This window comes from Lepidochelys kempii, chromosome 21 (assembly GCF_965140265.1).
Source record: "Lepidochelys kempii isolate rLepKem1 chromosome 21, rLepKem1.hap2, whole genome shotgun sequence".
Classification (NCBI taxonomy): Eukaryota; Metazoa; Chordata; order Testudines; family Cheloniidae; genus Lepidochelys; species Lepidochelys kempii.
Window position 1 is genome coordinate 8,937,326 of NC_133276.1, and position 282,337 is coordinate 9,219,662.

The following is a 282,337-nucleotide window of genomic DNA, read 5'->3' on the forward strand; positions in this document are numbered from 1 at the left end:
GGGATATGATAGAGGTCTATAAAATCATGACTGGTGTGGAGAAAGTAAATAAGGACGTGTTATTTACTCCTCATAGCACACAAACTAGGTGTCACCCAAATGCAATTAATAGGCAGCAGGCTTAAAACAAACAAAAGGAAATATTTCTTCACAGAACACACAGTCAACCTGTAGAACTCTGCCAGAGGATGTTGTGAAGGTCAAAACTATAACAGAGTTCAAAAAAGAACTAGATACATCCATGCAGGATAGGTCCATCAATGGCTATTCGCCAGGAGGGGCAAGGTTGGTATCCCTAGCCTCTCTTTGTCAGAATCTGGGAATGGGCAACAGGGAATGGATGGATCACTTGGTGATTACCTGTTCTGTTCATTTCCTCTGGGGCACCTGACATTGGCGACAGTCAGAAGACAGGATACTAAGATACTCTGAAACCTGAGCTAGATGGACCTTTGGTCTGACCCAGTATGGCAGTTCTTATGTTCTTTATTTATGTACCTTTATTCTCCTTACTTATACAGTGCCTGCATGTTGATGCAGCACTTTACCAAGTGAATAAGTATATAAAGGACCAAAATAACCCTTGGTTTAACTTCTTTTGACATTAAAGGAATAACACCAAGGCTGAATTTGGCTGCAGTTCACAGTCTAAGGCTGCACTCCATGGGTAAAATCCAACTGAAGTCCAGGGTGGATCTCTGTTTAGGACCAGGGCCTAAAATAGACCAGTGGTGGGCCAAAGATGATGGTATGAAGAAAGTTTGAAAGATTCCTGGAAGAAGTGAGTTTCAAGGAGAGATTTTAATGAGGAAAGGGAGGTTGTTAGTCGACAAAGAGGCTCAATCATTTCCAAAGGCAATTTAGATGACCTCTCCTTCAGTTTTTGTGTGTGTTTGTGAAGTGCTCTGAGATTGTCTGGGATCCACTGTGCCAGGACAGTCTGGATTTCTGTTGGAATGGTTCTGCCTTCTTCAAGACTGAGGCTGCCTACGTAGGTGCTAATGATAGAAAATGTCCCTGTCTCACTCACCACTGCACTGTACCACACACCTCCCATGCCCCACGGCAGTGACCTGGGCAGCGGTGGTGCCTCACGTGGCCTGTGCGGTGTGGCAGCAGATTATGTGGCCCCATGGCAAAGTTCCCGTGCAATGATGGGGCCAGATATGGTCCCATAGCAGTGTCCCTGCCTGACGTGGCCCTGTGGCAGTGTCACCATGCAATGGTGGCGACTGATGTGGCCCCGTGGCAGTGGCCCTGTGCAATGGTGGTGCCGGATGTGGCCCTATGCAATGGTGGTGCTGGATGTGGGCTGGTGCCAGTGGCCCTGAGGGATGTGGCCCCATGCAATGGTGGTGCCGGACGTGGCCCATGCATGGTGGCATGCCTGTGGTGGCCCAGTGCAATGGTGGTGCTGGACGTGGCCCCAAGGCAGTGTCCCCGTGCAATGGTGGTGCTGGACATGGCTCCATGGTAGTGTGCCCGTGCAACGGTGGTGCTGGACTTGGCCCATGCATGGTGACATGCCGGTGGTGGCCCAGTGCAATGGTGGTGCTGGACGTGGCCCCGTGGCAGTGTCCCCATGCAATGGTGGCATGCCTGATGTGGCCCCGTGCAATGATGGTGCTGGACTTGGCCCGTGCATGGTGGCATGCCTGTAGTGGCCCAGTGCAATAGTAGTGCTGGACATGGCCCCATGGCAGTGTCCCCGTGCAATGGTGGTGCTGGACATGGCTCCATGGTAGTGTGCCCGTGCAATGGTGGCATGCTGGACGTGGCTCCATGGAAGTGTCCCAGGGCAATGGTGGTGCTGGACAGGGCCCCATGCAATGGTGGTGCTGGACATGGCCCCATGGCAGTGTCCCCATGCAATGGTGGTGCTGGACGTGGCCCCATGGCAGTGGCCCTGTGCAATGGTGGTGCCGTACATGGCTCCATGGCAGTGGCCCCGTGCAATGGTGGTGCTGGACGTGGCCCCATGGCAGTGGCCCTGTGCAATGGTGGTGCCGTACATGGCTCCATGGCAGTGGCCCCGTGCAATGGTGGTGCTGGACGTGGCCCCCGGGCAGTGGCCCCGTGCAATGGTGGTGCCGGACGTGGCCCCATGGCAGTGGCCCTGTGCAATGGTGGTGCCGGACACGGCTCCATGGCAGTGGCCCCGTGCAATGGTGGTGCCGGACGCGGCCCCATGGCAGTGGCCCCGTGCAATGGTGGTGCTGGACGTGGCCCCTGGGCAGTGGCCCGGCCGGACGTGGCCCCTGCATGGTGACATGCCTAATGTGGCCGTGGCCCCGGCTGGGACCCTGTGCTGCTGCCCCCCTTTCCCCAGCCCCGTGCTGCTCTGCCCAGGTGCACTGAGTGGCCTGGAGGCAGGGGGAGGGGAGGCCAGCGCCCTGAGGCCTGGGCCCCTCTGAGCGCGGGGGGGGGGGCCGCACAAGGCGCTCCTGCCCCTTTAAGAGTCTCTTTGTCTCTGAAACATCCTTATTTACCCTCGTGTGACTCAACCAAACTTCAGCCTGCGATTCACAAAGCCCGCCTACGTCACCGGCCCGGGGGTGGGCTATGGAGTCCCCGCCCCTCCGCCCTTCTCCCCCTCCCACTCCGCAGCGCAATTGCCCTAAGCCACTGAAGCGCCTGCCCCCCGGCCGGCTACGCAAGCCCCGTAAGCTAGTCCCGTGTTCGAAGCTCGGGCAACGCAAGCAGCGTAAAGCCGCGAAGAATTCAGCGGCAAAGCCTACGCCATTCACGTACACTAGTAAAACGTTCGCCGCCGGGGCAGCGTAAATGGCGTAACATAAAGGAAAGTTTCCGCTCTGCTCGGCTACGGGCGTAAAGCGCCGAAGAACCCCGCAGGGCCGCTCACAAGAGCCTTGCGGAGATGGCGTAAGTGGTGTCGGTGAATGGGGCGTACAGCGCTAGCGAAGGGCGGGGACGATGGAGTGTGTGGCGTGCTTTCCGACCAATGGCGTCGGGGGGCGGGGCGGGGCGGGCGGCCAATGGGCGGGGAGGGGGCGGGGCTGGCCCCGGTTGGGGTGTCTCGCGCTCGGTGACAGCTCGCGCGTGCTGATGATGGCGGTAAATAAAGGGGTTAGTGGGGGAGGGGGGCTCTGACCCCCCCGGGGGAGGGGGCTTCACCCCCCCTGAGGGGGGCTGGGGAGAAGGGGTTCAACCCCCCCAACTGGGGGTGTGAGCCCCCCATATAGCAGGAGGTCCGGGGGGCTTCACCTCCCCGCAGGGGCTGGGTACGGGGCGTCTAACTCCCCGGGGTGGGGTGTGAGGGGGCTTCATCCCCCTGTGGGGAGGCTGGGGGGGGTCTAACCCCCTTGGGGGGCTGGGGACAGGAGGGGTTCACCCCCAGTTTGGGAGGCGAGGGGGCTTCACCCCCCCCGTGGGGGGGTTTGGGGGGGTCTAACCACCCAGGGCGGTTCGGGACAGAAGGGGTTCACCCCCAGTTTGGGAGGCGAGGGGACTTCACCCCTCGTGGGGAGGCTTGGGGGGGGGTCTAGCCCCCCAGGGGGGCTGGGGACAGGAGGGGTTACCCCCCAGTTTGGGCTGTGAGGTGTGCAGGGGCTTCACTCCCTTGTGCGGAGGCTGGGGGGGCATAACCCCCCATGGGGGCTGAGGGGTTTAATCCCCAGTTTGGAGGGTGAAGTGCCTCATTTCTCAATGCGGGGGATCAGGTGAGTTTATTCCCAGAGTGACGGGGGGCGGGAGGGAGCTGAAAGGATTCGTCTCTACGGGGGGTTCACACACCCCCAGGCAGGGGCTAAAGAGGCCTTCATGCCCACAGTAGCAAGTGGGGACAAGGAGGCTGGGGGGGTCACCCCCTATAATGTGAGGTTGGGGGGAAGCTGGTGATGGAGGCCAAGGGACAGTTTACTGCCCTTTTGGGGCTAGGGTGAGGTTCAGCCCTGGAGTGGTACATGTGACTGGAGGAGGAGCTCAGGGAGCTGGAGGGAGAGCTCAGGGGATGAGGACTGGTGTGTTTGAGGGAGCTGAGATGGGCTGAAAACTAGAGAGTGCAGGTGCTGGAGGTGAAGGGGACCTGGGCACAGAGGTTATAAGGGAGGCTGGGGCAAGTGTTGAAGGGGAAAGGTAGGTCTGGGAGAAAGAGATGATGAGTGGAGGCTGGATCAAGGAAGAGGTGAGGATGGTGGCTGAGCAGTGGTTGGGGCCCTCGGTGATTAGAACAGGCAATATAGAGAGAAACCATGGGTTGCTGGGTAGGGAGTTGGAACTAGAGCTAACTATGAAGAGGCCAGGTCCCTCAGGACCCTCCCAGAATTGGGCCCTAATTGTGTAACAACTTTTCCTTAAATCCTTCTTGCCTTATTCATACCAGTAGAACCATTGAAGTCTGTGTGACTCTGAGTTTAAGGTGAACAGGATTTAAGTTGTGTAAATACTGCTGTTGGAATATAATGGCTGTGAGGGTGATACTTTGTAAATAACTAATATAGTTTCATAACAATATTTAAAGTTCATTTTAAATGTATGGCACACAAGCTCCCCCTCTCTCTAACCAGAGCAATGGCAGAGAGTGTGTTGGGTGCTTCTTTATAAATAAAATGATTAACTCTCATTTTATCCAAAGCCCCAGTATATGTATACTAAGGGAAATAATTCGAAATTGTAAGGGGGATGGACTAGATGACCTACTAGAGACCTGCATCCCTATCTCCCATGAGTAGTCCTTACTCACGTGTCCCACTGAAGTCGCTGTGCTTTGAGTAAATGTTGTAGGATGGAACACAAAATATTTTCTTCTTCCAACTACCACGATTTTATCCTCTATCTTCTAGAAAAGAGGGAACAAAAAAATCTCTTTTGTTCACTTTGTTTGAAGTTTCCATCTGTTTTGTTTTATTTGGGAGGAGCGAGCATTAGTGATGGTAGTGGGGAAGAAGTTGAGGTTGGAGGAATGTGTTTACTGACAGGTTTTTAACAAAGAGAAATACATACTAGTTGATTTAGCCTCTTTGATACAAACAGTATTCTCCAAAAGCATTGCAGAGAGAGAGAAATAGAAAATAATAGCAGAGGGGCAGAAATATAGGCATCTCCTTTTAGTTCTTTTGATTGTTGCTGTCAGTCTTGAGAAGCCAGACCCACATTTAAATCATATTTAAAACATAATTGCAACCTGGAGAACTGGCAGCAGTTTGAGTGCTCCTCCCACAAACATGTATTCTTTCCCCCCTGTCAATAAAGAAAAGTAAACTCAGATTATGCTTAGTTTCTGGAGTACTTGTAAAAAGACTCTAAGAATACATAATTATTGGGAATGCAAGAAGCTTAGTGTTCTTATAAGTGAATTTGAAGTTACAAGCCCAATGTCTAAAAGTTTGTGATATGCAAAGGAAGGGTTTTTTTAGATTATTTCTGGTCCCCCTCCCTTTTATCTGATTTAGAAAATCCCAGATTTATTGTTTTGTTCACAAGGGATAGGTCTGAAAACATTTATATGTTGTCTGCTTTGTAAGAATAAACATATTGTCTGCTAATATCTCTGTGCTCTAAATACACTTATCAGTGTATTTATGTATATATTTGCATACACAAACATGAGTAGATCTTTGAAAAGCTGCTCATTTTCAGAAATAGATATTTGCTATATCGTGTTCTATAATGCATTGGAAATGCAAACATGCTAATTTTTGTTCCTGAAAGAAATAATTCCTAATCTTAAGAAATGTTTGTTTATGAAAGAATTCTGAGTTCTCATTAAGGAGTGTCAGCTCTCTTTGGATTATATAGATGAACATAAGAAAAAAAAGCTGTGTTTTGTTTTAATAATCCGTTAGAGCTGGATTCTACAAACCCCTGAAGTGGGTTTGCAAGATCTGTCCTTTTTGCATAGTGCTGCTTCACAGAATATAGATTAAGTTGCTTGCTGGGCCCTGAAGAGCTTGAAGTGAAGAGGTTTGATGTGCAGTACTTTCTCCTTACTTAGACAAAATTCTAACTGACTTCAAAGGAAGTTTTTCTTAAGGAAATACAGATCAAACCCATAGAAAGACTAGGCAAAAACTGGGGACCACACATTAGATTAAGGATGGTAAGGAGGGATGATTGGAATGGGCAATAAGCTTACAAGGATTCTTGGAAGAAACAAGTTTAAAGTGATATTTGGATGGGAAGGGAAGGCTCTTGGTGGATGAAATCTGAGACGCTGTTCCAAGAGAAGGGAACAGCATGAATAAGGCTAGAGGATAAGGGTAGGAAAAAGATGAAAGGGGCAGTGGATATTGGGAGGGGGAGTAGAAGGAATTAGAGCAGATAAGTTGGTGGATGGATGAGATCGAGAATATGAAAATCCCTCAGTTTGTGTAAATACGGTCGGACAAATTCACCTTTGGCATAAGTGGGTATTACTTAACTGAAGTCAATAGAATAGCAGACTGCTTAAGCTAGTGGATAATTTGGCCCTGGTGTCTTGTACTTGATCTCTGTTGGTGTATGTCTAAGATAACTAGCTATACTTGGAGCTTGCTGTGATTTATTTGACAGTGGCATCTTCAACACATTGCTTTAATTGTTAAAAATATATATATATTTATTATATAGTGTTTACAATGCAGTAGATTTTTTGAGCTAAACTGAAGGAGGATTTGATATCTAGTAGGTATCCAGGCTCTATTTATCTGGGTCATTTTGCTTCATACTTTTAGTTTCAAAGTTTAGGTGCATAAATTGAAAGCTGAAGAACTGGAATCTGTCGGCTGGTATTCTGCGTGCTTTATTACCATTTGTTGTTAGACTTTCTGTTTCCGCTTTCTGAGACTGCAGATTTCACAAGTATGGTTCTGTACCATATCATGTGGTTGAGTCCAGTTGAACTCTTGACAGGTGGATCCTATGGCACAGTTAAATATGAAATATTCCATTTTTAGTTCTCTCAGTTGTGTAGTCATCTTCTGAGCGTCTTTGCTTGAAAGGACTCATATAACTGTAGCAACACAATAAAAGTTGAATGGCACATGCATATCAAACCCTTATTTTCATTCACTTACATTTCTCAAAATATTTGTTGTACTTAAATTTCTCATGCTTGGTTTCACCGTAAAAGGGAGTTCATAAATTTTTTTCATAAAAGCCTGTCAGCAGTTCTGAGTAAACTGTGTGTGTGAATCAGGAGCGAAATTTTTCATCAGTTGAAATTTTTTTCAGAATCTGTTTTCATGCTCAGGTAACAAAGAAATGACTTTGTTTTAAACCTTGTCCCCTCTGAATGAGAAATGCAAATTTGTTCTTGTTTTAAAAAAATTGTTTGGAAAATAAAAAGGTGTGAATATTTGAAATTCCTGTGCTGACCACTCACAATGTATAACTTTTCTCTTACTTAAGCATGCACCAAAGTGTGACATTCCAAATGTTCCCAAGGCAGATGCTTGTTTTTCTCACTAACAATTATTCTCACTAACAATTCTAGCTGATTTCACAAGTGGAAAAGGAGTGGTTTGGAACTGACAGTTTTTCACATCTGTAGATATTTCTTGGCCTCATACAAGTTTCATTCATTCATTGATAAAGAGCTTTGCCCTTTGGCTTAGAGTGAACTCTGCTCGACAATAGCTCTTTTAAATTGTCAACATCTCAAATAATAGTTTATAAAATGTTAAAACTGATAATTTAACAAACTAATTTTTTTAGCAGGTGTGCATCTGAGGATTAATTTTTGCATAATTAAGCCATCTTTTACTGTGATTTCTGGGATGACTCGAATTATAAGTGCTACAGGATGTTGTGGTTGACAAGACATTTGCTGGCTGTTTTTAAGAACTGATAAGGTTTGAATATGCCTCATCTGGCCTGCAAAGCTAAGCAAGGCTTGGCCTGGTTAATACTTGGACTGCGGACCTCAAAGAGAAGTCTTTGAAAGAAGTATCTTTTGTATACCATATTGTTAATCATAGCCATAGGACTACGACTGACAGAAAAAGAAGATTCTCATTTAGTTCAATATGTATCCCTTCTGCTTCTGGATGTGAAGGTCTCTGGTTCAATTTCTTGCTGCAATGGATTCCTCACAAGTAAGGATAATCCTTCATTTGATGTTTGCTCACTTGGAATCCTTTCAGTATTCTGTCCTGTCCACATCAGGCTTTGCAACTCTTTTTTTTTTTTTTTCTTTGCCAGAATTCACTTAATCATTAGCTGTTTTTATTAGTCATGGTTGAGGCAAAACATTTAAGAATACTCTGTGAGAAATAATTCTGCCTTGGCATAAGATGGTATAAAGGATGGATCTCCCATTTCTAATTTATGTCATTCTTAATGGCTTACGACTTTCCTGAATTACTGCCTTTTGAGTTGAAATTCCTCCTGATTATTCTTAGGGCCCCTAAGTGAAATAGTGTTTTAGGAAGTTTGGAGAAACGCTCTTTTTGAGGACCAGTCATTAAAATAAATGCAAATGCATCTTCTGACAAAATATTTATTGAAATGCATTATAAAAAGGACATTTATACAGATTTTTTTAAAGCCCCAAAGTATGTTAAAATGACAGTAAGGATGAGGCTTTAATTGCACAAAAGTCAGGAAATTCAGAGATCAAGTTTCCACAGCAACCTTAGCTCTGACCATTTCTATCATCTTGCCATGAAAGACCTTATTGTAAGGCATACAGGCAACAATGAGCAATGTGAATGTTCAGCAAGTACAATATAATGAAAAGGAACTACTGTTGCTCCAGTAAAACTCAGTGACTATGTTGAAATGTATTTACCTACGTTGCCAATTGCTGTAGGATTTCTGTGCCTCACATTATTTATAAATATAATAATAATAATAATAATAATAAACCATCCTATCTGATACTGTTTTAGCCTAGTTGCCAATCTTTATTGGGTGGTAAATTTATCCAGTGCATCATTCAAGAATTCATGAAAATTTAAAATTTTCTTGCATTTGAATGCACTTTTCTATATAACCTTTGATATGCATGTATAGCATTTAGTATTGCATATATATTTTCAAAAAGAAAAGGAGTACTTGTGGCACCTTAGAGACTAACTAATTTATTTGAACATGAGCTTTCGTGAGCTACAGCTCACTTCATCGGATGCATACTGTGGAAACTGCAGAAGACATTATATATACACAGAGACCATGAAACAATACCTCCTTCCACCCCACTCTCCTACTGGTAATAGCTTATCTAAAGTGATCATCAAGTTGGGCCATTTCCAGCACAAATCCAGGTTTTCTCACCCTCCGTCCCTCTTCCCCCCCCCAAAACTCACTCTCCTGCTGGTAATAGCCCATCCAAAGTGACCACTCTCTTTAAAATGTGTATGATAATCGAGGTGGTCCATTTCTAGCACAAATACAGGTTTTCTCACCGCCCCACCCCATACACACACAAACTCACTCTCCTGCTGGCAATAGCTCATCCAAACTGACCACTCTCCTTACAATATGCATGATAATCAAGGTGGGCCATTTCCAGCATAAATCCAAGTTTAACCAGAACGTTAGAAAAAACGGGGTGGGTTAGAAAAAAACAAGGGGAAATAGGCTACCTTGCATAATGACTTAGCCACTCCCAGTGTCTATTTAAGCCTAAATTAATAGTATCCAATTTGCAAATGAATTCCAATTCAGCAGTTTCTCGCTGGAGTCTGGATTTGAAGTTTTTTTGTTGTAAGATAGCGACCTTCATGTCTGTGATTGCGTGACCAGAGAGATTGAAGTGTTCTCCGACTGGTTTATGAATGTTATAATTCTTGACATCTGATTTGTGTCCATTTATTCTTTTACGTAGAGATTATCCAGTTTGACCAATGTACATGGCAGAGGGGCATTGCTGGCACATGATGGCATATATCACATTGGTGGATGTGCAGGTGAACGAGCCTCTGATAGTGTGGCTGATGTTATTAGGCCCTTTGATGGTGTCCCCTGAATAGATATGTGGGCACAGTTGGCAACGGGCTTTGTTGCAAGGATAGGTTCCTGGGTTAGTGGTTCTGTTGTGTGGTATGTGGTTGTGGGTGAGTGTTTGCTTCAGGTTGGGGGGCTGTCTGTAGGCAAGGACTGGCCTGTCTCCCAAGATTTGAGAGAGTGTTGGGTCATTCTTCAGGATAGGTTGTAGATCCTTAATAATGTGTTGGAGGGGTTTTAGTTGGGGGCTGAAGGTGATGGCTAGTGGCGTTCTGTTATTTTCTTTGTTAGGCCTGTCCTGTAGTAGGTGACTTCTGGGAACTCTTCTGGCTCTATCAATCTGTTTCTTCACTTCCGCAGGTGGGTACTGTAGTTGTAAGAATGCTTGATAGAGATCTTGTAGGTGTTTGTCTCTGTCTGAGGGGTTGGAGCAAATGCGGTTGTATCGCAGAGCTTGGCTGTAGACGATGGATCGTGTGGTGTGGTCAGGGTGAAAGCTGGAGGCATGTAGGTAGGAATAGCGGTCAGCAGGTTTCCGGTATAGTGTGGTGTTTATGTGGCCACTGTTTATTAGCACTATAGTGTCCAGGAAGTGGATCTCTTGTGTGGACTGGACCAGGCTGAGGTTGATGGTGGGATGGAAATTGTTGAAATCATGGTGGAATTCCTCAAGGGCTTCTTTTCCATGGGTCCAGATGATGAAGATGTCATCAATATAGCGCAAGTAGAGTAGGGGCGTTAGGGGACGAGAGCTGAGGAAGCGTTGTTCTAAGTCAGCCATAAAAATGTTGGCATACTGTGGGGCCATGCGGGTACCCATAGCAGTGCCGCTGATCTGAAGGTATATATTTTGTGGATTGTGTAATAAAAGATCCTATTATGGGTCCAAATTATGGCCTCCTGTTCTTCCAGGTATGGAAAACCCTTTATGTAGCAGAATCAGTCAATACAGTGCTGCTGCTTGAGGAGGAAAAGGTAGGATTGTGGGAGCCTGTGCAGAGGATTCATGCCATGCAAGCTGAAGAGCATAGCTCCTTGTGTTTCACTGCAGAAAGGAAGGTTTAGGGTGCAGTTTCAGGGTTGGAGGATGTGCACCTGTGTGGAACCACTGCTTTTTAACTTGATGTAGCACACGCTGTGGCTATCAGTCTGAATATCAAGTTTTTCTTTGGGGGGGAAAAACAAGCCCAGACACACACACCCTCAGAGATTTTTGTCTAAACTGCCCTATTGTTGACACACAAGGTAATTAACAGTTCACCCTCCTAAACACTTAGCCACTATGAACAGTTAATTTGATTGTGGCATGCTTTACAGAACAAAGTATTTTCCCCCCTTATTTCAGTGAATGGAAGATCTCCCTCATTAGTGTAAAAACTTAAAAGATGTATTATTTTGGAAAGGGATGGGCAGTGATGTAAAATTTCAACTGATTAAACACAAACGCATACATTTTTTAAAAAACAAATCCTAGTAAATTTAAAGATTTAAATGTACTGATTGTGTTGTATGTAGTGTTTGTAAATGTACGTTGTGTATGTAATAAAAATCCTTAGGTCTTATATAGCACTTTACATCCCTTGATCTGGGAAATACTATTATCCTAATTATACAGATGGAAATTGAGGCATAGGGCGGTGGCTTGCTTACATTCTAAAGGCACAAACTGGTTCAGTGCTAAACTAGAGATACAACCCAGAAATGGAGTAGAAAAGCTTGGTTTATTGGTGTGCTTCCTGCGCGGAAGAAGGCAAGGATACGTGGCATGGGTTTTAGCCAGGCTGCAACTTTATTAGTCAAATTACAGCCAAGGTTCCCATCGAGGACTGCTCAGTGCAGTCACTTGCATCCAATTGATCCTTTGCCAATTCTTGGGGTACTCCCACAACAGGGAGCCAATCATTGCAATAGGAGGTTCTCTGGGCACCTCCCCCTGCCCACTGACATTCCTCCCCTTTTCAAGGGTTGAGGTGAGAGTGTGCCTTTACTCCAGCCAGCAGTGCCATAAAGCACATTGGTGGGCTAGTGTCCCAGCCCCTGGTTTGCATTTGGCCCCAGGGGTTTAAAAGTGTTGCCCCATCCCTTAAGGAGATGCCCTCGGGATGCCCCCTATGTTAACTTTTTGGATCTGGAGCCTAAATCAGTGAGTTCCTACACTAGGCACTTGCTAGAAGCAGGTGCCAGCATCACCTTGGCTGCCTCCACCCCACCCCTCACAGGCTACCTGGAAGTTTGGCAAACCTAATACCAAGATCATCCAGGAAGAAATCGGCACCTATATCAGAGAGGTGTACTCAGTCCTCCCCAGTTTGAGGGTGGAGCTGGTTCCCAGGAGAATGGTTTATTCTAGTTGCACTGCATTTAAAACATGGGTTGTAAAGAGTGTTTTGAAGTAGGAGAGTGAGGGAACCTCACATGTTTATAACCAGACTGTTCTAGGCATAAGTTGTGGTAGAGAAAGCACCTTATTGTTGGGAGTGAGTGGAGAAAAATGGACCAAATAGGAGTAACACTTGGATGGAGGGGGCATAGGGAGAGATGAGGGTAGAGATTTTGGCAGTGGAATGCCTTAGAGAGAAGAATCTTGCATTTTATGTGGAAGAGAAGAAGCTTGAGATAGATGTTGGGAAGCCAGCAAAGGGATTTGAGATGGTAATAGTCATATTGGAGCAGCAGAAAAGGGAAAGGATGTTGGCAGCAAGTTGGATGACTTGGAGAGGGGAAGTGATAGAAGAGAAGTTTCTGTTTCCTTGCATTCCAACTGCAGAACATAATATATATCCCAAATCTGAAAAGTGAGGCTAGTTATAATATGCAGGGTAGAATATGTATCTGTTTGCAGCATGACCGACTAAATAAAAACCCTACTCTGTGACTGTGACCTTATCTTTTTGGCATCCATTTGGCTAACTAGCAGTTTACACTTTTAAATAGTTCTTCTAACATATCTGTGGCCAGGTCTGCACTACAGACTTACGTCGGTATATCTACATCACTCAGAGGTGTGAAAAATCCACACCGCTGAGCGACAGAGGCATACCGACCTAGCCCCCAATGCAGACGGTGCTATGTCAGCGGAGAGCTTCTCCCATCAAAACAGCTACCACCTCTTGCGGTGGTGGATTAACTAGGCCGATGGGAGAAGCTCTCCCATTGACATAGGAGTGTTTTCATCTAAGCGCTGCAGCAGTGCAGCTGTGCCAATGCAGTGTTTTAAGTATAAAGCTGCCCTGTGTGGAAACATCTGATACTCCAGGTATAGTTGCCGGAAAAGTTGCTGAGAGGGGAGGGCAGACACATGTACTCAGGCACTTGAAAAGTTTAACCAACGTTGTTTTAGTAATGCAGGAGCCAGCGGGGGTGAAAAGTGCCATGTTGCCATGCTTCTTCCCCTCTCTTCCACACACAGTACCATGACTTTGAAACCATGCCTCTGGGCAGTTTAAAGAAATAAACAGTTGTGTATTGTATTTAATTCTAACATTGTCAATCGTCTTTCTATTTAATACATTTTAAAACGTATCTTACAACATCCCTTATCTTTGTTACATCTCTTTACCCATCTTTGCTTTCCTCCATTTTCTTTTCTGTAACAGATTATTGTGTATCTTTTCTTTTTTCACAAATCCGTCACTTCTTTTCCTCCTTTCTAACCACACCCCATTATTTATGTCTCTGTCCCCACATTCCATTCACTCTCCTCTAACTGATATTTTTCTCTTTTCTTTCTTCTTCCCAACCACAGAAATTTCTCAGTTCCTCATTTCTTTTTTGTAACTTTTCCCATCATTTTTTCCCACCCAGCCACCCACACTAGTGCTTGGAAATGTTACCAGATGTCTCCTAGTCAGAGAGGACTAAACAATGCCAGCCTAAGATTTAAGATGAAAGATGAGTGGCTCTGCGCTTTATGCCCAGGTGAGAAAATAACCCTCACTTGCCAGATGGAAGGAAAGGGGAGGGTTCTGGGATTTCTGTTAGGTTGCTGTCTCTGGACCCTGCTCAGAGGCAGAAGCTCTCTCTTGGTCTACTAGATGTCTGATAAAATTTGAAATACCTCCCACATCCCTCTCCTTGCTGGTCAGTCTTAGGGTGAAACAGTGCAGCATAGGATAGCAGTTAGAGGACTGCCAAGTAACTGCAAAATAAAAATGTGTCCATACAAATCTTACTCATTCTGCAATGAATTTACTCCACTTTCAAAGTGGATTATCTAATTCATAATAATTGGCCAGTTAACTTGCAAGAAGGGATTGCATTGTTTTGATGCACATCATTTTAATTAGAAAAACAAACCCCATGTAAAAAACCTCCCCATGTAGACAAGTCTTTAATCTGCTTCCCTCTGGAACTTCCTGGCTGTGGAGACAGACCTCTCACTACTTCTGTTATTGATCCTCTGCCCCAGTGAATATCTCCAATGCCTGCCTCTGCTGTAGTTTACAAGCAGCCACAGAGTGAAATAGACCTGATTTTTGTCAGTTCCATTGTTGCCAGCAGGGTTCAAAATACCAGGGTGAAAACAGACAAAATTCTGCTGCAGCATGGTAAAATCAGTATTGCTAGCCCTCCAAAAATGAGATTGGATTAAAAATCATTATTTAAAATAAGAAGAAAAAGAAAGTCAGAAACCCCCAACATGTTCTGGTTTTTGTGCCTTAGGTGAATTTGGGTAACATTTTCAAGCTCTTCTCTACAGTCACGAGGGCTAGAAACTTAAAAAAAAAAAAAAAAATGGAAGTTGAGAGTTCTCATCTAATCACATGCTTCCAGGAGCTGAGACTTTAAAAACAAACAAAAACAAACTCGCACCAAATATCGTGACAGTTGGCAACGTTGTGACTTACTTGCCATAAGCAAGTAGAATTTTCAAGCTCTGCCAATAGATTCCATGACTTGTACAGGGGAGAGCTCTGGGCTCCCTGTGATGAAATTAATTCTTTTTGTATTTGAAAACTCACTATGGAAAGTGCATTGTGCCAAACACAAGACACATTGCAATATGAACTACAGTGCACATCCAGTGTGTTGGCATAATGGGACACAAGTGGTGTCACAGAAACATCGCCAGTGTAGTCAGTGCCATAGAGGAGATTAGGAGGAGGCATGGAAACATTTTGCCAAATGCAAAATTTTAAATTTGTTTTGAAATTATTTAGTGCATGGAGATTGGAACAAAGAGAGTGGGCCTGGAGAAGTAGGGTTGGGAGAAGAAGGGCAGGAGAGGGTTTTATTGTTTATGTGGGGAGATCCAGGACTTTCTGATGTCCCTTGAGTCATGTTATTTTTGTGGGAGTTAACACATCCAAGAATTACCTAATTTACCACGGTGGTATGTAGAAAGTTCTCAGGTCTGGGTAGTGGATCATTTGCATGATCGGTGGTCCAGATATGAAGGATGTGTGACATCAGAGGGAGAGTAGAGAAAGGTTTGAAAGGTCTTGGGTTTGAAAATAAGGAGAGGATGTCAAGATTGATGAGAACAAAAGTGCAGTGTGGTTGTTTTTTAAACTGACCTCATGCTTATCCAGAAAAATCTGTTGGTAGTCCCAAAATTAGAGCTGCAATGTAGATAAAATCTTCACTTTTCAAATTCAGCTGGGGAACTACTCTGAGCAAATATGAGGCTTTTGGTTCCTTTGCAGTTACTGGTGTGCCCCCATACTCCAGTGCATGGATAGGCATATGTCATGTACCGTGTTGTGTACGGTTTGTAGGAAAGATGATCTACAAAATGCAGTTGTATTTGCTTGCTTCATTCGTGTGAGTGGCAGTATTGAAATATAGAAAAATGGAGATCAGGCAGGATATTGAAAACCTTAAAAAAAGATGAGGCAACTGCTATGTGCTATAGAAACTGAAACAAACAAAGGTGGCAGGTTTAATGTCAAGCTCCCTACTTTTGACACTCTGTCACCCTGTGATAATTTTTAGATTGCCTATGGTGAGCTCTTTGTGCAGTCATAATGTTTAACATCACCATGCAGTGTATATCAAAATACAAAATAAAATGTATTTTACTGCATTGCACTCGGTTACTGTTTCTTTTGAGAAAATCGTAAATTTTTGGCAAAATGTGAACATGAGATTGGTATCTCTCTTTGTTTTACCTCCTCTGTGTGGAGAAAACTCACTGCTTTGTGATAAGTGTTGTTCATCAGTTTTTGTTCACAGCATGGTAATGAGTATACATTAACTGTAACACCTACAGTATATTGGCAGCCAAAGATCAGAGTGTGAAATCTTTGAGAAAATGGAATACTTGTTAGGGGCACCTCTCCAGCAGTCAAGACATTTTTAAGAAAACCTAATAGATGGGTTTCATTAATTAGGTAATTATTATGCAATTCAGGGAGAAGTCTGTCATTTTTAGCCCTGAAATGGCAGAAGCCTTTTCCAATATCTTTTATTTCTCCTCTGCAGAAGCTCCTGTGTCCCACACTACCCTGCTTGTATAATTCAACAGTGTTTCCATACACAGAGAAAGAAAATTGATATATGTAGTTGCTGTTATCTCAGGAATAGTATGAGTTTTTTTCACTTGAAATTTTTCTTGTATAACATACAAATCGTAACAAACACTTTTTTTCTGGTGAAGCATCCTTTTTTCGTTTCAAAGAGAAAAACCACTGTCAGCACCACAAAAAAGTGTTTCTTTGGGTGGAATTTTTAAAAATCATGTAAGTTATATCTAGACCAGTGGTTCCCAAACTTGTTCCGCTGCTTGTGCAGGGAAAGCCCCTGGTGGGCCGGCCGGTTTGTTTCCCTGCCGCGTCTGCAGGTTCGGCCGATCGCGGCTCCCACTGGCCGCAGTTCACTGCTCCAGGCCAATGGGGGTCGTGGGAAGCGGCGGCCAGTACGTCCCTCGGCCTGCGCCGCTTCCCGCAGCCCCCATTGGCCTGGAGCAGTGAACCGCGGCCGCTGGGAGCAGCGATCGGCCAAACCTGCAGACGCAGCAGGTAAACAAACCGGCCCGGCCCGGCAGGGGCTTTCCCCGCATAAGTGGCGGAGCAAATTTGGGAAACACTGATCTAGACAATTATATACTGTAGGAATTAAGGGGGAAAGTTTCTTTTTAAAATAAATGCCTTAACCTTAACTTCCTCCATGAGATGTTTGTGAATATTTTTTAAAAAAATGAAAATAGTACAGTTTAAGATATTATGGTAAATTGAAATTAAGATTGTGATGTTAGGAACCAAGAACACCTGAGCAAAAGGAGCTGTCTTGCTTCTTTATGGTGCGAGCAGTGAAGCTTTTACACTGAACACTTTATCATGTGTGGCTGAATAAGAAATAAAGCATTCTCATGGTGAATCCAGTGAATATTTTGAAAGAAGAACTGATTTAATAGGGTAAATGCTTTAGTGCATTTGTGTTCTTTCAGTCTTTTCTGTGGAAGATCAAGTCAAGAATTATAGGCCACAGCTGTGTTCTTCCATTTAAAACTTGTATAGGGTATCAGCTGAGCCAATTAAAAAATGGTGACCACAGCCTTATTCACTTTGAAAGGCAGATCCGTACACTTGATCAAGAAGTGCTGCCTTGCAATCATATTCTCCCATTCAGTTTCAGTGGGTGGCATTAGATCTGATTAAGAAATACTGTCCTACAGTTGCATTCTCTCTCTCTCGTGCATACTATGAAAGGGAAAGCCTCAGAAGACGTATTCAAGGCTTTTATTTAAATTAAAAAAGAAAGGGGGTGGGGGAAGCATTCTTGCAGCCTTTGTAAGTGGATATGCAGATGACCTGAAAGAGAAGTGCCATTTGGTCAGAAATATTACATGAATGTCTTGAGAAAGGAAGAGCAGTCAGTGCTGGTTTGTGTTTCTGTCCCACTAACTGCTTTGTTCCCCAGACTCCTAAGAAGGATCAATGGCTCTGATCCCATTTTCTCCTCTCTCTGTTCCAATAGACTCATAATAGATGTATTCTCCCCCTTTTTTAAAAAAAAGGGGATTTTATATTGAAGCTTTCATTCTTGCCATAAATGTGATATGAACTGGTCGGCTTCTTGACACTTTTCAGAGTAACAGCCGTGTTAGTCTGTATTCGCAAAAAGAAAAGGAGTACTTGTGGCACCTTAGAGACTAACCAATTTATTTGAGCATAAGCTTTCGTGAGCTACAGCTCACTTCATCAGATGCATACTGTGGAAACTGCAGAAGACATTATATACAAAGAGACCATGAAACAATACCTCCTCCCACCCCACTCTCCTGCTGGTAATAGCTTATCTAAAGTGATCACTCTCCTTACAATGTGTATGATAATCAAGGTGGGCCATTTCCAGCACAAATCCAGGTTTTCTCACCCCCCCACCTTTCCAAAAACTACACACACAAACTCACTCATACACACTGTAAGGAGAGTGGTCACTTTGGATAAGCTATTACCAGCAGGAGAGTGAGTTTGTGTGTGTAGTTTTTGGAAAAGGGAGGGGGGTGAGAAAACCTGGATTTGTGCTGGAAATGGCCCACCTTGATTTTCATACACATTGTAAGGAGAGTGGTCACTTTGGATGGGCTATTACCAGCAGGAGAGTGAATTTGTGTGTGTGTGTGGGGGGGGGGGGGACGGAGGGTGAGAAAACCTGGATTTGTGCTGGAAATGGCTCAACTTGATTATCAGACACATTGTAAGGAGAGTGATCACTTTAGATAAGCTATTACCAGCAGGAGAGTGGGGTGGAAGGAGGTATTGTTTCATGGTCTCTGTGTATATAATGTCTTCTGCAGTTTCCACAGTATGCATCCGATGAAGTGAGCTGTAGCTCTCGAAAGCTTATGCTCAAATAAATTAGTTAGTCTCTAAGGTGCCACAAGTACTCCTTTTCTTCTTGACACTGATTCTGCAACCAAGTTTACTTAATAAGAGTAGAATCTTAAAATAACTTGGTTAGAATTTCACATTATACTATTGCATACTTAACATGCTCCAATTGAATTATAACAAGGGCAGTGTGTTCTAAGGAAATTACATGGTGTTTGTGGTTGACTTCTAACTAGAGCAATATCTGTCTTACTGAATATTGAACTGTGGTCTATAAGAACAAATCATTTTTCATACACAGCTCTTGGGTAAAGAAACCTTTTACATTATTATATGCTAGCCTGGGTGGGCTTAAGAACAAAATAATTCACACTTTCTCTAATGTGTATTTACTTTGCTACACCTTTTCCCTTTAATATAAATCTGTTTCAGTAGATAAGATTTTTGGCTTCATTTGTTGTGTGTTTTATTTTTTTTTAAATATACATCTAGCTCTTCTTTGCATGGCACTTAAGTTTATTCTGTTTCAGTATCAGAGTTTCAAATTTAACCTGTGTTGTAGTTTGTCCTTTAACATGTTTCTGGTGGTTGGCAGCTGGACTAAATTACAGGTGGTTTTTTTCCCTTCATCAATATATGATTTGCTGCTTTAAGAGAAATTGATTTGGTGCTGCACAAAAGGGAAACGTAGTTTCTTTTTTCAGTTCTTACAAAGGTCTTTGAAATGCTACTTCCCTTGATTATTGTACCCTCAGTTTGTGTATCAGGTCATGAATCTCTCAGATTGGTCTGTGCCTCCAAACATGGGGAGATCAAACTTGTGTGGAGTATCCTTTCGCTTGTTAGTATTTTTTGGCTTGTTTGATACATTACTTTTCAATCTAAAGAGACAGTTGTAGTTTTGACCTTTTACTTTGTTGGAAGGTTTCAAAGTTCTATTACATGAAGCTGCTTGCAATTTAAACACTTTCAGTAGTATTTGATAGTGGTTTTTCAGTATGTTCCCACTCAACTAAACTATATTGGCTCAAAGCCGCCTCCCCCTCCCCAAATATTGATGTGGCTGTTAAGCTTTGTTCTCCTTACTTGATAGTCTAGAAAGTAAAAAAGATAGATCCCGCAACCCTTATTCACTTGAGTAATATCTACTGATTCAGATAATCCTATTTACTTTAATAGGCTCAGAATGAATGTTTTAAATAATAATAATAGCCATTTTGGCAATAGAGATGTCTTGAATGAAAGTGTTATTTTATTTGGTATGTATTGTTACTAGCACCAAGTATGGTCCTGGCTCCTGAGTCTGAAAATCTTTTCTTGTGCAAGGCACGTACTTTGTTTTCTTACGTATTCCTGTGTGCTGTCTATATAAATTGGTGGTTTTCATTTTTTTTAATCGTCTCTACCTTTTAATTTAATTTTGGTTAAAAATGCCAGCCAATTGAGGGATGATGAATAAGGAGTTGAATCCACTGCCTATTTGATTTCTATAATTTTTGTTTCCTTTCTAGACACAAATTTAGCTGAGAGGCTAGTGTCCTGCCTCTTAATGCCCACAACATTTTGGGTGTTTTTATTTACTGTGGTTGTGATGTTCTACATTCCAGTAATGTTTAGAAATGAACTTTAAACTAAATCATTCTGAGGGATGTTTGAGAAGTTTCAGACAAAATAAGAGTTGGAAAATAAGAGCTAACAATGGAAATGCCAACACAGCTTTCAGTATAGAACAGTGTATATTGCCAGTAGGGGTCTGATCTCTTGAAACTGAGATCTCTCAACATATATAGACGTCAAAAGACGCTGAGCACTTTATAGGACTAGGCCCTGTAAATTCTTTTTTTTTTTTTTTTAACCCAAATAGCAACCATCTCTTCCTGAAGGTGGCAGACATATAATAGCACTTAAATATTTAGTTATACATTAGATAGAACAGGTGGAATCCATTCAGTTCTCTTTGAAATGTGTCAATACCAAAAATGTCTCCATGACTGGGCAACACTAGCTGCTGTGGGACATTTAGGTGTTTTTTACTGATTCATGAACAATGAAAAATGAGATGTTCTATTTTAGAAACTGTGGTGAACTTAATGTGAGCCAGAGAAGTATTTAATGATAGATTAACTGAATTTTGATCGGTCATCTGCTTCAAAACACACTCTTCACTGTTGTGTAAATCAGGAGTTTGCAGACTGTGGGATAGAGTTTCCAGGTGGCCCAGCTTCCTCTGGTCACTGATTGAGTTCAGCGCAACCTGGGAACGTGGATGGCAGCAGGCTCACTTAAAGCCTCTCTCTCCTTCACCTGGTCTCCAGCCTTGCCTTTTGTGGCTCTTGATTAACAGATATTGGGCTCTGATTTATTTTTATCTTTGAGGGGCTCTCTTCTTTCTGAACTCCACACTTTTCCTAAGGCAGGGGTAGAGAAGGAATAAGGAATAAAGAATTTAGAGAGAAGCATTATTTGAATGATTTTGACTGTCATTCTATTGAACTGAGATAATCAGATTGATAGCTAAAAAATGCATCTATAATACTCAACCCAAACATAAGCAATTCACTGTTGCTCAGGTATTCTCTGCCCCCCACCTTCCTGGATTTTATGATGAAGTCATCACCTCTTGTCTGTCTCTGCTCTCTTATTCCTTATACAGTCTCTTTCCCTTTTCAGCCTTATTTTGCCCAGTCCACCTCATGCTGGTCTGTTGCCCCCTCCCCTTTGGGACTTTGACTTGAGGCAAGGTGCCTAACTGCTTTTCTTCCCTTGTGAGTTTTCTTTGCGCCCCACGCCCCCCCGCCCCGGGTCTCTTTTGTCACCCTTGTTTGCCATATTGTTCCCTGGAGATGCCTGTTTTACCCCTTCACATTGAGCCATTATAGCAGTTCTGAAGGGGAAGAGACACATTCCTTCAAACCTCTTGCTTTAACTCCCAGTAGCTGTCCTCACTGGCTCAGAAGGCAGAGTTTTCTTCCCCTCCCATTGCTGCAGGCTCATTGGGGAAGAGAGATAGAAAGCTATAACCCCCTCCCACCACTCAACCCCCATCCCTTTAGCAAATGGCAGAAGAGTTGAGAAGAGGCTCCAAACTGTCACTGCTGAGCACAGACTGCAGCCCCACTGTTCTAGTGAAGTTGTGACTCTCCTGCTGTGGGGAAGTGAAATTATGAAGGCATTTTAACAAAACTATGATCCTTATGGTTACCCAGCACATTTAAAGCCTGAGTTAATGTGGTAGTGGAAGGACCTGTCTGTTTTTGTCACACACATTCTGACGTGACAGAGCATTACTCTTCTACTTGGTCACTGCATTGGTTGCCCATTAAATTCATCATCACAACATTAACTTTAAAGATGATACAACAGTGTAGCTCTCTTTATGCTGCCTGCCTGACCTGCTGCCTTCCTGTATGCATGGTTGCCCTCTGAGATCTCTTGCACTACTAGCTTCCTGACAGCTCCCAGCTTTATATCGAAGTCTTTGAGATGCCATGCTTCCCAGCTGCTACTGCACCTCTTGAATTTGGAATTCATTGCCTGTGCAAGTTTGACATGGTCTATTTATCTCTGTTTTTCAATCCAAACTCAAATTTTGCTGGTTTCTTTTGCGTACTCTGACTGACTGAGCTTTGCTTGTTATACCTTGGTCTGCCCTTGTGAAAGGTGCTATAAAAGCACAATTTCTGTTACTGCTTAGCTGAAGCCCATGAAGTCAAACTGTTAGTTGACAAACTGTAAACATTCTTTACTCAACATAACTCCATCAGACTAAGAATCCTCTTAATGCCAAACTTATATCGTCAGTGGTACTCAAATCTTACGAAATGTTTGATCTCTGAGAATGTTGGTTTGGCTTGTGATGCACAAAGCATGATCCCTTTCCATGAAACTGAGTTAGACACAATTTTTCCAGCTAAACATTCTTTCGGTGTCTTTGTGACCTGCAGTCTCACTTTCCATTGACCTTAATTCTGAGTTACAAAAACTTCTGTTTGTTTTGTTTTAATCAGTTAAGTTCTGTAAATGCTTCAAGAATCGTTTGCAATGTGCACAAACTTTGGAAACGGCTAATTAGAGGGGGAAGGATGGCCTTGGAAAGTAGCAACTTTGGCACTTCATCTAACAGGTGACAAGTCTTTACCTTTTATGAATGCTTCTTATTCACAGTGTCCTAGACATATATAAACTTAAAATTTATTTTACTGTTATTAGGAAACTTAGTGCTGGTGAAAGGTGTCAATCTGACCAATAGTTCTGAAGTCTTTTATCCCCCTTTTGGAACTGATCCTGTGATGCTTTGAAAAAAGAAAAGGAGGACTTGTGGCACCTTAGAGACTAACAAATTTATTTGAGCATAAGCTTTCCTGAGCTACAGCTTATGCTCAAATAAATTTGTTAGTCTCTAAGGTGTCACAAGTCCTCCTTTTCTTTTTGCGGATACCGACTAACACGGCTGCTACTCTGGAACCTGTGATGCTTTGAGCACTCTCAACTCCTGTTGAAATCAGAAGAAGCTGAGGACACTTAGCACCTTTGAATAGTTGCTCAGCATCTGATAGTATAGGATCTCAAATTCCCAAAACTGGCATAGCATGGGAAACAGCATGACAAACTTCTCCCACTAATGCATCTGGAGAGAACACCTCTGTGGGTGAAAGGGTAATTCTGTTTTGATGTCTGCTTAATCCTTGACTTCTTTGCTGAGTCCCCTACTGGCAGTTGTGGTTTTGTAAAGTGGAAATTTGTCCACTAGGAAGCACACTGAGAATTATTTAATTTTATATGTTTGCTATTTAATATAAACAGTATTTCTATTAATATAAAATAAAAATCTATTTCAGGTTGGCAGCTGATGGGTTTTCTCAGTAGAAAGGAACCATTAACTTATTATTAAATGTGAGTGCCAGGTCTTCAAGCTTCATGGAATTAGATGGTCATTATGTTTTTAGGCAGATTGTAAGGGATAATAAAAGCAGACGAGTGAAAAGTAGCAGGTTGTGCTGGCTAGCCTTTTAACTCTGGGGAGAATAGTGAAGGTTGTTTATGTGTAGAAAAATTTATTCTTGCTTTCCTAATGTTGTTCAGGATTTGAGGAATATGGTTTCATTTTTTTGAGGGTGGGGGAGAGAGTTCTAAGGTTGAAAATGGTATTAAGTGTTTCAAGAGAGAGGAGCTTGGGTAAAATTGTGGTATGCCTTTGCTTTTTAAAAAAAACACCACTTTTTGGACACAAATCAGATGTCAAGAATGATAACATTCAAAAGCCAGTCGGAGAACACTTCAATCTCTTTGGTCACTGAACTACAGACCTGAAAGTTGCAATTCTTCAACAAAAATACTTCAAAAACAGACTCCAATGAGAGACTGCTGAATTGGAATTAATTTGCAAACTAGATACAATTAACTTAGGCTTGAATAGAGACTGGGAGTGGATGGGTCATTACACAAAGTAAAACTATTTCCCCTTGTTTATTCCGTCCCCCTACCCCCCACTGTTCCTCAGACGTTCTTGTCAACTGCTGGAAATGGCCCACCTTGATGATCACTACAAAAGGTTTCCCCCACCCCCTGCTCCCCTGCTGGTAATAGCTCACCTTAAGTGATCACTCTTGTTACAGTGTATGGTAACACCCATTGTTTCATGTTCTGTATGTGTATTATTCTCCCCACTGTATTTTCCACTGAATGCATTAGATGAAGTGAGCTGTAGCTCACGAAAGCTTATGCTCAAATAAATGTGTTAGTCTCTAAGGTGCCACAAGTCCTCCTTTTCTTTTTGAGGATACAGACTAACACGGCTGCTACTCTGAAACCTAACAACTTTTTGAGCATGTCATTTATTTGAGCTTTGGAGAGGTTGAGATTTAAAGTCACTAAACATTTAATTTAGTCATTTATTTTGTGAAAATACAATGAATAGGAAATACTAAAAATTGTTCAGCTAAGCTTTAAAGAACTATAAGTTGTAATACAGATGCAGAAGTGATTTAGTCGAGGAGGTAAATCTATGTCCTCCTGCCAGTCATGGGTTAATCTGTAATCAGACCGAGATTGTAAGGAGGTCTGTTTATTTTAATTAGTTAAGAATTACAAGTACACCATGAACTGAATATCTGTCTCACAATTTTATTTTGAGAAAATATGGCATTCATGATGAAATAAAGAATGAAAATAACTGGCAACTATTTTTTTAAAAGGGAAGGCTGAAAATATGAAACTGTAATACTCTGCTTTTCACCTTGTTTTTTTTGTATACGCCAAGATTTGCTCATATATTTCGTTTTTCTCCCTGGGTAGTAGGTTGAAGGAAACCTAATACATGAGTTTGGAGTAATAGGGAAGAAAGAGCACATTTAGTGGGTGAGAAAATTTTTCTTTGGGTACGGTATACACTCAGAAATGTGTTTAGTGAAACCCTTTCCCCGTGGTGCTGCCTTATGAACAGCTGCTTGTTGATGGTGGGACTGTGACATCACAATCAAATAACCTCTTTGCCTTTCCTCCTCTTATTTCTTCTCCAGTTTACCAGTCACCTGATGACAAATTAACTGAGTCGGTGAGCTCTAAACCTCTGACTGAGATCATCTGTTAAAATGACAGACACTACAGAATCAGATCTCAACTGATTTTAAATTGTTCAAGGAGACCAATTGCCTGTGGTGTCATATCCGAGACAAATCATAGAATCATAGAATATCAGCTCTCAAACCCCGCCTTCTGCCTATAGAATCACAAATATCTAGGTGTATTATTGAGGGGGATTGTGTATTTCTCAGAGACATCAAAGCTCTCAAACCCCGCCTTCTGCCTATAGAATCACAAATATTTAGGTGTATTATTGAGGGGGATTGTGTATTTCTCAGAGACATCTGGTATAAGCCTTCAGAGAGGATTCCAGCCAGGCTAAGATGGACCCATAGTATGCAAGCTAGGAAAACCCTATTGTCAGGCAGTCTGGAACAACAACAGGTCTGAACAAGCGAAATTGTATTACTTTCTGCCTACCAGAAAATCTGCTGATAGGGATGCAAAAATTCTTTGTGCGTTGGCTGTCCAGCCTGCCAGACCTGAGGTTTAGAATGAAAGCTGGCCTGCTGCCTCAGTTTCCTTGTAAATATCACTGAGAAGCAATTGCATTTTATTTTACATTTTGGGACAGTGCGAGTAAGCCATATACATTCTCGCTTAAGTGGGGCACAATGGGTGAACAGAGCAAAAGGAGGAATTTAGCGAAGTGCCAGGCAAATCTCTGTTTTTCTACTTTTTTATGTTAATTAGAAAACTGTGGAGGGGCCTTGGGTCAGGCATAGTGGTAGGTTCACCCAGGATTTTTAAGTGCAGGTCAGATCAGATCAGAAGCCTCCCCTAGAATGAGGAGATGTACAAAATCCATATAATATAGTTTTTTACAAGCTTTATACAAATAATAATACATGGGGATGGTGATGTTGGAGAAAACATTTTGAAATCCAGGTTGTCCTTGGACAAGTTGTCTCAGTCATTTTCCTGTCATTTTCTTTTCCTTCATTTGGCACTTAACAGTATTTCTTTTTATAAACTCTTAGAGGATGTAAAAGAAGCCCGTGTTTTGATTTTTTTTTTTTTTCCTCTGAGGGGTTTAAAAGAGAAATACCATTATTTATTGGTAAGTGAAGCAAAAAAAGATGGAAAAATGACTTAGATTACTGAGGATTTCTATTCTTTTGTTTTAATCTCTAATATGTCTCAAACAACATGTACTGAAGAAGCCTTTGAAACCCATTTCTGTTTAAGTACACCAAAATGTGACTCAGAAATCCTTTACATATATCTAATACTGTAACTAAGTCTAATATGGATTGCTGGTTATTCATTGTGGCTGTGAAAACAATGAAACCACAATCTGATAGTTTGTGATGGGGCATGTTGTTGTTATGTATTATTATTTTAAAATAACGTGAGTTGTTGGTCCTGGCATGCTTATTTGGGTTATTAACTGACTGTTTATTTTATATGTTGTGTCAGCTGTGATGTTATTTAGGAGATTAGTTAATAGTTTTTAAGATTTTGCCAAGATGAATGTGAATTAAAATGAAGGAGGAAAAGCAGAAGAAAACTGGCCATAATTTACCAAATCCTCACTGTCTAGTATAATTCATCTTTTGTGTCTGTTGTGAGGAGATTCTTGAAGAGAATGTTGGCCTGCTTGTATGTATGAGGGCTGTTAAATTGAACCAGTTGAATGTGTGATCAGCACTGAGAGAATTCTCTGTGATCTAGCTATAAAACATACTTCTGAGACGTTTGTTTCTTATAACTCTTACATATACATATTTTAATACTACAGTAGGAAGTAATTATCTGTTATAACCGTTATTAAGGGATGAGTTAAGACACTTTCTGCAGTAGATCAAAACGTGTTGCATTCAAGGTTGTTGTTATTGTTGTTATTACTATTACCAGCAGGACAGTGGGGTGGGAGTAGGTATTGTTTCATATTCTCTGTGTATATATAAAGCCTGCTGCAGTTTCCACGATATGCATCTGAGGAAGTGAGCTGTAGCTCACGAAAGCTTATGCTCTAATAAATTGGTTAGTCTCTAAGGTGCCACAAGTACTCCTTTTCTTTTTGCGAATACAGACTAACACGGCTGTTACTCTGAAACCTGTCTTTAAAGTGTTTCCAGTACTGGAAAATAGTTCAGTCATCCTGTTAATGAATATTATTGACAAAACAGCCAGAGAGATTCTGTTCAAATTATTCTTAGAAAAAGTGCCTGTGAAATCCAGAAGTATTTTTAACATAATGTCTGAGCTATGAGAATTAACTTCAGCTTTGAATGTATGCTTTACACAGCAGATGATAGAAAATGCAATCATTGATCTCTACATATGTATATATTTAAAAATCTATCTTCCATCTTTAAGATGTTGGTTTCTGCATTCTTAAAACATCTGTATATTTTCTGTTGAAATATAGTAGGCCGTGTTTAAAAAGTGCAGAGTATCAAGGAAAATGGCACATTGCAGAAATACAACATGGCTCATTTTGTTTAATTTCTGCAGCACTTTACTATTTGTAAGGCTTTTTGTTCACCAGGATTTGTATCAAGAATTTAGATCCTGACCTTGTAAACACTTAGGGACATTCTTAATTTTATCAAACTCATATATTTGTAGGATTGGGGCATTAGTAAATGCAGAGGGAGGCAGAAAGTTATCTCTTTCAGTCTGTACCCAGAAAGTTTGGAGAATGTGGGAAAGTAAAAACTGGGGGGCAGATCTTTAGCTGATGTAAATTGGCATAGTTCCACTGACTTTTCTTTAGTTCAGTGACACGAATTTACACAACATGATGTTCTGGCCCTGTCTGTTTTGGTAGTTACAATTTTGGTGTGTAAGGGAAGAAAATGTGCAGACAACTTAAAGCTCTTAGGGGTAGGGACAGTCTTTTTGTTCTGTGTTTGGACAGCACCTACTACAATGGGGTCCTGGGCCATGACTGGGGTCTTCTACATGTTACAATAATACAAACTACAATTATTAAAGAATGGTGCGGTTTCTACACTGGGGGGCTTCTCGAGAAACCTTGTTTGTGAATCAGGATCTGTGATGATGTTGGCATAGGTTATGGAAATAGAAAACACTGAATTTATAAAAAGAAAAGGAGTACTTGTGGCACCTTAGAGACTAACCAATTTATTTGAGCATGAGCTTTCGTGAGCTACAGCTCACTTCATCAGATCAAAAACATCTGATGAAGTGAGCTGTAGCTCACGAAAGCTCATGCTCAAATAAATTGGTTAGTCTCTAAGGTGCCACAAGTACTCCTTTTCTTTTTGCGAATACAGACTAACACGGCTGTTCCTCTGAAACTGAATTTATACATTCTAAAACCTGGTTGCTGTTATTTTGAGAGCCGCAATTATTTCTTTGTATTGTACAGCTAGATTTAAAACAAAAATATTCTAACTCAAAGCACTTTTCCATATCAGATTTTGGTCATTTATCTCTTTTGAAGTCACTCAAGGTTTATACAGGGTAACTAATAGCAGAATTTTGTGCCTTGACTTTTCATTTTTAATCCCAATGATGGAGATTATAGGAAACAAGTGAAATGTTTGTATTTAATACTTACTAAGTATATCTGTGTATACATTTCACACATGCAGACTACTCTGACATGATTCTCAACTTGATGTTGATTTAAAAAACAAAACACCTTAGAAGCCTATTAAAATTAATGGAAAAGGTTTTATTTATGTGAGTAAAAAACAGTTATAAATTCTAAACTGCCATAAAATGAGAATTACACAGCATTCCAATAATTCAGTATAACATCCACGGTTGATGCTCAGTTAACTTAAGCATTTTCAAGGACCTTCAGAACCTGTAATGGTGGTTTTTCACATTTTATACTTTCTTGGTAACCCTGTTAAAACAAAACAAAGATACTGGTTCACTCCATGATCATATAGCATTGGGGAAACCCAGTTTCTCAACAGCCATTCTCAAAGTTGGTGAGTTCAAAGTTTGATCATCCCATTAAAATGTAGCTATTTTGTGAGCAAATCTTTATTAATTTTTTACTCATCCACTACTTAGGTAAAAGTCAATGGGAGCTTGACTGAATAAGGACCTCCAAATTTGACTGTCAGTGTGTTAAGTATTTGAAACAGAAAATATTATTTTTAGGGTGAATCAAAATTTTGAGCCAGTGAACCTTGAGGAGGAGTCCCTTTCTAAACAAACTTCTAGACTTGTTTGATCTTTTCACTGCATTGAAAGTTGCTTCCCAAAGCTCTGTAATTTGAGGCTCTTATATAGAGAAAAATTACCTAGCTCATTAGTTCGAGTCAGAATAATTACTTGAAGGTTTAACAGGTGTAACGATCAAAACCTTGCTTAGCAGCCAGAGTTCTACCTCATGGCTCACTGGGTTCAACAGTCTTTGAGTTAAATGAAAAATAGAAAGTTAATATGGAGGCTGTGATACGAACACAATAAAACCCGCATGAAATTCAAAAGTAAGGCTGATTTGTAAGGTTGAATTTTCTGTTAGTTTTCTTACAAAAGTAATATTTGTATGTAATGTGGTATAGAGAAGGATAGTTACTTTTTCCTTCACAGAATGGTAGAAAATGGTAGAAAACTAATTAGAAGATTTGTAATATTGAGTCTGAGCACAAAAAATCAGACTGTATCCATGACCCTTTCCTCTCATAATAGAGTTGTGTATGCTTGATAGAATGTTGTGTTGTGGTTTTTGTTTCCTCCCCCAAATCCCTTGTAGGGTAGTTACTGCAGATGTGGTAGAAGGGAGGAGTTAAAGTGGAGATATGAACCTGGCATTTTGTTATGAAGGGGTGACATGCATGATGAGCCTGATAACTGGTATGAGTGCGTTTGGTAGCAGTGAGCCACTTGCTTTAAGAGTCCAGCCTTATGGATCTTTGAGTCTTACCTAGAAAGTAAGCTCCAACAGAGCTGATGAATGCATTTATCTTGAAGGGTCACAGTCTCAGAGAGAGGCATCCCTCGAGATAGCCAGGTTCCAGCCTATTAAAGGCCTAGAAGATCTGAAAGGTGGTGATTTCTCCAGCAAAAGAAAGGAGCAGGGACAAGTCTGCAGTTTGATCTTCAGATTTGGGAAGAAATTCAGCTCTGTTGTAAACAATAAATGGGAGTTGTGCCTGTATCTATTTGGCTCTGTCTCTACTACAACAAGAAGCAGCATGGAGAAGTAAGTCATCTAAAAATAATTTAACAGCCTCATAAGGTAATATCATGAGTAGTTTCTGCCATGAAAAAAAAGGGCCTCAATGACCTAGCCATATCACGTTCTTTCTCTTCCCCACAGGAAGTTGGCATGGATTGCTGTTGGTTTTATTGGCCCATCCTCTGACTGATCAGACTTGGAACTCTTCGGTCCCTCTGGTATTCTCCAGATCCTAATGGACAGTTGAGTTAGACTCCAGCTATGGCAAAGTGAGTTAATCAGATATTCAATCAGCTAAAAGAACAGGCTCATTTTTGCACGAATTTCTTCTCTAAAATGGAAGAGCAGTCTAGTTAATATTTAGTTCCTGGGACAATTCCAGGGCCACCTCCACCTTTTGGTACCTACATTTATTTCTCTACCTTCCAAAACCATTTTTAATCCCAGTTTTGCATTATGAAAGGAGATGTGTATGATTGAGTACAGATCGTAGGCTCTTTAAGCTAAAGAACTTAATTAAAAATTTCAGAAGTTGATCCTGAACTAGTGGTAACATTTTGCATGGCCCTAAAGAAGATCTGAGTTCGATTTCAGGTCTGAATGTCCCTCTTGGAAGGTGTTCTGCAAGAGCAGTACATTCAGGCCTCATTGACGCTAGAAAGGGTTGTTGATATAGCAATACTGGCAAGCCCTCCTAGTGGAAACGCATCTTATACCAGCAAAATTGTTCTTTTGCTGGCATAGCTGATACCAGTTTGTGGAACAAAGTAAGCTTTATTGGAAAACAGACTTTTTTGCCAGTATAACTGCATCTACACTGGAGCTTTTGCCATTTTGTCAGTTGGGGGTGGGGCGGGGGTGTTATTTTGTTCACACTCCTAATCACTATAGTTACGCTTGCAAAACTTTTAAGTGTAGAGACTTCAGTGTGCATTTTCATTACGTTAACAGCAACTTTTGGCTAAGTGGGCAGCACTGATGGGCTCCAGTGGGGATTTAAAGAAGGTGTGGAGAAAATCTTTGGGACTCTAAGGCCTGGTCTATACTGGGGCGGGCGGTCATCTAAGTTACGCTACTTTCTTAGAAGTCAACGTACTTAGATCCGGTGTCTTCACTGCAGTAAGTCAATGGCTGACGCTCTCCTGTTGACTCCGCCTGCACACCTCACCCTGGTGGAGTACCGGAGTGCGCTCGGTGGTAGATTTTTCACATCTAGACTAGATGCGATAAATCGACCCTCACTGGATCGCTGCCCGTCGATCCAGCGGGTAATGTAGACCATCCCTAAGGGATGAAGAGGCCCCCCGTGTATGGTGTCTAGGAGCCTGAAATTCAATGAGGATTCAGGTCCTGACTGCAGTCATAATATACTTTTTCCTTATTCAGGAGGCTGTTGATAAGCTAGCTGACAAGCGGGGGAAAGTCAGGCTGGTATTTCGCATGGCCACAAATATTTTAAATCTGTAATTTCAGCATCAAAAACTCATAAAGTCAACCGAGCAGTGTCATAGCCATGGGGAAAAGGACTATAATCCTGGTGAAGAGGATTCAGCCACACAGGGAATCTCTTAAAGAGTAACAGATGCCTTGTGGAAAACCCTGATAACAATTACCCTTCAGAATAATTCTTCCTGTGTAACATGTCTTCTGGGATTTTTTTCTTCCCTCTGTAGTGATCTTGAACAAAAAAACAGGATCTTTGTTTTAAGCATTCATCTGCTCCTGCTGCTGTTTCCCTACAGGAGCAGATCAATTCTTAAATATCCTGTTTTAATGCAAATATTCCTGTCTGTAAAGGAAATAAGAGAAATACATAATTTTTGTTGAGACCATTTTATGTATCATAAGATGTCAGAGTCTTTCTTTGAAAAATGGACATAGCTCTAAAAGGGTGTCTGGAACAATAGAGATTGGTTAGCAGAGGGACAGCAATGCAAAATGTGGTGTGCTCAGCCTTTAAGAGGGCTATATTGAAATGGGTTTGAGAGCTAAAGGAATCCCCCTTTTCTGTTTGCCTTTGTGTGATTATTTTCAACCCATAAACTGTCAGCTAAGTTCCTGGTGGATAGCAACTTTGGCCCATAAGATAGCAGCTGTTTCAGCAGGAAAAGATGTGTTATGATATTGTACACTCAGAAGACAAGGTTTCAAACGTAAGCATTTATGAGCTTGTGTTTTAGAGGTGTGACCTTTTGTTCCATGAAGACACAAGGATTTTTTTAAAGCTCCAAATTTATTCTAGCATAACAAAAACAGTTAGAATTGTGTAGTGCCTTCCTCATGTATAAAATAATTTCAAAGACAGCAATCCTTTTCTTAAAGTACTCTCAGCTTCCAGAGTCTAAGGAAAAAAGAGATGCTTTTCATTTTTGTCCCTCATCCGACGCGACACAATCTGCTAAAAGCTTTCTATGGCTCATAAGCCTGTCATTTGCCTAAAGGGGCACACAGGTCATATTTTTACTAAAGTGGAAATTATCAGACTGGGCGGGGGGGGGGCTTTTTAACTGAATTCAGCCCTTTTTGAGTCTGTATAGTTCCTAGAATCTTATGACTTAATAATTTGTCTGGTGCTGTAATATACATATACACTACCTGCATGAAATGAGTTAACAGTCAATTAGCTGCACACCTGAAGAATGGAAGTTGAGAGTGAGGAAGAGGAGGTAAATGTGTTTGGTCACTTACCTTTTAGTCCCTCAAAATCTGGTGGACTTTTCCGCCCTGGTTGTAGGTTCACAGGGTCTCAGTATCTCTGAGAATCTCAGTTCATATTTCTGAATGGAATCAGAATGATTATTTAGGAGGCTCAGCAGTGGAAGTTATTTATCTTGTCAGTGTGAGGCAGGTTTTATCTCTATATCTCCATCCATCCTTCTCAAAAATATCTGCACTTTTCAGGGCAGGAGCACTATTCCCAGTGTCCAGCTGTGCCTTTTCAGATAGAATTTGAGTCCATCCTTAGAGCTTTACTATGTCCCTTTCATTATTGGAATAACTGTGGGTTTGGGGGTTTTTTTAGACTCAGTTTAATATTGATTTGTAATTGAATGAAAAGCACCCAGAATTCCAGTACCACCCACAGCCCCTTCACTTTTAGCTTCTTTCATCCTGGTTTGTATGAATGGCGAAATTCTACAGAGGCCATATTACTAACCTGAAATTCTCAGGTGGAAGTCAAATTAAATAGGATTTTTTTTTTAACACTTCCACACTTCCCTCCTCCCCCATTTTGCAATGGCCACCTTTATTTGAAAATTCTAAGATACCAGCTTTCAGCCCAGAGCAAATTTTTACAGCACAATATGAACTCCCAGAAATTGTTTAACACTAACATGGTTATAATGCACTCCTTTGAGTTAATAAAATAGAGCTCGTTGTGGAAGTTGGCATTAAGGTTGAGTTTTAGTTCATCGCTCTTGTGTTTATGGTTCCAAACTTAAGCTGACTCTTGAAAGCAGAAAGATGTGCATTAGGCCCTGAGATTTGCTAAAGTGTTTTGTACATTGAAATACAGAGGTAAGATAACACTTGCATGAGTTTGTTGCAACTCAGAAAGAATAAACAGAGAGCACTAGTCATCTTGAGGGCCTCTTTGTGTGTGTTATTAGCAAAGTATGTTTCAGAATTGAGCAAGTACTAGGGGTTTGAGTTTTATTTACCAGACTTCTTTGGTGTTTTTCTACTCTGAGTTACAGCAGCTATTTAATTATCTGGTCTGATTGCCCTTCGCCTTTCAAAGATGCAATATAGTCACAATCTTCTGATGCTTTTGCTAATGTTTTTTCTTTTCTTTTCCTTTCTTTTTATTTTTTATTTCTTTGGTAGTTGTATTAATTTGCCTCCAGGCCATTTACTTGGAAATTTGTCATCTTGAATAGAGAGAATCCAGCAATCATTGAACATAGAGCAGACAGCTTTTGAGAAAATATGCTTTAGGTACAGACTAAAAAATTGCTAAGACTGTTACTACTTGTTAGAGATGGGATTTGAAAGCTTACGAATAGCAAGTAAGAGTCTAACTGGGAGAATGGATTTCTGTGCCAAGTGACTAGTCCATGGAGAAAGAAAAGCTGAAAAAAGTGCTTGGTTTTTAACTGAGCAGCCACGTACTGTGAGTCAGCAGATGATTCTGGTGGCCAGTACACCAGTAATTTCAGCAAGATGGATCATAGTGTCTGAACAGAGAGTAGGTGATACTAGCACTAGTTTGTCTGGTATGGATAGCACTCCCTTCTACTGAATGGAATGTTAGATTTACTTAACTGTTTATTAGTTTGTAATAGTCTCACTCCTCTAATGGCTTGAGAACAAAATAGAGGCTATAAATTCTCCTGTGGCTGACTGCTGTGAGGAACTTTCCTTTAGAGGTTTGTGACTTTTTGGAGCAGGTTACTAGTTCTTTCCCCTTCCTCCATGTATGCAGCTAGCTGATGACCCTGTCTCTATTCCTGTGGCCACAGATTGTTACAGAGGAAGGGAGTGTGTTGCTCCTTACTTTGTCTAAATTAACCAATCATACATCTCATTTCTGTCCCCCAAACCCCTGTACCTGACTGACTATGAACCAGGTAGATGGCTTTTTTTTTTTTTTTAAGCTCATGTCCATCCCTACTTGTCCAGAAGAACAGGTCAGACCAATGTCAGAGTAATGAGGATTGCAGAAATGAGAACACACCTAACAGTAATCCCGTGGTGTATTCTTGTTCATGCAGTTAAGTTACACTTGGACATTAGGGGGTGCAAGTAAGTTTAAGGCTGGAGGAGAAACAAATGAAGCAGAATTGTATTGCCCAAAGTATAGTACTAAAAATAAATATAAATTAGTGCAATAGAAAAGTCTAATTTGCTATAAATACCAACAAGTGAACTGCACGCATGAACACACGCAAATGCCTTAAGCACAATAATTCACTAAAGAAAACAGTCTAGATCAATTTCACTTGTAAAATGACTAACAGAAACACCATCTCAGAGAGCCTGGTGCTTTTAGGAAACACCCTCCTGCAGTATTTTCCTATGAATAATGAAATAAAACCAAGCAGTCCGGTCAGCAGAGCTAAAACAATAAGAATATATTGGCTCACTTTCCTTCAAGAAAAGAAACATGTTACTCTATTGCATTTTACAGGAGGCTATCACAAAACTCATCCTTCCTGCTCTGTTTCATTTCCTTTGCAGCAGCGAACAAACAGAATGGGTATGCTTCTCAGTTTGCCAATTACCATTTTAACTGTGAGACGTTTGATAGCTACATGCCCAGTTTTGACAGAATGATAGATTCAGACGTTCAGTATCCATGTACAGTCATAGACGCTCGGCCATTGTATGTGATCCTTGCAAAAGGATTGGTTAAACAATCGGCACACAATTTTAGACACGTTTCTCTCTTTTCTCCCTATTGTCAGCTCCAGTTTGAGAACTTCTGAACGTACGCAGCAGAGGGAAAATTCTGCCGTATAAGACTAAGACTGCATGTTTGAAAAGTAGGCTCCAGTATCAAAGTAAAGGGACAAATTAAAAAAATTTCCATCAGAATTTTAAAATTAGCTGGCCTAATTAGACTCAAATTGAGCCTTGTTTTTCTGTTGTTGGTAGGATTCAAACATGTATCCCCTCCCCGCATTTATTTAAAACAAAAACAAAAAAAACCCCCTTAAGTTAGTATTAATGTAACTCCAGCTCACAGTAGACAGGTGTCTACAACAGCAAAGCTGCCACTGCTCTTTTTTCCTCTTGCCAGTTTCAGTAGGTGGACTAAATCAATGAAAGGGCCATTGAGGGTGAACTTTCCTCCCACCATTAAAGGTGGTCTCCAGGTTGTGGATGAGGGACTTTGGTAGGTTGGTGTAGAGGAACCTTGCTGCTCCCTGCTCAGTACCTTTCCCATGAATAAATGGAGAACTTTCAGTTTCCAGGGCTGTCAGTCCAACACTCCTCATCATTGCTGAATGTTTCTCTCACACACATAAGTTAAAAACAAAACTGTGGCCATTGCCAAATCTGTATAGATTTCTTCAATCTGTTTCCAAATATGTGACACAAACAGGAAAGGTACAATACAAAGGATAATAATATATCCACATGTTCATTTATAAACACGTCTTACATCTAGTCGCTGAAAAATACTTCTCAGATAGTCAGTAAATACTGTTAGAGCAAAACATGGCTAAATGGCTTCATGTTTTTGTATGCTTTAGTGTTACGAGTTAAAGAAACTTTGTTCATTTCCTGCCCTAAATGACCACAAAACATTGCTGTCATGTTCTACCCAGAGGTTGGTGTATTTCAGTGGTGGGTGAAGTTTTTGTCCTTTTAAAAATGCATGAGCAATATCCTGCTCACTCTACATTAACTGTCCATGCTAGTAAGCATTATGGACTGGACAATAAAGGTGAGATCCTTCCCCCTGCTCTCGCCCTTTACAGTGGAGTAGTGTGGTAGGAGTCCCTTGGTGCAGGCACTGTGGAAGACAGCTATAAGGCAGCCTCACACAGAACTTCTCACAAGCCCCAGCCTGGAGGGTGGATTGTTGGGGGTGAGACACAACACTCAGTGCTACAGCACTGGGGAGGTAGGGAAGCCCAGGAAGGCTTCTGTAACTTAGATGGGCCACAAGCTTAGGGTGTGTGCTCTCCAAGCCCTGGGACAGCTCAGGGTTAGTATAGAGCAGGGGTGAGCAGACTACAGCCTGGGGGCTGCATCCGGCCCTTCAGACATTTTAATCAGGCCCTTGAGCTCCTGCCGAGGAGCAGGGTCTAGGGCTTGCCCCGCCCCAGCTCTCCAACTGGGGAGCAGGGTCGGGGGCTTGCCCTACTCAGTGCGTACCATGGCTCCGCGTGGCTCCCAGAAGCAGCAGCATGTTCCCCCCCCCTCCTCCGGCTCCTATGCGTAAGGGCAGCCAAGGGGCTCCGCATGCTGTCCCCACCCTAAGCACCACCCCCTCAATTCCCATTGGTGCAGGGGTGGCACCTGTGACAGGGCAGCATGCAAAGCCGCCTGGCCATGCCTCCACATAGGAGCCTGAGGGGGGACATGCCGCTGCTTCTGGGAGCTGCATGAGGTAAGCGCCGCACGGAGACTGCACCCCTGACCTCCTCCCATGCCCACACCCTCACCCTCAGCCCTGATCCCCCTCCTGCCCTCCAAACCCCTTGGTCCCAGCCCGGTGCACCCTCCTTCATCCCAAACCCTCATCCCCAGCCCCACCCCCGAGTTCGCACCCCCAGCCGGAGCCCTCACTCCCCCCTCTCCCGCACCCCTGCCCTAGCCCAGAGCCCACTTCCACACACTGAACTCCTCATTTCTGGCCCTGCCACAGAGCCCACACCCCCAGCCAGAGCCCTCAACCCCTCCCGCACCCCAACCCCAATTTCGTGAGCATACATGGCCCATCATACAATTTCCATACCCATATGTGGCCCTTGGGCTAAAAAGTTTGCCCACCCCTGGTATAGAGCGACTGAAAAAGTGGCTTAAAGCCACCTTAGCCCCTTTTTCCCTGGGACTGTGGGTTTTGTGCTATGCTTCTTAGAGATGCAGCAGAGAATTTCACTCCAGGTAAATTACGGGGTTAGGAGGACCCATGTAAGTAAGGAAAGTGGGATTTGGCATCAGTTTTAAGCACTATGGGATCCTTGTAGATTATAGTTGCTCAAACAACAGTTCATGGAACCCTTGCTGGTGGTCCACCAGAGAGCTGGCTAGTTGAGTGGTGCTGGCTTTTTCTTTATTTCCATCTTTTAATGTATTTTTTAGCTGTATTTTAATGAAGTTTAGCACTTCCCCTAGTATCATATCTCCATCCAGAGCAATCACTGCTTTTCAGCTATTCATGAGGCAGGAAAATAGCCCAAGCAGTCAGCAACTGGCAGAGGAGGTGTCTCTCTGAGATAGTGTTTGTTAAAATGAGATCCACAGCATGGAAAAGTTTGAGATGTCCCATGCTAGATAAAAGGTGCCCATAAAACTAAGTTACTGTAATCTTAACAAAAAAGAGCTAACTCGCTTTTTGTTCTAAGTGGTTAAGAAAACATGCTAGGATGTTAACTTTCTGGTATTAAAACAGTCGTTATTCAGTTTATACTAGGCCTACTTATTCAACCATATGACTTAATGTTTGAGAGTTGTGACATTTTAAATTACTTCAGCTCTCTACAGGCTTTGCAATAAGATTAATTATTTTTCCCTGGAACTGTTTGCATCTTCCAGTTTTCTTCTCTTTTTTGTGTTCCTTTAGCTCTGCTCTTTATTTTTCCCCATTACTTTGGTCCATGTTGACTTCATCCTCTCCTCTGAAGTAGGAAGTAGCTGGCAGTTGTTTGTAATAGTTGCATAAAAACAGAGACGGGCTGACCTCTGTCTTCAGTTGGGTGCATACAGCTCTTGCTAACTTCATTAATGAGAGTTACCTGCATGTGTCTGTGGGCGAGAACAGGAGCCCCAGACATTGGTGGGTCCCTTCATTACACTTGTTGCTGAGAAACTCATACTTTGAGAACTCAGACCTCAGGAGGAGCATGGCTAACATGAGTCAATAATTCATGATCTGCTCTGAAGAAGGGATTCGACTGCTTCTAGGAAGCAGTTGAAGCTCAGATTATAGTATCTGGCAAGTCTAAATTGCTTTTGGAGATGGGGAGGGCATGTTTAGTGAGCAATGCAGACTTTTCAGACACCCCAGCTGGCTATGCAGACTGCTTTTTAGTTTTGACATGAAAACCAATGTGGTGGAAGAGGGAAAGATTTCATTTGGTAACCGACGCTGAAGGAGGAGTAAACCTGAAAGATGATGTATGTTTAAGTAGTTTTGAGTAAATAAAAACTGTTCCTTTGTTGTCACTTCCAGAGCAGTTACATATAATTGGTATATGCTCCTGGGCCTGCACTCGCAAGAAAATGTGCTATATAAGGAGAAAGGAGGTTGTAATATTACATGCAAAGTTGAGAATATCTGTGTGCCATGAATAACTGCATCTAGCTCTCCAAATGCCTATTTTGCTAAGTGACCACGATTTTAAAAGAATAAAATTATTTTAATAGCAGGAAATCTTACTAGTCCACACAGTAAAAATAAAAGAAACTGTCAAATGCATCTGATGAAGCTCACGAAAGCTTATGCTCAAATAAATTTGTTAGTCTCTAAGGTGCCACAAGTCCTCCTTTTCTTTTTGCGGATACAGACTAACACTGCTGCTACTCTGAAATCTGTCAAAGGCCTTGTAATGCAAACATGGACAGCATGTTTTTATTGTTAAACACTATAGTATGATGCTGTATCTTATTCGTGGCTACATTTTTTGTTTTGTTTTGTTTTTGTTTAAAACCAACCATCTACTGGGATTTCTTGGTTTCTTGGAAAATTGGGGTAATTTTTAAGCCTTTTAAGAATACTGTCTTTTTGAAACCAGTGAAGGAAGCACTTCACTGCTGTTTATAATAAGAAATTCTAGACACTGTTTGAAACAAATTTATTTTGGTAGTAAGGAGCAGTTCTGGGCACCTTTGTGAGGCTTAAGGGTTAAATTCCCAACACTGTCGCATATGGCAGTGAGCAGAATTGCAGATGTTGATGATGCAACATAATTAGTATTCTTTTATGTAAATGAAGGTTGTCAATGTTACCATAGTGTCTACTTTCTTTCGAGCTGGAATCAATGCCACTTAGTCTCACCAAGACTAGACCGGATTATTCCACAATTTTCAGACAAGATTTGAGAGGGAACAGAAGGAAGGAAAGACAGACAGAAAGAGAAATAAGTGGTGGTGGTGGTAGTGGTGGGGAACAGTTTGAACTTATTTATAAATAGACCATTCCCATTCTTTGTTTTTCATTTTATTTCTGAAAGTGCCTTACCAGTTATTTGGCATGTGGGAATGAACTAGCGAAGCCCAAGTAAAAGGCACAGTTAAATCCAGAGCTGTTTTAAACAGCCAGTGAACAAAAAAAGTTACTCTGATGTTTAAGTATCTCTGTTGCAGAGACATACAAATTCTAAAGATGCCACTTGTATTGCTGTTTTCAAATAGAGGAGAACAAAAGATGGAGTGGAAAAGGTTTAACTTCCTCTGAAATCTTCCATCCTTAATATGGTGGTGCTAATAGTAAAGTTTAATTTAAACTTGCATAATAAATTTAAGAGACTCTAAGGCGTATTTTCATGGAGTTGTCAAATGTGCAGTCTGCATACTATTTGTAGTTGGCTGTTACAGTGCTCATCTTAAATGTCCTGGAAAGTATGCTATTTCCTTAGTTGCATTTCAACTGTATTCCCCATAAAATAGCATTCCGAATTTTGAAATAAGGCTTTCTGCATGCCAGTTCTGTAACTGTGTTTTGAATGGTCTGTAACCATGTTGTGTATATTGCTAGTCTCGCTGGATATTATTACTTTGTGTTGTATTGAGGTACTGTGATCACACAATGTGTGTCTGAGGTGAGATCGACTTTTCTTCATTATTACAATAAATAACAACCCTCTTTCTGTCTTAATCTTTCCTCCTCCATTATGGATAGAATGCATTTCACAATCTCCCGCACCCCCCCTCTTTTTCCCATTACGCTTGTTTTATTTTAATATCATCTACATTTGACAACTCTCCATTTATACATTTTTATTGTGAAAAACATATAGGAAACAGAGAGTTTTTCCTGCTGCATAGCCAAAATTAAAGTGGTCACAAGAGGTGTATAAGTTTGCTTAGTTTTCCTGTTGAGATTTTACTATGCCGTATGGTAGGTTATCCACTATGAAAAACTTTTGAAGAAGAGGCTATGTGTGTGATCAGCAGATTTATTGATGATCAGAAAAATGAAATTCTGGAGTACCCTTTTCCATTTGACATTTTGTCACAATCGAGTATTTGGGTTATTAGATGCATTAATGTCATGACTTCCAGCTAATTCTGTTCCTTGTTATGAATACATTCTCTGCGGTAGCTCTTCCCATTAAGGGGATTAATCATGTTCTAAAGCAGCCCTACTATGTTGTTTTTAGTTTGTTTACATGTATCACAGGAATATTCTCTTTCTAGGGCTTTGAAGCTGTGCTGCTTTGTGATGAAGACCTAAGTAGTAATTAAATTCCTGAAGAACTGCCAAGTCTCCTATTGGCTGAAATGGGGATGTTCCAGGCTCTGGTCATTGAGTTGCGAAAAAAAGAATGTTTAAAGATGACACAGTGAGTAGTGAATTGTTTGTTTGTATGTATGTATGTATCTGTCTGACACGTCTTCATCCCAATTTTTCTCCATTTGTGTCCGATCACTGACTGGATTATATAAAAGAAACCATTTTACTAGCATGAAGAACTCTCTGTCGTTATGTTATTTGTAGAACATAACTGAATCATTTATAAAACATATGGATGTAGAAGACACAACTGGAAGCGTGTGGTTCTTTAGTATTCCAGTATCCCTGCTTTGTACTTTATTTAAAAATAGAGTAACTTGGTTGTCTTTTCTTTTGTGTGCAGACATACTCAATTGTGCATTATGTCAGAATGCACAAGTGAAAAATCCTGGAATGTATTTTCTACCTGCAGTTTCTGTGCAAGGCTGTAATATGCAAACAACTTTTTAAAAACAAATATATTGGCCTTAGTTTAGAAGTATAGAGGCAAATCTTTAGCTGATGTAAATTGTTGTAGCCCCATTGAAGTCAATACTGCTATGACAGTTGCACCAGCTGAAGATTTATCCAATGGTTTTTGTAGGGTGAGTCTGTGACTCATATTGCTTGCAAGTCTTCCTTTAAATTAAAGGTTTGCTGAGGAGAATTCAGCGAAAGAGCCAAAAACCAAACCCATATCTGCTCAAATACAATCACAGACACATGTTGCCATAATATGACTGCATAAACTACGTGAGACCTATAAATGCGATGGTTGCATTTCATTTTTTTGTCATGGCTGAATTTTTATATTCAACTTTAGTGAAATATTTGAAACTCTTGCTCCTGCACCGTGCCCAACTCAGAAAAAAAATATTACATGGTGGAAAATGAGAGACTTCAAGAGACCAATAGTGTGATATAGCGCCTTTACCTTTCAGGTTTCATTTCAAATATAGTCCAGTTTGGTCATGACAATTATCTGGCATCTATGTGGCTTTTATGAAAAAAAGTTTTGTAATCTCCATCAAGTTCCTAGTGGACAGGTATGTCTGTCACAAAAACATCTTCACTATTGGCCTTAAAATGGTCCATCTTAAGAGCGCAGGCTCACTAAGGCGTGTTGTCAGCTTGCAGAGGCACTACCTGGGCTGTTGGCAGTAGGTGGATAGTCAGCTTCATTCTTTGGAGTTTGTCAACCCAGTGTCTTTCACTGATACTAAAAATAGCTTTTAAAAATTGCTACCAGAGGTATTTCAGTCTGTGAAAGGAAATACTGTAATTGGAGCTGGCAAGACGTGACACGTCTGTCTTTTTAGGTCTTTTTTTTTTTTTTTTTAATATATATCTTTACAAAAGAGACATGACTTTAAATTTGTCCTGTGGCTCTAAAATCCTTCTCCTTTTGTCTTGCAAGGGTACAGCAGTGGAGCCTTCTGTAAGACATGGATAGATGCAAACATGTCGGGCGGCTACGACTCGCCCAGGACCATTCTATCCTGAATCCCCAGAAGTGGCACTGCAAAGACTGCCGCACCACGGAGTCTGTATGGGCTTGTCTGAAATGCTCCCACGTGGCCTGTGGAAGGTACCTGGAGGAACACGCACGTAAACACTTTGAAGAGACCAAGCATCCCTTGGCTATGGAAGTTAACGATCTGTATGTGTTTTGTTACCTTTGTGAAGACTATGTCTTGAATGATAATCCTGAGGGTGATTTGAAATTGTTAAGAAGCTCTCTCTCTGCTATTAGAAGTCAGAAGCATGACCCATCAGCAAGAAGTGGGAGGACATTGCGATCAATGGCTTTGGGGGAGGAGGTGTATAGCCATCAAAGGACCCCTCAAGGACAGCCTCAGATGCTCACTGCTCTCTGGCACAGGCGCCAATCTTTGCTAGCAAAAGCACTGCGGACCTGGTTTGATAAGAGTTCTAGAGGCCGGCTAAAACTAGAACAAAAGAAACAAATGGAGGAACTGGAGAGAAAGAAGGAAGCAGCCAGGCAGAGGCGGCAAGAGATGAAACGGAGACTTTTGGAGGAACTGGCAAACACTCCTCCTAGAAAGAGTGCGAGACTTCTGTCTCACGTTCACAGAGAGAATTTGATTCCAAGGAAGTTTAGAGAGATGGCAGCAAGTTCCCCTACCTCAAGGCGAGTGCAGAGCAGCAGATTCAGACAGTTTTATTCCATCCGGCGTAAACCCCTAATGACTCCTGGTGTGACTGGCTTAAGGAATCTGGGAAACACATGCTACATGAACTCAATCCTTCAAGTGCTTAGTCACCTCCAGAAGTTCAGAGAATGTTTTTTGACACTTGACCTCTGTGAAACTGAAGAACTCTTAGCCAAAACCGTGAATGGAAAGTCTAGAATGTCTGGCAAGTTGGCAAATGGATCTGCTGCTAATGAGTCGGGGAGGAATGATAAAATGGGGTCATATGGCAGGCAAAGCTTGCCAGCTGGCTTAAATGGTGGGTCCTCAATAAGCAGGAGTTTAGAACTAATACAGCCCAAGGAACCGAGTTCAAAGCACATTTCTCTCTGTCATGAACTGCACACCCTCTTCAGAGTCATGTGGTCTGGGAAGTGGGCATTAGTGTCTCCATTTGCCATGCTGCACTCCGTGTGGAGTTTGATTCCAGCATTTCGAGGTTATGATCAGCAGGACGCTCAGGAATTTCTCTGTGAGCTGTTGGACAAAGTGCAGCAGGAGCTGGAGTCGGAAGGAACGAAGCGCAGGATTCTCATCCCTTTCTCACAGAGGAAGCTCACCAAGCAAGTCCTGAAGGTGGTGAACACCATTTTTCACGGGCAGCTGCTCAGTCAGGTATGCACATAGCTTATCACTGAAACCAGCTGCTGCTTTCAGTGCCAGGGAGCAGAGGTTCTGTTTTCTGTGGAACCACTGGATATTCAACAGGGCTTAGGTAGGTGACCCTAATGAAGATGGAATTCATTGCAGCACTGTATTAGAGCTGTTAGGGATCTGTTGGCATTTCCAGCATATCATAGAATATCAGGGTTGGAAGAGACCTCAGGAGGTCATCTAGTCCAACCCCCTGCTCAAAGCAGGACCAATCCCCAATTTTTGCCCCAGATCCCAAATGGCCCCCTCAAGGATTGAACTCACAACCCTGGGTTTAGCAGGCCAATGCTCAAACCACTGAGCTATCCCTCCCCCCATATAACCCACATCTAAAGGTATCAGAATTTAGCTATATTTTATCACTTTAAAATGACAAATGCACACAGGGTAGACAAGGCCTCAGCCCTAGTGCAAGTTGGTTTTTGTTTTACACAATGTCTTTATACTTAATTTGGCTTTTTTGTTTTGTTTCTGTGCTCAAAAGAGGGGGAGGGGAGTTGTGGGGAGAGGGCCAGAGAATCCAGTCTTAGTGTCTCAAAAAGAATAAAGTTCGTTTTAAAATGAATATTTGCAGGCATTTTGAGACTGATCTTGAGAGGTGCTGAGCACCCATAACTCTTGTTGATTTCTGTGAGAGTTGCAAGTGCTCTGCATCTCTCAATATCTGGTCCTTTGTGGATGTATTTTCCCCTTGAGTATCTCACGTTACTCCCCAAGGGTCTGATAATAAGAGCTGCTGTGTGTCTTTGCAAGCCCTCAATTACCATTGATGTCAAAGGGCCCTGAAGGTGTTTAGCACTTTGCAAGAGACACTTTGCAGGATTGGGCCATAAAAATGAACACATGACACTATTATTGTTACTACCATTTTTTTTCCCAGTGCTGGTTATCTTGAATTAGCATTAATAGAAACTATTTGCATATTAAAGAAGAATATATATACCCTTTAGACCTCTATTTAGATGTGGGCGTTGGGTTTTCTGGTGAGCAAGGGTTAATTTAAAATCACTGTTCATTTTGAAAGGTGTCTATGGTGCACATACTCTTCATACCCTTTTTTTTAACTAAATGTTCTGTGTTCAGAAACATCATCCTAGTTGTTTAATACTGTTCAATACATGTCTAGAGTCATAGATGTAGCCACAGTGTTTAAGACTTCTGTATTAACAACTCTTTATGGAGTTATATGCAATGTGTGTGATGGAATATATTTTGAGCCATTTTATTTGTTATGCTTCTCCTGCCAAGAGTTTATTATATATATGTGACAATGCAACTCCCATTTACACATCACATCTTTCATCCAAGGTTCCCCCAGGGTGCTTTACAAATATTCTTTCATTAAGCCTCATCTGAGGCTTTACGCTTTATGGATGGATAAACTGAGATACACAGCCATGCAGCGTCTTGCCTAAAGTCTCTCACAGCAAGTGACGGAGCTCAAAATAAAACGCAGAAGTCTTCCCTCTCGGTCCCTTGCTTTAACTGCTAGTCATCACTCCCTCTGACCAATTACATTTGCCCTTGAGTAAGTGAACATACCTCAAGGTCAAGAAATCTTTTTTTTTTCATAAAGATCATTTTCCAGCTCGGAAAACTGAGTAGAACCCAGAGTAACACCAAACCTGCATGCATATACTCTCCTCCCCTTTCTCTCTCTGCATGCCCCTGCCTGCTGCTGCCTTAGTTTTAGTTTTAACTTTGCTGCAATTTGTTATTGGTCAGCACCATTTTGCAGGACATGAGGAACAGTGTGCATTTGAGCTCCCTCCTCCACACTACCAGAGCAGAGCATGAGTGATTTCATAGGGCTAGTGCATGAAACAGGAACTGAAACTGACCATAACAACGAAAGTGAGTATAGATGGTATTCTTGAATCCACAAGTGAACAAAGAGAAGAAATGGTGAGAATTGGGCCCTAAATGTTAACATGAATTCTTTGTATTGTTATGAGCTGGGTGAAACCTTATTATGGGTTGAGTTAAAACCCCTTTAAATTAATGTGTGACTGTGCCCTTCCGTTAAGATAGTTGTAAGAAACACTTGAGGGGCCACACCTAAAACAAGGCCTAATAGAATCTGCTCAGAAACTAACACCATGTGGTGTGGGGGAGAGGGTGGTTCCACTGGGTATTGTGACCAGGAGTAAAGGGGTTGGATGTGTGAGTGAGAGAGAGAATGAGTGAGTGTGAGGGAAAACAGAAGACACAGATACTAAGAACAGAGAGAGAGGGAGAGGGCATGGCTACACTTGCAGATGTGCTTTGAGTTAAACCAGCCTTTGCAGAGCGCAGTGGGGAAAGCGCTGCAATCTGTCCACACTGACAGCTACAGGTGCACTGGCGTGGCCACATTAGCAGCTCTTACAACAGCCACAAAGAGCAGTGCATTGTAGTAGCTATCCCAGCATGCAAGTGGCTGCAACATGCTTTTCAAATGTGGGGGAGTGGACTGGAGTATGACAGGGAGTGTGTTGTGTGTATGTGGGGGAGAGAGTGGGTTTTGGGGGGGGCTGAGAGCATGTCCGCATGCTGTCTTGTAAGTTCAGAGAGCAGCAGACCTCCCCCCCCACCACACACACACAGCATCCCACAGTAATGGTTGCTTTGTCTCGGAGCACGTAAGCAGCTGGCTGTCAGAAACGGAGCTTTCAAAGGGCATATCCGCATTCCTACAGCAAGTTCAAAACAATGAGAAGAGTGGCCACTTGATTTAAGGGGATTATGGAACGTTTCTGGAGGCTGATCAGAGCGCAGTAATGCAACACTTCATTCACACTGATGCCCGGGCGTTTCAGCGAAGGTGCAACAAGCGTTAATCTCGCTGAGGTGGAGTACCAGGAGCGCTCTAGCCATGGAGTCAGAGCGCTCTACGTGCCTTGCCAGTGTGGACGGGTAGTGAGGTAGGGCGCCCGGGGCTGCTTTAATGCGCTCTAACTCGCAAGTGTAGCCAAGCCAAGAGGTAGCTGGTGAGCCCAGTGTGACCCTGGAAAAGCTAGAGAGAGCGCTTTTGGCTCTGTTGGCTAGAGGTTTGGGGCTGTAAGCTAAGGGCATGTCTTCGCTAGCAACATTAAAGCGCTGCCATGTAGTCACAGCACCAGCTCTCCCAGCCTATAAAAAAACCCACCTCCACGAGGGGAGTAGCTACCAGTGCTGGTGCACTGTCTACACTGCCACTTTACAGTGCGGAAACTTGCAGCACTCGGGGATGTTTTTTTTCACACCCCTGAACAAGAAGGTTGCAGCGCTGTAAAGTGGCAGTGTAGACAAGGCCTAAGAAACTTGTCTTGTTTTTGGTTCCTTCTGCATTTGGAGAAGCAGAACTTTGTACGTTCCTTGTAAATAAACAAGATCGGATCAAAGAAATACTTGACTACCACTGATTTCTCCTCCTAATGGGAACATTTCCAGGGCCCTGAACTTTGACTAGCCACTTGGGTCAAAAAGGGGCGACAGTATTAGAAAATAGTTCAGAACTATTGAGACATGTATAATAATACTTTGCAGTTATATAGCACTTTTCAGCTGAGGATCTCAAAGCACGCTACAAAGATAAGTATCATCCCCATATACATTGTGAAAGAGCTGTAGAGAGGTTTAATGACTTGACCAAAATCACACAATGAGTCATGGTCAGTATTGGGAATAGAACCCGTTTCTCTGGACTGCCAGCCCAATTTCCTGTCCACTGGACTGGATTGCCACACGGGCATAACCAAACAATTCTTTGGCCCACGTGAATATAAATGCCTATACTGTAGGTATGTGTACACATAACATCATTTGTGTATAAACCTTTCCTTTCCAGGTCACCTGCATAACATGCAACTACAAATCCAACACCATTGAGCCCTTCTGGGATCTTTCCCTGGAATTCCCTGAACGCTATCACTCTATTGAGAAAGGGATTGTCCCCGTTAACCAGACAGAGTGCATGCTGACAGAAATGTTGGCCAAGTTCACAGAAACAGAAGCTCTGGAAGGGAGGATATATGCGTGTGACCAATGCAACAGTAAGTGAAGTGCTGATGCTTTACCTGCAGCTTAGATACACTGTCCATTGTTCCGGGTAAGAGATGTTCATAGTGCACTTTTGTGTGTGTGTGTAAATCTAAAAATTGGTACCTCGATGCATGTGTGAGAGAGGGGTGTGTTTGTTATATTTTTTAAAAAAATACCCACACCCTTCATCACTACTCTGTTCTGGTGCAGGTTCTTCCTGTTGATAGCTTCTGCACCTTCTGTGTACCAGTTCAGAACTGACCAGGTGCTCCCTTTATCATTCCTTACATTCAGCAGCACAGATTGCTAAGAATATATTTTGACCCCATCTATAACTGCTCCCTCCTACTATGACTTTCTTTAGTTGGTTGCTTCCTCTGCCCCACTTAAATCGGTCACAGTAATTTTGGGGGGGAGAGGTGAGATTGTGGAGGCAGGTACAAAAGGAAGTTTATCATCTTCTTTTCTTCCCTGTCATGGCAGAAATGAACAAACTATCCTGGCCAGGTGTGTTGTTGTTTGTCCTGCAGTATGTGAGTTTTAGTGTAGTCTTGGTAAGTTGCAGTGTAGGCTTAGCATCATGTCTCCTTCAGGCACTGTAGACTTGAGCATTTTTGTCTCTGCAGCTGTAGCTTTCAGGCAAAGAGTTCTAAAGGGCCACCATGTCAGAGAAAAGGTGCTCCCTTTCTTTGTGACTAGTAGGTGTCTTTACCAATGAGCTGAAATTGCTATTTGACTCTCAAATTAGTGTATTTTCTGTTAAGTGAACATGTGCATCTCACTACTCTCATTTAGAATATATCTCTTGTTAGCTTTCGTGGTGGTCTGAGGATTAATATTAGGGCTGGATGAATACTGCAGAAAACTTTCCAAGAACATTTGCTTACGTTTTTGAACGAAGTAATTTTGAGCTTGTGAATAATCATGTGGTTTAGTTGTACTGGCACCCACATTCACCAAAACTGAATTTCAAATTCTGACACGTGATTATTTATGATGGCGTCGTCATATGTTCATCCAGTTGGGAGGAAACAGAGTGACTTATTTGACCTGTCACAACTAATCAGCACAGCTGAAATAGCAAACATTTGTGTGGAGTGATTTGCAATCAGTATTTTTAATCACAAATTTATTAAATACTTTCAGATGATAAAATCTGAGGAAATAGCCATCTGCTTGTGGATAGTCTATAAGCAAAAGAGGGAACTAATTTCATCAGCTAAATTATTTGCTGTGAATCATTCACACAAATCTGATCAGTATTGTTCAGTTTGGCTTGTGTCTTAGCCTTGTATTCTGCAGTTCTTGTTTGTGCAGACCTAAAGTTTGCTGATGTAAAGTTTGCCGATTATAATTGAATCGGATAAGGAAGCATTAACTGAAAAAAGCAAGTCCTAGTGGGAGGCAGCAGTCCTACCAGTAGATGCCAAAAATCATTGGTGGTACTGCTTGTCAGAAGTGATAAAGAGAAGGAGCAACCCATCTGTTCTGAATTGGTTCAGTGAGATGCAGAAATCCACTTAACAGGTACATTTCTTATTGGAAGCTCTGGCTGTCACCTGTCCATTTTTTTTTTCTTCCCTTTTTCTAAGCTGTGTCCTCTGTGCCCTGGTGAAGTTGACAGGTTCCGATTAGGAAAAAAAGACACCCCACACACACTTTTATCCCATCTTTTGTCGATAAATTTTAAAATAGTCTTTACCCTGGAGTAAACTTGCTTCCGTATGCAGACACACTTCCCTTCTGCCCTACCAGGCTTGGTATCTTGTTGAAAGCTCTCATCTCTAACTTGATTCATATGAATCTCATCCTCCTCCCTCGCCCCCACCCCCCGCCCCCAAAGATAGTGAAGTGCAGGATTTACTTGCTCTATCTATGCAATATAAGTGAGTCAAATCAGTCTGTCAGTAGAACACAGTGCCAGATTTTGCAAGCTGATATTCAGTCCTTTTGGATGGAGGTAAAAACAAAAATGTTGAAGACAGAAATGGATTGTGTGGGGTGTTGCATACAATGCTTTAGCTCTAGTGATTTCCAAAAACAAACAAATAAATACACCTTTCCTTCCTCCCCCCAGCCCTTGGTAATCAAAAATTGTTTCAATATTTGCTGTTTTACATTTTTTTTTTTTGAAAAGCAACATAAAATATCTCACCTCAGTCTCTTGAGAAACCACGCGTCAGACATTTAAGATAGACTGTGCTGCATAAAGCCAACTAGCCAACATGACTGTATGCGATACTCCTTCCTTGTTTGAATGCTGAGTTACAGAGGAGGCTGAGTTAGCAAAGGTCTGTTATGAAGCAGTTATCTCTGTATTCTCTTTATGAAAAAATGAAGCGCACATTTCAGAACCTTTGCTTTCAGTGGGTGGGGGTGGAGGTGTTTGCTAGATATATAATAGAGTGGCTTTTTATTTTATTTTATTTTTGCCTTGAAACTACTTTCCCTCCGCCTCAGTTTGTTAGCAACTCGCTTAAACATGAAAATGATAGCCCATTGGGAAACACGTGACATTTGTTCTTTATTGTTTATGGTTAAACGTGGGATACATCGCTTTCTATAAGGATTAATTAGTAGAACACAAGCAGAGTTAATAAAAATTGGTTAATTTTTTAGATACAAATTCTGAATTCCTTACTTGGCTTTTACAAAATCCTGATGCAATAAAGGCAACAGTTTTGCCTGCGCAATTATGTGAGTAAATATGGAGAGGCAATCATCAGGATTTGCCCCTTCATTGTAGTTTAATTCAAACCTGTTTAAGGTGAAGTACAAAGAACGTTTTTAGAATGTAGCTTTTTATAATTTTGTTCTCTCCCATCAAAGAGAGCTACTTCTACAGGGTTTATGGGGACAGTTATATTTTTAATTTAATAACAAATCTGCTAGTTGATAGAATGTAAATAGTGGCTAAGAATCCTTTTGATTCTTTTACTGTTCGTTCTCAGATTGCTTTCGTTGTTGGCAACGTGTTGATTATGGCACCTTCATTGTACTGTAATCTGTGCTCTGCAGTGGTAGCTCCACTCAGCACTGTAACAAATCACTCCAATTAGAATAAATTATTTTATTCTTGTTGATTGTACTTTATGGCGTGGATTACAACACTCCAAAGTGAGAATCCATGTCTGCAAACTCTGGGCTCAAGGCAGCGTAAGGAGCCACCTCTTAATTTTACATTCCTGTTAGTGATCAAAATTTTACTTAAAAAATAGCAAATAGAAGTTGACAGTGAGTGGTTGTGGAGATGAGAACTTAAGGGCCTCTGTTTTCCATTTGCTCACCCAAGCCGCACACCTTACTACCCCTTTGCTTTTATTCTCCCACTCTCTCCATTCTTTCCCTTGTGGACCCCTACACACGAAACTGCGTCTTTGATCTGGTCACCAGGCCTTCCCCCTCTTCTCTTTCAAGTGGCTTCTTAAAACACGCCTTTTCCATTTAGCCATATACACTTTACTCTCCCCCTCACAGTCACAAGTGAAAAATCTTCCAGATACGCACATTGCTAACCCACAGTAACCACATGATCTTTCCATAGTAACCCTTGTCCTCACAATATTTGTTGCAATTTCTTGTCAAACTATCTTAACTTAGACTATCAGCTCTTCAGCACAGGAACGCTGTCTTTTATCTGCCTGTAAAGCTCCGTACACAGTTCTGGTGCTGTATTTAAAAAAAAAAAATATCCACAATGCTTTTTCAATAACTTGGGGACAACCTAGCATTATTTAACATTGAAACTGGCTGTATGCTCTGTGGTCCCAGCCATCTCTTTATCAGCCCTGTTGTACATCGCAGTGTGAAATGTTAACAGAAGCAGCCTGAAACTGATAACTGAAGGCATGAAGATTATAAGCAGCACAAAAATGTGAAGTTGTGAATATTTTAAACAGCATGGTTTACCATTCCAACAAATCCATGGGGTTGGAATCCTCCTGCTTAGAAGTTGCAGATGCAGGTGTTTGTAAGCAAAACTTCCCCTGGTGTACCTCTATCCTTATTCACTTTGTATTTCGCTGGTAAGTCTTTGCTGTGAGCTGACATGACTAAAAAGGAAGAAGGAAGGGTTTGTCATGTGCCGCTTCCTCTTTTGAAGACAATTTACAACTCAACCTATGTTTTATGCCTTTCTTAAACTTTTTGTAGGCAAACGACGGAAGTCTTCTCCTAAACCTCTTGTTTTGAGTGAAGCTAAAAAGCAGTTAATGATCTACAGACTACCTCAGGTCCTCCGGCTGCACCTTAAACGATTCAGGTGAGTTTTGCGGGCCACAGGTAGTGTTTAGCAAGGGAAATAGTTGCATGGAAAAGATGTGCTACCTTCTTTTTGGACATGAGTGGTTCATACACACTATGAAATTATCTTATTTCCTGCATCGTGCAAGCAAATAAAACATCTTACACGCAACAAATGTTTAATTCACAGTACAGGTGGCTTGTGTACTCAGCGTAGTGTTCTTATTAAAATGGGTATCTTGCTCTTAGGCTACATTTCCGCTTCAAGCTAGGGGGGTGATTCCCCTGCTCATGTACACATGCTTGTGGTAGCTCTCATTGAGCCAGCACAAGTATAAATAACAGTGCAGCCGCAGTGGCATGGGTAATGGGGGCACAACTGAGCCATGCCAAGTACAAACCCACCTGAAACTGGCAAATATGTACTTGGCTCGGCTCACCCGTGCTTTTATTGCCACTACTCATGCTATTGTGGCTGAACTGCTATTTATATTTGGACTATCCTGATGAGAGCTAGCGTGAAAGTGTGTACACGGGCTGGAGAATCACACCCCTACCTCTGTTGTATAGACATAGCCTTAATGTTTTTGCAAATACAAATACTGGTCAACGTGTGTAAATATTAATATAGTACAACTATGTATCCTTTGTGCAGTGCATTCAATGCCTGCCTGAGTTTGCAGCAGCCTGAAACAGCTCCAAATTGACTCTATTCATTCAATGGAGTTTCTGATTATGACCGTTTTAAATATCAACATTAATATCTATTAAGCCCTGGTAAAAGTGGGGATAATCATGAAAAGTTGCAGTCTATTGAGAGGTTTCAGAGTAACAGCCGTGTTAGTCTGTATTCGCAAAAAGAAAAGGAGGACTTGTGGCACCTTAGAGACTAACCAATTTATTAGAGCATAAGCTTTCGTGAGCTACAGCTCACTTCCTCAGATGCATATCGTGGAAACTGCAGCAGGCTTTATATATACACAGAGAATATGAAACAATACCTATTCCCACCCCACTGTCCTGCTGGTAATAGCTTATCTAAAGTGATTTCCAGCACAAATCCAGGTTTTCTCACCCTCCACCCCCCCACACACAAATTCACTCTCCTGCTGGTGATAGCCCATCCAAAGTGACAACTCTTTACACAATGTGCATGACAATCAAGCTGGGCTATTTCCTGCATAAATCCAGGTTCTCACATCCCCCCCACCCCCATACACACACAAACTCACTCTCCTGCTGGTAATAGCTCATCCAAACTGACCACTCTTCAAGTTAAAATCCAAGTTAAACCAGAACACTTGGGGGGGGGTAGGAAAAAACAAGAGGAAACAGGCTACCTTGCATAATGACTTAGCCACTCCAAGTCTCTATTTAAGCCTAAATTAATAGTATCCAATTTGCAAATGAATTCCAATTCAGCAGTTTCTCGCTGGAGTCTGGATTTGAAGTTTTTTTGTTTTAAGATAGCGACCTTCATATCTGTGATCGCGTGACCAGAGAGATTGAAGTGTTCTCCGACTGGTTTATGAATGTTATAATTCTTGACATCTGATTTGTGTCCATTTATTCTTTTACGTAGAGACTGTCCAGTTTGACCAATGTACATGGCAGAGGGGCATTGCTGGCACATGATGGCATATATCACATTGGTGGATGTGCAGGTGAACGAGCCTCTGATAGTGTGGCTGATGTTATTAGGCCCTGTGATGGTGTCCCCTGAATAGATATGTGGGCACAGTTGGCAACGGGCTTTGTTGCAAGGATAAGTTCCTGGGTTAGTGGTTCTGTTGTGTGGTATGTGGTTGTTGGTGAGTATTTGCTTCAGGTTGCGGGGCTGTCTGTAGGCAAGGACTGGCCTGTCTCCCAAGATTTGTGAGAGTGTTGGGTCATCCTTTAGGATAGGTTGTAGATCCTTAATAATGCGTTGGAGGGGTTTTAGTTGGGGGCTGAAGGTGACGGCTAGTGGCGTTCTGTTATTTTCTTTGTTAGGCCTGTCCTGTAGTAGGTAACTTCTGGGAACTCTTCTGGCTCTGTCAATCTGTTTCTTTACTTCTGCAGGTGGGTATTGTAGTTGTAAGAAAGCTTGACAGAGATCTTGTAGGTGTTTGTCTCTGTCTGAGGGGTTGGAGCAAATGCGGTTGTATCGCAGAGCTTGGCTGTAGACGATGGATCGTGTGGTGTGGTCAGGGTGAAAGCTGGAGGCATGCAGGTAGGAATAGCGGTCAGTAGGTTTCCGGTATAGGGTGGTGTTTATGTGACCATTGTTTATTAGCACTGTAGTGTCCAGGAAGTGGATCTCTTGTGTGGACTGGACCAGGCTGAGGTTGGTGGTGGGATGGAAATTGTTGAAATCATGGTGGAATTCCTCAAGGGCTTCTTTTCCATGGGTCCAGATGATGAAGATGTCATCAATATAGCGCAAGTAGAGTAGGGGCTTTAGGGGACGAGAGCTGAGGAAGCGTTGTTCTAAGTCAGCCATAAAAATGTTGGCATACTGTGGGGCCATGCGGGTACCCATAGCAGTGCCGCTGATCTGAAGGTATACATTGTCCCCAAATGTGAAGTAGTTATGGGTAAGGACAAAGTCACAAAGTTCAGCCACCAGGTTAGCCGTGACATTATCGGGGATAGTGTTCTTGACGGCTTGTAGTCCATCTTTGTGTGGAATGTTGGTGTAGAGGGCTTCTACATCCATAGTGGCCAGGATGGTGTTATCAGGAAGATCACCGATGGATTGTAGTTTCCTCAGGAAGTCAGTGGTGTCTCGAAGGTAGCTGGGAGTGCTGGTAGCGTAGGGCCTGAGGAGGGAGTCTACATAGCCAGACAATCCTGCTGTCAGGGTGCCAATCTCATTTTGGAAACACGGTGGTAGGTTTTCATCTATGGAACTTGCTCCCCCTGGTAATTTATCTGACCCCCACTTTTGCCACTTCTAGGTCATGTTTTTGTTCTGTTTTTTCCATAATATAACAGATGCTGAAACTACGGTTGGAAAGTGTCTTTTTGACTGATAAACCCAGCCCTAGTGTACTTGTTATGGGGGAGTATGCTTCGTATTTGGGGAAGTTTATATCCATAACTGAATCTCGTAAGTGGTGCCGAGACAACACATTTATATGGGGCTATATTACACTTAGAGCATTTCCTGGGATTATTTCACACCAGTCTACAAACTATAATAGACTTCAGAGTGGGAGCAAGAAGAAAAACATATTTAACATCTACCTCTCCCCTTTTGAATTCTTCAAAATCTCTTAGTAGGAGCAGGTTACTGGTCCCATCCCCACTTTTCCCCAGCTCCCTACCACTTTATTTCTTTGTAAAGTCCTTGAGTGTCTGGGGGGGTTTATTTTGATTGCATACATTTGTGTTGCAGGTGGTCTGGACGTAATCACCGTGAGAAGATTGGGGTCCATGTCCTCTTTGACCAGGTATTAAACATGGAACCTTACTGCTGCAGGGACTCTCTCTCCTCTCTTGACACAGAGACCTTTGTCTATGACCTCTCCGCTGTGGTGATGCATCATGGTAAAGGGTTTGGCTCAGGACACTACACAGCATATTGCTACAACACAGAGGGAGGTGCGTGTGCCTTATTACTGGGGAAACAGATTTTAAAAGTCTGTTTAATATTTTGTTCCATAGACTTAGTGTATTTTAAAGGTTTATAGTCAGAGCTTTAAATAAAATTTATTGCCATTCCATAGCTTTATTTCCAGAGTGTATTGCTAGTAGCATGTATTTGCATAAGGACCAAAGACTGCTTTTCCTTTCCCTTCCTTGTAGCCCACTGGGATGGCTTTACTGCTTGCTTCGTACCATCGGCGTTTCATTGTCTTGTGCTACGTAACTCGATTGTGCTGCTCTGGTTGGCATCTTTCTGACCCTACTTGGGATGGGGAGATAACACAGAAAATGTGCTGAAACTGGAGCTGGACTAGTCATGAATAACATCCACAGTGTTTTTCTAAATTCTCGAACACTTACCTCTTTCCACAGCATGAGTATTGATACTACTCTTCCCCACCTTATTACAGAGAAGGGAGAATTATAACTAGGCCTGTCTTGAAAGCTTTTAGTTTTTGTTAGTTGAGGAGGTTTTTTTAGGATATAATAGAAAATCAAGTTACAGCTCCACCACATAGTGGTAAACTGGGTTAATAGCATAGAAATGCTATGCAGGCCTGCTAACCTGCAGGTTAAAACACCTCTCTTTTCCCCCTCCCCTGGAAATTCCCATTTCTTGTGATTGTTTTTAGGGTACATTTATAAGAGACAATCAAAAGGATTATGGTCTCGTTACTAATGTCCTCTTTCTTCCTTTGGTTCCTAGGTTTTTGGGTCCACTGCAATGATTCCAAACTGAATGTATGTAGCGTGGAGGAGGTGTGCAAAACCCAGGCCTACATTCTTTTTTACACTCAAAGAACAGTGCAGGGCAAAGCAGGAATCTCAGAAACACAACTCCAAGCTCAGGTGCCGTCCAAAAACAGCGATAAGGACAGAAGACTGACATTCCCATGATGGGAAGCATTAATAACTCAACTGACTCTCTCAGTTTTTTAAACCATTGGTGTTCACACATCATTCCTCTTCGTAGGAATAAAGGCTTACTGCAGGAACAGATCAAATCACCATGTTTGCCACCCCAGGGTCCGGAAAAATGCCTATCAGGCTGTGCAATTCCGTCATAGAAAATTGTAGTCAGAATCTTTTCTTCTTTTTTTTTCATTGGTAAAACTCACTTTCCTCAAAACAGCCACAGATGCCTGGTATCGTTCATCTTATTTCAAACAGAAATTAAATGAAGCATGTAAAGTAAGTACAACCCATTTGTTCATCCAGAATACAAACCTATCAAACTGACTCCCAAATTCGCTAGTAATTAATACGGATTACAAAAAAGATCTCCAGAAAAAATAGAGGTACAGTAGAATCTCACTTAACCTTCATTCCCTTGATGTCAATGATATTCTCTGGTGTGAATCACTTACCCAGTCCCTTCCCACCTGTGTTTGTCTGAGTGGTTTCAATTTCCCCAAAATATCTTGAATAGGTGGAGTTGTATTTTTCAAAAGGCATTCTTGCTGGAGAGTCTTCTAAGGCCCTTTGCCCTAGGAAAACGTTTCACCAAGCCTTAATCACATTGTCTGTAACAGTGCTGAAAACATTTTGAAAATAGATTAGTGCACATAGGACACCACCAGTAGAGGAAGGGACTAGAGGATGCCCATTACTGACTTCCATTGTCAGCAACGGATCATTTTCTGAGTATTGACAGGGCCTAAATTTAACATTGGTACACACATGGCAGCATTTTTCTTTAACTGGACTAAATTGACTTGGAAATTTAGTGTTCACTTCTGATATGGAATGTGATAAATGTGGTTCTGCTCTGGAGAGAGATCATGTAAAAGTGGAACCTTCTGATTGATCAGATCTGCCCCAGTACATGTTCAGAATCCTGTCTGCAGACGTTAGCAGCAAAAATAAGTGTGAGTTGTTTTTTATTCCTGTTAGCACTACAGTGCCAACGCAGCTATAGGGGAGTGTGCTGGATTTTGGGTTTTTTTTGTGCATAAACACAATTGCTTACTAAATTCCAACCTGTTACGCTTATGCAAGTTTGTTGAAGACAATGAGATTACATAGACATTATGGAGGGAAGAATTTGGCCAGCCACATCTTTATTTCAAGTGGTGGCTTGGCTCTCAAATCCCAGTTTGAGTTTGCAGAGCTGCAGACTTGTAAAAACATCTTTATACTTGCAATCTGAGCTTGGTATAGAAATCACTGAAACACAGCAACCATAGGGCCTCACGGTACCATTTTAGTCTCTTTTCTCAGTAGAACCACACTTAAAACATTTATTTAGTTTGAGGATTGTGCTGTCCATGTTCAATTTTAGAGATCAGACCTGAGAGTTCGAAAGAGGGTCTCTTGTTCCCTGTGCAGTCAGTCTTGTTTGGTGGAGATGGCTAAGGTGGAAACTATTTAAAAATCCAGTGGGACATTTTAAACCTCAGAAATTTAAACTTAAAATCCAGATAAAAAGTCCTGAAATCATTGGTTTTCCTTCTTTCCTTTTATTCTTGTCAGCATTTGCCCACCATATATAAACTAATTGGCAGAGCCATCCTGTTGTTCTACAGGGTGGGATAAATTTCCTGAAGTAATACCCTCTTGCCATTGCCACTATCATGACAATTAACCTCCTGTCTTAAGGGCAAAACAGACTCTCCTCTCAGGTTGTTGTTAATCACTCCAACTATCCGGGAGGGAGGGAGCAGTATGGCAGGGCAGACAACCAACTTCTTTCCTGTCACCAGAGCAAAGACTGAGTGTGTCACCTCAAGGAGACACTGGTCTTCACTGTCCTGGAGAGTGGGAGTTGCTCAAGAATCCATGTTTCCTGTATGTCTGAGCAACGTGTTGCTTTGGAGCCTACAAAAATTGCCTGGTTTTGTTTTGCTAGTAACTGTAATTTCAGAATTCTACATTTTCACTCACTGGAGGCAGAGCAATTTGAGGCAGTCCCATAGGTGCTAATGAAATTTGTTTTGTTTAAAAAAAAAAAAAAAAAGCCTTATCTGTAACTAGGCTTGGAAGGATTTGATTTTTATTTCTTATGAATTCTGACAGGTATTTGTTTATTTCCTAGATGTATGTACTGGTTTTTTGGGGGGCAATTCAAGGAAATAAAAACAAACCCCATAGATAGTAACTATTCAAACTGTAATGGGCCAAATTAAGACAGAATGTAAGGAGATTCAACTCCACTGAATTCACTGCAGTCCAAATTTGGCCCAGGGAATGTAAAAGTTGAGGTCCGTAAGATTTAGAAACAAAATCATGCAGCTGTGATTATCAAATATTTATAAGCATGATTGGTTCTTTGCTAATACAAAAAGTACATACTTATTAGTCCAAACAATATTTGAAAGCAAAAAGTAGAGAAGAGAAAGCTGAAGTACTAAAATACCTTTTTAATCTTTTTTGGGGGTGGAGGGAGAAATAGATATTTTCCAAAGCACTGATTATCCTTCCAAGCCTATCAGTTCTTTTAAGATGAAATTGGACCCATTATTTAACAGAAAGTAGATTATTTGCTTTTAAACAGCAGATTCACAGTTTACCATGACTGATGACCATAATGGCAAATTTACTTTCTGGAAACTCCTGCCATGGTAACGCTGTTATAGAAAAGTCTATGATATAAAGGCAAACCACAATGCAGCATTACAATTGTTACTGCAGTGAGCCTAGACTTATCACTATGAATGCTCATCTTTTGACTGAGTGTGTTGCATTAATATTTGAATTCAGGTAGTAATACAGTTGTCACTTGAATTGAGTAGGTTGCAGAGAGGGAAGGGAGGCTGGAAGGAGGGTGTACATTTAGCCATCAATGTATCAGATTTCCCAAGCAGATTTGTAGCATTTGCTGTTGACATCTTTTGAGATTAGTGGCCTCTCCATATGATATTAACCCAGTAGTGCTGAGATGTGGAGAAATTGCAGTCAGAAAAAATGACTTACCCTGGTAGGGAAGGAAATAATTATACTTTAAATTAAACTTGCTTTTTCCAACACTGTGAGGTTTCTGTAATATTTAGCTTTTATTTGGAAGCGATAGCGTATAGCATTTTTTATGCTGTTTGGTTTATATTTGTCTACTGCAGGCTTCTTTATATAAGCATCGCCCAGTGCTCCCACTGTGCTGTACACTGTTTTATAGTGTCCTGGTTGCCAGAAATTCTGATTGGAAGTTACATGTCTAGGTCAATAAGATGAAGATGTTATTTGCAATTACAGTGAAGTCCACTTAAGTGAATGCTTGACAAAAGTGTAACCTATAAAATAAACTTTGTCCCTCCTTAATCCTATGAGTCAAATTATGCTCAGACACTGGCATATACTTAGAGTAGCTCAGCTGAAGTCAATTGAATTACTCCAGATTTAGGTCCCTATCCTGCAAACACATAACATATGGGTGCTACCTGAATCATGCAAGTAGTCCCATTTACTTTAATAAGACTACTCATGTGAGTAGTTATGTACAGTAGTTATGTTGGCAGAATCAGATCCTTAAATTGGTGTAATTAAGAGCAGAATTTGGTCCTGTATGGGTAGTTAAAATTCTTCAATTTAAAAAAAGAAAAAATGGGTGGAACAGGCTAATATCTCAATTCTTTTTTAAATGACTGGATGAATAAGAAATTATGCCTGCTCTGTATAAGTTTATTGGCTTGATGGAAACCATTTGCAAGAGGTTGCTGCTGCATATGCAAATACAAGGATGTCGATGACCAAATTTGTAAGGCTCTGAAGCAGCAACTAATGCTAGCCTTAAACCTTGGAGTGCTACAGTAGACGAAAAATAATTGTCACCATTTTTTCTGTCCTACCTTTGCTCCTGTGGCTTTCTAGGAGCCCAGTCCTGTCAGGTGAACAGAGCCTCCTGAGAGCGGTGGTGCTGAGCAACACCCAAAGCTAATGGGAGTTGAATGTGATTGGCACCTTTCAGGATAGGCCTCTAGAAGCATAGGAAGCTGCTGTAAATTAATGAATTACTTATACTCGTACGTATGTGCAGCTTGAAATATGGAGGCACCACCAGCACCTCCTTAATCTATTTAAATCTTAAGTAAACCAGTTTTATTTCACTTAGTTTTTTAAATATGAAAATCTTAACCTGACCATGAAGTTGTAAATTTTAAGTCCCAAGGTCTGCTGGAAAACATTATCTTAGGCTAACGTCACCACTAGCAAATTAATTACAACTACTTCCCAGTACCTTACTCTCTTACTGCCTGCACTGCCAAGTTACACTATGCACTGGGCGAAGAGGAATTTTAATGCAAAATACTGAAAGCTGACAAAGTTTTTTGTAGTCTACTGACTAGATGAACTCCAGTTTGATAACTTCAAACATTGTCACAGGTGAGGCAGTAGATAGAATAATGCATATTAAACAGTCTGGGACTGAGCTGTCATATTGGAATTGTTCCCTTCCGGGTGACAGGACCACCTCCACACAGTTAAGAACTTCCAGACATCTTGAGTGTAGAAATAAAATTGGAAATGGTAAAAATGTTAAATGTGTCCTATGGACTCGTAAGCAGAGATTATTTTTGTTTTTAAAAGCCAAGGCTTCTAGTGTAAATAGTCTCCCTGCCATACAGAAGCTCTGATAGAATATGCTTAGTTACTTCCCAGTGGGAGAGACAAGCAAGTGGGTGTTGGCTGCCATCAAAATACCCCAGCATAAAATGGGAGAGGTCAACAGTATTACAGACTGAAAAAAAAAGGGGGGGGGGCAGGAATGGAAGACTGGGAAAAGGGTTAGTTTTACCTACTGATAAAGCTTTGTGAACTAATTTTTATATGATTCATTAAATTTGGTGCCTTGTATCCAATTACATTTTGCATGGGACCGAAAAGTTGGGAGTTTTAAAAGAATTTCCCCTCTCATCATTCAAGTGGCAGACAAATCTGTATGTTTTTTACAAGTACTTTTCAGTGTCATTGACATTTTTACATTTCATATCTGTTTGTGAATGAAGAAAAACAGTTCTTACCAGCAAGTTCAGAACTTGATATATTTTGGTGTACATGTCTGAAATCTCTGTGTTTGTAATAACTCAAATGACTACTTGTTCAAAGGCAGAACATGTTTGTTTGTTTGTTTGTTTGTTTGTTTTTTTATTTTCTTTCTATGTTACTCAGACCACTTCCAATCAGGTCAGTAAGGTTACGCCTCTCAAAACAAGAACCTTATTTATAATAAGACCTGTGTTATATGAGGGATAAAATCTCCACTTGCAGCATTTTGGTAGAGTAGTAGGAGTTTTGGAAAGGCCTTTCTGATTTAAACATATTGACTGATGATTGGAGACTTAAGAAGGGGAGGGAGGGGGGAGAGAGAGAGTTACCTTTGACATGGTACTATTTGCACAGATTTACCAGTTAGCAGTGTAGTAAACAATCCCACAATACTGCAGTTTCATATGCAAGATGCACGGTTGTTTAAGGTGGCTAAATATCTCTCCTTAAACTGTAGATGGTAAAATCCCAACTCCTGCTCTGAATGCTGCCTTCTTTTGTGTCTAATCTCTGCACCTGGTTTGAGATTAGCCAGGGAGGAAGGAGTTGAGTAGGAATTTCTTGCCTGTGGGAATATAAAACCTAAACTGGGAGGGTTTTTGGTTTCTATTACATCAATATTGATATCCATGTATTTACAAGTGGGAATGTGAAGCATTCTTGCAAGTTTTTAAATTTATAAAACCACAACACAGGTTTCATGATCAAAAACTGCATTTGTTAGTTACCTGTACCAATTTGTAATTAGTTGTCTTAGTTAATTTTAGGGTATGCCTTGGGCCATTCCTTCCATTGTGCTTATTTTATTTTGTGTGTATGTATGAGTTCCAGTTGTTCTAAGAATAATTTGTATGGTTGGCCAAAATGCTTTCAAATGGAACTTTTAAACTGGAACAAGTCTTCTTAAAAATGTTTTCAACTTACATTTCCAAAAGGAAAAAAAAAATGACCAGCCCAATGGGCCCAAGACTGACTTTAACCACTGTTAACTATTTATTGTTTGAAGCTTGTGCACGAACAGCTCTTTTACTGAATTCTGTTCAGGTTGGAGTTTGGGAAAGGGAAGGAGTTAAAAAAACAACCCACTGACAAAGCTGAAGTGACCACTGTAAAACGTTTTGGAGTATATGTAGATGAGGCAGGAAGAGTTTAATCACCAGAGGATCCAGCAGTGAATGCTTTTGTGTGTGGGTGGTGGCGGCAGCAAAGGGCATAAAATCAAAGAATGGAATCTGATCAGCAGCAAAATCCTAACCCTTGAGGGCCTGCCACTTAACCATTCATTCTACAAAAAGTATAAGTTTAATGGAAAACTATTCCTTCTCAGAAACTATCCACTCACTTCTCTGGAGATTTAAAGAAAAATATAAAGGAAGTCACCTGCTTAAACCCCACAATGGTCACTTGGAGGTAAAAAAGGAATGAATAGACAACTAATAGCTTGTACTTTGATTTAATATTAAAAAATTATGGTTAAGCATTTCAGGGTAGAAAACTATTGCCTTAGATATGAGAGAGAAACTGAACTCTTTTCATGTTAAAATTAAACTCTGTAGAGAACTTTCTGATGCTGGCTTTTTGCTTGATGAGCAGAAAGAACATCTAGGGCCTGAGATGGAACAGCAGTTAGTGCACTTGTAATTAGAGTCTCAATCTAAGAGCTTGTCTACATGGTAGGGTAATGCATGCTCTGGGAGTGTAATTTTTTGAAGTGTACTGTGTGTTGCACATTAATAGGTCTGGTCTGCACACATTTTCTATCAGCATAACTTTTAGTTAGGGTTGTGTAGTTTGGTTCTTTTAAACCAATAACTAAAGTGATACGATGTCCTACGTGTGGCTGGGTGAAAAGTGCTTAAACCAGTATGGCTTATTCCCCTTCTCATTTGTGGAATAAGCTGCAGTGGGATACGTGTATAACAGCAGCCACACTGGAGAGTGGGGGGGATTGTATCACTTTAGCTATACCAGTATAGTTAAACCACTACAACTCTTGTGTGTAGACAAGGCCTAACAATGTATCTATCAAAAGAGACAAGCTAGAGCCTTAAGTGAATGACTTTTTCTGCCAGCTTTTCCTGCTCTAGTCTAGAATCTGTCCCTTTTTAAACAGTTGCCTAGCTACACCTTGGCACCTTTCTGATTGGATAAGTAATACTACCTTTAGTCTGTCTAACTCAGTACTCCTGATCTGGCAAGGCTACAACTGTATACGCTCCTGCCTAATCGTATTAGAAAGCCCTTACCACTTGACAGTACCATTTGGCCTAACAATTAAAATTCACATAGGTACAGATTTCCCCCTGCCTCAAATAAACCACACAAATATGTGAAAACTCAACTTTGAGTAAGTGTTTGAGGGGCCCCTTGCTGGCTGCTGCCAATCAGAAGTGACCTTGATACTGGCACCATGAGGAGCCCATGGTGTGAAGTAGAACTGATCCATTTTAACTTAGCTTTAAATAAGCATTTACAAATTAAGGGGGAAACTTACTCAATGCCATAACTATTAGTGTCCATTAAAGAGAGAGTTCATATGAGAGGAAAAAAGTTAGCTAAATTGTTTGCCTGAAATAAAATCCCCCTCAATGTTTTTCCAAGAGTTTTCCCCTTTTTAATGTTTTAAAATCCAATTTAAACAAATGTTCACATAACAGATAAACTTCATAGAATATCAGGGTTGGAAGGGACCTCAGGAGGTCATCTAGTCTAACCCCCTGCTCAAAGCAGGGCCAATTCCCAACTAAATCATCCCAGCCAGGGTTTTGTCAAGCCGGGCCTTAAAAATCTCAAAAGAAGGAGCTTCTACCACCTTCCTAGGTAATGCATTCCAGTGCTTCACTACCCTCCTAGTGAAAAAGTTTTTCCTAAAATCTGACCTAAACCTCCCCCACTGCAACTTGAGACTATTACTCCTTGTTCTGTCATCTGCTACCACTGAGAACAGTCTAGATCCAGATTGTAAACTTAATTTACAAGTTCTGATCATGGATTTCCAAGCTTCTTTATGGAATAGTGATTAAGTTTGGGATTTTGAAGAGCCCTTGGATTGGCCTAATTCTTCTCCCATTAAATCAATAGGAATTACACCATTGACTTCAATAGGAGCAGTTAAACCAGGGCCAAGTACTTTTTAAAATCCCATTATAAAGTAACACTTTGCTTGGTGATCATTGGAAGACTGCTGTTCTTTAAATATTTGCCAAGGCTGGAAAGAACAGTTTTCTTTTAACATTAAACATTCTCTTGAAAGCACAAATGAAGGATGGATGTTTCTTTTGCTTTTTTGAGCGAGAAACCCAAAGTGTGAAGGGGAAAAAAATAACTTGGCCAGACATTGGCTTTTCAGTGACTTTTGTGGGGGGCTTTAAGTCAAAGCTATGTGTAGCTGTACTAGAGGCTTCTGCTACCTGATCAATAATTACCTAAGCTGATACACACCATGCTCTGGTAATTAACAAGGCTGTCTTAGCTGCAAGGACTTTCACAGATGATAGCTAGGAATCTAACTAATTGCTGGCCATTTCAGTGCATAGATGTATTGGTGAAGGACTGCTCCTAATCTTATGGAAGTTAAACGAGCTCTATTTCAGGCAACATCCAGTAACTCACCATGACAGAATTGTGTGCCTACAGCTGCATAACCTGGCTCCTGTCTGAACCCAAGTTCTAGGAAGAAGTTAGGATGTTAAGTCAAAAACCTTTAGGAATCAAGTTTAAATCTATCCAATATTCTTCCCTTTTTAATTTTTGTTGGAAGAGGACATGTCTCCTGTTTAGTGAGACTTAAGTTCATAATGAGCATCCTTTGCTGAATACTGAAATACTTGTTCTGAAAATTTAGGCGGAGATTATTTCCAATTAACTTACTAGATAAAGCTGAAATTGACTTATTTCCTCCATCTGCTCTGAAGGGCCCTCACTACACCCCACCAAAAAACAGACACCTGAATCTGTTGGCTGTGCTGTGTAGGACTCCTCTTAACACAGTAATAGATGAACTCATGCATAAAATTCCAAAGGATCTGAAGCCATGCTGCAGTGGTGCTGCATAATGCTCAGGGCTGGAACATGTGCTACTGTTTGTGTAGCTATAGCATGACAACGCACATGATTAAAGCTAGAAAGGAGCAGTGCTTCTGAGCCTATCCTCCATATCATCACTTTCACCTCCCATAGAATAGCCTCACCAAGATCAGCTGGATTCCAACAACAACTTAATGGTGGCAACTAGCAGAACCAGTCCAAGGCACTAAAATGCTATGCAACACCAAACAGCTTCTTCCCCAAGTATAACATACAATCATAATTCCTTTAAGATAAAGAAATGCACCAGCTTTATCCTGTCTGAACATTTATCCGTGTACATTTCTGGTGGTTAGAGTTTACTTAGGGCTTTTAAAAATGTTGTTTTCCCTTTGAATAAATAGCTGACAAGTCCTGCTTACAACACAGGATTAGGACTTGTTCCTTTCTCTTTTGGGTGTGAAATATGAATCATGTTTTTATGATTTTTGTAAATCTTTACTCTTTTTTACACCTTGTTTTGTAAGATGAAGTTTCCTATTAAAAGAATAAAATTCCAGTGCAATAGAATGTCATTATTTCACACATTTTATGATAATTTAATAAGAAGCTTCTAGACATGGTACAGAATTAAACTCAATATGCAACAGCTTCACAAGTCTTGAAAATATAACTGATTACTTTAATAGACATTGAGCTCAGTGGGGTGAACTGAATATACAACAAACATCAAGCGTTAAATGGCTTCTCCTCACTTATCACTGTTCATTGTGGAACGATAGCTATGCTTGAATTAAAATACAATTTTAGAGCTGCTGCTGAACTTTCAGTTAACTAGAACAAAAGCAACAAACACCACACAGCTCTTCTGATCATCATTTTGGTCATCCTGTCACACTGAGATTAGAAGCTCTTCAGACTTGATGCAGGTACATTTTATTCACATCTGCAATTAAAGATCAGACAAAGGATGGGTTAGAGAGCCAAGTGTCTGGTCTAGTGTAACAAAATGACATTGGGTGAGAAGTCACTAAGGTAATCATGTTTCCCCTAGAATACCACTTTGAGTTGTGAAACACCTTACCGTTGATGGTTAAATGCATGGGTGGTGTTCAGTCTTGTATCTGAACACTGTATTTTAGGGCACAATATAAATACCTATAGTTTTACAGGGCCTACCTTTTTGCATGTTCACCTGATTATATAATTATGTGGATCAAGGAAAAATCTATGTAATTTGAATTTTGCTGCCCATTTGAAGGGCATTTCGGAGCCTAAGGTAACCTTAAAAATCAGCTGGGTTGGAATATCCATTACTGACCATGAGGCTAGGTTGAGACTGTGCCGTACATTACATTAATCAGAATGTCTTAGATACGCAACATATTTGGAGAAGGCATAACACAGATTGCACAGTAAGTGGCCGTTTACAAAACAACATCCTTACCCTGAGGCCTTGGCAAAAAAGGATGTAGTAATGAGCAAATCACACTAGTACAGCTTCACTAAAATAGGTGTGAAAAAAGGAGGGGGAGGAGCTCAATCCACAGGAAGTGGAAGGCTGTTGACAACTCTAAGGGGTAGTATAAAGCAGTGGAGGGGAGACTCCTACAAAGGAAGTGGACATAGATTTATGTAAGTCTTTGAAACTGAGACATAGGCCCTGGAACTTTAAAGAAGTCTCTTGCGCAGCCCCGTAGTCCAGTTCTAGCTTGCACACTCCTCCTCCACAAAACAGACTTTAATATTGAAGTTTGATAGCTCCACACAGTGGAGCCCCTATTAGCCAGAAGTGCAGTTCCCACAACTTGACTGCAGCAGTCTTCCTCTGTAGAAAATCATGCACTGCGGTCTTTTAATCCTGTGTCATGCAAAAGCTCCAGAACTTCCCATATCTATTGCTGCTCCTTTATCCAAACCGTTGATTATCCTGATTAGTTTGTTTCCTCTCATTATTCAAACAACAACTGTATTTCCACACTATCACAATGTCAGGTACTCACTAGTACTGCTATGCAACTGGTTGAGGAGCCATCAAATCAATGTCTGTCAAGTTTCGGGCTACCCAGACTCCAGCAGCAAAAAGCCCCAGGTTAACTATGAGGTTTCTGAAACAAATACATAGTAAGTTAGATTTGTTGAAGCAACTGGTGTTGTCTGGCCTACATTAAAGTGTTTCCTACCTAGAATACCAACTGTAAATGTACAGAGCAAGACCTCCAGCACTGATGGCTTTAAAAACAAACAAATATTAAGTGTCATTGCCAAGCTATGCTATAGCTGGAAGAAGCAACAATGTTAGATGTGGGTGGGGGTTTCCCCTTTTTTGCTGCCTCCTCAGGAAGGGCCTGCTGTTTAGAAGCCATTCTACTCCCATCTATATTCTGTATTTCCCCTGCTTCATCCTATATTAGGGAGATTTCCATGAAAACAGGATGTTTGTCTTAAGAAATAATTTTCTCCTGCTGCTTATTCCCCCTCCTATGGTAACTAGCTGTTGCCACAATTATGGCAAGCAGAATTATGACTTCAGGTAGGGAATAAGCAGCAGGATCAGATGAACTCAAGCAGATGTCAGGTTTTTCACATACCAGAGATCTTGGTAACAGAAAAAAGGCAAATGCAGAGAACAGGATTTAATTGTTTCTAATTTGATTTTTTTTTTAAATTATTTCAGGAGTGTATTCTCTTCAACAGAGGCTTAAAATTATTAGAGATGCCCTGTGAATTATTCTTGACTTATGTTGTGTAAAAGGATAAATGTTACCTGCCTCACACGTCTGGGATCTTTACCCTAAAGTACCAAACTCTTAATAACAATTGTATTAAGTGCTTTAAATTTGAAAGGAAATAAACATACATCCTCAACCTCCTTACTAGATAGGAAAGGTTCTCCTCCTCCCTTTTACAGATGTGGAAGTAGAGCCCCAGGAAGGCTGTCACTTGGTCCAAGGTCACAGGGCAAGTCAGTAACAAAGCCACAAGTAGATTGCAGGACTCCTGATGCCCCATTCCCTGGTCTAGCTGCAACACCACAGTCTTCCTCCTCCCAGCTGGAGGGGAACAGAACCCAGGGAACTCTGACTGCCAGGCCCCAGTTCTGGCTACCAGACAACTCCTTCTCCTTACAATCTCACACCTCTCAGGGTGTCACTTAGGGACCTTGCCCTGCTGAAAACAATGGGGCAGACACAGCACTGCTCCAGATTCTGTTTCCTCAACGGCATTTTTCACTGAATGCAATGTTTCCCTTTAACTTGTCTTCACCATGTCCTGACCCAACTCTGCCACCACCCCTTGCAGTGACCCACCCCGGTCATGGCTTAAAGGCCTGTGCGCGCTTCCTGGGCTCTGGGGGCCACAGCCTCAGTGAGCAAGGTAGGTTCCAGGCACATGTAGAGCCTCCCCCCTCTCTCAGCTCCAATAAGTGCCATGGAACCAGGCCTGACTCCTGGGGGGGAGCCACAGGCCCACAGCTCAGATCCTGCAAGGGCACGTGAAGAGCAGCTTTCCCCCACGCTGAGGTCACAGCCCGTCGGGGGGCGCAGTCACGGCTCCCGGGGGGGGACCCCCCCCGTCTCCCCGTCGGGGGGCACAGTCACGGCTCCCGGGGGGGACTCCCCGTCGGGGGGCGCAGTCACGGCTCCCGGGGGGGACTCCCCGTCGGGGGGCGCAGTCACGGCTCCCGGGGGGGACTCCCCGTCGGGGGGCGCAGTCACGGCTCCCGGGGGGGGACCCCCCCCGTCTCCCCGTCGGGGGGCACAGTCACGGCTCCCGGGGGGGACTCCCCGTCGGGGGGCGCTGTCACGGCTCCCGGGGGGGGACCCCCCCGTCTCCCCGTCGGGGGGCGCTGTCACGGCTCCCGGGGGGGGACCCCCCCGTCTCCCCGTCGGGGGGCGCTGTCACGGCTCCCGGGGGGGGACCCCCCCGTCTCCCCGTCGGGGGGCGCTGTCACGGCTCCCGGGGGGGGACCCCCCCGTCTCCCCGTCGGGGGGCGCTGTCACGGCTCCCGGGGGGGGACCCCCCCGTCGGGGGGCGCTGTCACGGCTCCCGGGGGGGGACCCCCCGGACTCCCCCGTCGGGGGGCGCTGTCACGGCTCCCGGGGGGGCCCCGGCCCCCCTCACCCCACAGCAGCGCGCTCAGCCCGGGGGCCCGGCCAGGGGGCACCTGCGGAAGTCGCTCCTGTCGGCGGCGAAGCGGCAGGCGCTCCGGACCCAGTCCCGCAGCCCCTCGCGGGGGGACCCGGGGCCGCCACCGCCGCCCGCCTGCCCGCCCGGCGCCATGGCTGCTCCGCGTGCTCGGGGCGAGGCTGCCGCGGCTCGTGCGGCCAGCGGATAAAACGTCACATCCTGTTCATGGCTCGGCCCCATTCCGTCACTTCCGTGGCGGGGCCGACGCGGGAAAGCGGCGTGGGAGCGCGTGGCGGCCTGGAGCCTTGCGCGTGCGCAGGGGCCACGTGCACGTACCCAGAAGGGGGCCCCCTGCAGCACTGCGCGTGCAAAGTGCGATCCCAGCGTGCAGCCCCCGAGCCTTATTCCGTGTGCAAAGCACACGCCTGGGGCCAGGCCATGTGCCCAGGCAGTGACGTGCAACGTCCGTGTGCAAAGCGCAAGGGTAAATGCCAGCCCCGGGTGCAAAGTACAAGGGCCCGTGCAACGCCCCGCGTGCAAAGTGCAAGCCCTTGAAAGATAAAATAGGGAAAAATGAATATAAATAATGCTAGTCCAGGGCCTTGACCCTGAAGTCCCTGCTCTGGTTTGTAAAGTTGCATCCTTAAATGCCTGTAGGGTCAAACCCATGAACACCCAAAGAAATAACCCCTAGCTTTGATAGGACGTGAATATGGTTTTCTGAGAACATGGATATGGGCGGACTAGGGACTAAAGAAGAAAAGGACATGGACTGAGACGTGAGTGATGGAGAGAGTTAGAATGACAATCACTGTTGGAAAGTTTGCTAAGATTATTCATGGATCCAAATGCCTCCTACGAACAGCACATTAACAAGGCACCTTCTCTCAGAGCATGTCTACACTACACAATTAAGGCGACCTAATTTACATTGGCGTACAGCCGCCAAAGTAATTACAAAAAGAAAAGGAGGACTTGTGGCACCTTAGAGACTAACCAATTTATTTGAGCATGAGCTTTCGTGAGCTACAGCTCACTTCATCGGATGCATCACTAACACGAATACAGACTAACACGGCTGCTACTCTGAAACCCGAAGTAATTACATCACTTCTTCACGTCTGCATTTTGCTCCTTGTGTCGGTGGGGCATGTCCTTACCAGGAGCGCTTGCACCGATTGACCTGTCAGTGTCGGGCATTGTGGGTCAGCTTTGGAAAGCCAGCAACACTTGATGTGAGCAGTGCAGTGTCTACACTGACTCTGCTTTGACCTAGCCACATTGGCTGTGTCTCAGCGCATCTCGCGGAGGTGGCGTTATTAAGTCGGTGTAGTGGGCGAGTTACATCAGCGGAAGCAAAATTTTAGTGTAGCTGCTTATGTAGTTAAGTCGACATAAGCTGTTTTGCGTCGAGCTAACTCTGTAATGTAGACTAGGGCTCAGACTGACCAAGCCTCCTGGCATGTCAGGGACACTCCCATTTGCAACAACCCCCAAACTCCCTATTTAGTAATGTTATTATCACCCTCCTTAAAAACTACATTACCCAGAACCACATGCATCAAGTCACCAAGCCCTCTCTCCCTGAGCCAGGGAAAGAGAGTGATGTGTATGTGTGGCTAAAGCACAGGCTTTTAGGTAATGTGGTTGCTCTCCTTTCTGCCAATGGGATTGCAGGAGGGGTGGGCTTGTCTGAGCTCGGCATCCAATGGCAGGGCAGGGTGGTAGATTTGAAGACACCTGGGCTAGGTGGAGGTAGGTCAGTAATGGAAAGGTAAGGAGCAGGGGGTTATCCTGGCCTCCTAAGGGTGGGGTTAAAGCCCCCTCAGGACTTGGGGCAGCAGGGATGGGAGGCAAGCCTGCATGGTTTGGTTCTGTTCTGCTGCAACACCCAGCAAAGAGCAGTCTGTGTCTCTGAGTGTAATTGCAGCCCTGCTTCCATGAATGCTGCCAAGCTTATTAAAGCCTCTCCAGGTCCCAGCTGTGGGGACTGCAAGTCTTCTTGCCTTGCTGTGTGTTCTACCGGTACGTGTTCTGATTCATAATAATGTGTGATGTCAGCTAGAATTATTTAATCAGAGATTACTAGTCAGCTATGGATCCAGCAGAGTACAGAAAGAACAGCACCCTTTACCAGCCCCTCTGCATGAGGGGAGTGATAGCTGCTTGTCCACCTCCAGCTTAACTTCCCCAAACTCTTCCCTTCTATAGTGTGTGGGACAAAGAAATTCCTTTGTGAGGAAGAGAAGCTACTTTCTCACAATTGATCCCACTCTGTGGTCTGTTTTCGATATCTCAATTTACCTAATTGCTTATGGAACTTCTTTTATGGTATCTCAGATTACACGAGTGATCAACTCAAGGGATTTCTAACCCAGTTGTTATTGCTAAGAACATCTGTGCCAACAAGTCGTTCCCAATGAGCTAAGAACACCTTTCACTGGGTCATTTCCTAAATCACAGATAACATGCAATAAACATACCCCTTACAATAACTGAACATATTTAGATCATAAGTACCCCCTCATCAATCATACCTTCTTGTTCATCACAACACACATCTGTGGTAACAGGCATTGTTTGTTAGTTGCCAGGGGTCTGTGCCTGAACATCTGGACGTATTCTCCATGGGTCAGTGGGGTCAGGGTAAGAGATTTCATTGTTGATCCTATATACTTCAGTGTTTGGACATACACCCTAGTTCAGAGAAAGGACAAAATGCTTTGGGTTAGAAGGCAGAATACTCTTTGGTTTGCATACAAAGGTTGTGGTTAGTATAGGTCTAAGAGAATGATAGAGGTTTAATATCTACTAACACCAGGGAGTACAAGGCATTGAGGGGAGAGACTGAATGAGGGTACTAGTGGGGGGTTAATGGGAGGGTAGTGTGATTGGAGCTGGATTTCAGGATGCTCCCGGAAATTAACTTGAAAATGTTTGTCCATATGCCTCTTCTCTGCATAAAACAGGAACTAACTGGAGCTAAAGCCTCATCCAGCATATTTATGTAACCCTTCTGCCCGTCAGAGTTGGCAGCAACAAGGGCCGGGTTCAATATCTAGGGGTTCCATTCCAATAACACAATGCAAACCGGCTCGAGCCCCCACCCAGTGACCTGGGACAAATCTATACCACCCCCGCTGGGCGCCTCCAAGAGGCAATACTTCCCCTCTCGCAAGCACCTAGTCTGAGTGTAGCAAAAGTCTTTTAATAACAGAGAGAAACAATGTGGCATTATGTTGGGGAAACACCACCAACAGGATTCATAACACAACCCATGAGCAAAACAACCCCACCCCAGGCAAATTGGGGCATGCCCTTTTCCCTTTGGTTCTTGAGTCCAGCAACCCCAAAAGTCCAATGCCCCAAAAGTCTCTGTCCCTGGTCAGGGCAGCCCCAGAGTTCGAAAGTTTATCGGCGGAGCTTTACCTCCCAACCTGGGTGGAAATGGGACGGGGGTAAGAGGCACCTTACGTGATCTGAAGCTGACCGCCCCATAGCTCCATAGCGGCGCTCCGCTCCGCTCCGCCAGCCGCCCCACAAAACTCCTTCGCGCAGCTGCACTCCGCTCCGCCAGCCGCCCCACGAACTCCTTCGTTCAGCTGCGCTCCGCTCCGCCAGCCGCCCCACGAACTCCTTCGTTCAGCTGCGCTCCGCTCCGCCAGCCGCCCCACGAACTCCTTCGCTCAGCTGCGCTCCGCTCCGCCAGCCGCCCCACGAACTCCTTCACTCAGCTCCACGGCCCACAAGCAGCTCCTGCCATCCACACACTGCTCCGTGTCGAACTGCTTCACCAGCCCTCCCGCAAACTGCTCCACAATATATCTTCAGGCTCCCCCACTACTTAACACAACACTCAGTGATTTCAGCTCTTAGGTGAATTCAGCTTATAGTAGGGGAGCCCCAGTGCTGGGGCACTGTCAGCCCAAAGTGAGCTCAGCAGCCTATAACTAGACTTCTAATGAAATCAAAATTAGCTCTGATATTCCACAGTGGAGAGAGGAGGAAGTGCAATCAGCATGTAAGGCCCTCACCAAGGGGCCCATGCCACCAAGTATTAATACTTGTCCCCAGCCTCTCTCCATTCACACAGTTTTGGAACCCATGACCCTTGCCTAGCGAGTGCTACTTAGATGATGGTGAATCCCTCCATCGTAACAAAAGGCCACGTACAGTTCCAAGCACAGTTCCCATAATCAGGGTAATAACAATTTATTCTTCCTGCCCCAATAACAGAGACACTGGGGATCCCACAGCAGCCAAAGTGACCATTTGGGCAGCTATGGTCTCATTCTAGGCGTGGTGGGTGTGCCTATGCAAATGAGATCTGCCCCTGAAGTTCTTTTCCACAACTTGCCACACCTCACCACCAGATGTCAGGGTGGAGCTCATCCTGACACTGAAAATTAGCTCTGATATTCCACAGTGGAGAGAGGAGGAAGTGCAATCAGCATGTAAGGCCCTCACCAAGGGGCCCATGCCACCAAGTATTAATACTTGTCCCCAGCCTCTCTCCATTCACACAGTTTTGGAACCCATGACCCTTGCCTAGCGAGTGCTACTTAGATGATGGTGAATCCCTCCATCGTAACAAAAGGCCACGTACAGTTCCAAGCACAGTTCCCATAATCAGGGTAATAACAATTTATTCTTCCTGCCCCAATAACAGAGACACTGGGGATCCCACAGCAGCCAAAGTGACCATTTGGGCAGCTATGGTCTCATTCTAGGCGTGGTGGGTGTGCCTATGCAAATGAGATCTGCCCCTGAAGTTCTTTTCCACAACTTGCCACACCTCACCACCAGATGTCAGGGTGGAGCTCATCCTGACACTGCTTACATCCTCCCCCCAGCCGAGACTTTGTCGTCCCGACAAATCACACTCCCTTTATACCAACTCATTGGTTTCCTCCAAAGGGCCTCAGGAAGCCCACTTTAGCTTCCACAAGCCTGTGTGCTAAATGTATTGGCTCCTCACTAGTCACCCCAGGTGCATCATAAGTTAACCGTTTCACTGGTCTTATCACCCTGTCTCGTCTATTGAGAATCTCTGTTGCCGAAGTAAGGGGAACATCCTCTTGAGTGACGGATGGAGAGGCTTCCCTGGAGGGTCCCTCGGCTACTGGCGTAGGCCCCTGCACTCCTAGTTCTAACGCTGGAGGGTCCAAGGTGCCCAGGACATCCTCTACCTGTCTGTCCCCATTGTCCAATAACCTGTGTGTGTCATCACAGGGGGGTCTCATCAGCAGCACCGGGGTATCAGAAAGGGGCCTAAATAGTTCCGCCATTGGGTTTAGGGCGGAAGAGGGAAAACTCTCGTTTGGTTCAGCTGATCGAGACTGAAATCTTGTCTCCATCCCAGGATACACCAGGGTTGTGTCTTCCTCCTCAGACTCACTCTCAGATGTGCAGAATAGGGGTAAGTTAGCTGCAGGGGGCCCACTGTCTGTGTTGGATGGCGGCTTTGGTCTAGCACCTCTGTTCTGCCCGGCGGCCCTGCCGTGGCCCATCTCACAAGGGGTGCTTACCAATTCCCCCACAGGGAGCAAAAGGTTTCTATGCACCGTCTTTATTTGCCCTGGACCGTCTTCAGGTTTGATCTTGTAGACCGGCAGATCTCCCAGCTTTTCCATCACCAGGTAAGGTATTGCCTTCCATCTGTCAGCTATCTTGTGTTTGCCAGCAATACCCAAATTTCGCAGCAGGACTCTGTCCCCCGGCTGGAGCTCCTGCGAACGCACTCTAGCATCATATCGATGTTTGTTGCGGTCTGCGTTCTTCCGAGCCGCAGCGGTAGCTAAGCGATAAGCATCCCGCAGCTTTTCTCTTAGTCGGGATACATATTGCTGATGAGTTTCATAGCTATCTCCATCCTCTGATACACCAAAGCACAAGTCTATGGGTAATCTTGGTTCTCGCCCAAACATCAAGAGATATGGGGTGACTCCCGTAGCATCGTTCTTTGTGGCATTGTAGGCATGCACCAGAAATGCGACATGCTGGCTCCAGGTTGCCTTCTGCTCTGGTCGCAAAGTTCCCAACATATCTAATAGGGTTCGATTGAACCTCTCTGGCTGAGGATCACCTTGGGGGTGATAAGGCGTTGTCCTAGACTTTTTAATTCCTGCTATCTTCAGCACCTCCTTCAGAAGGTGACTCTCAAAATCCCGCCCCTGATCAGAGTGTATCCGAGCCGGGAATCCATAGACTGAGAAATATTTGTCCCACAATACTCGAGCAACGGTGGTGGCCCTCTGATCACGTGTGGGATATGCTTGTGCATACCGTGTAAAATGGTCAGTCACTACTAGAATGTTTCCAACATTCCTCTTGTCTACCTCTACAGACAAGAAATCAATGCATACCAACTCCAAAGGTTTGTTGCTGGTGATGTTCTTGAGATATGCAGCCCTCGTGGGCAGAGTTTTCCTTTGAACACATCGAGCGCAAGTCTCACATTTCCTGCGAACATCTTCAGCCATTCGGGGCCAATAGAACCTACTACGAATAAGTTCCAGGGTCCTCTCCATCCCTAAATGCCCAAAGTCATCATGCAGGGCCCTCATGGCCAGGGCTCTGTACTTTTTTGGCAGTACTAGTTGTGCTCGTTGTTTTTGTAAAGGGTCAGTGGTCATTCGGTGTAGCACTCCCTGAATCAGTTTTAGTTTGGTCCATTCTCTCAATAGTAGTTTACCCTCCGGGTTAGGTGGGACAACCGCAGTCGGGCTTCGCCCCTCCCTTTTGGCAAGTAGTGTATCACGAATGTCAATATCTTGCCGCTGGGCTTCTTGCCAGTCAGCCGCATTGAGCATGGGCAAAGGAGATTGGTCTAATGCAATATAGTTCACCGAAGCAGAAGGCATGCATTCAGGGGGCAGGCCCAAAGCTTCTGCAACACATCCCTGAAAGTCTTCACGGGCCTCTGGCTCTCGGCGACTCACACTGCAAATAGCTCTCACTCCATCTGTGGGTATCACAGCAACTTCTGGAGCCTGCGGACGCCTGGACAATGCATCTGCATCTACATTGCTTCTCCCTGATCGGTACTGAATGCTGAACTCATAGCTAGCCAAGGCGGCCACCCATCTCTGCCCTGTAGCATCCAGCTTAGCACTTGTTAACACATAAGTCAGTGGATTGTTGTCTGTCCACACCTGGAACTGAGCACCATACAAGTAGTCTCGAAATTTCTCAGTGATGGCCCATTTCAAGGCCAAAAACTCCAGCTTGTGGGTGGGATAGCGAGTTTCACTATCAGACAATCCTCGACTGGCAAAGGCTACAGGTTTACATTTGCCTTCCACTTCCTGGTACAGGACTGCTCCCAGACCCTCCAAACTGGCATCAGTATGCAGGATAAATGGTTTGCTTGGGTCAGCAAAAACTAGGACTGGAGCATGAGTTAGGCAAGTAATGATTTCTTGAAAAGCCCTTTCACATCTCTCATCCCACCGTGGCCCAAATGGTGCACAGGGGCCATTGTGTCTCTGCACAGGAGGCTTTGGGGACCTCCCCTTATTCTTGGACTTAGATTTGTTCTTGCTGGACTGATGTCCCCTGGTAAGATCATTCAGAGGCTTTACAATCGTAGCATAGTTTTTCACAAATCTGCGGTAGTAGCCACTAAATCCAAGGAAGGTCTTGAGTTCTCTGTAGTTACTTGGACGTGGCCATGTAGTGAGTGCTTCTATTTTATCAGGATCAGTACTCACACCTTCTTGGGACACAATGTGACCCACATACTTCACTGAGGTTCTGCAGAACTGGCATTTGTCAATTGAAAGCTTCAGACCATAATCCTCCAACCTATCAAGCACTTTAAGAAGTCTTTCTTCATGCTCCTCTAAGGTTCTTCCAAACACAATCAGGTCATCCAAATAAACTAACACTTGCAGTAAATTCATGTCTCCCACAACTTTCTCCATGAGACGTTGAAAGGTGGCAGGTGCTCCAGAAATCCCTTGGGGCATGCGTTCGAACTGATAAAACCCTAATGGGCAGATGAAGGCTGTCTTCTCCTTATCTTCTTCTCCCAGAGGGATCTGGTAGTATCCACTTCGAAGATCCAACACAGAGAACCACTGGCTTCCCAGCAAACAGTCTAAGGCGTCTTGCACTCGAGGCATAGTGTACTGGTCGACCACCGTACGGCTGTTTAGGGTGCGGTAGTCAATACACATCCGGATTTTCCCATTCTTTTTGCGGACTACCACAATGGGTGAGGCGTATGGGCTGCGGGACTCTGTAATGATGCCATTCGCAGCCAGCTCCTGAAGATGATGTCGCACATCTTCCATCTCAGAGAGAGCAATCTTCCTAGATCTCTCCCTGAAAGGTCGAGAGTCATGTAGTCTGATATTGTGCTCTACTCCTTTTGCACATCCCACATCCCACTCATGCAGTGAGAACACCTTGGATCTTTCACAAAGTTTCTTCCTCAGGCGATCTTTCCAGTCCTCGGACACTGGTGAATCTCCAAAGTCAAACTTTGCTGGGTCTATTGCCGGAACTGGAGTTTCATACTGGGGTTTTACAATCGACTCAGGCTCAAAGAGGTCTGCTATCTTTTGTCCTTGCTTCACAAAAATATCACGACTCGTTTCATTAGCAATCAGTATAGTCACCCTTTCCTGGGCTTCAGCAGGTAGGGTTATGACTCCACTGGGGACCAGCACTCCTTCAGGGAGCTCTCCTCCCATCGGCTGCTCTATCATTGCTAACTTCCCTTTACTGCCTTTCAGACAGGTACTCATGACAAGCACTTCTTGCTCCGTCCTTGCAGGCACTACTAAGGGGGTTGTGCCCGCGTACTTCAGTGCCCCAAGCGGTAGCTCAGATGTGTCCCTTTTAGCGCTCTCAATTTTCCTATAGGCTTCAGCACAAAGCGTATGGATCATCAGGGTATTCAGGTACTGGTCCCCAGCCCGCCTTCTGCAGTAATCCGCGAGTACCTTGAAGAGACTGGAGTTGGTCCCTATCAGCACAGACACATCAGAAGTCCCTTTAGGGTCAGGGCATATTAAGGCAGCTGTGTCTACCTCTTCTCTTACCCCAGCAACCTCCTCTGGGAATTCCAGGTGCACTATGACATACCCTTGATAGGGGTATTCATCCATGCTGAGGCCACATAGGCCAAGGCCAGTCAGTGGCTGTATAGGCAAGTGCCTAAGCATCTGTTGGTAGAATGACTGAAATATAATAGTCACTTGAGATCCAGTGTCAAGCACTGCTTTACACTCCACCCCTTCGATCCTCACCATGACCTCTGCTCGAGGCCCTATCAGTCCTGCAGGGATCCCAGCTGGAAAGTCTTTTCTGGGGGAATCTTCAAATCCTGCAGACCTGGGGGGTCCCCGTCCCCAGACCCTCTGGCAGCTACCGGATCTCTCCCAACTGATCCTCAGCTTTCCATACACTAAGGAGGGGTTTTCTTCATTACGGCACTTGGCAGCACTGTGTCCATCCTGACCACATCGGTAGCAGAAGAATTGACCTTTCCCCCTTCGCCTGGGGGGGATGGTGGCTCTAAGTGCGGGCTTCTCAATCGCCACAGTTTGAGGCTTCTTATTCCTAGAAGTCTTAACTCGGTCAACGGTACTTTGCAGCTCAGCTATCCGTTCCGTCAGGACCTGCATTTGTTGGGCAAGTTCCTCTCTGGTGCTCACCATCAGTACACTGGCCATTTGCAGTGGTGTTGTGCTGGCTGGCTCCGATGTTTGGGCTTCCCAAAACTCACTGGCAGCCTGCCTTTCTTCCTCCTCTCGGACCTCTTTTATCAGCTGGGAGTAACTTGGGGGATGTTCCCGTCGTTCTCTTAGCCGGAGATGAAGTAGAATCGGGTTCTGATACTGAGTTCCTCTTACAATTTGAGCCAGTCTGGTCTGATCCATCTGCTCAGCAGTCACTGCTCCCCTCATGACAGCTCTCTGAAGCAGTCTCTCCAGTCTCTGTATGTAGGCTGAAGCCTTCTCGCCCTTTTGTTGTCGGGAATTAAGGAACTTACAGTAGCTGTCTTCAGGGCCCTCTACGCTCCCAAAGTTGTGTTCAAGGGCCTCTAGGCAGTCCTTCACACTGACCCCAGGGTCAATGAGCTTCAGGGTGCGAATCACATCTAATGCTGGGCCGCCAAGGCTCTCTATAAGGCATCTTCGCTTTTCTGCATCTGGTACGGCCCACTCTTGCAGCATTTCAGTGGTATGCTCTAACCAGGGTTCAAACTCCTCCTCCCCAGCAAATAATCTTAACTTACGACAAGAGTCTGACTCAGCATGGGGCAGCACAACCTTTTCCAATATTTGCCCCAGAGCTTTTGTCCAATCATCAGCCGAGGCTGCAGCCTCCGAGCTAGAAGCTGCTGAGCCAGGGCCCAACAAACCTGACATATTAGCCATTATACAAACAGTAATTTCCTCAAAATATAAGCACAAACAAAAAAAATATATAAATTGTTTCCCAATGTAGTGGATCACTCAACAGGTGCTTGCGAGGGGTACTGACCCAGGCGATCCCGGACGAGCCCCCAAAAATGTAACCCTTCTGCCCGTCAGAGTTGGCAGCAACAAGGGCCGGGTTCAATATCTAGGGGTTCCATTCCAATAACACAATGCAAACCGGCTCGAGCCCCCACCCAGTGACCTGGGACAAATCTATACCACCCCCGCTGGGCGCCTCCAAGAGGCAATACTTCCCCTCTCGCAAGCACCTAGTCTGAGTGTAGCAAAAGTCTTTTAATAACAGAGAGAAACAATGTGGCATTATGTTGGGGAAACACCACCAACAGGATTCATAACACAACCCATGAGCAAAACAACCCCACCCCAGGCAAATTGGGGCATGCCCTTTTCCCTTTGGTTCTTGAGTCCAGCAACCCCAAAAGTCCAATGCCCCAAAAGTCTCTGTCCCTGGTCAGGGCAGCCCCAGAGTTCGAAAGTTTATCGGCGGAGCTTTACCTCCCAACCTGGGTGGAAATGGGACGGGGGTAAGAGGCACCTTACGTGATCTGAAGCTGACCGCCCCATAGCTCCATAGCGGCGCTCCGCTCCGCTCCGCCAGCCGCCCCACAAAACTCCTTCGCGCAGCTGCACTCCGCTCCGCCAGCCGCCCCACGAACTCCTTCGTTCAGCTGCGCTCCGCTCCGCCAGCCGCCCCACGAACTCCTTCGTTCAGCTGCGCTCCGCTCCGCCAGCCGCCCCACGAACTCCTTCGCTCAGCTGCGCTCCGCTCCGCCAGCCGCCCCACGAACTCCTTCACTCAGCTCCACGGCCCACAAGCAGCTCCTGCCATCCACACACTGCTCCGTGTCGAACTGCTTCACCAGCCCTCCCGCAAACTGCTCCACAATATATCTTCAGGCTCCCCCACTACTTAACACAACACTCAGTGATTTCAGCTCTTAGGTGAATTCAGCTTATAGTAGGGGAGCCCCAGTGCTGGGGCACTGTCAGCCCAAAGTGAGCTCAGCAGCCTATAACTAGACTTCTAATGAAATCAAAATTAGCTCTGATATTCCACAGTGGAGAGAGGAGGAAGTGCAATCAGCATGTAAGGCCCTCACCAAGGGGCCCATGCCACCAAGTATTAATACTTGTCCCCAGCCTCTCTCCATTCACACAGTTTTGGAACCCATGACCCTTGCCTAGCGAGTGCTACTTAGATGATGGTGAATCCCTCCATCGTAACAAAAGGCCACGTACAGTTCCAAGCACAGTTCCCATAATCAGGGTAATAACAATTTATTCTTCCTGCCCCAATAACAGAGACACTGGGGATCCCACAGCAGCCAAAGTGACCATTTGGGCAGCTATGGTCTCATTCTAGGCGTGGTGGGTGTGCCTATGCAAATGAGATCTGCCCCTGAAGTTCTTTTCCACAACTTGCCACACCTCACCACCAGATGTCAGGGTGGAGCTCATCCTGACACTGCTTACATCTAGATAATGGGATATAAGCCCTGAGCCTGCAAGGACTTCAGTAAGGGAAACTTCTCCGTAGAACTCACTATTGGGGCCTAAACCTCTAGTACCCAGACAGTTTCAAGGTAGTCCAGCCCTCGGGAATGCTGAGAGGTAGCATGGTCCAGTGAACAAGGCCCTGCATTAGCGTTTGAGAACTGGGTTCTGTGCCTGGTCCCAGGTGACTGCAGTCAAATCACTTCCCTGCTCCGTGCCTCCAGTTTCCCTTTCCACTCTTTGTCTGCCTTGTTTATGTAGATTGCAAATTCTTTAGGGCCAGAGCTGTCTCTCACTCTGTGTGTGTACTGTGCCCAGCATAAGGGAGCCCTGAGATTGGCTGGGGTTTTTAGGCATCACTGTCATATACATAATAATAATTAATGAATACTAATGGCAAGTTCTCAATCCATTCAGCCCCTCTAAGGAAATACAGCCATGTTTTTAAGAACTTATAGGGAAGACCTATGGAGGGCAGCAGCTCCAAGGAGGAGCGTGCCTTAAAAAAAATCACTACCAAAAAACAGCCAGAAGCAGCAAAGACGTCAGTAAGGCCCCAATCCTGCACAACACGGACGTGCTTAACTTCACTGCCTTCTCTGGTGGGACAGCTCAGGGTAGTTGAGTAAGTGCGCAAGGATTTGCAGGATTTTGCAGCTCAGGTTTGCAGGGGAGAAGGTCCTGATCTTGCAAAGCTGCTCTGTTGTGCATCGACACCACCTCCTTTTCTGACCATTTTGTTTTGAGGGCCTAATTCAGTCTTGCAAGAAACACCATGGAGGGCAGGCTCCTGTTCGTTGATCGCAAAGCAGAGTCTGGGGCCTCCCTGCAGCCTAGTCTCCGAAAGAGAGGGGCAAAGCTTGGCTTGTACATGGGTGTGCATGCATGTGTGCACACACACACACTCAGCATCTCCCATCGGTTAGCTCAGGAGATTCCCTGTCTAGTACGCTGCTTTGCGGATCACATTCTAAAGCGCTTCTCTCTCCCCATTCATTGTCCAGGGAGCCTAAATGCCTAACTCGGCTGTGTGGGTTGCACATGTGCTGGACATGGCCCACCTTGATTATCATACACATTGTAGGGAGAGTGGTCACTTTGGATGAGCTATTACCAGCAGGAGAGTGAGTTTGTGGGGGGGGGGCGGAGGGTGAGAAAACCTGGATTTGTGCTGGAAATGGCCCAACTTGATGATCACTTTAGATAAGCTATTACCAGCAGGACAGTGGGGTGGGAGGAGGTATTGTTTCATATTCTCTGTGTGTATATAAAGTCTGCTGCAGTTTCCACAGTATGCATCCGATGAAGTGAGCTGTAGCCCACGAAAGCTCATGCTCAAATAAATTGGTTAGTCTCTAAGGTGCCACAAGTCCTCCTTTTCTTTTTGCGAATACAGACTAACACGGCTGTTACTCTGAAACCTATTCAAACCCAAGTTGATGAAGTGAGCTGTAGCTCACGAAAGCTGATGCTCAAATAAATTGGTTAGTCTCTAAGGTGCCACAAGTCCTCCTTTTCTTTTTGGGTTTGAATAGAGGCTGGGAGTGGCTGGGTCATTACACATATTGCATCTATTTCCCCATGTTAAGTATCCTCACACCTTCTTGTCAACTGTCTAAATGGGCCATCTTGATTATCACTACAAAAGGTTTTTTCTCATGCTGATAATAGCTCATCTTAACTAATTAGCCTCTTACAGTTTGTATGAAGAAAAGGAGGACTTGTGGCACCTTAGAGACTAACAAATTTATCTGAGCATGAGCTTTCGTGAGCTACAGCTCACTTCATCGGATGCATGGTGTGTATGGTAACACCCATTGTTTCATGTTCTCTATGTATATAAATCTCCCCACTGTATTTTCCACTGAACGCATCCGATGCAGTGAGCTGTAGCTCACGAAAGCTCATGCTCAAATAAATTGGTTGGTCTCTAAGGTGCCACAAGTCCTCCTGTTCTTTTTGAGGATACAGACTAACACGGCTGCTACTCTGAAACCTGACAGTTTGTATGGTAACTTCCAACTTATCTGTATGTATGTGTGTGTGTGTAATATATATCTTTTATTATATGTTCCATTCTATGCATCCGATGAAGTGGCCTGTAGCCCACAAAAGCTTATGCTCTAATCAATTGGTTAGTCTCTAAGGTGCCACAAGTCCTCCTGTTCTTTTTGCGGATACCGACTAACACGGCTGCTACTCTGGAACCTGTCAATAATAGTTGTACCTATAGTTGGAGAGCTCAGGCATTTCTGGTTTAACTCCTGATCCTGCAAACACTTATGCAGGTGCTTAACTTTACTTCCATTAAAGTCATGGCAGGAGACCGCTCACAGGAGTAAAGTTAAGCACCTGCATAAAGATTTGCAGGATCGAGGCTTTGTGGGATACAGAGCATATATTGCTTATCATTATAGCCACAGATGGATTCCTTTAAAAGTCTCTGAAAAGTGGGGAGGGAGCTTTAAAAAGCAACAACATTTTACTCTAGGGAAAACTTAAGTAGTTTTTCCCTTGGTGATTCATAAACCTGCACTGAACTGGTAAAATTGGCCAGGTCCCATTGAAAGCATAAGGGACTTGCATTTGTGAGCAGTGTTTGTGCATTACCTAACAAAATGGGCTCCTGGCTTTGTTTGATCCCCAGGCACTTCCATAATAAACATGAATAATAATAATAATAATAATAATATTTAAATGAATGGAAGTTTGGCCAGTTTAAGCACAGCCTGTGATGTGGGGATGTTAATCTCTCCAAAGCCAGCAGATGGCAGTGTACTAACAGCTTGAACACTGAGGCAACCAGAGCTGTGTTTTGCCTCAGTGCCTTTCATCTGTAAAAAAATGTATAATTAACTGTGTTAGATAAATGCAGATTAAATAATGTTAGCAAAGTAGCTAGTATCTATTTAACAGTGTTATCAGAAAATGTGAAAGGGAATTTTCTGTTTTCTTTGTGTGACTTTTTGACACAGCTCTCAAAACTCTGCTAAGACAACTTCAGAGGTTGTAAAAAACAGAAAGCTGGTTTGTCTGGTCTTATCTACAGTGGGTTCTTGGTCTGTGTAGATAATAGGGCAAAGCAACCCAGACAAATGGATGATTTACTAGCCAGGTGCAGATCTCCCTAGTAAGACCAGCTAGGTCATAGACCGACAGTGACTGATCAGAACAAGCCATCCAGAAACTCCCAGGCCACAAGAAGCAGATAAGTAAGAATAAGACCATGGTAAGAAATAATGGAACACAGAAAAGCAATGAAAAGACAGCGGGATTGAGTCACGAGGAGGGTGGTAATGGTTTAAAATAGACAAGCAGGTACCAGTTAAAATTTTACAACGACCAGGATAAGTAAAAATGTATTAGAAGGATTTGGGGTTAGTTATTATGTTGTGTGCATGAAAATATATTGTTGGAAAGATCATAAGCCTGGGTCATGTATACAGGCCAGGGTAATATGCTTGCTCAGCTAACTGACTTTGGCCTAGTCTTTGTTTTTATTGCACCAACTTTGTTGGTGAAAGAGACAAGCTTTCGAGCTTCCACAGAGCCCTGCTTCAGGTCTTGGAAAGGAAAATTCGTCTCTCTCGCCAACAGAAGTTGGTCCAATAAAAGATATTACCTAACCCACCTTGGCTCTCTAATATCCTGGGACCAACACTGCTTCAATAACTCTGCCTGGTCTTTGCTTGACATGAGTGTCGCCTCATGTGCGCTTGCTTAAATGTCGCTGCTAGGACAAAGGTGATATTTGGTAAGGTGCTGAAAGGCCGAGATAAAATGAAGTTAATCAGTACCTTCTTCATACACCAAATATAGTGGCCAAAAAGTCACTGTACTGGGAAAAACAGGAAAGTGCCTGTCTGGAGGAAGGTGATGTGCTGACATGAAAATAGCAAGGTCAGCAAACATTAAGTAAACTGTAGCATGCAGATGCGTATTGTAAGGTTTATTGGATTGTCACGCTGTGGAAAAGGCATAAACCTGCTAGAGAGGAAGGACGTGGTTGGAGACCAGTGGGAGAAATCCATCATGACCCGCCTATGCCCCAGAAGGAGGTAATTGGACAATATCTTTTTCTGTATCTCTGTCATTCGTTGCTTTCTAATTGTAAACACAAGGCCATGCTTTTGGGTCAAATAAAGGTTTGAATTAATAAACCCGAGGGACGTGTGGCATGCCTCATCCAGCAATATTTAGAATAGAATATTTATAGTTAAACTCGTTTTAATAATCTGCACCGGCATAAAGGATGTGTGTGTAAGAAAGGGATGTGGAGCAACACAGGGCACCCACTCAACTGGACCAACACCGACCTGATGATGACAGAAACAGCCTACCTGTGCCCAGGCCTGGGTAGCTGATCATTACCCTATCTTGCTCTGTTTGTTTTACTTCTCTCTTAGGCATGATTCAGGCAGTGATATACACGCCAGATGTTTTCTTATTAAAGCTTTAAACTAGTGAAGGTTAGTAATTGATGGGGACTGGGCTTTTCACCCAACAGGCCTCCGCATCAATCTTAATTATTTGTAAAGCAGAAAAGAACCAGGAGGCCAGATCAGTTTTCATCCCTCTTTTACAGCTGGAGAACTGAGGTACAGAGAACCAAAACGATTTGCCCAAGGTCCCACAGCGTTGTGAATTCTATTCAATGGCAAGCTAGACAAGGGTTGCCAGCGTGTAAGGATAGGACAGCCCCCCTCGGGTATCTGTCAGAGGCCGGTTTGGTCCACCCAGGAAAGAGTCACGCGCTGTGGTCAGGGTTCCATCCCATGTGTCCTCTGTCAGCAATGTCTATTCCTGAGCTGGTGGCAGGTGGCTTTTTAGGGCAATGCCATCTGTGCCATCTCTCTCCATTGCCCAGAGTTGGGTACAGTTTGTCCTCATTGCTTTTCAGTGAGACGTCTTTTACGGGTCCTGATCATCTAAGCAAGTATCTTTCTCACCCTCCCTTGTATTTGGGACACTGGAATAGAAAGTGCCTGTCTGTTCCCATCTGCTTGGGTCGTAGCCAAAAACAGAACCGACAACTTCAGCCTCACAAGCCAACGTTCCAACACGAGGCAATACTCCCCGTAGGCACGCAGGAACCAGAAGAGGGGGGCAGCAGGTCTTTAGTTCCTCATTACATCAATTGCTGGCATATTTGCATCAAGACACAGCTTTTTGAGGTCTTCTGCCCAAGTGAAAGGCCGTGCAGACACCCAGGGTGCCATAGATACAGATCTGTAGAGAGAGAGGTCATAGACTCATAGAAGATCAGGGTTGGAAGGGACCTCAGGAGGTCATCTAGTCTCACCCCCTGCTCAAAATGTATGTTGTTTTCTGCAGAATTTAAAACCCCGGAAGGGCCACACGCCCGGAGGAAAGTTTCAAAGGGTTTAGTTCAGGGTTTAGTTCAGTTTAGCTGCCTGCTGCCCTGGTCCTTGGGCCTCAGGGGAAGTTGTTTCCAGTGTCACACATCAGCAAGTGCAAAGGTGCAACCCCGAACACCTCAGCACCACTTCCCTTCCCGGAGACGTTAATATACCAGCCAGCGCCTGGGTGGGACCAAAATATCCACCCATCAAGGGCAATCAGCAGCAGCTGCCACCGGCCTGTGTGTCCCCCCCCAGCCCCGCCCACAGGCTCAGTGCAGGGGAGTCAGAAATACTCCAAGTCTCCTGAAGCTTGCGCTGGAAGGAAACTCGCGTTTCTCGCTTCCCCCTCCGCTCTGTGCCGTCTGCAGCCAGGGCCCGCGGGCACACGGCTGCTAAGGGGGCTGCTGCCCCCCAGCTGCCCAGGAGCAAGGGCCTGTGATGGGCTCTTTATCCCTAGGCTAGCCTTGCAGTGGGGAGTCAGGTCTCTCCCGTCGAGCTTTAGACCCACGCCTGCTTTGCTGTGGGGCCTGGAGTAGCCCCCCCGGCCCCTCACCGCCCACTCTCGCTCAGCTGATTTGTACCCGGGTGCCCAGTCACGGGCATTGGAGTTGGGGTGAGTGACCTATGTGGGCCCCATCCCGCATTTCTTGACCAATCCAAAATTCGGGTGAATTGGAGGTTTTGGGTGGGGGGAATAAAGCCAGGATGCAAGATTCAGAGAGTGGCCTGAGTATATTCTGGATGTGTTCAGTGCATTGCAAAGCCTTGGGGATCATTGCAGAAAAAAATTGTGTGTGTGGGGAGGACGGGGGGGTTTGCAAAGTTGTGTCAGCGTCCTGGTTGTGTTGCATCCTGCAAAGGGCGTGGGCGCCTGTGTCGAAGTGGAGCCTATAGACCTATGAAAAAAATCTGGGGAGGGGCTGCTCCACTCCCCCCCCCCTCATCCCCCTTGCCCTATAGCAACTGCTGTCCCGCTTGCAAAGGGTAGCGAGAATGTTGGTTAGTAAAGTGTTTTGCCTGCCTGGCTGTTGTTAGCAAAATGCCCCCTTGCCGCCCTTCCTGCAGGGTGATGGGTCCCTTCGTGTCTCTCTGGCAGGGGGGTTCCCAAGCCTCCCCCGCCGCCCGCGGCCTACCTGTGCAGCCTGTGGCCCGCCCTTGCTGCTTCTTGAGGGAACCGGTGAACATTCGGTGTGCCATCCATACACGCCATCCCCTTGCACATAAACACTGAGCCCGTTACCTGTGTGCTACCACACCTGACCTGCCCGGCACGCTGCCCGCAGAGAAATGCTGCAAGACCTCGGAAGCCGCCCGGGTTTCGTAAAACCCCCACGGGGAACAAGTGCTGAGAGCCAAATGTGGTGGTCAGCGCACCCTTCCGCATAAAACCTGAACGCTCGGTCACGCACCCCTGTGCCCCGCATTGTTGAAAACCGCACTGTGCCCTTTGATTTTTTTTTTTTTTTTTTTTGTATTTTTTTTAAGCGGAATAGCTACATTTCTGTGCGGTGTGAGTAAAGACCCAACCCTGTTCTCTACTAATTAGAGAAGAAAAAATAGGGTAAATCCAGATGTAAAATAATTTGCAGACCAGGAGTCCTCTTAATGGGATGGCCGTGCCCGCTTCTCCTTGCACAGGTGTTCCAGCTGGGGACATAAGTTCGTGAGACTCAAGCTGATCTCCCCTTCCATTTTCAGCCTTTCAGCCAGCTCAAGATGCAGGCAGGGAGTTGCTAGGGCCTGCATGCAGGTCGGGGGATAGCTCAGGGTGCAGTCAGGGGGTAGCTAGGGGTTGTGTGCAGAGGGGGTGTAGCCAGACAGCCAGCCCCCCCCTCTCAGACCAGCATTGCTGGGAACACAAGGGAGCCAAAACAACAGGGCACTTAACATCAATTCCAGCACAGCCTTTGAAGCTGTGAGAAGCACAGGTGTGCTCCTACAATGTGCCTCTGGGAAGATATACAACGATTAGGCTCCCAGCAGACAAAGAAGCTGTGACAGACATGGCTCTTAACCCCTACTAAATAGCGTGATGCACACCCCCCAACATCCTAGGTGGGAAAATATTTACCCTAATGAAAGGAATGTCCAGTAGTCGACACTTATTGTTTCTCTCCCTTGCAAGTGTAAACTACTCTTGTGAGAGCTGGCGTCGCCCAGACAGACCAGCCCCAATTTGGCATAAGAAAGGAGAAAGAGAATAAAGGAGTACAGAGGTATAAGTAGGGGACCTGCAGCACCATGATTTTTGAGTGCTTTTCACTATCTATCTGCTGGTCAGATAAGTGACAGCCTCCCAAGGCTTCTGCAGATAAGAGGGTCCCTACGCCTTGTCCCTTATTCGTCTTTCCGCGGAATTGAGTGACCGATCCTGGCTTGGCACTGCTGGAATCGAGAGATGCAAGGAGGGTAAGAAGCACCCACACCTGATCTCCTATCTTTAGTGTACACATATTTTGAAATAGAGCTCTATACTTTGGTTTCTCTCTTTGGGATTGTGACTTCAGTTTTGTGACTTGTTTGTGTGTGTAACATCTCTACATTTAAATAAGTAGGCACTAGCAATTTTGTAACCACATGATTAGAATCTAGTTTAATAAATTTTGGTAACCATTTGTGCATAAGCCTGACTTGTTTCTCTGGTTTACTGTAAAGCAGCCAACACAATTAAAGAACCTCAGCCGTTTTGGCTATAAAGCCTGGCCATTAGGTGAGAGTACTAAGAGCCTAGCGTTGAGTTGTGCCGCCTCCACGGGGCAAACTCTTGGGGCGCCTGTCAGTCAATCCTGACTGCCCACTGCGAAGGAGCTCTGAGCTCTAGCAGTTAAAGTCACGGGTGTTTAGGACCTTGGGGCATCCGTCAGCCTAGCCCGGGCTGCCCGCCGCGAAGGGACAGTGCGTCCTAGCGGTTAAAGTCACGGATGGTATAAAACGGGCATAGCTGGCACCTCACCAAACATCCTTGGCCATCGGCTAACAGAGGGGTGTAGCTCAGGGTGCAGAAAGGGGGTAGCCAGGGGTTGTGTGCAGAGAGGGGTGTAGCTCAGGGGGCAGAGATGGGATAGCTCGGGGCTATGTGCAGAGAGGGGGGTAGCTCGGGATGTAGGGAGGGATTGTGTCCGAGGGGGTGCTGCTGCAGGGCCCAGCTGTGCACTCAGTCCCTGGTTGGCACAGTGTGGGAATCTCCACTCCTTGTGGCTGTGTGTGCACTCGGCCGGGTCATGTCGGCCCTACACTGTTACTGTGGCCACCAGCACCCCGTGGTTCGTGGGCACCAAGGCCTACATCTGTCTGAGCCTGGAGGGCGTGGTGGCCATTACCCAGCCCGTATGGGGAAACTGCCCTGGACACACAGCGTGGTTGGCGTCACTGCTGGGCCCCCCCCAAAAATACTCTGCCCATGATGGCAGAGCACCCAGGACTGTGCCCACAGTTTGGGAACCCCTGCTTCGCGGTTTATAGAGCATATTTTGCTTCTGGGCTGGAATATGGGCCAGGTGTTTTTGTTATTAATTACACCATTGTGGAAAGGCAGGCCAGACGAGATCGATAGGACTAGCACTGAGGGTTTGGCTTGTAGTAATGCCCAGAAACCCTGATTATGCTGGGTGCTGTGTGGAAACAAGAGAGAGCCAGTTATTGAGGAATTGCTATTCTAGTGTTATTCCTGGGCGCTTGGGCTTGTCTACACATGAAAGTTAATCCAGTATAAGGTAACGTGTGAATTTAAAGCAAGAAACTATTCCTGATAAAATCCATGTGTGGATGCTCTCATTCCAAATCTTACCTTAATCTGAGCTAACTATCAAGTGTGGACAAGCCCTAAGTGTACAATTTGGAAGTCCACAACTTTTATTGGGAAAGTTTCAAACAAAAGGCTTCCCCCACCAATCTTAAATAAAAATGGCATTTATAAAAACTGACCTTGTCCCTGTGCTCAACCTGCCTGGGCATTTTACTTGTTTCAAGTTCCTTATTCAAAAACTGAAGTTAATTGGTCCCCGAATCAAGTGGTCTATTTTGAGAGGCAAGACAGTGTTGCCTGCTCTGGTGGTTTTATTGCAATATTTCCTGTTTGCTTTAAAGCTCCAGCACTCAGAGATGCATGGTTAGTTGGGAATCTTAGTTTTCATTAAAAGTAAAAATAAGTGAAATTGTGACCCGAATGCATCCTGAGGGCCCAGAAAACAGAAGGAAAATAGAAAGAACCCCCCAAAATATTATTTTTTTAAAAATGTTATGATTTTGGGCGGCCTGACTCCATGATTTTGGAACATTTGGGGTTAGCAGTACTGCATGTGTCTTGGGAAAATCAATGGCCAGTCCCCCCCACCCCTGCTCTCAAAGTGCTTTGTGAAGGCACAGAAGTTTCATCATGCCCACTCTACAGGTGGGAAACTGAGGCCCGGAGAGGGGATGTGAGGTGACAGAGTGAGCCAGTGCCAGAGCTGGAAAAGAACCATAACCCCCCACTCCCAAGCCCTGCTGTTTGTTATTGCATCCAGTTTGTTTTCTTTCCTGTCCCATTTCTCACAATGCAAATAGATGACATCAGTTTCATTTTTGTTTATGGTCAGTTTCGCTTTCAGGCTCTTAATGGGCCAGCCTTTGGACTGCAGAGGGCAGGACAGTGTTTATCTATTTCAAACAGCTTTCACTGGATTTTTGTGTGTGCAATATCCTTCCTACTGGTCATAGCTTTTATAAAAGCTTTTATTTACTGTGTGTCTAGCAGAGGCCAAATTTAAATCTGAGGCATTCATTTAAAATTGCAGGGGATAGTCCTGGGCAGTGTAGTGAAGGAGAGCTGCTAAAAATAACAGGCCCCAGACCCCTCCTGGGGCTAAGTACGCTCAGCGCTTATCACTTTCAGTAGGGCTGAGAACAATCTGCAGTGTGCCGCAGGTCCAAGACTGGGCCCATGGAGGTTTTTTGGAGTGTTCAGCACATGTGACCTCCTAAGGCCAGTGCTGGGGGGCAAGGGAGTGTTTTCCATATTTCTCACTGCAGACGCTCGGCATGATAGATTGTACTGCCGGAGTTGCCCAAGCCAGTTCACAAGGCTGCTCACGTGAATGAAGGTGGTAGGATCAAGCCCCTAAGGCCCCGTCAATGGACAGTTGGTGTCGGTAGGCTTTGTATCAGGTGTGTGTTCGCCTGTCACCAGTGCTTTTCATCCGTAGTGGGAATGGTAGTTAGGACACGTGCTCCGGAGCTGTTCCTGACCACGTGCAGTGGATTTCCGTTAAGGGCAAGTGTCATGTAGGCTTCACACATCCACCATCTGAGAGCTGAGCTGGTGTAAACTTGCAATGAGCAGTAAGGGGGCTTCTCAGTCATGTTCCTCCAACTCCATTGAGCCAGCTGGGCTGAAAGCCACCCCCTACAAACCTGTGGAGACAGGGCCTGGAAGGGGACATAGAATCATAGAATATCAGGGTTGGAAGGGACCTCAGGAGGTCATCTAGTCCAACCCTCTGCTCAAAGCAGGACCAATCCCCAACTAAATCATCCCAGCCAGGGCTTTGTCAAGCCTGATCTTAAAAACTTCAAAGGAAGGAGATTCCACCACCTCCCTAGGCAACGCATTCCAGTGTGTCACCACCCTCCTAGTGAAAAAGTGTTTCCTAATATACAACCTCAACCTCCCCCACACGCTCTACCCCCCTGTAGTGCTCTCTCTCCCTATCAGCTGGTGACGCTGGCCTACCTAATAACGGATGACTCCCCTGTTGACCAATATATGCTGGTCTAATAAATACATATCACATGATCAATATGTACTGTTTGGGCTACGGATATCAATATGTACTGTTTGGGCTACGGATATCAATATGCATTAAACACACAATAATTTACTCCAGGGGGAATTCTGCGCCAAAAAAATAAAAATTCTGCTCACAATATTTTAAAATTCTGCAAATTTTATTTGTCAAAATAACACTACATAATCACGCCAGTTTCATTTATTTTGGTAATTTATTTCAAAATAGCTGTCAGCAAGTATGTCTGTAACAATACAGACCCACACGCAAAAATTCCCCCAGGAGTAGAGAGTGAAAGAAACCCCTATGACAAGGCAGTTTCTCACCCCCCAAGCCCTTCCCTCCAGAGCCCAGCCGCAGGGCCCCCCCTTGCCCAGACACCTCCCTTTCCCCTAGAGCCCAGGATCCAGAAGGAGAAACAGACTGATGCTCGGTCCCAGGCTGAGTTTCCTGTGTGCCACCCTCTCCTTCCCTCAAGGCATGCTGGGAACTGCAGCTGCCAGGATCCCTCTAGCTCCCTCCCCACAGCAGTGTCACCTGCTAGTGGCAGCTAGCAGTACTGCAGCCCATTTCTGGGGCGGGGAAGGAAATCCTGAACGCACAACCTTAAATTCTGCATTGCACAGTGGTGCGGAATTCCCCCAGGAGTAGCAATATCAACGTACAGCAGAACCTCAGCGTTATGAACACCTTGGGAATGGGGATTGTTCGTAACTCCGAACAAAACATTATGGTTCTTTCAAAAGTTTACAGCTGAACATTGGCTTAATACAGCTTTCAAACTTTGCTATGCAGAAGAAAGATGCTGCTTTTAACCATCTTAATTTAAATGAAGCAAGCACAGAAACAGTCTCCTTACCGTGTCAAATCTTTTTTAAAACTTTCCCTTTATTTTGTTTAGTAGTTTACATTTAACACAGTACCGTACTGTATTGGTGGGGGGTGTTTTTTGTGTGAGGGTGGGGCTTGTCTCTGAACGTTCAGTCATGAACGAGGAGTAATGGTCTCAAGTTGCAGTGGGGGAGGTTTAGATTGGATATTAGGAAAAACTTTTTCACTAGGAGGGTGGTGAAACACTGGAATGCGTTACCTAGGGAGGTGGTAGAATCTCCTTCCTTAGAGGTTTTTAAGGTCAGGCTTGACAAAGCCCTGGCTGGGATGATTTAACTGGGAATTGGTCCTGCTTCGAGCAGGGGGTTGGACTAGATGACCTTCAGGGGTCCCTTCCAACCCTGATATTCTATGATTCTATGATTCTGCTGCTGCCTGATTGTGTACTTCCGGTTCCAAATGAGGTGTGCGGTTGACTGGCCAGTTCGTAACTCTGCTGTTCATAACTCTGAGGTTCTTCTGTGCCATTAGATTATATATATATATTTCAAGCAGTTACACAGCCTGAATTGGCCTCTGTCTTTCTATAACCCTGTCCACTTGTGCTAAGTATCATACAGCACCTTGCATTAGCTGAAGTAAACTTCGGCTTAAGAAGATAGTAAAACTGTCAGGAACAGAACATGTGGATGTTTTACCATAGTAACGGGTAGGGAGTTAGTCTCTCTGACCAATCCTGGAATTGTTGGGATATACATATATATATCAATATACATTGTGATTTATATCTTTATGTAGAAATATGTTATAGGTTATTGAGGCCTGGTATGAATGACGCATGCTTGACATGAATACGTGCATTGTAAGTTGACAACCGAAGCAAGAACTTAAGGTCAAGGACTATTAGAACTATTTGTGGAAAAACAATCTTGTTATGTTCCGAGAAAAATACAGAAAATCAGCAGAAAAGGAAACAATACCAGCCGGACTGATATAAAACGGTATAAGAATTGGAGGAAATGGCCCGTCTTGGATCATGGCGGCCCGTCTTGGATCATGGTGGCCCGCCCTGGATAGTGTCTTTGGAATTGTGTGGGTAGAAGGCCTAGTAAACAAAGGCAAAGAACCGATGACGCGATGGAATGGACTATAAATGGTTGCCTATGATTTCTACAAATGGGAGTCGTTTATTGATCTAGAGTCCATGTGGATATAGATGTGGTTTTCACTGGCTCCCCTCATCTTATAATCTTATGATCAGAGGGAATCTCGGCTGGCCATCAGGATCATTCTAACCTTTGGGCTCTGGTATAGTATGTTTGGGGTGTGAATGTGGAGTGAGTAAGGTTTGTTTTGTAATCAAAAAAGAGCATTTTAGAGTATTATATACCAACACTGTGTCCGATATCTGCCTATTCCCCATCCCGTAGGGAGACCTCTGTTGCAAGTCTAACAGAATGTCTCAAAGATAAGGACAAGATATATGAGTGTTCTACTCTGGAACAAGCCCAGGGGATGCCTTCACGCCCTTGGTATCTGGAATGGCTGAGTTCAGAACAGAGAGCTAACAGGTACAGCATGGTACCAGAAAAACAAAGTAGAAAGATGATTGGTTAAATCTAGCCTCAGATGATGCATACAGTATCTCATTACTTGTGGAGGGGTTGGACAGAAAAAGGATAGCTTGAGGGGTGTAACTTTGGACCCCTGCCTTCTTTGTAACCACGCTGCTTCCTGGAAACGGGTATTGTATTGAAACTTTTTACCTCTACTCCATTATTACTGACTTTGAGCTGTAAATCTGACTGACTTTGGTTATGTACTCTCTTGAGTATATTTCGTAACAAGCCAAAGTGTGGTCAAGCAATTGACTGTACGGTTTACCAACAAACTGGGGTGAGAGAAATCGTGGAAAATTGGTAGCAGCTGACTTTGGTGTGGCAGACAGGTCTGCGATCCTACTGACTTGTATAAAACGTGCCCTAAGGGCAGGGAAATGTACTAATAGCAAAGCGAGGGGTGTTACCGAAATGGAAAAGGAAGTCAGTGTAGCTAACCGCCACGCTTCAGCGGTGATAAACAAGTGGGCTATGAAGGGCTGAGGTCTGTCTGTGCTGATTGATTGATTGAGTTATGTGGGGTTTCAGTTGTTAATCAATTGAACTCACAACATTTCCCTCCCCGCCCCTTTTCTCCCAGGGCTTGAATGAGGAGGGGTTTCGCCTTGAGCAACAGGATGTTCCCCGGAAGAAGGCACCCAAATGGTTTCTTCTACGTAAGTGGCTTCGGAGGGGAGGAGATGGTGTAACCTGGTGCTGCGGGAAGAGATGGGACCGTGGCAGAGTTTGCTCGTTCCCCGGGGAACAAAGAGTTAATTTCCAAATGGTTCAGCGTGCCCTGGACATGGCTGGGGAGAGGAGGGAGTTGTAAGCATGGACGGAAGGATAAGGTCACCAGTGACAGGAGGCGCCTGGTTTTCTCCCTTCTCAGTCTACTTTCCTTGCTTTCCAAGTGGGAGTCAGAGTGTGTATGGGGGAGGGAAATGGTGGTGTTCCACCCAGTCCTTGGCCAGGCTCCCTGAATAGCTGGCTTGTTTCCACCAATACAACCAGCAGCGAAATGGCTGATGGTGTCAAATATTGTACATCCCCGTCATTAGGCTCCAGAGTTAATGGTCAGTTGAGATGAACTTGGGGGGCCAGTCACACCTCTTTCCTGACCATGGAGCTACACAGCAAGCTCCATCTCTGATGTAAATCCATTGTCTCCGAGTCTCAGACAGGCGTTGTGTCATGGCCCTGGGAACAGCTCTGGCCTGCCTCCATCAGAAGCTGCAGCTGATTCAGGGGGCTCGTTGCTGACTTGTATCTCATGTTTGCTGTGATGCTTTGGGAATGGGAAGAACATGTGGAATAAGAGGCGTTTCAGTCTCCCCTTTGCTTCAAGAATCGTTTCCCAGGAGTAGGTTAAAAATGTGCCCGTTCCCACCCATGTAACTGTGCCCCCCGCGGTCCACCTGCTGAGAGGCAGCAAGGAGAGTGCTGTCACTGAGGTAAAGGAGAAGATCCTGCCTCACCATGTGTCGTGCTCATCGCTGCCCTCCCCCCGCGCCACATGTATCCTCTTTGCAGCCCTGCCCTCAGGACATCAACCCCTCCGCCTACCCTGCCGACTTTCGCAGGGGTGACGAGGACATGGGGTGGGCGCCCCAGGACCATCAGCAGGCAGCCAACTGGGATTACCGACACAGGAGACGCGGGGAAGGCTTCAGGGACAAGTGGCACTCGGTAAGTGGGTCTGGGCTGAGCCTGGAGGGGCATTGTGCCCAGGCAGAGCATGGGAGGTGGGCCGCAGGTGAGCTGGGGCTAGGGCAGGAGCAGGGGACGTGGGTCGTGAGGACGATGTCCCGCGGAGAATTCTTGGGGCAGGCATAAGCAATCGCTGCTTGGGCACAGCTCTGTGACCAGCATGCAAATGAGTGGAGCCTTCCTGAGTGGCGGGGAGGATGTTAGGCTGGTCAGGAAGACGGGGAGGGAGCCCTGTGAGGGCTAGGGGGTCCAGACTGGCTCTGTCAGGTGTCCTGATCTGGCCCTGCTTCCCAGGGGTCACAAACCCACCAAACCATAGGAACAGGCCAAGCTGTTCCATGCCCGGGGCTTGATTCACCCCCTGAGGACCAGCCAGTATCCTTCCAGCTAATGCTTCCCAGGAGAACATCTTAGCCTCCCTCTGGCTGCTGCTGTTCCAGGCCACCCAGGCCATTCCTGCTGCTCACTCCCAGAGAGCCCAAGTGCCCTAGCAGGGGCCTGGGTGGCTGGACACCTAGGCTCTAATCCTGGCCATGCCACTGACTTTCTGTGTGACCCTTGGCAAGTCATTCGACCTTTTCTTGCCTCGGTTTCCCCAGCAGTTAACCACAAGCAAACAGGGTTTGCCCACCTACCTCACAGTTAAGTGCCCTAAAGCAGCAATGGAGAGGCATAAAACGGTGACTGGCTGAGAGAAGGTAAATGGGTCGCTCCTATTCACCTTCCTTCATCGCCCAGGAAAAAGGGGACATTGATTAAACTGATTGGAGCAGGTCCTTTTATTTACACTACCCGTAATTAACCTGGGGCCTAGAGTTCAGTCAGGTTCAAAGGGGAATAGACATTTACTGATGTGGATAATGTGACTATTTGCAGTTACATTCACAGGCTAAAAAGACCACATAAAGGCTACAAACCTTCATGCTTCAGGGTAGGAGACGGCCACTAACTGATGGGGTCAGGCAGAAAATTCCCCTTTGGGCCACTTATTCCATAGTGTTCGTTGCAGGGGTTCTTGCACCGTCCTCTGAAGCAGCTGGTGCTGCTCCTTGACGGAGATGGGATACTGGAGTAGATGCCCCCTCCCGCCCTTGTCCCAGATCTGATCCAGTCTGGCAATCCCTATGAATGAGACCTCAGTCCCTGTGACACAAAGGCAGGTCGTGCATCCCCACGTGTCTCACTCAGGACTGCCCTTACCCCACGTGTTGGGTCTTTGCAACCCTTTTCCCAAGACATCGAACCCTGCCCCGCTGACTTTTACGGGGGTGACACGGGCAGGTGCTGGGCACCCCAGGACCATCTGCAGCCAGCCAGGTGGGAGAACCAACCTGGGAGGCATGAGGAAGGCTTCAGGGATGGTTGGCACTCGGTAAGTGGGGTCCAGGCTGAGCCCTGCTGCACTGTTGTGTGCATGCAGACAGTGCGAGGGCTGTGGATAGCAGAGAGAATTCCTGGTTTGTCTGTAAGTGACCAACGCAAGATCTGCTTGGCTGATTGAGCTGGTCACGGCCCGGGGGAGGGATGCCCATGAACAGAGCCTCCCTGAGAGGTAGGGAACGAGGAATTCAGAGACCACAGTATTAAGGGGGTCAGGAACTAACTGTCGGAGGAAGGGGGGCAGGTCAGGAGCAAAGGGCAGAGAATGGGGAGCACCGGCAGGGTCTGAGGGTCAGCACTGCCTCTTGTTGGAGTCCTGACCAGCCTCTGCCTCCCAAGGGCTATGAAGTCTGGGAGCAGGCCAAGGTGTTACATCATTGCGGGCTTGACTCTTTCCCAGCAAAAGCAAGGGGGCAGGAGGGGAAGATGGGGCAGGAGGGGAAGATAGGGCCTGAAGTGCTAATGCCCCCCAGTTGAAGGGCGGTGGGCAGAGGAAGACGATTGCCACCTGTCTGGGAGGGAAAGGGCCGGAGGCTTATATCTGGACCCGAGACCCCTGCCCCCACTGACGGTGTTCCTCTTAGTACTGCCGTCCCAAGCCATCCGGTTTCGTACAGTTCACTCCACATTCTGGTCTGGAGTTTAGAGCAGGGGCCTGGGCGTCAGGACACCTGGGTTCTGTTCCTGATTCTACCACTGACTCGCTGTGGGACCTTTGGCAACTCGCTACACCATCTGTGAAATAGCACTCCTCCAGCTGACAGCCCTGGGAGCTCCTTGGGAAACCACCCCTGCCCACCTTCCCTCTGTGATTTAACAAGGAGGGAACCCCTGAGAGTGGGTTGTAAAATAATGAATGGGGGAGATGGTAGTTTCGGGGGGGGGGTGCCTGCTGACCTTCCCACCCGGTCCAAGAACAAGAAGACAGCCAATGACCTTGGAAGGAAACTGAAAGCTCCTAAAAGGAAACACTGTTTAGTCCGGGTGTATAAATTAACCTGTGTAACTCATTGCCACAAGGTATCATACTGAGGGCAAAAGCTCTGTAGGATTTCCAATAGGATGAGACCTTTATAGGGACAGTGAGAGCTTCCACAGTTGTAGTTCATAGGATAAAAATATCATGTAAACGCTACAAATCCTCAGGCTTCAGGGTAGGAGACAGCCACTAACTGATGGGGTCAGGCGGAAAATTCCCTTTTGGGCCAGCTATTCCATAGTGTTCACTGCAGGGGTTCTTGCACCTTCCTCTGAACCAGCTGGTGCTGGTCATTGATGGAGACAGGATGCTGGAGTAGATGGCCCCACTCCCAGGTCTGATCCAGTCTGGCAATCTTTGCGAATGAGATCTCTCTGTCCCTGTGACACAAGGGCAGGTCATGCATCCCCGCGTATCTCACTCAGGACTGCCCTCACCCCACGTGTTGTGTCTTTGCAGCCCTTTTCCCGAGATATTGAACCCTATCCCGCTGACTTTTACGGGGGTGACAACGGTGGGTGCTGGGCACCCCAGGACCATCCACAGCCAGCCAGGTGGGAGAACCAACCCGGGTGGCACGAGGAAGGCTTCAGGGATGGGTGGCACCTGGTAAGTGGGGTTGGGGTTGAGCTTTGGTGCGCAGGGCACCATTGTGCCCATGCAGACAGTGAGAGGTGGGCAGCGGTCAGACTGGTGTTGGGGGGCAGGCAAAGGATAACACTAGTATAATCTCTGCAGGGCTGGTTACAGTGCTGGGGATCCCAAGTGAACGGAGCCTTCCTGTGCTGGACAAACCAGAGGGATGTTCTGCTCCCACCCTGCAAACTCGGGGAGAAACGCCATGTAGTCTGTCCTCTGTCATGTTCTGCAGGAGACCTATTGGAGCTGATTTCTTTATCACTGTATACAGTCTCTCATGGGGCACGCTGTACGTTGGTGAATCTGGCAAGTCCGAGCCTGCAGATCTGTCCGTCTGCCACTTGGATCTGCCTTGCCCCCCGGCTCCTAGTTCCCTGCACTTACCCCTGGAGCATGACCCATGTACATCCATGTCCTGAGGGCTCTTTGCTGAGGGACTGGAGCTGAGCAAACGTGTCCCCAGTGTGTGCGCACCCCCCGCCCCTCTTATACTGCACTGCTGCTGTTCTGCGTCGTCAAATTTCAGAAGAGTCCCTTCCAGAGAAGTAGCATGGTCAACTCTATATAAAGCAGGGGACTGGGAACAAGGACACCTGGGTTCTATCCCCAGACCTTGGGAGCGGAGCGTTGCCTGGTGTTTAGATCAGGTGACTGGGAACCAGGACGCCTGGGCTCTGTTCCTTGCTCAGGGAGGCGGAGTGAGCGAGCAGGTCTCCCCTTGCTCTGCCTTTTGAGCTTCTGCAAAGCACCCTGTGCAAAGCGCCCAGAGTTACCCCGCCATCTCCACAACCTGTGTAACAAGTCTCCCTTTTCTCAGGCCACGCCACCTAACCAGCACTGCCTGAAGTCAATATCAAGGGAGGAACATGGCAACTCCTGGGACAGGCAGGTGTCGGCAGGGGACGCACGTGGGTGTTGGCGGGAGCAGGGGGCTTTGGCTGGCGGGGATGGGCCTATTGCCTGGGGCCAAGGCTCTGAAATTCCAAGGGGGGCCTACAGAGAGGTTCGCTGAGTGGGCCAGATCCCAGGCGAGGGTTGCCCAAAGAGCACATCCAATCACCCTGCAGTGCTGGCATGACCCACAATCTGCACTCAAGTCAAGTGATCCCAGGATAGCCCACTGCTCCCAGGCTCATCTCTGGCTGTGCTGTTCCCACTGCTGCCACTTTTCAGCTGTGACTGTCCAGGCAGCACCACTCTAAGGGGGATAATCTCATCTGGAGGGAGAAGGGGAAGGACACGGGTGGGGTTGCCAGGGGGGTAGATACCAGGGGAAGGAGGAAATGGGCGTGCCGGCCTGGGGAAAGGTAAAAGCAGCCGGCCAGCCCTGGAGGTTGGAGCGCCAGGGTGGGATCTAAATACCAGTGAGGACCTGGCTCTGCCCTTTGTCTGGAGCCCCGGATGGAGCCTCCAGGGCTAACACTTTCTTTTGACTAGAATGAGAGAAGCTACTCACAGGGCCACCTGTTCCTTCCGCAGGGAGCGAGGCTTCTTCCCCAGGAAGTATCGTGGCCGCGGCTGGAAGCATCACCGCGGCCCTTTCCGAGGCGGCTACCGGGGGAAATTCGACCCTCACTACCACCGCTTTCAGTCTTGCTCCTCCAGAGGTCAGTCCCTTGGGGGGCCTAGGCCATACACCATATGGGCTCCTTAGCCCCGGAAACAGCCCCTGGGTGGCAATGCCCCATCCCGAGCTGCATTCCAGGGTCTCAGCACTGAGTGAGAAAGTCCTGCCAGTTCTGCCTGCCACGGAGGTGTCTCTGGCCTGGGGAGCAGGGTCTGGATCCCCGGGGATCGATCGCAGGGGTCCCAGGAAGAGCGGCAAGCAGGGCGGTATGGGGCACAGCTGACTGTCAGCACGTGGCTCTGTTAGGAGAAGGATTCAGAGGTGGAAGGAGGAAGACTGAAGCCCATAGGAGAGGCTGGGTGGCAGAATCTGCCTGGGCTGAGGAGCGGCCCAGGAGGACCCATCTGATTTTTCTCCACCCAGCATGGGGCTGGGACTGGAGGGCAGTGTTAAAACCAGAGCTCCTGCCCCTCACTCAGGAGGAGGAACGTGGCCCAGCCCCCATAGGCCCAGCATCCCTGCTGCCCCCTCGTTCTGTCTGCCTCATTCTGTCCCTGTTGGTCTCTTTGCAGAAGAGTTCAAGTTGTCCAGGTCGTCGGCCTCCCGCTCCCCAGAGAGACGCTCGGCGGTAAGAGGAGAGCGGCGTCTCTCTGCTTCCCGCCAGGAGGGCGGCGGAGGGGATGAGCCGGGTTCTGGAGTCCAGCCCCTCATGCTTCTCCGCGCCCCAGCCAGGCAGGGGGCAGAGGGGCCGGTGAGGAGGAATTGGTCTTATACCCAACCCGCTTGTGGCTGGGGTTCCTGCTTGCGCTGCTTGGCTAGCCCTGAAGGGTGACTGCCCGTGGGGACCCACCGAGTAGACACAGGGTGGGCGCCCCCCATGCGTGACCAAATCCTCCCCCCCCCCCTTACACGAGCATGTCACAGTCAATGGGGCTGCCTCAACGTAACCGAGCGGAGAACTTGGCCCTTAGCTGCTGTGGAGTTGGTCGTGGTGGGCATTCCCCAGAGCAGTAAGCCCCACAAAGCTAGAGCCTGGCTGCCCCCGGTGAACTGCAGCCTGGAAAGACGGACTGGTGTTTCCAAAGCTGACTGAGGGATTGGGATGTCTGGTTCCTGCGGCAATCGAATATGGACTGGGTAGCCAACCCCTGGAGGCGGCTTTGGGAAGTCTCACCCATTGTCTTTCAGCCGAGGACGGTCCATGGGCCAGGGAGGGGAAGGGAGATGCCCAAAGTCTCACTGGAATCCCCAACCACAGCTAGAAAAGCCTGCAGGCTGCTAGCCAAGGAGGGGAAGGCTGGCCCAGGGGTTAGGGCCTGAGCCTTGGATTTCAGAGACGTGGGTTCAATTCCTGCTCTGCCACAGTGTCGCTGTGTGACCTGTAAGGTAAGGTAAGTCACATAGTCACTCTGTGTTTAGCCCGGCCTCACAGAGGTGTGGCAAGGATAAACACAATAAAGAATCTGAGGGGCTAAGATAGAGCAGTAATGGAGGGCCATAGGAAGACATAAGAGAAAGAGAGATTCCAGCCTCTGCTCTTTTTCCTTCCTCCAGTCGAGTAGAAAGAAAAGTGTTTCGTCTAAAACAGAGAAAGCGAAAACAGCAGCGCCCAAGAAGCCTGGAAAATCCAAGAAAGACTCCGCAGCTCCAGTGGAAGAACCCAAACCACCCCAGGTCAAGGGCGGCGGGGTGGGAACGGGCTGGGTTTCCTGGCCAATGGATGGGTCCCAAGGACGAGGTTGTGTCCTAAGTCCCTTGGGTGTAGGGGGATTTGTGTGAAACTCGGGTGCTACAGGGTATGGGGAGAGAGGCGGGTATTGTCTCTGCCCAAAGAGCGTCCAATCTAAGGTGGGGCCATAGGAGAAGATAACCGGCACAGCCCCTTTCCCTAGCGACTTTTTGATGCCTACTCACTCTCTTAGAGCAAGGTCACCGTCTTATGGGAAATTCTTTTTCCCAGCATGCCTTGCTGGGATGGGCCCTCTATATTTGGCAAAGGCAAGCAGCAGCAGCCTTACCAGGGCCATTTTGCAGCAGGCAGCTGCTGACTGCACCTCCCTCTGTTCCAGCTGAGAAGTCCCTGGTGCGGTTTCCCCTTTCATCTCCTTGTTGAGGGCTCAGTCGAGTTCTTGGAGATGCTGAGTGAACCTCAGGTACAGAAGCCTGCTAGGGGGAGATTCGTTTCCCCTTTCTTAGGCCCAGGTACAGGCTGGTGATTGTTCTGCCGTAGCGAGGGTGTGAATTAAGTGCTGGTGAAAGGTGCTGCACTGGCAGCCTCATGGCCAACATCGTGGCGTGAAGCTGTAGCCTGGGCAGAGGGAACGCAAGCTCACCCGTTTGCTGTCCTCCTCTGGTTGTCTAATCTCCTTCCCTCATCCCATCTGAAACCTCTGTAGGTCCAGTCGGAAGCTAGCCAGACAGCCACAGACCCTTCCAGCCAGGCCGGCTCTGCACTGGATACAGAACCCCCAGCTTCACCTGAAACCACAGAGGATCTTCATCCCATGAGAACGGAAGGAACTGAGCTGGTAGGAACTAACCCAGCTCTTCTCACTCTGCTTGGAGCAGATGTGTTGGTGCCCTAGAGCAGTGCAATAGCCCCCTTGCGCTAGGCGCTGTATGTACCTGTAACAAAGGGACACTTGCTGCCCAAAGGCGTTTGCAGTCTAAGGAGGACAGAATGGAATTTGGTTCTCCTTGTCCCTATGCGCCGCTTCCTTTCACTCTGCCACCTTGACTTGTGCAGGGCTCCCCTTTGGATCTCATAAGCACCCCAGCATCTTTAGTGATGTCTGTAGCAGTGCAGCAAGGAGGGTGTCAAAGTAGCCAGTGTGAAGGATTCTGGGGAGCGTCTTCCCCTTTAATCTTTGGACACTTTGCTAAGACTGGCTGTAAAGGAGGCTAATTATGATGGCAGCTTTTTGTGGCGTGGGCAACTGTCTGGGGGCAGTTCGGGCTGAGACCCACCGAACTCGCTTCACGCAGACCACCAGATGACTCTGCATCAATAGGCTGATTTTCAGGGGGAGCCTGAATTCCCAGTGCAGCAGCAAGCTGGAAATTGTACACAGAGAATGTTCTGTGTGTGTCTCTGCAACACTCCCCATTGCAGAGAGTAATGGGATGGGGGCAGATTTTATTCCGGGCTTCTCTGGTTGCTGAATCTCCTCTAGCACCACAGAGCTCCTTGGTCTGATTGACTGTCACCATTTCCAGGGCTACTGTTCAGTCCTGCCCCCACAGGTCCCATCCTGCCCTGGGACAGTCCTCATCCATCTGAAATCTCTCCAGGTCCAGCTGGGGGCCAGTCTGGAGGCTGCAGACAATCACAGCCAGGCTGGCTGCACTCTGGCGACTGACTCAATCCTGGCTGACACTCCGGGGGATCTTTGTCTCCCAGAGGAAGAAATAGAGACGGTATGAGCTAATCCGTCCCCCACTTTCAGCTCTTCCCCGAGGCTAGACGTGTTGAGAGATGCGATTGAAGTCCCTTCCTTGTGCCCACCTGGCATTGATTGACAATGGATTGCCGTTAATTCCCAAACACCCCCCATAATCCTTGGCACCGGCTGCAGTAGCGCATCAAAGGAGTTTCCAAGACGACCGGCGCAAAAGTTTGTGGATAGCATCTGCATGGTCCATTCAGTCCTTTGGACTCCGCCAAGGCAGTCCAGGAGGCAGCTAAGTGCAGCCAAGAGTTGATGATGGGGAATGCGATGTGGGCATTTGTCCAGCAGCAGCAGTCGCACTGTTCCATCGCTGGTGACGTCGAGGTGCAAGGCTGCTGAGATAGGAGTCTGCCTCCTCTGCTAACGTAGCGAATGGATAAAAGGGCGCGTGGGTCACAAGTGTGTTTCATGTGTTCCATGGTGTGGAACAGGAGGCAGTCTTGTCTAATGGTTAGAACACTGGACTGGGACTCAGGAGATCTGGAATCTGTTCCCAGCTCTGCCACTGGCCTGCGGGGTGACCTTGGGCGAGTCACTTCCCCTCCCCGTGCCTCAGTTTCCCTGTCTGTAAAATGGGACTCATGACACTGACCTCCTTTGTCAAGTACTATGAGCTCTAGGGATGAAAAGCACTAGCTAAGCGCTAGGGATTGCTATTACAGTAGTCTCCCAGTTGCTGTGAGACAACAGAGGGATTTTATTCCTGCAGAATCGCCTCTGAAGCTGCAAAGTTTGATTGCACTGTTGGAGCTTCTGGTGCTCCTGTTTCGTTCATGCACGCACAGCCCCGCCCTCCCTTGGGACAATCTAACTGTTCCTCCCTCCATCTGAAAACTCCACAGGTCCAGTTGGAAGCCAGCCACGAAGCCACAGACCGTCCCAGCCAGGCCGGCTCTGATCTAGCTGCTGAGCCACCAGCCCCACCTGAAACTACAGAGGAGCTTTATCCTATCAGAACAGAAGATGCTGAGCTGGTATGAACTGACCCTTCTCCTTCACCTTGGATCAGATGCTCTGGGGCCTTAGGATAAGGTGGGGTTTGCTGCCCTCTTCCCACACATTATCTGCTTCCATTTGCCTGCCCCATCCTGTGGAACTGATGCTTGTAGTCCCCAGAATCCTCTGCACTATCCCAACCGTGCATCAGTGGAGGCAAGAAGACGAACCCACCTGAAGGGTTCTGGGGTACGTTTCCATGGCCCATCCAGTCTTTTGGCTTTGATTTGTCAGTGTCTTCGCTGCCGCCGTTTCACTCCATGCATTGGCAAACCCACAGCCCCCATGCTCTGGAATGGCATAACCTCCCTCGCCCCCTCTATAATCTCCACAGCTCCAGCTGGAAGACAACCTGAAGGCCCCGGATCTTCTCAGCCAAGCTGTCTCTGCTCTAGCTACTTTACCTCCTGTCTGGTCTGAGATCACAGAGGAGCTGCCTCCAGTGGGAAAGAAAGAAACTGAGCTGGTATGAACTGACCTGTTTGCCCCCATTCTCCCAGGTTGGCACCTTAGGCCTGGGAGGGATTAAGTTCTTGTCCAGCCCACTTTTGTTTCCTAAAACACCCCCAGAATCCTTTGCATGGGTGCTTCAAAGCAAGTGCCAAGGCAGTAGATTCTGGGAAGCATCCCCCGTGAGCCATTAATTTCTTGGCAGCTCTGCTAGGGCTGCCAGTGGTGGTGGCTTTTTTGCCAGGGGTGCCTGCCCACTGTGAACTGGGCTGAGAGCCGTCGACCTCTGTCAAGGCTGATTCCCCACTCTGGCACTTCGAGTGCAGAAGGTGGGGGCCTGCCAGGATTTTAAAAATTAATACTGGCCACTCCAGGCTTGTATTAAACTCCCAAGGTTACAGCTTCTCTCTGACCTTGGATGGGTAGATGCTGCTACCACCCAAATGCAAAACCCCTTGGAGCCCGGGAAGGCGCACTCTGGAATTCCTTCCTGTGGGGTACCCTCAAGCCATCCCTCCCCCCCCCCGCCTCCGGGGAAGAGCTGAGAAAGAAAACAAAGGAAATTAGCTGCTTCCCCCAGCTAATTAAACAACATGTGCACAAACCTCTTAGGACACCAAAAATCCAATCCTGTTCTTAAAAAAGGTAAATTTTATTAAAAACAAAAAGAATGAAAATACATCTGGAACTTAGGCTTTTGCTAGATTTAAAAACCCACTTATAAAAATTAAACATCAAGAATAACCTTCTTGAGGTCCAGCTTCAAGGTTACAAGCCAAACAAAAGCATTTGGGGTTAGCACAGAGGAGTCCACAAGCCAATAAGAAATAAACAGAAATAAACCTAATTGTGTCTTTCTAGACATTTTCTGATTCATGAGTAGGTTTTAGGTATGATCCTATGATTTCCATACCTGACAAAAAGCTTTTTACAGCCCTGTCTCTGCTCTGTCCCCTCTCTCCAAAGAACAACAGACCAGACAAAGGGAATTGGTTAGGAGCCCACTCCCTTCCTTTTACCTGTGGACTTTTTAACCCTTTACAGGTAAAGCAAGTAGAGAACAGCTACTAAGAGGGATTTTATAGCTAACTGGCTGGCTGGGTGTCCATAAAAGGGAGCTGCCTCCTGCTTCATTTATCACAACCTCCCTTCACGCAAGGGACAAGAACAGCGATCCGACTGTAGCGATTTTGCATCGCAGCTGATCTGGACTGGTGCCCATCTCTGGCATCCCCTGTTCTTTTTTTAAAGGGAAACTGCCCCTTGCTACCCAGACAGGAAGCTGGGGCAGGTGGCGTAAAGCTCAGAAAAATGCTTTAAAATATTCTGCAGCCATCCCTCTAATGCTCCCACTTTCAGCAAGCGGTAAGGGGGAAGAGTTTATCCCTGGCTTCTCCACTCATGACTATTGGATTTGACTTTGGGACGATTTGTCAGTAGCCCTCTTCACTCATGTACCTGCAAACGCCCAACCCTGTCTTCCCCCCAAGCAGATTAACCTCCTTCCCTCACCCTGTCTGAAATCAACGCAGGAGCAGCTGGCCGCTCATCAGGAGGACGCAGGTTATCCTTACCAGGCCTGCTCTGCTCTGGCTGCCCCATTGGAGACCATGGAGTACCTTCGTTCTGCTGCCATACTGGCCAGAAAGGAAGAAATTGAGCTGGTAAGTTCTAACTGTCCCCTCTTGCTCACCCAGGAGCAGGGTAGGACCTAGATGCATTGAGGCTCTTGATGTGTGCAGAATCTAGGTTTCCCTTCCCCTCCCGAACCACCTCCGCCATCTGCATGGCTTGCCCCAAATCCCTTGCAACAGCTGCAGTGAGGGCTTCAAAGCAGGTGCAATAGGTTTGGGGTGGGGGGGCATCTCAGACCTTCATGTGTCTGCTATCCATGAATAACCAGCGTGATCCTGGGTTGGGAAGAATGAGGTTGGAGGCAAAACCCCACTGCCAGCCCTGAGCAGTTCAGGATGAGTGAGCTTGGTGCCAGGAAGTCAAAGCAACCTCACTCCTACCCCCGTCCTCCTCCTTGCTTTGTTTTCTTGTGCCTGTGGCCATCACGGCATGCGAAAAATATTCTTCCTCCTGGATTCACACTCCACTGGGGAGTGGATTAAACTGCCAGGAGCTGGGGGCAGTCTGAGGGCTGGCCCTGTTGTCTTAACACTCCCTGGTGATTGGCTGGCTGGCCCATCTGTCTGCCCCTGCGGCTGAGGCTTCAGAGCCTGACCCCTTGCAAGGCTCTGGTGGTAGCAAATGTTCTGGGCGGAGGGAGGGACCCTCCAAACAGAAGCGGGGAGAGGTCCTCGGGCCGCCCAGCAGAGGTGTGTCATGACAGCAGCAGGGATCAACGAAAGCACTAATTATTGCCCCAGCCCTAGGGGGTGCCACTGGCCTGAGTCGTAGGGTAGCTCTGATCATTTTCACGGGGCTGCCCATCGGGCCTCAGGGGGGAATCTCAGGCACCCAGGTTGAGTTTAGGGACTTGCCTGCCTACCGCCTCGTCTGACAAGCTCCCCTTCTCCCCTCCCTGCAGTCCTACCAGCAGTCCAGCCTGGCCTTCGCTGTGGTGGCCGCCATGCTGCTGCAGAAGGAGCCCTCCATGGAGGCGGCGATGGGCTCTGCGCTGCGGGCCAACCTGCGGCAGGTCGGGGGCTACTGCCTGCGAGAGCTGGAGCGCTTCATTAGCAGCTACGACTCGGGCTCCGCCCGCTTGTGAGAGGCAGCACAGCGGCCAACGTCTGCTCCAGCTCTGAGCCCGATGGGTGGTGGGTGAGAGCGATGGCGGGGGGGGGAGGAGCGCTGCTGGGGACTGGGGCTGGAGCCCCAGCAGTGGGCCGGGCTGGGATGAGAAACCAGCAGCTGCGGACTTGAGTGGCTGCAGCTGGAGATGACGGGGTGGAGCAGAGCCCCCAGCGTGGAGGGCTGCAATCACGGTGCTGATGCGGGCCAACGGCGTGGAATGGGAAAGGGGCCGTTGGCTTGAAGTGGCAGGGAGGGTTTGTAATTTAGGAGGGGAGGGGACTGCCTGGGGGTAGGGCCGAAGGGGTCAGTAGCCGTGGGGATGGATAAGTGGTGTCAGAGGGGCTGGGGATGGGTGGAGGGTTCTCGGGCGGGGCTGACAGAAGCCGAGGCTGTGAGTGATGAGCGACAGCCTCCTCGGGATAATACTTGCAGCGGTTTCACCCGGCCAGGATCAGGGCCCCTGAGCCTTATGGTCTCCTTGAAGGAGAGGAGTCCCCGCTTGGCTTCCCTGAACTTTGAAATGTTTCTTTGTTTGTTTGTTTCTGGAGAAAATTGTTTTATCTCTGAAAAATAAAATGGCAGACGGAGGGCAGAGCACCCCCCTGCAGCTGCCCCTGCGCCATCAGCATTCCTGTGTCAGTCTGCTCGAGTGTGAATACAGCCGCTCACAGACGGAGCCACTGAGGGGAGTTAACGGGGAAGCTGGTAAATAAGGCAGCAGCTGTTTGGTTGAGGCCATTACAAGCTTGTTTCAAAACATTCAGTTTGGGGCGTTTCTCCCGTAGGAGGAACTGGTGGCTCTGCTTGGCGCAAGGTGTGATGCAGGTAGCTACAGGAGGTGGGATTTTTAAAGGAGCTCAGGGCTGGATTATTTTCAAGCCCTCAGCACCCAGTGTGCTGGGCTCTTCTGTCTGCTTAATTTTCTGTCTAAATCGGAGCTGGACTCTTCTAAAAATATGGCCCTAGGCCAGCTTAATCCTCAGTCCCAAGGCAGCTCCACGGAAGCATGGCCGCCCTGCTCTTCTGTGATTGCAATCCTGGACTCCCTACCCAGCTCTGCTGATGCACTTCACTCCTGACTTGCAGCTCCCCTGCTCTTCCATACCTGGGCTCCTTCTGCCGGCCCTGCAGCACTCCCACCCCCTCCTGTTTAAAAGCTGTGCTCTATCCCGCCAGCATATTCCGTGCCAATGACTTAGATCTGGTCCACGCCTAAAATTTAGGCCAACCTGATCCCTTGTGCAGACGCAGGCAGGCCAACGGAAGGATTCTTCCATCGAGGCAGCTATCGCCTCTCAGGGAAGCGCATTAACGGCATGGACGGAAAAAATTCCTTCCGTGATTGTGGGAAGCACTACATAGCTGGGCTTCTACAGCAGCTGTAGTGTAGACGTACCCTGAGTGGAAGGGAAGCCCCTTGCGAGCAGCGACTGGACCCCCTTAATGCAGTGAGGCCCTTTCCTTCTTCCTCCTGCAGGCAGCAGACAGGCAAGTGGCAGAACATGTCCCACCCAGACCTGCTTCTCTTATTCACACGCCAACCCCTTTCAGGTCCATGTTGAACTTTTTTGGTGAAGCTTAGGAACTGATCTCTTGAATACTCCGGCACATTCACAGTCTGCCCCTCACCATCCCCGGGCTGGGGGCGCTTCATTGCTTACAGTTTGATTGTAGGATTTCAAAACCCTTCTTCCCTCTCCAAAGTCCAGTCATCCTCCTTCAGAGCTTTCACCATGGGGGAGAAAGCCGCACTTGGCCCTGAGCTGAAGGATCCGGTGTCCACCTTTGATCGGTCCCGGTGGGCTGGCGAAAGGGGCCAGGCCACCCCTGAATGTGCGCACCTCCCTGAACGGGATTCTCAGCAGGGAGGTCCTCAGAGCAAGAGTTCCCCTTTGCCGGAGCAGCCAAACCGAGCCACCTGTGTCCTGCCCCTCGGAGCTCTCCAGTGCTTGCAAAATCCTTTGATAGGGCAATGGAGAGATTTGGATTGCAGGCACCGTTGCTGTGTTAACAACCCCACCCCCCCTGCATTTCACAGTGAAGCAGGCTCTGGAGAACAAACAGGGCTGGCTGGTTTGTCTTTTCCCATGTCTGGGTGTGAGGTAAGAGAGGGGATGTTTGTGCCTCCCCCTGAGGGCTGTCTGCCTTCCCCTCCCCAGCTTGCTGTACCTGTTCTTCATCATGGGGCTACTTCTGGTCCCCTGGCTTGTCTACTGGGGGGACCCTCTGGTTAAATACACTTGGCTAAGTAACAAGTTCTTCCTCCTGCCGTCCACCCCCTTTCTGTCCTTTCCATGCTGCCTGGGGAGCCCTTGCTCTTTGCCCAGCCTTCCCTGTGCTAGGAAATGCTGCAGTGTTTGCGGCTTCCTCGCAGCCTGGCCAAGTGCTTGCTCCTTCCTGCCGCCCTGCCAAGGCCGCTCCGTTCCCTGTCGGGGAGGGCTGGCCCAGCCTTCGGGATCGGTTTCCCAAAGAAGAAGCCCTCCTGCTCCGAGTCTGAGTCCGAGGAGGAAGAGCAGGTCGGGCACCAGGAATCTTCTTCCTCCATGACATCTGGTGGGCGGGCATCCTTGAGCGATGGGCCCGGGCTCTGTCGTGCTGCCGGACTGGGGTCAGTGGATGAACTGACTCTAAAGCGCGGAGCTCCCCGGCCTGGGGGAAGCCTTGCGAGCGTGCTCCCTGGGAGCTGGTCGCCCAAGGCCCCAGGTCCATTCAGACCCAGTTCACTGGGCAGGGTGGTGGAGGATCGTTCCTGCCCCGGGGGAGCGGCAGCTGCTTGTGACAGCGCACTGGGGAAGGGAGTTCCCTTACTGCTCTCCTGGAATGCTGTCCCGTGGCCATCCTGGCTTCTGCATGCGGGGCGCGTGGAGGCTTGATCTGGAGAGTCCTCCATCTCTGAACGAGGGGAGAAGGAGAAAGAAAAGGATCCAAATGTGCCCCTCACCACCATGCCCCCCATCCCCGCTTGATGACAACTGCCGCACAATGCTGGAGCCCAAGCGGAGTTCTGCCTTGACATGTACATGGAAGCCGATGGGGCTGCGTAAATCAGGGCAGGATTGTCCCCACCCTACGTCTTACGCTGTGGTATCAGCTGCTGGCCACCGCTGGAGATGTTCCCAAGGCCCGACCGGCTGATCTGTCCTGGTAGAGCCTATGGGCCTGATTCTGATCCTGCAGACCATGCAGCCTCCCAGGGACTTCACTGGTGTGGGCAAGAGCAGAATGGTTCTACGCTCGAGCCAGCCTGGACACTACATGCTGGCAGGAGGACATGCCTCTTGCTGCTAAGGGAAAATTCCCTGTCCTGGCCGTGCAGGACCAACGTTCTCCTTGCCCCCGATTTCCGCCTCCCCCCCCCTGCTTTCGAAAGTGGCTCGCGCGTGACTGTACCCTCTGCTTCTGCCCGCCGTTGACAGGAATCGCCACCCATTGCTGGAGCCAGAGGGGCACTCCCTGGTCCCGGGGCGCTCCTGCCGCCCTTGCTGCTGGCCCGGGAGACAGGCGTCGAGTCAGGAGACGGAGCCGAGACGAAGGCGGAGTCGGACGAGTCCGAGGCTGTGGAGGCCCCTGTCGCCTTCTCCAAGCTGCAGGCCTCGGAGCAGTAGAGGAGGTTGTGGTGGGACGTGACCGGCTGCCCTCGCAGCGGTTTCTGGCAGAGGGTGCAGCAGAAGCAAGAGGCCCGGGCATGCCAGTGCCGGCCTTGGTGAGTGGCCTGCTCGCTGTCCACACCTGAGGGACAGCCCACACAGAGCCGTTACAAGGGTAGGAGGCTCTTCCTCAAGGTGGTGCCCGTCCTCTCCCAGGGAGGTCTCAGCTGGGCCACCCCGTGCCCACTGCCTCCCATTCATTCTAATCCCTCCGCCCGGGAACGCTGGCTGCTCCAAGCCCCCCGCAGAACCCTTCAGCCTACTCTGTCCCCCCTCCGACGCCTGGTGCGACTGGCCAGCTCAGAGCCGTGCCCGGTTTGCCTGCTACCTACCGATGAGCTCGCCGCAGGCCTGGCAGAGCTCTGCGTAGAGGCTCTCGAAGCAGCTGCAGCAGCAGGGTCTGCCACCGTTCATGACGTACCTCTGCCCCCCAAGAGGCAGGTCGCACTCCAGGCAGCAGAAGTGCCCCAGATGCCAGCGCCTGCCCTCGGCCTCCGTGCACTCGTCTGTGAAGATCAGCTGGCGAGAGAAGGCACAAGGGAGACCTCAGCCAGACGCCAAAGGTGGAGACGGAGCCCCCAAGCTGGTAGCATTTGGATCTGGGTTGGAACCCCTCCTCCTGCAAATTTTGGGGGATTTGAGCTTATTTCTGATGCTAAGATGGGAATGATCAAACTTCATGCTTCAGGGCATGAACGGGTTGTTGCCAGGGTCAGGAAGGAACCCGCCGCTGCCTCTGTACACCCCAGGGACAGCATTGTACAACTGGGCATCTTCAGCTTCCTCTGAGCATCACTGGCTGGAGCAGGACGCAGGAGTAGAGGGACCAATGGGCTGGTGCCGTATGGCAGGGATACCGGACTAAACGGAGCCGAGGCCTAGCGTGGCATAGCAGTTCCGCTGCCTTCAAAGTGGGACACGGCCCCCGGTGCCTGCGCAGTCACTTGTGTGCCTACCTGATCGCATGCGGCGCAGCGTGGCCGGAAGAACTCCGCGTGGTGTCGGCCGCAGAAGATCTTCCCCTCCTGGTGGAAGTAGATCAGGTCAACCAGAGGCTGGTGGCAGGAGTGGCAGACAAAGCAGGAGGGATGCCAGCAGGACCGGTCTCCCAGCCTGGATGCAAAAACCCCCAGGTCCCCTGTGTTCAACCTCCTGCCGCACTGCAAGGCAAATGGATATCATCAGCCCCGAGAATTGTCCCGGGACCTGTGAGCTGGCCAGTGAAAGGGGCATAGCTGCAGGTGCTGATGGGCCCCAGGCTGCAGCCTCGCATGTCCTGGAAACAAAGGAGGTTGGAATGGGCATAGCAACGTCTTACCTTTTCACAAAGGCGGGCAGAGGGCACAAGGCACGCAAATCCCTGCCCCAGTGACTCCTGCCTGCGACGGGCGCTGAATGCTTGCAGTCGCCTCCTGTCCTCCCCCCCAAGGCCGGGGCAGTACCTGTCCTGGAAAGGAACCAGAAGATAGCATCACAGCAGCAGGAACATTGGGGGTTTCACCCCTGCAACCCAGTGCTCCAATGTGGAAGAAGTGCTTGGATGCTGTGGTGATGGGCATCGCATTGGAGCATAGGTACAAGTGCCAGGAGTTTGGATGGAGTTGGGAGCCCAGGTGGCCGAGCAAAAAATAATAATTTTAAAAAACCTAAAAGGCTGGCTGGCCAATCAGGAGTGGAGGAACTAAGCCGAATGGAGCAGCAGTTGGGGGCCAGCATGAGGCCCTGCTCCCCTGCCCCTCGAACCAGCACTGGTTGGAGTGGTCACAGCTTTGGCCGCCATGGGCACATGTCTACATTGCAGAGCCACTGCAGAATTTGGCATCACTGGCTTCTACTCAAAAGAATCACAGACTATCAGGGTTGGAAGGGACCTCAGGAGGTCATCTAGTCCAACCCCCTGCTCAAAGCAGGACCAATCCCCAATTTTTGCCCCAGATCCCTAAATGGCCCCCTCAAGGATTGAACTCGCAACAAGGGCTGTGAATAGCAGGGGCAGCGGCAGGCCAGGGATAAGAGGCATTGGCAGAGCAGAACATGGGGGATCCCAGAACTGGAATACTGGGGCGGGGGGCAGGGGAGAGAGGCTGCAAAGCAGGATTGAGAAGCATCAAAGCTGTCTTTGGAGTGGGAGGACTGGTTCCTCCAGGACAGGATTGAGGTGCACAGGATGATATGGGAGAGGGAGCGAAGGCTGGAGTAGCAGAGGGTGGCAAAGCCTGTGGGGTGGGGAAGAGCGAGCTTGGCTCATGCTGTGGAGTGATGGATGCATGAACCATAGCCAGCATACAGAATCCCCATGGGAAAGGCACTGCCCATCTTACATTGCAGTCCTGCGGGGGCAGCTGCCGAAGGAGAGATTTGATGCGGAGCTGGCTCCTGATGGCAGCAGGCACCGTGTCCGCTGAGGGAGAGTCGAAGCGCGAAGATACCTGGGGAATTCACACAGGAGAGACGTGAAAAGATTTCCAGGGTATTAATAATGACAAATCAAGGATTAATAATTGGTCAATAATCGATCACCAATAATTGATGCAAATGTTAACGGTGATGATCCGTTTAGTGAGAGGAGCTCTCTCGAGTCTGGATTAGCTCAATAACAACAAGCCTCGAATAGATCAGCTTTGAGTGGATACATTGATTTAACAGTTAGTAAAGACAGCACAAACTCAGAGAGGCAGACGGTCGCTGACAACCTGCGTCCACTCTGCAGATGGTCTTACTTCCCCTGTGATTTCTTAGGCTAATTATACCCTTATCTCTTATTGTTTATCATTCCAATCCATATCTATTTCCCTCTTTTGGTGTACACATCTCCTTAGATTCTTTTCTAAGTTCCCTGTCCCCTTGTACCTTTCCAGCTGCCTCAACAAGATCTGATTAGAGATTGTTTGTTCTTTTTTTGGTAGTAATGTCGTGTTATACCACCTGAAGACATTTTGTGGTTACTGTCACTACCCTATCGGCTGCAGCCGTTTTCTAAAACAGTGGTTCTTAACCCGGGGTAGGCACAGGTCTTCCAGGGGGGACATCAACTCATCTAGATATTTGCCTAGTTTTACAACAGGCTACATAAAAAAGCACTAGCAAAATCAATACAAACTAAAAGTTCAGACAGTGATTTGTTTATGGTGCTCTATGTACTATACCCTGAAATGTCAGTCCAATATTTACATTCCCATTGATTTATGTAAGAATGATATGGTAAAAATGAGAGTGTCAGCAATGGTTCAGTACAAGTGTATTTAGACACCTTTGTATGTTTATGTCTGGGTTTGTAAGCAAGTAGTTTTTAAATGAGGTGAAACTCGGGGGTTCGCAAGACAAATCAGACTCCTGAAAAGGGTACAGTAGTCTGGACAGGTTGAGAGCCACTGGTCTAAAGTTATTGCTTAGTAAAACCCCTGCTTAAAATGAGCTTAACTGCAAAGCAGCATGGGACTCTTGCTCCTAAGCAAACCCCAGGTTCATTCTTTGGCCTGTTTTAAGTGTCAACACGGCTATTAAATTCCATTGCTGGGTTAATCTCTCACAGGCAAAAGGAGAATGCAGATCTGGGCGTGCTGTGGACCTGAGCTAGGTCCCAAATAAAGGGAGTTGGATTGTCTCAGGATGTGCCTGGAAGTTTTGTTTCTTTCATGTTAGCAGCCTGCTTGCCGGAGAAACCCGGGCCTGAAATAAACGCGTTGGCAGGGCCATCGGAGAGCAGTCGCACAGTCCCCATCAGCACTGTTCCCCTCCCTTGTATTTGCAGGCGCCCACTGACACAAGCCCCTAAGGAAGCCCAGCGAGACTGCACCCCGCTAACAACACTAGCCCTGCTCTGTCCTCGGCGCTGCGTGGATGCCGGGAAGCCAAGCGAGCGATCCTGTGATGGAATGGGAGGTTTAAGCGGGACCGGTTGCAGCCCTCTCCCCTCTTGGCTGCCACTGGGCGTGAGCCACTGTAGGGCTTGCACGGGAGTAGAATGAGTGGGTGGGGGGTCCAGCAGTGGCAGAGCAGACTGGGGGTAAGTGACATGGTGGCTCCCAGATGCACTGACAACAGCGACCCAGTGGGGACCAGAGGTGGGCGCAACAGCAAAGAGGCATGCTTCATTGAGGGAGGCGCAGCGAAGGTGGCCTGTTTGGCACGTGCAGTAGCCCAGGCTCAGATCCTAGGGGAAAGTCTCAGCTCCCTGATACCATCTCGCAGAACGCTGAGCGGAGGAAAAGCAGCAGGGGCTGCTGGGCCGAAGGAGGACTCCTGCCTACCTCTGCTGGGGCAGCGTCTGCTGCGGGCTCCAGGTACTCTTCCAGGGCGCAGCCGGAGTCACTGTCCGAAGAGGAGGTGGGTGCAAGGCCAGCGAGTGTCCCACTGCAGGGAGGTGTGTCTCTCTGGGGCCATGTAGGGCTCGGCAGGGACATCAGCAGGAAGCAAGAACTGAAACAAAGCTAAAGTGAGATGGGACAGGGCTGTTAATGGGGCAGGCAGGATGTCCAGGCAGGCTGGTGCTGCTTGGAGGGCTTTCAGATGGGACCTGAAGTCTTGTTATGGTACCTCTGTCCAGGCCAGGCTCAGCTGGTCATACAAAACCTATGTGGAACCAGAACTCTTTTGACAGGTTTCAGAGTAGCAGCCGGGTTAGTCTGTATTCGCAAAAAGAAAAGGAGGACTTGTGGCACTTTAGAGACTAACCAATTTATTTGAGCATAAGCTTTCGTGAGCTACAGCTCACTTCATTGGTGGGAGGAGGTATTGTTTCATGGTCTCTGTGTATATAATGTCTTCTGCAGTTTCCACAGTATGCATCCGATGAAGTGAGCTGTAGCTCACGAAAGCTCATGCTCAAATAAATTGGTTAGTCTCTAAGGTGCCACAAGTAGAACTCTTTTGGTGTCTATATGGGATAGTTACCTACATAGTGCCTGGATTCTTTGTGCCCATACAGAACCTATATAGTGCTTGGTAGCATTGCAGAATTGGTCTGGTGCCTTTACCCATACAGAACACTTGAGAGCCTATGGAGAACCTGCATCATGAGTGCTTAGTGATGTATGTTTACCGCCTTACAGAACTGATATGGAGCCTACTGTATATACATATGGCATCAAAAGAAAGCAGAGAACCTTCCATCTTTACTGCGGGGGGGGGGTGAGCAATTCCACCCCAGAGGTAGCTGCATTTCAGTAGCAGGCAAAGCAATGCGGGGGTTCACTGAACCTCCCATGTCTCGAGCCTTTAGTGAAAGGCAAGGGAATTTTTCAGCTGAAGGAAGGATTATTCAGAGAGACCTTGGAAAGTTAGCTGGAGATAACAGGAGCTCTCTGGCTCAACTAATGACTGTGGAAAGGGTGCATGTTGCTTTGAAAAGCCGGGGGAGGAGGGTTGGATTCTGTGCTGAGCCATGGCTGGAAGGAATTAAAAGGGAGCCGTGACAGACCCTGGGAGAGGCCCCTGAGGTGGGAGGGAACCAGAATTAGATTTCTGTACCCAGCTGGAATGGACTCTGAGGTGCACATAGGCCAGGTAGGGGAGAGTTCCCCAGCTGGTGAGAGCCGTATGTTCCCATAGTTATCCCATGATTTCGCATCCTGTCACTCAGTGCAGCAGCAGGAAGCAGCTTTAATCTGTCTATTCCAGTTCAGTGGAAAATGATTATTTTTCCCTGTGAGCCCCCCACAGGCCTGTTATTAATCATCCTTCCCTCCTGCCCAAGCAGCCACCTAACCCAGCAGACACCGGGCACCTCTCCTAGCTAATGGTTACACTGTGGAAACCAGCCCCATCCCCCCTGCGTCTCTCTTTCACCGCTGGCTTCCTTCCGCACTTCGGTTTCCAAAACAAAGCCGAGATGTCAATGTGATGGCTCGCTCGTTCAGCTCCTGCAGTTCCTTGGATGCCTTCCCAAAGGCCGACGCTCCGCGGCTGGGTTTCCTGTCCTAGCTCTGAGCGGAGAGAAACCAGAGAGCCTGGGGCTGAGGAAGAGCAGAGGTGGTGGGTTTGCAGGGCTATGACTGATCAGCAGCACTGCCCAGGGGAACGAGCTGAGGAATTTACGAGCCATATGACACAGATTGCAGCATGTGGGGGTTGTAAGGCATTTCTTGATCTACGCTGCATCCAGCCAGTCACCCCACTGGGCGAGAGTCCAGAGCTGGACAGACAAAGTGAGCTGCTGTGAGAAATCTCACCGGCATCACATCGTCACCCTTGCATCCCGCCTTGACACAAAGTGGCGGGACCTCCTGCCACCTGTAGAGGGTGAGGAGCCCCGGTGGGCCGGCCTATATTCCACCCTGGTCCCGAGGCCCGCCGGGGATATCAGCTGGTGGTTGCTTCAGTGGCTGTGAGCACAGGCATGTACTTGGTGCAGTTCACCCCTATCCCAGACGCCTGCCCCTTTTGCGGCATGAGGGAAACCCTGGCGCACGTATACCTGGAGTGCGCCAAGCTGCAGCCCCTATTCCGGCTCCTCACAAATATTTTGTTACGATTTTGGTTGCACTTTTCCCCTCATCTATGCACTCCCTATACGTGGCCCCCTAAGCCACAAGACCTCCTGGTCAACCTCCTCCTGGCCCTGGCTAAAGTGGCCATCTATAAAACCAGGGTGAGGAGGTGGGCCGATGGAATCTCCTGTGACTGTGGGGCCTATTTGCAATCCTCCGTCCGTTCACGTCTCCGGGCAGAGTTCCTCTGGGCGGCATCCACTGACTCTCTTGACGGCTTCGAGAAGCAGTGGGCGCTGTCCGGGGTTCTCTGCTCAGTGTCCCTGTCTGGTTCCCTTCGTTTGACCCTTTGACCGCACTCCTGTCCCTATTCTTTCATTAGTTGTCCCCCGTAATTAATTCATTTCCAGGTCCTGTGGACCCACCTCTTAGGCTGGGGGGCGGGATCCTTTAGCACTTCCTGGATCCCCCCCCCAAATCAGTTCATTCATGAGGCCCAAGTCAGAGAGGGAGTCTAAGCTGCTGTAACTTATGCCTGGTGTCAGTGTCAGCAAAGTGTCCATCTTAACTCCCTTGACTTGGCTAATAGACGGGGGTCACACTGTAACTTTCAAAGCCAGCACACTCTGCTCCCAACTCCAGTGAACCGTGCTTGAGTTGCGTGGCCTGAGATATGTACCTCTGCAGCACCGCCATGATCCCAGCCCGTTTCCCACATGCACCCCTCTGCAGTGGGCAGACCCATCTCTACTCCCAACGCGTACCCCTCTCCAGCATGCACACTTCTCTGTGCTCCCAGGCCTTTTCCAACAAGCTATCCCTCAACCTGTGGAACTCGTTGCCAGGGGATGTTGTGAAGGCCGGAACGATAACGGGGTTCAAAAAATAATCAGCTAAGTTCATGGAGGATAGGTCCATCAATGGCTATTAGCCAAGGTGACCAGGGATGCAATCCCATGCTCTGGGTGTCCCTAGCCTCTGACTGCTAGAGGCTGGGAGTGGATGACACGGGATGGATCCCTTGACGATGGCCTGTTCTGTTCATTCCCTCTGGGCACCTGGCATTGGCCACTGTCGGACAACAGGATACTGGGCTAGATGGGCCATTGGTATGACCCAGCATGGCTGTTCTTATCTTGTTCTCTATCCCCTTCTGCAACGTCCCTTTGGCATCTGCCCGATGACCAGCGTGTACCCATCTGCAATGCCATTTCAGCCTGCCCCTCTGCTCCACTATCCCACTGCAACACATGCCCTTCCACAATGCAGATGCCACTCCAAAGTACACCGCACTTCAATGTTTGTGTCTGCAACATACTCCCCTACCCTGTCGCCCACATCCCAGGATAACCTGCACCTTTCTAAGGCACAGAAATATCATCCACGAGTAGGATCAGCCTTACAGAAGGCATGTGAAGTAGGTCTCTTCCCCGCCCCCATCCCTCTTTTGTGACGCCATTCAGAAGAGCCTGGAATTCGGAGTGCTCCAGCTGTGCCTAGGAGAGCGAGCTTTGGACGGAGAGCTCAAGGGGTGCACTGGGGCTTTTAAATCCAGCCATCGGTGCAGCTTTTCAGGAATTCTTGGTTTTAATGAGGGAATGGCTCTTTTTCTGAGTCTCATCCACATGCCTCTCAGGGTCTCAGACCAGCTCCTCCAAGGTAATTAGCACAGGGAGCTCAGGTTTCTCTGTTGGGTGCCTGGGTCAATAATTAACTTAGCAGATTGGCCAAAGACCAGGAGGAAAAAACAAAAAGGACTGCTTGCCTTGTTCCCAGCACCCTGCTCCCAGGAAGGCAGCAGCAAGTGGCAGGCTCTAGAATTCACTGCAAACTTGGAGGAGGGAAGGGAAATCTGTGGTTCCTCCAGAGAGACCACAATTACCGCTGGGGAAAAAAGGGGGGAACAGACACAAACTTGCCTGACCAATCTCTGCATTTTGTTGACCAAATGGCCCGCCTGACTGGCTGGCCTGGCACCACTATGTGATGACACTGGTGTTGCAATGCCAGCAAGGGAGAGCTTTGCACTTCAGAACTCCATCTCCGGTGCATGAGCCTCAGAGGACAGAAGCCTTTCACTGGACTGGGATTGAGATCTGGATGCTATTCCTGGCTCTGCCACTGACCTGCTACGTGACCTTGGGCAAACCACTTTGGCCCAGATTTTCTGCTCAGTACTGCAACACCTAGCCTGGCCCCTTGGGGCCATGCTGCCTAGTGGTCCCAGCCCACGGTGCCCAAGCTCCCCATACAATGTATGGGGAGAATAGGGTAGGGGGACTCCCTCAAGCGCTCTGGGAAGCAGGATGGACTCCAAGCCCACCAGTGGTACTAGGGCCTTTTTTGGTGGTGGTTGGGTGGCCAGTGGCTGCTTTTTGGGGGTTTTTTGCATCTTGGCGGTGGCAGCCCTTGGGCAGCATTAGGCACCTAAGCAAGGCATCCTCAGAAGCCCACAAGCTGAGTGGGGAGCTGCCTATGGTCGCCAGAAATGAAATGCTGGGGAGAGGAGAAGGATTTGGAAACCTAAATGACTAACCTGATGCCCCGGGCTGTTGGGCCAGAGATTGGTGCCTCCTTCCACTCGGGTTCCTCAGCCTTGAACCCCATCCTGGAGTTATGCACCTAGGCCAGCTCAGCGGCTTAGGTAGCCCATGCCTGGACAGCTGAAGCAGTCTCTGCTGTTTCTTGCTCACACTCAGTACCTCTCTCGTTTGCCCTTCGGTTTCCCTGTGCCACCAACTCTCTTTTGCATGTGCTGTCCTACCGGTGGCCTGCCTCCAGTCCTTCCACTGTGGGGTCTGACAGGTAGCAGGTCATAGGTGTGTTCAGTGCACACCTACAGGATCAGGTCCCCCAACAAGATAGGAATTCCCTTGCCTGGTTTGAGAATCCTGCTTCAGGGCCCCCAGGGGTCCAAACCACTGGTTTGCTGCAGGGCAGCATTAGGGCTTTGTGGATGCTGTCCAGCAGGGGTTATAGGGATTTGGGCACCTACGGGGTTAGGCAGTAGCTGAGCAGCAGTTTTGAAAATGTTAAGGGCACCTAAATACCTAGAGCAGGGATACTCAGACTGAGGCCTGGGAGCTGCAAGTGGCTCTTTAACGTGTCTCCTGTGGCTCTTTGCAGCACACGATATTAAAATGTGTGATTTTAATTATTAACCAAACAGGATGCTTTGACTATGTTATTAACCAATTGTAGAATACTTGGTCATTTTGCTGTGAGAATAATATATATGTATGTGTATAGCTAGTAAAGGAAACCATGAATTCACACTCCTGTGGCTCTTTTGGGTAATGTTGATCACTAATTTGGCTCCTGAACCACCGAGGTCTTGAGTCACACTGGCCTAGAGGATCAGGGCCATCCTCTGTGCTTCCGTTTTCCTATCTGTAAAATGGTGATAATGCTTCACACATTTTGTCTGTCTTGTCTATAAGCTTTGCAGGACAGGGTCTGTGCCTTACTATGTTTCTTTACAGTGTTTAGTACAATGGGACTTGATCTTGATTGGGTCCTTTAGGTGCTACTGAAACACAAATAACAATAGGGCAGGGATGGTGCCCCTAGCCTGTGTTTGCTAGAAGTTGGGAATGGGCGATGGGATGGATCCCGTGATGATTACCTGTTCTGTTCATTCCCTCTGGGGCCCCAACACTGGCCACTGTCAGAAGACAGGATACTGGGCTAGATGGACCTTTGGTCGGACCCAGTATGGCCATTCTTATGTTTTTAATAATTCTGTAGAGTTTCAGGAACAGCCTTTCCCCTTGATTTCCAACTGTGGCCTTCCAAATAGCAAACTCCCCAGGCTCTGCACCCTGGCCACCATACCCAGTTCTCTTCCTGCTACTGCGGCTTCTCACTGGGGTGCGGGCTGCCATCATACTGAAATTCCAACTGGTGATTTCACGCCAGTTTCCAAGGGACTGGGCCTTCCATCACAGTTGTATTCTCCTGGCAGTCTCAGCAGAGAGGCCAAGGATGGACTGGAGGCTGAGGTCTTCTCTTCCTCCAGTTCAGGGGTGAAGGTAACATAAGAGGAACTGGCATTGACACTGTACAGACGTCAGACTTCAGGGCTGGCAGGATGGGACCTTCCATCAGAGCAGTAAATGTTGCTTAACGACAAATAACAGGGTGGTATCCCTGACTGGAGTAAGGCCGTCAGGGAGGGTTAGGCTAGAGATTAATCCAGCCCCTGGAGTCCTACCCTGTGTTTGGGTTTTATGTGACTAATCAGTTTGGCCATCTGGACAATTCCCCACAATTAGCAGGGAATAACAATAGCTAGCACCTCCCTAGGCGGAACCAGGCAGCTCCCACAGGTTCATCTCCTTTGTTTCTCTTCAGCTCCTTCCCCCTCCTCAATTTGTTGGCTCAGTCCTTCCTTCCCCATGTCCTTGTCTCTCTCCCGTCCTGTCCCCTACCCCTCTCTGAAGGCAGCGCCATTAATCACTGGCTTTGGCGCTCGCTCTTCTATGTGAAAGAGGATTTAATGACCTTGTCCGGCTCGCCCCTCTGGTGCAAGGTTGTTCTCTTTGCTGGCATGCTTATTCCTTTGCACAGAAGTGACAAATATCTGGGGGAGACTAGACTAGCCATGAACTTGAGGTGCTGGGCGGCTCATGGGATCCCTTGGGAGAGTACCTTGTTGTCTCCACACACACGCCTCGCTGGGGCTTTTCAACAGCTACGTCCCCAAATCAGAGCTGCAGTGAGGAGGTACAGCTCCACCATCGAGTTTCTCCTGCTTACACCAGGCCTGAATTTGCCCATAGGGCTTGGAACCCAAAATGGTGAGGCCGGCCTCCTAAGGTCTGTTCCTGGCTCTGACCTGCTGTGTGACCCTGGGAACGTCACTTCCCCCTTTGGAGTTTGTTTCCCTAGCTGTAAAATGGGCACAACAGTAGTGACATGAACCTTTGTGAAGCACTTTGAGATCCTCAGATGAAAGGCACTACAAGAATGTGAAATAGTATCTTGCTTTCCTACATTAGCTCCCCATGGGCCACGCATGCTACCTTCCATCTCTCTTATGCCAAGACCGGAACGTTAACTTTCAACTCATGCTCAGTGTAACTTACTCCTTCCTTGGGTCCAAATGCAGTTTAAGACTAAAACAATAAGGATTTACCTTCCATCTTTCATCACTCTCTTTCTGTGCACACCATAATCTAAGGGCCCTTCCATTTCAGTTTTTGTTATTTAATTTTTCCGGGGAATGTATCAATGTTTATTATCACAAGAACAAAAATAGGTGAAAATCAGTGCAAAAAACTATTAATAATTTTTTCTGGGTAAATATTGGGGTTTATTTTGGTGGACGGAAAGACGGGCGGCAAAGTATTCAGTAGATTCGTGTTTTGAATTCCATTCATCAATGTGGTTTGCTGCAGAATGAAAACAGAACTCAAAACACAACACCACCTCCGAGTTTAAGAAAACAATAGCTCTCTAATCCCCAAATAAAACTTTTCATTTGAATAAACAGTTTACTGTTGTACACTTAGAACTAGTAGCCTATAAATATTTACATTTAATAATTGGGCCACACCGTTTGCAACACATACCCTCAACTTCATCCTTTTCTCCTGTTTTTTAAAAACTTTTGAATACTTCCTTGTGTTCTGAAATGTATTCGGAGACAGATTTTCGTTTTCTTCCCATTTTAGTGCATGGCAGCTCTTGAAACCGTTATCTGTGAACAGCTTCAAATGTGTACGTGGTGGGCGTGAGATTCGTCAGTACGTTCAGATGCACACGCACTTCAGAGCTTGCGTGCGTGCCTGTTTATTTACTGTGTGTATCTTCTAGACTAATGCATAACCTTACTTCAACAGGCAGCTTTGCATGTACACACAGACTAATGCAGTGGTTCTCAAACTTTTGTACTGGTGACCCCTTTCACATAGCAAGCCTCTGAGTGCGACCCACCCCCTTATAAATTAAAAACAGATTTTTATATATTTAACACCATTATAAATGCTGGAGGAAAAGCAGGCTTTGGCGTGGAGGCTGTCAGTTTGCGACCCCCCCCATGTAATAATCTTGCGACCCCCCCCCCCGAGGGGTCCCGACCCCCAGTTTGAGAATCCCTGGACTAACGTATTATCATAACACATATATTTCATGCCATGTACGGTATTGTCCTAATAAAACAAGTTATTTTTTACAATATTTGAATGATACAAAAATAGAGTGAAAATCAGCAAAAGGTGAATAATACTTTTTGTAAAACCCAGAATTTTTTTGGTAAAAATTGGTTTAAACTGAAAATGAAGGAGCTTACGTACTGTCTACTGCAAACTCACTACAGCCCACATTTTCAAACATGTCCATGCATTTTGGGGTGCCCAACTTGAGGCACCTGGGGTCTGATTTGCTGAAGTGCTGAGCACCCCCAATGTCAGCAGGAGTTGCAGCTACTCAGCACTCTGTGAATCAGGCCGTCGGGGTCTCAAGGTGGGCACCCAAAATCCCAGGCCACTTTTGAATATATAGATCTATGCTCCATTTTCACCACTTACTGTCACCTGCCTACTACGCTAAAAGCTCTAGGGGAGATGACTGTGATTCATTATAACAAGAGGTTTGTTCATAGCTGTGCTGAGCAATCTGCTGAGTTGAGTGCTGGTGAGAGGATCCAGGGCTGGCAGCCCTGAATTCATAGTAACGTGCGAGCAGGTGTTGGCTGATGCTGGTCAGAAAAATTTGAATGAAACTTTTTTTGAAAAAAAAAATAAAAATCAACATTTGCTGTTTCATCAAAATGTTCGGTGGACGTGGAACGATTTCCACTAAGTTTTGGCACATCCCTGCTTTCTCGGCAGCCCGCCTCAGGGACCCTAGCCTTAGGACTAGGACTGGACTGCCTAGGACTGGACTGCCTTAGGGTCAGGATCTTTCAAGATCTGCATTCCACTTGGTGGTCAGGATTGGAAGAAGGACCCCAGGGCTCCAAGACAGCCCACCCGGTAGACCTGAGCCAGGGCTCCCTTCCCTTTGGTGGAATATTTCAAATTTCTTCGTTTTCATTCCGAATGAAAGCAAATGTTCAGAATATCAAAATCCCTGCAAGACAGAATGGCCTTTTCCCACCCAGCGCTGTCTCTCTCACACACACGGCTAGATTTTCCTTCCCACTTAGCTCCCCCCTTCATTTAGGTGCCCATTTTAAGCACTCAGCACCCAGTGACGGCCTCTCCCGGCTGTGACAATTACAGCCAGATTTGCCCGACATGCTGGGCTCTTTTGAAAATCGAGTAGCCCCTACATAGGAGCTGGGCTCTTTGTAAATACACAGCCCTGGCCCCCATCGTGGGCACTGAGCTCTATTGAATATCTGGCCCCTGTTGTCTCACCACCTCTTGGGGAGTAGGGAGGGCGGTGTTTTGTCCACCCCTGCCCATTCAGCGCTCGGCCTGCCTGCTGGCAAGGGGGGACAATTCGTGCCAATCGCAGTGGGTTTTCCTGTCCCACTCAGAAACAGGCAGACGGGTCAGCTGGAAGTGAAAAAGTTCGGTCTCCCCCAACTAAGTAGCTGAGCCACCCAGTTCCTGTTTTATGGGAAGGGGAGTCCCCTCTTCCATATAGGATTCCTGAGGCTTGTTCTGTGGGAATTCCCTCAGCTTCCCCAAGAGCGAGGGGGTGCCTCTATTATACACCCTGACACGATTTTCACAGGGGGAACTCCCCCCCCCAATTCTTTCCCCCTTCTCCTGCCATCACACTGCAGTAACTTCCCAGGCAGGGCGTGTAGAGATCTCCCCCACTCTAGGATATTGCCTTCTGTTCTTTGCCCCATATGCCAGCCCAGCTCCCGGAGCTTGGCGCAGCATGCCCATAGGTGCCAGAACTGGGGGGTGCTCCTGCACCCCCTGGCTTGAAGCGGTTTCCATCATATGCAGGGTTTACAGTTTGGTTCAGTGGCTCTCAGCCCCCCCCACCCCCCACTATATAAATTGTTCCAGCACCACTGAGCATGCCACCCCTAAAGGACCTGCCTGCCAGGAATCACAGCACCCCAAGAGATCACATACCTGCCGCTTCCTGGGGGTCCCCTCCTTCCAGCGCCGGAGCCCAGATCTGCTTCGCCCAGACGCAAAGAGGTTTGTATTCCTGCCCTTTTCCTGTCGCGCCCCACCGAGGGGTGACCAGAAAACAAGGGTGAAAAAATCGGGACACTTTTTTTTCCCAGGGAGGGGAGGATAGTGGCTTTATACAAGACAACGCCCCTAATATTGGGACAGCCCCATAACATTGGGATGGCTGGTCACCCCCTTCTCCACCTGCTTCAAAGAGCCGCAGGCAGAGGGGGAATGGCTGGGAAGGTTGCGCAGCAAAGCGAAAGGAAAACACCCAGGCTCCACCAGGGATTTTCTTCTTTTTTTAAAATCTGCCTGCCCAGGAACCTGGCCCTGTGTCAGCTGGGGTCCTAATTACGGGGCTTCTTAGCTTAAACCTACAGAGGCAGCCAATGGCAGCAGGCAGGGAGGGAAACGAGCAGAGGAGGCGAGAGGAGACTGTTGTTAACCCTGCAGGGGAAAGATCTGGGCGCTGCTTTGCGGCTCACCACCTCTCCGTCCTCTGCCTCTCTCCTTCCCTCCATCTGGTGCCTGATCCCCCTGCTTCACTAGTGCGTTGCTTTTCCTCTCTGTGGTGATTATTATGCTACGCAGATCGCAAACTCTTCTGAGGCCTCAGGAAAGAAGGTCAAGATAATTATCCCCTTTTTAGAGACGGGGAAACTGAGGCACGGATCAGCGACTCCTTCCTTAAAACTCGCTTCTGCCATGATGCCTAAAATAATTAAATGAACAGTGGTTAAGCAGATGGAGAGCCCTGACTATGGTTAATCACATTTATCATAATTGTCTCACTGATACCTTAAATCTGTTAGTCTTTAAGGTGCCACCAGACTCCTTATTGTTTTTGTGGATACAGACTAACACGGCTCCCCCCTGATACTTATACCTTGGGTTCCCCTCTGTTGGCTGCATTACCTGTTGTCTCATACTTACATTGTAAGGTCTTTTGGGCACAGATTGCTTTTGTGTTGATTTCTACAGCACCTAGCAGAAGGGCTGGGGCCTCTAAGAACTACTGCAACACAAATAACTCAAATGCTGCTGCTGACTGTGAAGTGACTTGCCCTGGGCCACGCAGCCAGGCAGTAGCAGAGGTGGGAAGAGCCCTCCCCAGTGTGCCCTATATGTATCATCACATCTGTTCATGCCTGTTCTACGGCATTTTATTTCCTTCGCTGTCCGCCTGTCAAAAACAACAACAAGAAGGGACCTGTGCCAATCCCTAGGTGTGTATCAAAGAATACTACCCCCTCTCAATTCACCCAGGGCGGCTTTCTAAAAGGAGCTCCAATCCAGGCACATTCAGCTCGACCAGAGTCCTAAAGGGAACTATTCAACCAACTTGTACCCAGTGAAAGTTAATCTACTATGTTTGGGTTTGGTGTCAGCTTTATCTTGACTGCTTGCTGTTCCGGACTTTGTCCCATTGAGCTGCTGGGCCTTTCTTTACTTTTCCTGTGTATTTTCCGCACAATCTGAAGTATTGCTGCCTCCTCTAAGTCCTCCTTGTCCATTCACTCACTGTCACTTGTGTCTATTCCCCCAGAAAGGGGAGCATTTCAGTCACACCTAAGATCCCATCCCCAAGCGCAGACATTCATAGAGTCATAGAATCATAGAAGATCAGGGTTGGAAGGGACCTCAGGAGGTCATCTAGTCCAACCCCCTGCTCAAAGCAGGACCAATCCCCAACTAAATCATCCCAGCCAGGGCTTTGTCAAGCCTGACCTTAAAAATATCTAAGGAAGTAGATTCCACCACCTCCCTAGGTAATGCATTCCACTGTTTCACCACCCTCCTAGTGAAAAGTTTTTCCTAATATCCAACTTAAACCTCCCCCACTGCAACTTGAGACCATTACTCCTTGTTCTGTCATCTGCTACCACTGAGAACAGTCTAGAGCCATCCTCCTTGGAACCCCCTTTCAGGTCGTTGAAAGCAGCTGTCAAATCCCCCCCTTACTCTTCTCTTCTGCAGACTAAACAATCCCAATTCCCTCAGCCTCTCCTCATAAGTCATGTGTTCCAGTCCCCTAATAATTTTTGTTGCCCTTCGCTGGACGTTTTCCAATTTTTCCATATCCTTCTTGTAGTGTGGGGCCCAAAACTGGACACAGTACTCCAGATGAGGCCTCACCAATGTTGAATAGAGGGGAACGATCACATCCCTTGATCTGCTGGCAATGCCCCTACGTATACATCCCAAAATGCCATTGGCCTTCTTGGCAACATTACAACACAACCATAGCACGGAAGATTCTGCCTCGCTAGACAGAACCAGTCTGTGTTCTAAGCACTTTAAGGGACCTGTGTTACAGCCCTGAAAATATAATCGTTTAGTCAACCCCTTTCATTGCGCTGTGCTGTTTGTTATTATTTGTACCCCAGTAGAGCCTGAAGGCTCCAAGTGCAGTCGGGCCCCCTGTTGTGGTAAACGCTGTACAAAACATGAAAGGCAGTTTCTGTCTATAGCATTGTTACAGCCTCATAGAGAAAACAGAAATAGTTAAGTAATTTGTCAGATGTACAGACCTCCCTACTTTCCCTCTCACAAGACAGCCCCCTACCATCCCTGTAGTATGGCTTGAACCATATTTGCAGATTTATTATGCCCTATTCTGAAGACACATGTAGCGCATATGCCTTCAGACGGCCCCCTCTGCAGGGGTGAATTTCACTGCGGGATCAGAAGCATGCCGTTGCCAGCAGAAGTCTCACATTAATTCCCCTGACTGGTGTGGACAAGGATATTTTGTCTGAGCCATGTTCAAAACCTGTTTAAAACATAAATGCACATGATCTCTCAGAGGTCAGGATTAAAAGCTTCTCCGTTACACCTGTTGACTTCAGAAGAGAATTTAACTCTGAAGTTATAGAGTAGGTTGGCTAGAACAATCATAAACTATCCCTGTCCATAAGTCAGGGAAAACATGTTAACCCCACCTTTAATTAATTGTCACTAGCATTATTAATTATGATTGTTATTTGTATCCCATGCATTCAGATTGCATGCAATGGTAATTCTACTCTGAGAGGTTATAGGGAAATTGTGAGCAGGTAGGTACAGGGCAACGGTTGGCTGGCGTGTTTACATCTGCTACTTTAGTTCAATCAGGGAATATTGTACTTGGCAGATAAATGGCTGGGGAGGAGACATAGTGCCCTGGGAAATCTGTTGTGTGCGTCTCTCTGGCCACGTGCAATCTTTCCACCAAAAAAATGGAAAAAGCACATGTTTGAATACTGGGCCATCCCATAGCCTCTGAAGGGTGTGGTGCAAGATACATGGGTAATGGACCAGGTGTGGGCACTTTGCCACTACAGGGAACAGTCCTACCGAATCAGGTTTTAATACATGACATCACCTTGCATTTCTACAGCATCTTTCATCACACAGGAGCCCCCAATACACAATCCAGGGATCACTAGACACCCATGGACATATAGCCGCTTCTGATAGCTGTTTAATAGCAGACAGCAATCTACACTACAGGAAGTGAAGAATATTGTAAAAATATCATTAATATTAACTCATCTGTTTAGGCATTTACCATGGTGTGTGGGGATGACCTATTATTAATATGAATTATTCTTTTATGTTAATATTGCGACATTACTGGAGGCGACTGGAGTGTGTAGGTATTTGAAAGCTATAAACAAGATATATGGAGAGGAAAAACAGGGACACACCTTTTAACTGCATCTAAATTCATGGGGACAAAGGGAGGTTTTTAACTGGTAATAGTAATAGTTTGCTAGAAGAAAGGGATGATCCGTCTGAAACGGGCGTGGGTGGTGTGGGGTTAGTGTGCGTGGAGTACAGCTTGTTTTGTGTATACGGCGTGGGAGTGCACACGGGGTTTTGTCTGTGTTGGGGGAGCCTGCGTGTGAGCTGTATGTACATTGTTGTGGCATGAGCTGGGTGCAGTGTGGGGTGGGTGGGATGGGTTTGTACATTGCATAGCCCCTTCCTCCAGCTGCTTTCTCTCTTTAGGTGCAACATTTTTTAATTCAGCTCCCCTCCTTCCCCAGCTCCCCTCCTTCCATGCCCCCCAGATTCCCAGCTCCCCCTCCCTCTCTCTGCCCCCAGGGCCAACTCCACCTCCCTTGCCCCACAGCCCCTCCCTGGCCCCCCAGAACCCCAGCTCCCCTTCCCCTGCCCCCCAGAGCTGCTCCCTTGCCCCCCTGACTGCCAGCTCCCCCTCCCTCCCTCTGCCCCCCAGAGCCCCAGCGGCCCTCCCTCCCTCTCTGCCCCCCAGAACCCCTCCCTTGCCCCCCCGGAGCCCCAAATCCCCTCAGTCGGCCCCCAGTCCCAGAGCTCCCCCTCCCACACCGAGAGCCCTATGTCCCCGCCCCGCAGCTAAGCTCCGCCCCCTGCTCGCTCCAAGGTCCCGCCCCCTTCGGAGCCCCGCCCCCCGCCGGAGGACCGCAGCCGCGTGTCCCCAGCGCCACCTAGCGGCCGCACCGCCTCCCCGCCCGGGTCCTCCCAGCGAGAGACGCTCTAGGCTACGGCTGCCGGACTCGCTGCTCCCGGCGGCTCCGAGTCTGGGCCCGGCCCCGGCCCGAGCTGGGGTGGGGGGAGGGAGGCGGCGCTGGCGGGTCCCGGAGCCCGAACGGGGGCCCCACGGCGCCGGCCGGCGGGACGGGCCCGGCCTCAGCGCCCGCACGGCAGAGGCCGGGCAGCGCCGCAGGTACAGAGACCCCCGGCCCGCTTCGCAGGGCCCCCCCCGCCCCTCGGGGACCCCCCGCCCGCCCGCCCCGCCGCCCGGCACCTTCCCCCCGGGATCACCTGGGACCCGCCACCCCTATGGGACCGCCCCGGCCCCAGCCCCCCAGCACCTCCTGCCCCACCCCCTGCCCCCCCAGCACTGACCCCCGTTATCTCCTCCCCCCAGCACCTCCTGCCCCCACCCCCCAGCACTGACCCCCGTCATCCCCTCCCCAGCGCCGACCCCACGTTATCCCTTTTCCTGACCCCCCCAGCGCCGACCCCCGTCATCCCCTCCTCGGCACCCCCCAGCACCTCCTGCCCCACCCCCTGCCCCCCCAGCACTGACCCCCGTTATCTCCTCCCCCCAGCACCTCCTGCCCCCACCCCCCAGCGCCGACCCCACGTTATCCCCTCCTCGGCACCCCCCAGCACCTCCTGCCCCCCCAGCACCCCTTGCCCCCCCAGCACTGACCCCCGTTATCTCCTCCCCCCAGCACCTCCTGCCCCCACCCCCCAGCACTGACCCCACGTTATCCCTTCTCCTGACCCCCCCAGCGCCGACCCCCGTCATCCCCTCCCCAGCGCCGACCCCACGTTATCCCTTCTCCTGACCCCCCCAGCGCCGACCCCCGTTATCCCCTCCCCAGCACCCCACAGCACCTCCTGCCCCCACCCCCCAGCGCCGACCCCCGTCATCCCCTCCTCGGCACCCCCAGCGCCGACCCCACGTTATCCCTTCTCCTGACCCCCCCAGCGCCGACCCCCGTTATCCCCTCCTCGGCACCCCCCAGCACCTCCTGCCCCACCCCCTGCCCCCCCAGCACTGACCCCCATTATCTCCTCCCCCCAGCACCTCCTGCCCCCACCCCCCAGCACTGACCCCACGTTATCCCTTCTCCTGACCCCCCCAGCGCCGACCCCCGTCATCCCCTCCCCGGCACCCCCCCCCCCAGCGCCGACCCCCGTCATCCCCCCCCGTCATCCCCATCCCCCCAGCGCCGACCCCCGTCATCCCCTCCCCGGCACCCCCCCCCCCAGCGCCGACCCCCGTCATCCCCCCCCGTCATCCCCATCCCCCCAGCGCCGACCCCCATCATCCCCTCCCCGGCACCCCCCAGCACCTCCTGCCCCCCCAGCACCCCCTGCCCCCCCAGCACTGACCCCACGTTATCCCTTCTCCTGACCCCCCCAGCGCCGACCCCCGTCATCCCCTCCCCGGCACCCCCCCCCCCAGCGCCGACCCCCGTCATCCCCCCCCGTCATCCCCATCCCCCCAGCGCCGACCCCCATCATCCCCTCCCCGGCACCCCCCAGCACCTCCTGCCCCCCCAGCACCCCCTGCCCCCCCAGCACTGACCCCACGTTATCCCTTCTCCTGACCCCCCCAGCGCCGACCCCCGTCATCCCCTCCCCGGCACCCCCCCCCCCAGCGCCGACCCCCGTCATCCCCCCCCGTCATCCCCATCCCCCCAGCGCCGACCCCCATCATCCCCTCCCCGGCACCCCCCAGCACCTCCTGCCCCCCCAGCACCTCCTGCCCCCCCAGCACCCCCTGCCCCCCCAGCACTGACCCCACGTTATCCCTTCTCCTGACCCCCCCAGCGCCGACCCCCGTCATCCCCTCCCCGTCATCCCCTCCCCAGCGCCGACCCCCGTCATCCCCTCCCCGGCACCCCCAGCGCCGACCCCACGTTATCCCTTCTCCTGACCCCCCCAGTGCCGACCCCCGTCATCCCCTCCCCGGCACCCCCCCCCCAGCGCCGACCCCCGTCATCCCCCCCGTCATCCCCATCCCCCCAGCGCCGACCCCCGTCATCCCCTCCTCGGCACCCCCAGCGCCGACCCCACGTTATCCCTTCTCCTGACCCCCCCAGCGCCGACCCCCGTCATCCCCTCCCCGGCACCCCCAGCGCCGACCCCACGTTATCCCTTCTCCTGACCCCCCCAGTGCCGACCCCCGTCATCCCCTCCCCGGCACCCCCCCCCCAGCGCCGACCCCCGTCATCCCCCCCGTCATCCCCATCCCCCCAGCGCCGACCCCCGTCATCCCCTCCTCGGCACCCCCAGCGCCGACCCCACGTTATCCCTTCTCCTGACCCCCCCCATCACCCCCCCAGCTCCGTCCCCCGTCATCCCCTCCCCAGCACCCCCCAGCGCCGACCCCCGTTATCCCCTCCCCAGCACCCCACAGCACCTCCTGCCCCACCCCCTGCCCCCCAGCACTGACCCCCGTTATCTCCTCCCCCAGCACCTCCTGCCCCGACCCCCCAGCGCCGACCCCCGTTATCCCCTCCCCAGCACCCACTTCCCCACCCCCAGCGCTGACCCCCCGTTATCCCCTCCCCCTAGCATCTCCTGCCCTGACCCCCACGGCGCCGATTCCCCGTTATCCCCTCCCCCTAGCACCCACTTCCCCACCCCCAGCGCCGACCCCCCATTATCCCCTCCCCAGCACTGACCCCCCAGCACTGACCCCTGTTATCTCTTCCCTGGCCCCCCAGCACCCCCTGCCCCAACCCGCCCAGCGCTGACCCACCGTTATCCCTTCCCCTGACCCCCAGCACCTCCTGCCCCGAACCCCCCAGCGCTGACCCCCGTTATCCCTTCCCCTTACTCCCAGCACCCTCTGCACTGACCCCCCCCAGCACTGAGCCCTGTTATCCCTTCTCCTGAGCCCCCCAGCACCTCCTGCCCCGACACCCTGTTATCCCCTCCCTCTGACCCCTCAGTACCTCCTGCCCCGACACCCCCGGCACTGGAGAGACAGGGAATGTTGGACACAAATGTGAGATATTTAGAGAGCGGAAGAAAACTGTCAATTAGAGATGAATTCAAGTTTGGGGGAGTCCATGGAGGAGCATGAAGACTCACCGGGAGGTTTGGATCTGAATTCTAATGGATAGGAAGGCAGTGAAAATTTTTGAGCTTGGGAGTGATATATGCCTTGTTTCCAGATACAAATGGCTGGACTAGGCATTGCATTTCTCGCAGGCTTCATCCACGCTGCAGTCGGCAGGCAAGTTTGCAACACGTGTTGGGATGCTCGAGCTAGCTTTGCTCAAGCCAGCTTACTCAAAATAGTGGTGTAGCTGAGGCAGCATGGGCTAGCTGCCTGCATATGATCCTGCCTGGCTGCTAGCCTATGCCCCTGTAGCTACACGGCTGTTTTCAAAGCTAGCTCGGCTATGCCTATGCATGCTGCAATCGCGCCTCCTGGTTGCAATATAGACATACCCACAGAGTGGGCAATCTCCAGATTGGGATTTGAAGACACAATAAATAGGGGTTAAAGACTCCTGAAAGCCTGTGTCTTATTAACATTTTTGCTCCAGGGCTGGTATCGGTCTTAACATGGTCTCTGCTGGTAGTGTTGTGCCAATTGGAAGGGTATTCGCTCACATGTTCAATGCTGGCTGTCAATCAGCTTGCAAACCAAAAGCTTTCAATTTAGCCTTATGCATCCACTGCTCCTAATGAGGAGTGACCGGAGCTCTCCACCTGTGTGTTGCACATAAACATAGGGTCTATAATAATTTTGGAAACAGAACAAAGCCGTGCAATAGATTAGCATTGCAGGTGCAATACACAGTACATGTCAACTCATTTGAGTTAGAAGTGCATTTTTATTTGTAAGCTCCTTGGAGAAATTATTGGCCTCTGCCTAAAATTGTCATTGTTATGTAAAACTTGAAAAAGTGTGATTCTAAAATGAAGATTAAATTATTTCTCATCTGCCACCCTCCCAGGAAAAGGAGCTATGTCATCATTTCACATGATTGTTTTCAACCCACGTTTCTCAAAAACGTAAATATTAAAAACACAGGAAGAGATTACAAGAAGAGGAGGTGATGGCACTATTGTGAATTATAGTGCTGGAGGGTGTTTGGTGCTGTCACAGTTTTGAGCTGACCACCAAATTCACACCAAAGGGAATCGAAGAGTTGAGCTATGCACTGGGACACTCAATAAGAAGAACCGAGATATGAGCTGGGGAGGATTACAGAGAGGATGGAGTTTTGTATGTGGATGGCTTTCCTTTCCTTTCCTTAGTTTTTAAAAAATGCTTTTTTTTCTAAGGTACAAGCAGGAGTTAAGCATCCAACTTCCATGGAAAGTTGATGGGAGTTAGGTGCCCAGTCCCCTTTTTGTGCTTTTGAAAATCTCCACCTTTATTGATAAGGTGACAGGAGTATCACAAGAAAATTTGCCAGCTGTGATTTCAGAATCTCTCTCTCACAATAAGATGGAAAATGATATAAATCCTGCCTTGGGCGTTTTGACAACCTTGGAACCTTGTATCTTTTTGAGAATACTCCCATCCCTTGGCTATAGGCAGTTCTCTCCTTAGGGTATGTAGCTGGGAGAGCGCCTCCTGGCTGAGCTAGTGTGCTAAAAATAGCAGTGCGAATTTTTTGCACAGGCAGCAATTCTGGGTAGCTACCTGCGTCCAAATCCTCCCGACCCTGTGGGTATGAGCTGGGGTGGCTAGCTGTCCATCCTGCTACCTTTAGCATGGTAACTCAAGCAGAGCTTGGCTGGGAGGCACATTTCCAGCTACAGTGTAGGGAAAGTCACAAGTGCAGTGCAGTCACAAGTGCGCATAGGGCTAGGAGTGCTAGCTGGTTTCATTTCCCCCGGAAAGCACAGCCAATTAAGCATGGTGAGCAAGAAACCATGAGAAATGGTATTGTAGATATTTATATGCCAAAGACACAACTGACATCTGGGTCTTTAACAAAGGATAGCAGCATTTTGCTTCGCTTGTGTATAGGCTATGGGGGATTTTAGCAGATGGCTGGAGCAGCTGGTGTGGGCAAAGGGAGCTGGATGATGGACGCTCAGAAAGAGCTTTGAAGCACTTGTGTGTGTACAGTATGTAGGCAGACAGTAAATAAGGAGGGTTCTTGAGTTCTTTCCACTGTCTTGTAGAAAGTGATGTTTAAAATATGTTGTAGTCAATATGAAACATTTCCTAAAAATGTCCCACTTGGATATACTGGCTTGTGGGTTTTTTCAGTTGCAGATAAGTTGTTTCGGTCAGCTAGGATATGCTCTGGATGTGTAGCATAGACAGAAAATGGCATGTTTTCAAAGGATTACTCGTTGAAAATATAGTCTTAAGAATCTAGGTATCTGCATCAAATGGATACAGCTAGAATAGCCAGCAGCAAGGCATTGTCTAGGAAATCTGCAAAGATCGTTACATGGGTAGTTTTATCATCTCATTTTCTCAGTTCTGAGCCTTAGAGCCTTTCAGTGGAAGCCATAACTCTCTATCCCAAACGTTTTACAGAGCCAAAGAACTGAGTGACAGAAATACTCATAGAGGGAGAGAGAAACAAAGAGGCAAAGGAAAAAGTTGAAGTTTTCTACTGAGCTTTAAAATAGGATGGAGAATTGATAAGGTGTGCGTGGGTGGGGGGTGGGAGAGGATGTTGATAGTGGCAGGAGTTGTAGAAGAGAAGGCTACTTGTGCCAGCAGTGACCAGATTAGTTGAAAGGCAGAGAGGAGGCTGATGCTAGATTAGTGGTCAAAGTCTGTGAGGTCTGCTGGAGCAAGTTCGTGGAGGGTTTTACAAACAAGGAGGCCAATTTTGAACTGTGTCATGAACCTATGGAGTTACTCAGGGTTGAGGATGATGTGATTGTATTGATTGTAAGAAGGCAGGCTGCAGAATATTGCATTTTCTGGAGTTGGGGGAGCTGGGACAAAGAAAAGCCATTGAGAAGGTCATTGCAAGAGTGAAGTTGAGAAGAGACTTAAGGCTTGTCTACTCTACATTGGCATCGCTGGTGCTGCAGCTCTACTGCTGCAATCCTGGAGCGTAGATGGACGCTGTGGTGACAGAAGGGTTTTTTCCATCCCTGTGGTAACTCCACCTCCTTGAGCAATAGTAGCTAGGTCGACAGAAGAATTCTTCCGCATCTACACTGGGGGTTTAGGTCAGTAGAACTGCAGAGCTCAGGGATGTCAGCGCTGTAGCTATGTCAACTTAAGTTTTAAGTGTAGATCAGGCTTAAGATCTGGATGAGGATTCATCAGAGGTAGGATTGGGGCAGTGGCAGGCAGAGGCAGTGTTTCAGAGGTGTGATGGAGAGAGACCCAGGTATGGATAAGGAAGGAGAAAAAAAGAGCAGAATCAAGTCTGACCGTTATGTACAGTGGAGGCAAATGGGATATTATTTGTTACTGTAATAGTCAAAATGTGCTAGCTGTACATGGTCACGGCCGCAACCTATACATGTGGGCTTGAGGATACTGCTTTTGCCCAAGAGAATCATCTTTGTCTCTGAACTCTTGCTAAGCTGGAGTGACTGATGATGAAACTGATCATGTGCCAGAGCTTGAAATTTTCAATAGCATCTTCATTTCATTTAACTCTTGTAATCTCAGGCTAGTTGTCCATACAGATTTACACTCTCACTTCTTGGACTACTCGATAATTAACACAAGGCGTCCTTTGGTAGTGACTGGGTCTGATTCTGGTGCCCCTGGTTTGATGTTGCGTTCAGTAAACTAAAGTGTGTAATGCCCGTTTTTCCTATTACTAGTATGTGCCTTTCCTGTGGACTAGACACTTGCATTCTCTGACAAGTACTGAATAGTTGTTTAGTTTTGTGTATGTCTGGAATTTGTTCCTTTTATGATCCAAAATAGAATAGCTATTGTGTTGTTTGTCCACTGGCTTCTATAGCTTCTTGCTCTCTGAACCTTGTTAAGAACCTTCTGTCTAATTCAGATGCATACAGATTCCTAAAAGCAGCAGATACATGTGATTGTTAGTATCTTGGATGCTAATTACTAGTATTATAATTTATTTATATTGAAGTAGTGCTCAGAGGCCCAGTAATGGATCAGGATCCCATAATTAAAACATAAAATTTGTCTTATTTCTGGAGATCAATATTGCCCAGTGAAAAGAAAGTTGCTTGTGTTCTTTGAAATTTTATTTGCCTGTCTGCGTTTCTAGCCCCACTTCATTTATGAATGGTGCTGAGCTAATTCCTTAATAGCTGCACACACATTTGGTGTGTCTTTGAAAATGCTTGGCAGGCCTTGTTCGTTCTGCTGTAAGTGCAACTCCCGTGAATGTCTGTGCCAAGTTCAGTAGTGACATTTGTAGGGTGGAAAATGGATGTAAGTGGCAAAGTAGGGTACCTTGTGCTGAACAGGCAAAGGGAGTGTAACTTACAAACCAAGAGAGGGATGTGGGAAAAAAAGCAGCCAATAGGAGGAAGTAAGCAACTGCTAGATGCATTTCCTGCTGATGTACATCTCATTTTGCTCACCCAGTGAGATCTGGATTGGTCTGTTTACACCTATGTTCTAATTTACCCCCAAAATGTGTAATTTGTCAGGTCCCCGCTGGATTTGGTCCTGGGTCTCCACTGGATTTGTCCATGCAGTGTGTTACATAAACTTACACTTATAAATTGTTGCTTTAATTTATGTTTTTCTTAACTTTTTAGAAAGATTAATAGAGAGATGATAAAAATCTAGCTCTCTGTCTTTCTTTTCTCTGCCAATCTCTTTGATTGTATTCTTGTCAGGTGAAACATGGCACAGTTTCCACGGAACTCTAGGTGACTTCTTGACATCCAGGTTACCATGACACTCAGCAGAGGACTGTGGGAATAAAGTGGGAATCCCTCCCCGCCCTCAAAAACCACCTAATGGCCTCAACTGGGTAAGAATCAAGCGGGACTAAAGAGTTACAAACTTTCTTCTGTCCTCACGGATTATCTCAAAGGCACTGCACTAGGGCTAGGTCTACACCAGTGTTTCTCAACCTGGGGGCCGAGACCCAAAATTGAGTCGCCAGAATGTTTCAAAGGGTTGCGTGGCAGCTCCTTTGGCTCCTGTCCCACAGGTCTGGCTGGGCTTGCCTCCCTGCTCCAGACACTATAGCCGCTCAGGTCTGGCCCAGCCATTATGACGACGGGAGTCCGGATGGGACAAATTTGAGTGAGTGGCACTGCAACCCCATGAGTCAGGTCACAACTCAGCTCACAGAAATTTGGTCAAGTCAGGGGGGCGGGGCCAAACCCGAGTGGCGCTGCAACCCCGGAGATTGCAATGTCCGGAGCTGAGAACCAAGCCCAGCTAGCCCCACAGCACAGCAGCTGCAGGAGCCGTTGCTGTGGGGTGAGTGCTGGGCAGGACCTGACCGAAACCCCTCAGGGCCTCCGCCCCAGGCTATTTACTGAGTCACAACGAGCCATAAACATTTACAAATTGGTCCTGAGCCCAAAATGGTTGAGAACCACTGGTCTACACTACAAACTCTTGCTGGCATGGCTTTGTTGGTCAGGATTGTGATCTCTAGCCTAGACACAGTTATCGTGGCAAGATTGTGCTTTCGCTTGTACAAGCTGTTTCCACACAAGGAGTGCTTTGCTGCTATACCCTCCGGGGAGAGCTATACTGGTGAAACACTCCTAGTGAGGAGCTGGCTAGTGCCTAAGGAATTCTTCCTTGTTGTGGTTAGTCATAAGAAGGGTAGTTGGTGCCAAAACTCCAGAGTCACTTTGTTTTATGAACAGCTGCTGTAGCCCCATTGTGTCACATTCGCTGTTAGTTGCTCCATCGGTGCATAACTATGAAAATATTTTTCTATTAGGCCAAATATTTTTCTATTAGGTCCAGCTAGTCGCGTAGCTGAAGTCGAAGTATCTTAGTTCGACTTACCTGGTCGTCGACTCCGCTTACTCCTCCTGCCGAGGTGGAGTACAGGTGTCGATTCGGGGATTGATTTGTCGCGTCTAGATGAGACGCGATAAATCAATCCCTGATAGATCGATCCGGCGGGTAGTGAAGACGTACCCTTAGAAAAATCACCGGGTGATGCGTATGTGCACTGTATGGCCTGCCTGTGGCATTGCACCCTGGCATGCATACCCACTCCCCCCTTCATTGAAGGCATTTAACTTCCAGGACACTTACAGGGCTCCGCTGAGCCATCCCAGCCTTTGCTCCACCACTTCAAAAGCTTGGGTCATTGGTTGGGATGAAACGATAATTATGGATCAAAAACACAAATGAAATTGTGCCCTTATCCTCTGTTTTTTTTTCCTCCCCCACCATCCCTCTAGGGCTCACCTGGTATGCTAACGTCATGGGGAGCTGCTATAGCTACCTGTGCAGAGACAGTGTCCCGAACAACCACCCCTCCAAATTTAAGGTAATACCCTTTATCCTAGAGGGAGAGCTCTGCAATTGACAGCAGCCACTGGGAATCAAGGCCTGCGAAGTACAATCCAAATGTCATGGAACCTACACATTAAAGCCCCTTCTCTTATGGGGGAATTCTTCTATATGGAATTCTTCTATATATCAGTGTTGCTGATTTTTAAGCAGGGAATCCCCTGCTTGCTGGTTCCATTCTCTGTCGTGTAGAAGGATTTGCATTGGCATCGAGATTCAATCTCCCCGTGCCAGAGAAGAAACAGATGCAATGGGAAGGGAAAATTGGATGGCTCATGTGTTGCGCAACCTTTCAAATTGGGCCCAAGTGAGTGGGCATCAAAAGTTACCACCCTATGGTAGCTATGTGGTGGCTTGTGTGAAATGAGTGAGTGCATTTCAGCCTAATTGGCTGTAAACAGGTCTCCAGGTTGTAAAAGCACAGCACAACTGGCAGTAGTTGAACCATTTGACAGTCTTAGCAGAGAGGCCAAGAACTGGAGAGAGACTGAACTCTCCTCTTCCCTCTCAAGGGTGTCCTCCCCCCCCCACCACCCCAATGCCTGTGTTGAGGCACATTAGCTGAGCTGGCATGGGGCTGCAGTCTTCAGGGCTGTCGAGGTGGAATCTTTCACCAGCAATGAATTCACACCCAAATGACCTCCCCCTATCATCCGAGAGCAAGGCATGTTAATGAGTCGAGGGAGAGAGTGCTGGGGCTCTGGTAGCTTCCAGGCAAACTTACATCTGTCACATCTCCTTGTGTGAGCCTCCTGATGTGAGCTTTGGTGCCCCTGCAGGTAACAAACGTGGATGATGAGGGTAACGCTCTGGGATCTGGGATTATGGAGCTAACGCAGATGGAGCTCATCTTGCACACACACAAGCGCGATGCTGTCCGGTGGCCGTACCTTTGCCTGCGCCGCTATGGCTATGACTCCAACCTCTTCTCCTTCGAGAGCGGACGCCGCTGCCAGACCGGACAAGGTGTCATGTCTTTTGGGGGAACAAACCTGTCTAAAGCTTTCAGTTGCAGAGTGCTGTAACTGCTTGGTGCTGATTTCTCCCCTGCTTATCACGTCTCGGAAACCGGCTTTATACCCTGCTTCACGCGCACAAGCGATAGGACGGCCCTAGGGTACTGTAGTGTGTTTGCATGTGCATTTAATACTCCCAATTAAGACATTAATGTTGGAAGCTTGTGTTTGAGGGCAGAGACATCATGTGCTATCACTCTTGTGGCCTATTGTGGCTCACTTGTTTATATTTATAGACTTAAAGTAACTAGGCTATTGAGAAACACATCTAGAATTGGCTCTCATTGTACCTTAAGGTAAGCAGTTTTGGAGTGGGGTTTCAATTGGATCAGAGACCATTAAAGAAAACCCAGGAAGAAGTTAGTGATTCTGTAGGCTTACTCTTCTGCGTTGGCACTGAGGAGGTCAGGCTTGACAAAGCCCTGGCTGGGATGATTTAATTGGGGATTGGGCCTGCTTTGAGCAGGGGGTTGGACTAGATGATCTCCTGAGGTCCCTTCCAACCCTGATATTCTATGATTCTACGAGGTGCTAGAAATGCCACCTTTCTATGGGATGTGAAACCAAGGTCCCACAAGGTGCTTTTTGCAAGGGTGAGGCTGTTGGCTCTGGTTTCCTAGCATATTTCAACTTCAGATATTTGCTTTTGCATGCATGTCATCATCTATGTCCTCTGTACTACGGTCTGCCAAGCCTCTGCTCTGTCTTCATTTAGGTCCCTTCTAAAAGGCTTGCTTGTTGCACAATGATCCAAAAAAGTGAGTCAATGTTAGTTTTTAAAAAACTCCTGTCCCCCTCTGTTCTGGTCTTTCCAGTGTATTCTGTCTTCTCTGTCTGCCTTGTTTAGCAGTACTGCTACTTTTACTGCTTTTTATCCATTGATCCTGCAGGGGGGGGGGAGAAAGGGTAGCTCCAAAAGTGCCCCAGTTTTTACATGTGGGGAAACTGAGGCATAGATATGACGTGACTCACCCAAGAACACACCATTAGTCAGTGGCAGAGCTGGGAATAGAGCCTATGTCCTGATTCCCACTATACCATGCTGCCTGTTAAACTGTGAGTTTCGTGGCATAAGGACTATCTGTATATTACTTGTAAAGAGATGAGCATATTCTTGGCACACAGCAAAAGGAAAAAAAAATCCGGTTATGTCCCCCAATTAGCATCATGTGTGTTGAAAAGTCCTCCGATATCTGAATAAAGTCCACGTCACTGTTCTGCGTCTGTTTATAAAGTACTGTGTGCATTTACAATGCTGTGTGCTACTCTTTTATAATATTTATATAAACAGGATTTGCCTTTAGTGGAATTGCATGCTTATTGGTTGTCAGCAGTGTGGGACCTGTGTCTTTTTGTGTGTGTCTACTTTCCCTTTTGCAGGATTCCAATCAGTCGTTGGAATGCTGTTACATTTACTCGGGTTTTCTACGGAGCTCTAGATAGCACAGCTAGGGTAGAGACATTCACTCTTCACCTACAAAGAGAGCTTTCAGAGGGCACAGGCTAAGTCATCCATGTCCTCTATATGCAAAGATAAATTGTATGGAAGCCATACTGTTTTGATCTGCGTACATTTCCTCTGGTTCTTTTCCTGCTCATAGGAGACTTTTGCACTTAATTGATTTTGCTTGGATCATTCCTCCCTAGACCCAGTGAATAAGACGGCTGCATATATTTTCTGGCAAGAATATTTTTTCAAATTTTTCTTCAGAGTAGCAGCAGTTGTTGCCATGCTGTTGTCCTTGTTGCTATGGCTTTTGTGCATTCATGTGTGTGCGCACCAGCATGTGATTGGTTAGTTCTGCGCATGCTGGCTATTGGTCAAACTATTTATCTGGGGAGCCACCGTGTCATCTGATACATTTTAAAAGTGGGGTGCAGTTGCCCGTCTCTTCCACATACATTCCAGGTGCCCAATCCAGTTCCCATTAGACTTCATTGACAGTGGGAGTTGGATCAGGCCCCAGGTAAAATGAAAAGAGTGGAAATTACAGGTGAAGAGCCTCATCTGTGACCCAGTATACCATTCTTATCTCCAGATGTGTTAACTAATGTGAAGGTGGCATTAGATGCACCAATTAATTGATCAGTAGCAACTGTGGTGTTATGTTTCTAGTGATGTAAAAACAGGATACACTATACAGAAATATCACCTCAGGGGGTGTTTTAATATTGACAATATCTTACAAAATATTTCCCTGTAAATCATAAATTTGTGTGTAGAGAAATACAGGACTTGCCCAACAAGGTCAGAGGAGTTGTCAGTTTAATTTAGTATCCTGTTTGAAATATTGGCTCCCACCATGAGCTTTAGAGGAAAATTGAAGAAGCTTCATGACGAGCAATTGTGTAACAACCGGTCGGTGTATAGAGGAAATTTCTTCCTAACCCCGGACATTTAGTATTTGGTTTGTACCCTGACGCATGAGGGTTTATACCTCTTACATATTTGTGTACTATCTAATGGAAGGGTGAATATTCTCATTACCTATATAATGTCTAATCTCTTTTTGAATCCTGCCAAGCTTGTGTCCTTATCCTATGACAGTGAGTTCCCCAGGATAATTGTGTTGTGTTAAACAGAAACCTTTTTCAATCAGATTTTAGGTTTTGTTGCTTTCCAAGGATGAGACTACATTCTGATTAAACTAGGATTGTATTTCTCTCTCCCCACCCCGCTTCTTTGTATATGCACAGGGATATTTGCCTTCAAGTGTTCAAGGGCGGAGGAGATCTTTAACCTGCTGCAGGACCTGATGCAGTGTAATAGTATCAATGTGGTGGAGGAGCCAGTCATCATGACTAGGGGCGGTCACTCCACTGAGCTGGAGCTATCCCGGACACCCCAGACACCCAACAGTAAGGCTTCCAGAGTGGTAGGCCCAGGGGAATGGAGGGGTAGAGGAAGTTTCTCCAAGTTTATCTCTGTGTTGGGTGCTGGTCTCCAAGCCCAGGCTACATTCCCCTAAGCAGCTGGTGTGATCTATCTGGCCTCTGAGCTGGGTCCTCGAGTCCACGTATGTTCTGTGCAGCATGCTTAAAGCCCCACTTGTTTGCAGATGTGATACCTTGTTCCCAAGGAAATGGGAACAAAAACTGCAAATATCAACCTTGTTCTCCGACTCCAGTCAGATTCCAGGAGGAGCCCTGCCAAGTGGCCTCTTTAGGGAACAGAGGGCTCCTGAGGGGAACCTCAACTAGAAGAATGTGTGTTTGTTTCCCACTTTCATAGCCGTGACTTAAGTGCTGGTAAATTTAACCCAGGGGGCCTAGCCTGTATATTTACAACAGGTGTACACATGGTAGGAGCCTTCCCCAGCCAAGCAGGCTCTGCCTTTCAAGCACACCTGTTTAATAAGGCCCTTTGAGAAGCTGTCCCATGGTGCAGATGCAGCTGCATCTGAACGCAGGGCCAGTGTGATACTCTGCCTCTAAAGCATGTCTCTCTGAATTCTCCCTCCAGCTCTGGGATACACTGTTCCAGGGTTCCCCAACGGATTCCACAGCTTCCCTGGGGAAGCCCCATCCTACTCCACAGCCCGACACCCTTCCATGAACAGCTTGAGACACTCCTCTATTGGGGAGGACTCCACACATGGCCTCATTGGGCCGGATGAGCAGGTAAGACCAGGTCTCCCGATCTCCATTGCTGCAGGGAACTCGTAGCATGTCTGCCCCTTCTCTTCTAGGATTCTTGTGGGGTGCCAGGCTCACACTTCTGCTTGATGCTAAGGAAGCTCAGGGACCCTCTTACCTTGTCAGTTGCTCCTTCTTGGCTGTTTTACTTAGTTTCACTGTTGCAAATTTGCACCAGCGTGACTACTGGCTAAAACAGCTGCTCGCATTGAGAGCTGGGTGTAGCTTCCCCGGTCGATCAGTAATGATCTGCCCCTTGTTTGACAGCAGCATGCAGTTCCCTCCTGAGACTGTATGTGCTGCTTCCACGTCTCTACCAGCCCCAAGCTCAACTCTAGGCTGGATACCGAAACTCAGGTTCTTGCATGGTGTTGTGTTACCTCTGTACTGCCGGGGCAGCTGATCTTCGCTCTCTGTGGTTAGGCTCATGGATTTATCCTACCAGCTCAGTCCATTAGACCCAGTGTCTTGTCTCCATCATTGTCTGATAGCTGCTGCTTCAGGGTCACACAAACCTAGGCAGGTGTGGGCTCCTTCCTCATGTCATTGCTGTGTCCTAGGATACTTTATATAGACCGCTCAGGAAGACATCTCACCTTGGGTAGATGGAAATTCACATGCTCCACATCAGAGTTTGAACTCAACTTGGGACCTGTTTAAAAATGGGGCCTCGATATTTTGTTTTAAACCATCTCATGTGCACAAGTTGCTCAGGTTGAAAGGAGCCTATGTGAGGGCAAGTCTGTGCTACAAACTTTTGTCACCACGGCTATGTCAGTCGGGGTGTGGTGACGCGTGATCCGTGGAGGACAAAACTGCACTGGCAGAAGCCCCTGTTCCAGATGTAGTTGTATGGGCAAAAGCACAGTTTTGCTGGTATAACTCATTTTGGCGGGGGGGCGAGGGGGGCTAGAATAAGCTTTACTGGCAAAAGCACAGTTTTGCTGGTATAAGCGGCATCTACACGAGGAGCACTTTGGTGGTGTAATATACCAGTATAACTGTACCAGCAAAGCACTTCTAGCATAGATCTGGCCTCTGACCCTGGAGAGCCACACATCACTCCCTGATGAATAGTGGCTCTGATCGTAAGGGAGAAGCTGGGGACTTATGGGAGCGAGGAGCAGAACCGAATCAGGCCAGACTAACGGGGAAGCTTTAGAGCCATATTATTTCCCCCTTATAACTGCAGTTCTTCAGGGCAGTTTCTAGATGAGCAGTGTGAGGGGGAATACAATTGAAATCTGATAAGTTGCTGCTCATCCTGCCCCTTAGAAACTAAATTCACATCCATGAGAGAAAACAAAACTCATTCCTGTCTCCAGGTGCTGGGTGTTTGGTTTGCAACAGTTGATGTGTAAACATAATTTTATCAAAGCTGCATCCCTTTCAGTCAAGTTTCACTCTCCGCTTTCTCGGCACACTGCCCCTCCAAGTTTTTTCAAGACTCCACCTCCTCCCTCCCCCGCCCTGCTGGTTTATCAGCTGCCAGACCCCTCACTCTCCTCACTCACATTCTCAGCTGTATTTACACTCAATCCCACCTCCACCCCCTGTATTTTTGTCTCTGATCTCTTCCTGTCTTTATCACCCTCCCCAGCATCACCCTCTGCCTCTAAAATGCATCTTCTCTCCCTGCAGTCCCACACCTATGTGAACACAACCAATGGTGAGGAGGAGATAAGAGGCCGGCACTGCATGCATTCGCTGCCTGAAGTCCACCCTCCTTTCCTGCACGGGAAACACAGCTGCTCTCTGGAGGACCGAAACCCCCAGGTCTTCCTGCAGCCAGGGGAGGTGAAGTTTGTGCTGGGCCCTGCCCCAGTTCACAGGCACATGGTGAAACGTGACAGCTCCTGCCGTTACCATCGGGAGTGCGGTGGACACATCTGCGCCCCTAACAACAACAACGAGTGCAAGGATGAGTGCCTCGTGCCCAGGTGTGTGTACGAGAACGTGAATGGCCTGCTGCCTGCTGGGGGCACGTCTCTCCGGCGTGGCGGGTGCTTGAAACTCACCCGGGAGGACCTGGGCTTAAACAGCTGCTCTCACCGCAGGACGCCCCTGCTGCACTACGAGAACCTGCCTTCCTTGCCTCCTGTGTGGGAGTGCCAGCCGCTGCGGCAGGACGAGGACTCTGGGGACGTGCTGACTCCTTCTCCGAATGGCTACCCCGAGCCGGACGAAGACGACCCCCTGCAAAACTACATGAACTCGGAAAACGCTGCACTGCGCAGCGGCCTGCGTCGGGATGACTTCTTGCAGCACAACCACAACGGCACGCCCAGTGTCTTCAGCTTCGACTTCCGCCAGCCCTGCCCGGAGCAACAGCGGCAGCTCAACTACATCCAGGTAGAGCTGGAGGCTGACCCCCCCAAGGGGCGCCAGAGCCACAAGGTGCCCGGCGCCCCGCTTTCTGCCACCCACCCAGCTGGCAGGATGGACTCCTACGCGGTCATTGACCTTAAAAAGACAGCAGCCATGTCCAACTTGCAGAGAGCGCTGCCCAGAGACGATGGGACTTCAAGGAAAACTCGGCATAACAGCACCGACTTGCCTGTGTAAGGGAAACACTGAGGGCAAGCGCTGCATTGTGGCTTTCGTACCTGCCTTTCAGCGTATCGTGTAGTGTGACTTTTGTTCTCTGTTGCCCTGATGCCCCGTTAACCTGATTGCTCAATACAGCATCCTGGGATAGCTCCATCACGCAGACTTTACAAATGTCTGCCTGCCTCTCCCCGTCTCTCCGTTCCTCCTGTGTCATTTGTTTTTAAAGCCTTGCAGAGCAGCAGAAAACGTTTGTTTATTTATTTATTTATTTATTTTAGTTATTTTGTGGGGGGCCAGCATTCGAAATGGCACCAAGCGGAGTATAAACGTGAACAGGTCATTCATGGACCAGGGTCAATCCCCCTGCTTTCATGGCCTCCATGTCAGCAGCCGGTGCAGAGAAGACCGCAGAGGGGTGGAGAGCGTATTGAGAGCATTTTAAAAAAAAACATAGGAGCAGGGGGAAAGACAGGGAATGCAAGTGGAGTTTGAGGTTTGGGATCAGGGAGCCCTTGGTGTGTACATCTCTGTCTGTCTTTTTTTGTAGATATTCAGAAATGTTTTCCAGCAGCCCGTTTATTTATTTGTTTTATTTTTTTATCTATTTATTTTATTTTGTGAATGTTCTTTTGCATCAAAGTTAAAAGTGCTAAGCCAGTGGCATCATGCAATGGATCTACTTGGTGTTCAACTCCTTTTTTGGGGCGGGGGCAGGGGAGATATGGTGAAATGGTGATGTATTACATCCAGATGCTTTGTGGAACACAAATGGGGAAAGAGTAGCTGTGACTCAAAGCTCAGTTACCTGGAATGCACTGGTGGGAGTGAGTGCAGAACACATGGAAGTGTGAGCATAACTGCGAGGCAGCCAAGCTTGGAGTCCTATCTAAGGAGCGTTGCCTACTCCCACACCACCTCGCTGAGTCCATGTGAAATAATTGACTAGTGTTTTGGCTAAATGCATGGCTCGTTTCCTTGTATTGTAGGCTCAGAGTACTAAACTGAGCTTTACTATAACTCCATTGGCTTTGAGTGGTTGTAACCAGTAACCCCAGGGCTGAATTTGATGTGAACCATCAGGCCCTTCTGTAAAAAAAACCAAACAAACTTGCGCATGACATTCTACTTCTCTTCCACTGTGGGATGGTCCAGTGATAACATTCTGTATATGGTTTCACTTGCTACAGGCCACACCAATCTCTGCAGCATGAGGCATTCATTGGTTCCACTTTGCTATTCCCTCTCATTTCTGAGAGACATAAAAGAGCTCTTGGAATTATATTAACTTCTGCCTTATCGCTTTGAAACTTCCTCACCCTCTTCCACAGGATCTGAATCATGCCATCCAATTTTCTGAAAGCTCTCTCGGGGTTGGCAAACAGAGCCATCCAAACCTTCCTATGATGTCTTTGCCATTGGTATGTTAACAGACTAGAGTCGGTGAAAGGGAAAAGCGGGATCATCTGCTTATATCTCAGCCCTGGAAGTCACAAACATAATCTGTTGATTACTGAGATTCTTTCCAGCGCTAACAGACCCAGCTTCTTTTTGGTGCTGAGGTGTTGCCTTGAAAAGTGATCCTTCTAGGGGCAATGGCAAGGAATGTAGCCACAGCCCTACAAATAAGTAAAACTGATGGATATCCATATAATCTCTTTACTCTCAGGTCAGGAACTCCCTATCATTTGTAGTGCTATGATTCTTCTCATTGGCTTGGTGTCTGCATTACAAATAGCAAACACACCACCACCACTTTCAGAAGTGAGTGAGTTTTGGCAAGCCTTTGACCTCTTGTCTTCCATGCTTCCCTCCATCTCTTTTTTTTGTTCTATAACAGAAGCTAATTATTTTTAATATATGAACTGACTTTATTTATAGGGAAACTGTCAAGTAGTTTATGCCCGAACTTAGGTTTCATTAAAGATGAGGAAGAATTTTTTTTTTAAGTAACTGTATAAAAATATTTTCATGAAAAATCTCAATTAAGAGGCTTTTTTTAAAGGTTTAAATATCACTCTCCCCTGCAGCTTTTGCATCTCAGACATTGCAGCGCTGAAGAATGCCTGAGAATCTTTAGCTGAAACTGACTAACTGCTGAATTTAAATTGACTTGTCTAGTTTTGCTCACCCAGCTGAGAGATGTGCAAAACATCCAGGCAAAAAAAAATTATTTGTAAAACAAGTCAGGATATAGGTTTTGTTAAATGTGTGCTTGATCTTGACAGAAAGTCTTTAAATGTCACAATACGAATGTGTTAGAATTACATGGCAGCGGATGCTGCAGATGCACTCATGGACCCCTTCACGGTCAAATCTTGGAGCATGAATTTCATCCCACTTTGACCATGCCAAGTTTTATCTGTCTTCATGTAGGCCCTGGTCCAAAGTCCACCAAAGTCAATGGAAAGACTCCCACTGTCTTTGGTGGGCTTTGAATTGCCCTTTTATGGGCAAATGTTACTTGTTACAGTGCTTCACTGGACCAATCCAGCACTCACTGAAGTCTGCTGAGATCTTCCATTCCATTCACTTGCAGCCCGGATCAGAGTCTATTCTCTGAATTCGTTGCTAGCATTTGGCATGATGAACTATCTAGCTTAGTGTTGTTATGATTAGGTGTGTAGGGAGCCTGGCACACATCCACAGCAGTAAATCAAGTCCTCTAATACCTTGATCACTTCCTCATTGGTCTGTAGCAAATGTATTGATCTAACAGGTTTATTCAGTTAATGGAGAGGATAAAACGTTTTTATTTCACCACATCTAACGTGGATTTTAAAAAGTGATTAGCGGGGCTGTGTACAAATAATGTTAATCACAAATGATCACGAAGTAGAAAGTGGTTGCCTGCTGCTAGATGAGTGCTCTTAACATCAGGATAAAAGAAACAGCATGTTCTCTCACTTCCCTCTGTCCTGGATTTTGCTTAGCCTGCGCGAACTGCAGACTTTCAGGCCTTGTCCACATTACAGTTGTGCTAACAAGCATCTTTAGCAGGGCCCTATCACAATTCCTCTGATCAGCAATAGTTTTCTGAGAACTAGGTTAGTTAGACCATGCTCAGATGCACCCACAGGATACCCCAGCTGGTTAGCTCTCCGTTGTTGTATGTAGCATGATTTTATAACATAGTTCTCGGACATTGCGTCCATCTACACCATGACAGTATTAGGGGATCTGGTTACAAAATGCCTGTCGCCCACGCAGTTAGAGGAGAGTTGGTCTTGTAATGCAGATGGGAAATGTCTGAGGCTTTAGCCTGTGTTTGATGCCCTGTTTACAGCTGTATTTGTAGTGCAGGTGAAATGGAAAAGTCGCTGTCCACATTGGCCTAGGAAACAGGCCTAGCAACACCCACGTTGAAGAGGAGCTCTTACTAGCATGGTGTAAGTCATACGTTGGACAGTCTCAGCACCTTTGAGAGTAAGGGGGAGAGAGGAAAAACCAGTATGTGACAGGAGCCATCATCCCTGTTGTATTGCGGTAGCTCCACTCTGTTGTGAAGTTTCCTGTATTTGTTGGTGACTCTGATAAGATTTAGAAAGTGTGTCTCTCTTTAAGAACATGTAATATATTAAAATTGGGAGTGGCTGGTGGTGACAATCCTAGGACTTCAAGATCATCTCCTGATGGAGATGAAAGGCTAAGAGGGAAGGGTGAGAAGGATTGAGATAAGAAAGAAGATCCTGTAAGCTATTTGTCATGCACTCACTCATTTGGCAGATGGGATCTGGTGCTAAGGCACTTATAAGGCTTGTGCCATTTTCTTTCTTTCAGTAAATCATGGGAAGTGACCTCAGGTGATGTGGGGCCTAAGCCTATGAATCACTGAACATCCTCCTGTCCCATTGAGTCTCATTGCTTTGCAGGATCAGGGCCTAGGAGGTTTAACAGCAAAGCTAATCTAGTCCCAGACAAAAAGGTAAATTTCCTCATTCTGCCCCATGTGGGCCTGCTACTTGCTATTGGCTAGAACTACCTCGAGATCACAAAGGACTCTTGACACTACTGCAATAGCAGAAAAGGACTCCTTGACCATTGGACCAAACTCTTCCTGGTTGCAGCCTCTTTAGCTTTGGTAGGGTTACACCCAAGATCAGTATGGTTCCTGGCATTGGAATAAGATATCTCAGACCCTGTCCTTTCCCATGGAAAGGGGAGGGGCCTTTCATTGCCTTTTGACAGAAACATTGGGTTCCTTTAAGTGTATCCAAAGCCACTCATCTGTACAGGTAAAACTGTATCTGAGTACAGATCTGTACAGTTTACCTGTCTTGGGAAAAGTCAAATCAGGTGTAATGTAATAGGTGAGGCCTGGGGCCATGTTGTAGAGTTTGCTGTCATAGTGTTCTCTCTCTAGAGTGGGGGAGTTGTGGGGAACAGTATACCTGAATGAGTATTTCCAAAACTCTAAATGAGCCAAGAGGCTGGAATCAATCAGACTGGTCTCTTCAAGGCACTGTTTGTTAACAACACGGCTCTGTGGGGCTTCCCCCCAGTGCACCCACACAGGCTGAAGCCCCTAATATGCCCCGGTCTGGAATGCCATTCAGATAGTCTAGTGTCACCGACTTCCTGGATGACCCTGGGCAAGTCACGCTACCCTGTGCCTCAGTTTCCCATCTGTGAAGGGGGATAATACTTCCCTATCTCACAGGGGTGTTGTAAGGCACATGTGATTGGGGTACTGTGGCGATGAGGGCCATATAAGTACATAAAGATTCTGACACTTTGAGTTGGTTGCCTTATCAAAGCTATAATCCAGTTTATAGTGGTTGATAATGGATGATGCACCTGCAAAGTGGGGGAGATGAAGTAGCTAGACGTTCTCTCATCACTGAGGTTAGAGAAGAAGCCTCTGATTCCATCCTGGGTGGTTCTGATTTAGTACATTTGTGGTTTGATTTGGAGTTTGATTTTACAAATTGTAGTCTGGCTGTGTCTTGATTTACTGTCTCTCGAATTCTCCATTCCTTATGGCATCCCTGTGTAAGAGGAGTGCAATGTTTGACTCAGCAGGCTTTGTTCATGAGAAGCTGCCGATCTCATGAAGAGGTTCAAGAGAGAAGTGCCAGGGGCAGATTGGCTCTAGGGGATGGCTGAGTAGAATTGAATTTACAATTTAATGCTCCTTGGAACCGTGTCTCCATAGCATAGAAGGTCAAGTTCAGCTTTTGAGCTGGGTGGGAAGACTTCCGGGGATGGAGAGAGAATCTGTGCAGGCAAAGTGGGAGAACCAGTTGGCCACACTGTGAATGGATAAAGGCTTCTTAAGGCAGTTAGTCATCTCATGGGCTTGGGGAGACACAGCCGTGGTCACCTGACTTGAGTTAGCCAGGAATGTATTAGACCAATAGCTCCACTGCTCTTTCATTCTCTGGCAGCTTCATAAGGGTGAGATCTCCTTCCATGGACAAGGTCCTTTCCCAGTCTCCATCCTGTTGCCTCGTTTTCGACAGCCAGGAGAACACTTCATGGAGCACAGTGTGAGCTGTGCTGCATGAGAGCTTCTGGGACCAGAAACAGAAGGGAAGCCCCTGCTGATGAGGTTTCCATGTTAATAAGTGTGGTGTGGTGTTATCCAGCCTCATAGCTTCCTCTAGTGGTCCGATGTGGGACATTCTCAGGTAGAAGATGGGAGTTTTCAGTGGCAGGTTGAACAGGCTTGGACCTTTTTTATTTGACTTTTTCTAACCATCAAGTTCCTTGATCTGTTTGATTAGAAGTTGCTTTGGATAATGGATGGTAGGTAGCCTGTAACCCAGTGGTAGTTCTGTTGGAATCTCTTATCCTATGATTCTCTTTTGGTCTGGAATTATTTATATTTATGGAGCACCATAGGTATTCCTGGCACGGTTACAGATCTAAAATAAGACACAGATCCCTGCCCTGAGGAGGTAATCTGTGGAGCAAATTCAGTCCTGCTGTAACTCCACTGACTTCAGTGGGGTCACACAGGAGATGAATTTGGCCCCAATTATCATTGTTAGAAACCTTCTAGTTCATGACAAGAAAACAGGACATCTCATTCTGTAAGACTATATTTGCCTCCATATCGTGTTCTTTTAGTGGTTGCCTTTCTTTTCCTTGAACATCTTGCCATGAGCCTTGCAAGGAACAGATTATTGGACTATACAAATGCCTGTGCACCTGTATCTTGGATGTGGGTTAAATTAGGAACCATCATCCACATCCCAATGTCCCTACTCCAAACATGCTGTGACCACCTCAGCTAATACAACGTAGGCAAAAACCAGAATGTTTCATCTTTTGTAGTGGCCTTCATAAACCTTCTTGGTCTCAGAGTCAAAGGTGCTCTCCAAAGCATTATATATCTGGCTCATTGCACACCGCTGGACACAAGGAGCTCAGCATCGTAAATGGGTGAGTACCTGCCCCGGAGACCTCGCATGTGCTAACACAAAAAGGAATTAGCCCCCAAACTGAATTGGCTCCATGATGAGGAGCACATCATCTCTTAAGGCTTGTCCTGTGGATGGAGGGCTTCCTCGGGGATCGTCCCTGCACTGATCTGTTCTGTGTGGGGCTGATAACATGGAAAAGACCATGTGTCCTCAGGAGGCTTTCAGCACAAGGAGATTTTCTTTAGGTTTTTGAGTAGCTTAACCTTTGAAGTGTTTTTTCTTTCGGTTTTGAAGTTAGGCAGTTGGACTCCCTCCCCATCGCCATCTATTTATGTGATTGCCAGGGAATAGGTCTCATCTTAAGGACCGTGTCTATTTCTAGCTTGTTTTATACAGTCTAGATGCCTACTTTTCTCTCTAGGAATGGAGAGGAACTGTAACGTCTTTGGTCTGAATGCTAGTAATAGTTACCTGCCTTACAGGGGTATTGTGAGGATTAATTGATGTTTACAAAGTGGTTTGAACACAAAAAATATTACACAAATACGAAGTATTATTATGTAAGCCACTGTGTCCACTGGAAAAAATTCCCAGCTGTTGCTGTCTTTACCTCCAGTGGGAAGTGGCCGTCTAAATACCTCTAACCCTCAGAATCTTCTCTGTCCCACACTAGGAGGGGAGTGTTTCTATACCTCTCACACCAGAGACCCCTGTGCCTCACACTAGGACAGGTGAGGGTATGTGTGTCTCGAGCAGTCAGTTGTTTGTTTATCCCACTGTGTAGTGTGGCCCACTGGCTAGGCCTTAAGAGGCTTGGGTTCTATTCTCAGCTTTGCTGCTGGATGACAGTGGGCAAATCACGTCCCCTCTCCATGCCTCAGTTTCCCCATCTGTGAAATGAGCATAATGATAGTGATCTCCTTTGTAAAGCACATCAAGATCTGTGGATTAAAAGTGATATACAAGAGCTAGGTATTATTAACATAAGGTCTCTTAGTCATCTCTGCAGCCACTTCCCATTTTCCGTAGGCATGATGCTATCCAACCCCATCTGACTTCACCCTTACCATGCAGTATCATTCATCAATTGCTTAGTAGTAATCTCAGTTCACCTGTTATGGCACCCTTGCAGCCTGTCTGTCTGCAGAGTTTGTCTTCCCACCATGCTTGGCTCATCGGAAGCTGAGTGTTTTGTGTAGGTAGCTGAAGGGGAGTGGACTCCTGCTACCAAACAGGACCAAATGGGAAGAAGTTAAGGGATAGGGTAGGCTGGAGGTTGGGAAATGAAAGCCAGGCAGTGGGTGTGGGGAACATGCCGGTTCTAAAGAGGGGATCCTATTGGTTTCCTTCCTTTGTGTGTGTGACTAAAGTCAAAAGGCCCAGGCACATCTATGTTAACCTCAGGCTCTTATCCTGTGTGATTCTCCTTATTGTTACTTGTACTGGTGTCTTTGATACTAAATATTTCTGATGTGGCGGAAAAGCAAAGGCACTTCGGGGCTCTGGTCACCAGGGATTCAAAGCTGTTCTGTCCATAGAGATCGGTCTTTCTGTGTAATTATTTCTATGGGTTATTACTATGGATATCCATTCAGTCCCTGTTTATATTTCATCCAGGTGTAACCTTCAAGGCAAAGAGCCTTAGTGCTGTGTGAGCTGAGGAGTGCTCCTGTCTTATTCTAATGTGCACTAAGAATGTATACAGAATAAATGGAATCTGACGACTATCTGGTGGAGGGTGTGGCTTGTTTGGTGTTAAATAGAGTATTGTCCAGTTTAAAGATGAATTTTAGTTGCTCGTTTAAGTTGGAGACCCGGCGTGCTGGCCAGAATCAATCCTAGCGTAAGTAGGCGCTTTCCTTCATGCAACTCTGCCGGTGCTCCGAATCCTGACCTGCTATGCCAGTCTTGGCCTCCCCCCACGGGTCTGCCAACACGCCTCTATCCCAACCTCCTGTAGCCTCTGCTGTGTTAGTCCTGGACGCCACCTCTAGCTCTGCCGGTATCTGGCAATCCTGGCCTGGAGCACTACTTGCCATTCTATTCCTCATCTCGTGACCAGCTGTGCCAATGCCCCCTAGTCCTGACCTGCACTACGCTCTGTTTTACCAGTCCTGGGCTCCCCACAAACCGTTACCCCAATGCGCTTCAATTCTGACCACCTGCTGTTCCAGCCCTGTGCCTTTCCCGAGCAATGGAACATAAGCTTTTCCATGTGAGAACAGCCCATTGCTCCATGTATCCTGTATCCTGCCTCCAGCAATGGCCTCTACCTGGTTATTCGCTGTGTAGGGGGAGACTTTCAAAGGAAAAATGGAATTGAAGCACCTGCCTGCCATGTGTGCCCTTGAAAATCTCTCATTGTTTATAGAAGGTGCTTTGTGGAATATGCATGACAGTTCCTGCCCAAAAGAGCTTAAATCTAACCTGGATAATACAATACAGAGCCCACTGGTTCCAACAAAAGGAAGTGAAAGGGCATTGCAAGAGAGGTGTGTTTCAAGTTATTTGTGGGGAGCTCTTTGGCTGGTGGGATTTTAGGGGCTGTGCCAAGCACAAAGGGGCACCCTTGAGTAAAGCATAAAAAGGACAATGGTGGAGATGGAGGAAGAGACTAGAAGTCCCAAAGTGCTGACTAGCTACGATCTATTTAGCTTTGAGCTATCCCTTAATAGCAGGCTCCTGTTTGAACTTATCAGCTGGTGAAATGTACCAGAATAGGTCAAACTGCAGGCATTTGAAATCTCAAGCATTTGAAAATCACATCAGACCCCCCCCCAAAATCCTGAGATTGGCTTAAAATCTTAAACTTTTTAAAAAATAACAAGTATTTGGGGGACTTTCTTTGTGCTTTCGGATGTGTGAGCCTTTAGGGGTTGTGCTTTTAGGGTTTCTCTGTAAACATGAGCGCTATAAATATATATTTTTAATGAAATCTGAAAGTCCCTTGATCTCAGTGGTGTGACCTTTAAGGAAACCACCAAATATCACAAGACTTGGGGACAGTTCCAGTTAAGGAAAATCATGCTTCTCTAATCTACTGGAATTTTTTGAGCTTGTTTGACCAACTAGTGAATAAGTAGGACTGGTTGATGGAACTTATCTGGGCTTTCAAAAAGCCTTTGGCAAAGTCCCTCACAAAGAAGTTCTTAAGAAAACTGAATGATCACCAGGAGGGAGAGAGAAAATTCTTTCATGGATCAGAAACTGGCTAAGAGACAGAAAAGAAAGAGGAGTCAATGGCCAATTTTCAACCTGTCGAAAGATTAACACTGCAGTGTGCCGCAAAAGTCTACGCTAAGGCTAGTATTTATTATATAAATGAGATGGGATGGGATGAACGAAGCAGTGGCAACATTTGCAGACACAATGATTATTTAGGTTAGTTAAGACCAGAGAAGTTGGCAAAGAACTAATGATGGCTGATAAAATTCAGCTTACTAGGTTCTAAAGTGATGGAAATAAGGCAAAGAAAAGACTCCGGTGTTACAGTGGACAACTTGATGAAAACCCTGGCTTGGTGTATAGTAGTGGGCAGAAAACGAAACAATGTGTTCTAAAGATAGAGATTGAAAATAGTGCTGTGGAGTTATGCCGATTTCTCAATTAACACTACACCCGCACCTGGGATTCTGCCTGAGATTGTCAAAGCTGACTATGATTCATCCACCCCCCCCCTCATTGAAATGAAAGAGTGCTGTGTAGCCAAATTGCCTAGATGGCTCTGAAGTTCACTGATTTGTTCCGTTCTGGTCTCTCCGTCTCCAAAAAGCATGTTAGCGGAAGGAGAGAGGGGCAGAGCTGGGTGATAGAATGATGAGTCCTGGAAAGGCATCGGTGTGAAGAGAGAGCAGGGACTATCTATTTTGGAGAGGAGTTGGATAAAAGGGGTCATGAGAGAAATATGAAATAATGAATGCAATCGAGGCGTCGTCTCCTATGGTGACTCCTATGTACCCTAGTAACCTCTTTCTTAAGACAAAACCAAATTGATATCTAATGAAACGGAAAGGCAGTGCATTTTAGAACTGAGACGAAAATACATTTCTTACACCTTACGTAATTAAAGTATGGGTCTCTGCCACAAAAGATCGCTGAACCTAAAAAATCTGGTAGGATGTCAGATGAGTAGATATTTAAATCAATAATGAGAACATCGATGTTTGGTTCAGACACGATAGAAAATGTATGAGGACTATAAACCTTCATGCTTCAGGGCATAGGTCAACCACTACTGCCTAGGGTCAGGAATAAAGTTTCTTTAGGAGCAGGTTACTCCATAATTGTCCACTATGATGTTCACTGTAGTATCCCGTGAAGCATCTGCTAATGATGGCCACAGGATCCTGGACTTAGACAGATCATTGCTCTGAACCAGTGTAGCAATTCTTACCTTTCTAGTGTTGGCAATAAATCAGCGGATAAATAAATAAATAAATTTAGCTGATACAACCAGGCACCTGGCCTCTTGCCCTCTTTTTATGAAGCTTGAAGGAGAAAGGAACATTCTGCAAGACCAAATCTGATCTGAGTGTGTGTGGTGGGGAAACAGGGTTTATTCCATGCCCCTTTCCCACCCATGTTCTATTTGCTTTTCTGTAATTTTGGCCCATGGGGTGAGCAGTTTCCACTGTTTATCTATGCCCCTGGTGATAAAGTTCCCCTTGAGTGAGCTGATCTTTATATTTGCCCTTTGTCAATGACAATCCAGAGACCGGGATATGGGCCACGTAGCACAGACCTCTGCTGAGAACAGTCACAATCTTTGGGGGTGGAGAGTAAGGGCTGCTGCTTGCACAGCTAAGCTTGAGAGTCTTCCTTCTCCTTGCTGCTCTGCACCGCCCCCTGTTCACGCAGATATCAAGGTGATCATACATCTAACCTGGTGCAAAGTATGGCATTGCTCTTAGGTCAATTTACCCCTCTGCAGTTAAGAAAAGAGACTATGGAGGAAGCAATTCCGTAAGACTTGATTGGCATGAAAAGTTCTTCAAGTGTTGACAAAGTGAGTTTAAAAAGAAAGTGGGGTGGGGGAAGAGGGGAGAGAGACACCTCCCACCCCCAGCTATCTGCCAGAAGTAGGTACGATGGGCTCAGAACAGGGTTACACACTGGCGGTTTGATCCAGACACTGGAATTGATTCAGGAATGACTGGGTGAAATGCTCTGGTCTATGTTATGCAGAGCTCAGACTAGATGATCGAAACGGTCCCTTCTGGCCCTTCCCCCTGTGAAATCTTTGGAAGACCCATCACGGTCGATCACAAGGGTGCAGGTGAAGCTCCCTTTGAACTTAGCAGCAACAGGACAACACGGATGTCCCTGGACCTGGAACCTCTGAAGTTTAGATGAAATGTCCAGAGGGGTTTTTCTCCTAGTGAGTGATGCATATCTGGAATTCACTCCCCTAGCAGCTCATGTCTGAATCCACGTTACCTGGGGCTCAGGAGAGAACAGTGATAATGACCAGGGCAGGGATTGACGCTGGAGGGTATTGATGGGAACTGGATGATGAAGTGGTGGCTCAAGCTCACAGACACAGGAGTTGAGCTAGATGCTGCTGAGGAGTGGGGAAGGGGTTGCCGTTCCTGTCCTGTGCACGGGGGCTTCGTTCTCCAATGCCGAGCAAGGCCATTGATAAAGTCTCCCTTGCAGATCCAAGGGTGATCGAGTTTATGATCAGAGCTCTCCTCCCCAGTGGTCTGCTGGGCTGCGCCTCCACAGGGATAATAACAGTCCTATGTTATAAGGGATGCCCCTTATTTAAATAAAAAATCAGTACCGAGTGCCTTTTCTCCAGTATTTCCACCAGGAGTGTAGCACTGCCTGCAGCCAGAGTGGTCTGGGGCATCACTCTGGCACCAGAAATCAGGGGCAGAACCGTGCTCCACCTCCGGGATTGCACTTTGTGAAGAGCCGCCAGTTGGCAACTTGACCTGGCCGTAGAGGGCCTCAGCGCTGCTCAAATTAGTCCCGGCTGCTCCTCCGTCATGCCAAAGTGGCCTCTGGACCTCCTGCTGAAAGTTAGCCCTTCACCCCACATTGAAATCTGAAATGGCACCCTGCAGAGATTTCTTCCTCGCTGCACCACAGGATCAGGAGCTGTTGAGTGCTGCAAAAAGCAGCAAGAAATACTCCGGTGAGTGTTGTTTAATAATAATAATAATAATTAATATGCAAACTACAGGGACCAAATTTTGGCAAGTTGCCATCCTGCCCCAAATGAATACCTCTCTGCAGTGTCAGCCCAGGATCCATGTGTGTGCGCGCTTTGAAAACTGGCCTATATTTTTGAAATACCATGCTGGCAATCCTAAGTATTGTATTAAATCGCAGACCAAAAAAAACGATTAAAATGGAATGAAGGTGTAGAGTCCGTCTCAGTGAAGGCCAGGGTAGAAAACATGACAGTGATGTTGTGATCATCTCCAAGCCCAAGAAATTCAGAGTTAAGATTTTTATTAAGAAATGGAAATGCATGGTGAAGAAACCCAAATAACTAACTCTGCTGTGCAGTGACACCATTTAATAGCAATAAGATTACGATTAAGGCATTTTAGGGTTTGGTATCCCATCTTAGACAAAGCTGATGCTTAAAGACACTTTTTGCGTGTCTCCCACTGCTCCATGAGCGTAACTTAACTCCAGAGTTAAGGTTAAGAGTTACCACTGCCCCGGCAATACGTTCGATGGCAAATTGGAATTTGCGGAGCTAACGATGATTTAAATGTTTGGTCTTTTTCATGTAAGAGTCTCACCTAACCTTGCGTCATCTCTTTTAAGTACTTAGCTGGCCTCCATACTCCAATTTTTACTGTGCTTACGTGCAAAGATTTGATTGACTGTCACACATTCGTGTAAAATTGCAAATGCAAATTAAGCCTACAGTTGCACACACGCCGCAGGTCCCCCAAAACGATTATAATCTTGTTGTTCTTTCCATTATAAGTCAGCTGCTGTGTGTGATCAAACTTTTCCTTCTTTGGAGAAAACATGCGATGGAGCTATCAGACTGCAAGCAAGTGGAAGATAAAGGGGAACAAGCTGGTGGGTTGTTGGGTGTTTTGGGAGTTTAAGAACTTCGATTCCTCTGATCATTCCAACATTTCCCTTCAAGGAGTAATTTAAAAATAAAATGGCAATTAGCCTTCTGATTAAGCAGCTGTTCTTGAGATAAAGGGTCCTTAGCCCTGTTATTGCAAGCCTCAGCATCAAGTGTTATTGACAGTTGATAAGCTTCTGATATGTGAATGAGATAGTGGCAGAAGGAGGTGGAGACAACAGTGCACCCTTTGGGTATATATAGGCAGGGAGCCTGGGACTCCAACCTCAGCCTGGTGTCCAGGACTGAAGTGGTGGTCTGTTTAGAAACTGCTTGCAAAAGAAGAGAATCATGAAGTGGCTGATCCTCGCCTTGGTGTGTCTCCACCTCTCGGAGGGGCTGGTGAGGTGAGCATGGAATAAGAGCATGGCCACATGACAGTGATGGCTGATTATGCTGGGGTGAAGGAAAGAATAGGAATGTTGTGGGGAGTGGTTTGAGAAGGAGAGTGGGACTCCTGGGTTCTGTCCTGGGCTCTGCCACTGACAGGCTCTATGACCTTGGACAAATCACTTAATTTCTCTGTGCATTAGTTTACCTATCTGTAAAATGGGGACAATGCTACTGACCTTATGAGACTTGCAGATCAGTGAATCAGTAGAGCTTGTACAAGTGTGAAGTACTATTCTTAAGAACATTCGGCTTTTTCTTCCATGGCTTTGCATTTTCCCAGAGACCAAGGAAACAATAGTCCAGGGTTGGCCTTAACATTGACATGATTACCCCAGTGTCCATCTCCCATTCTTAGCTTGCCAGTGTGCTACTTCCGTATTTCAAGGAGGTCTTAAGAGAGCCAAGACTATGGAAGAGATTGGGTCAAATTTATCCCTGCTGCAATTACAATGAAGTCAGTCCCTGTGGAACCCAACTAATTAGTCCTAGCGCATTGGGTTCTTTGAGTGGCTGGAAAACATACCGCTAAACTACCCCATCCCAAACCTATTGAAGCTATGGAAGAGAAGCAGGAAGAGTGAGACCAAAAAGGAGAGAGGGAATAGGAAGAGGGAAAACAAAGAGGGGAGACTTGGTCACTGTCTTTTCATTCTGTGCAGAATCCCCCTGAGGAAATTCAAATCCATGCGGCAGGTGATGAAGGAGAAGGGCGTACTCAAGGACTACCTGAAGAACCACAAGTATGACCCAGCCAGCAAGTACTTCAACAACTTCGCTATTGACCATGAGGTCCTGGATAACTACCTGGATGTGAGTATGAGCCTGATTGGAAGAAAAAATGACAAAAATGGAGCAGAGACAAGGAAATGATGGAGGCTGTCAACTGAGGAGCAGGGATGGGAGGAGAGAAAATTCAAATGGAAAATACGATATCCAACTTGCACCAGCCCATCTTCTGTAGGACTGGTTCTTGTAGTGTACAGGAATCGGGTAGTATCCCCTTAAATAGTTTGTGGGCCCTCTCGTGGTGGTCACTGTGTTCTAGAGCAGCCACATGTATATAGCTAAGAGCTATATAGCTGGAGGTTGTTCGTAATGCTGAACAAAACATTCTGGTTGTTCTTTCAGACGTTTACTACTGAACATTGACTTAACTCCGCTTGGAAACTTTACGATGCAGAAGAAAAATGCCGCTTTTAGCCATTTTGAAACAGGCACCAGAGCAGTTTCTTTACCTTGTCAAATCTTTTTTTTTAAACTTTCCCTTAATGTTTTTAGTAGTTTACGTTTAACACAGTCCTGTACAGTACAGTAGTTGCTTTATGTTTGGTCTCTGCTGCCTGACAGTGTTCTTCCAGTTCCAAATGAGGTGTGCGGCTGACCAATCAGGTCATAACTCTGCTGTTTGTAACTCTGAGGTTCTGCTGTAGTGAGTAAACACAGTTATTTGGGACTCAGCTGTGCCCGGTGGTTCCTCCATATAGTTTTTATTCCGTGAGGAGTAAAAGACCCAACTGTTCTCCCGGCCCTAATAAAGAGCACTGGCTGCCCTTAGCTAGAATATATATTTAAGAAATTGAATCTCTCTGGGGGGAGAGGGAAGGGTTAAAATGGAAGGGGGGAAAGCTTGCCCTTTTTTGGAAACCCGTCGTTTGCAAAACCTCTAACTGCATGAGATTCCACCGTCTCTTGTCACCATCAACCCACCTGGCAGCCCCACTGATTTGAGATTACTTTTGTGGTGCAGACGGCAGTGACGGTCTCCAGCATGCTCAATAGCACTATTGGTTGGCAAGTGACGTGGGTCATGAGAAGCAGAACCTGTGATGAAAAGAATGCCCCCTTTTCTCTAGATGTCCTACTATGGGGAGATCAGCATTGGAACCCCACCGCAGAACTTCCTGGTTCTCTTCGACACCGGCTCATCCAACCTGTGGGTGCCCTCTGTGTACTGCCAGAGCCAGGCCTGCAGTGAGTAATCCCCATGCACAAGGGGCTGAGGGAAATGTCTCTACCATGGAGGGAGGGTCTCGATCACAGTATCCCATCCTGGGCACTGACCGAGCCCTAATCCAGATTGGTTGTCAGGAATAATGTAGACATCCTTCAAATCCCAATATGATAGGAGTGTTCTGAAGTCCCGCTGCAAACAGAAAGATAGCCCAGGCTGTGAAAGTGCACGTCATTTACGTAGATTGGAAGCTCTGTGGGGTGGGGACCCTCTTTTTGTTCTGTTTGTACAGTGCCTAGCACAGTGAGGGGCTAGTCCATGACTGGGGCTCCTAGGCTCTTACGGGAATTCAAATAATAATTGATTTAGGCACAGATATACACGCACACACAATTTAAAATAGATTGTGTTTGATTATATAATACACACACAGAAACACAGATTCTTCTTCTTTTCTTCTTTGGTTCCCATCCGTCAGTGCAGCTGTGACCCTTGAAGCCGAACGAAGTCTGTCCACCTCTTCCTATCTTGTCCCAGCTTCTTGGCTTTGTTCCTCTTTAAACCTTTTTGTTGTCTGTCAGTCTTCACCATGTCCATCCAGCGCATCCTTGGTCTTTCTTTCTGCCTGCTTGCATCTTTCGCCCTGTCTGGTACCCTTTCTGCATCTGCTCTAGACACGTGTCCAGCCCTTCGCAGTTGTCTGTCTTGGATCTTCTGCAGCAGTGTTATTTCTAGCCCGGTTTATACGTCTATAAAAATAAAATCAATCTGTGTATTACAAAGGGGAGAAATTGTTACTCCAACGCTTTCAGTTCCATAACGGCCCTGCAGAATGGCGTGTGGAGGTGTCTGGGGTCCCAGAAAGCTATTTTAATCAGCGTAGGCAGAAGTGACAGGTTCAGAAGGCTGCATGTGAAGAAAGAGGCAAGTCAGGGAAGAATGGTCAAGTGGCAGGCACGACCCTGTTTTGTGCCTTCATCCCCCACCTGTAACGTGTGGGTGATTAGACCTATCTCGAAGGGAAGCGGTGAGGCTTCATTTATTAGGAATGGGTGCAAAGTGTTTGAGAACTGCCGGGGAAGGTGCGACAGAAAGGTCAAGTTTTGCCATTCTTGGACCTTTCTAGAGGGGATTAATGGCGGGCTCAATTCAGGGTGGGGGCGGGGAAGTTCAACTCTGAGTCTGAATCTGTCATTCGCACAAGCTGACAGCTGACGCTGATCTGTGTTTACCGCTAGCCACCCACACTCTGTTCAACCCCAGCGCCTCCTCCACTTACTCTTCCAATGGACAGACCTTCTCTCTGCAATATGGCAGCGGTAGCCTAACTGGAGTCTTTGGCTATGACACCGTGACGGTAAGTAATAGCCTCAGCCGAGGAGACGACATGTAGTTATTAGAGCTTAGCACTGGCTGGCAGGCGCTGGCATCCGAACTCCTTCAGCAGGCAGCGGTGGAAAGTCTCTGATTTCACCAGGGGGCTGAGATCACCCACTCTAGCTAGTGAATAGACGGCTCATTGGGGAGTTTTCTGTTCAAATAGTGCCTTTCCGAGGGCCAAAACGGAGATGCCTATTCCACTTTTAATCTCCAGATGATAAGGATCCAGCGTGAGCTTTTGAAGTGGGCTTTCAGAAATGAGGTGGCTGGAGAAAAGGAACAGGATGTTTGGGAGTCTAAGTATTTCAAACAAAACCCAAGGTGCTCAGCATTCCTTTTTCAACCCAGTGAACCTTCGGACTCCCGGGCTGTGTACGGAGAGGCACCTGTAGCTGGAAAGCCTTTCTTTAGTTGGACATCCGCTAGTTGCAGAGCTTTAGAGGAATGTCTGAGCCTCAGTGGGTCTTGCTAGTACTGAAGTAACAACACAATGGTGTAGTAATATTGTAAGAGGCAGAGTGGTGTAGTGGTAGGAGTCAGGAGACCTGGTTTTTACTGTCAACTCTGCCTCTGATGGGCTGGGTAAATAGCTTCACCTGTTTGTGCCTGTTTCCCAATCTGTAAAATGGAGGTGATGGTACCCACGGAAAGTGCTCTGAGATTTCTTGGCGGGTTAGATAAGTGCACCCAAAGTTCTCCTTCCTGGGTTTGCTAGGTTCAGTGGCCTGCTTGCTCTGTCTGGTTGTAATGGCTATTCCTATCTCTTGTGCCGCAGATCGAGGACGTTTCCATCCCAAATCAGGAATTTGGCCTGAGTGAGACCGAGCCTGGCACCAGCTTTGTCTATGCTCAGTTCGATGGGATCCTCGGGCTGGGTTTCCCTGCCATTTCTGCTGGCGGTGCCACCACCGTGATGCAAGGTCTGATGCAGAAGAACCTCATCAGTGCCCCGCTCTTCAGCTTCTACCTGAGCGGGTAAGTAGGAGGAGGCCATTCCCCTGTCTCTTTAAGCTCTTGTGCTGTCTTTGTTTCCCATGATCCTTTTCTCTTTGTGTCGGCTCCTCTGGTCTCCCATACCCTGAGGAGGGCCAACGGCAGAATAATGGTTAGGAGCAGACTTCATCCCTTCCCTTGGAAGTGCGTACTCCTTCTCTGCAGCCCCTTCTTCTCCCACTCAGAGCCGGGCAAACCGCTCAGTATGGGGAAGATTGCTGAGGTCATTCCCCTCCCTGGGGTGAAGGTTCTACCCAATCAGACACAGTATGTTCCTCATGGGCTACGGTCTCTAGGCCTCACCGTACCATTTCCGCTCTGATTAGGCCTCATCTGGAGTACTGTGTCCAGTTCTGGGCACCACATTTCAGGAAGGATGTGGACAAATTGGAGAGAGTCCAGAGAAGAGCAACAAAAATGATTAAAGGTCTAGAAAACGTGACCTGTGAGGGAAGATTGAAAAAATTGGGTTTGTTTAGTCTGGAGAAGAGAAGACTGAGAGGGGACATGATAACAGTTTTCAAGTATGTAAAAGGTTGTTACAAGGAGGAGGAAGAAAAATGGTTTTTCTTAACCTCTGAGGATAGGACAAGAAGCAAAGGGCTTAAATTGCAGCAAAGGCGGTTTAGGTTGGACATTAGGAAAAACTTCCTAACTGTCAGAGTCGTTAAGCACTGGAATAAATTGCCTCAGGAGGTTGTGGAATCTCCATCATTGGAGATTTTTAAGAGTAGGTTGGACAAACACCAGTCAGGGACGGTCTAGATAATACTAAGTCCTGCCGTGAGTGCAGGGGACTGGACTCGATGACCTCTCGAGGTCCCTTCCCGTCCTATGATTTGCGCTAGACACTCAGCGCCAGCTTTCTCCCAGATGCCGAGTACTCTCAGCTACTTCCATGGCACCTTTGAACGCCAGGCACTAGATTGACAACTCCACCCTTGTTATAAGATGATTCATTTCCTCCAAACAGTAGATGAGGCTTTTCTGCAACACCCCATTGCAAACTGAATGGCACCCACCTGCCGTCACGGTGTCGGGGGACTGCCCAGGTTTGCAACTCACTGGATGAATGTTCAGGTGTCACAGCACCAATGTGTCTGGTGCACGATGATCAAAAGCTCTGCATAAGCTTGATTTCTCCCCCCTCCCCGCGCAATTGCCACCAGGGTTCTTGGTCTATCTCTGAGAAGCTTTTTGTGCTATAACTCCAGCTAGGATCCTGGATGTTCCAGTCACAGGCTGTCTTTGGACTCTGTCGATGGCTATAAATAACCAGGCACTTTCTCACCTGTGCGTTTGTTTAGGCAAGAGGGCATGCAGGATGGTGGTGAACTTCTCTTTGGAGGAGTTGACTCCAGTTTGTACTCTGGTCAGATTGTCTGGACGGCCGTCACCCAGGATGCTTATTGGCAAATTGCAATTGAAGGGTAAGATTGTTGTCATTGGTATTTTCTGTAGGAATGTAGGGCCTCATCCTGATCCCATCATAATCCGTGGGAGTTCCTTCCATTAATTTCAGTGGGCTTTGGTCATAATAAGAAACATAAGAATGGCCATACTGGATCAGAGGAATGGTCTATGTAGCCTGTCTTCCAGCTGTGGCCAATGCCAGGTAATCACTGAGTGATCCATACCCTGTCGTCCACTCCCAGTTTATGGCAATCAGCAGCTAAGGTCACCCAGAGCATGAGATTGCATCCCTGACGGTCTTGGCTAATAGCCTTTGATGAACCTGTCCTCCATGATCAGACAGAGGACTCTGGAAGTCAAGACCTGGACTCCTGGCTTCTACTCCTGACTCGGCTCCTAGGTTCTATTCCCGACTCTGCCCCCGAGTCTCTGTGGGACCTTAGATAACCCAAACTTCACAAGTTCCAGAGATCCCACGAGAACACAAAACAGTGGCTCGAACATCTCTAATGGCAGGACCCCATGTTCTTGGTTCATCACACAACAGAGATGGGTACATTGCTGCTGAATTTTCCTGCTGAAGTGTCCTGTGTTCTGTTCCCTTAGTTTCTCTGTTAACGGACAGTCCACTGGCTGGTGTAGCGGTGGCTGCCAGGGGATTGTGGACACTGGAACTTCCCTCCTCACTGCTCCACAAGAGATCTTTTCGCAGCTGATGGAGGACATTGGTGCTCAGGAGAACGGCTACGGTGAGGTACGGAGAGGATGGGAGGCTTAAAAGTGGAAGAGGGGAAGAACCTTGCCTCTAAGCAGGTTTCTGTTAGGTGAAACAGCTCAGAGAAAGTATGGGCTAGTGGTTAAAGCAGGTGATTAGTTGTCTGGACTCTTAGATTCTATTCTTGGATCTGCCACTCACTCTCAGTTGGGTCTTGGGCAACTCATTTAACCTTTTTGTGCCTTTTTGTGCCTATTGGACCTAATAATTTCTGCTTGTTCAGGGTGTTGAGGCCTTTTGAGTGTAGTAAAACATGTGACTTCCTTCCTTTTCCATGCGATTGTTATAAAGAGCTTTCCCGGGTTGATGGAAGGCGGCTCTGTGTGGAGAAGTGTGGGTTCAAGAGGCATGCGGGACGTAGCATTTTGTCTGCAGTGGCTGTGCACAGTACATAAACCTGCTCTTGCTTTCTCTCTCCACAGTACGTGGTTAGCTGCAGCAGCATTGACAGCATGCCTACCATCTCCTTCACCATCAGTGGAACTAGCTTCCCGCTGAGCCCCTCTGCCTACGTGCTCCCGGTATGGATTTTCATAGCCATGCGCTATCCTCACCTTCCTTTACTTGTGGAGTCTCCTCTGGGTGGGCTCCCGGAGAGCTGTATATTTGATATGGGTCTGCTGGGCACACCCATACTTGTGTTATCTATGTGATGGGTTATGACCAGAGCTTCCAAAACCAAAGGGCTTTAACTCAGCTTTCTATCTTCTCAACAGAGCAATAGCGGGGAGTGTGCCGTGGGCATCTCACCCACTTACCTGCCATCCCAGAATGGGCAGCCCCGCTGGATCCTGGGTGACGTCTTCCTCCGGTCATATTACTCTGTTTACGATGTAGGCAACAATCAGATGGGCTTTGCCCCAGCAGCGTAACCGCCACCAACTGTCATCCATGCTGCTTCAAACCGTCTCCTGCCTCTCCTCCAAACTGCTGGGCTGACACTGTGGCCCCCACATGCCTCTTTCCAAAGATTTTGAATGTCTCTCTGTACTGATCTTTTGCAAATTTCTGAAGCCTTTCTCTGGTGAAATCTGGACTATGAGATTCTGGGCTCTCCTTCGAAGGTGACTGCAAATAAATAAAAGGCATTAAAACCATGAAGCAAATGTGTTTTGGTTTGATCTCTTGGTGCAAAATAAACTCATGGCTGAGGGAAGCATGGCATCGAAACGGTATGTCATGGGCAGGAACACACAGCTGCTCTGAGCAGGGGTGAATTTAAAGCGAAACCAACCACAGGAATTCCATTTAAATACCACTCACTCTTAAGAGGGTGGTGTAGGATAGAGTGGCCTCAGTCATGCTGCGTCTCCAAGTTTAAATGCCACCTGGCTCACTACACCTTCATTTCCTTTGTTGGGACTAGTGGCTTGATAATATGCAGCCCTTTGAATCTGTAGATCTCAAAGCACTCTGACATGTGGAAACAGAGGCCCAGGGAGGGTGAGGTTTAAGCAGAACGCTGGTCACTTAGAAAATGATTGCCCCTCCTTTAGTTAAGATAAGGTCGATAAGAATGTTTGGTGGTTATGGAAAAGGCCTGAGAAGCAAGAGTGCTGGTTCCATTCCTGACCCTGCCAATGAATTCCTATCTGAACTCAGGCCCCGCTGTGGGCCTCAGTTTACCCATCTGTTAACTGAAGACTACAGCTGGTCAGAAAAACTTCTGATTCAACAATTTGCTGATTCAGCAAAACTACAACATTTCACAAATCTGGCCTGATTTCACCAAAGAGCCAACGGAACCAGGAAGGTGGAACTTAAGGGAACCCGGCACATTTCAAAACCCTGGAATTGGGGGCTTATTGGCCCCTAATCTCCTGCTACAGAATCTGAGTTGATGTCAATGGGACATTGAACTCCTGGGCAGAAACATCTAGCTGCTCCTGATGAGCTACTCCAAGCATTGGCAAATCTAGGGGCCAGATTTTGCTCTCAGGTACAGTGCTCTCAGCTGCAATCAGTGGGAATCGCTTGTAACCTGTCTTGGGGTAACGGTGCCCCAGAATTTCAGTCCCGGCTCTATTGCTGACATTTGATGTGACAGAGGGCAAGTCACTTTCACTCTCTGCCATTTGGGGATAGGAACACTTTCCTCCTTACTTAATTTACCCTCACAGCCTCCTAGGGTTGCCAGTTTTGGCTGGACATCTTCCTGAACATAATCTTTACTTAAAGATTCATCTTTAATTCCTGGAGACTCTGGGATGATCCTGGAGGGTTGGCAAACCTGCCGCTTCCTCTTTTGACATTTGTGAAAGCACTTTGAACTCTGAAGAGAGGATTTTTATCTCCGCTACACCCACATAACCTAGAATAATTTAACACCAGGCTGCTCCTTGCTGGAAAATTAAGTCACATTGGAACATGACGGTTGTGTCTTTGCTCTCTTCACAATGTTAAGAATATGTGGAAACCACACAGCCCCGACTGGGTTCCAAAGAACCAGGTTTACTAACTGCATGCAGATAGACAAAGACAAGCTCCATGGGTATGGTGCTGCTCTGGCAGGATTCCAGTGGCTTCAGCAATAGAAGACAAGGATCCTGACTGCAGCTTTGCCTCCCCACCCAGCTCTGGGGCTGGAGGGGCAGAAAGCCTGGGTGCTCAGCCTCCATGCCCCCTCCAGCTGCAGGCAGGATGAAATAAAATTGACAAGAGTGTCCCAGCCTGCCTGCCTGCCGGGGAGCTGTCACTTTGATTTTCTTGACAGGGAGTTGACTTTTTTTTTTTTTTTTTGGCAAAACCTGAAAATTTCCCATGATTTTGCAAAACAGGGCGTTTTGCTTGGGAAATGGTTCAGACAAATAATTTCCCACCAGCTTTAGTAAGAACCTATGGTACTAAATGACCAGGCCCCAGAAGGAATGTAACCACAGGGCATGTTTTGTGGCTGGGTCGTGCTAAGGACAGTTTCAGCTTTCTCTTGTGATTTATGTAATCCTTCTTGGTCAGTGGTGTGGCCACAAGATGTAAGTAACTCTTTGAAAAGTTCACATTTCCCCTTGTTTGCTCTAAGCCCCTGCACAGCCAACCTCACAAATACCTTTTGGAGAGTCTCAAAATGCTCTTCATAACTATCGCCAGGACTAGTATATCGTCTTAGTAAAACCGAGTGCCAGGAATGCCCTATCGTACCCAGCCCACGGCTCACTGCCAAATGGCAGGTGCACAAACTATTCCAAACACTAGCCTGTTATATTGGAGTAAGCCTTTATGTGTGTGAATTTGGAGATAGGGGTGGGCGAGGTTGATCATGGAGAAATGCTCTTCCCAACTGATGAGGCAAAAATCATCTCTCTCCCATGTAAAGTACACTGATCCACGTGCAATACTGGCTTTATGGGATCCTGGAAATGGCCATTCACTGCATTCACTCCAGTTAACCTTGGATAGATTTCCAGAGCCCGGTAAGTGTGTCTCTGTCCCCGGCTGTATTGCAAATGGTAGTGGATGAGCTTGAAAAAATGTAGGCATTGCCCCCTGGTGAAGTTTTACTTTCATGTGTGTTACCTTGAAATCACCATAAATACGGACAGCCCCATTCTTTTCCTACTGATGCTATAAGGGGGCTCCATTCACTGCAGTTAACCTTGGATACAATTTCAGCATCCTGTAGCTGCCGCAGCTCTTCCTCTACCTTTTGGCCGTATCACAAAAGGTTAGTGGATGAGCTCCCATTATTAAGCACCATTTTTGTCTTTGTCTTTTATATTTGCTTTTGGAAGCATTGAGGAGCAGAGACTTAACAGAATTTCCATGATCTCAGCAAATCTTTCATCGGTTGGCTTAACAGGAGTAAGGCTGGGCAGCAAGTTACGGGTTTTAGTTGCCATTACGCTCAGTAAAACCACCAACCTTTTTTTCTCCTGGATATCGTTGGCTCTGGTGCACTGTTCCGGTCTCGCACTATGGTTGGCTCAGCCCTCTACTGAACAATCAAACAAATAAATGTCCCCCAGACATCCAAACATTTTTAAATTAATTTTTTATCTCCATGAGCAGGTCACTACCAGTCCCTGTGTTGAGGGAACCCCAGGATGAGGGACCCATCTTCATCACCAGTTGTTGTGATTTGCTCACTTGAAAAGATGATATGTTCTTACCTCAGGTTAGCTAACACATGGTAACTAACATGAGGTACAGTCCTAGTGGAGACAAGGCAATGTGTGGTTTTCATGTGTGGGAGTGTGATGTTATCTAATTAAAATATGATCATGCAAATCATTGTTGCTACCACTGTTATTTAATTGCAACAAATCTTATACAAAGTGTGATGTATGCCCAGAAAGGGATAAGCATCCTGCAGGATAATTGACCCAAAGTCAACCATTAGAGAGATGTTAGAACAGTATGTAAATGGTAATTAAGGCCATTCCATGGTAGATAGGCTAGAACTTTGAAATGAAAACCTATATTCTTACAAATTACTAATTGTATGTGTGGACTCATATTTTGTTTGATGCTAGCATGTAAACAGACAGTTCCTGTCTGTCACTATAGCTATTGATTCAGAGATCAAAAGGATATATTAATATTTAGATGAATTGTAAACATAGTAACATCACCGTGTTTGTCTCTTTGAAATGTATAGCAAATCACCTGAGAATGATGGAAAACGGGCAATTGCCTTCTGTTAATCCATATAGCTAATTACTGGTGATGCTTAGGAAATGGATCTACTTCAAAAGTCCCCATAATTGTCTGTTGCTCACCAAAGGACTCGGAGCTGCCACAAGAAGGCCTGAAACTGTATAAAGATGCCTTGTGTCCTAATTCATTTTATCTCAGATCTGCTTGATGTTTCATGCAGGGGAAGCTTAAGCCACAAGGCTGAGATCTCCAGTCCTTCACCCTGAATATGGACATTGGACTATAACCTATGGACTATTTCAGAAAGCACTCTTTTCAGCTACAAAGCTCTATGAATCTGAGCTCAGAACTGTACTCCTGTCTGTTTGTATACTGATCTTTTAACCAATACTCTTGCTCTTTTCTTTTTAAATAAATTTTAGTTTAGTTAATAAGGATTGGCTGTAAGCGTGTATTTGGGTAAGGTCTGGAATATTCATTAATCTGGGAGGTCATGTGTCCGATCCTTTGATTGGTAGAACTTTTTTATATGATGAATAAGATTTTCAGTAATCCTCATCATATTTGACTTGGGTGTCTGGGTGGAGGCTGAACGCTGGGTTACTTCAAGGGAACTGTGTTGCTGGCTTCTGGGTAACCAGTGGGGTATTATAGAAGCTGTTTTGGTAAATCTAAGTATTGGAATATCCACCAGCTTTGGGGATTGCCTGCCCCATTCGTTGCAGTTCACCCCAATTGAGTGATCTTAGGTGGCTCCCCTGAGACTCCGGTCACAGTGAGCAAGTCTCGAGGTGAAGGCTATGGGGGAGCCAAGGGTTAAAACTATTTTCCCTGGGATTTTACCTCAGTTAGTCACCACATGCTAGCTAGGATGAGCTAAGAACTCACCTTCTCTCCTAGCGAAGACCAGGGCTTCCCGTGAAGACAACATCTGTTACGCCAGACCAGAGCTGGTTGAAAATTTTTTATCTCTTGTTTTTTACTAATAACAAATGGTGGTTTGACAAAAATGGAAAACGTCTCCCTCAAAAATTTGGATTTCTTTGAAATTTTTTTATTTTAACCCCGAAACACCTTTAAATTGAAATATTTAAAAGTTTGGGTGTTTTTTTAAGAAAGTCGAAGAAATGTTGATGGAAATAAAATGTTTCCATGTACATGGAAATTTTTTACAGGAAGAAAAAAATGAACCGACCAATTCTATTGTAGGGCTATGTCTATATGAAAGACTTTACAGCAGCAGAGCTGTACCAAGATTTCTTGTGTAGCTGCTCTATGCCAGCGCGAGAGAGCTTCCCCATCAACATAATTAAATCACCTCCAATGAGCGGCGGTAGCTATGTTGGTGGGACTACTATTCATGCCGGTGAAACGTATGTCACCAGGATTGTGTGCTTTTTTCACACCCCTGAGCAACGTAAGTTTTGCCGACATGTGGTAGCATCGAGATGGCCTAGATTTACACAAGTGAGAGCAGAATCTAGCTCATATAACTACTCAGCTCCACCATGAGGATTGCTATGGGTTGGGTTAAACCTCTTTGAAGCTGGTAGGCATAACAGCGGCCATTCATTCAGGATAAATGTAATTCAGGATGGAACTCCTTTAAGGCATAAATACTTGAAATAATAGAAGCCTCCACCCAAAGCAAAACCACAGGCAAGACTGGAGTAGGAGCCAGCTCTGAGGCCCAAAGGGAGTTCTGTTGCGATCACAGCAGGGCAGAATTTTTCGGCTGAAAATTTTCCAGGAAAAATGCAGATTTGTTTCAGCCAAAACGTTTTGAAAATTTGTTTCAAACTCACCAAATTGTTTCAGTTGAAAAAACAAACAAACGAGTGTTTAGTTATGACATTTTATAAATGAAACTTTCTGAGCAATTCACAACAAATTTTGTTTAGAAATGTACTCCTAGTTTGTTCGTTTGTTTTTTATTTATTAAAAAGCTCAAAAGCAAAACCAAAGGCTTTGTTTTGGGTTGAACAAGGCACTTTGGCCCAAAATATTTTTTTTTTGGTACTTCCAATGATTTAAAAAACAAATCAGTTATTCACACAGCTCTAACTGTGATCTGATAAATTCAGGACCAGGGGATCGATTGGACTGGAGCGGTGTGTCTATGCGTGTGAGGGAAGAAGAGAAACACCACAGAAACAAATTCAGAAAAGGCCTGGGAGCATGGCTCTGAGACAGAGCCTAGAAAGAGGGAGATTTTGGGGCTAAGTGCTAGCTAGAAAGGGGCTTGGAACTGTGAGCAAAGAAACTGTCTCCTGATGTTTGATTCCTGTTGTTTTCAGGGAAACAGGACTTCGTATAGTCTTTGTAAGTGAACCAGATTGCATCAAAGAACTACCTGACTCCAACGTGACTTTCTTCTCCTAAGCAAAACAATCAGCTAGGCCTTGAATTTTGGCTAACCACTAGGGTCAAAAAGAGATAACTGTATCAAATTTCCATTCATTGCAGCCAGCGGCGGATTTCTTCATTTTTGGCAAGGAAGTTTTGAAGAAAACAGATAACGCACCAGTGTGGTGACATTTTGACAACACCTTTCTTTTGCTGTGAGCAGAGGTTTGCTTCTGAGCAGATCTTAATGGTTTGATCTTGCAGCCAACAGTGCTAATTGCTTTACAATCTCAGCACCCGACAAAAGAAACAAATGTCTTCATACTTCATGGAGAAATAAAATACACCAAGTGTAGACGCTGGGTGAGCTCTGTGATATGGAAATTTGGGTGCCAGCAGATAATGGAGCAGGGGGCAGTGCCCAGGATATAAAAATAGGGGCTGTTGATCAGATGTGTCAGCCTAGTTTTGTGGCAGTGACCAACGTGTTAGGATCAGGAGCTAGTTGATGGAGAAATCCAGCACCAGGAAGTGGCTCATCCTGGCTCTCAGAAGGGCTGGTGAAGTGAGTAGAGTATTCCAGAACAGATATTGTAGTGAGGAGTGCGTAGAAGTACCCACATAGTAAATAGATCAGCATTTCTGTATTCTGTTAAGTCATGTCCTTATGTTCCTTACAAAGTACTACTAATTGTATGATATTTGTAAATCTATTTCTGCCTCTGCTCAGGCGTTCCCACTTTGGGTGGTAACACACTGAGCTGTATGAGGAAGGAACAGCATTATGGCAGGATACAGAGGGGAACAACATGAGAGATACTTGGGAGGATGAACCATTTCCTGAGCTGCTCTTTTTCTGTGCAGAGTCACTCTGAAGAAAGGAAAGTCTATGCGAGAGGTGATGAAGGAGAAAGGAGTTCTGGAGGATTTTCTGAAGCATCACAAAGTTGATCCTGCCAGGAAGTACCACTTCAATAATTACAATGTCGCCTATGTACCAATAGCCAACTATCTGGATGTGAGTATTAAGGCTTTCTCTCCGTCTGTCTTCTTTCTTTATGTAGTCTTGCTAGCCTTCTTTCCTACCTTATTACCTAGTCAGTCTATGTACTTCTGTGGTCACAAGTCAATGGATCCCTCTTTTCAATCCTTGGAAATCTGTAACTATTTTGAAGTGGTTTGGATGAAAAAAATCTCACGGAATACAATGAACACACAAGTTCTGCTTCGAATTATATTTCTGTTTGGAGAAAAAGCAGAGTCTAGGTTGCCCTGTCCCCTCCCACCCCCCAATTTATCATTCCCAAATGTTTGCTGTGTATTCCCTGGGATACATCGTGTGTCTTCTCCAGAGACTGGGCTTATGGTTATAGTGCAGGACTGGGAGTCAAGAAGTCACAGTTCTGTTCCTGGCTCTGCGACTGACTTGCTGGGTGAATTGGGCAAGTCACTTCTCTTCTTCATACCTCGATTCCCCCGTATGCAAAATAATGGAACACCCCTGTGGAGCTTAATTCCTTTAAGGCTGTAAAGACCTTTGGCATCTTCAAATGGAAGATGCTAGAGAAGTCAAACTGTTGGAAAATGATTAAGAACACAAAGGAATCCACCTGCCCACACATCTTCTCTCTTTTGCAGTCCTTCTACTTTGGAGAGATCAGCATTGGAACTCCGCCCCAGAACTTCCTGGTTCTCTTCGACACTGGCTCCTCCAACCTGTGGGTGCCCTCTACATACTGCCAGAGCCAAACCTGCAGTGAGTACTGCTCAGCTGTTTAATATTCAGTAGATGCATGTCCTGTGTGCATGGCTCCTGAGAAGCGGAGTCCAATTCCAACTAGGCAAGAAGATATAGCATCTTGCAAACCAAAAATGATCCTCTCAGACAGTATTTGTGAATGTCATACTAAGGTATCGGCTAGTCTCCTAGAGCTCTTTTCTAAGCCCTGAATATGGTATGGATCACTCTTTCCTTATAAAAAGGTACTACAATATTGTAAAATAGTAGTCCAAAACTCTACAGCTGAGATACTGCACTGTAGAATACTGTAGTGTGTATACTAAAGTTTAAGCAGTCATGCTGGGAGGCAACAAATGTTATGAATGGCAAAACTATTACCCAGAGCTTTAGCTGGTATAAATTGGCTTCAGTAGAGCGACACTTATTTACACCAGTTGAGGATCTGGCCCATAATTCTTAAAGGTTATGGTTTCGGGTACAAGGTAGGTAAATAAAAAAGATGGGCATTAAAAAAAGTCATATCAAAACTCCCAGGCTGACTCTTGGCCCTGTTCTTTCTAGGGTGACCAGATGTCTTGATTTTATAGGGACAGTCCCGATTTTTGGGTCTTTTTCTTATACGGGCTTCTATTGCCCCCCCACCCCTTGTCCCGATTTTTCACATTTGCTGTCTGGTCATTTCACTCCACGGGAAGTCAGCTGTTGGGAAATGCTGCCTCGTCAGGGCACTCAGTCCGCAGTGGGACTGGCTCAAATCACATTGCAGCCACCAAAGAGAATGACCATGATGTTGCAATCTTGTTTTTAATCTAGCCAATCATGCAAGGTTCAACCCCAGCCAGTCACCCACCTTTCCCGACATTGGAGTGACCTACACCCTGGACTATGGGTTTGGAGACCTGACTGTGGTTTTAGGTTATAACACAGTGACAGTAAGTGAAATTTGCGCCACTCCCATCACGCGTTGTCATTAGAGCTGTGTCTCTGGCATCATCGGACGTCACTGGGATTAATGGGGTTGTGGTTAGTAATGTCTTGTCTTGAATGCAACTTACTGAAGCGTGTACCCCACATAGCAGCAGGAATAGGTGATACATCTTTCTAGTTTAACTGCAGTGGGCTTGGAAACATTTATCTGAGGACACTTTATGAGGTAAATTCCACTGGCCTCAGAGTTATGACAGCAGCAGTGAATTTGGTCCTGTACATTTGATTTTTATGTTGTTAATTAGACCCTGTTAATACAGGACATAATAAGGGCTTGTGTACATGAGAAACTTGCACCAATTTTGACTTAAGGTGTGAATTTAAACCGATTAAGTTAAATCCGCGCAAACCCCCGTGTGGATGCCCTTGTGTTGTTTTGAGTGGCTTATTTTGGTGTCATTAAAGTTGATCGGGAACATAAGAGTGGGTTAGCTTCGTTAAGCAAAGTGACATAAAGCCACTCTTAAACCGAGAGAAAAACTTCTATACAGGAGTTTGCACCAGTTTAGCTGAACTGGTTTAAAAAGTGATTTAAGTTAAACTCGTGCACCTTTCTTGTGTAGACAAGCCTCGAGTTAACCAGTGCATAGGTCAGTTAGGAATAATGCTAGCTATACTGACCATTACTAGGCACAAATTCTATGGCTATGTTTTTTTTCCCGATTTTGCTGTGCCTTGAATTTTCTTCTCTGATTGAGACACTGTCCTCAACTGACTCCCACCCCATATGGAGCATATGCAGCTGCTTAGAGAAGCATCAGATCTAACCCTAATGATGTGCTTTATCAGACTGTCTTGAGCGTCAGCCACCCTTGAGAATGAAATGGTTACTTGTTTTCATTGTCAACATTTAGGATAAAATTCTCGCCACGGCCAATGATTTTCTTCCCTGGTAGATCCAGAACATCACCATTGAACACCAGGAATTTGGTCTGAGTCAGGATGAGCCTAGCAGCCCCTTCTATTACACATATTTTGATGGGATTTTGGGAATGGCTTATCCTCCTGTAACCATACCGGGGTACAACACACTTATGCAGGAGATGCTGCAGCAGGGCCAGCTTACTGAACCCACCTTCAGTTTCTATTTCTCACGGTAAGATCTCTCTCTCACCTCTCCTATATATTTTAGGTCTATATTTCCATCTCTCTCTCTCACCATATATTTACCCCTTAGTCTGGTTTCTTACTGTCGATCCATCACCCGGCCCCCCATCCACATGTATTTTATGCCCCATGCTCCAGAGGTCAGAATCTGATATTTTAACTATTTGTCTGATATTTTAACTATTTGTGTTTCCAGGCAACCAACGTATGATTACGGAGGGGAAGTCATCTTGGGAGGCATTGATATCCAGCTGTTCTCTGGCCAGATTACCTGGGTTCCTGTTACCCAAGAAGTTTACTGGAAGATTGGTATTGAGGAGTAAGTTTTGTTTGCAATCTCCCCCTTTATTAACATGGGTGTGAGCCTTTCTTCCTGGTTGTCCATGGGCAGCCTTTCCAGCTGTAATTAATGAAGTCAGCTGCCTTTTGTGAACTCAACTTTTCTGTGCCAGAGGCTGAAAAAAGAAGGAATTCTGTGTCCTTCTCTAGCTAGCCTAGAGAGATTATTACTTACACAAGATCTGATCTTGGCCCAGGATAAAGGTTGGGTCTAGATTTCAGACACTCTCTCAAAAGACTTTGGATCCAGGGTTTTGGTTCAAGTACTGCTAAAACCGCCTATTATAGGCCCCAATTCAGCAAAGATCTTAAGCATTATCTTTAAACATATCCTGAAGTCCTGATGCTTAAGTGCTTAAGTGCTTTGCTGAAGAGAGAGGGAGTTAAGCCCGCACTGAAAGTTAAGCGTGTGCTGCCGTCCTTTGCTGAATCGGGGCCAGTGGCAGAGCTTGGCTCTGTAGAATATGGGTCTCTGAACTGCACGTTACGGAATATCTGAAGCCTTGTGCTCTTGGCTCAGCCTGCATCAGAGGCATTCTCGTGGCTGACAGACGTGCACAGTGAAGTCTCTTGGCCTTCCCTCCTTAGGTTTGCTATTGGACAGCAGGCGACTGGCTGGTGCAGCCAAGGCTGCCAGGGCATTGTGGACACCGGGACGTTTCTGCTCACCATCCAAGAGCAGTACATGGGGGACTTCCTGGAGGCTGTGGGTGCTCAGGAATCCAACGGAGAGGGAGGAGCTAGAGGTGCCTGGCCACACTGCCGAGGACATCTGTGAGGGATCTTGCAGTGCCTGACACGAGGAATCCAAGACATAAGATGAGACTGATGGGTTTTTGGGTGATCAGACAAGGATTCCTAGAGGAGCTCAGCGGTTTAAACCAGAGGTGGTGACAGCACTAACTCCATCTGGGGAAACAGAAAGTCTCCCCTGAGTTTGGGGGGAGAGCTTCTGATCCCCCTTTTCCCAGTGTAAATCAGAAGCAATTCTGCCCAAGTCAGTGGGCCAGATCATTAGTTGGTGTAAATGGGCATAGCTCTGGAGCGACGTTGACTTACACACTCTGAAGAGCTGGCCCAGTGTAAAGTCAGCATGAGATTTGAAGCAGGCCGGTTGGGCGTAACCTTGCAGGTGGTCACCCATCAGACAGAAGAGCGTGTGTGAGGCTGGTGAATTGCTGCCCATGTAATGGCAGAGTGCTGCAGAGGGGTTTCTACTAGAGCTGTGTGACTAACTGGTTTTGCAGTTTCTCCAGCCAACCAAAAATTCGGGGGAAATATTTGGTTCTGTTCCAAAAAAGGTTAATTTTTTCAGCAGATTGGAAGAGTTAATGTCAGGCCATCATACCTGGTGTGAGTGTTTCCCTTGATAAGCTATAGCCCCATGGTTAGGGAATGGGAGAGCCCCAGGTCTGAATCACTGCTCTGGAGTAGGGACTTGAATTCAGATCTTCCTCTCTCCCAGGGGAGTGCTCTAACCGCCAGGGTCAGGCTATTCTGGGCTGTTACCTGCAAAAATCTAGGGCGCTATACGCTATATATATAGCGTATATATATATAAATATATTTATATATATAGTTTATATATATATAAATCTAGGGCGCTATACGCTATACGCTACTGAGGGCTCAAGACGTGATCCGGTTCATTTAGGTAGTCCACCTTTTCCCTACCAAGGGCTTAAGTTGTAAAGCACCTACCCTTACTCACAGGGCTCAAGGAAAACCTGGTCAATTTAAGTACCTGCCCTTACCCACGGTGCTCAGGGCCATATGGGTCCGCAGGATCTTTTCCCAGTGAAAAGCCTTACACAGCTGTGCTCTGAACATCTATTTATTAGCAACGTACAGAGAACACATACGCCAAACCAATCTCTTATGCTTACCACTCCCAATATACAGACAAACTTCACCCCTTCAGGGTTCCCTTGCCTGGGGGTGCCGGTTGATGCCTCTGCACGTCATGGTCATGCAGAGGGGTCTGAGTTCTAGCTCTGGAGATGGTTCCCAAAGAGCATGGCTTTTTATTTGCATTATATAGGTAAAACTAGTGACCGCCTTTAACTTCACTAATCCTATTACATTATACGATCCCCCTAGGCAGAAAAATTTAACCTATTGTGCACTGGCGCCTATGTTTCCTCCTCCCTGCTCAAATCTTTTTTGTGCTTTATCTTTCATACCCGAATTGTAACTTATTTATGACTTTCTTTGTTTGTGCAGATGGTCAGCATAAATTCTCTGGTCAGAGCTTATCTGATCTATTTTACCATTTGTTGGGGTTTCTCTGTATCCCCCCTAAAACTTCCCAACACTTGGGTGTCTCTATTTTACAGCCCTTGGTGTTATAACTCTGGTTAGAGGCATTCCTGAGGTGGGGATGCTTTAAGCACTGGAATAATTTTTTCTCAATTTTAGTGGTGAAATCCCTGAGTTTCACTCAAGGCTAGTTTAGTATAGGGGTGAGTCAAGTCACAGGCTGACAGGGCTGGGTTGCTCTCAATTGCTTCTGTTGAAGCTGTTCCACTTCGTATAAATGCTTAAATATTTATAGTGCCAAAGAGAGAGAGAGAGTGAATGAGTGCGAATCCTCTATTGACGCTCATCTGATGGGTAAGAAGTGTGGATTTAAATCATTCTCTGCCTGGATTCTCATGTTGAAACGGAACAGCTTCAACAGGAGAGACTGAGAGAAACACACCTTGCAATAGACTAGTGGTTAGAGCACTCACTTGGCACAGGGGAGATCTGAGTTCAAGTCCCTGCTACAGGGTGGGGATCTTAATGTAGATTTCCCACCTCCCAGGAAAGGGCCCTCACCAAAGGTTATAAAGAGGGAACACATGTGTGAGCTCTGGCACATGGTTTCCTGGCCCTGAGAAAACTTTCCCCAGCTGAAACGATCAGATCAAGTTCATGAATAGTTTTGGTCCATTTTTCAGCAAAACAATTCTCCCAGCTCTAATTTCTGCCCTCAGTTGGGTGGAATGGTAGATGCTGTATAGTGGCCATTCTCCTCTGTTGGGAGCAGCCTCTGCTCTAGGTTGTAACTGTCTCAACCCCCTCTTGTTCTTTTCTTTCACAGTACATGGCTAGTGGCAGCAACGTCCAGAACGTGCCGACCACCACCTTCATCATTAATGGATCCCAGTTCCCGCTGCCTCCCTCCGTCTACGTCCTCAATGTATGTATCACTTTAAAGGCAAAACCAACTTCTATCTTACAGAGACAATGAACCATGCACAGGTGTCAGACAGGGAGTCAGAGCTTCTGTGCAAAGACAGAGACCTTTCCCGCTCCATCCCACCACATTGCAGCTCTGTTTGCCTGTCATTTCTAACAGCACTCAAAAACCGATGGGGTGTTTGTGTTCCCACAATGCGAGCTTATGGGGGCCTGCTCCTGCTCCCATCAGAAACATTGCAAAGCTCTTAAAAATGCCACTGGCGTGTCAGAGTGCAGCTTATACATCCCTACAGACGTGTCTATCTCTTTTTCCCCCTTACAGAACAATGGCTACTGCAGAGTTGCGGTTGAGACCACTTATGTATCTTCTCAGAATGAGCAGCCGGTCTGGATCCTGGGTAACATCTTCCTTAGGGAATATTATTCTGTCTTTGATATGGCTAACAACAGAGTGGGCTTTGCCCCATTAGCCTAGCCAAACCAGGCCTCACCAGAACCAGATGAAGGCATTCCCTTTCCTGTCTAAAGCTTCTCTCCCAGACACTGTTGGGATCAGACTGAGTTCATATGGACAGATTGAATCATTCTTAATGTACCTTGCATACAAGCAGGGGAGGGATAGCTCAGGGGTCTGAGCATTGGCCTGCTAAACCCAGGGTTGTGAGTTCAATCCTTGAGGGGTACATTTAGGGATCTGGAGCAAAAATTGGGGATTGTTCTTGCTTTGAGCAGGGGGTTGGACTAGATGACCTCCTGTGGTCCCTTCCAACCATGATATTCTATGATTCATACAGCCTTAGCTTGCTTTTGGCTTGTGGGTAACAATCAGTGCTCTCCAGATGTATTATTGTGAATAAACTGCAAAGAGTCAAATTGCTTTTTGTTGCCTTTGGAGTTTGTTGAGTGAAGAATGAGCCCAGCTGTTTGTTTGTGGTATCACAACCTTATTAACACACACCAATTGCTACCTAGGTATAAAGGAGGAAATTAACCTCTCGGTGATCCATTTCTGCCCCAATTTCAAAACAGCTAAGCACATAGCAGCTCCCTTTGAGAACAATGGATTAAATCCCCCTTTTGTTTCTATTAGGAAATCTTCTGTAGCACAGAATGACCTTTCTTTGCACAGCTGTAATGGAGATGCTGATGCTTGACTAGCTGGCAAGGGGATGTGGGCAGCTTCATCCCCTGATGTTGGCAATAAGCTTTGAGATTCTCAGATGGGATGGGGATAGCACGCCAAAATGTGGTTGCTGTGAAGAAGGTAGAGATCCTGTTTGTGCTCTGTATTTACATGCTATTACCATCACATAGATGTCCTGAGGTGCTGGCTCTGTTCCTATCCAAGACTACCCTAACCAGTGGAATAGTACATGGTAGGGCTCTCAAGCAATTAAAAAATTAATTGTGATTTATGCTGCCCATTTCTTGTTTACAATGTCACCTGAAAATAAGAACAGGCATTCACATGGCTGTGTTGTAGCCAGAGTCACAAGATATTTACATGCCAGATGTGCTAAAGATTCATATGTCCCTTCATGCTTCAACCACCATTGCAGGGGACATGCGTCCATGCTGATGACGGGGTTCTGCCTGATAACAATCCAAAGCAATGCGGACTGATGCATGTTCATTTTCATCATCTGAGTCAGATGCCACTTGCAGAGTGATTGATGTGACTTGATGTGCAAGTGACTTGATTTTCTTTTTTGGTGGTTCGGGTTCTGTAGTTTCCGCATCAGAGTGTTGCTCTTTTAAGACTTCTGAAAGCATGCTCCAAACCTCATCCCTCTCAGATTTTGGAAGGCACTTCAGATTCTTAAAGCTTGGGTTGAGTGCTGTAGCTATCTTTAGAAATCTCACATTGGTGCCTTCTTTGCGTTTTGTCAGATCTGCAGGGAAAGTATTCTTAAAATGAACAATTTGTGCTGAATCATCATCTGAGACTGCTATAACATGAAATACGTGGCAGAGTGTGGTAAAATAGAGCTGGAGACATACAATTTTCCCCAAAGGAGTTCATTCACAAATGTAATTAATGCGTTATTTTTTTAATGAGCCTCATCAGCATGGAAGCATGTCCTCTGGAATGGTGGCCGAAGCAGGAAGGGACATATGAATGTTTAGCATATCTTGCACATAAATACTTTGCAATGCTGTCTACAAAAGTCCTATGCAAATGCCTGTTCTTGCTTTCTGGCGACATTTTAAATAAGAAGTGAGCAGCATTATCTCCTGCAAATATAAACAAACTTGTTTGTCTTAGCAATTGACTGAACAAGAAGTAGGACTGAGTGGATTTGTAGGCTCTAAAGTTTTACATTGTTTTGTTTTTGAGTGCAGTTATGTAAGAAAAAAACCTACATTTGAAAGTTGCACTTTCATGATTAAGAGATTGCGCTACAGTACTTGTATGAGGTGAATTGAAAAATACTATTTCTTTTATCATTTTTACAGTGCAAATATTTGTAATAAAAAATAATATAAAGTGAGCAGTGTACACTTTGTATTCTGTGTTGAAATTGGAACCAATATATTTGAAAATGTAGAAAAACATCCACATTTTTTTTAGTAAATTTCAAATGGTATTCTATTGTTTAACAATGTGGTTAAAACTGCGATTAACCGCAATTAATTTTTTTGAGTTAACCACATGAGTTAACTGCGATTAATCAACAGCCCTAGTACATGGAGTTCCTGATTTCCCATGACTGCACTTAAGTAGCTTTAGTTCTGCCAAAGGCTGGTTACTATTTCACATGTTGCCAGTGCAGAACCTAATATGGAAACACAAACTCAGCCTTAGAGAGGTGACGGACTAGGAAAAAAACACAGACAGCAGCTGTGCGAAACCTGCTCCCACTGAAGTCTGTGGGAGTTCCGCCATCGACTTCAGTGGGATCAGTATTCGGAGGTGCAGCCCAGACCGGCAGAAGAGCTGCCAGGATGGCTGAGGACTCAGGACGGATGAGGGTTCTCTCATGTGATGAAGCTGATGGGTGTGGGGAACTGTCCACTGAAATACCATCGTCCACCAGAGGTTGCCTTGCTCGCGAATGCTGCATTTGCAAATCAGCCTTTGTCTACCACTGGAGAAGGGGAATCTGGGCAGGAGAGCGTGAGAGAGATTAGATACTACAGTCCACAGCATAGTTCAGTTCGTGTCTAAACCATGTTGTCGCTTAGTGTGCTACTGGAAGGTGCTCTGATATTATGGTGATGAGCATGGTATAAGAACCTGTTTAGACTAGACTAGAATTTCCAGGAAGATGCAATGCAGCCCTTCCAGCATTGTGTGTGTGTTTTACTATGTCTGTGGGTCCATTAGATAAGACTTTATAATCCATAGTTATTGGATTCCAGAGCACTTTTGTAAGGTTAAGGATTTACCCTGGAGCACTTGCTTATTATCATTTAATATTTATATTACAGTAGCATCTAGAGGCCTCAATTGAAACTGAGGTCTTATTGTGCTAGGTGCTGTATGGACATAGAAGAGAGAGTCCCTGCCCCAAAGAGCTGACCATCTAAATACACAAAGTGGGTGAGGGGAAACAGAGGCACAGTGATTTTTACAGCAGATCAGTAGCAAAGCTGGGACAATAATGCAGAGGTCTCCTGAGTCCCAGCCCGGTGCACTAGCCACTGCCTCTTGATCAAAATATCCTCTTTCCTCATAGTTGTGTATTGTGTTCTGTGCTAATTAGCTGCTGCCATCCACCCCAGAAGCAGCTGCATTCTAGTAGTGCTTTGGGAGTCTATCTATAAATGTTGCTTTCCCAGCCCATTCTTCTTCAGCCCATTCTGTCTGAAGGAAAGGAAGCACATGGTGACCTCAAAGCCTGCAGGCTTGAATGCAAACAATCAGCATAAAGGACCCAAAGGGTCAAATCCTGCTTTCATTTACACTAGCATAAAACCAGCAACATTCCACTGATGTTAGTGGGCTTCCTTTACTCACAGTTTTCACAGATGCAAGAAAGCCCAATTTGGCCCCATCATTTTACCACTGAGAAATGTCCCGGAGCCTCTATATTTGGCACAAGGAAGGGAATGAAAAGCTTTTAGATGTAGAAATGTGCCAGGGCAAGAGCTGTGAGCTGGGGTTCTTTGTTTCAATTCCCAATGCCCCTCATTTCAGATCCAACCATTTGCCACCAGGGAGCATCTTGGCCCGTTGTGCTGGCATGCTGAGGAGCATGTGTTGCTGTGGCAGTATCTATAGGGAGCAGAGAGTTGGAAACTCCCTTGTCTGAAGGCTGGGAAAGGAAAGTGCTTCACAAACTAGTCAGAGGGCATGAATGTGCCAAAGCAAAACTGAGAAAGAGTGCTAATGTTGCCCTGGATTTGAGGGCAGGGGAAGGAGTGTACCCCAGATTTTGGTCATGCAACCGTATTGTGTGCATTCAGCCACCATGAATTAATAAAACAGAACACCACATAGTTAAGGGTTAATTTCAATAAGCAGAGCTCCTGGAAGCAAGGTCAAAGTTACCTGTAGGTTTGCAGTTTCTGCTAATTAGAATGGGAGGAGAGGAGAAAAGAGTCAACAAATTGAGCCTGAAAGAAAATAAGTGGATGAAAACCTTGAATTTGGGCGCCTTTGATAGAGAAGCTTATTATGACTAAGATGGTTGGGAATGTTTGTTGATAAGTAGTTTACTGAAGTTAGGAGAGGTGATGATCCAGTAGAGGGTCATTGTGTTTTGTTAAGTTATAAAAAGACTAGATAATAGACCGTACTTTGGAGCAGTTCTCTGAAGCTCTCCTGAGAGACTTTTTCCTGACACCTTACTCCCCACTGAGGAAGCAACCGGCCATCATGGCCCTGCTGCAAATTACTCAATACCATGTTAGAATATAGATATTTAGGCCTGCCTGTGAAAGCCTATATCTTAAAAATTTAGGTGTATTTTTATCACTTAGCTAGTTACAGGGGTGTAAAAACAAAGAATCAAAATCACAGTCTGCCTGTGTATGGGCCTTCTCTCACTAGGATAGTCTGAGGGTATGTCTACACTACAAAATTAGGTCGAATTTATAGAAGTCGGTTTTGTAGAAAGCCTTTTTATACAGTCGATTGTGTGTGTCCCCACACAAGTGCTCTAAGTGCGTGTAGTCGGCGGAGTGTGTCCACAGTACCGAGGCAACCGTCGACTTCCGGAGCGTTGCACTGTGGGTGGCTATCCCACAGTTCCCACAGTCTCTGCCGCCCATTTGAATTCTGGGTAGAAATCTCAGTGCCTGATGGGGCTAAAACATTGTCGCGGTTGGTTCTGGGTACATATCGTCAGGCCCCCGTTCCCTCCCTCCCTCCATGAAAGCCAGGGCAGGCAATCGTTTTGCGCCTTTTTTCTTGAGTTACCTGTGCAGACGCCATACCACGGCAAGCATGGAGCCCGCTCAGCTCACCATCACCGTACATCTCCTGGGTGCGGGCAGACGTGGTACTGCATTGCTACACAGCAGCAGCTCATTGCCTTTTGGCAGCAGACGGTGCAGTATGACTGGTAGCCGTCATCGACATAGTCCTGGGTGCTCTTTTAACCGAGCGCCTGGGCAAATATGGGAGTTGACTCAGCCAGGTCATTTCCCTTGTTTCGTCTCATGGAGATTGAGTCCTACCGGCAGTGCACTGTCTTTTAATCAGCAGCTAGCAGAAGATGATGGCTAGTTGTCATACTGCACCGTCTTCTGCAGAGCACCCAGGAGATGACGATGGCTAGCTGTCGTACTGCACAGTCTGCTGCCGGCAAGATGTATAAAGATAGATGAAGTGGCTCAAAACAAGAAATAGACCAGATTTGTTTTGTATTCATTTTCTCCTCCCTCTGTGAAATCAACGGCTGGCTAAACCCAGTTTTGAGTTCTATCCTTGAGGTTTTGAGTTCTATCCTTGAGGGGGCCATTCGATTTCTCGCAAAGCCACCCCCTTTGTTGATTTTAATTCTCTGTAAGCCAACCCTGTAAGCCATGTCGTCAGTCGCCCCTCCCTCCGTCAGGGCAACGGCAGACAATCGTTCCGCGCCTTTTTTCCGTGCAGACGCCATACCACGGCAAGCATGGAGCCCGCTCAGATCACTTTGGCAATTAGGAGCACATTAAACACCACACACATTATCCAGCAGTATATGCAGCACCAGAACCTGGCAAAGCGATACTGGGCGAGTAGGCGACGTCAGCGCGGTGACGAGAGTGATGAGGACATGGACACAGACTTTTCTCAAAGCACGGGCCCTGGCAATGTGGGCATCATGGTGCTAATGGGGCAGGCTCATACGGTGGAACGCCAATTCTGGGCCCGGAAAAAAATCACAGGCTGGTGGGACCGCATAGTGTTGCAGGTCTGGGATGATTCCCAGTGGCTGCGAAACTTTCGCATGCGTAAGGGCACTTTCATGGAACTTTGTGACTTGCTTTCCCCTGCCCTGAGGCGCAAGAATACCAAGATGAGAGCAGCCCTCACAGTGGAGAAGCGAGTGGCAATAGCCCTGTGGAAGCTTGCAATGCCAGACAGCTACCGGTCAGTCAGGAATCAATTTGGAGTGGGCAAATCTACTGTGGGGGCTGCTGTTATGCAAGTAGCCAACGCAATCAAAGATCTGCTGATATCAAGGGTAGTGACCCTGGGAAATGTGCAGGTCATAGTGGATGGCTTTGCTGCAATGGGATTCCCTAACTGCGATGGGGCCATAGACGGAACCCATATCCCTATCTTGGCACCGGAGCACCAAGCCAGCGAGTACATAAACCGCAAGGGGTACTTTTCAATAGTGCTGCAAGCTCTGGTGGATCACAAGGGACATTTCACCAACATCAACGTGGGATGGCCGGGAAAGGTACATGATGCTCGCATCTTCAGGAACTCTGGTCTGTTTCAAAAGCTGCAGGAAGGGACTTTATTTCCAGACCAGAAAATAACCATTGGGGATGTTGAAATGCCTATATGTATCCTTGGGGACCCAGCCTACCCCTTAATGCCATGGCTCATGAAGCCGTACACAGGCAGCCTGGACAGTAGTCAGGAGCTGTTCAACAACAGGCTGAGCAAGTGCAGAATGGTGGTAGAATGTGCATTTGGACGTTTAAAGGCGCGCTGGCGCAGTTTACTGACTCGCTTAGACCGCAGCGAAACCAATATTCCCACTGTTATTACTGCTTGTTGTGTGCTCCATAATATCTGTGAGAGTAAGGGGGAGACGTTTATGGCGGGATGGGAAGTTGATGCAAATCGCCTGGCTGCTGGTTACACACAGCCAGACACCAGGGAGGTTAGAAGAGCACAGGAGGGTGCGGTGCGCATCAGAGAAGCTTTGAAAACCAGTTTCATGACTGGCCAGGCTACGGTGTGAAAGTTCTGTTTGTTTCTCCTTGATGAAACCCCCCGCCCCTTGGTTCACTCTACTTCCCTCTAAGCCAACCATCCTCCCCTCCTCCCTTCGATCACCGCTTGCAGAGGCAATAAAGTCATTGTTGCTCCACATTCATGCATTCTTTATTAATTCATCACACAAATAGGGGGATAACTACCAAGGTAGCCCAGGAGGGGTGGTGGAGGAGAGAAGCACCAGGAGCGGTGGTGGAGGAGAGAAGGACAAGGCTACACAGCACTTTAAAAGTTTAAAACTTTAAAACTTATTGAATGCCAGCCTTCTGTTGCTTGGGCAATCCTCTGGGGTGGAGTGGCCGGAGGCCCCCCCACTATGTTCTTGGGCGCCTAGGTGAAGAGGCTATGGAACTTGGGGAGGAGGGCAGTTGGTTACACAGGGGCTGTAGCGGCGGTCTGTGCTCCTGCTGTCTTTCCTGCAGCCTAACCATACGCTGGAGCATATTAGTTTGATCCTCCAGAAGCCTCAGCATTGAATCTTGCCTCCTCTCATGACGCTGCCGCCACCTTTCAGCTTCAGCCCTCTCTTCAGCCCGCCACTTACTCTCTTCAGCCTGCCACCTCTCCTCTCGGTCATTTTGTGCTTTCCTGCACTCTGACATTGTCTGCCTCCACGCATTCGTCTGTGCTCTGTCAGTGTGGGAGGACAGCATGAGCTCAGAGAACATTTCATCGCGAGTGCGTTTTTTCCGCCTTCTAATCTTTGCTAGCCTCTACGAAGGAGAAGATCCTGTGATCCTTGAAACACATGCAGCTGGTGGAGAAAAAAAAAGGGACAGTGGTATTTAAAAAGACACGTTTTATAGAACAATGGGTACACTCTTTCACGGTAAACCTTGCTGTTAACATTACATACATATCACATGTGCTTTCGTTCCAAGGTCGCATTTTGCCTCCCCCCCAGCGCATGGCTAGCCCCTTCCCCCTCCCTGTGGCTAACAGTGGGGAACATTTCTGTTCATCCACAGGCAAACAGCCCAGCAGGAACGGGCACCTTATTTCAACCAGGTGACCATGAATGATATCACTCTCCTGAGGATAACACAGAGAGATAAAGAACGGATGTTGTTTGAATGCCAGCAAACATACACTGCAGTGCTTTGTTCTACAATGATTCCCGAGTACATGCTACTGGCCTGGAGTGGTAAAGTATCCTACCATGGTGGATGGAATAAGGCTGCCCTCCCCAGAAACCTTTTGCAAAGGCTTTGGGAGTATATCCAGGAGAGCCACGAATGCCAGGGCAAATTAATCATTAAACATGCTTGCTTTTAAACCATGTATAGTATTTTAAAACGTACACTCACCAGAGGTCCCTTCTCCACCTGGCGGGTCCAGGACGCAGCCTTGGGTGGGTTCGGGGGGTACTGGCTCCAGGTCCAGGGTGAGAAACAGTTCCTGGCTGTCGGGAAAACCGGTTTCTCTGCTTGCTTGCTGTGAGCTATCTACAACTTCATCATCATCATCTTCCTCATCCCCAAAACCTGCTTCCGTGTTGCCTCCATCTCCATTGAAGGAGTCAAACAACACGGCTGGGGTAGTGGTGGCTGAACCCCCTAAAATGGCATGCAGCTCATCATAGAAGCGGCATGTTTTGGGCTCTGATCTGGAGCAGCTGTTCGCCTATCTGGTTTTCTGGTAGGCTTGCCTCAGCTCCTTAAGTTTCACGCGTATTGCTTCGGGTCCCTGTTATGGCCTTTGTCCTTCATGCCCTGGGAGATTTTGACAAATGTTTTGGCATTTTGAAAACTGGTACGTAGCTCTGAAAGCATGGATTCCTCTCCCCATACAGCGATCAGATCCTGTACCTCCCGTTTGGTCCATGCTGGAGCTCTTTTGCGATTCTGGGACTCCATCATGGTCACCTCTGCTGATGAGCTCTGCATGGTCACCTGCAGCTTGCCACACTGGCCAAACAGGAAATTGAAATTCAAAAGTTTGCGGGCCTTTTCCTGTCTACCTGGCCAGTGCATCTGTCTACCTTGAGAGTGCTGTCCAGAGCGGTCACAATGGAGCACTCTGGGATAGCTCCCGGAGGCCAATACCATCTAATTGCGTCCACAGTACCCCAAATTCGACCCAGCAAGGCCGATTTCAGCGCTAATCTCCTTGTTGGGGGTGGAGTAAGGAAATCGATTTTAAGAGCCCTTTAAGTCGAAAAAAGGGCTTCGTCGTGTGGACGGGTGCAGGGTTAAATCGATTTAACGTTGCTAAATTCGACCTCAACTCCTAGTGTAGACTAATAGCGATATCTTGGAGAGTTCCTGGAAGCCTTACCCTTCCTATTATTTCAATTGGCAAGAAGAGGAAAGCTTACACCACACACAGTCAACCTCTGGAACTCTTTGAACTAGATAAGTTCATGGAGGATAGGTCCATCAATGGTTATTAGCCAGGATGGACAGGACTGGTATCTCTAGCCTCTGTTTTCCAGAAGCTGGGAATGGGCAACAGGGGATGGATCCCTTGATGATTTGCCCGTTCTGTTCATTCCCTCTGGGGCACCTGGCATTGGTCACTATCAGAAGACAGGATACTGGGCTAGATGGACCTTTGGTCTGACCCAGTATGGCTGTTCTTACGTTCTCACAATGAGCTTTGTCCTGAGATCCTGTGCAGATCTAGGACTGTGGCACTTCTTGGCCCCTGAGTTCATGTTACAGAAGGTGAGTTGGTATCAATGGCACTTACCTGTGTTGAAGTAACTCCTGAGGAAGTTGGGGCCAGATTGTGTTGTCAGGCATGGTGCCCTCAGCTGCAATCAGTGGGAGTAGCTCATATCCTGTCCTGGGAAAACAGTTCCACAGAATTCTAAGCCTGGGTTTTCCTGCCTCGTGTTTGCTGACAGGTGGTAAAATCCTCACGATGACAAGACAGTTAGGAGTTTTCACGTGTTGGAGCAGCTCAAGATTAAGACTGTGGTTTTTGGGTGGAGCCTATGGTTTACCTTTTCCTGGTCATGTGTTAAAATCACATCACCTTTTCTTGGCTAGATTTTACCTGAATTTAGGGCTTATCTACGTGGTAAATTACTGCATAGCAAGCGAGGGTGTTGATCTGCAGTGAATCTTTCTGCCACGCAGTAATGGCCACTGCTACAGTGCACAGAAAGTCTCAGGGTTAGGCTTGGTGTACTATGCTTTCAAATAGTGCAACGCCACACCACACTCTCGCACTTTCAGTGTGCCGGAGCAGCGTCCACATGGGATGTTAGTGCATAGCAAGTTGGGGCCCTTTAGCATCATACCCTGGCTGGCTGCTCAGTAATTTGCCATGTACACAAGCCCTTAATCCCACGTGTCAGCTTTTCTGAGGTAAGAACACACCTTTTCCCTAGTGGCGACAAGGCCTTCCAGCGGTAAGTGGGTTGGAGTGACTTCAGATTAGAGCTGGTTGAAAAGTTTTTGTCTTAAGTTTTTTTTTTTTAACGAGCAAATGGTTTTTTCACAAAAATTGAAGCTTGCTCCAAATAAAATTCAGATTTTTTAATTTTTTAAAAAAAAATTAAGAAAAGAAAAGCAAACACTTTACACTGTTTTTCATTTACGTTTTTGTTTTTTGATGGAAGGTCAAGAAATTTTGATGCAAATTAAAATTTTTCCCTTTCATTAACATTTTTTGTAGGAAAAAATAAATTTTATATAAATGTATACACTTTATATAACTGCCCCTTCATTAGTATTATCAATTTCCATTCATTCTAAAGAATGTTTTCCTTTGTTTTTGAAAAGAATGAGCCGGTTTTGGAAGCAAACAGATAATATTCCAGTGTGTTGATTTTTTGATAAGACATTCCTTTGTCAGAAGCAGAAGTTTCCTTCTTATTGGACCTCAGTCATTTGATCTTGTTATCGAAGGCATTAATTGCTTTATAATCTCAGCACCCAAGAAAAGAAATGAATTTTTAAATACACAGAAGGTGTTGACGTTGGATTAGTGCGGTGCTATAGGAAATTGGGTGTCAGTAATTAATGGAACATGGGGCGGTATCCTGGGTACAATGCCCACGGTATTAAAGTAGCGACTCCGTATCACAGACTTCAGCCCACTTCTGCTCCGGAGACTGACACATTCTGTACAGGAGCCAGCTGGTGGAGAAATCAAGCACCATGAAGTGGTTCATCCTGGCCTTGGTTTGCCTCCATCTCTCAGAGGGACTGGTGAGGTGAGTATCCCAGTGCCGGCACTGGAGTGATGAGGACATAGAAGTACCTAGATAGGTAATAGACAGACATCCGCATTTCTGTATTCAGTTAAGCCATGCCCTTATCTTTCTTTAAACCTTCTACTATTTCTGTGATATGGGCAAATATACTTATGCCTCTGCAAGGGCTTCCTCACTTTGGTGGTAAAACATTGACCAAGATGAGGGAACAGCATCATGGCAGGGACAACATGACAGGTGATGGAAAGATGAACGCTTTCCTTGCTGATTTCTGAGTTCTCTTCTTCACTCTGTGCAGAGTCACACTGAGGAAAGGCAAGTCTGCTCGAGAGGTGATGAAGGAGAAGGGAGTGCTGGAGGACTTCCTGAAGAACCACAAAGTTGATCCAGCCAGAAAGTACCACTTCAATAATTACAATGTTGCTGATGAACCAATAGCTAACTACCTGGATGTGAGTATTAAGGCTCTCTCTCTCTTCTCTTCCTATCAGAGGCTCGTTCACCTGCACATCTACCAATGTGATATATGCCATCATGTGCCAGCAATGCCCCTCTGCCATGTACATTGGCCAAACTGGACAGTCTTCTATGTAAAAGAATAAATGGACACAAATCAGACGTCAAGAATTATAACATTCAAAAACCAGTCGGAGAACGCTTCAATCTCTCTGGTCACTCGATCTCAGACCTAAAGGTCACAATATTAAAACAAAAAGACTTCAAAAACAGACTCCAATGAGAGATTGCTGAATTGGAATTAATTTGCAAACTGGATACAGTTAACCTAGGTTTGAATAGAGACTGGGAATGGATGGGTCATTACACAAAGTAAAACTATTTCCCCGTGTTTATCCCCCCCCCCCCCCACTGCTCCTTGGACGATCCTGTCAACTGCTGGAAATGGCCCACCTTGATTATCACTAAAAAAGGTTTTCTCCCCCGCCCCCCCCCCAGCTCTCCTGCTAGTAATAGCTCGCCTGAAGTGATCACTCTCCTCACAGTGTGTATGATAACACCCATTTTTCATGTTCTGTGTGTATATAAATCTCCTCACTGTATTTTCCACTGAATGCATCCGATGAAGTGAGCTGTAGCTCACGAAAGCTCATGCTCAAATAAATTGGTTAGTCTCTAAGGTGCCACAAGTCCTCCTTTTCTTTTTGCAGATACAGACTAACACGGCTGCTACTCTGAAATCTCTCTTCCTTCACTATTCTATAGCTCTAACTAGCTATTCCTTCCTTATTACCTACCTACCCACATAATTACCTAATAAATCTATGTACTCATCTGGTCCCATTGGAGTAGTACCTATTTCTTCTTCTTTATGGTGATAAGTCAATAGAAGGTTTTGATCCCTCTTCTCGGACCTTGGAAAACTGTAAGTATTTGTAGAAAAGGTGGTTCTTGGCTTCTGCTGTTTATTTTCTGCTTTGTTACTCTCAAGTATTTGCTGTATGTTCTCTGGGACCTTTCCAGAGAACGGTGTTAGGATTGTAGTATAGGGCTGGGAGTGAAGAAATCTGGGGTCTGTTCCTGGCTGTGCTACTGAATTCTGGGTGAGCTTGGGCAAGTCACTTCCCCTCTCCATGACTCCTTTGTCCAGTATGCAATAGGGGAATAATGGTAAACGTCTTCTCTCACCCCTTGTGAAGCTTAGCTCATTAAGGCGCTAAAAACCTTTTGGATCCTCAGCTGGAAGTAGTTAGAGAAGTGCAAAATGTTATTTAAAAATTATTAATAGTGCAAAGGAATCCACCTGGCCACACGTCTTCTCTGTTTTGCAGTCCTTCTATTTTGGAGAGATCAGCATTGGAACTCCGCCCCAGAACTTCCTGGTTCTCTTCGACACCGGCTCCTCCAACCTGTGGGTGCCCTCTACATACTGCCAGAGCCAGGCCTGCAGTGAGTACTGCTTAGTTCCTTAGCGTTCGGTGGGTGCATGTCCTGGGTGCATTGTTCCTAAGAAGCATAGTCAAATTCCAACCAGGCAAGAAGAACTGGTCCTCTCAAACAGGCTTGGGAATGTCATCCACCCACATCTGCTAGTCCCTTTCTGGAGCTCTTCACTAAGCTATGGCGACAATATGGATCGCCCTTTCCTTATGAACAGGTATTATGGCATTCTAAAGACGTGGTCGCCAATGTCAGTGGCGATGCTGCAGTGTATTCTGAAGTTCAAGGAGTCACACTGGTAGACAACAACTGGTTTGAATGGTGTAACTATTGGCCAGCCTTCAGCAGATGTAAATTGACATAGGTGGGTTGATTTCAAAAGAGCTACTCTGATTTACAACAACAGAGGATCTTGCCCAAATTTCTTAGCTACTCTGGTGATGGGTGCAATAGAGATAATAAGATAGATAATGTCGGTGACGCGAGCACAGGGGGTCAGGCCTAAAGGTTAGAGGAGGAGGTGGTAGTCAGGAATTGGAGGTCAGGGTCTGAACCGGAGTTAGAGGCCCCATGAAAGAACCAAGGAGCTAGTCTGCTGTCTTAGGAGCTAGTTTACTGCCTCTTCTTAGGAGCTAGTTTCCTGCCTCTTTACAGCAATCAGGCCACCTACCATAGGCCAGCTGCGCTCTGCAGGCTGGCTCTGCTACAGGCCCTGGCTCCTGACAGATAGATAGGTACAGAAGACGGACCTTAAAAAATGCGGTGATGCAATTTGTATTAGTGCTCTTCTCTGTTGTGCAAAACCTCCTGGCCTAACTCTTGGATCTGTGCTTCCACCCCACGGGAAGTCAGCTGTTGGGAGGTGCTGCCTTGTCAGGCTACTCAGTTACCAGCTGGATGGGAGGTGGCCAAATCCAAGAGAGTCACCATGATCTTGTTTTTAATCTAGCTAATCATGCCAGGTTCAACCCCAGCCAGTCATCCACCTTTTCCAACAACGGACAGACCTACACCCTGAGCTACGGGAGTGGCAGCCTGACTGTGTGTTTGGGTTACGACACAGTGACAGTAAGTGAAATACGCACTGCCCTATCCTGCATCATCATTCACACAGTCCAAGACCAGAAGGCACCATTGCGATCATGGAGTCTGATTTCCTGTATAACACAGCCCCTAGCACGTTCCCAAAATATTTCTCAGAGCAGATCTTTTAGAAAAACGTCCTGTCTTGATTTCAAAATTGCCAGAATCCACCACAACCCTTGGTAACATATTACAATGGTTAATTACCCTCCTGGTTAAAAATGTATGTCTTATTTCCACTCTGAATTTGTCTATCTTCAATTTCCAGCCATTCGATCGTGTTAGACCTTCCTCTGTTAGCCTGAAGAGTCCATCATTAAATATTTGTTCCCGTGGAGATACTTTTAGGGTGTAATCAAGGCACCCCTTAACTTTCTCTTTGTTAAGCTAAACAGATGGATCTCTTTGAGTCTATTGCTATAAGGCATGCTTTCTAATCCATTTGAGCTGCATCTCTAAAATCATCAGACTGCATTAGTATTAAAAACAGCAGAGGTCATTGATAAAACTTTTCTCTAGAATATGTGACACGTTGCTCTAGTTTTACTGCATAGGACATTTATTTGAGGACACTTTATGAGCTAAATGAATCCATGATTGGATTCCATTGGTTTCAGTGTTGTGACGCCAGAGATGAAATTGGTCCTGTACATTTGATTTTTAAGTTGTTGATTGGGCCCTGTTAATACAGGACATAATAAGGGCTTGTGTACATGAGAAACTTGCACCAGTTTTAACTTAAGGTGTGAATTTAAACCGATTTAGTTAAATCCGTGCAAACCCCAGTGTCGACCGTCCTATGTCTGTTTAAGAGTGGCTTATTTGGGTGTAGCTGAATTGATCAGAAACATTAGATGGCACAGTCATCTGATTTCGTTACCGTAACTTTGTGTGAGATTCCAGGTGACAACAATTATTTTCTTCCCGGCTAGGTCCAGAACATTGCCATCACCAATCAGGAATTTGGTCTGAGTGAAGATGAACCTACCAGCCCCTTCTACTATGCTCATTTTGATGGGATTTTGGGAATGGCTTATCCTGCCATGGCAGTAGGGGGGTCCTATACACCTATGCAGGAGATGTTGAAGCAGGGCCTGCTTACTGAACCCATCTTCAGTTTCTATTTCTCCAGGTAAGATCTCTCTCTCTCAAAACCCATCTCTCTGAGTCTATTACCATATATAGCACTCTATTTTTCCATTTCTCTTTCACATTGTATCGGTCTGTCTGGCTGTCTCGCTCTATATCATATACCAACTTATCCACCCACTCTTTATCTGACTCTATTTATCTATACATCTGCTCGCCCGCCCACCGCTATGTCTCTTCACTCACTGGGCGACAGGGGATGGATTCCTTGATGATGACCTGTTCTGTTCATTCTCTCTGAATCACCTGGCATTGGCCACTGTTGGGAGACAGGATGCTGGGCTAGACGGATATTTGGTATGACCCAGTACGGCCGTTCTTATGTCCTATCTGTCTGTTTGTCTACTACCATAAGTACCCCTCTGTTTATTTTCTCTCTAACCATTGACCCCCCCACACACCCCACCTCACTCCCCACCCACATATATGTTACGCTCCTGCTCCATAGGAGGGTAGTTTCTGTGTAACATATGTCTGACATGTGTGACCATGCGTGTTTCCAGCCAACCAACATATAGTTACGGAGGAGAAATCATCTTTGGAGGCGTTGACACCCAGCTGTTCTCTGGCCAGATCACATGGGCACCTGTGACGCAAGAGGTTTACTGGCAGATTGGTATTCAGGAGTAAGTTTCGTTTGCAACCCCTCCTCCCGCCCTTTCCTTTCCTCCTTACGGTCTGCAGGAAGCCTTTCTGGCTATAATGAGTGGATTCAGTTGTCCTGTGTCAACTCAAGCTCTCTGTGGAGGAGGATGAATTTGGATCGGATCTGGATTTCAGGCACCCTCAAAAGGAGTTTGGATCCAGGTTTTTGATTCTAGTAATAATAAAAGCTCCTAACCTAGGCCTCTATTCTGCAAACCAATTTGAACTTTAAACACATGAGGAAATCCCGTTCATGTTAATGGGACTTAAGTGTTTACTTAAAGTGAGGCGTATGCTTAAGTGCTTTGATGAAAGAGATGGGCTTAAGCTTGTACTAAGAGTTAAGCATGTGCGTCTGTGCTTTGCTGAATCGGGGTCAGTGACAATGCTTGGCTGTATAGAATAAGGGTCCCTGGGCTGCAGGTTATCGTGTATCCAAAACCTTGTCTCATCCTGCATCAGAGGCAGTTCTTTTTGCAGACAAGTTGCTATAATGATGTTTCTTGTATTTCCTTCCTTAGGTTTGCTATCGGACAGCAGGCGACTGGCTGGTGCAGCCAAGGCTGCCAGGCTATTGTGGACACCGGGACGTTTCTGCTCACCATCCCACAGCAGTACATGGGGTACTTCCTGCAGGCTGTGGGTGCTCAGGAATCCAATGGAGAGGTAGGAGCAACAGGTGCCTTGCCATGCTGCCTAGGAGGTTTGTGCGGGATTTTGCAATGCCTGACACGAGGAATTTAAGACACAAGAAGATGAGAATGATGGGCTTTTCGGTGATCAGACAAGGGTTCTGAGAGGAGCTCAGGGGCTGGAGTCTTAAAGCTAAACGCTAACTCCATCTGGGGAACAGAAAGTCTCTCCTGAGTTTGCGGGCAGAGCTTCTGATCTCTCTTTCCCCAGTGTAAATCAGAAGTAACTCTACTGATGGCTGTGGGCCAGATCCGGCTGGTGTAAATCAGCACAGCTCTGGAGTTACGCTGATTTACACCAATTGAGGAGCTGGCCCAGTGTAAAATCAGCAGGAGATCTGAAGCAGGCTTGGTGAACGTAACCTTGCGGGTGTTCCCATGCAAGGCAGGGGAGCGTGTGTGGGGCTGGTGAAGCTGCTGCCCAAGCGAGGGCGGAGTGCAGCGGGGTGGTTTCTCCCCTCTGTTGGATAGAAGGGTCAATACCTGGCAAAGCTACTCGCCTCTATTGGAGGCCCTGTAAGGGCAGCTTCTGCTCTCCGTTGTCACAGTCGTAACCCTCATTTGTCTTTCGTTTCCACAGTACGTAGTGAACTGCAATGTCCAGAACATGCCGACCGTCACCTTCGTCATCAGCGGATCCCAGTTCCCGCTGCCCCCCTCTGCCTATGTCTTCAACGTATGTATTATTTTAACAGCATAAAACACCTTTATCTCACCCAGACAGTGGCCCAGCGGGGAGTCAGAGTTTCTGCGCAAATGCCGAGCCCTTTCTCCTGCACTGCCCCTCTGTGTTCCTGTCGTTCCTACCATCGCTGGAAATGGTGGGGTGTTTGCATTCCAACAGTGTGAGCTTGTAGGGCAGAGGTGGGCAAACTACGGCCACATCCAGCCTGTGGGACCGTCGGGCCTGGCCCCTGAGTTTCTGGCCGGGGAGGCTAGCCCCCGGCCCCTCCCCCGCTGTCCCCCCTCCCCCGCAGCCTCACCTTGCTGCGCTGCCGGTACTCGGGCCCACCGGTGGCGTGGCTGTGAGCTCCTGCCGCTCTGAGCAGCACGGTAAGGGGGCGGGGAGCGGGGGGTTTGGATAGGGGGTGGGGTCCGGGGGGGGGCGGTTTGGGGCGTGGGGTCCCGGGAAGGGGCGGTCAGAGGACAAGGAGCGGGGCGGGGAGGGAGGTTGGATGGGTTATGAGGGGGGCAGTCAGGGGGCAGATGGGGCGGGGGCCAGGCTATTTGGGGAGGCACAGCCTTCCCTACCCGGCCCTCCATACAGTTTTGCACCCCGATGTGGCCCTCGGGCCAAAACGTTTGCCCAGCCCTGGTGTAGGGCCTGCTCCCATCAGCCATTGCAAAGCTGCCACTAATTCTGCTGGGGCTCCTGTGGCCTACACAGCCCTCTGCCGCGCCAAACAGCAGCCCCGATGCGACCTCTCTCTGTTTTTCCCTCTGATAGAATAATGGCTACTGCACAGTGGGGATTGAGCCCACGTACCTGCCCTCCCAGAATGGGCAGCCGCTCTGGATCCTGGGAGACGTCTTCCTCAAGGAATATTATTCTGTCTTTGACATGTCCAATAACAGAGTGGGCTTTGCCCCATCAGTCTAGAGAAGCAGTTCATCGACTTGAACCAGACAAAGCCTTTCCCATTCCTCTTTTCCGCTGGACACTGATGGAATCAGACGACGTTCATATGGACAGATTGCATCCTCCTTAATTTGCCTTCCGCAGCTTTTCTTTGGCTTGCTTGCACCAAGTAGTGCTCTCCAAATGTATCGTTACAAATAAACTGCAGTGAATCAAATTGTCTTATGTCGTCTTTGGAGTTTGTGGAGTGAAGATTGAGCCCGGCTGTTTGTTTGTGGGTCCCACAACGTTATGATGGCACACAAACTACTCACTGGGGCACAAAGCAGCACGTTAACCTCTTTGGGTCCATCTACGCTGCCATAAAAACCCTGCAGCACCGAGTTTCAGAGCCCAGCTCCGCTGACTTGGGCTGGGGCTGCAGGGCTACAAATCACAGTGTCGAGGTTCAGGCTTGGGCTCTGAGACCCTCCCCACTCATACGGTCTCAGAGTCTGGGCTCCAGCCTCTGTTATCCACCCTGGGCCAAACTTTTGAAAGAGCTGGGCACTTAGGGTATGTCTACACTGCAATGCAAGCCTGGGCTCAGTCCCAGACTTGAGCCCAAACCCCTTTCTGTCTACACACAAATCCCTCAAACTCGGGCCTGGACTTAGGGTCCTATCATCAGCTTTCCTATTATAAATCAACCTGGGTGGTCTATGAGGGCCTGCTTCCAGACAGTTATAGCAACCTGCTTCTGGACTGGCAAGGCTGCCCCCTTGCATGTATTGTTACACTGGAGGGTTAGGCCAAGCTGCTCACAAAGTTCCAGAAATGTAGATTTCTTCATATGCAAGTTCTGGACCCACTGCTGGTCATCTTAGGTCAGCATGACAATGTGATTCCCCCCGCACTGTGCTTGTGGCCCTGCTCCATAGGGGGGTCTACATAGGGGGTGTCAGCGGCTATACTGGCTGTATTGAGCAGCATCAGCCAGTTCACGTCTGCTGTGTCTGTGTCCTCCTCCTCCTGATTCATCCATAAAGTTTGCCAGGTGCCTTTGGTGGGTCAGGAAATGCAGTCAAAATGTCCACAGGTGAGTCATGGAAGCTCTGCCTATTTCCTGACACAGGAGTGAAAGCGCAAGCCACAAAAGCTCTTGAAAAAGGCACCTCCTCCATGTTGCTGGCACCGCACAGACCAAAATGGTGGCTCAGCAGGCTGTCTTGGTGGGCTGTTCAAACTTCCTGTACCATGCTGGGCAGACAGGCAAGATTTCCCACTCTATGCCAGGGTCAAAGGGCTAGAGCAGGCACATTTCAGTAGGGTGCTGAAGGATCCGGGGAATGGTTGATTTGACTCATATCTGTGTGCTGCAGCGTGGGCACCAGAGCCCCAGGTTTGCACCCAGATTAGAAAATCCTTAACGTAGGGTTAACCATCAGTGTAGATGCTCAAGACCTGGAGTTTTTAAGCCAAGGTGAGCTGAGGTCCACTAACCTTGGGCTTACACTGCAGTGTAGACAGACCCTTAGTGGCTCCCATTGAGAACAATGGAGAATTCTTCCTGTATTCCTATTGGAAACCAAATTTCCGAATTCTCTTTCTTTGCACAGCTGTGATGGAGAGGCTGATAGTTACCTCGCTTACACAGGGGGCTGGGGAAGCTTCATTCACTGATGTTTGTGATATGTTTTGAGATTCGCAGATGGGAGAGGGCGTAACAGGACAAAATGTGGTTGCGGTGAAGGAGGGAAGGACCCACTATGTTCCTTACCCCCTTACCTACGTACAATATTTATATGCTGTGACGCTGCATGGACCTCCCAAGGCTCCGGTTCTGTTCCTAGCCAAGACTAGCCAAACCAGTGGAGTGGTACGTGGTGCCCCTGCCTTCCCATCGCGGCACCAGATTTGGTTTTGCCTGAGACTCATTACTGTTTCACACATTGCCAGTGCAGAACCTAATATGGAAACACATGCTCGGCCTTAGAGGTGATGGACTAGAACAGAGGTGGGCAAACTACAGCCCGTGGGCCACATTTGGCCCTCGGGACTGTCCTGCCTGGCCCTTGAGCTCCCGGTCAGGGAGGCAAGCCCCCGGCCTCTCCCCTGCAGCCGCAGTGCCACCAGAGCTCTGGGCGGCGGGGCTGCGAGCCCCTGCTGGGCTGAGCGGCTGCGAGAGCCCCTGGTGTAGTGTATTAAATTGCTCCCTGGAGGAATGTGCTACTTACTTACGCCCAGGGCCAGATTAAGACCTTTAGAGGCCCTAAGCACTGAACAGATTATGGTGCGCCCCCATAGGTAATTCAAAATAAAAACAATACTATAACTTAAAATAAAATTTTATTTTTCGAAATGACACAAAATGTACATGTATACTGAAATTAAAATAGCTGCTTTCTAGATTTTCTGATTGCAAAATTCTGGTTAAGTTCATCGAAGCTGATTCGACGAAGCATGTCCGCTTCCATACACAATAGGGAAAGTGAATCAAGTCTGTCCTGACACGTTGTTCTCTGAGGGTTTTTTATTCTTTTCAGCTGAGAAAAGATTTTTCCCATGATGACTACTTCGATGTTTTTTTTGAAATATCAAATATAAATTTTTTTTTAAAAAAAATCTAATTTTTTTTTGGTGCCCCCTGCTTTGCTAGTGCCCTAAGCACGTGCTTAGTCTGCCTATTGAGTAATCTAGCCCTGCTGCCAGTCCTAGTGCTCTGAGCAGCATGGTAAGGGGGTGGGGGTGGGGAGGAGTTGGATAAGGGGCAGGGAGTCCTGGGGAGCAGTCAGGGGACAGGGAGCGGTTGGATAGGTGTGGGAGTCCTGGGGGGGCCTCTCAGGGGGCAGGGTTGTGGATAGGGGTCGCGGCAGTCAGGGGACAGGGTACAGGGGGGGGTTGGATGGGTCGAGGGTTCTGGGGGGGCAGTCAGGGAATGGGGAACGGGGAGTTTGGATAGGTGTGGGAGTCCTGGGGGGCCTTTCAGGCAGTGGGGGTGTGGATAGGTGTCTGGGCAGTCATGGGACGGGGGGACTGGTTAGGGGCGGGGGGTCCCAGGAGGGGGCAGTCAGGGGACAAGGAGTGGGGGGGCGGTTGGATGGGTCAGGAGTTCTAAGGGGGGCAGTCAGTGGGAGGGGGCAGATAGGGGGTGCGGGGCCAGGCTGTTTGGGGGAGGCACGGCCTTCCCTACCCTGCCCTCCATACAGTTTCGGAACCCCGGTGTGGCCCTTGGGCCAAAAAGTTTGCCCACCCCTGGACTAGAAGAACTCATGAGCAGCAGCTGTGCAAACCCTGTGCCCACTGAAATCTGTGTGAATTCTGCCATTGACTTTAATTCACTCGGGATTTGGGGGTGCAACGCGGACAGACAGAAGCAGACAGCTCCGGTGGCTGAGGATTCAGGACAGAGGAGGGTTCCGTTATGTGATGAAGCTGGTGAGGGGGAGCTGGCTACTAAAACCAGTGGATGGGCGAAAAAACTCCATCAGCCATGAATGCTGCATTAGTTAATTGGCCTTTGAGCACCAATGAAAAGGGGCATCTGAGCTGGAGAACGTGAGAGAGATTAGATACCAGAGTATACAACATGGTTCAGTCTGTGTCCAAAGCCTGTCATCACTTATTGCACTACTAGAAGGTGTTCAGACACTATATCAATGAACATGGGATAAGAACCTCTATAGAAAAGAAATTCCTAGAAGGTGCAATGTGGCTTTTCTGGTATTCTGTTCCATTCAATGTCCTTTGGAAGAGACCCAAAAATCAGGGTGGTTTGATTCCAGGGAACTTTCATAAGGTGAAGGATTTGTCCTAGAGACCTTGTTGACATTATCGTTACTTAATATTGATTTTACGGAAGCACTTAGAGGCCTGAATTGAAACTGAGGCTTATTGTGCTAGGTTCTGTACACATATATAAGGTACAGAGCAGCAATTTAGCCCCTCTGAAGCAAAGAGATAACAGTGGTCCAGTGTCCAGTGGTCTGACATTTTGATAGCAGCTTGCTTTGTTGTAAGCAGCAGTTTGTATCGTAATCATTTGACCTCGCTATCTTAGAACCATAAGCCTGGCTTAATTTGTTAAACTACATTGAAATAAAACTCACTGTAAATCAAAACAAGAGCATTCACAGAGGGGTTTGCAGTGGTTTAATTAAATAAGTTTTAAAAGCTTTATAAGTTAAACTAATGCAACCTTTTCATGTAGACAAGCTCTGAATTAACCAGGGTATGGGTGGGTTAGGAATAATGTTGGCTACACTGACCATTACTAGGCATAAGTTCCACGGCTATATTTATATAGATAGATAGATAGATTATAGATATTTATTTGCTGTTTTTCATCTATATAGTGGCCTTGAATTTTCTTCTCTGAGGCAGTGTTTTCTCCACTAACTCCAGCCCCAGATCAAGTATATGCCGCTATTAAGAAAGGCATCAGATCAGCATCTAACCTTTGTGAGGTGCTTTATCTCAATTTTTTGAGCATTGCTTACCCTTAATAATGATACAGTCATTTGCGAATACAGACTAACACGGCTGTTACTCTGAAACCAGTCATTTGATTAAATTACCATCATTTTGTGTAAAATTTGAGTGTGGAGCAATTATTTTCTTCCCCTCTAGATCCAGAACATTGTCCTCAAACACCAGGCATTTGGCCTGAATGAGGATGAGCCTACCAGCCCCTTCTGCTATTCTTATTTCAGTGGGATTTGGGGAATGGTTTATCCTGGTTTAGTGATGACAGGACACAACACAGTTCTGCAGGAGATGGTACAAAGCAGGGCCAGCTTACTGAACCCATCTAGAGATTCCATTTCTCCCGGTAAGATCTCTGTCTCTCTTTCTATAATTCTCTATATCACCAAATGTTGTTTTCCTGTCTTGTCTGTGTCTGTCCATTCCTCACACACATCCATCAACTAACCCTCCATCCCCATGTATTTTATGCTCCCTGCCTCACAGGAGGGTAGCTGGGTTGGGAAGGAATTTTCCTTCAGGGCAGATTGGAAGAGGCCCTAGAGGTTTTTCGCCTTCCTCTGTAGCATGGGGCATGGGTCACTTGCTGGAGGATTCTCTGCACCTTGAAGTCTTTAAACCATGATCTGAGGACTTCAATAGCTCAGACATAGGTGAGAGGTTTATCGCAGGAGTGGGTGGGTGAAATTCTGTGGCTGCATTGTGCAGGAGGTCAGACTAGATGATCATGATGGTCCCTTCTGACCTTTATATCTATGAATCTATCTGATCCTTGTCTGATATCTGTTACCATTCGTGTTTCCTGCCAGCCAACATATAATTATGGAGGGGACATCATGTTTGGATGTGTTGACCCTCAGCTGTTCCCTAGTCAGATTACATGGACATCCGTTACTGGCAGTTCAGTATTGAGGAGTAAGTCCTGTTGGCAAACCTCTGTTATCAATGTGGGCATGAACTTTTCCTTCTTATTGTCCGTAGGGAGCCTCTCCAGATGTCATCAGTGGAGTCAGCTGCCCTGTTTAACTCATCCTCTCTGGGCAGGAGGCAGAACAAAGGAAGAAACCTCTGTGCTGTCCTCAAGATAAGATGGAGGGATTACTGCTTAAAGAGAGGTCTGAATTTGGCCCAGGTGAGCTTGGCGTCCGGATCTGGATTTCAGACACTCTCAAAAGGCGCTTGGAGCCAGGGTTTTCATTCAAGTAATGATAAAGGCGTCTATCCTAGGCCCCAGTTCAACAAAGTTCTTCAGCATGTCCTAGACTTCAGATACATGAAAGCCCTTAAAGTTAGCTGCATGCTTTGATGAACAGAGAGGGAGCTGAGCATGCATTGAAAGTTAAGCGAGTGCTTCTGTCCTTTGCTGAATTGGGGCCAGCGACAATGCTGGCTCTATAGAATAAGGGTCTCTGAACTGCCGGTTATCGAGTATCAGAAGCCTTGTGCTCTTGGCTCAGCCTGCATCGGAGGCATTCTCTTGGCTGAGAGACGTACACAGTGAAGTCTCTTGGGCTTCCCTCCTTAGGTTTGCTATTGGACAGCAGCCAAGGCTGCCAGGGCATTGTGGACACTGGGACGTTTCTGCTCACCATCCCAGAGCAGTACATGGGGGACTTCCTGGAGGCTGTGAGTGCTCAGCAGAACAACCAGGATGTAGGTGCTACACAGGCTTTGCACAGATGCTGAAGATATCCTGTGAGGATTTTTGCAATGCATAATACAAGGACTCCAAGACCATAAAGTGGGCTGTGGTGTGTTCAGACAAAGATTCCTAGAGGAGCCCAGGGGCTGGAGGCTTAAAGCTGGTGACAGCATTAACTACATTTGCAAGTAAGTGCAGCAAGTCCTTCCCTGAGTTTAACTTTGGAGAGAGAGATCCTGACCTCCCTTACATCACTATAAATCAAAAATAAATCTGCTGAAGCCAGAGGGCCCTGTCACTGACTGGTATACATCGACATAGCTCTGCTGAAGTCAGAGGAGTTATGTTGACTAACCTCAGCTGGCCCAGTGTAAAATCAGCAGCAGATCTGAAGCAGGCATGGTGAATGTAACCTTGCTGCTGTTCCCATGCAAGGCAGGGGACAGGGGAGCAGGTGTGAGACTGAAGAAGCTGCTGCCCGTGTGATGGCAGAGTGCAGCAGGGTGGTTTCTCCCCTTTGTTGGACAGAAGGGTCGATACCTGGCAGTGCCATTCTCCTCTGTTGGTAGGCACTGCAAGGGCATCCTCTGCTCTCATTTGTTACAGACTTAACCTCTCTGTTTCTTTGCTTCCAGAGAACATGGCTGACTGCAGCAATGTCCAAAATGTGCCGACCATCACCTTCATCATTAATGGATCCCAGTTCCCTCTGCCCCCCTGTGCCTATGTCTTTAATTTTTGACTTAATGACATAACCAACTTTTATCTTACTGAGACAGTGAACCAAGCATGGGTGTCAGAGATTCTCTGCAGATTCAGAGACCTTTCCCCAACACTGCAGCTCTGCTAGACTGTCCTTTCTAACAGCACTCTAAATGATGGGGTTAGTTTTCTAGCAATGTGACTTTCTAGGTACCTGCTCCTGCTCCCATCAAAGCCACTGAAATCTCCCTGTGCTTCAGGATTTAGGCTATGTAGTCAAACAATAGCATTGAAGCTGCCTCTGTCTGTTTTCTCTTTTACAGAAACATGGCTGAGGTTGAGATCACTTACTTGCCTTTACAGAACAGACGACCCCTTTGGATCCTGGGTGATGTCCTCCTCAAGGAATACTATTCTGTCTATGACATGGCCATCAAGAGAGCGGGCTTTGCCCCATCAGCCTAGTCAAACAAGGAGTCAGCTGGACAAAACCATGCCATTCCCTCTCCTGTCTAAATCTTCTCTCCTGGATGCTGATGGAATCAAACTAAGTTTATATGGACAGACTCTATCATTCTAAATGTACCATGGACACTGTGTGAACCTGCCTTCTGCTTTTGTATATTTATCAGTGCTCTCTACATCTATCATTGCAAGAAAACAGCAATGAGTCAAATTGTCTCTTGTCTTCTTTGGCATTTGTTGAGTAAAGATTTAGCACAGCTGTTTATTTGTGGGTCTTGCAGCCTTCTTGTCACATACAAACTAGTAAGTGGGTATAAAGCAGCAAGTTAATCCCTCTGTCATACGTTTCTGGACAGGCTTTCAAAATAGCAGAGACCTCAGTAGCTTCCCAGAGAGAACAATGGAAAATCCCCACTATATTCCTGTTGGGAATAATGGGTACTAGTCTGTGCTGAGCACTTGTAAAACTCCTGCCATTTCATTTAAATGCTTAAATAGGAACTGAGCTTTATGGAAAATATGGTCCTTCCTAGTCGACTTTTAATTAAGGGCCACACTTGCCAAAGCAGCTTCTGAAATGGCACTAACAGATTTCCAGGTCTATGTTTCTACATGCACAGATATCGGGTTGGAGCTTCAGCTAGTGTAAATCAACCTAACTGCATTGACTTCAGTGGAGCTGTGCCACTTTACATCAGCTGACGATCTGGCCCTTGGATCTTTGCACACAAACTGGATTGGGGAAAGGGAAACCTTGTGGTTGAGGCACAAGACTGAGCTTATGATGAAGTGATGAAGTGAGCTGTAGCTCACGAAAGCTTATGCTCCAATAAATTGGTTAGTCTCTAAGGTGCCACAAGTACTCCTTTTCTTTTTGCGAATACAGACTAACACAGCTGTTACTCTGAAACCTGTCAATGTTTGTAGAGTGCATTGAGATGATCAGCTGGAAGGAGGCTGAAAAAATGTCAACTGTTATGATGTGACTGCTCCGATCTGGGTGCAACATACAGAACTGTTTGATTTTCATGTGTAAATGCAGTCTGCACACACAAGTCCAGGTGTTTGCATGCGCACACACAAAAACGTAGAGGTGAAAATGTACGGATACAATTTTAGGGGTTGTCTGAAGGTCTTTTGAAAAACTTCATCCTGAACAGCTGCTCTCAGTTCAAGATGAGCCTGAATTGCGGGAAGGGGTGTGGAGTGGAAAGTTCTAACCCACCCAGACTTTGGGACAAGTTGGCTTTGCTTATGAACTGCTAGCCTCACTCCATGACTCATCTTCAGTCCTCATATTCTATCTCTTTATTACTAACATAGAATCACAGGGTGGGGTGCAGGGCTTTACGATCCCTGCCTGAGATTACACTGTGAATCAGTGACAAAATGGGGAACAGCGCCCAGGTGTCCTCCTATCCCTTCTGCTACTTCAGCGTGTTACGTGAGTGTAACTGAAAGCTGGCTTTGGCTCACTGAGCACGCTCCTTCGAGAGACATATCGTGCTCAAGGCACCAGGAACAGCCTAACTGTTTATTATGCATAACTTGTGATTGTTATTACCATGTACTGGAAGGTTTCATCTCACATTACTATAGGGGGGTTTCCCATGTGATGCAATTACAGACAAATTCCGTATTTGTCATTCCCCTGACCCCTTCCACATTCAGCCACTCGCCAACCCTTTCTGGATGTGTTCCCAGAATCCTTTGAACTGGTTCCCATGCCTAATCAATGGAGGTAGCTGGGGTATCAGGGAAAGATGGTTTAAGAGATGCTTTTGAGGTCTGAGCAGGACCCAGTTGCAGCCAATAGGGCAAACCTGTTTCAGGAATGGAGCTGGTTCATGAACTGCTGAGGTGAGCAAACATTGTACTTCTTTCTCTTCTCTCATCTTCTCTTCTCTTGACCAAACTTTTATACTGAAGAAGTGTGTTAGAAGTGGGGAGCCTGAAGACTGAATTCCCTTCAGGTGATTTAATCTATCACTTGTCACCAACACTGGGCAGGGGAACCTGCAAGTCCTCAGTCTGTCCCTGGAGCACCTGCCTTGGCAATCATCATAGGCCCATGGAAATAACTTAAGACATTTCTATTTTTCAATATTTGGGGAGTGGTCAGGTACTATAGCGTCGGAGACCATGTTGGGGGAAGAGATGCAAGCCAGCTCTTTAACATAAACATAATGAAATTCAATTGGTGGACTGGAACTAGATGAATTTAGATTAGCAATAAGGTGTACTTGTTTAAATGAGTGTTAAATGAACCACTGGGCTAATTTATCTAGGGACGTGGTGGGCACTCCATTGCCTGAAGGGTTTAAATCAAGCCTGGATGTCTTTCTAAAAGACGTACAGTCTATGGCTTGGGTTATGGTGGAGGTCAAACTAGATGCTCATCGCGATCCCTTCTAGCCTTAAAAATCTGACCATGTAAGCAGTAATGCAGGTAGACAGGCAGGCTGAGAGGGTGAATGAAAGGGGACATGAAGAAGCAAGAGGGGAGGCTGAAATGAAAATAGCAAGTTACCACTTTTCTGTGCCTCAGGACACATGGGTTTGTTGGGCCCTGTAGACTCCATACCTGCTGTTTTCTGTTTCATGAGCTCTTAAAAAGCCTTCTTGGATTTTTCTTAAGCAAAACATACCTGGTAAATCAAGGTGAACCTTTGCCACTGTTTATTCAGTTTGTGACTGATAACTTTCCTTGGAGTGAGTAAGAGGACAAATCTTATCTGTCCGCTCCCACTGAATAGCAGGGGACTGATAAGCACAATTTCCAAAACTGCCTTTAAAAACTTAGTGTGGATTAAAATGTGTTAGTAGAATGCTGACAAACCCTGGTCATCAGCGGGCAGGATTGAACCTGGGGCCTCTGGAGCTTAGTGCATGAGTCTACAGCATAAGCTAAAGTCTGTTAGCTAAGGTTGTAGAGTAGACTCATTTTACCGCTCTCTCTTAAGTGGTCTTGGTGCCACTAGGTCGGACAGAACACCACACTCAGAAGGTGTGCGGGTTACATTAGGATAACCCTTCTCCATGCTGAGAGCATGCAAACTCAACTATACCGGCCCAGATGGGATTAACAATGCGTGGATTCTGGTATATCAGCCTGGACACAGCAAAGCACCCAAATACAATTGAATTGAATGCTTGTGCATTCAAATTACAAAACCATATATAATGTAAAGCATTGGACATTCAAATGAATATGTCAGTCACCTTATTTGTATGTGAAATCAGATGACAGGCGTTGGGGTTGACTTTCTAGTTTAGAAATGCATGCTCTGTATGGCATTGTGGGATTGCCTTGGAGGACTGACTAAGACAGTCCTGTAAAGCCTAGACCATGTTGTTTCTAACCCTATTTTAACCTTGTTCAGTCAAATCAAGATCAAGACCAGCAGAGGTCAGAGATGTTTCTTTAACAGTATTTAGAATCTGGAAACTTCAGCACCAAAGTACATACCCCGACCACTACTTGAGCTAAAGGAGTAACTTCGTGAGCAAATGACAGAAGTAGGCTGTTATCCTATACGTAAACCAGCCACTAGAAGAGGGCATAACCCATACTTTACAAAAATTTTACATTAACACGTTAAAAAACATGTTATTTTCATTTAAATGGTTTAAAAGCCACAGGAGCTGAATGCTCTGATTGAGGTTGTAGATCTGGTTGTAATGCCGTTGACTTCAGTGGCGTTATTCCAGACTCATTTTGGTTTAAATCAGAGCAGAATTCACCTCACAGCATGGACAAGGACTGAAATATTTAAACTCTGGTGAAGTGTCTCATAAATGAAATCCATTTTGCTTAATTTTATAAACACACCCACCATCTAATGGATGTTTTATTTTCTGAAAGAAACTTTAGACTGAGGTGACTAAAATAACTGAGTCTTTTGACTTCTTGATCACCCCAATTTTCTTCCTAATCTATCGGCAAGTTTGTTCCTCCTTATCAGATCCTAATCACCTCATGCTACTGTAACTGGCTATACTTGCTTTTACTGAAAGGTCAGTGGAGCTGTAAGGACTTTCTTAGCATACTTAAGGCAAGAAAACACACAGAAAGTTTTGACCTTGGGTGAGTGCAGTGATATGGGAAACTGAAGTATAAACAGATAGGGCACCATGGGGCAGTGCCCCGGGTATAAAAGTAGGGATGCTAGACTTCAACTCACTTGTGCTGCAGTGCCCAACATGTATAGGAGCTGGTTGGTGGAGAAACCAGGAACTATGAAGTGGCTCATCCTGGCCCTGGCTTTCCTCCAGCTCTCAGAGGGCTGGTGAGGTGAGTATCTCAGCTTAGAGGCTACGGTGGTGACTGTGGTCAGAGTAGCTCACTAGCCAGCTAGATAGCTGGAGCAATGCACAAGTATGCGGCAAGGCCATACCTGGCTTTATCACTAGCAGAGTAGGTCGTGTTAGAACTCACCCTCGAAGAGCCGCGGTAACTAATACTATGTTAAACGCTCAATGAAGTCAAGGACATTCCAACAGCTAGTCATGCTTAACCCTAGGGCAAACTCTACAATTAACCATCAGCAGCTGACATGCTGCTAAACACAACAGTCCCTGTCTATAGTGAGTGCTAGTTCAGGGCTAACCTTTAATTGCCACAGCTTCTCAAGCCCAGTGAGTGGCAACATAATTAGCTGTGGGGGGACCTAAGTTTAGGGAACAGCATCATGGTTGGGTCCTTAGATGAGCAAATGCTTGAAGGATGAGCAATTTCCCTGCTGAGTCCCTGGCTTCTTCTCTTCATTCTGTGCAGACTGACTCTCAAGAAAGGCAAGACTATCCGAGAGGTAATGAAGGAGAAGGGAGTGCTGGTGGACTATCTGAAGCACCACAAACCCGATCCAGCCAGCAAGTACCGTTTCAATCAGTACAATGTTGCTTTTGAACCAATGGCGTATATGGATGTGAGTAATGGTCTTTCTTTCTTTCTTTCTTTCTTTCTTTCTTTCTTTCTTTCTTTCTTTCTTTCTTTCTTTCTTTCTTTCTTTCTTTCTTTCTTTCTTTCTACCAACACAAATCACTCTCTGTTCATCTCTCTTCCATGGACCCTGTCACCACAGGATACATTATCTTTAAGGGACATGGCTTATCCCATGTGCAAAAGGAGATGCCCCCAACTTGCAAGATCTTTGACGGGCTTCTCATCACATTTCATGTTCATTTGGCCAAGGGGTGCGTCTGGAACTCAAATGTCCCATTCCCTTTGTGAGCGCCCAGCCATCAGTGACCATCCTGAAGAATTAGGAAATTGATCTGATTTGGGGATTACTGTCTGTTCTCCAGAGTGTACAAGGGACCAGCGTTATTCCTGGTGTAACTCTCAGGCTGCATGGGGAGTTACACCACAGCTCAGAGTGGCTCACTGTCAGAACCTCTGTTGGAATTCATATTGCAATATGCCCTTTCTAGGCATCCTACTACGGGGAGATCGGTATTGGAACCCCGCCCCAGAACTTCCTGGTTCTCTTCGACACCGGCTCCTCCAACCTGTGGGTGCCCTCTACGTACTGCCAGAGCCAGGCCTGCAGTGAGTATTCCATCCCGGCTGGCTGTTAAAGAATTTTGCTTCTAGGTGATTAGAGCCTGCAGTTAATGCACAGAGATACGTCCTCAGGACAGCTCGATTCCTAAGAAACTGAATTCATACCGAATTTTCATCAGTCAAGAAGCCACAGCCAACTGGATTCTGAAGGCCGATCTACATATAAAATAGCCCCTATAATGAATCATGAATACCTGGCCCTTCTGTTGAGCCTTTCACCAGATGACTGCAACTCACTTTCCAGGCATCATTTAGGCCTCACAAACTCCGTGGTTATTCAGGAAGTGTTACTGCCTCCAATTTACAGATGGGTAACCGGAGGGATGGAGCCAGAAATAGAACCCAGGAGTCAGGGATCCTAGCTCCCCGACTTCAGCTAGGGTTGCCAGGTGTTTGGTTTTCGCTCGAAAAGGGACCCTTGTGGCTCCAGTCAGCACTGCCAACCGGGCCATTAAAAGTCTGGTTGGCGGTGCTGTGGGTCTGAGGCAGGCTAGTCCCTATGTGTCCTGGCACCCACTGCGCCCCGACCCGACCACTGGCTCCACACTCCCATTGGCTGGGAACCACGGACAATGGGAGCTGGGGGAGGCAGTGCCTGTGGGCGAGAGCAGCAGTCGGAGCCTCCTGGCTCCCCCGCCTAGGAGCTGGACCTGCTGGCTGCTTCCGGGGTGCAGCATGGAGCCAGGACAGGCAGGGAGCTGTGTTGCTGACTGGGAGCCCCCCGAGGTAAGCCTGTGCCCCAACCCTGAGTCCCAACCCCTGCCCTAACCCCCTGTTCCAGCCCTGAGCCCTCCCCCCAAACCCGGAACCCCCTCCTGTACCCCAAACCCCTCATCCATGGCCCCATCACAGAGACTGCACCCCCCATCCCAAAGCCCTCCCTGCCACATACCCCAACCCCCTGCCTCAACCTGCAGCCCACACCTGCATGCCAAAATCCCTCAGCCCCACTCCCCAGCTTGGAGCCCCCTCCTGCATCCCAAACCCTCATTCCCAGAGCCCACACCCCAGCCGGAGCCCTCATCCCCTCCTGCACCCTAACTCCCTGCCCCAGCCCGGAGCCCCCTCCCACACCCGGAACCCCTCATTTCTGGCCCCACCCCAGAGCCTGCACCCCCAGTTAGAGCCCTCACCCCATCCTGCACCCCAACCCTCTGCCCCAGCCCCGTGAAAGTGAGTGAGGGTGGAGGAGAGCGAGCCATCAAGGGAAGGGGAATGTAGTGAGTGGGGGCGGGGCCTCTGAGCAGGGGCGGGGCCTCTGAGCAGGGGCGGGGCCAGGCTGTTTGGTCTTGTGCGATTAGAAAGTTGGCAACCCTAACTTCGGCCCTTCAGAGCTGGGACTCAAACCCAGGACTCTGGTTTCCCACTCCGATCCGCTAACTCTGAGACCACAGAATATGTGAATACATATTTATATGGAAAGCAAGATGGGGGGACAACTAGTGGTAAAATTGCATTGTATTTCTAGGCAACCACGCAAGATTCAACCCCAGCCATTCCTCCACCTACTCATCCAACGGGCAGACCTTCTCGTTGCAGTACGGCAGTGGCAGTCTCACCGGGTTTTCGGCTATGACACCATGACAGTAAGTGTTGTCAGTCTAGTGATAACTAACAATCATTAGGATCTTTCTGGCCAAAACCTACTGACACAGAGCCCTGGGGCGACACTCTGCCACAAATCCCTAAGCCCTGCCTCCCCTCTCACAATGGAGTTGTTCTGAGTGAGAGGAGAACCAGGCCCTGGGGCAGATTGTGGCTACTAATCCGAGGCCTTTCACGGTCCCTTAATACTGGTGTGAGTCACCGCTGAGGAAGCTTCCCTTCACCTTTAGGGCTGTGGTAGCTGCTCAGCTCCCTGTGCCCCCGCCCCCCACTCGTGGAAGGGGTGACAAGGAGACCCTTGAATGGCATAAGTGATGCCACTCGGCCATATGACAGCCATGAAGCATTCTACCTCTCCATGCCTCAGAGGTTGTATCAGTGGGACAAGGTGGGTGAGGTGGGATCTGGTGTTAGATCAACTTCTGTTGGTGAGAGAGACAAGCTTTCAGCCTACCCAAGGCTCTTGTGTAGCTCGGAAGCGTGTCTCTCTCACCAACAGAAGTTGGTCCAGTAAAAGCTATTCCCTCCCCTACCAGGTCTCTCTCATATTCTGGGACTGACACGGCTACACCACCGCTGCAAACAGGCTTAGTGACACTTTCCCGCCCTCTCTTTAGCTCCAGAACATCGCCGTCACCAACCAGGAGTTCGGTCTGAGTGAAAACGAGCCTGGCACCAACTTCATTTATGCTCATTTTGATTGCATTCTGGGTATGGCTTACCCTAGCCTGGCGGTAGGAGGCGTTACCACGGCTTTGCAAGGGATGCTGCAGAAAAACCTGCTTTCTCAGCCAATCTTCAGTTTCTATCTGTGCAGGTAACGGAGCAATGGATCCATCCATCGATCCTATTATTTATTTCAGTGCCACGAAATAAAGGCAGTCCAGGCCCCAAAGAGCTCACACTGGCTCCTCTCTCTCTGTTTCTCACGTCTCTCTCCCTGCTTTATCTTTGCTTTTCTTTATCTTTCTTTCCCCCTCTTTTTCTCTCTGCCTCAACTATCCACACTCTCTGTGTGTCTCCTTTCTCTTCTCACTGGTAACATAATCAGCTGTAGAAATTCTAGCCGAGGACGCCATCACTTTTGATAGGTTTCAGAGTAGCAGCCATGTTAGTCTGTATTCGCAAAAAGAAAAGGAGGACTTGTGGCACCTTAGAGACTAACCAATTTATTTGAGCATAAGCTTTTGTGAGCTACAGCTCACTTCATCGAATGCATTCAGTGGAAAATCACTTTTGATGTAACCACTGTCGGTTGTGATGGCCCGTGTGGTGCTCCCTTCCTTGCACTCCACTGGTCTTGGCTGTATTGTGTTGTGAATGTAGGTAATGTCAAGAGCCAGAGGGACACGCTTCCTTTGTTTGCATGTTTACATTTAATTTACCTTGAGTTAAAACCCCAACCCTCACCCTGTGTTAACTGTCGATCTGTCTCAGACCCATGTGCTTTGTTGAGAAACCAAAGACAATCAAGAAGGGGCTTTTCTGTATGCTGACAAATCCTCATCACAAGGCAGGGAATGATGTTCTTGACTTTTTAAGTCTGGAGAGCTACTGAAAGTCTCTAATCCTGCCAGATATACAGTGTCTTTGGTAGATCATTTAGAGATTACTGTGTGTAGCTGATACTTTCCCTTTGTGCTCACAGCCAGCCAAGCTCTCAGTACGGCGGGGAGGTCGTTTTTGGAGGAGTAGACAGCAGATTTTATTCCGGACAGATCCACTGGGCTCCTGTCACTCAAGAGCTGTACTGGCAGATCGGCATTGATGAGTGAGTTGAGTTTTCGATCCCTGATTTCGAAATCATTCATTGTCTGTAGTGGGCTTCTGCAATTGAACATGTGGGGCCATATCGCTGGGTCTGACCCTTGCACGCAGCTCAGGAGGGGGCTTTATCATCCTCACTATAAAATGCATTGATGCCCCCATGAGCAAGGAAAACTCATGGCTCTAGGGGTTCAAAGTAAGGACCTGAATTCTGCCCTTATTTTGACTCATACTTCCCCCACAGAGCTCAGTGGGATTGCAGGGGTGCAACACAAGGCATAACTTGGCCCAAGAGCTAGCACTGAAGCCTGGCTTCCTCGCAGGTAGGCAATGCTGAGTAAGGATCCTTAAGCCATTCGTTTATACGGGGAGCCTCGCACCCTTGGCTCAATGTGCAGCAAAGAGAGTGCATACCACGTTTTCACCGTGAGCCCTGCTGCATTTATCTCCTCCTTAGGTTCGTTATCGGTGGACAGGCAACAGGCTGGTGCAGCCAGGGCTGTCAGGCCATCGTGGACACCGGAACCTCCCTCCTCACCATCCCACAGCAGTTCATGAACTACTTCCTGCAGCATGTAGGTGCTCAGGAAAATGAGTACGGCGAGGTAGGTGGAGCAGCTGCACTACAGAGTCGCTGATGATATCTCTATGCCAGTGGTTCTCAACCCGTGGTCCACGGGCTGCTGACAGCTCAATCAGCACACAACTGTGGCCCTTGTGACGTCCTCTGGGTCATAGAGGTAGTATATATATTGTGTGGATGATACCCACATAACACACAGAGAGCTGCGTATGCGTCCCACAATGGTAAAGAGGTTGAGAACCACTGCTCTATGCTCATGGAATGCCAGGAATTGAGAAGCACGGCACAGTGGGCCTGGTGAAGCTGAGTACGGCCCCCTAGGGCTTATGAGAGCCTGGGTGGAGGAAGGAATGAGGCTGATAATCAGCTTTTCTATCTGCTGAAAGTGCCGAGTGCACTGCGGAGGCCGGGGAACCTCCTCATGGTCAGTGCTACAGCATCCCTCCCAGAGTCCCAGCTCTCTGCTGGTACAGGAAGTTCATGTGACCCTGCCTTTCCTTTCACAGTATGTGGTTGACTGCAGCCGTGTCCAGAGCTTGCCCACCATTTCCTTCACCATCAATGGAGTTTCATTTCCTCTGCCTCCCTCGGCCTACATCCTCAGCGTACGTATTATGGGTTTGGAAGGGATGAGCTCCTCTGACGTCTCTTTATAATCTGATCGGCAGAGAGGAGAGCCAGGATTCTTAGCCAGTAGTGGGACTGTGTGGAAATATTTCTGATGATATGATATCATACAGTGCAGTGCACTGCAGTGCCACATAGCTAATCACGAGGAGAGGGAGAAAAATGAGCAGATACAGGCAAAAGAGAAAAGGGATGTTTCCAGTTGAGACTGGGCTTGAGATGGAGAATCAGTGAAGAGCAGGCACAAAGAGTTAGTTCCAGACTACAGGACTCGGGGCTGCAAAGAATCATGACAGGTGGAACAGAAGAGTAAGAATAACAGATTTCTTTGCACCCGATCCTCCGCTGGTGTAAACTGGTATAGTTGAATGGACTGCAATAGAGACTTTAGATAAGCTATTACCAGCAGGACAGTGGGGTGGGAGGGGGTATTGTTTCATGGTCTCTGTGTGTATATAATGTCTTCTGCAGCTTCCACGGTATGCATCCGATGAAGTGAGCTGTAGCTCACGAAAGCTCATGCTCAAATAAATTGGTTAGTCTCTAAGGTGCCACAAGTACTCCTTTTCTTTTTGCAATAGAGACTCTGACTCCTTGTTTATATAAAATAGACATTTGTGGGCAGTTCAGATAAAGCAATGGTGAATGTGGTATAAATACCTAGATTGAGAGATACTTGCACTTTTGCCAACCGCAAGCATATAAAGATCATGTGTGAGGCTGTAAATATAATGAAATGCACTTACAAATCCTGAGATCTTTAAACCAGTACATTTTGGGTGCTTTTTATTTGCCTTTGAATTCTGAGCCTTTAAGACACATTTGCTTCACTTTTTCAAGCTTTTCTTTGCGACCAGGAGAACTAGAAATGTACTTTAGAAAAAAAAAGCTTAGACTCTCATGCTTTCTCCAGATTCCAGCAGCTGGGGCTTTAAAATCCCCCACCCATATTGAGAGAGTTAGTTAGTTACGGTGCTAGATGGCTGGAAGGATGGATACAGGTGGCCAGGTTGTATGAATAGCTAGAGAGGAGGCTGATGCTATGCAAACAGTGGGTATAAAGAAGGCAGAAGTTTGAGATCTTCTCCCCTTGTGTGTTTGGAGTATGTGGAGCCCCTTGTAGGTGCTGTGGCAATATAATAAATAAATAACTTGTCAGGCTGGCAGCAACAAGCCTGTGGTGCATTTTACAGATGAGGGGGGCAGCTTTGAGCTGGCTCCTGCAACGAAGCGGGTGTCAGCAGAGCTGTATGGGCCTGGGGACGCTGCAGTCCCGTTTTTCTTCTCCTTACCCATTGTGTAACAGCCCAGCCTGTCATTTGCATTCTCACAATCCCCACAGAGGGCGCTGAAGTAGGGGGGTGTTTACGCGGGTTGGATGTAATTTGTTCAGTTTCCCATCCACCTTGTGCTCATGATGCCCCAACCCTTCTGAGCCTCATTCATCATGTCCTACCTCCTTGGTTCACAGAACAATGGCTACTGCTCCGCTGTGGTTATGCCCACATACCTGCCCTCCCAGAACGGGCAGCCCCTCTGGATCCTGGGAGACGTCTTCCTCAGGCAGTACTGCTCCGTCTACGACATCGGCAACAACAGGATCGGTTTTGCCACCATTGCTTAGACACCCTGACCATCACTTGAGCTGGGCTGGGCAGCTTGTCTGTTTTTTCCACATGCTTCTGTTCCTTTCAGTTCCTGTGGATGGATTCTTCTGAACTAACCTTCCTCTGGGCTCTCTTTTTCTTTCTTTCAATCAGTAATAATAACCTTTGCTGCAATAAATTGTTAAAATCAATGTATACCTCGAAGTCTGTCTTGATGTTCCTGCCCAGGGGGTGCGAGAGAGCAACACCTATTGCTACAATGCTCAGGGTCTACCTGTAATGGTCCTGCAAGGTCAGATAACAGCAACCAAGCTGACACCCTGCATCTGCCACAAAGCGTTTGGGGGAGGTTATTGGGGTCTCTATAGCTTCAGTCTCTCCATGCTGCAAGCTCCCCTTCCTTTCTCTTTCATGCTCTGCCTCAATGTACCATCTTCTCCCCACCCCGTGGATCTTTGCCACCCTGTTGTCTGGAGGAAGGAGACTCTGCTGCCAGGGTCTCATCAGGAGGCCAATGAAGAGTACAGAAACCTTTGCTTTGCTATCACAGATCAATGATCACTTCGCTGAGGCAGCAGTATGACGCACAGAATTGCTTTAAGACCCCCTGCAAACAGCAAAGTGTTTAAGCCCATGCTAAAGTCCCACTGAGGTCCATGTTCACGCCTGGGCTTAAATACATAGCAGAATTGGGACCTCAATGCAGAATTGAGCTGCAAACAGCTTGCACAGCCTCCTCGAACACCTGAGCAGTCGCTGATTGTTCACTAGCCTACGGGAGTGTCTGTTGCTTTTTCACAAATACACAAGAATAATCACGAGCTGTTCCTGAACATTTCACTAACTGTGCCCAAAGCACACCCCATTCGAGCGCACGCATGAATGTTTTCATGAAATCATTCGTGTATATTTGCAAATAAATTGGAGAGCAGAGCGGGGCAGAGCGGGGCTTCATGACTTGACTCTGGATTCGAACGTTCCCCAAAGTTTGGAGGTATTGGAATCCATCCCAACCTGCAACCACACATCTAGATGTTGCAATGTCCAGATTTTGTCCTATAGAACAAATGGAGAAGGTGATAGTTGTAGGCAATGCCTTATGTAAGGTGACATCAGTGCTGCTATATTGCCATCTAGCGGTCTGATACTCTAGAAGTAAGAGAGACAAGGTGGGTGAGGAATTATCTTTTTATTGGGCCAACTTCTGTTGATGAGAGAGTAAAAAATATCCCCCCGCTCCTTGTCATTGTAATATCCTGGGACCAACAAGGCTGCAACAACACCGCATACAACCTAGTGGCTGACGAGAAGTAATCCGGACAGCAAAGACTGCAATACCAACCTGGGGAAGCTGCAGACAGTTGCAGTGAGATCTGGCCCTGTAGTCATAGCAATATTTAGGGGAAAGATAAGACAAAAATTCCTTTAATTTCACTGGGGTGTGAAACTGAATCAGGTGACCAGAAATCCAACTCCTGATGCTTCACGTGATGGGGAACTCTCCCAAACTGCTCTCGGCCAGGGTTACACGTGGGAGGAGGAACGTCCTTCCAGCACCCTGCAGTGATCAGTTTAAAATGAGATCTTATCTGCATAATGATACACATTAATATTGGTCATAAAAGTAGCCCAGCCTTTAAAAAAAAATCTAACCACTGGTATTTGACTCTATTACCTCCTATGGCATGGAGTTCCAGAGGCCAACTACACATTATAGACCAGATTTCATAGTCAAAGAATCAAAAGTCTGGGAAGGAACCATCAGTTCATGTTGTTTGACCTCCTAGATAGCACAGGCCACCATTGGGTGACCAGATGCCCCGCTATTAGGTGCTTTGTCTTATATAGGACCCTGTTATCCCCTGCCCAATTTTTCACACTTGCAAGCTGGTCACCCTAGGCTAGCGGTTCTCAAACTTCATTGCGTCGTGACCCCCCCCTTCTGACAATAAGATTACTACATGACCCCCAGGAGCGGAGACCAAAGACCGAGTCTGCCCGAGCCCCACCACTCCGGGCATGGAGGGGGGTTAAAGCTGAAGCCCAAGGGGGCATGTATCCTTAGCCCTAGGCATTGGAACTTGGGCTCGAGACTTGCTGGGGCCCAGGGCCAACACCAGCCTTGGCGATCCCATTAAAATGGGGTCCTGACCCACAGTTTGAGAACCCCTGCCCTAGGCCACCAACACCACCCACCCACTGAAATTAGAGCACACGTGCTGCAGGTAGGGAACAGGAGGGACTGAGGTGCGCCCATGTCCGAGGCTCTGCAACGGCAGGGAAACGATTCGAAAGAGCTCAGCACCCACTTAGACACCTAATAAAATACTCAGGCCAGGGCTACAGTACAGACCTATATCAATATAAGAGCAGCCGCCAGCCTGTGTCTCTGCCCCCCAAGGCACGCTGCTGCTGGTGGGACCCAGGAGCGGGGGCTCCAGTCCGGCCTCCTGACGCCTTCCCGGGGGCTGCAGACACGCTCTACGGGGAGAGGAGGCCCTGCCCTGGCTGGGAGGCAGTGGGGAGCCCCAGGAAGGTCACAGGCAGCAAGGAGCTGGACAGGGAGGGCTTTTCCAGCACAGTTCCCACTGCTACTGTCCCAGCCTTAGCGGCCACCGTGCTCTGCCCAGGCTCGCTCAGTGTGTGCACCCGGCTTCTGGCCGCCCACTGCCAGGCTGCCCCCCCACCAGGTCCCTCCTGCTCTGGGTGACAGGCTGCCCTCACTGCCGGATGCATACTGTGGAAACAGCCTTTAAGTTGCCACCAGACTCCTCGTTGTTGTTATTAAGTGTTATTATTATTTTATTTCATACTGCGGTCACACCTAGGAGCCCCGGTCTCAGATCCGACCCCCCCCCCCACTGTGCTCGGTGCTGTACAAACCCCGAACAACAAGAGGCCTAAATACCTCTTTAAACTTTCCCTGTATAAATCAATCAGGGGTGGGGGGGAAATATAGTAACGATGAAACATTTAAAAGAAAAGCGATGTGTGGGTGTGGGTGTGGGTGGAATGAAATAAATAATTAACAAGTCAGGCCGCTGTGCTGCGGGGTGGGAGGGAAGAAAAAAAATGCCAGGGGACAAGGACAAAACTACAAGTCCCAGCATGCAACGGGCGCGGGGGGTTTGCTCTGGGAGGGCCAACCCCACCCTTGCCGGGGAACTACACGCCCCGGCATGCCCCGCGGCCGCGGGGTGGGTGGGGGGAAAACTACACGCCCCGGCATGCCCCGCGGCCGCGGGGTTGGGGGGGAACTACACGCCCCGGCATGCCCCGCGGCCGCGGGGTGGGGGGGGGAACTACACGCCCCGGCATGCCCCGCGGCCGCGGAGTGCTGCCCTCTTTTGGGTGCCGCGAGGAAGCGGGCGAGAAGGTGCCTGACAGCGGGAGGGGGGAGCGCTGCCCGCCCGGGGTCCCAGGGGTGACGAGCCCGGCCGGAGGCGCGGCGCGGGCGGCGCGGGGCGGGCGGCAGCGGCCGGAGCGGGGCCCCCCCGGGGGAGCGGCCGGGTGCCCGGCCAGGCGCGCGGGGCCGCGGGGACTTGGAGCAAGTTGGGGAAAGTCTGCGGCGGGCGCTGACCTTCACGGGAGGGTAAGTGCCGGGGCGGGGGGGGCGGCTGCGGGAGCAACACAGCCCGGCTGGGGGCGGGGGGGGGGGGCGAACGCAGCTGGGGCGGGGGGGGGGACACTGCCCCCCCCCGAGTGGGGCTGGAGAGCGGCCCTGGAGCTAGTGGCGGACCCACAACCGGCAGGGGGGGCTCCCTGCTCGGGGTGGGGGCGCAGCCGGCGGGGGGGGGGGGCGCATGGGTCTGTAGCCGCTCAGGGAGAGGGGGGGCAGGGCTGGACTCCGGGACCAGCCCCAGGCACGAATGGGCAGATGGGGGGGGGGCGCGCACAGACTGGACCCGGTACCAGAACCGGGGGCTGGGAGCTGAGCGCAGCCGGGGGGGGGGCAGGGGGCGTTGCCCCTTTCCCCCAGGGCACCCCATGGCTGTGGGAGCGGGGAAAGCAGGAGGGGTGTGTGTGTGTGTGTGTGGGCGGGGGGGGGGTGTCTGCTTTCGCAGCCGCGCACAAAGCCGATTAAAAGTGAGCCTCCTGCATCTTATGTAACTGGTTACGGTGGGAAGCCAGCGCTGGTGCGCGCGCCGGGCCGAGCCGAGCCGGGCCGGGCCGGGCCAGCCGAGCTTTGTGCTTGTTCCTTTCGCCCTCTGGAAATAACTCCCCGGGGCTTTCTTTAAAGACGGACTCAACTTTGGAAAGTCCTGCCCGGTGCTTGAAACCAGCTCGCGAAGCCCGGCAGGGAGGAGCTTCCAGCTGTGATTGATCCTGGCCAGTGTTTGGGGCATATTGGGTGGCCAACTCCCTGGGGGGGGGAGGGGGGGGTTTGGCGTGTGATGGCAAGTGGGGCGTTTAGACTGAATCATGACTCAAGACTCGGTGCTCATCGGAGAGCCCGGCTGGCAGCGGGCGAGGATGGGTGCAACAGCACGGCGTGCCTTGAACGCACTCTGCAACCAGGGCCTCCTGTGCTTTGTTATTTACGATCTAAGGACCGAGCGCGGGCGTTTGGTGCTGCAGGCTCGACACCAGATGTTTATAATCTGAGGCCCTGATCCTGCCCTTGTATCTGGGAGGCGAGCGATGCCCGTGCAGATCCCCTTTCAAGATTAGAACCTTGAACACACGCCCCAAACCAGAGCCAAGGGGCTGTTAGAGCTGTTTTTTAAACCCGTGAGTTCATTATTAATAGCATTCGTAATCCTAATTTAGCACTGCTATTACCCTACTGTTTTATTCACATTGTGGTAGCTGCAGGCACTTTCCGGGCACAAAGGAAGATACACTGTCAGCCTTAATCTGCCTGCAGTTTTAACATGTTTTCAAAACATGTTGCGAACCTTAACTAGCTAGTACTCACCAACCCCTTCTGAAGTAGAAGGCCCCAGTTCTGCTTTGGGATCCATTAGTGTGAGCCCCTATGTTTGTACTAAGAAAAGGAGTACTTGTGGCACCTTAGAGACTTAACAAATTTATAAGCTTCCGATGCATCCGATGAAGTGAGCTGTAGCTCGCGAAAGTTTATGCTCAGATAAATTTGTTCGTCTCTAAGGTGCCACAAGTACTCCTTTTCTTTTTGAGAATACAGACTAACATGGCTGCTACTCTGAAACCTTTGCTTGTACTGATTGTCATTGACTTCAAGGGTTGTTAATCCCCATTTTATTGGTGGGGAAACTGAGGCAGGGAATCCATATTTGCTGTTGCTGCATCTTGCTGTTTACACCAGTGTAGAGTGGATGTAAAATGCTGCCCTTTTGATTTGGTGTGGTTTTCATATCCATGATGCGCTGGTGTAAATGACTCCACAAAGTACAGGTCAGCCGTGAGTTGGGCCCAGGTCACTCGATAAGCAATTCATTGTGTTAATGTCAGGGATAAAACACAGGGATGCCTGGCTTCCAGTCTTGCGCTCTTAGTGGTGAGAACGCACTGTGCCAAATTCAGATTGGGTGCAACTACAGCCTCTGATTAATTCATTGTGAAGCAGGAAGGATTGCAACAACCCTCCGGCATGTTTCCTGATTCCACTGAACCTCAGCAAGTCAGATGATGGGGAAATTTCCCTTTAAAAAAATGTGGTTTTTTTTATTACTGTTTCTTTTAAAATGCAACAGATTCTTCATGTGACCAGGGGGCTTCTCCTTGAATTGTTTGCAGTGATTGTGGGTTGCTTCTTGCCTCTCTGAGGGCCTGGAGACTTTATTGAAGAGAGTTGAACAGATGGTAGATGGTTAGCTTTTTTGCCTTTTAATTTCCTCTGCCTTGTTTATTTGAGTTCATGCCACAAGGCTCCTGTGCGTGGGGGCTTGGAATGGGGATGCGTGGAAAGATCCCTGCTCAGTGCTTCTCTTTGCACTTCTTGTTTATGGTTGCTGGATCTACACCTAAACATGACACGCGTGCGTGCTCTCTCTCTCTCAGGTGGGTGGACCTAGGAAATAGCAGTAGTGGCTTGCTTTATTTCCAGAGCATTTGCCTCTCAGATTCAAAGACATTTAGAACAGGACCACTAAGGCCCGGATCCTGCAATCAGATCCATGTGGGCTGGACTTCCATGCTTAGGGCTCTGGCTGAGTGGATCCAACTGCAGGATCAGGGACTTACTGGTCAACTGATTACTTGTACGTATGTAGAGTTCGTGTCGGTGAAAGGGGCTGGATTGACAGCCCTGCAGGCTAACCACAGAGCAGGCAGCAGGGGAAAGCCCTATACTTGTAGGGCTATGGAGTGACCATTGTTGAAAGCGCTTTAGGTTTTGGGAATAATCCAATTTGACAGCAGAAACCATGTGACTTAGGTGACCAATCGTGCAGGACCAAAAGCAAGCGATGAATCCCAAGTGCTTGAAGCAGTAGTCAGGGCGCAATCCTTAGCAAGCGGTTCAGTGACGTGTTTAGTGGTGAATGATCTGCAAACGCAAAAAGGGGCTGAGCTCTTGCAATGAATTGTTAAGAACATAAGAACGATGAGACTGGGTCAGACCAATGGTCCATCAAGCCCATAGTCTGTCTTCTGACAGTGGCCAGTGCCAGATGCGTAGAGGGAATGAACAGAACAGGACAATTTGTCGAGTGATCCATCCCATCGTCCAGTCCCAGCTTCAGGCAGTCGGAGCAGAGACAACTAGAGCATGGGGTTGCACCCCTGACCATCTTGGCTAATAGCCATTGATAGACCTATCCTCCATAAACTTATCTAATTCTCTTTTGAACCCGGTTATACTTTTAGCTTTCACAACATCCTCTGGTAATGAGTTCCGCAGGTTGTGTGCTGTGTGAATAACTATTTCTTTGTTTGTTTTAAATCTGCTGCCTATTAATTTCACTGAGTGACCCCTAGTTCTCGTGTTACGTGAAGGGGTAAATAACACTCCATGCCATTCATGGTTTTATAGATCTCTGTCCCGTTCCCCCTTAGTCATCTCTTTTGTAAGATGGAGAGTCCCAGTCCTTTTTAATCTCTCATCGTATGGAAGTTGGCCCATAGACCTAATCGCTTTTGTTGCCCTTTTCTGTGCTTTTTCCAATTCTAACATATCTTTTTTTGAGATGGGGTCACCAGATCTGCATGCTGTATTCAAACTGTGGGCATGCCATGGATTTATATAGAGGCATTATGATATTTTCTGTTTTATTATCTCTCCCTTTCCTAATGGTTCCTAATATTCTGTTAGCATTTTTGGGTTCTGCTGCACACTGAGTGAATGTTTTTCAGAGAACTATCCACATTGACTCCAAAATCTTTCTTGAGTGATAACAGCTAATTTACACCCCATCATTTTGTATGGATAGCTGGGATTGTGTTTTCCAATGTGCATCACTTTGCATTTATCGACATTGAATTTTATCTGCCATTTTGTTGTCCAGTCCTCCTCTTTTGTGAGATCCCTTTGTCACTCTTCACAGTCAGCTTTTTGAACTTATCCTGGGTAATTTTGTATTATCTGCACACTTTGTCATCTCACTGTTCACCACTTTTTCCGGATCATTTTATGATTATGTTGAACAGCACTGGTCCCAGTACAGATCCTTTGGGGACCCTGTTATTTACCTCACTCCACTGTGAAAACTGACCATTTATTCCTACCCTTTGGTTCCTGTCTGTAAGGACCTTCCCTCTTATCCCATGACTGCTCTCTTAGCTTAAGAGCCTTTGGTGAGGGACTTTGTCAAAGGCTTTCGGAAAGCCAAAGTACACTATATCCACTTAATCACCCTCCTCCACATGGTTGTTGACCACCTCAAAGAATTCTGATAGATTGGTGAGGCATGAAGAAAAGGAGTACTTGTGGCACCTTAGAGACTAACCAATTTATTTGAGCATAAGCTTGATCGAGGCATGATTTCCCTTTACAAAAGCCATGTTGACTCTTCCCCAACATATTGGGTTCATTCATGTGTCTGATTGTTCACTACAAATGGCTTGCCCATCTCTAGTGCATGTACTCAAGGAACTTGTTGCATTTATACCTGTCTCTGTATTCGCACGCAGAAATGTATGTGTGGATCTTTCTACTTTATTATTATTTAATTATAGTACAGAAAAGACATTCTCTGCCCCAGAGAGTTCCTCCTCTCCAATCATCCCATGATGATTGCTGTGGTATCTGAACATTGTCACTGCTGCTTGAGCTCTTCCTGTAGAGGCTCCTGCTGTATTAGGGATCAGTGTGTGTGCTGTGGGCCAGTCACCTTTTGAGAGGGTGAGCAAAAGGGCAGCAGGTCAGCTTGTGTGTCTATAGACACACAACTGCAAAGCTCACACTCTAACATCAGGGGTATTTGCAGAGGAGGTCAGGGATGTTTTCAAAGGGACACTGGGCTTGCCTGATTCCAGGGTTTGCCCTTATCAGTAGGAAATTGCACCAAGGTGTGGCTTGTGGGACAGCGTGAGTCCAGTTTCCGGGTGCTTTGTTTGAAGCCTCCGTTTTTCGATCCAGAGCAGCAGGTCCACTGCGCACGTGTCCCAGCGATTGAAATCGGGCTCCGTCTCCGACCCTGCAATGAGCTTTGCAAAGCTGGCCAGGGGAGACAGCAAACTCTCTGAAACGCTGTCTGGAAAGGGAAGAGAGAGCCCTGCATTTCCTAGGAACTGAAGTGATTCGTCATAGTGTGTGTGTTTGGGGGTGGAGGTCAGCCGCAGTGCTTGGAGGATGTAATGGTAAAGCCTGACCTGCACCGGCAGCAAAACCTATTGTATAATTTAACACCGAGAGGCTGTGGAAGCAATGCAAGGGACTTCCCCAGCGGGTTGAAGGGCCACTCCTGTAAATGCCCTTCTGCTTCCCTTGCAACCTTTCCCCACCTGCCGAGAAGTACCCTGCTGGGGCTCAGCCTGGGAAACCCGGTGCTCTCCTGTCATGGCTTTGGCTGTGGCATGTGTTGGTTGACCTCTTGTCTCGTGGCATGACTGTGTGTGGTGTGCTGGGAAGCTCTGTGCAGCGTTGTGGTGCCTTGGCCTGGCGCGTTGAGTCATGTGGTGTAATGCCAGCCCTGGGCTGTGCGTGGTGCTGGGGGTGCCCTGACAGTTAAGATGCATTCAGCTCTTTGCGGCTCTCTGGAGCGCTGGCTCAGCATGGTTTTCCCAGGGGTTTTGTTATTGCTTTAATGACATGATTAGCTGAGGTTTATAGCGTCTCTCAGTACCTGTAGCCGACAGGGAGGCTCTGGAGAGGAGCCTAGGTGGTGAACTGCAGACTGATGTGATCTCTTATTTCTTGTAAGCTAATTTAGTCCTAGTGAAAGTTGCTAGAATGACAGCCCTGGAGAACAACCACTTCTAGTTCAGAGTACAGCCCGGGCCGTGGCAGGACAAGCTTCTCCATCATGATGCATCAACTGGCTTTTAAGGGGGCCCCTAGAGAGCATGGCCTATTTTGTTGTTTTCCCTGCTGACGAGGCCAGGTACAGGGGTGGAACAAACTCCCACAGGAACAAAGGACGGTCACAGACCTCACCATGTTCCTCTTCCACTGCAAGATGCGTTTCTTCAGCCTGCCTTCTCTGATGTGAACACAAAGCAGGGCAGAGGTTTAAAAAAGCTAATCCTTCCCCAAAACAAAACTCCCCACTCTAGGCACAGTTCTCCCCATTGGGTAAGGATAAGAGAGTGAGCGAACCACACCTGTTAGTCATGTCATTTAATGCCCAGCTGGAAGGCGCCCACACACTGCTGTGAGGAGGGCAATAAAGGAACCTGTTTGGAATAGAATTGGAAGGGGGCCCGCAAGGCACTGGACTGACACCACCAAACTCAATCCCTCTCAGGGCCATCCAGCTCCCCCTTTCCATCAGTGTCTGTGTTGCTAGCTCTTGGTCACTTTCTCCTTGTTTCCGTCCAGAGATACGGCTTATTTGTAAACCCTCCTCCCCACCCCCCGAGACTAGCTGAGGGGCAAAGGCCTCCATTAAACACAGAAAACTAGGGTGAGTCTGACTTTCTTCATATAGATTTCCTTCAGCAACGCTGACAATCCCGATTTTGATCTATCTTGGTGCTTATATGGCCAACGTTTGGATAGCATCTGAGTGCTCCCCAAGTGTGTTTAGAAATAATACTGAAAATCTTCCTTTTTCCCTCCTGGCCTGTGGGAGAAATAGCCTGATTAATTGTGTGTCTGAAAGTGGGTGTGTTGCATGTTCATGTGGTTGTGTTGTGTCTGTCTTTGCGTGTGTGTGAGATATGTGCATGAGATGATTACTAAGAGGAAGCTGAGTCTTAGAGCCGAGTTTTGCATTTAGTTCTGAGCACAGTGAGGCCTGTGTGTCTAATCTCACTATTCTATATTATCTATATACTGTGGTAGTACCTAGGAGCCTGAGTCATTGCTCAGGACCCAGTTATACTAGGCACTGTCCAGATGCAACAAGAAGATGGTCCCTGCCTCAAAGAGCTTACAGTAAAGTATAAGGCAAGAGACGACAGGTGGATACAGACCGACAGAGAGATTGGGGGAGTGCAAGGAATGAGGCAGTGAGTTCCACAGTCTAGGTTAATCTCTTGTGAAAGTTCTGTCTCCTGCGTTCATGAGCCTGTGGGTCAATCGCTGCATTGTTCTGATGGGATGTAGCCATTCTGGGCAGTGGGGGTTCCAGAGAGAAAGAGACGACCTCTCAGGTACTCAGGACCAATCCAGCTGGAGTTCTCCACCAGTAATTTTTTTGGCCTCTTAGACTTAACAGCTCTCAGGCTTTTGATACCCTGCAACATGCTGCTGATAATTCATCAAAGGGTTCCCACAGAAATTCCCCCTCGAGAACCTACGGCTGCTCCCCCAGAAATTAAAAATCAATGGGAGTTTTGATATTGAAGGGTCAAGTCCTTAGTCTTTAACAAACCCCCTGTCCTGGATAAGTGTGTTTCCCAGACAGGAGGCATCAGGGACTGGAGCATCCATCCCTTTGTTTCCTCACTTAACCAATAATGCTTTCTCATATTCGAGAAAGGAGGCAGTACCAGGTGGCAGAAAGAGTCTGTTGAGGGCACTTGCTGGCATTGATCCTGAGGAGGATCTGGATTATACTGGTAGGAGAGAATGTGGGCAATTGGAAGTCATGTCAGTGGGAGTGAAGACTCTAGGGTATCCTGGCCTATTCTTAATGCAGAAGCTTCCTTGTCATGGGTATATGAGCCCCAAGGGTAAGTTTTCTGTGGGTGGGGTAATCTAGCTGTTTCCAGGGGGCAGAGATCTACTGTAATGTTTGTTATTGTTACACATATCTATTGTGGCAGCACCTAGAGGGAAAAGGGTGGGAGAGGAAACAGAGGGGAAATGACCTGCCGGAGATCAGACAGCAGGTTATTGGCAGAATTGGGGGTAGAGCCTCGCTCTCCTCAGTCCCAGTTTGGTGCCTGAGCCACTAGCCGATGCTGCCTGTCAATGATACTGGTTACTTCATTATTTCAAGTCTGGCAAGGTGTCAGGAACTGTGATTTTTTTTTTTCCATGGCAGGACGCCTCTCTTTGTTGCAATCCCCAGTGCAAAAAGGCAAGGCTGGCTGGAGAAAGCATGGGATTGTGTTTTCCTGGGTCTGATTCATGTTGGCTCAGGGTCACTGTTTCCGGTCAGGGCCTGCCATGGCGCTGTATTTGCTTTTGGAAATTTACAAGGAAATTTATAGCTGCAGAAGCTGATATACTCCGTGTTTTACGGTATTGTAAAAGAGTGCCTGGTTTGAGGATTGGAGCACATCTAGCATAGCACTGCATTGCTGCTGGGCTATACAGCAGGCAAGCAGACGTGCCGGGGTACCAGCTCTTGAAGCTGTGGATGGTGTAGTTAGACAACACAATTGTCCCTGTACTCATGGCCGATATTGGTAAAGCACACTATGTCGGGGAGGGGAGAACCTAGGCTTGCATGAGTAACTGGATTTCTCTTGCGCCAGGTGTGGACAGTCCGCTCAGGTCATAGTTTAAGCCTGGTGTCATGTTGGGGGAAACAACATGGTTTCAGTGGAAGCCCAAGACTGGATGAATATGGAGACTGCATTTCCCCATGATGACAACAAGAGATGGCTCTGTTGCAGTTGGGGCCTCTCTGAATGGCACACCAGCCTCTGGAAGGCAACTGATGCCTACAGGGCTCTGTGCCAGCATGGGAAACCACGGTACCCCAACCATACTGTATTAGCACCTTCTAGGTTAGGATTGTGTTGCATCAGCATGGAGAAGCTTGTTAGCACTTCTTCCCACTTTTGGAAATCACCAGAAGGCGATTCCCACTGCCTTGTCCCACTTCCCAGTTGGCTGAGGGCTGTTTCCCAGGAAATGTTTCTGGTGAGCCATGTAGTGACTGAGAGGAAGATGAAAGCTGGAGGGGGGCCATGCTAGAGAGTCCACATTTGCTGTTCTTATTTTAATAGCAGGACATGCTTTCTGAAGTGCAGTAAGAGAGGTTTGGGCTTTAATGCGCTGGAAGACAAAGGGATTTTTTTTTCCTGATGTATCACAGTGACAAGAAGTATGAGTTAGCTTTTTTTTCTCCATGTATCTTCCTCAGAAAGATCTCCGGAAGATCCCCTGTGATTTATAATAATGTCATGCCTCTGCCTCCTGACAGATTTTGAGGCCTTGCAGGTTTCCTTTTGGAGGAGAAATCAGTGAGACAGAGACAGCGCGTTTTCATAATGTGACTTGTTTATTTACATATACACACACACTAGTCTGGGAACCCAGGTGGTCACAAACGGCATAAAGGCAAACCCTTCTTTCAGAAATCTCAGGCCAAACACCTATGTCCTGTTCTCCAGAAGTAACCCTGCACTGAGAATTAACTCTAGAAAGAGGGAGATCAAGGCAGAGACCAATCCTCCTTGCTGTTTGCAACAGCTCCCTCCAGGTAATTTGTCTCAAAAAGCTAGTACAAATATAGCATATCTTCAAAGACACTGCACCCACACTAAGAACCCCCCACCCCACATTACACAGTTTTACATTGCCATCTGCTGAGTGCCCCATAGCAACGATATCTCACGTTTATATAGCGCCCGTCTCCTTGAAAAATGCCAAAGTTCTTTACAAACTTCTTTGAATTTTTTGCATTTCAACATTGCTTTTGCTGATGTAAACAAGTAATGCACCTATAGATAGTACATTATAAAGAAAGAAAAATGCCACACAGTTTCCCTGTGAATAGAGGAAGAGAGAGAGAGAAAGAACCACATGTGATAGATGTTAGTCATATTGCTTAGTGCATGTCTGGGAAGCACTTGTATTATGGTGGTGATAATTATGCTAATTAAGTGCTCGTATTATGGCGATGACTGCCTGTACAAGAAGTTCAGTAGAATGTAACTTCAGAAAAGTTTAAGAGAATTTAGCATTGGCCACAGGTGCTGTCTTTGCAAAAAGAAAAGGAGTACTTGTGGCACCTTAGAGACTAACCAATTTATTTGAGCATGAGCTTTCGTGAGCTCAGCACGAAAGCTCATGCTCAAATAAATTGGTTAGTCTCTAAGGTGCCACAAGTACTCCTTTTCTTTTTGCAAAGACAGACTAACACGGCTGTTACTCTGAAAGGTGCTGAATTGACTCCTGAATTCTTTTCCAGATTCTGTCATTAACTTGCTCTGTTTCTAACTACAAGACCATTAGAAATAAGGCATGCATTTTTAATGATGGTGATGATTCACAATTGGAACAAATTAGTGGTGAGTCTTCATTTTTTGGTGTCTTCAGATACAGACCGGATGCTTTTCTGGAAGATATGCTTTAGTCAGACACACATTCTTTGAAGCCAGCCAGAGATTATGGGTCTACTACAGGAGTGAGTGGGCAAAGTTTTGTGGCCTGCAATGTGCAGGAAGTCAGATGGATGATCATGATGGTCCCTTCTGACCTTAAAGTCTATGAGTCTGTGTTACAGAAGTGTAATTCTGTGGCCTGTGTTATACTGGAGGTCAGATTAGGTGATCACAAATGCCTTCTGATTTTAAAAAAAAAAAATCTGTGAATCTAGACCATAGTCCAGCCTTGAAATATATTTTGGGGAGGCCTTCATAGGCTGGGTAGGTTAACTCCAGGATAGTGCTCCTCCTTCTCTGTTCTGTCAGTTACTCGGTTTTCTTAAGTGGGATAATAATACCATCTAAATAAGGATGGTAATACGTAACTGCGTCCCAGGGAACGTGTGAGATTTCATTACTATTTTTAAAGTGACTTGAGGATCTTGGCTAAAAGTTACTCTCGAGGTATTATTATTTATTATCAGCTTTCATCATATATATGATTAACAAGGGCAAAATCCAGCAGGTTTTGGGGGGTTATTAGATATGCTTACGCTTTAACTCAGGTTATGTAGTATAAAGCCTTACTTTTATGGACTTAAATGGTGTAGCAAACTTGGCACGAGGCTTTGGAGTAATTTTATTCTGTTTTAATTTTGGAAGCAAAACACCTGGTGTAGTAATTCAGTGATTTGTGGTGGTTTTCCCCTTTTTTAAAAGCTTTTTTTTTAAAATATATACTTAAGAAATTTGAACAATTTAGGGCCAAATGCAGTGCTGGTGCAGTGCCTACGGACATTGCTGTGGTCCCACGGTTGTAATGGAGAACTGCATGTAGGCGCCCAGGATTTAAAAAGACTTTGCCAGGGTAGCGTGTCCAATAGAAGAAGAAAGGTGGGCTCAAACCTAATGGAAATGCTCATGAAATGGATTTCATTGCATTTCTCTGCATCTCTCTATCCATGCCTTTCAAATGTCCCTCCTCTTGGGTCTTGTCTACATGGGAACGTTGCACTGGTTTAACTTAAATCGGTTTTTAAACTACTATAATTAAACTCGTGTGAATGCCCTGGTTGATGGTCTTGTTTTGGTTTGAGTGGCTGAGCCTGATTTGTGTGAAACCTATTCCCAGTTGATGGAAGTGAAACTGAAAAAGTCACTTTTTTATTGGAATAAGCATATTCACACAGGGGTGTGACCAATTGAACTAAATTATTATTTTTTGTATTGCGGGAGCAGCTGGGAGTCTGAGTCTGGGACCCAGCTCCCATTGTTCCAGGCACTGCACGGACACAGAACAAAAAGACAGCCCCTGCCCCAAAGATCTTACAGTCTAATCGGTTTAAGTTCATACCTTAAATTAAGCTGATGCAACTTTCTTGTCTAGATAAATCCCAAGACCCAGGGTCACTAATTTTTCATGCAGATTAAGTGTCTTCCCACTTTTATTATTGAAAATTTGCTTCAGTTATAAAGAATCCTGAAACTGAAGTTATAGGTAGTCATTTATGCTAAAGGAAGGAATCCCAGACTATTTCAGGATTCCTAAACAAAGATTTTATTGTATTGCATGCATCTAATCCATCCGTCATCCTCCCCCATCACTGTGATGTGTGGGGAGCTCTGTTTTGGATTTAAATTGCCCCCCGAGAGTGCTGAAAGCTGAAACAAGGGTGCAGTTGTTGCATGAGAACCAGGAAGGGAAACTTAGCAGAAACAGAAAGTGAAACTGACCAGGCTGGCTTCACCATTGTACCTGGGGCTAGCTCCATAGATTTTACTGCCAGTACTTGTGCCATCGGTGGTGAAAAGTGAGCCAATCAAGTGTTTAATGTGGGTGAGTTTTCGCTTGGGGAGGGAATTGCTGATTCATCCTTTGTACTTCTGAGAGCAGGGTGCCTCGCTGGTGCCTGCTGGAATCAGAGCAGCCAGTCACCTGACTGATTTGTCAGATTCCCTAGCAGCCTGGTGGGAACTCTCAGAAAGGCCTCAAAGCTGCAACAAGACTGAGGTAAACAGTGTGTTGCAATATTAGCAGATGATGATGCAAAACCACAGGCAAGCCAAAGGGCGGGGTGGGAGGGAGGGAAAAGGAACTGATATGCTCCCCTCCTGTGGCTGGAAGGACATGTTTACAGCCAGAGAACAGAGAGAGGACTTTTCGGAAAAGTGGGAGGGAATGAGAAGAGATTCCTCTAGTTTCCTGAGTCACTGAGAACAGCACTAGCTTTAGAGCATTTCCTCCTAGCATGAAGGCTGCTTTCCCCCATCCTTTGAGGGAAGAGATTGGGTGTATGATGGGTGAGGTTTGGTGTCAGCATGGAGTGCCTTGGGGGGGGGCGTGGGGCGCAGTGAGAGGAGACCCACACCCTATCCATGGGGTGAGGCTCTCAGAAGATGTCCAATGAATCGGGACCGCAGAGTTGTGTAACCTAGTGCGGAGGGAGGTGTCCCATGCTATTGCCCTGCAGAGCTCTAGCTCAGGCCAGAGGGACGTGGGAAGAATGGTGCGAGCCACCCTGGGTCAGTCAAATTGCCAGATATTTCTCCAAGCCACTAAATGTATTTAATAGCCACTAATGTGGGAAATACAGCCCTATCACCTCATCTCTTTCCTTGTCTGAAACAGGTTCAGGGCACAGGGGCCTGATCCATCTTCTCCGTGCAAAGGCCCTTCTCCATTGTCTTTCAGGACTCCAACCTGTGGCCTTCTGTTCCTCTGGATTGTTCCTTTCATTGGCTCCGTCCCTTCATCCCCCAACCCTCTCCTCGCCATACGCTCCTTGAGGAAGCTAAGCGACACAATGTGCTGATGATCAGACACAGGTGCTTGGGCCAGAATCGCTCAGCTCGCTAGTGATTTGAGTTGGCACCTGATGGTCGGAGCCTTGTGGTAGTTCCCAACCCCGCCGTTGAGAACCTGGCCGAGAGGGTGCCCCGTTAGGGCTAGATCCCAATCTTGGTTGTGCCAGCATCACTCCATAGCTTTCCATGGGATTACTCTGAGGTCAGACTCAAATGTAACCTTCAATAAACTCTAAAATGCGGGGCTCGCACCGAGTTCAGGGGAGGGGGAAGCAGCAAAGCTGGTGTTGCTGATTTCTCCATTGTCAGTTACATTTTTACAGCTCAGAAATGCCCACGCCTGAGAAGTGGGCTCGGGGCTGGGACAAAGGTAGATCCGGGTGTGAAAGCAGGGACAGTTGTGAGGGCTATTTGGGAAGTCAAATCACACTCTGTCCCTTTGACTTGTTTATTATTGGGTCTGAGCAACAGCTGCAGCTCCTGTGTCCAGAGAGGCCGAGAACTCATGGGGCGACGCAGGCACGGTACAATTACATGCAATCACTGGTGGCCCAGTGGGGGCTGACTGATGCACGTTTATAAATACTACCTGCTTCCCAGCACTGCGGTGCATCTTCCAAAACAGCCAAGGTGAGGGGAGACGAGGGGGATGGATGGAGGTTTCATGTAGCTCCACCTCCCTTAGGAAGGGGTTCAGGGTCCCTTCAACGACTGGATGCTTTGTCCCTTTCGTTTGAGATCACCAGGAGCTTACAGGTATATCTACACTTTGAGCTGGAGCTGTAATTCCCAGCGCAAGGAGTCATAATGTGAGCTCAGAACTAGTATATTGATCTGATTCTGATCCCCATTACCCCTAGTTTACATTGCTGTATCTCCTTTAACCTGTCTGAGTCGGAGCAGAATCAGATTTTGCTTGAGTACTGGTCTTCTGTGCTAACTACTGGACCATGATCCTTCTTCTTTTTCTTTTTTTTTAAGTTCCGCTGCCCCCTCCCCCCAGCTCTCATGATCTGTACGGGGATCATCCCTACATGGGTAGCCATTAGAAAGTGCGGCCCTTGCTGAAATTAATCTGAAGAGCTGCCATTTCCCCCATGTATGTGGGGAGAGCCTTTCCCAAGGGTTTGGCCAAGGTCATTCTGATTTTCCCTTTGCCCCTTTGCTCAAGGGTAAAAAGGATGGGGGTGGGTGGGAGTGTTTTTAAACGCTCAGTCCCTGGGTGTTGCTGGGTTCCCTTTGCCTCGTTTCCTGGGTCACTGAGCTCGAGTTGATTTATCTTAAATGAAGGATTGATCTCTTGCTGTCTCCAGAGTGTGTGGTCTTGTGACTTGGTTAGGACAGAGTTTTAGTGAGCTTTGCTCACTTGTCCCCTTCCCTCCCCCTCCCCTGCTGCCTGGCTTGTGATGTTTAATTCTGGCGGGGGATTGCCTCCCCTCCTTGTGAGCGCACCGCGGGCCAGGTGCACTAGGGAGCAGTTCTCTCTTTGCTCTGAAGCATTGTCTGTCGGTGGCCGGATCCCCAGTCAGAGCAGAATGCTGGGTTGATCTCCTACGGTGATCCCTGTCTGTCTTTTCCATACCCCCTTCCTGCTCCCAGCAACTTGCGTCTGATTTGCCTTGAGTGTGTACCCAAAATCCTTTGCAGCAATTGCAAGGTTTCTAAGTCAAGGGGTGAGGGGACTGAGTGCAAAGGCACCCAGTGTTTGAGGAGGACCAGATGCCACGGACAGGCCTGGGACCAAGCTGATCGTACTCCTTCCCCCTCCCACATACCCCTACCTTAGAGGCCACGACCTCCAGCTGGGCTGGGGGCCATGCTTTGAAGTGTGGTTGATCATTGATCTCTCTACCCGGGGTTTGCTTTCCCTCACCTAGGATGAGGGTGAGGGCACTGGCAGGTTTAGAGAGTTGCTTTTATTAACCCTGTCACTGCTGCCACAGACGGCAGCCAGGGGCATGGCGGTTTGTCCAAGGGGATGGATGTACCTGGCACCGTGGGTCAGAACCAGATCCTACTGTGTGCTTGGCAGCACCAGTCCAGTTCAGATGGTTACAGATGCTCCGGTAACCCTGGCACAAGTGGAAGGGCACCCGGGATAAATGGGGGGCTTGCGTGTCCCCCTCAGCCCAGGTCCTGCTGTTGCACAGGTTTTGCTGCCCGCCTGCCTGGAGGGGTAATGTTTTCACTGTGCTAAATGTCTGGGCTGCTTCTGACTGTGGTATTTAAAGTAAGGAAGGGAAAACATTTGGCCTCTGACCCAAGTGCCTGTTAACAACACAGCGGTCCACGTTGCTGAGATGCCAGAGCTAAAAACAGGCCCTGTGACTCAGTCTCTCATTGGCCTCCTGCCCTTATTTGCTAAGATTTCCCCTCCTGGGGGGCTCCGGGGGGGCCTGCCATGCCTATTAAAGGACCTCTTCTCCCTTTCAAGGCTGCATGTCCCCGGTGACATGAAGGGGGCCCAGCCCAGGATGCCGTCCATGCGGCTGTGGGTGGTTGTCTTCCGTCCATCTGCCTAATCGATCTGTCCGCCCCTGCCTGCTTCAGCTGTGAGGTAGCGAGGGCAGAATTTCACAGTTTTCCACCGGGCTTACGCAGCCAGGTGCCAAGGATGTTTGGGAAAGACGACGTCAATTAGCTCTCCCCCTTGGTCTCCGTCCCCCTGCGTCTCACCCCCTTCACAAAGCCAAGTGAATGGTTGGCAGGTTTCGTGCCTGTTCCATCTACGGGCGAGCAGCAGGGCCTTGTTTCCACCTAGGTGTGTCACCCATACTGTGCCCACATCGCTTAGTCTTGGGGCCTGCACTAGATGGGATTGGATTGAACCGTCCGGTAGTGCCCACCATGAAATGTCACGAGGGTGACAATAATAATATGTTGGTGGTGACCCAGGAATGCGCAGTGAGTGTGCAAGTGGTGCAGCGCTCGGACAACAGTAATATCCGATCAGTGCACAACTGGTTTGCCAGTACACGGCTAGTACCTCTGCGGTGCACGGCTAGTGAGCCAGTAGTGAACTGGTGGTACATAAATAGCATACTAAGGCTACCCTGCCAATTCACAACCTGTATTCCAGAAATATGCCGCCGCTGCTCCTCCAGTGCACCAGCAGTCGTCTCTTTCACTATTAGTGTGCCCAAACTACGCTGCTGGCTCCCCAGCATGCCACTAGCTCGCGAGAGGGACCCCAGCGATGTGCGAGCGCAAACCCCTGGCCTTTCTGGGGTTGTGGAGGGCTTTCCCGTGACTGAGAAGCACCATAAAGATGGCAGGCGCTATGGAGAAGATGCTAAGGATCAGTCCTAGAGTTTAAGGCCAGAAGGGACCGTTAGATCATCTAATCTCACCTCCTGTGTCTCACAGGCAGCCCTCCCTTCAGTGTTCAATGTGTGAAGAGACATAGCCTCGCGGGAAGCTGCCTGAACCACAGAGATGGCTTTCTGATGATACAGCCTCCCAAGGCCTGCCAAGGGCTGTAAATAACCCGAGCGTCCGCAGCTAGCCATCATCTCAGTGTGGGCTCATGGGATATGTCTCCTCAGGTTTGCCCTATGCGCCCCCACATAAAACAAGACTTCCAGTCCTTCGGGGACACGAGCCTCTTCTTCATAGTGCCCCTTTCGTGCCTGTCTGGGGTGGGACATACCTCTGGTGCTATCTACTTTGACCCTTCTGTTTCGGAGGGCTTGGGCGAGGAGGCTTTCGGCAGATTTTGGTCTCTTCTCTCTGCTCATTTTGTGCCTGATCCTGGGAATTGCAGGGCATGGCTGTTGGGAATCGGTCAGGATCAGGCTTTTGGAGAGGTGGCAGGATTAGCTGGACCAGCCCCTTCATTGCCAGGTGCACTGAGAGATGTGTGTTGCAGCAAACCAACTGGCTTGGGGATGAGCTACGAAGCCTGGCACTGGTTCTAATCCCACCTGGGTCAGGAGGGACCGGAGTTGTTCCCATCTGGCCATTCGACGTGATCGAGGTGGGAGTCGGTCTGTTGGGTAGCAGACAGATGCCCAGGTCACATAGGTCACCATCACGTGGCTGGGGGCAGGGAGGGGGAAGTGTCGCCCCTTGCGTCAGTCTAACAGGAGGGGCAAGGACTGCAAGGGCTGTGGACACTGAACTCCTCACTCTTGCCCCACAGGGTCCCACCAGGGGAAGGCTGGGGCCAGTGCGGGAAGCTTGCCTTGAGGCTGCTGGTGCTGTCCTTGCTCTGTGTGCACAGCGGGGGACTCCATTCTCCAGAACTGTCAATCTGGCGCCTTTCACCAGCACTAAACCAACTTCAAATCAATAAGGTGTATCTGATTTCCCTGACCCTGCAGGCGACTTTGGGGCTGCTGCCATCACCCAGCTAAACCTTAGGAGGCCCCCCAGCCGAGGGGGGCATAGGATGCCTGGGAGATCTGTGCCCCATACGCACGGGGAGAGAGCTAGCCCCTGGCAGGTGGTTGTACGTGGCCGGTTCTGATCTGTTTGAACGGGACCTAGGAGGAGTGCTGGCGAGAAGGGTGCTCCCCCCTCCAGCAGTGTGTAGACAAGGTCTGTACGCATTAACTGGTAAATAAACAGAGGCCTTCCGTGTCCCTCCTAGCTATTTAAATCCACAGACAAGTGAAAAGATAAAGATAGGCCCTTCAGTTCAGCTGGCCTGGGAATACTGGCAGCCGGAACCCTGCCGTAGGGGCCTCTCTGGCCCCAAACACAAAGGGGGGAGGTGGTAAATAGACTCTCCACAAGGGAGGGTGTGTACTGGAGCCCCGGGCAGTGGAGCCAGCTGTGTGAGCCTTCACACAGAGTCCTTGTCGCTGTCCCCCTCTGAATCGGACTCTCGCTCCGGGGGTTCCCGCCAGTGCCAGCTCGGAGTGAGAGGCTCCTCGAGTCAATGCCGCATCTGTCTGAGCTACCGTTGTGTGTCTGGAGTGTTCCGAAGGCACCGATGGCCACAGGGAGCGGGAGGCTCCTGCTATTGAAGCCTGGGCGGTGGCAGATATTAGTGAGAGTGTAGCGGGGGGTTGGGGGAAAAGGGGAAGGAACAGCTGGCTGTGTGCGTGCAAGAGCCATCATCCCTCTTCCTGAGTATGGGAGCCAGCTGTGAATGCCCTGCACCATTACCTGGTCGCTGTCAGCTGTGGATGTGCCAAGGGGCAGGGGAAATGCTGCAAATCACAAATGGTGGGTGGGTAGGAGAACACCAGGCCCAGGGAGACCAAAACATCAGAGACAACCTATAGGCTTGTGTGTTCAGAATGGACAGGGGCTTGGATTGTTAGGAGCAGAGATGAGGCCAAGCCAACGCCCTCCCACGTCACGGCACCCTGAACTTGGGGGCCAGTTTGGACCCGAATCCGGACATTGTACCTGTCAGGTTGGGAGCTGACGGCCGTGCCACTGTAAATTCTAGGATCTGATTCTCCGTGATCCCAGCACCTTGTGCACTCAGTCACTCCAGTGCAAAAGGGAGCGTAAAACACTACTGAGTGGGAGTGGCAAGGATTTACACCTGCTCTGTCCTGGTAGAAATGACTCCCCAAGGTGTAGGGAGAATCAGGCCCCTGGTGTGGTCACTGACACCTGTGCAAGATGAGTGTAAAACTCTAGCATATCTGAGCAACAGTCAATGTCCTCTTTGCGCAAGTGGCGTTGAGTCTGAAAGCTGCAAAGCAGGGCTTGGCTCGGGGTGTTGGCTTGGCTCTACGTTAGCTCCTAACCACCTCGCCGGGGACCCAGCTCATGTCCTGATCCTCAGCCGGTGTAAATAAGCACTGCTCCCTTGAAAGTAGTGGAACTATGCTGACTTACACTTGCTCAGGATCTGACCAAATATGCCCAGCCACTGAACTAGAATGCGATTAATTTGCAAGGGCAGACGCAAATAGCAGAGCTCACTCATCTCTGAAATGCACCTTGTTTCCCTTTGAATTCCCCAGCAGGTCTGCCGGGAGCATCACTATGACTGTGTGCATATTAGCTGTCTTTCCCTACTGCTTCCCCATCATTGCTCCCACTGGTGGTAGGACAATCAAGGGTAGACAGGACTCTGGTTGGCAGCTCAGGGTCTGGCCATCGGGATGTCTAGCCCTGCTCAGAGCAGGTCTAGGTGACGCAAGCGTTAAAATGCTGTCACCGTGTCTATTATAGGGCCCCGCTGGTGATAGCAAGGGAGAGTTCTAGGGGGAAATCAGGGGAGTTTTACCCGAGAAGGTAGCGTAAGCAAGGTCTGTGTGAGAGAGGAGTTGGTCCCATGGCTTTTTACCGGTTGTTGCCATGTGAGCTGAAACCAGCAGCCTCCGTTTCATTAACCCTGTCGCTGACCTACTCTACCCAGAGTAACAACACTTGATTGCATCATATCAGAGGCTTCTCTGCTGCCAGAAGTGCCATCTTTGGGGTGAGCTGTGAAATCAAGGCCCTGACCCTCGTGGTCAATAAGGATCACATGGCATTTTTCGCAAGAATAAAGGTGTTAGTCTCAGAGTCCTGGGCAAATTCCAACTTGGGAGACTGGATCCTTCCTATTAAAATTCCACCCTCTCCCCTGCAGTTTCGGTTAGAGCCACGATTCTTCCTGTTGCTGCTCGGAATTGCTATGCAGCTGTTAAACAAGTCTCTCCTTCCCCAGAGGCAGCTGCATTTCAACTGTGGGAACTCCAAATTCATAAAGCGCTTTGTTTGCCGTTTGGACAAAGGGCAAGTCTAGTGCCAAAAGTACAGGTGTACAGGCCGGTATCCCACAGACTCCCCCTGGCCTTGGGTAAGTCACATCACGTGTCTTTGCCTCAGTTTCCCTGTCAGTATAATGTAGCTGATAATTCCTGCCACGCATGGGTGTTGCATGCCTGGGTTAATAAATGTCTGTGCAGTGCTTTGATATCAGTGGGTAGAAGTTGCAAAGGTAGGGCGGAGTATTATTCACTGAAGGCTCTTTAGTCTCTAGGGGAGCTGTGTGGGCCTAGTGGTTAGAGCAGAGGACTGGGCATCAGGCCTTGGGTCTATTCTTGGCTCTGCCACTGACTTCTTGTGTGGCCTTGGGCAATTTCTATAGCTTTGCTTCATGTCTTGGTTTGCATATCTGTAAAAGGAGGAAAAAGACCCGTCTTGTGGGCTGGGTTGTGAAGCTTAATTAATTGATTTTATGACTGCAAAGCACTGAGAGATCCTTGGATAATACAGTGTAATAGTTCCTGGCCGTTACGAGTGCCATGATAAGACTATGCCCGGGTTGAACAGAGCTGCTGAAACCTTACGTGTTGGCAGAGAGGAACTATAGACATGCGCCCTCAAACTCCTGTTCCCATGCAAGGGTCATCTGAGTGTGACTGCAGAAGCTCTGCCCCTTCCTACACATCACAGGTGGCTGCTCACCTCCCCTCCAGCTAGCGGGCAGCAGTTAGGAGGTGCTGGAAATGTGCGTATCTTCTTGGAGAGGTCACGGACCGTGCAGTAGGGGGACTGGAGATGTGGTGACGCCTCGTGGCCGTTGGGGCTATTTATTTATTTATTTTAGTTTGGCTTAGTAATTTCTTCGTCACGTTAAGGGAATGAGACAAGCAGTCCCGGGGGCTTTTTGCAACTTCCTCTCCCCCGCTGCTGCCGGGCGCTACATTAAAAGCGGGGCCCTGGGGAAATGAGGAAATGCAGGAGCGGTGTAAGAGTCAGACACATTTACCCGGACAGTGAGGGAGGGATGCTACTGGGTGTCCCCGTCCTAGTGAGGATCTGATCTCATCTCTCTACTATTCCTGGCTACGGGGAGCCACGCTCGGCATTCAGGTAATGAGAATCGTGAGCAGCGTGCGTGTTGCTCCGTCCCCACGCCCAGTGGGTACCAGATAGAGCAAAGCAAGTGGCTGTCCTTGCAGGACAGGAGGGGGGGCGCGGGTGAAGAGGGCAGCTGTGGGGCTATGTTATGACAGAGCTTGTTGGTTCTCTCATGCTGGAAGAAGGGCTGGAAGCGGGTGTGGTGTTCTGGGCTGTATTTAAAGTGCCAGGGGGCTCTGTTCCTGGGATGCCTTGTAGGAGAGTAGCCAGCTCTGGATGGGGAGGGAAAAGGCTCTGCAACTTGGTGATGCCCCCAGAGAGCACTGTGATTGTGGGACTGGGGTTCAGAGGGCAGGGGGAGCTGTCCGGAGGAAGCTGGATGTCCGAGCTTTCAGCTATATATTGTCATTACAACTTCATAGTGGGGAAAACCAGAACAAACCAAAGCCGCTGGTCACGGAGGGGTGAGGACAGGAAAGGCCTGGCATCTGTCGGAGCAAATCTCAACACAGAGTAAGCATCTCTGCTCTGCGCCCTGTCTCAGTTGCTGGTTCTTAGCTGCTCTGTGTTCTGAACCAGACAGGCAGGCATTCAATTCAGAAGGGAACAGGGGCAATTTTGTCACGCCCACGTCTGCGTGCCTCCCTTGTTGCTGCTCCCTGTCCATCCCCGTGGTACACCCCAGCACCACTGCAGTGCCCCCTGGGCACCCGCTGGGTGGTGCGGGGGTGCAGCTGGGAGCCCTGCCTACACCTGCTGTGCAGTGCGGCCTTCGCTGTGTGACGAGCGCAGCGTGAGCGCCTCCCTGGGATAGAACGCGCCATGCCACCTGCAGCGCTTGGTCTGGGCTGGCTGGAGAGCGCCAGCTGGGAGGCGGTGCAGGGCCCGTTTGTTACAGCTCTGCAGCATGGCAGTGAGCTCGGTTTGGAATAACCAGCTGAGAGATGCAGCGGTGCAGTAACGTCTGTGCCCGCTGTGGGTGGAGCCCCCTCCTTGACTCCTCCTGGCTCCGGGATCCCAGGCGCCCATCGCTGGTGGCGCAAACCTAGAGCAGGGACGCTCGGATTGCCCTTTCCCACCCCGTCAGCCTGTGACGTGACCCCCCCCCCCCAACTTTTAAACCTTGAGCTGGGGCCTGTGTCACTGGGCCCCGGAGTCTCCATGGGCCATCCCTATGTTTTAAACTCGAGGATGGTGGTGATCGCCTGTGCTTTGCTTTTTTTAGGGCCCTGCAAACAGGGTGTGGCTCTGAGCCAGTAGCAGCAGCTGCTTGGTTGGGCTGAGTTTGGGTGCCCCTGTTTTTTAGGCATGTCTGTATGTCTCTTGGGTCTGCTTCCTGGGCCTCTGCCAAAATCGTGTGAAGCTTTTGGTGCCGAGCTGAGCCAGGCCACCTCTTGGTGAGCACTGCCCTTTCCTTCCCTTAGTGGCATTCAGAAAAGAGAAACAAGGAAGGAAGATTGCTTTTTTTTTTTTTTTTTGGTAGTATAAAGAAACAGTCATTTTCATTTCTTTCTTTTTCTGTTTCCTTTCCTAAACACTTGTGTTTATCAGTGAAGCAGCATAAACTGAGTGTCAAAGGTCCGATCTCCCCCCACCCACTGGGCCTTCCCCACTCCCCGTTGGCTCCCGGTAACAACCTTTCCACTGCTTGGGGAGTCAATATTCTAATTGATCTTTCCATTCCTGAAATGCCATGATCAGTCACAGCTGGTTAGCTCAGGGGATTAGCAATGGGCCATTGAGCCTCCTCCTTCTTGGCCTCCAGTTCATATCTGTTTAGTGGGCCTGTGTGGAATGAGTTTTGTGGCTTGTAGTTCAGCTGAAAGGTGTCGAAGGCACCACAGTTAGTCCCTTGGGTTGGGGGTCTGAGCAGAGAGGCTTCCCTCTGCTCCCTAGAGATCCTTTGAGAGCAGGTTTGTGGGGCAGTATGTAGGAAGCTTGCCCTGCTGTACATGGCGCTGTGGATCAGTCTGTGGGGCGGGCACTCTGGCTCCCTGTGCTCTGTAATGCTGGAACAGGTTTGTATAGTGGGGGGGCTGAGAGCCATTGAACCAAACTGTAAACCTTGCATATGATGGAAACCACTTCAAGCCAGGGGGTGCAACAGCACCCCTAGTTCCCGCGCCTGTGCTCTAGGACTGTGGGACACTCCAGGCAAATCGGTTACTCCATAGGGGATCCTGTCCGCCTCTGCGTACCATCCATCATGCCTTACAGCTTTTCTCGGTGGTCCTTCTATGCATATATTATTTACAGTGCATTAAATGAGTCTTGTATGGTGAGGCCCAGTTTCTCCTCTGCTGTGCAGGACGGTGTTCCTGCCTGTGTACATCTCTGTCAGTCACTCACCAGAAGCGTAGATTGGGTTTGGAGAGGCATCATCCCCTCCTTCTCTCCCATCTGTCTGGAACGCCGTGCGCACAGAGTGAAATTCAGAGCAGAGGGGCCAGCACGAAGAACTGCTGAAGTCTCATATAAGCCTTGAAATTCACCCCCATGCAGGGAAACCCTGCATGAGGCCTACAGGGGTGCCTGTCATACCTCCTTTTCAGCCTCCTTTGAGTACTACGATAAGGCTGGCAGTTGGTTCCCCTTGGCTAGGGTGGCGGCCTGTAACCTGAGCCATCCTGTGTGCTTTGCATGTGCTATATCTGGAACCTGGCTCATTACGAGCTTTATTTTTAGCCCTGATTTTTATTTTGTTTGCTTCCACTGACTGTGGCTTAGACTTTCTTCAGAGTTATTCAGTGGCAAGGAGGGTCCCAGTGCATGGGAGATCTGGATGGTAGGAGACTGGGGGTGTGGGTAGATCAAAACGGCAGCACCTTGCTTTGTGAAGGAGAAGCTGAGCCATAAGTAGCGCTGAGTGTTAGGCTGCCATTCCTTCTGTATAAATAACTGCGGGGCATATTTTATAATGGCATGGGGCGTACTGAGCCAACTGAGCGATAATTAGCTTCTGGGCAAGCGCAGCGGTGCCTGGTAACAGGCAGCTCCACAAACCCGGTCAGTCGCTGAGCTATGGCTGTGTGCAACTTTGGAAAATACAACTTATTGCCAAGCAACTGCCCTGATGCACTGGGAGTTGCTGTCCGTTGGTAGATACGTGAACAGTCAGTAAAAACGACTCCAGGGGTCTGATTCTCTGGTGCTTTCACAACAAGTGTCATTTGCACCTGTGCGTAAGGAGTGCAAAGTCCTCCCAAAGCACAGCCTTCCACTCTCACCACTGGTAACGTTTTCGTACCTACTTTGTATTCACTTTGCACAGGTGCAAGTGACAGCTCAGGTGGGGAATCAGACCCTGTGGGCTTTCGTCCCATGGTGATGTGCGCTGGATAAAACCGCTCATAGACGGGTTCCAGTTCTGTCCTTGGTTACACCAGTTCTGTTCTTGGTGGAATTACTCCAGATGGACACTGGTGCAAATGAGAGAACAATAAGATTACGACCCCAGTGAAAATGAAAAAGATCCATCAACAAAATGTGCGTCAGTAAATAACAGTGAGATACTTTTAAGGAAGCTTAATTCTTCATTCTGGCACCAGCCGTTGTATTTCAGTCCATTAATTTAATTTACTGTGGATATCCGAAATAAGCTGTGAGCTCCCATGCTACAAACTTCCTCTCCCCACAAATCATAGTGGGCGTGATTGTCTCATTTACTCTGGTATAAAATGGATGAGATTGGAATTAAGTCTAGTAGTTTATGTCTACACAGCAACTTTCCCCCAAAGGATCCCAGAGCACTTCACAAACTTAAGGCATGGTCCTGCAAACCTGTAAGATTAGGGGCTGGTCTACACTACAAAGTTAGGTTGGCTTAGCTACATTGCTCAGGGCTGCGAAAAATTTCACGCCCTGTGCGATATAATTAAGCCGCCATAGAACCCAGTGTGGACGTTGCTAGGAGAGGTGGATTTACTACATCCGTGGACGAATCCCTTCCATCGCTGTAGTAAGTATCTATGCTGCAGCTGTGCTGCTGTCGTGTTTCTAGTGTCCGTATACCCTAGATTTTCCAAAGAGCTGAAGGCCAGATTTACAAGTGCTCAGCACCCAGGACTGGGGCCAGGTTTTCCAAAGGGCTTAGCACTTAAATATGCTGTGTCTTTTGGAAAATATGGTCATTTATTATGCTACCTAAATGGGAGCACAGCTCTTTAGAAAAACTGACCCTTAGTGTAGCTGATCTCCAACTGTGATCCATGCTATATAAATCCAAGCTGTTGCTTTTTGTGTGTTTTCTTTTCTCTTTACTCTGGAAATAGGTCCTAAAGTGCTAAATTTGGATCTGAATCCAAATTCAGAACCATACAGATATTATATAAACCTTCCCTTGTGTGCGCTGTTTAAGAGTTGCAGCCTTCCACCCCAGAGACAGCTGCATTCGAGTGGTAAGTGAGGAGACCCCATGTAGAATTTAAAGATCAACTTGTTAAGCTCACTGGGATCCTTTTGGATTAATGGATTTTAAATGCAATGGGCCTGAGTCTGATTGTCCTTTAAATTATCCCTGTGTAAATCTGGAGTAACCACATTAGGGTCGGGGTAAGTGAGGAGAATCGGAGAAAGAAGTCAGATTCTCTCCTGCCATAACTCTGTTGGCCCAGCGTGGTGTTCCTAAAAAGAGAAGGAGTACTTGTGGCACCTTAGAGACTAACCACCTGCCGGAGGGCAAATGCCATCATGGTGTCAACGTGGAAATTCCCCAACAGGTGATAACCGCAGCCTCCCTGCACCTTGGCTCAGGCAAGGACTATACCCCAGATTCTGCAGGGAACTAATCTTCCTCTCTTGGTCCGTGGCTGGCACCCAGTGGGTGATCAGCACTCTGTTAGCGTGAGGTAGGAATCAGCCAGCCCCCACCCCGATGTGGCCGATACAGGCCCTGCATGCCGGGGAGGAGCAGCTCTCTGCACTGTCGAATTCCTGGCTTGACCCCCCAGCTGTGGCTCTGCGAGGCTCCCGTTTGTAGCTCAAGGCTGCACACACAGTGCCTTTGTTAGCCTGAGCTCTAGCCAGTGGGGTTGGGACGCAGAGCACGTCGGCTGCAGAGCATCGCTTCTGAGTGGGCCACTCCATCCCCCAGGCAGGGAGCAAATTCATGGATGCCATTGGAGACTGCGTCGGGGAGTGAGCAGCCCTTTAGCTCGGGGACATCTAGCACCCTGATGCAAGGGGTTAAGATACCAGCCCTCAGCAGCGTAGTTAGGGACCAGGCCCTGGGTGTCGAGTTCCTAGTGCACATTTGGCCCACTACTGCTGGTCAGGACTCTTTTCCTCCTCCGTCTCCCTTACCGCTCTGCGCCTGCTTCCCGTCATCCTCCACTGCCCATGCTGCTCTGGACCCTCTGCCTCCCTGCTGCTCCCTAATCCATCTGAGTTTAGGATCCACCCTCTGGTCACCGTTCGCAGGCTGCACAGTGTCTGTAGGGGTGAGTGAACAAGACTCCAGCTTTCGAGATCCCAACAGGACTCCAGTGCAGGTATTCCAGCCCCACAGCTGACCAGACCTCTCCATCTCCCGTCCCTACTGCTTGCCCTCTGCATGACTCCATGCTTCCCTGAGGCATAGGCTACCTACCGGACGCCTGTGAGGCTGAGCCCTGTGAAACAGCTCGAATGCAGTCTGGCTGGGACAGCTGTGAGGTAATCTGCAGAATCTGATGCAAATCCCCCACCCCTATTGAAAGCTGCTTGTGCTGTCTCATCACCAGGTGTAAATCGGCATTGCTCGATTGACTAGAATCTACATCCGCTGAGGATCTGGTCTTCTGTGAAACACAGACCGTACACCTGCATGATGGGCTCCTGGCCCCTGACTCTCTCCCTTCTCTCTATTTTCTTCTTCCATTCCTAGGTGCTGTTGTAATACCCACAATAAATAATAATTCATCGTGGTGCAAGAGATGCAGTGAAGCTAGGGGAAAGGGGAAGTTATCCTGTGTCTGGCGTGGGGTCAGACCAGACATAGCAACACATGCTATCTAGCAAAGTTCACAGACCGCATGGGTGTGGGTGTATGTCCGGTAATAGAATTGCCCTGCCAGTATGGGACAGATCAGTGACTGTAAGGACCAACCCACAGGTAGTGACCCTAACAGGACAGGAATAGGGTGTTAACCCCTTAGTGCCTGCCGTGTAACCAAGAATGTGTTTGGTGGTAAGTTAAAGGCACCAGGAAGAATGTTTCCCTGTAAGCAGCATTGTCAGCCTTCCCCTCCCTTTAAAGTGGTCTCCCATCCTGGGGCCAGAGGTACCTGATAATGGGGAGGGGAGTGGTACTGGTTGATCCAGCCCCAGGTACCTCTACCACTGTGTGGGTGAGTGTTCTTGGGGGCCCTCATATGACCTCCTTCCAGCCCTGGCTGCCTCTCCCTCGCCCCACTGTTGACATGAAATCCAATGTCTTCCTAAATAGAAGCCTGGAACCCAGGGAAGGGTCATCCAGGGGCACAGCACGAGCTGAGTGATTTATAGAAGGCACCTGGGCTGTTTGCTTTGGTCGCAGCTCCCCATTTGTGCCATTCGGGCTCCAGCAGTGCAGTGGCAGATGCTGCTGCAGGGAGAAAGCATCTCTCCCAGAAGCATGGTGGGTCCCTGCCTCTCCTCCTCCACTCTCTTCTCTGCCCCTGGAGCCCACAGCCTTTAGAGCTTCCCCAGCTCTCTCACCCTGGGGCAGCCACAGGACTCCTGGAGGCTGACCCCTCTGAGTTCCTTCCTCTCCGATTCTCAGCCCCAGGTCAGCAGCACCAGCCCGGGGTCACTGAGACCCAGTGTAATCTGAGAACATGATCCTTGCCAGGGTGGTGGAGAAACTGCCCAGCTTGCTGGAGCCTCCTGCCCTGAGCTTCCAGCAGGGAGGGTGGCTTCTGGGGTGGGTGTCCAGAGCTCTGTTTCAGATGATCCTGTCCTGGATTCTGGGGCAAAGGGCAAAGAAATTCTGTTCTCTTCCTCCTTTTTCTCTTCCTTTCTTTCCTTCTCCACTCCCCATTTGTTCTCTTTTGTCCCCTCCCTTCTCTCTATTTTCTTCTTCTATTCCTTTCTCTCCTCCGTTGCCTAGACACTCACTCTCTCCTTCCTGCCTGCATTCCCCCCTCCCCCCATTCCCCTCTTTTGTTTTGCGAGTCCTCTGCCCTTACCTCCCTGTGACTGACAGGAGGCACTGTTCCAAGTGGGGCCAGTGGGAACAGGTGCTCCGGTCGCAGGGCTGGAAGGAAACCCAATCCCATTGGCAGGGCTGCCTTGCTGGCTAACTGCTGATGCACCTTACCAGCCCCGAGGACGGGCCTGGGGGCTCCTGCCCGAGACAGAGCAGCCAAGTGGTGCCTTTCTGTTGGGGACTTGGCTTGGTTGGGAGGCGCATTTGCTTAGAGTCATGTCAGGCCCTGTCTAACCGGGATGGGCCCTCCCCCTGGCCCTTGTCCAGGTTTAATCTGGATTTAGACTAGGATGCGGTTACGGTAGTGCAGGCGAGACCTTGCACGAGGAAGGGCCCTTTTTCTCTCCGCCTTGCCAGGGGCCTGCACCTCTGCGAGTCACTTGTTTCCTGCTCCGGGGTAGGAGCCAGTCAATGAGATGGGCATGGGCTCTGCCCTCTGGTATCACATGGTAGCTGCAGGGAGAGGTGGAGCTAATAGAGATAGGGAAGGGGTTACAGAAGTGGGGAATTTGGCTGGAGTGGTGGAGTGAATGGGGCAAGGTGGCTGGGTGAGAGCTGGCACCTGAGAATGGTCTGAGCTGTAATCTACCTTGTCTCTCTATACTTCGATCTAGTTTGTCCATGGCTATTTGTCTCTAGATCTAATCTCTCTCTTATCTCTGTATCCTGCATCCGTCTGGGCCAGGCCCCCAGCTGGCATAAATGGCAAAACCAATGGGACTATGCCAACTGTCTCCATCAGAGGATCTGACCAATACCTTTTGGATTACGATAGCACTCCGAGTCCCCAGTCAGGATCGGGACCCCATTGTGCTGGGTGCTCTATGCACGCAGTGTCCCTGCCAGGAGACTTTCTGTTCTAAGTTAGTGGGTTCCCTAATGGGGCCTGCTTTTCCATTTTCCTGGGATCCCGTTCCCATTTAGCCGCATGTTGCATTACCCTAGCACCTATTCATGATCCTCAGGGGCTGAGATCTCATGATCGAGGGCGGTACAAGATGCAAGGTGTAGCAGAGGTTACATAGACTGGTTTTGTGCCAGATTTACAGGTCTCTCTCTGAGGAATGTAGGGAGCCAGACGGTACTTGCTCTGGATGTTACTGGATGACCCTGAGGCTAATGCCTCTCATCTTGCAAAGAATCACAAGAATCTTTAATGGTCCACAGCTCGCGGGGACCTCACTTGTGCGTCTGGCCTGAAAGAAAGCACTGCTATGGGCCAGTGGTTTGGTTCACTCTCGGAGGGAAGAGCGCCCCCTAGTGAATCACCAGCACCACATCCTGCAGCACCCTGGGAAAGACCCCCCCTTTCCCCCCGCTTAGTTCAGGATTGTTCATGAGAGCCCAGTCTGGTGGCCGTTCTCCAGGCTGAGCTTGCTGCCTTCAGTTTTCATGGCCCTTGTGACTCCAGTGGTTTTCATTCTCCTTCTGTCAGACCTGTTAGCCTCCCCCCACACTGCGGGTGAGTCAGAGCGAAAGCAGAAGCTGCTGAGCATTACCGAGGGTGAAGCCAAGCAGAACCGGCTGGGCTATTTTAAAACAGGCCTAATTTCCCCCTCCCCATTTCGCATCAGGGGCCTGCCCTCACTTTGGCTTCCCTTTTCCCCTCACCCTCACCTCTCCCTCTCTTCAGGTGATTGGCTGAGGAATTTCCTAAGGGGAAATAGCAGAATTCTCTGCTCACCGCCACCCCCTGTTTCTTGTAAAGCAAGTTCACAGTTAGGGGAAGGAGGGAGGCACTGTGTGGTGCAGATTTCTTGGTTGTCCTAGGCCGTCTCTGTGCTCACAGACAGCCCCACTGAGAGACCAGTGGCCAGCGATCACAGTCATAGAATCATAGAATATCAGGGTTGGAGGAGACCTCAGTAGGTCATCTAGTCCAATCCCCTGCTCAAAGCAGGACCAACCCCAACTAAATCATCATTGTTTGACTCTTGCTTGTTGTCTCTTATCTTGTATGTAGAGTGCAAGCTCTGAAGTGTCCACAGTCAGCCTCATTTTATTAGCTCTTTGGGGCCGGGGCTGCCTGTTTGCTCTGCGGAAGTACAGCCCCCAGCACAATGCGGCTCTGACCTTAGTATAGGGCCTCTAGGCGCTGCTGGCGGAGAAATAATGAACAATGATGGTGACCTCTTAGGTGTCAAGACGGATATGCAGGAGTTTGCACCCACTGAGCTAATCAAGATCCATACCTGGTTAGCTCACTAGATGCAAACCCCAGCTTGCACTTGGGGGTGGGGGGAAGGGTGGATGGCCTGTGATATGCAGGAGGTCAGACTGGTGGATCTGGTGGTCTCTTCTGGGCTTAAACTCTGTTTATTTACTTGGCGTATGCAATCCAGTCATGCCAAGCTACAGCATTCTTATCAACATCGTTCAAGGCACGACTTGCCTAAGCATAGGGGTCAGCCCTGGCCCAACTACACCGACTGCTAGGCATTGATGGCTGACTCCGGGCTATTCCAGCATGTAAATAAGGTTCTCAGTCAAGATACGCAATGGATGGTTTTCCTGTCCCCTAGCATATTTTACAGTGGTGTGAGGTAACCGCCATGCTACCTGCTCATCTGTGCATTGATCGCCTGTGCCCGTGCATGTTTCTGTGTAGACTCCCCAGTGCTTCCAGTTGTCTTTGATCTGCCGATATTTCAGATGCTTTCATGGCAATCCCAAGCTGGATCCTGAAAGGCACTGAGTACCATCAGCCCCCCAAAGGGACGTAAAGGCACTCGGCACCTGACAGAGTTCATTTCCCCCCCCCCCTTGTCCTCTCTCTCTTTCATCTCTTGGTTGCATCAGCAAGGAGGGAGAAATGCAAACCTGACCAGAAACCTGGAGTCAGGAAGAGCGGCTCCCTTGGGCATCACGTGGCAGTGTGAGGAGGCAAACGTTGCTGGGGGCTCTGCTACTATGGCGACGAAGGGGCCATGTGAGACCCTGGATGGAGAGGGGCCGCATTGTGCTCTGTTGCGATGCCATGAATCTGGAGTAACTCCACTGAAGTCAGCGCAGCTATTCCACATTTACATCAGCGTCGCTGAAAGCAGGGTCTGGACTGGATGGATGGCCACGTTGCTGGGCATGGGGGACGGATGCCATCATTCTGTCTGCACTGCCTGGATCTGCTCCCGTGGGAGTGTAGACTTTGGGCTGCAGCGACATACAGCCTCTGCCTGGGGCAGGAAGGGAAGCAGGTTCTGGTTTACAGTGACTGTCAGGGACAAGCCTGTGTTGTAATTTGAGATGGGTGGTCATGGCTCGGCGCACATCACATGACCCCCTCCTCCCCAGCAGATAGCCTGTTCTGACTCTGAAGGGCCCAGAGTGGGCTACCGGCATCCTGTAGGACCGGGCCTCTGTTTCGGCAGAGAGAGGCAGACTCATCCTGGAGCGGAAGCAGAGCTTACTCAATGCCCTAGGCTGAGACCCGTTCTGTGCTTTCATTTCCTACTCCTCCCTCTCCCATCCTGCCCATCTCTAGGTTTGTCCCTACAGCTTCCCCCTCTTTGGGCACTTCCAGCCCCTGCTGGCCTTGGACATGAGCTGGGGATGCAAATTCAGAGCCTCCAATGGCTGCTCTAACTCCTCCTATTCCCTGACACAAGGGGACCACCTGTGCATGTGAGAAGGGAGTTGGGCCTCTCTGGTCCAGGCAGTCCTTGGCCTGGTTGCTGCTAGCGAGTGCTGGTGGGTTCTGTGCTGCGGATACCGGTTTGCAAGGAAATGGACCGAGGCCTACTCTCATCACAAAGTTGAGCAAGCAGCTTCACAAGGGCTGGATTTGAAATCCCTCACCTGCACAGCTGTTCTCCACTCAGCCTCCCCAAGCCACCCTGTCCTCAGTGGAAGGGATTATTAACCACTTCACTGCCAAAGCGTGCCCCGGGTATATTCATGAAATGTGCTCCTCCAGTTCAGGGTTTCATTTTCACTTGGTCTCCTGGCTGTGTAGAGTTGCGGAGTGGCTTTTAAACAGCTGCTGTTTAATAGAGAAGCAATTTCAAGACCGTTTACAAAGTGCTTTTGGGTGCCTCCAATATGGGCACATACGATTTGTTGTCATTGCTGCTTTATAAGGCTTTTCCTCTCACTGGACACTTGATGTTTATGATTATTACTCGTCACTTGCATTAGCTGGGACGTGTCCACAGTCAGCCTCATTTTATTAGTTCCAGGCCACTCTATCATCTCTCCATCCCTGTGGCGTTTATTTCTGCACTTCCCTTGACTCTCCTTCGCCTCAAGGCTTAGCATCATCTTACACATTTCACCATGTCCTCTGCTGTGTCTTCTAGCTAGTTTGCAAAAGTCATCTAACCAAAATGACACTTAATACCCCTCCCAGTGGGACCCCATGGGCACCTCTCACCACTCCCCCTCCCAGTGAGATGAGCCACCACGTATAATTAATTACCTTCCTCTTGCCGTTCAATAGCCAGCTTTTGATCCATGTAATCGTATTTCTGTCCAAGCCAGCTTGATTTAATTTCCCCCTTAGGGTATCGCGTGGCACTGTGCATCAGATGCCTCATTGAAATCCAGATATATTGTATCCACCACATCTCTTCTGTCTAACGTTATGTATTTTGTTTAAATAGGAAAAACCCTTCAGATTTTTCTGGCTACATTTATTCCTAAGTAAACCCGGGTTGTTTGGCTTCTATGTTTCCCCTTTAAATATTTCCTCATTCCTTTTGGTAGAGGATGTGAGTTAACTTACAAAGAGGGTCTTTACCCTCATTGTTCTTTGTTCCCTCTTTAAAAATTGGTATCAAGCTGGCACAGGTTGTGCCCTGGAATGAATGGAAAAAAGACCAAATAAGCTACTAGCTGGTGCGATTTTTTTTTTTCCCTATGGACCTTGGCCTCGATTTTTCAAACTGAGTTGTGCTTTTGGATGCCTAGTTAGAGACACCGTAAAGGGGCAGAGGGGGTTCAGCGCTGTCTGATAATCAGGCCCCTTTAAGAGGTCTCAAGTTGGGCCCCCCCAAAGCTCTAGTGCTGGTTCTCAACCAGAGGTAGGCAGAGGTCTGCCAGGGGGTACACCAATTCATCTAGATATTTGCCTAGTTTTACAACAGGCTACATAAAAAGCACTAGTGAAGTCAGTACAAGCTAAAATTTCCTACAGACAATGACTTGTTTATACTGCTCTGTATACTATACACTGCAATGTAAGTACAATATTTATATTCCAGTCGATTTGTTTTATAACTACATGGTAAAAATAAGAATAAGTAATTTTTCAGCACTAGCGTGCTGTGACCCTTTTTGTATTTTTATGTCTGATTTTGTAAGCACGTAATTTTTAAGTGGGGTGAAACTTGGGGGTAGGCAAGACCAAGCAGACTTCTGAAATGATTATAGTAGTATGGAAAGGTTGAGAGCCATTGCGCTTCTGAAACTCTTGGACTGTGTCTTTTGCCTGATATGTAAGACTCAGGCCCTGCCCACCTGTAGGTCATGAGAGAGGAAGGATGGCCCAGTGGTTAGGGTACTGAACTGGGACTTGGGAGACCTGGGTTCTGTTTTCTCCTCTGCCACAGGAAATTCCTGTGAGAGTTTGGGCAAGTCACCTAGCATCTCTGTGCTTCAGTTTACCCATCTGCACTGCCCTGCCTCACGGAGGGTTGTGAGGAGAAATGCTTTAAAAAAAAGATTCTGAGGTGCTCAGATACTGCCCCGCTGAGGGCCATATAAGAGCCAAGGATAGATGATGATGATGATGCATCTCTCTCTTCCCCCATAGATCTCGGGTTTCTTATAACAGTGGGTCAGTATCATTGTTCCTATTTTACCAGTGGGAGACACTGAGGCACGAAGTGGGGCTGTGACTTGCCTGGCTGAGGTCACACCATAAGTCAGTGGCTGTGCCAGGCCCAGGCCCTAGAACTTGATTCTCAGTTACTCCATTTTCATGCTGGAGGGAAGGGGGGTTTAAGCCACTTCTGCGCTGCCTGGATTCTGGAACCGTGCACGGATCTGCCCAGTCCCATACAGACCACGGGAAGCAAAGAATAATTATAGCACAGTACACTCGGCCCATGCCTCTGACCCCCATGCCAGGGGCTGGGAGCAGCGTCCACCATATGGAGCCCCTTTCACTAACTCACACTTGGGCGTGCAGTGTCTTTTCTCAGGGGCCCTTTCCACACACTTAAAGCCCCTTTATGCTGGCAGAGTAGCACAGAAGGGCCTTGACGTCGCTGAGAATGTCCCACTGTCTCTTGATTTGTAGTCCAGTGCCCTATCGCCCCTGGGGCATGTTTGGCTCTTTTTGCAAGTGTTGTGATGTTAGCGCTGGTCTCTTGGACAAATTCCCTTTGAGCTAATTGCATCCTGCCTCCATGAATACTCTTTGCAGTTTTCACTGGACCCATTTTCTCCCAAATGCAGTGCTGTTATTGGGCATACTTAAACAGCACCCTGTATTTTGCCTCAGAGGTGACTGCATTTTAGTGGTGTAAGAATTGATTGCTAATACAGCAGCAACTCTGTAGTGAAAGGGATGAGGCAGTTTCCATCCTGAGCCCAGTTTTGAGGTGATCCCACCCACTAGAATATTAAAATGCTTTGGGACCTTTCTGAATGAAAAAACACTCAGTAAATGTAAGTCATTGTCTGGGCCTCTAGACTGGATTATTATCCAGATCTGTTGACTGGTTTGTGTCTGTGTGTGCGTGTGTGTATGTATTGGGGGGTAAAGGTATGGTATTTAAAAACAATATATCTGTTCAGACAGTGTCTCCATGTACCCCACACCTTCCACATCAGATAGGTAACAATAGCCTCGCTTTGCAAACAGGGAGACTGAGACGCAGAGAACTTAGGGGACTTGCTCATGGTCCGAAAGCCACGGATGGAGCTCAGGAGTCTTGGTTCTGAGGCCTGTGCCTTAAACACAAGATCATCCTTCCTCTTGCTTCCTTGTTTATCAACATCATGGGTTCCCAGGTGTTTGAGTGTGCAAACCTTGGAGAAGAGAGAGAGAGGCAAGGGTCAGAAGTGAATCGCTAACAGGACTGTGCGGGATGGGAGTTAGACAAGTCCTCTCCCCCTGCTGCACTTTTCTGCTCTGGATTGACCTCTGTAGGACACTTTGTAGTGTCACAATTCATGGGAGTGGCATGTCTTGACTGAGTGGGAAAGGTAACCCGGTCCCCCTGATCACTCTCAGTTCCCTAAATATACAAGGAAACATCCCTTCCCTGCATTGCCAGATTCACTGCTCCTGCTGCTGAATTGTGTACCTCCTGCCTTCTTCATCTCGAATCTCTCTCCTTCCCCCCCCACATGTCTTCAGACACAGCAGTCTGGAGAAAAAATTCTGCTTTGAACCACCTGCCATCTTCCCCAAGTTACGGATGATGGGCTATCCCAGTGTGAGCTAGCAATTAGAGTAGTGGACCGGGAGCCAAGACCCCTGGGTTCAGTTCCACAGTCTGCATGGGCGGGTGGTTCCCAAACCTTTTCCTAAGGTGAATCGCCAACTGCATTTTGTCTTATTTATTTTTGCGACCCACCATTATGGATATGCACCCTCTGCCCCGGCACTGCAACCCTAACCCCCGTGAGCCTTGCCTGTACTGACCAAGCAGCTCCTATCCCGCAGGGCTGGGCCCAGCTCTGGGCTCATGGTGGGCTCACCCCACCCCTGCAGGAACTCCCTTCTGCCTCGGGCCAGGGGAAGTGTGTGTTTGCTTAGGCAAAGGACCTGTGATGGGTTAATCTGGCCCTAGATGTGGTGACCCACTTAGAACCTTCCTGCGACCCATCATTTGGGCAACACTTGTCCAGGGGATAGAGCAGACGGTCACAAGTCAGGACTCCTGGGTTCTATTCGCACTGACTCCCTGTCCCCATCTGTAAAAAGGGGCATCATGACACTGAGCTGTACCTGCCTCGCAGGATGGATGAGTCCGTAACACTCAGTACTTCAGAAACAGTATGTCCCAGGTAGGGCGGCTCCCTCTGGAGCCCCCTCGTCTCTGCAGGCTTCTTTAGCGCTGCTTCACTGCACCTGAATGGGCTCCCATCCCCTTTGTATGGACAAACAAGAGCCCTGTCTGTGTCTGGCTGCGTCGCTCTCCGTCACCTCGTGCTGCTTCTCTCGCCTCCAGACTCTTGCATGCAGGCTCGTGGGACAGAAGGGGCATTGTTTGCATTGTTCGAGTGTTAAGGTTTCACTCTGGCTTTGGGTTTAATGACTCCTGACAGTCTCCCCACCACCAGGCTATGGGGAGCACCTATAGGTTTAGGGGACAAGGGAGACTGGGTGTGGGTCATGCTAGGTAAGTTAAGAGACAGTTAAACCATGTCATTCCACTTCCTGTGCAAGGCTCTTTTCTTTCTTCCTCTTTCTCTCTCTGGCTGTCTCTTTTTTTTTTTTTTTTTTTTAACATGTTCTTTCTCTTCACAGATCTTTCTTTTGGCTCCCACCAGCAGCACATCAGTGGGATTTCCCTTGAAATTCAGGAATAACTAACTGGCTATTACCCTCTTTCTTCTCTATCTGGCCTATTCTCTTGGCTTTCCCTTTGTGCTCCCATCTCTGTCCACAGCTGGGTTCCTGGCCCTTGGGTTTCTCTTGTAGCAATAGAGACATCACCTGGAAGCTCTCCATGGAAATAAGAGGCAGTCTTGGGTCTGGGTGGGTGGCAGAATGTCTGGAACCCTGACTGGTCCCTTGTCTCAGAGCTGGGAAGTGCCTCAATCCAGGGCATCGATTTCCAGCTTCCAGGAGAAACCAGCACATAAAGGTCAGTGAGCGCTGGGGTCTGGATTTGCCTCACTGCACAGATTCCATGCATTGCTGGTTTTCCTCACCCACCTGCTTTCTCTCCCTCTTATCGGGCTCTGGCACTGATTTAGGAGCTCTCTCTCCTTCTGCCAACTGGCCCTGGTTTGACAGCAAGGCAGAGCAAGTTTGTCATGAAAGAGCCTGGCATCCGAGTACAGGCAGGGTCCAGACCTGAATCATTTCCTCTCCCAGAGCAGGGACAGCAGCTAGTCCAGGCACAGCAGGACCAGAGAGACGAAGGCGAAGATTGAAAAGAAATGGAGGGGCCTGAACTGAGGCTCCTTGGCTCCAATTAGATACATGGCTGTGTGCAACTGCTATACCCACAGGACCTTCTGGTACCTGGAATTCCTGAAAATCAGGCCTTGCTTATCTAGGTGCCAAAACATCGACCAGGGCACCCCATTTTAGACCCCCTATTTTTGAAAATCTTGGCTGAATTTCCAGTCCCTCAGCAGAAGATGGCCTACTGAGGTCTGTGGGGTGGAGAACATCAGGCCTGAATCACTGGAAACTCATCTTGCCCCCTTCCCTAACAGAGTGTTGTGCCTTTAGTCCCTTGATATGGCAGCATGCCTGGGAAAGGGGTTTGGCTCAATGAATGGGGAGTGTGCAGCATGGCCTAGTGGTTAGAGGACTGGACGAGGACTCAGGAGACTTGGTTCTATTTCCAACTCTACCACTGGCCTGCTGGGTGAGTTTGGGCAAAGTCTCATCCTTGCCTAGTGCCTCGGTTTTCCCATCTGTTCAGTGACCTCCTTTATAAAGTGCTTTGAGCTCTCCCGATGAAAAGTGCCAGATAAGAGCTAGGGATGATTATTTTTTCCGAGTGCCTGCAGTGGGTCATTCCAGATCAGTGGCCGAAGGTGGAAAGATGAAGTCTTTGAAGCTGTCATGGGAAACGGTTGATGGCTTTTTTGTGTATCCTTCTTTTGGGGGTTGGTTTATTGCTGTGGCTATTTTTGTGGTGGGGCCCAAAGATCAAAGCCCTGTTCTGCTCGGTGTTGACTGGGAGTCAGAGGGTCTTTCCCTGACTCGGGGAGGCAGTTTGACTTACTGGTTAGAGAACTGACTTCCCACGCTTCAGTTCTCTGCACGACCACAGGCTGGCTGCAGGTCACTCAGCCTTTCTGTGCTGCAGTTCCCCAGGTATAAAGCAGGGATAATAATCCTTTCTTTGCCTTCTGTATTTCGATTGTAAGCTCTTCCAGGCAGGGACTTCATTACATGTACGTACGGCACCTAATCACCTCATAGTTAACCCTTATATCATGCTTTTCAGAGTGATCGCCCAGGAAATAATCACAGGCTGGTGCTGCCTTGGTAGGACTGGTCTTGCCATCCTTACGGCATGCTGGGGCCCTGATATTGGCTGGGAGGCCACTGGTGGTAGAGGTCACTTGGCTGTGGATGCAGCTGTCATACAGAGAAAATACTCTGTGTGGCCACGGGCAAGCCCCTTTGCCACCCTGTGCCTCTGTTTCCCCATCTGTAAAATGGGGATAACGTTACTGACCCTCCCCACATGAAGCATGTTGAGATAGCGAGGTGGCGGGCACTCCCCAACAGTGCTGCCATTAGAGCCAGGGCCCTCGGGCTTGACTTAATCCTGTTGCAGCCTTTGCTATGGTCCAACCCATCCCATGTCTCTCAGGAGAAGCCGTGACCCGCCCCACGCGAGCGCCATGGCGTCGCGCATCGGCCTGCGGATGCAGCTTATGCGGGAGCAAGCACAGCAGGAGGAGCAGAGGGAGCGGCTGCAGCAGCAAGCGGTGATGCATTACATGCAGCAGCAGATGCCGCTGGCCCCCACGCCTGCCATCAACACTCCAGTCCAATTCCAGTCTGCGCCGTCTGTGCCGGGAGAGGTCTTAAAGGTACAGTACAAATTAGTTTGTTTTCTTCTCTCCTTGGGGGGGTGGGGAGGGAGTCTTGGTCGTGTTGAGAGCTCTAATAGTTTTTCCCTGCCTGGGGGGTGTGTGGATTTTTAGGTTCAGTCGTACCTGGAGAACCCCACCACGTATCATCTGCAGAAGTCACGGGACAAGAAGGTCCAGGAGTATATCTCTGAAACCTACGGGAATAAGTTTGCTTCTCACATCAGCCCCGTCCGGCACTCTCCAAAGCCTCCCCCGGCTGCCTCCCCGGGCGTCCGGCCCGGCCATGTCATGTCCTCTTCAGCTGGCAACAGCGCTCCCAACAGCCCCATGGCCATGCTCAACATCAGCTCCAACCCGGAGAGGGAGGTAAGGAAATTGCTTGGCTTTATAGAGCAGCAGGATGGAATAGGGGAGAGGAAGTGAAGGATTTAAAAGCGGCATGTGATCAGGATCTCTCCAGTCCTGGCTTCTCTCAGCAGGAGGCACTATAAGGAGCAGAGCGGAGAGCTGGGATTTCCCAGCAGGAGGCACGGTGGGACATAGGATATAAATATTTAGCTAGATGTAGCGCATTTCATGGACAAGGCAGCTCATAGCATCAAAAATGAAACCATGGAACTGAGGAAACCCTCAGCTGTCTTGTTTTTGCCCAGTGACCCTGCATCTCCAGCCGTGTGCTTTGTCAGAATGCAACTTTCTCTTCCAGATAGACGAGGTCATTGATGACATCATGCGTCTGGATGATGTTTTGGGCTATATTAACCCGGAAATGCACATGCCCAACACCGTGAGTGTCTCTGATTGACTTCTGGCCTGTTATCCTGACTGTGGAGGGAGGGGAGGAGCCTGCATTTGACATGTGCTGGCCAGGGAACTGTTAGAGTATATGTGCTCGAGGGTATGGGGAAACGGAGCTCTTCCAGCAAAGGGTAGCCGCAGGGAGAGGGTGACTGTGCTATCCATACCCTCTGGGCTGGATTGTCCGTGGCTCTCCGCCCCTTCCATTGATGGCCGAGAGCCAGGGTAACCGCTGTACGCTAGTGCGGTCTAGCCTCGGGGCTGTGGGGAGCAGAGTGTAAGCTAGAGCAGCTACTGAGGCTGCTCTAACTCACACTGGGGGGTCAGACAGGCTTTTGGCTGGTCTCAAAATATAGGGAGGCTCACTGGAGGCATGAAGCCACCTTTACCACCTGCCCCCTCAATTCCTGCCCTGAGCGGAGTTCGGCTGGAACAGAGAAGCTGGCAACTGGGGTGTCCCTGCATTGATTGTTGCTACTGACTGTCAAGGCCGTAACCTGGGATTTTGCTGCACGCTCTCTGTATGTCAGCCCAGCACCCGGCAGGCAGTGGGAAATCATGCGTCATGGTGTGTACAAACTGGCTGAGCCTCTTTCCCCCTGCCCAGCCCCTAGAGTTGTAGTGATTATTATTGCCTAGTAAGTCAGCAGCCAGTGCTAGTCTGAGCTGGCTGCAGCCTGACCTAGAGACTGTAAACATCGGTTGGCATTGCTGTGTGTGGGCTGGGGGAGGGGAAAGCAGTGCAATAGCATGACTGACTGCTATGAGACTCCACGAGCCCTTTCCTTAAGGCTTCTGCTTTTAAATGAGCCCCAAAGGGCTGGGAGGGCGTAAGAGATCCGTGACTGTCCCCCATTGTGCAAACTCAGCAGGGTTTGAGGCCTGAACTCCCAGCACAGGCTGCTATCACTTGAACTTTTGGCCTGACTGTGAGGATTGCAGTCTGGTGATTAGAGCAGGGGAATTGGGAGTCTTGGTTTCAGTTCTTGATTCAGCCACTGCACGTCCATGAGCGAGTCCATTTACCTCTCAGTGTTGCCATCTGTAAAATAGGGCTAAGGATATCTAACTCCCAGGGTGCATGGTGAGGCTTTCTTGATTGTGCTTTGAGATTCTGTCACTGGATGGAAGGCACCATAGCAAGGTGAAGATTGATTGATTTTTAACACCCTCCTCCCTTTCCATCACTTAGCGTCCCACCGTGAGAACGTATCATGCGGCAATGAGGCTACTTAGCGCTTTGTCAATGTTTATAGCTGGGATTTTCAGTGGGGCTTAGAGTTAGAGCTAGGAGTTAGAGCCTAGTGCCCAGTGAAAGTCAATTCCTCCCTTAGAAAATCTCAGCTTGATGGATTCAGTGTCCAAGCCATCACTGCCCTGCCCCTCGTGAATTAGGTCAGTAGCCTTGTCCTCATTTTGCACATAGGGAAACCGAGGCACAGAGGGGTGAAGTGACTCACCTAAGGTCCCACAGAGAGTCAGTGGCAGAGCAGGGGAGTAGAAACCAGCAGTTTCCAGCTCCCAGTTGCATGCTCAGCCCCTAGATTGTGGTGCCCTTCATGCCAGGCCTTGTGATTTGGAATCTTACTGGAGATCCAGCCCTGAGCCAGCTTTCTAACTCCCTGATCCCATCTCCCGCTGCTCCTCCTCCTCCTGGATGAGAACCATACTAATCATGTGCTTCCTTGTTTTTCAGCTTCCAATGTCCAGCAGTCACATGAATGTATATAGTGGTGACCCCCAGCTGACGGCCTCCCTGGTGGCTGTCACCAGCAGTTCATGCCCTGCCGACCTCACTCAGAAGAGAGACCTGACAGGTAACGCATGTGAGTTCTGACTGCAGCTTATGTGTGTGTCCGTGTCTGTCAGGTCGGGCCAAATCCTGCATCAATGCTCGTGCCACTGATGGTAGCGAGGGTTACGCGGGGTGCGGGTCAAACAGAATCCTGCCCACTCTGTTTGACGTTACGTACTGAGTGATGCTGGGAGAGGTGGGGAGAAAACACGGCTTTGTAACAAGCGTGGTGTGACCTCTTGGGTCTTTCTTGTAGATGCCGAGAGTCGTGCCTTGGCTAAAGAGCGTCAGAAGAAGGACAATCACAACCTGAGTGAGTGGATGGTTCATTCTAGCTGTATGGCTGGGTCTCCTGCCCTAGTTCCCTTCAGCCCAACCCCCATTCTTTTCCTGGAGGCACCTCTGTCTGTATCGCTGGTTTCCCTTTCACTCTGCCTTCATCCTGCTCATCTGTCTGAACAGCCCATTCCACCTCGCACCTCTTGTGCATGGCATACAGGGATCCCCACAGCATCTCCGAGCAGAGCTCCACCTAACCCAGTATCCTGGCTGACAATGGCCAGTCCCAGATGCTTCAGAGGAAAGTAAAAGAAACCTCATTATTGTGATTATTTTATTTTTATTGCAGTAGTGCCTCAGGTCCCTAGCCATGGACCAAGCCCCCATTGCGCTAGGGGCTGTACATATAGAACAAAGAGACAGTTCTTGCCACAAAGGTCTTACAATCGAAGTAAGATCAGACAGTATCTTCTGGACAGTTACGGGATAACCTGTTCAGAGGGAAGTTTCTTCATGAGCACTGTCAGGCCCTCACCACTAGCTTGCGGCCTGAAATATGAGGGTTTGTATCCCATAGATATTGGTACCATGTCTAATGTAACTCTAATGTTCTCTTTCTCCATCAAAATGTCTCATCCTTTGTTTGTTTGAATAGTGCTAAGCTCTTGGTCTCAATAACTTCCTATGCTAAATAGCATCCTAAGTCTCTCCCACCCCACCTCCAAGCCCCCTTGTCATACCCAGTACCTCCTATGACACCGCATGCTACCTTCAACCACTTCTCTCCCATCCAATATGGCTCTACACTACCCCATCTCTCCCAACAGCTCTTGCAACCCACCCTCCTCTCTAAACTGTCCCTCGCCCACTGAATGTTTCCCCATCTAGACCTTTGCCACCCCACCTCCAACTGCCCTGTGCCTGTGAAGTCGATCACATGTAAACTGCAGTCCTCCAGAATTGAAGGATGCATGTTTGGGTGACGAGGACAGGCCAGCTTCTGAATGGCTCTCCTAGTCCCTCGGTCCAAAGCTGGGTAAGGAGAACAAGGGACGAGAATCTCTCTGGGGAACTTGGTGATTTCCATAATCCAGGTTGGGGACAGTGGGGACTGAGAGTGGTACAGGCTGCAGAGAGTTGAGGCTGGTCCCAAATTCCTAAACGTGGGTCAGTTTCCAACTCTCTCTTTCCCTTCCCTCTCTTTAGTTGAGAGAAGACGAAGGTTTAACATCAACGATCGCATCAAAGAACTTGGAATGCTGATCCCAAAAGCCAATGATCTGTAAGTATCACTGCAAGCGGTACAAGTCGCCTTGTCTTACATATCCCACGTGGATTTGATGGTGCGTGGCAGAGGAATTGTTAAGGATGGTCCAAATGGTGTGGCCCTGGGGGATGAACCTTATTCTGTAGATCAGGAGAAAACTTTCTAATTGCAACTGTTGAGTGTTCGTCCCGGAGAAACAGTGGGAGTCCCGTTGTTTGACCTGTAAAACTTGACTGGACAAGGCACCTGAAAATTTACTGTGGAGATCAAGCCTGCTCTGGCCAGGGATGGACTAGATGTAGATGATTGTCTGCCGTTTCCTAGTAACGGGTTGTTCCAGTGCTGAGCCAGATTCTGTTTCACACATGGAGAATTTTCATTCCTTCATCTGATCTTCCAGCTGGGCAACTGCTTTGATACTGGCCGGTTGGGTGTCAGTGTCTGGTCCCACATCGGATTCCCTAGGAGTCTGGTGCTTGGTGTTTTCAGAGGCTGGGATAATGGCGTGTGTGTATTGACCCAGGCCAGTGCCATTCCCTACATGAGTGTGTCCAGGAGGTAATTCAGGGCATTACATTTGCAGAGAGGCATTTCAGTACAGCAGTGCTCGTTAGAACTTGTCCGGGCCTTGGAGTTGGTTAGAAGGAGCTAACAGCACAGATTGTAATGACTTCTCCCATGTGGTACCCTAGAGATGTTCGCTGGAACAAAGGGACGATCCTGAAGGCCTCGGTTGATTACATCAGGAGGATGCAGAAGGACCTGCAGAGGTCACGGGATCTGGAGAATCACTCTCGGCGTCTGGAAATGACGAATAAGCAGTTATTGATCCGTATCCAGGTGTGTTCCCATCTTCCCCCTGTCCCTCCATTCTAACCCAGCCTGAGGATGTATCCACACTGTAATAAGAGACCCACGACACGGCCGTGGGTCACCTGGGTCAGTTGACTTGGGCTCACGTGGCTAGAGCTGCATGCTAAAAATTGCAGTGTAGCCATGCAGTCTTAGGCTCTGAAACCCTGTGCAGGAAAGGGCATTGGAGGGCAGGCTCCAGCCTGACCTACACTGCTATCTTTAGCTCCGCGAGTCTGATGCCGTTGACCCGGACTCTGAGACTAGGTGCCACAGGTTTTGGGTTTTTTTCTTGGTGTAGATGTACCTTAAAACACCTTCAGGGGCTCAAATCTTGTTCCTGCCCCTTCACAGGGAGTCTGGGCAAGATTCTGTTCTCCCTTAAGGCTGTGAAATTAGAGCATCTTCATTGACCTAGATGGAGTCCGTCCAGACTCTCACTGGCATCACCTGAGATTCATTTCTGCCCCTTTGAGATGCTCCATGCACACACTGGGCCAAAACTAGTGAAGTCTCTGGCTAGGTTCCCATTGACTTCAGTGGGCTTTGCATCAGGCCCCTAGCAATGCTGTTTGCACAGCTTACTTATTGCAGACATGCAGGTCCTTTAGGGGCCTGCTCCTGCCTACCCTCTTCCTCACCTGGGCCATTTCCATTGACTTGTGAGTGCTGCTTTGCAGATCAGGCCCTCCGCTTGCAGCTGACCGGTTCCCACCAGTGGCAGGGACGAGCTAGTTTGGGAGTGCTTCCATTCAAAACAAGGAACACTTGCAACTCTTGGCGTTCGCGTGGGAGCCAGGCTTGCTGTGTTTGTAGCTGTCCCTGCCGTGGGGAGGCCTGTGCTTCCCAGGCTGTGGCACTTGGGCTAACACTTTCAAACCTATTTGCTAATGGCAGGCTCCAAATCCATCTCTGGGCACCTAAAGAGAGGTTTTTAGGAGCCTCAGTGTGGATTTAGGAGGCTCACTAGGCCGCCAGGTTTGGAAAGATTGACCTAGGGTTTATGGTACCTGGTGCTACCTGGATAGGGATGCTGACGCCAGCTTTAGCCAGGGATTTCATGTAGGTTAGCGAGCAGCCTGCTTGCACTAAAGCACTGAGCCTGCAATGTCCGCCTCACCTTATCCTTGGGTTGCTGATCACTGGAATTCAGCCTACGAAATAGAAAACCTGGCAGGGACTGGGGACTTTATGGATTAAAGTTTGAATTGCTGTTTTCTTCTTTGCCTCTTCCTCCTTCTTTATTTCCCTGGGTATCCCCTGTCTTTGTGTAGTTTGCTATCTTTCTCTTCCGCTGTCTCTCTTGGAATCTCTTCACCCCTCTCCCAAGGCCCCTGTCTGTCTGCCTGCCTTTTCCATCTGGCCTTGTCACCAGTTCAGTCCCCTGAGAAGGATGTTCGAAAGGGGTGGAGCTGCTCGAGGATTTGAAATGAACCATGCTTAGTGGCCATGGGGAGAGGTGGGAGTAACCACAAAAATGCTGTTAGGGCTTCTGGGAGCCGTGGTTCTTATTTGCCTTCTTGGAGTGGGTGGCGGCCAGGGCCAAAGTGGTCAAAAGTGCCTGACTTAAGACATCTGAAACGGTCCTGATTTTCAGAGGGGCAGGTGCTCAGCCCTGTCTGAAAATCAGGCCCCTTGAAGGCATCTCAAGTTGGGGGCCCAAAATCACCAGTCGCTTTGGACAGTCTTGGCCTGTAGCGTCTGCACTTTGTCAACCCTCTGGTCCTTAACATGACCCTGGTGCCTTTCACCCATTGTTTCTGGCTGCTGGATTGTGTCAGTTCAGCTTTCAGGCTAGGGGAGGGTTCCCCACAGAGCAGTTAGTGGGGCGAGACCATCTTGGCTCCCTCCTGCTCCCTGTTATGGTGGTGTTGGTGCCCCTCATAAGGACTCCTGGTTTGTGTGCTCTGTCCTACAGGAGTTGGAGATGCAGGCGCGCCTCCATGGGCTGCCTGCCGCCTCGCCCTCCGGCGTGAACATGGCAGAACTAGTTCAGCAGGTCGTGAAGCAAGAAGCGACTGGAGAGGACGGGTCGATAGAGCCTCAGCAGCCCCAGCTACCTCCAGACCAGGAGACGCAGCAGCAGCTGCCGTTGCTACCTCCGTCTCCCTACCAGCTGGACTTTACCCACGGCCTGAGCTTTGACGATGGCTCCAGAGGGTTCCGCGACCAGCTGGACCCCAGCCACAATGTCTCTTTCCCCTCTTTATCCAAGAAGGAGCTGGACTTGATGCTGATGGAGGACACCATGTTACCTCTGGCTTCTGACCCCTTGTTCTCCGCCATGTCCCCTGAGGCCTCCAAGGCCAGCAGTCGCAGGAGCAGCTTCAGCATGGAGGATGCTGACATGCTGTGACAACGAGCCGTTCGCAGCCTGGGGGAAAGGACGAGGAGTGAGGCTTGTCTGTGAAGACACACATCCCCCCCACCCACTCACGAGGACCCCAACCCACACTTGAGCCTACGTAGAAATACATTTCTCTATGCAAGCGTTGTCACAGTCACTGGGAAAGTCAGACCCTTGTTGCTACAACTTGATCTGCAAACTTTCTTGCTTTGCCATGAACTGAGCGGAGCTCCCTGGCTTGGAATGACCCTAGATTTACAGCCCAGCTGCCTTGCCTTTCAGCTAAGCTTCCCACAAGCCGCACGCAGTGCAGGAGTGGAGGCTGGAAGCCAGGCCATCAGGTATGAGAAGGAGCCTTCAAGTCCCAGCGGAGGCTAACAGGGGGCTTGTCGCTCAGAGCGCCTTGCTGCAAATGTGCATCCAGCCAAGCTTCACCACGTGACCCACGTTCCCTTAAAGTCTTCCCCAGCCCTGGCGCTATTGCTCTGAAGACGTCGGCAGAGGCTGCCTTGTACCATGTTCCCGCATTAGGCTTCCCCTTCCCTTTTCGGGCAGGGATGTGCAGCTTTCCCAAGGGAGGGTGTGGTGTCCCTAGTCGTCATGGAGTAGGGGAGGTGTGTTTCTCAAGGCTCACTGGGTAAGAAGGCTGCAGGGGGGAAGAGGAGGAGGAGGAGGAGGGCAATCTGAACAAATTATTTAGTGATACCAGAGGGACACTTTCAAAGCTGGGAGCAGGAGTGGGATGCAACAGCCTCATTTATTTGTCACCGGGGTTTGTAAAGGCACCGGCTTTGAGAGTGGACCTACTGAGTCCCACTCAACTTCCGCCCCGTGAGAGATGGGACCGAGCCTCCAACTTCAGAAGTGGGTTCCTAACCCTCAAAAGCGTGGAGGGGGTTGGGATGCCGTTTTGGGCCCATCTCTGCTTCCTCTCACTCTGTTCAGATGAATCCCAAAACTTCCAAGTGATATTCAGTCAAAACCATCAGTGTGCAACTAAACCCACACTGGTGTTTCCGGACACCAGCTTCTGGCTTTGCACCCTCACTTTATGGTGCTGGCCATTTTGCACTATTAAACACTTGGGCGGCTTTTTCAAATGCACCTGAGGGTGACCAGAGAGCGAGTGTGAAAAATTGGGGTGGGGGGTAATGGGCGCCTGTATAAGACAGAGCCCCGAATATCAGGACTGTCCCTATAAAATCAGGACATCTGGTCAACCTCGCCGGAGCGAGCCTCCCAGCCGAGGCAGACGTGCTAGCTGGGCTCACACTAGCAGGAGCTAAGAACAGTAGTGTGCTGGTTGCATCGCGACCCAGGGGTTGAGACGAGCTTGTACTCATTGCTGCTTTACCGTGCCATTTACACTGGTTTTTAGTGCACTAGCTGGAGCAGAGCGAGCACATGTTCGCCTGCCCAGGCTGGCAGGCGCACTCCCATCTGCACCCTAGACGTGCCCTGAGTGACTTGTGACTACCGAGTATCGCGTTGGGCTAAATCTGAACCTGAGACGTGGAGGCATGTGTGTGGGGGAACCTCCACTATGAACCACACCTGGAAAGGGGGTTTGAATGCGCCTCTGTACACTGAAACCTCCAAATTGGGACCCTCACACCCAGCATCCCCAGTGCCTGAACCTAGCAAATCAAGCTCATGGAAGGCACCCTAAATAACTGATTGTTATCGTCAGGGTGAGCTTAGAGCCCGTCTTCCGTTAAAACACTCAGTGGGCCAAATCCTGGCAGGCTTTGAGTGCCCTCTGCTCCCAGTGAAATAAGTGAAAGACCTGACTGAGTTGTTTTCTTTCTCAGTCTTTACTCAGGCAAGCCACCCATTGGGGCCAGTGGGAGGCTTTGCCTGAGTTAAGGGGCCTCTGGGTTTGGCTCAGCGTGTTCAGTGTCATCACGAACGCGTGGAAGATGGCCACACGAGGTCAAGTGATCTGGATCCAAACGCTTTCTGCTGAAACATCCATGGGAGGGAATTTTTCTGCCCTTTAAAGAGCACAAACCCAGCCATGGATAGAAGCTGGGAAAAGTTATGTGGGGTGTGGGGGGAGGGATGGAGGGGGAATCTGAGTTCACGGCTCAGTGAGCTTGGCTCTGAAGAGGAGGAGAACAAGGTCTCTGTTCTACAGGGTTCTCCGGCAGCACTGAGGAGCTCAGTGATATGGGGAAACTGGTGTTCTAAATCTCTCGTGTAGGTGCTCCTCCAACCCATGCCACCCTGTCTTGAGGTTGATCCCAGAACCAATATCCATTTGACGAGGAACTGCCAGGGAACATTAAAAACAACTTCTTCCCTCCAACAAGTCCCTCTTCGACTTCCTGTGTCTTCATATTCAGGTTGGAATCTCTCTTGCTAGGCGTGGTGTCCTAGAAACCACGGAAATTAACCCTGCTGAGCTCAAAAGGAAACAGTGAGGAATTATACTGTTTCGGCAAAGGGCTGTTCTGTGTCCTCATTGTGGCTCCGTCTTCCCCCTCGCCCCCAGTTGCTTCCATGTCTGCTTCCAAGTTTCTGTCAACGCAAGCCATGTTCTCGCTGATTGGAAGAGGATATTTCCATCCCTGACCAAAACAAGGTTTGGTCCATTAAGAATGGAATCGAGAACTCCTTCAAAATGACCAGCACTGGCTCCTGACCCCATTCGTGTCATCATAATTCGGAGCTGGGGCTTTTCAGACAGAAGGCAAATCGGTCTTTATACCGTGTCTTTTGGATCCTTAATATAAACCTGTATCTGGGCCCACGCGTAGAGACTGGGTAACAGGGCAGCCACCCTGGTGTGAAGCAGGAGGATGATTGTACATTGGTAACGATTGCCAGAATCTTAGCCAGGGCTCTTTGGCTTCTAAGAGTCCATCCCTCCCCTCCACCCCCCGAAGAGTTTCTTTGCACAGCTTTGTAGCTGAATTGTTTTCTGCTTTCTCAGTGCTGTTGATGTCGGCACAGCCGCAAGGGGAATTGGGGTGGGGAAGAGGAGGAGGTGGGGCGGGGAAGATCACTTCTATTTAAAAGAATAGACAACAGTATTCTACAGTAAGAGCCTAAGGGGCATGTGGGGAAGATGGGGAAATCTTTAATAATGATTAGGGTTGTCAAGCGATTAAAAAATTTAACCGCATAATTATGCAATTAATTGCACTGTTAAACAATAACAGAATACCATTTCTTTAAATATTTGTGGATGTTTTCAACATTTTCAAATATATTGATTTGGATTACCACACAGAATACAAAGTGTACAGTGCTCACTTGATATTTATTTTTGATTACAGATGTTTGCACTGTAAAAAACAAATAGTATTTTTCAGTTCACCTAATACAAGTACTGTAGTGCAATCTCTTTAGCATGAAAGTTGAACTTACAAATATATAATTATGCACAAAAAATACCCTGCATTCAAAAATAAAACAATGTGAAACTTTAGTTTAGAGCAGAGGTGGGCAAACTATGGCCCGCGGGCCACAACCGGCCCGCAGGACCCTCCTACCCAGCCCCTGAGATCCTGGCCCGGGAGGCTGGCCCCCAACCCCTCCCCTGCTGTTCCCCCTCACCCGCAGCCTAAGCTCACTGCGCTGCCGGTGCAATGCTCAGGGCGGTGGGACTGCGAGGTCTTTCCGGGTAGCGCAGCTGCAGAGCTGCGGGCTGACCTGGTGCTTTGTGCTGCACTGTGGCGTGGCTGGCTCCAGTCGGGTGGTGCAGCTGCTTGTCCTGGTGCTCTGGGTGGTGCGGCTGTAGCCCTGCCAGCCATCGGCGCTCCAGGCAGCGTGGTCGGGGGCAGGGAGCAGAGGGGGTTGGATAAAGGGCAGGGGAGGTCGGGGCGGTCAGAGGGTGGGGAACATTGGGGTTGAACGGGGGCAGGAGTCCCGGGGGGTCAGTCAGGAATGAGAGGAGGGGTTGGATGGGGCTGTGGAGGGCAGTCAGGGGACAGGGAGGGGTGGATGGGACCAAGGGTCCTGGAGTGGGGCCATCAGGGAACGGGGGGGTTGGATAGGGGGCAGGGGCTGGGCCACACCTGGCTGTTTGGGGAGGCACAGTCTCCCCTAATTGGCCGTCCATACAATTTCGGAAACCCTATGTGGCCCTCAGGCCAAAAAGTTTGCCGCCCCTGGTTTAGAGCCTACAAGTCCAATCAGTCCTATTTCTTGTTCAGCCAGTGGCTCAGACAAACAAGTTTGTTTACATTTGCAGAAGATAATGCTGCCTGCTTCTTGTTTACAATGTCACCTGAAAGTGAGAACACGCATTTGCATGGCACTGTTGTAGCCGGCGTCGCAAGATATTTACATGCCAGATGTGCTAAAGATTCACATGTCCCTTGATGCTTCAGCCACTGTTCCGGAGGACATGCGTCCATGCTGATGACGGGTTCTGCTTGATAACGATCCAAAGCAGTGCGGACCGACACATGTTCATTTTCATCATCTGAGTCAGATGCCACTAGCAGAAGGTTGATTTTCTTTTTTGGTGTTTTGGATTCTGTAGTTTCCGCATCGGAGTGTTGCTCTTTTAAGACTTCTGAAAACATGCTCCACACCTCCATCCTTCTGATTTTAGAAGGCACTTCAGATTCTTTAATCTAGGATCAAGTGCTAGCTATCTTTAGAAATTTTACATTGGTATCTTCTTTGCATTTTGTCAAATTTGCAATGAAAGTGTTGTGGGCAGCAATATCTCCCATACATGTTAACAAACTTGTTTCGCTTAGCGATTGGCTGAACGAGAAGTAGGACTGAGTGGACTTGTAGGCTCTAAAGTTTTACACTGTTGTTTTTGAGTGCAGTTATGTAATCAAAAAAACTACATTTGAAAGTTGCACTTCCGCGATAGAGATTGCACTACAGTATTTGTATGAGATGAATTGAAAAATACTATTTCTTTTATCATTCTTACAGTGCAAATATTTGTAATACAAATAATATAAAATGATCGCTGTACATTTTACATTTTGCATTGTAATGGAAATCGATATATTTGAAAATGTAGAAAAACATCCAAAAATATTTAATACATTTCAATTAGTATTGTTTAACAGTGCGATTAATTTTTTTGAGTTAATTGCATGAGTTAATGGCAATTAATTGACAGCTCTAGTAATGATACCACATTATACCCCAGTAACTGCCCTAAGTGTTGCAGGAAGGCTACAGCAAATGGTAGTGTTTGGGGCCGTTACTGGAGAATGATGTAATATCTTTCTTTTATTAGTAATGTCTGGATCCCAATCCTCAAAGTTCAGGAGTGCTGAGATCCAGGCTGTATAGATCAGGCCCCATCTCCAGCCCTGATTCTGCACTGAGAGCTGCACAGGTGGGACCCCTGTGCGCACGCACGCACAGCCCCCTTGACTTCAAACCCTGGGGACTGGTGCTGGGCCAGGACCTAAAATCACAAGGGAAAACTCAACCTGCCAACTCCCTGAGAAGGAAAGAGCTCGTGAATTGGATCATAGGGTGCTGAGTGTGGGCGTGACCATAGGGTACAGCTCTGGGGCAAGCGCGAGTCTGTGATGGGAGTGAGATGATCTCCAGGGTGTAGGCAGCTCCCCAGCTGACAATGAGAAGTGCCAGTAGGAAGTGACATTTGCATGTGATGGTAAAGAAAGCGAGTGAGAGAAAGTGGGGGAGAGAGGGCAGCACCTCTTTCCCCTTTTGAGATGGGCGATCCCCAGCCCCTGGCAGTCAGGAGAGTCAGTGAAGAACAGGGGAAAGGGATGTCCCTAGCCTATGTTCCCTTTCCCGTATATTTGGTAGCAGGAGAGGGAACGACTAAGCACTGCCCCGAGATAGCCGTCCAGCAAGGGGAGCTCTTGCAAATGTCAGTGGCATAAATGCAGGGTCTCGGGGGGAGGTGAGCGGCCAGGATTTTCTGTGGCTCTTTCAGTGAGTGGGGGCTGCAGGACGAGCGATGGGAGTGTCCGTTTTGCCATGTTAAACCAAGGCAAGGGCTGCCTCCAAGTAACCATTATTATGTGCCTATGAACAGGAATAGTCCTTCAGAGCAGGGCCCCTGGAGCCCTATAGACTTGTGTTAAGTGCCTGTGGATATTCATCCGCCAATACAGCCATTATAGACTCCGTTACGCAACACAAGTGTCTGTGTGGACGCACTGTGTCCCTGTACACATTTGAACAGTCACCCGGAGAGTCTTGGGGACTTCTGCTAAGTGCCTGCAGGCAGGCAGCATGCATCCTCTGCAGCAGACCTTGTAGAACCTTATAGATCCTTGTTAAGTGCCTATGGATACATGGCTTGTCTGCAGAGCCTCACACATGTAGACCTGCAGGATGTAGGCTAAAAATCCAGCAGATACTGGAATTGGTGCATGGTCCGAGCCAGTCTAGGAAGAGCTGGTGACGTTCTTGCCAGTGAGCTAGGGTAAGGTTCCAGGAAAGGCAGGTGGGAAGCTGTGCCCAGTGGGATGAGAGTCAGATTCTTGGAAGACCTGGTGGAGCCATAGCCAGTGGGCTGAGAGGAACGTACCTAGACATGCCTAGTGTGCTTTGTTGCTCAGACGTTCTCATAAGAAGAGTCCCTTAGAGGAAAATAAAACTGCCTGGTTTGAATCCAAAGCTCTTTCTGAACCCACAGCAGGTTGATTCTGTTATAACTGTGCACTATTCGCGGCATGCTTCAGCAAACACAGGATGCAGTATATCGTGTGCATTATGCCGTGCGCTTGAGTGGCTTCAGGACACGGTATGTACTAGGGATGGGCACATATGTAACCTTCACTTAAGATGTCAGCTTGAATCACTTGGCTTTTTTGTTCTTGAGGTCTAAAACCGTGGCATGCCTTTACGCTTCCTGTCTGTTGGTGGGTGGGACAGGAAGTGATGTCATCTAGTGGAAAGATTTTCCTGGTCTGTTGCAGCATCTGCAATCTGACCAAAACCAAGATTTGTGTGGGAAGATCTGACATCATAAGATTTCTGATAGGATGCGGGCCCAACCATCTCAGAAAAGCATGTGAATTTGGGAGGGCAAAGCTTGGAAGCCATGTTTTGCAAAAGAGACTAGTGACTTTGGGTGCTGTATTTTCAGACAGTGCTGAGCACCCCACCCTCTGAAAATCAGGCCCCTTTAAGATGCCTTGAGTTGGGTACCCAGAATCACTGGTCACTTTGGAACATCTTAGCCAGACATTTCTTGAAGTGCTCCTCCTCAATAGTATATACCGTAGTGCGGCATGCTTCATGGACTGTGAGTTGTGGTGTGTGCTGTATGCAGAATGGGGTCAATGTCTGTCAGATACAGTATATACTGCGCTCGGCTCATGGCTATGGGATGCAGAACATGCCTCAGCATTATCCCCTGCTCCAGCCAGCGTGAGAAGTGGGGTGCTCCCCATGCCATGAGAGAACAGTCGTGGATTTTTTTTATCTTTTGTGTTTTGTTTTTTAATGCACTGTGCTCTGATTCAAAAATTTTACTACTGTTTTATAAATAAATGTACAAAAGAATGAACTGGAATGGGAAAAAATCATTAAAATATATTTATTTACAGCGTATCCGTGTGTAGGGGTTTATTTGTGTGGGGCGAAGGACAGCAACCATGATGATCCCATGCATTTTCACAGTGGCTGTCATCCCAGAGATCTCAGTGGTTTATGAAAGCAAATCAGTATCACTTATCCTCATTTTACAGAGGGGGAAACTGAGGCACAGAGTAGGGAAGTGACTTGTCCAAGGTCACGTGGGCCAGAATTTTCAGAAGGGTTCATATCCCGTAATCCGGGACAGATTTTTCCAGAGAGTTCTGGTCACCAGATTTGGAGTCGGGAAGGAATTTTCCCCCCAAGTCAGATTAGCAGGAATCAGATTTTTTTTCACCTTTCCCTGTGGCACAGGGTGTGACTTGTCTGCTGGGATCACCTGGGCATTTTTCACCTAGTCAGTTCCCTGACATTGCAGGGGTCTTGGGTGCACCAGGCAGAGACGAGAGACCAAGGTGCCACCAGTGCCCAACAGTACAGTTGCCTGAGGACTAAAATGCTTTAGTTTACTTGAAGTCTTAGGGCTCAGCATAGGGGTATTAAGGGGAAACTGAATGGCCTGGGATATGTAGGAGGGTCAGACTAAGTGGTTTGGCCTTAATATTCTGTGAAACTATTTAGATGCCTAGATATGTAGCCAGGTTTTTGGAAGAGCCCTGCATGTGCTGAGTTTTTGAAAATCTGGCCATGAGTGTCACAAGGGGGAGCTGCTGTGGGCTAAAAGTCTGTTTTTTAATTGGGTGCCCAAATGAGAGGTGAGCTCTGCTGAAAGCCGGTCCCAGGAGTCAGTAGTTCTGGGACACTTTATGTGACCGGTGGACTTAGTGTTCGAATCCTGACTGCCATCAGCCACAGGTACTTTTGAGTTCAATGGGATCAGGATCATCCCCTTCAATTTGTCCTTCCATTTGTCAGATGCTTTTTTACACACCTCTCCTCCCATGCATGTTTTCTCAAATGATGCTACAGTCTTTATGCACGCATGTAACCCTGACATCCAAATATGCCTGGTGGTAGAGAAATCTGTATCCGTATCTATAATTCAGGATCATTTCCAGGATGTAATTTTTGCCCCTTGATGCTTGTCACTGAGAAAAACCGGATCCTTATTTATACAGGTGCACGATTATTGCATTTGAAACATACTGCACTTGTGACTTAGGAGCACAAGATGGTGCTGTTGGCACAGCTGTTCCAGAGCTTTACATTCCTCTGCAGGTTTTGATTTTGAAGCTGGAGCTCGCTAGCCTTCTGCAAAGAAATCAACGAGAGGAACTGGACTATAATTATTGCCCTTTGTCACGGGTGCTGAATAGTGACTGTCAGAAGCCCTGTAAAGACACACCAAAACACCCAATTTTGGGGGGGAATTCAGACTATTTTGATTTATTTTTAAATGTTGTAGAATTTTGTTTGCAGTGGTGTTGCAGCCATGCTGGTCCCAGGATAGTAGAAAGACAAGGTGGGTGAAGTAATATCTTTGTATTGGGCCAACGTTGCTGGCGAAAGAGACAAGCTTTCCAGCCATGCTGACCAACCCGCCTGGGGGGCAGGGCTATTATATCCAGTGTGCAGATGGGGAAACTGAGGCAGGCTCTGACTTGCCTCAGGTCAGGGAGTCTGCAGCAGAGACCCAGGCCTTGTCTGAGGCCAGTGCCCTCACGAGGTAGCCATTCTCCCTCTGTAGTTGTTTGTGTCCCACTCTCTAAAGTACACTGGCTCTGTGGTGTTATCAGCTGCCACCCATCCTCAGTGGGTCAGTTTGGGAAGATCTCCGATACGCACGTGCAGTGGGGATGGCGTGCTAACTGAGAAAGGAACCCTGAATCCACGGTGTGTCCAGACTCTGGCACAATGAACGTGACAAGTCTGGCTGGACTCTGTTCTGCGGCACGCTGGCAATGTACTCCTCTGGGTGATGGACGCATGCCATACGCTGTCCCTGCTGTGGTGTAGGGCCTGAGTCAGTGGCATACTGCCAGCCTGCCAGAGATGGAAGATAATCATCTCTCTCTACCTAAAGCACTTCAAGTAGCTGTTGAGCAAGGGACCCTTTCTAGTGCTCTTGGGGGGAGGTGTGAGTCCCACCTTCAGCCTCGCTGTAATTCGCTGGTTGCAGCTCTCAATCTGAACTTTTACGCTCTGCAGGTGGGATGCAGGGACTGGCCTCTGAATACATTCAGGGGTTCTCCCGCAGTGTGGTCAGGTTTCCCTGAGCGTTGGGGGTGTCTGAGAAATTAAGGATGAAGGGAGAGAGACAGCAATGCCAACGTTTCCCTTGAATCTCTTGGGCTATGTCAACACTACAACCAACGTGCGGTTCCCCTGCGTATGTCCGCACCCTCAGCTGTCTCTCCGCGGCTGTACTGTGCTGCTATTGATGCTCACACAAGCTTGATGGGAGCTAATGTAGGCAGACCTGAGCAGGGCACTCTCGCCCCTCCCTTGTTGGGTCAGTGTAGCCTTGGTGCTCATGCCCTGGAGCCATGACCCAAAGGGGCCTCTGTCGTGGTTAAAGGTGAGGTTGCGGAGGCAGGACCCCTGGGCTCCACTCTGAGCGCTGGGGAGGGACTAGAGCTTGAAACACACTGCTTTTATGGCTGCCTGTGGAAGGGAATGTGGTTTAGTGGATAGCCCGCTGGCCTTGGCTTTAGGCGCCCTGGGTTCTAGTCCTGGTTCTGCTGCGTGCCTCAGTTTCCCCTATCTGTAAAGTGGGGATGATGCTGACCTCCTTTGTCAAAGGCTTTGAGGTCCACTGATGGAATGTGTTATGGAAGAGCTGGGTGGAGCTTTTAGTGGTTGCAGCAGAGGGGTTGGGAGTCAGGACTCCAGGGTGCTGCAGACAGCTCCTGGCTGGAGCATGGTTTAGCCATTACAGTGAGGAGCTCGCAGTCCGGGTTCTCTGTCCAGCTATGCCGCTGTGTGGTCTTGGACCAGTCAATAAGACCAACGATGTTCATACTGGGTGGCGAAGGCTCGGCCCCTAAGCAAATGGCCTGGTTTTCAGAGGTGCTGAGCGCTAATGGCTCTGATCAGCTTGACACTGGTTGAAGATCAGAATTTGGCCAACTTAGTGCTAAGTGCAAATGAAGCTCCCCCATGGCTGTGAGAAATCCAGCTTGGCCCACAGGGCTGCCGTGGGTGGAAAAGCAGAATTTCCCCAGCCCCTCCAACCCCCCCTCCCACCAACCAGCCCATTGGGCCCATTCTGACGTCCTGCCCTGTGTCTGAGGGGCTGTGTGCCTGGGCCCGGCAACCATGGTGACACCTTGCCGCTGCAGGCCTCTGATTAGCAGTCCAGCTGGCTAATTAAACCCTCTGGGAAGGTGGGTGCATGTCTCACAAACAAGCCCGATCCTACCTGAGGAGCAGTGCCTGCACCTTTTAAAGCCTGCAGAGAGGGCTGCCTTTGACTTCCACTGAGGAGCAGGTATTTTTTATTCCTATGTTATCATGCAGGGGCACAGAGTTCGAGTTTGCCTCTCCCCACCCAGCCATCTCCCCTCAGTCAGGTTCCCTTAAAACTCCTCGAACTCCTGCATGCGCTGGAGATGGATTCAAGGGCCTCCCCTGAGTTGACCCAGCAGCCTCCTTTAGTGAGGCTCTTGCCAAGAGTGCCGTAGTCCCTTTGCTTCCATGGCTGGGGGAACGGGTCTACAGCTGGGGAACATGCCAGCCCTTCCAACCAGGCTGCAAAGTTTAGGAGCACAGGTGAGATGAAGCTGCCTCGTTCTGATCGGGTGATCTGAACAGCTGGAAGTTCACAGGAATGGTTCAGAGCCGGGCGTTTGGTTCCAACAAGATGGGCCGTTTTACAAAATTTTCATCTGGATCTGGGTGCAGATGTCTCGTGCTCTAAAGTTCAAGAGAGTTGGATCTGAGCCCATTTATCGGCAGAGGGAAGTGAGGAAACTAGCTTATTGGATCTTTTTCTCCAGGTTTTTTGTTTAAAACTGAGGGCC

At 47.7% G+C, this 282,337-nt stretch overlaps 10 protein-coding genes across 28 annotated transcripts; 8 read left to right on the forward strand and 2 right to left on the reverse strand.

The window, feature by feature from the left end:
* Window positions 1-3,003: 3,003 nt before the first annotated feature.
* Window positions 3,004-63,463, forward strand: USP49 (ubiquitin specific peptidase 49). 2 transcript variants are annotated; one of them, XM_073320479.1, is made up of 9 exons: window positions 3,004-3,075; window positions 30,147-30,378; window positions 30,496-30,623; window positions 41,389-41,534; window positions 42,882-44,292; window positions 48,140-48,344; window positions 52,486-52,594; window positions 55,955-56,160; window positions 56,912-63,463. In XM_073320479.1, the coding sequence occupies exons 5-9, from the start codon at window positions 42,910-42,912 to the stop codon at window positions 57,100-57,102; spliced, it is 2,094 nt and encodes a 697-aa protein (XP_073176580.1). In that variant the 5' UTR covers window positions 3,004-3,075; window positions 30,147-30,378; window positions 30,496-30,623; window positions 41,389-41,534; window positions 42,882-42,909; the 3' UTR covers window positions 57,103-63,463. The 2 variants fall into 2 exon arrangements, with proteins under 2 accessions (XP_073176580.1, XP_073176581.1); XM_073320480.1 differs by lacking the exons at window positions 30,147-30,378; window positions 30,496-30,623 and having other exon boundaries at window positions 3,014-3,075.
* A 3,317-nt stretch (window positions 63,464-66,780) lies between these two features.
* Window positions 66,781-70,606, reverse strand: TOMM6 (translocase of outer mitochondrial membrane 6). Its single transcript, XM_073320481.1, has 3 exons — window positions 70,379-70,606; window positions 68,214-68,318; window positions 66,781-67,156 (listed from the first exon to the last, which is right to left on the reverse strand). Exons 1-2 carry the CDS (start codon window positions 70,579-70,581, stop codon window positions 68,222-68,224), a joined length of 300 nt encoding a protein of 99 aa, XP_073176582.1. The 5' UTR covers window positions 70,582-70,606; the 3' UTR covers window positions 66,781-67,156; window positions 68,214-68,221.
* A 14,866-nt stretch (window positions 70,607-85,472) lies between these two features.
* Window positions 85,473-110,009, forward strand: LOC140901196 (uncharacterized). 8 transcript variants are annotated; one of them, XM_073319596.1, is made up of 15 exons: window positions 88,053-88,265; window positions 95,679-95,819; window positions 96,448-96,523; window positions 97,380-97,535; window positions 100,375-100,524; window positions 101,372-101,443; window positions 102,038-102,161; window positions 102,694-102,749; window positions 103,676-103,795; window positions 104,518-104,649; window positions 105,338-105,538; window positions 106,413-106,544; window positions 106,901-107,032; window positions 108,549-108,680; window positions 109,553-110,009. In XM_073319596.1, the coding sequence occupies exons 3-15, from the start codon at window positions 96,455-96,457 to the stop codon at window positions 109,733-109,735; spliced, it is 1,659 nt and encodes a 552-aa protein (XP_073175697.1). In that variant the 5' UTR covers window positions 88,053-88,265; window positions 95,679-95,819; window positions 96,448-96,454; the 3' UTR covers window positions 109,736-110,009. The 8 variants fall into 8 exon arrangements, with proteins under 8 accessions (XP_073175701.1, XP_073175700.1, XP_073175697.1 ...); XM_073319600.1 differs by lacking the exons at window positions 88,053-88,265; window positions 95,679-95,819 and adding an exon at window positions 85,473-85,501; XM_073319599.1 differs by lacking the exons at window positions 88,053-88,265; window positions 95,679-95,819 and adding an exon at window positions 86,237-86,347.
* On the reverse strand, window positions 107,650-128,481 carry PRICKLE4 (prickle planar cell polarity protein 4). 2 transcript variants are annotated; one of them, XM_073319593.1, is made up of 8 exons: window positions 127,879-128,481; window positions 117,659-117,827; window positions 115,730-115,837; window positions 114,727-114,855; window positions 114,365-114,568; window positions 113,741-113,927; window positions 113,152-113,490; window positions 107,650-112,653 (listed from the first exon to the last, which is right to left on the reverse strand). In XM_073319593.1, the coding sequence occupies exons 1-8, from the start codon at window positions 128,097-128,099 to the stop codon at window positions 112,100-112,102; spliced, it is 1,911 nt and encodes a 636-aa protein (XP_073175694.1). In that variant the 5' UTR covers window positions 128,100-128,481; the 3' UTR covers window positions 107,650-112,099. The 2 variants fall into 2 exon arrangements, with proteins under 2 accessions (XP_073175694.1, XP_073175695.1); XM_073319594.1 differs by having other exon boundaries at window positions 117,659-117,838; window positions 127,879-128,480.
* Window positions 128,482-132,437: 3,956 nt separating this feature from the next.
* FRS3 (fibroblast growth factor receptor substrate 3) lies at window positions 132,438-157,135 on the forward strand. 5 transcript variants are annotated; one of them, XM_073319521.1, is made up of 8 exons: window positions 132,438-132,616; window positions 136,383-136,654; window positions 140,188-140,324; window positions 141,730-141,818; window positions 142,621-142,807; window positions 145,555-145,716; window positions 146,321-146,478; window positions 148,135-157,135. In XM_073319521.1, the coding sequence occupies exons 4-8, from the start codon at window positions 141,753-141,755 to the stop codon at window positions 149,056-149,058; spliced, it is 1,497 nt and encodes a 498-aa protein (XP_073175622.1). In that variant the 5' UTR covers window positions 132,438-132,616; window positions 136,383-136,654; window positions 140,188-140,324; window positions 141,730-141,752; the 3' UTR covers window positions 149,059-157,135. The 5 variants fall into 5 exon arrangements, with proteins under 5 accessions (XP_073175622.1, XP_073175619.1, XP_073175624.1 ...); XM_073319523.1 differs by lacking the exon at window positions 132,438-132,616 and adding an exon at window positions 135,262-135,513; XM_073319518.1 differs by lacking the exon at window positions 136,383-136,654.
* Window positions 157,136-160,416: 3,281 nt separating this feature from the next.
* On the forward strand, window positions 160,417-170,494 carry LOC140901324 (gastricsin-like). Of its 4 annotated transcripts, XM_073319956.1 has the most exons (10): window positions 160,417-161,547; window positions 162,358-162,455; window positions 163,563-163,713; window positions 164,757-164,874; window positions 166,093-166,211; window positions 167,010-167,209; window positions 168,535-168,657; window positions 169,247-169,394; window positions 169,838-169,936; window positions 170,132-170,494. In XM_073319956.1, exons 3-10 carry the CDS (start codon window positions 163,588-163,590, stop codon window positions 170,285-170,287), a joined length of 1,089 nt encoding a protein of 362 aa, XP_073176057.1. In that variant the 5' UTR covers window positions 160,417-161,547; window positions 162,358-162,455; window positions 163,563-163,587; the 3' UTR covers window positions 170,288-170,494. The 4 variants fall into 4 exon arrangements, with proteins under 4 accessions (XP_073176057.1, XP_073176056.1, XP_073176059.1 ...); XM_073319955.1 differs by lacking the exon at window positions 162,358-162,455; XM_073319958.1 differs by lacking the exons at window positions 160,417-161,547; window positions 162,358-162,455 and adding an exon at window positions 162,603-162,857.
* Window positions 170,495-175,368: 4,874 nt separating this feature from the next.
* LOC140901484 (pepsin B-like) lies at window positions 175,369-184,189 on the forward strand. The gene is made up of 10 exons (XM_073320409.1): window positions 175,369-175,381; window positions 176,883-176,919; window positions 177,219-177,372; window positions 177,993-178,110; window positions 178,909-179,027; window positions 179,979-180,178; window positions 180,386-180,508; window positions 181,117-181,267; window positions 183,614-183,712; window positions 184,037-184,189. Exons 1-10 carry the CDS (start codon window positions 175,369-175,371, stop codon window positions 184,187-184,189), a joined length of 1,167 nt encoding a protein of 388 aa, XP_073176510.1.
* An 11,021-nt stretch (window positions 184,190-195,210) lies between these two features.
* Window positions 195,211-202,331, forward strand: LOC140901212 (pepsin B-like). Its single transcript, XM_073319633.1, has 9 exons — window positions 195,211-195,266; window positions 195,565-195,718; window positions 197,054-197,171; window positions 198,112-198,230; window positions 199,178-199,377; window positions 199,898-200,020; window positions 200,561-200,705; window positions 201,312-201,407; window positions 202,179-202,331. The coding sequence occupies exons 1-9, from the start codon at window positions 195,211-195,213 to the stop codon at window positions 202,329-202,331; spliced, it is 1,164 nt and encodes a 387-aa protein (XP_073175734.1).
* Window positions 202,332-213,822: 11,491 nt separating this feature from the next.
* LOC140901200 (gastricsin-like) lies at window positions 213,823-221,360 on the forward strand. The gene is given in 10 exon segments (XM_073319606.1): window positions 213,823-213,881; window positions 214,361-214,511; window positions 215,017-215,134; window positions 216,618-216,710; window positions 216,713-216,735; window positions 217,372-217,571; window positions 218,403-218,525; window positions 218,979-219,126; window positions 219,611-219,709; window positions 221,203-221,360. Coding segments are annotated over 10 exon segments (1,167 nt in total). The 3' UTR covers window positions 221,356-221,360.
* A 3,306-nt stretch (window positions 221,361-224,666) lies between these two features.
* Window positions 224,667-274,682, forward strand: TFEB (transcription factor EB). Of its 3 annotated transcripts, XM_073320468.1 has the most exons (10): window positions 224,867-224,930; window positions 261,416-261,613; window positions 263,309-263,531; window positions 263,646-263,900; window positions 264,241-264,321; window positions 266,029-266,158; window positions 266,384-266,440; window positions 267,613-267,688; window positions 268,366-268,513; window positions 270,444-274,682. In XM_073320468.1, the coding sequence occupies exons 3-10, from the start codon at window positions 263,340-263,342 to the stop codon at window positions 270,879-270,881; spliced, it is 1,377 nt and encodes a 458-aa protein (XP_073176569.1). In that variant the 5' UTR covers window positions 224,867-224,930; window positions 261,416-261,613; window positions 263,309-263,339; the 3' UTR covers window positions 270,882-274,682. The 3 variants fall into 3 exon arrangements, with proteins under 3 accessions (XP_073176568.1, XP_073176570.1, XP_073176569.1); XM_073320467.1 differs by lacking the exon at window positions 261,416-261,613 and having other exon boundaries at window positions 224,667-224,930; XM_073320469.1 differs by lacking the exon at window positions 261,416-261,613 and having other exon boundaries at window positions 224,667-224,930; window positions 266,029-266,149.
* The last annotated feature ends 7,655 nt before the right edge of the window (window positions 274,683-282,337 follow it).

What these genes read in the sequence shown, in the direction of transcription:
- FRS3 (XM_073319521.1), top strand. Translation starts at nt 141,753, where the DNA reads ATGGGGAGCTGCTATAGCTACCTGTGCAGAGACAGTGTCCCGAACAAC. An exon ending in CCGCTGCCAGACCGGACAAG is followed by an intron (nt 142,808 to 145,554) that starts GTGTCATGTCTT and finishes GTATATGCACAG; the next exon opens with GGATATTTGCCTTCAAGTGT. An exon ending in GACACCCCAGACACCCAACA is followed by an intron (nt 145,717 to 146,320) that starts GTAAGGCTTCCA and finishes TTCTCCCTCCAG; the next exon opens with CTCTGGGATACACTGTTCCA.
- TFEB (XM_073320467.1), top strand. Translation starts at nt 263,340, where the DNA reads ATGGCGTCGCGCATCGGCCTGCGGATGCAGCTTATGCGGGAGCAAGCA. An exon ending in AGACCTGACAGGTAACGCAT is followed by an intron (nt 266,159 to 266,383) that starts GTGAGTTCTGAC and finishes TCTTTCTTGTAG; the next exon opens with ATGCCGAGAGTCGTGCCTTG. An exon ending in GAAGGACAATCACAACCTGA is followed by an intron (nt 266,441 to 267,612) that starts GTGAGTGGATGG and finishes CCCTCTCTTTAG; the next exon opens with TTGAGAGAAGACGAAGGTTT.
- LOC140901212 (XM_073319633.1), top strand. Translation starts at nt 195,211, where the DNA reads ATGAAGTGGTTCATCCTGGCCTTGGTTTGCCTCCATCTCTCAGAGGGA. An exon ending in CTCTCAGAGGGACTGGTGAG is followed by an intron (nt 195,267 to 195,564) that starts GTGAGTATCCCA and finishes CACTCTGTGCAG; the next exon opens with AGTCACACTGAGGAAAGGCA. An exon ending in CCTCTGCCTATGTCTTCAAC is followed by an intron (nt 201,408 to 202,178) that starts GTATGTATTATT and finishes TCCCTCTGATAG; the next exon opens with AATAATGGCTACTGCACAGT.
- PRICKLE4 (XM_073319593.1), bottom strand. Translation starts at nt 128,099, where the DNA reads ATGTTATGGGGCTGTCCCAATATTAGGGGCGTTGTCTTGTATAAAGCC. An exon ending in TGCCCCCGCAGGACTGCAAT is followed by an intron (nt 114,856 to 115,729) that starts GTAAGATGGGCA and finishes GTTCCTTTCCAG; the next exon opens with GACAGGTACTGCCCCGGCCT. An exon ending in GCTGCGCCGCATGCGATCAG is followed by an intron (nt 113,928 to 114,364) that starts GTAGGCACACAA and finishes TTCTCTCGCCAG; the next exon opens with CTGATCTTCACAGACGAGTG.
- LOC140901196 (XM_073319600.1), top strand. Translation starts at nt 96,455, where the DNA reads ATGAGGAGGGGTTTCGCCTTGAGCAACAGGATGTTCCCCGGAAGAAGG. An exon ending in TCAGGGATGGGTGGCACCTG is followed by an intron (nt 100,525 to 101,371) that starts GTAAGTGGGGTT and finishes CCCTTTTCTCAG; the next exon opens with GCCACGCCACCTAACCAGCA. An exon ending in GAAAGGAAGAAATTGAGCTG is followed by an intron (nt 108,681 to 109,552) that starts GTAAGTTCTAAC and finishes CCCTCCCTGCAG; the next exon opens with TCCTACCAGCAGTCCAGCCT.
- USP49 (XM_073320479.1), top strand. Translation starts at nt 42,910, where the DNA reads ATGGATAGATGCAAACATGTCGGGCGGCTACGACTCGCCCAGGACCAT. An exon ending in ACGGGCAGCTGCTCAGTCAG is followed by an intron (nt 44,293 to 48,139) that starts GTATGCACATAG and finishes TTTCCTTTCCAG; the next exon opens with GTCACCTGCATAACATGCAA. An exon ending in TGCGTGTGACCAATGCAACA is followed by an intron (nt 48,345 to 52,485) that starts GTAAGTGAAGTG and finishes AACTTTTTGTAG; the next exon opens with GCAAACGACGGAAGTCTTCT.
- TOMM6 (XM_073320481.1), bottom strand. Translation starts at nt 70,581, where the DNA reads ATGGGGCCGAGCCATGAACAGGATGTGACGTTTTATCCGCTGGCCGCA. An exon ending in GACAGGAGCGACTTCCGCAG is followed by an intron (nt 68,319 to 70,378) that starts GTGCCCCCTGGC and finishes TATTTGTTTCAG; the next exon opens with AAACCTCATAGTTAACCTGG.
- LOC140901324 (XM_073319958.1), top strand. Translation starts at nt 162,802, where the DNA reads ATGAAGTGGCTGATCCTCGCCTTGGTGTGTCTCCACCTCTCGGAGGGG. An exon ending in CTCTCGGAGGGGCTGGTGAG is followed by an intron (nt 162,858 to 163,562) that starts GTGAGCATGGAA and finishes CATTCTGTGCAG; the next exon opens with AATCCCCCTGAGGAAATTCA. An exon ending in CTGCCAGAGCCAGGCCTGCA is followed by an intron (nt 164,875 to 166,092) that starts GTGAGTAATCCC and finishes GTTTACCGCTAG; the next exon opens with CCACCCACACTCTGTTCAAC.
- LOC140901484 (XM_073320409.1), top strand. An exon ending in TGGAAGATTGGTATTGAGGA is followed by an intron (nt 180,509 to 181,116) that starts GTAAGTTTTGTT and finishes TTCCCTCCTTAG; the next exon opens with GTTTGCTATTGGACAGCAGG. An exon ending in CCTCCGTCTACGTCCTCAAT is followed by an intron (nt 183,713 to 184,036) that starts GTATGTATCACT and finishes TCCCCCTTACAG; the next exon opens with AACAATGGCTACTGCAGAGT.